The following is a 265,680-nucleotide window of genomic DNA, read 5'->3' as shown; positions in this document are numbered from 1 at the left end:
TTTTTAGTGCTCTTAAAATTTGCGAAGAAAACAGCATTTTTTTTCCAGCACAGCATTGCCTCAGATAATCGGCTGCACCTGTTTGGAAGCAGCACTTCACGTTGTCCCTTTTACAGACCTTTGCACGTGTTTCTGTTAATTTTTCCTAGAAACACAAGTGTCAACAAATTGGATCCCCTGCATTGCAGCTCTGCAAAATCCCAGACTAGTATATTTCCGAGCAGTTCACTGTGAGAAGTCTGTGGTCTGAGTGACTGAACCGACTCTGGAATTTTGAAGCTGAAATCCTGGAACATGGGGATACAGGCAAAAAGCTATTGAAGGAATTAACAGCTCCAAATCCAAAGTTCTGCTTTTTGTTGTTGTTGCTGCTGCTGCTCTTTTGTTGAAAGGAAGCAATTTTCCAGTTCCAGAATTGGGATGGATTTGGGTAATGGGCTTCTTTCAGAAAGGATTAATTTTTGGTAAAATTCAGTGCAGACATGCATGATGAGAATTTGGGAAATGAGGAGTTAAGTCATTATGATGTAAATCGTTGTTCCACATTTAAAATAATAGCACTTGGATAATTCTGATGTTGGGGCTTCTGCTTTTATTGGCTGAGAGGTTGCCAAAACATGTGTGTGTTGTTCTGAATTGGTAAATGATTCCTATTTATAGGGCAGGTGTCTTCTGATGTCCCGAGTTCAGTCTGTTCTATAATCCAAGATCCTGTTTCTGATCTACGTTTAATAATGTGTGAGAGAAGAAGATAGGAACTTTGCAGACCAAATCAGGCTAGGAATGTTTTGAATTTAGCTCTGCCCAGCTCTGTCCGCTTGTTATGTAGGGTAGCTTTTTCATAAGGGACTTGCCTTTCTAAAATTCATTTTTGGACTTAGCTTCTCTTTCTGAAACATATATTTTGGCTCATTTACGTGTAGCCTGAAGGCTGCTGAGTGTGCCAGCCTCCTTCCTTTGCACTCACTCGAGGAAAAAGGCTTTCTCACATATACTATTTTTTATGCAGCTTTTTCTGATGCAGAAGCCATAGTGAGACAGGGCTACAAGGAGGGATGTGGTGGCAGGAGCAGAGTTGATGTATACCATGATGGCAGCCATGAAAATAAACGCTTGTGTTTCCACCACTATCTAAATTAAACAGCACTTTACAGCTATTGTTTTGGGCCACGCAGTGTCAACAAACAAAGTATCAGATAAGTTGCAGTTAGTTATATGACTGTCAAAATTACTCTTTTCCCTTATCTTGCAAGCTGGAGTTGGAAGTGAAGATGGATCCAGTTATTGTGATGTTCATGCTTCTGCTCTAGTCATAATAATTATTTTTTAAATGCAGTATAAGAAAAGCCCACACACACCTTGAAATGAATGTGGAACTAATGGAAGTGTTTGGTAAGAAGGAAGCAATTATATGCCCAAGCTCCTCTCCTAGAGAGGTGTACAGGCTTTGGAGCTGGGACGCCAAAAGAGGCACAGGCTGTTGAGAAGACGGAGAGAAATGCAGGTTTGCAGGCAGGGGAAGCTCTTGAGGTGCCTAATTTTCAAGGGAAGAGTTACAGCTGCAATGCCAGGGACTGGAGTGCAGGGATGGAGGAAGGAGTGGAACTCCCTGTTGTGTCCGCTGCCCCATCTCCCCCGGTGTGGTCAGTGCAGAGCCAGGCCCTGTTGTGGCCTGTCTGCCATGGTGTGGGATGGCAAAAGCAACGAGGAGTCCCAGGCGAGCACACCGTCACAGGGCGGGTCGGCAGAGCAGCTTGCTTGGAGCAGCTTGCCATCAGCTGAGAGCTGAGGATACCGTTGTGCCAGAAAAGGAACTGGGTCTGGGGAGAGGTGGAGGAGGCCATGAGAACTGGATGGGAGGTTTGGCTCTTTTTCAAGCAGTTTCTGAAGCCGGATTAGTCCTCTTTGCCAGCTGATGTGAGATGTTAGGTTTGTGTTATTTCTGGCAGCCCCGTGGGGACTGGGAATGACTCCATGCTTCTTTTTTCTCTTTGCAAGGACAGGATAGTCCAGAAGCAGCATAAGATTTGCGTTCCAATCCCCAGGAGATGCAGTGCTAATTTGTCCCAAGGTAGAAGGTATGAGGAAAGGGAGCCAGGCTGCTGTGCATGACTTTCACCTCCGATACCACCACCTTCCTCTGCTGGCTGCATTTCCTGAGTTAGTCTGCTCTTCGCATGACCATCTGTCCAGATTTCCCTAGATGTGTCCTCTTGTCTGTCACTGTCCAGCCAGATTCGAGGGATTCAAGTGTCTGCTGGCCTTGCATGCTGCTGTGCGTGTGCAGAAACTCTGATTGCACTGCCTCATGTCTGGGGAGCCCAGATGTGTCCGCAGATGTAGCAATCCTGATGGACTGCCAAATGTCTGGAAATGTAGGATATGCCCACATGCATAGGAGCTTTGAGCTGCTGCTTGTCTGGAAATCACTGACACACTCACATGTGAGAAATTGGACACTTTTGGGGAGTTTTGAATGGGCCAAATGTACATGTGTTATACGATTGTTTTTAGGGCATTTGAAGGAATTACAAGATCTAGAATAGGAATTGCTCCGAGTGTGTCTGAGCCTAGTACTTCCCTAGAGGTTTTAGGATTAGGTTTGTTGCACTTGCACAGGCTGTTCCATAGAAGCCTGCATACTTTGGAAATCCCTGTCCTTTATGTTCCCTTCCTAGATTAGAGTATCTTCCATCATAATCAGTAGGAAAGCCCTCTGTGTCCTGGTCTTGCTTTGAGGCAAGACTTTATTTGTCGTGTGCCTGAAATTCCTTTTTCTACCTGAGCTTCATCCTTCCTTTCTGGGCTCCATCCCTTTTCTGCACAGGTTCCCGGAGGGATCTGTATCTTCCCATTCCTTTTGAAGTAGAGAAGAGCAGAACATGCAGGACACAGTGACTGACATAAAGTCATGCTGCTTGCTTGTGTCTGGGATGTGGAGGAACTGTAGCTGGAGCATGGGTTGCTTGTTTGCACTGTGGCTTTTCCAGACCAGGATCACAGATTTTTGCGACAGGCTAGAAAATGAAGTAGTGAGGTATTAATAGCTTTCACTCCTGGATCCAGGTAAAATGCAAGCAAATTCACCAGATTTTCTCTGTGGCACTCTTTCACTTCCCATTTACAGGGTCATGATATAAGGTTCTCGCTCTGGAAGCGAACAAACCTGCTTTCCTGAAGCTGCTGTCACATATGATGGCAGTGGATGCCTCTTACCTTCCTGAGAGCTGGCAGGTGATGTGCCCCGAGTGTGGCCAGTGCGGAAGCTGCTTCATTGCCTGAGTCCCTGTTCTAGGGTGACCGAACTCGGAGATTTTACCTTTTTCTTCTGGAAAACAGATTTGTTTTGACATTCGGCCTCGTCCACACGCTCTCTCTAGTGAATTCCAGGGTTAAAAAATCATGTAGGCTTTCCGTAAGAGCTGCCTTGCTTGTCGTTTAATGATTCCACCTCTGAACTGGGACTCTGCTGTTTCACTGGCTGCCTTGACAATCTCTCATTTGTCTTTTCTTCTTTTATTTAGCTTTTCCTACATTTTTCGCACATTCTGGAGATTCTCCTGCATTCCAAGTGTCTTGTATTTTCATGCCTCCTTTTATCTCTCTGTTCATCTATCCCAGTATAGAAAACAGAAATGCTAAGTCCACATAATCTGTAGAAAGCATGAACTGGGTTGTTAGACGTTTTCCAAACATTACACTCCATGGAAATATTTTCCTGTAAGATGTAGAAAAGAAACAGCTGTCTTCTGCTCTATCCTGGGCTGTTCCTGTGCAGACTCTCCTGCTCTCTGAATTTACAGCACCATCCCTTGGACAAGTGACCAATGGGCAGTTTCAAGCAGCTGTATTTACGATGTGCCAAGCAGTGGTGAAGATGAGGGTGTTTATATGCTAGTCAGACCTATGCGGTGGGATTAATTTACCACAAGAGACCTGATGCTGACATTTCTAGCACCAGGAACATTTCATGGGCATAACTGTCAGTAGGAAACTTGGTGCAAGTCACGGCTGATGGCTCACCACAGACTGCTTGCTTTGTATGAACTTTTGGCAGACTATGGGAGAAGCAGGAATGCTCCTCACTCCTGCATCCTCCTTTCTCCTGCTTGCCCGAGTCATTCTGGCTTTGCACTCAGCCAAACGAGAAAAGCCCTCTAGCTCCTGCCAGATGATGAGTACTGGTATAAGGAACAAAATGAGTAAATACCTCATGTAACCCAGCTGGTTTTCATTCTTCTGTCTCTGCCTTGTTGGTGGCATCACCTTGTGGCTGGCCCGAGCATGAGGTGACAGCCCAAACCCCTGCTGGGGTACCTGCTGATACGGGCATGGTCCAGATACCCCTTCCCAATGTAATTGCTTATTCCACCTGCGTGTTATGTAACTTTAGCACATGGCTAAAGATGTATTGATTGCTGGAGTGTAATTATTTCTTGATTCTTGTCGGAATTTATGGGAAGCTTAATGCATCAGTGGAGTTGTCTGAACTGGAAAGATAAATAAGGAAAAACAAAAAACCCAAAACCAGACAGCAAAAACATTTGTGCTGAAGCAAGCAAACCTTCCCTTCTGCACGGAGAAGTGAACATCAGACTTCTTGGACAGAAGTGTGAACATCAGTGTTAGTGTGAGCTAGCAGAGAGGGGGCTCCTGAGCAGATGATGGAAGAGGAGAGAAGCAGTGAAATTCAGATGTTATCATCTCCAAACTGAGCAACCGGAAAAAGAGTAGGAGAGACCAGAAATTATTTAAGGATTCACTTCCCTTAAGTGTTTTACTGCAACTGAGCAAGTAGATATTCACAGGCTCTATTCCAAGCTGAGGTTATTTTTTTAGAGCATGTCCTGACAAAAGGTTTTTGGCTATAGCCCCATCCTCAACCTGAATGACTCGGTGATACCACAGGGAAGAAACTGGCTAATATCAAATGGTAGATCTGAATTTCGGGTGGTTGTTGACTGCATCTGCTACACTACCTTCTTTATAACTCCATATTGTAATCCACTGCTTTTGGCTTTGACCTTGGTAAGATAAAGCAGAACTACTCTTAGCTTTAAATGCTGCCCCGTGAGGAGTGTGATGCCTGTACATGCCAGCAGAAGGATAATTCTCTCCGTGGGAGGATTGAATTGCTGCAGTGGTCAGTCACTGGCAGTCCCTCAGCATGTGCTACCCAAGTGCACTGTGGGAATGTCATGATTTGGGGGCTATTCTGGGATGTGTGCTTGAGTCACTCATGCAGCTGAGGAATGGGAGCCCATTTGCAGCATCTCTGTATTGTGTGTGCAATGAAACGCTTTCTACCCTTTCTGTGCTCTCTGGGGGAACTTCTATAATTTTTACATAAAACTTTTGGGAAACATTTTCCTTTCTTTGCCTCCCTGATGAGACTTCACATGTTCATCAGTGTGAGCAGCAGGGTTGTTGTACTGAAGGATGGGCTGTGTCAGGACTTGGTGTAAGTGTTTCAAGGTTGAATAATAACCGGTTGTGTTGCCTGTGTGTTGTCCAACACTCTGGTATCCAGTGGTGTCTCTGAGAAATGTTTGTCAGTGTGTTTTGCTGGGTAGCCTGAGGGGCCTTTCATGACTTTGCCAAGTACTGGTCTGTTGTTCCATTTTTCCAGGCGTGACACGGCACTGGGCATGGCAGCCCTCAAGGCTCTGCCCTTGTAAAGACTCCAGAGTTATTCCTGGAATGTAACTGTACCCTGGGAGCGGGATTTGTGGGTTGCCCATTCTATCAATGTGCATGTGAACAATGCAATGGCAAAAAAAAGGTTATATACTGGCATGAAATTCTTCAAAATGTGCTACGCGTATGCACTTTGACCACCTTCCATCCTTCTCTGCTTTGGAGTCTCTTTACTTCTTAGGGTGGGAAAAAAAGTGGGATGTGGGATACTCCCTTTTCAACTATGTCTGACTGTACAGCTGAATACAACTTCTTGTACAGCTGGTCACCTATCTGCAGTGCTTTTGGGTATTTATGCTGTCCTGTGTGCACAGACAGACAATACTTCTCAAAGTGCACTAAGTACATTAACATCTCCGACCTGGGTGAGAGGGCAACTCTTGATCTCTCAGCACTTGGCACTTGCAGTTGTGTCGTTGCCAAGCCTGTGCTGCCCTGGTTCGGGGAGAGGAGCAGCCTCCCAAGGCCACTGAGAGCAGAAGCAGGAGGAGGCTCAGCTGAGCACCTCACCAAGTCTGAGGGTGAGCAGCGGGTATCTGGCTAAGCTGGTCCTTAAGTCATAGGTGCCCGTTACAGAAATAAGGTGAGTAACATTTTCATTTGTGCATTGTCTGATGCCAAGTAATCATGCCTGTAAACCAGCACAGTTTGGTTTTGAATAAAGAGAGGAAAAGAAAATAGTTCTCTAAGCTTTACCAGCAATGATATGAAAGCTGAGAGGAGACAACATAGCTCTGGAAAGTCTCTGGAAGCAGCACAGTACCAGGGCTAATTTGATCAGCAGTTATGGCTGGTAGCGTTCTTGCAGGGAGGTGACACCAGGAAAAGACAATTTTTATTTTTTATATTGAGATGCAATGTGCACAGATTTGACATTTCTTGTTTCTTGCATTTGAAGGAAAGACTACTGGGTTTGAAGAAAACCACTGTTAACTGCTATTTTAAAAGATTTTCAGATCTTCCCTGATCTTACTCTAACCTTGTAAATGATGAGAAGAAAACTGAAGGAAAAAATTGTGCAAGTATATTACTGATGTAAAGCAAATATTTCACCATTAATATTTCAGTGTTCAGAAACAATATTTTCAGTTGTTTGCTTCCTGTATAACAAAAGAAATAGCTTTCCTTCTGTCTCTGTTTCCTGATGTGAAAGTTTGTAACTCACCTTATCTCTGTTGGTATCAGAAATGTCACATGTGGCATTGCCTTAATGTGGGGTTTTTTTTTTTTTTGCAATTTCCTGGATTGTCTTCAATGTCTTTGTTGTACCAATGCGTAGTCAGGCACTGGAGCGCCTTGTAAGAAAGCTAAATTAATCTCTCGTCCTGAGCTTTGCAAAACGGGTTAAACCAACACACAGTACTTATGGATGTTATGAAGTCAGACACGCACATAAAATGTGAAACTACTGAATTAAGAAATAACTGCTGTTCACTGTTTCAGCAGCTTATTGTAATTATCTCTTTATTTGCTCTGTGATTTTTGCCAGGGAAGATTATCAGAAAATTGAGAGTTTAGTATTGAAATATCTGTGTTACTGTTTATGCAAAGCCCAAAGTCTTTTCAACAGCCAAATAACGTGAATGGAGAGCTGAACTTAAAAATACATAGCACAAAGCTTATTAACTTTGTGGAAACTTGGGCACAAGACTTGTTCTTTGGTACACACAGCCAACCCATTTCCACTGCTCTCAGTTAACATTTGCTTGTTCCCAAATGCTTATTCTGGTATGACTAATGAATTTAAAGTCCTCTGAAAATGCCAGCTTTACCAAACACTTCAATACATGAAAATGCTTGTGGTTTAAATCTTGATATTAATATTCTACATCAAATTTTTCAAGTCCTGTGCCATGCTCATTTAGGGACTCTCAAAAACTAATCCTGTGTGGCGCTGTCATGCATTGCCCATGGCTGAGGTGCTGCCCTGCGTGCTTTGGTGCTGGAGCTGCAGTGTATCCAAGTATTGGTCAAAATATTCAAGGAGATATTTCTATTATATTAATTAATTACATTAATATATTAATATATTTTAATAAAATATAATATTATGAAATAAAAATGCATGCATCTTGCAGTGGAAGTGTAGAGCAGATTTCTTAAAGTAAATTCTTAGTTCTGAGCAGATTTGGACTGCAGTGCAGGGTGTGGCTTGTGTAGTACAAAAGAAGGAGAAATAATCTGGAGAATGAAGGAACTTCTTGTGCTAGGCTCAGTGGCAGCCCTTTCATTTTCTACTGTAATGACAGTCTCCTGCTTCCATGTCCTACAGTTTATGGCAAGAAATGCTGCTTTATTTCTGGGTGAAATTTTATTTATCTGCCTGAGATATTATATCAAGTGCATCTTGCAAAGCTGCAGTTAGTAGATAGTGATTGTCCTCAAGGGGAATAAGTGCCATCAGGAGCAGAGATTTTGCTGAGGTCTCTTGGCTGCTACTGCACTGAGTCCAGTACAGGGTATCTTCAGCAGACTGTGGCAAATCTTGTTTCTGCCTTGGTTGAACAGATGGGGAGATAAACTAGGTGTTCTGGGCACTCATAACTGGAGTATTGCTGAGAAGAGTTGGAGAGTTGCGGCTCTTCTACCAAACACAGTGACCCGTGCTGGGGTTGGGCCAAGGATGTGTGCAGTAAGACACCTTCTTCCTCCTGCACCCTCCACGGCTCCTTGGCATGTCTGAGGCTGTTTGAAACTCAAGAGTCTAGATACTTTCCCCTGCTTTGTTCCTGTGTGGCTTTTCTCCTGTATTTCAGAAGGAAGTTGCAAAAGAGACAATGAGGAAATCCATCTGCTTGGTGCCTCTAGCCTAAGCACAGTCAGGGAACTAGAATTGCTGCAGAAGTGACTTTATACATTGTGATATTCACCCCATATGTGTACTCTTTAGGGGAGTTGCGTCCTGTAAATTCTCAAACAGACCTCTGGGATTCCCCAGGTCAACCCCCTCAACTGAGGGGGATTCTCAGCTCCATGTTCTGGAGCTGCAGATCTGCCCTCAGAAGCTGCCTGCGATGTGCTGTCTGATGAGAAGAAAACTCAGTTACTGTAAGTGAGGGATTGGACAGAGGGCCTCTGCATGCTGGCTGCAGCTCTCCCACTGTAGAAGGGTGATGTTGGTTGTGAGGCTGAAAACCATCCTGGAGGAGCCCAGGAACAGATACCTGTACAGTTGTGCCAAGGTTGCCTTCCTAGCTAGCTCCATGGCCTTGACCAAAGCAGGCAGTGCACCGTAAGTGCCTCTGGATGACTTCTCTGGTCTCGGGAAGGAGCCTCCAGGGATGGTGCAAGACAAACAAGTCCTTCATTTTTCTCCTTTTTCCCCAGAACTGTATGTATCGGTGTGATTTATGTGACTCCAGATTTTAACTCATGTTTACTCTCTGGAGAGCCTGATGGCTTCTCTGTTTGTCGTGGTGCTTGCCTTAGCACATTGTTCTTGCTGCTGACAGTTGTGCTGGTGGTGGTTTTATCTGGAGAGTAACAGGGGAGTGAGGGTGAGGAAGACAGAGGTGAAGAAGAGGTGGTGTTCTGCGAAGAGCCAATGCTGCCAGCTGGGCTTCCTGACCGTGGGCAGGCAATTCCCACCTGCACTGCACTGCTCAATGGGAAACAGACAGGGAACTGTGTTAATAGATCAGGAGCCAAACAGATTGGAGGTGTTTGAGGCGTTTCTGCAAGGTCTGGAGACCCTGACTTTAACCACCTACCAACACTTAAAAATCTGCCTTTTCCATCCCTGGAAGGTATCAGAGTGCTACCACTTGCAAGAGGAAACTGATAGCTCAAGTTGAAGCAAAGTGAAAACTGAGAAAGGTGAAAGCAAATCTTTAGATGATGTGTGATATCATCACTGCTCTGCAAAAGCCTAATTGCCTGCAGGTAACGCGCATGGTTCTGCAAATGGGAAAGAGCCATAAAGGTTTGTCAGATTCTTGTTCCCATCAGTTTGGTTTTATTTTGTGTCCCTTTAAGAAAGGACAGAGGAGGAAAAAGACCCAGATTGTATGTGAGCCTGTGCAGCGCTGAAGCTGGGAGGAATTTTCTAACTCTCAGTGGGTGGAACAGATTCGTGCATGAGAGAGGGGGGGCTTGCATGGGGTCTGCTGCTGAAGACACATCTTGAAGTAATATGTGGCTCTTGATGACACCTCCTCAACACTTAGTAAATTTGACCTCTTCTTTCATGTGCCATTATACTGCCTCACACGGCTGCACAGGCAGCTAACACATTGAATCCAAATTTTACATTTTCAGGCAAGGAACATGTGCTCTATCAAACTGGCTGGTGATACTGCCAATAGCTGGCTCCACTTCCCATCATCTGGGAGGTCAATTGACAGGAAATCTCATTCTCTGTCATCTAGGAGAATTGCCATCCTTCACACGAGGGTGGGTTTGGTTTGGTTTGGTTTTAAAGCCCCTGTGCGTTGTGAGTGGCACAGGTGCTCAGCCCCTCCTAGCACTTAGCCATAAGTACAATGTACTCATCCTTGCTGTTGTTAAATAGCTTTTATAAACGCTGCCTCAAAGTGCTCTGATTATACATGACCTTCCCCCTCTGCTTAGTGTCATCTCATTAATCTGTCTATTAGGTGAATAATTCTGTTTTGGGAACAGAGCAAGTACAGGAACTGCACAATGAAGCACATTTAATATATTCAAACAACTTTTTCTTAATATAAAAACAATAATTTGCTATTCATTTTTCATGTGCTGAGTGTTTGCAGGCCAACACTGGAAACAGGCTGGTAATTTGGTCCTCCTTAATTTTGGCACCTGTAGTTATTTTAGAACTACAGGCTGTTTTCTGTGGCTTTACTGCTCTGTAATTCAATACCCTTTTAGGACCTTAATGCTGCCATTAGGAGCAAATTGGCCTCTATTCTGAATAAAACTCTTTATTACATTTGTTTGTTTAATTTTTATTAGAGAATGGTTGCCCAACAACCACAGGGAATGAATTTCCTAGGACGTGCAAGAGCGGTGCCTGAAACCCCTTTCCCTTAATTGCTGGTGTGAGCAGGAAAGCCTGCATTACTGTTGGGATCTGCAGGGTGCACATGGTTAGCTCTGGGGTTAGGTAGTCAGGCTGGTGGTGGTGGTAGCATCTTCTCATGAGTCCCTCTCCATGCCTCTAAGTAATGGGCTTTGTTACCTTATCTGTGCACAGCTGAGGATTTGAAGTCCTCTGTATACTTTCTCCACTGACGTTGTCTCCTTGCAAGTTCTTTTGCACTGGAAAGATAGTTACTGAGATTTTAATTCTTTCATCAATCCTTTTCTTTGCCAGTGTAGCTTATCTGGTTTTGCCTTTCTCTGCTTGTGTTTGTGTTAGCAGGGGGAGGTTGAGGGCTGGAACCAGGGCTGTGGAGGGCAGTGGGGGGATTGTGTCTATGCCCCTTTCTTGGCCTCGGCACCTCTCCTGCTCACTGGAGTGGCAGTTTGCTCCCAAGGAGGGGATTGCTCCTGGGAATCTGTTTTTCATGGGCCAGAGAAGAGAAGAGTCCCTTAAACACCAGCCATCCCAGCTCTCCTGTAGCTGGGGCAGGGGATCTGGGGGTACTCGACCAGGGATGGTGCCAATGTATGTAGCTGGGGCAGAAGAAGGCACTGGAGGAGGGATATTGCTCCTTCTGCTGCGTCTTGGAAGGAGCTACCTGGCTGGTTTTGTTCCCCCATGCCCTGGTCCAGTCTTTGAAAGCCCTGACAGGGCCAGCTCTGCCCTAAGACCAGGAGATGATGCTTAACTATTCAGTTTGTTTCCTTGGGAAAGGCATTAGTGCAGGGCGTTGGTAGGAATGGGTCATGCCACTGATTCCCAAAGGGCTGCCCTGCTGCTGTGGCCCAACAGAATTGTGGGTGTTGCCTGGAGCCCCTCTGTATAGGGATGAGCAAACAAATACAGGGAAGTTTTTTCCTTCTTTTTGTGCACCATTTGCTTGTAGGTTTACAGGTCGCTCACACATACTAAAGATAAAATCTTGTTCAAGGAGACTTATGAATGCAGACTACAAGAATGAGCATGCAGCGCCTGCCTACACCAGAGTGTTGCTGAGTGTCTTTAGCACAGCAGAGAGCTCAGGCTTGCTCATTTCCAGTGTCCCTGACTGCTTAAAGGGGAAAAAGAAAATAAAGACCTAAACCCCATATGTGGTGAAGTGCCTGTTATGTAATTACTGCTCGAGCCTTCTGCTCCCAGCAGTTGCTGTCTTTGCTTAAGAAACCAACATCTACATTGCTCTTTTAGGGTCCAGAGTTAAAGTTCTGCTGCAGATGTTTGCAAATAGTCCTGTACGTTTGCCTAATTTCCTTTCAATTTCTCTCATTTCTGTAATGAAAGGTAATCCTAGACGATGTATCCAAAGCCTCCTCTGTAAAGCTGCAGAAAACAGTCATACAAAAGTTAGAAAATACCCAGGCCCGTGCAATCTTAATTCAGTTCCCTTGCATATATGTGTTACAAGAGTACACAATCATGTAATTAAAAACTATTGGCTCGGCGGGACCTTGGCATACTCCTTGCACGAAATAAGACAGAGAACTGCAAGAAGAGCTTGAATGTTTACTTGTAGCCAAAGCACTGGTGAGGGATGTGGGAGAACTGGATCCTAACCCTGGCGCTGTCACAGGATTCCTGTGTGATGCTGGGCAGAGCCGATCCCCCTGCAGCCACAGAGGGTGTTGAACTCCTTTATCAGCCGCTTGCCTGGTCTTGCTTTTCGAATATTCAGCTTTCCATTAGCACTGCTTATTTGTATAAGATATGAATCTGAATAAACATATGTGCAGACAATAGTAGGGAAAGGATGAAAACCTCTTATCAGAGGTTTTATCCCAGATTATTTCCTTCTGTTGTCACTCCAGAGCCCATGAATGAGGCTGGCTGTTTTCATGTGAGAGCTCTTGAGCTTTAAAGGTTCTCTGTGTCCAATTAAACAGTAGCATATCTCTTGAATATTAACACATTAAAAGCAATATAGTTCCAGCAAAGAAATCTGATCCTAATTGGCCCTGGAATATTTTATTTTCCAAACTGAGCTGTGAGCCATTAAGCTTCCTTTTTTTAAGACTAAGCAAACATTACATTCATAGGGGAAAGTCAGCACAAGGAATGGAGAAAAATAGTCTCTCAGACCATACCTGTCAATCTTCCATTTTGCAGTGTTTTGCCCAGAAACAAGCACGGGATCTAATTGACTTCTATCCCCTTCTGTCTTTTTTTCCCTTAACATAGTGACTCAAATTAAAACAAAGATAAAATTCCAGAGGAAGCTGGCATTAATCAGGGTTTGGATTAAATTAAATTAAGTGCTTTTTATTGAACTCAGCAGTATTAGTTATTAAAACCAGAAGGCCTTTCCCAACTAGTGTAAAAAAGCAAACAATGACTCATACTGTGGCATAGATTTTATTGGGAAATTAAAATGCTCATTTTCTCTTATTCTTTCCTTTTTTTTTTCTTTTTTTTTTTTCTTTCCGCTAACTTCAGACAAACACATGTAAACAACTGCTGGTGAGCCTGTGCTGGCAGACCCCTTAGCCTGAAGCACAGGCTGTTGTTGCTGGCATTGGGGCTGGCTCTGCCTGTGGCACCCAGTGGCAGCAGAGGCAAGTTGTTTATCCAGGACTGGCGATTCCACAGGTCTCCTGTGACACTGGTGTCGAAGTGTGACTTGTAGTTGATGTAAGGACCAGTCCTGTGTGGTGCTGAGCTGACACTGGGTAGAGCTCACGACTCTGGGCATTTTTTAATGGCTAGCAAGTCTTAGTGGGGTGGTTTCAAATGCAGAGTAGGGATGCCTGTCATAGCTTTCCAGTGTATTCCTCACCTACGATCAGCCAGGTGAGATTTTTCTTCCATGAGTCTTACTCTTACAGAACCTGTCCAGTTCATCCCTGTTTATGAACACCCTACTTATGCTATGCAATGCCTGTTACTATCCCTTGATAGAGGGATCAGTCTTAGCTTTTCATATCCATGGTGTCCTGATTTCCTTGGAACTACCTGCTCTGCTCCCAGGAAGGACAGAGGGACATGGCTGACTTAATGCTGTGGCAAAGTGGTCGACCAGGAGAAGCTGTGCTGGTATGTGGTTCTAGGGAATGGGGACCGTGATGGAGCCTGGCTGGCACTGCCAAGGAGCATGAGGACCTTGCAAAAGCATCTGTGAATCCAGGATTTGTATGTAGCTAGGGTAGGAAAATAGTTCAGGAAAGGGTTTTGGAGAGTATGTGGATAATCCAATCTCTGCTCCAAAACAGCCATCTTCAGCAGTCCGTAGAGGACAGGTTGTGTCCTGGCAGAACAAGCATGATCATTCTTCTTTAAGACAGGAAACCTGAGTAATTATGAACTGGTCTTTTTGACTTTGATAACGAGAAGGATACTAGAGCAAATTATGAACCAATTTAAAAACACTTCTAGGATAATAAGATGACAAGAAACATTGGTCTGATTTAGACTAGCCAAGAACAAATCTGTTTTCTTTTGACATCCATTGATCTGGGAAGGTAATAGTAGCTGTGATACATTTGACTATGAGGCAGTATTTGTCTCAAAAGTGAACCAAGGACACTTGGTTTGGATGAAATCCTTATGAAATAGGTGAAAAAAAAAATACGTCCTGAGAATAATTACAGCTAGTTTTCTGTCAGACTAGGAAGAGAAATCACATAGGAAGCCTCAAGAGCAAAGTCCAATATTATCCATCTGTTTCATTAACTTGATTTCATTCCTTCCATTCAGATTCAGTTTAGAAGGGTTTCAAACAAGCACATTTCCGTTGTTGATTCCTGGTGACATGTGTTTGTTAATGAAGACAGCTGAGAAGAAGGGAGATCAGTGGATGAGTGCGTGCAGCCCTCCCCATCATCAGGGCCAGGGTGATACGAGATGCTGCAGTTACTGACCTGGACCGTGCTAGCTTCAACCCCTCCTCCCTCAGCACAGGTATAACCTATGGAAAGGGCTTGGAGATCATAGAATGGTTTGGGTTGGAAGGGACTTCAAAGAGCATCCAGTTCCAATTCTTCTGCTATGGGCAGGGACAATTCCCACTAGACCAGGTTGCTCAAGGCCCCATAGAAAACCAGCAAAAACTGAGAGCTCTTGACCAGCCGGCTCAAATTGCATTACAGGTAGTATAAAAGCTTTGATTTTAAAGCAGCTGGACTGAAGCACTAGAAAATCTGGCTGTAGTTTTGTAAAAAAAAATAAATAATATATTTCTCTTAGATGTTGGGCAGGTTTGTGTTATGAATACTGTGGCACAACATAAGATGTTACAACGTGGCTGGTGCAGAAGCACACCTGGGAGATCAGGGGGCACCTAAGAGCCTGGCTCTTGTAGGCAATATCTGATTTTTCATTATCATTTTGAGCTCTTCATGGCAAATTCAAATAGGAATAGCTTTTAGCTAAGCAAGGATGGTACAGAGGAGGCTTGCTATATCTTCCTGTAGAGAAGCACACCTGGCGAAAAGCCACTTTTGTGTATTTGCCTGCTCCAAGGTGGTGAGTACTCGTGTGTCCCAACTGTGTACATGAAAGAGGAAAATGTTCAAGAATTTGCACAGTGTAGGAACGTGGGGCACCTTGCGTCTGGATTTTGTTTGAGGGAATTAAGAGCTGATCCTTAGCTGGAATATGAATCAGACCTGATTGTGTCTGTGTTGACTAAAAGAGGTTGTGTGGTGTGTATGAGCCGGAGCTCAATCTAATGTGGAAAAGTTTGATCCAGAGCTCTGGTTAATTTAATACTTGACTATTCTACCTATTTTAGTTCTGACTTGAAGTTGAGCATTCTTTTTCGTCAGCAATTGTTTGCATTAGCAAAGGACGTGTACAACCAGAGGAGAAGGACCTTCACGCACCCAAACTTCTGTAAGTCCAGCAGAAATTCATTACTGGTCTCTAATATTTTTCTCTGTTGCTAGAGGGACTGGAAGGGCTTTCTCTTCACCCTGCTGCCACAAGGTGTAAGGGGGGGGAATTAATATCCTGCGACATCCCAGCAAATCCCCAAATGCATTCATAGTACTGGGTTAGTAATTCATAGTTTTACAAGGTTTTAAACTCCTAATACACTTCAGATATTTGACATGCTTTAGTGAGTCCGTTGTGCTATATTAAATATACTTTAAAGAAAACTCTCATCATTAGTTTTAGTACCTTTTGATATCTAAATAAACACTAACTGAGTAAGAATATCTATATCAAAGCAAAATTTTTCAGAATAATTAAAAGAAATATAATTTAACTCCCTTAATATCATCTCCTTTAATAGGAAACCTCTCTCATTACAATCATTCTTGGCTTTTAAGGTCAGTAGGCACTAGTACAAAAATCTTGTCTGTCTTGCGTAATAACGTTGAACAAAAATTCTTATTCAGAATTTCCTACTTAGAACTTGCAACTTCTGGTTGAACCAGAGCAGGTTTTAATAAAATTTTCCATTCTTGCCTTAAAAAGATAACATGTGATGGAGAATCCTCCAGAATGTAGATAAATTGTTCCAACGATTAACTGCCTTCTGTGTATGTATGTATAAAAAGGAGGCTTATTTCTAGTATATACATTTGTCTTGCTTCATTCTGTCTCTAAAAATTGTCCTGGCTTTGATAAATTAAAATGTAACTTATAATTAAAAAAAAAAAATCTTTTTAACGTATTTGGTGCTTAAGAGCTGATTGACGCGCTATCTGTCACTAGAATAAATTGAATAGCTTGAAGTTCTTTGGTATCTTGCTGTGGAGTTATTATGCCAGCATTTCTAGGAGCAAAGCCATCTTTCATTCATCTGCAAATTTCCCCTTGTTATAGCCAAATTGAAAGCCCTCATTTCCTGCCCCAAGGAGGTCTAAGTGAATAACAGAAAGTGAGGCTTTTTTTTTCTTTTAAACTAAATATATAAATATATAATCTGTGAGCTATTTTTTTGGTGGAACCTTGACATTTTCCAGGGGGGGTGTGGGTGGGAATTAGGCTCATTAATAAAAAACTCCAATCTCCAAGTGCTGGGCTTCCACAGAGCCCCCTCAGATGCTGCATTCCCCTGGGCCTCGGGGACCCACAGCCGCTGTGCACGAGGCTCCATGTGCCCTGGGAAGATGAGTTCATTTTTGTTAGTTTAGGAAACGGATTGGGACTTGCCTCTGATTAGCAGCCTGATCCTTCGGGAAGGTTTGTTGGGGAAATCCTGAGGCTGGAAAATGCACAGGGGCAAGTGGGTGGTGAGAGGAAGGGGCTTGTGCAGACCTTGGGGCAGCCTACATCTTAAAAAAAATTCCCAATTACAAAATTATGCCTTTCCATAGCCTCACATGTATGTCCATCTCTAAAACCCCAAATTTTCCACCACTCTCATATTTGTGACTTTTTTCCCATAAAATAATACTAAACTTAGTAATAGAGCCCTGTTACAGACAGCATTGCAGTAGCTTCTCCTGGAGGCATGCTGTGAAGTCAAGCAAGCATTGCTCAGAATAAGTACTCTGGTCCTAATTTCATCATTTGTGGTACTGTGATTAGTCTTCATAGTCGTATGATTGATGATGACAGAATATGCTTGGTACCAAATCACATTAATTTGTGCTGGAAGCAGCCAGGAACTTGAACCAATGTGTTTCCCAGTTACTGATGGTTCACGTTTTATGATGACCAGGGATTCCCTGTATAGTTACAGGCACAGTCCTCAACCTCTCCAGCATCCACAGCAAAATTCTACCTAACCCCCAAAAGACTGGCCTGTTTCACAGTACCATGTCATCCTTTAAGCATAAGTCCTCATTACTGGGACCTTTCCCCAAAGAACAGCCTTAAAGTGATAATCTGGGTGATGGCAAAGTCTCATTTGGGCGTTCACCTTCAGCCTTCCATCCTTCTGGGTACTGCTTCTTCCTCCCTTGGAGGGATCTCTTGCATCTCTTGGCTTTCATGGAGAACCTGGGCAGGAGAGTTGTGGAGCTGTCAGTACATCACCTGCAGCTTAGTGCTCGTGCTGATGGTGCATTTCTTCCTGCTCATTCATCTCGGAGCTTAGGGAGTCCATCCAGCCTTGTGGCACCCACAGTGCCTACTGAGAACAAGGTCTTCTGCTTAATTACATGGCTGACACTGGTTGTGTGAGTTAATATTTCCATTGCATGATTTCCTGGTGCTGGTGAGGAGCAATGACCAAAGCTGCCCTGTCCTACCCAGCTCTAGAAGTCCCTGTTGTTGCACCTCTTGTGCTGTGGCTGGACACATTCCTCTGTCTTGTCCCACGTAAAGCAAAACTCTGCTGTGGGAATCTTCTTAAGCTCCTTCATACACATGCCAAGAATTAATTTAGCTTTTCTCTTATAGCCTTATCTTTTTCCCTCAGCCATCTACTGGCTGCACAGACTCTCTGGCAGGCTTCCTTCTTTTGATGTGTTCGAAAAAAGTTTTTATTAGTTTTTAAGGCTTTCATAAGTTGTTTCTTAAAATCTTTTTGACTTGCTTTATTTTGCTCTTACATTTAATTGTCGATGTTTTTTCTGTGGTGTTTTTTTTTTAAGACAGTCTGTGTGCAGTTTAGAGAAAAAAAAGATTGTTCTTTACCCAGCAGTAAGGTGGTTCCTGGGGCTTTTTTTTTCACATAAATGTCCCAGCCTGCACTTTCTTCTCCATGATTGAAGATCCTGTATCCAGAAACCTTTTCTGACAAGTGCTGTGGCATCACTTTCCTTCCCATCCTCAGCCCAGAACCCCAAGGGGACAGTGCAGTGCAGGAAAATCTGCAATTAAAAAAGAGCCTGACATCACTGCTCTAGATGCAGAAATGCATCCTGACTGTAGTAGCATACCTTGCTGTAGCCACAGCCATAGCCTGCTTTCTCTGCTCTGAATGCACCAATCAGGAGGGTGATTTAGTGCAGAACCAGGATGTGGAGGTCACTCCGCAAACAAGCCCTCAGTCATTATTTCTGTTGAGCTGGACGGATTGGCTGCATGTTCCTCTGATGCTGTTGGAGGCACATTAACTTTTCAGGAAACCTTCTCAGAAAGAAACGTGTAACGAGCACCAGTTACACTGATACTGTGATACCTGGATGCTGTGGCTGTGGGTGTACCTACCCCACCATATCCCGCTTACCCCTACTGTGGCGAGAGAGCAGAAGAATTCCCAGCTGAGAGCAAGCAGTGCTGCTGCCACCACCTCTATCCGTCACCATCAAGGTGCTTCCTGGGGCAGCTGTGGCAGAAGACCAACAGGATCTCTTGCTTGTGAGCATGGTACAGCCAGCTTTCAGCAGGATCTTTTCCCCTCCTGGCCTCCAGTCTCCTTGCTATGATTTATCTCCTCTCAGCCCAGGACTGTCTACCTGTGGAGTTTAATCCTCTGCTGTATCAACATAGGGTGATGCCTAATTTAGTTCAGAACAATCCCATCCTGTGCTCCCAGCCTGTAATCTAGGCATCTGGACATCTTGTCCCTGACAGATGCCCACTTCAGAGCTGGCTGTGCCTGTGTGCCCACCACTGCAAGCACCAGCTCTTGTTTAATTTACTGATGATGCTTACCAATATACAAGTATGTATTGCTAACTGCTAATAAGTAAGTGCGTCTCCTCTCTCCTTTCAAAGATAATTATTTTGCCATTTTCTCAGTTGTCTCCAAATGAACCACTGCTGGTTTCTGGATTCATGCATGACATTTGATTACCTTATCATAGGCATATCTTACTTAACTCTAAGTATTATTAATAGCCATAAAATTACCCAGCTCTGAAACAAAGTAAATATGCAATAAAAGATTATCTTGAGTGAACTCCTGAGAGTGTACATCCCAGAGAAGGTCTATGTGTCACATAGCAATGTGTTCCCCTGGGGCAATCGTCCCAAAGCCCAGAACTGGTTACAGCCGTTGCTTTAAAAAGCTCATGTGTGAGTTACCTCATGCATTTGGGCTGCTTGCATTGCCTTTTAACAGGAAAGTATATGTGCTTTTCTCCTTGTTGGATTTGTTAGTACCCTGAGCAGTAAATAGAAACAATCTGGTAGTTTTTCCAGTTAGATTTTGCTGTTAGCGATGCTCCTGTAGTCCCTTTGTCCCTGTTTAAGAGCACTGCAAGGCTGAGCCCCTGCTAAGTGAATTATCCGACTTCAAAGCTAGCTGCTTTGCAGCAGCAGAGCTGGTGGATGGTGTTTTTATTAGTGCTTGCATCATGTTTAAGCTGCTTTATGATGGCAGATTTAAGTTCCAGAAACATGGGGTTTAAGGGGTTTATGCTTTGCAGAAACCCTGACTGCGACCTTGTGGGGCAGATCCACACTGGTGGCTTTCTGTAGGCTCAGAGCAGCACCTTGTGCTTTGGCACCATAGCATCAGTGCTGCCTCCTGCCCACCTGTATGGCTGCGAGACTCGGGGGTACCCAGGCGTGGGGACTCCTCCATGGCACACATCCGTCAAAGTGGCTTCCTGAGGGAAGAGTGCCTCCAACAGTGTAATTCAGTGCCAGCAGCTTCAATTCCATTTGGTTGTGTGCTATTTGGATTGTCAGCTCTCCACACAGGAACACAGTCCTCTGGTACCCCCTCCTTGGGCACTGAGGTAGCTCGATTCTCCCTGATGGAGTCTCTGAACAGAAAGTTAAAAACAGCCTATGTTAAGGCTGGGATTTGAGCTCCCGTGGGTTTCTCTCCTTGTGAGGGATTTATCTACCTGGATGAACACAGCGGTGGAAGAGATAATGAGGAGAATAACATCAGATTTTATGGTGTGTCCTCATTTTGACTTGTTGCAAGTAGAGACTAATGGACTGCTTGCACCCTGGGATTTGGCTGCCATGGTGCATCCCTCATCACAGCAGACGTGCAGGCTTTGGCTTGCTCAGCATTTGAGTGCCTCGGTGTGTAACTAACCAGAGACAGACGTGAAAGTTTATATGCTCAGAAATAAACTAGGTGTTATATGCAAAGGAACATTCCTCCCAGTAGCAGGTCAGGCATGGCAGTATTGGGGACAATGATGATGGGAAGATGAAACTTGGGTCTGGTGTTTCTAATAGTTAGTGGCTTCTTGGGCATGCAGTTGCTGCTGTGGTTCCGCTGAGTTATGATGGAATTGCAGGGGAGTATCATATTCTGAGGAGTAAAACCAAGATTTTACTTTAAGTAACTCGACAAGTGACAGGCGAGTGCATGTCTTTGAAAAAAATTTAGAGGGCAAAAAGATGACAGCTAGTGAAGATGTTCATACACCAGAAAGCCTGGGAGAAAGTTAAGGGATATGAGAGGCTACATGCAAATACAAACCTTACACTTAGGGTAGGGAAAGGTGGTGCTTGCCCAGCTGGAGAGAGTGCACATATGGATACCAAGGAGTTAGATGTGAGCATCACCCACAAGAATTCCATCCCTCTCAGGATGCTGGTGCCTCCTGGTGTCTGAAGGAAGTTTCTGTAAATGCATTGTAGAGGAAGACACTCTGTGTTTTGCTGTATGGGAGTCTCATTGTAATCTGTTTGCTTTCTTTAATTAAAAGTCATGCTAGAAATTAAATATGCTGCCCTGTCCCAGGTGCCTCTCTGTACTGCTGAGGAAGAGCTGTATCAAGGACCCCAGGGTCTGCTCCATCCCTGGCTCTTACACCTGCTGCATATAAAAAATGCACAGAAAACCAGACCTGTATCTCTTTTTTTTTTATTGCACGATGCATGACCTCTGCTTTGAAGCAAGAAAGGTACACAGCGTTCTTACTCTGTGACTGATTTTGCACCTGTTTCTTGAGTGGCTTCTTTAGGAGATCTAAGAGTGCCTATAAAACTTTTTGTGTTGTCAATGAACTTCTGAATCTTAGACACTCTCTCTGCTATCATGGTATTTATTAAACAGCTCAGGCTAACCTTTCCCAGAAAATGTGTTTCTCATAACTTGCCAATTCATGTTACTTGCTTAATGACTAAGCCCTTGCAATGAAGTAACGGATTGGCCTGAGTTAATTTGGAAAGTACTATGAAGTAAAAGATGCACGGAAATGAAAATAATCCTCGATTTCCCTCTGTGGTGTAGCCTGGGCAGGCAGGGGACCTGCAGTTCCTATGCAGCATGGGCAGAAGAGCATGCTTGTGGCCCACCCAACACAAAGCCTGGGGCTGCAGGGCAGTTGTGGTTAGTGTTGGAGCCTTGGGGTAAGATTTGTCACTAGGTAGGGTTTAAGCAATGCGTTACGTCATTAACCTGCTGGACCTTATGGATTTACAGCAGTAGGACGAAGGTATGAAAGTTTGTCCTTGAAGTCGCAGCGTCTGGGACATCTGAGGCTGGCTCATCAGTCACTGCCACACTATGACCAGAGTGCAGCATCTCAGCTTCTCCTGTTCTTCAAACTGCCACTTGTGGCAGAAATCTGCGTCCTCTTCTAACTTCTCTCTATTTGCCCAGCCTCAGTTCCCTTAGGTGAGCACTGGAATATTGTAATGTGCGTCATATTGTGCAGGCGTATGGAGATCTGTACGTGTTTGTCTCCTCTTGGGTCTGGTTCTCTCATTAATGTTTCTGCTCTACACCATTGTGAGACCGGAATAACTGGGTGAGTTATCACTGTCTGCTGTGGGAATTGTGAAAGGTGTATTTTAATGGCCAAGCATCCCATCTTGTACTTGATGCCTTTGTTCACGTGTTGATAGCTCAGGATGGTCCATTTCTTCCAGCCGTCCCTCACATCATTGCTTATACCCTGTCCCAGGAAACATTTAACCCTTTGCTGAGTAGGCAGCGGTATAAAAGTGGATCTGGTGCACGTTTTCCATTTAAGGAAAAAAAGAGTCTCTTCCTTTTTGCTGTTGTGCAAAATTCAAATTACAGAGTTTAGGGAAGGTGCCTCTGGGTTATTCAGATGATGTGATGACTTCTTCAGGCCTTCATGTGGACTGAGGTTTTTTTCAAGGGTTGTTTTCTGTGCCTGAATGTTTGAATCACATGCATGGACAGGAATGGCACTTTGGGCGTTGCTGTAACCAGATACCTCTGCGCTCCACAGGATAATGTTTGGTGCAATCTCCAAGATACTCTGGCTTTTCTGAGTTGAGAGTTGTCATCCCCCTTCACCTCTCCCTCCCTGGGCTCCTCACGTACCAGCTGAGGCACTCATCCACCAAAAATGTTCAATTCACTCTTTTGCCTTGTTGTGTGTAGGCAAGAGGAGTGGAGGGTGTTCCATGGGGTGCTGAGAAGTATTGGCTTACCACGTAGAGGGAGTACCTGCTGCAGGAGCTCTCGCAAATTAGATCAGTTTAGTGCATCAAAAAGAAGACCAAAAAGTTACTCGATTTGTGTGTTCTCAGGAAAAAAAATATAATCTCCAACATAATGTAACAGCTAGAGGCAGAACAAGAATCAGGGACTGGAAGCCAAAACCAAAGAATTCCAATTAGAAATGGGACACAAATATTTAGCAGGCTGCATAAACTACCTAAGGAAAGAAAAAAGAAGAAGAAGAAAAAAAAAAAGAGGCTTCTCTTCTTCATCTTGTAATGCTTTACATTCAGTCTGGATGCCTTTATAGAAAATACACTTCAGCCAAATTTTAGTTATTTGGCTCAGCCCATGGATAAGTGTGTGAAATACTATAGTGTGTGATGTACAGGGGGTCAGACAAGGTGATAGGATGGTTCCTCTGGCTTTAGAGCCTCTAAGAAGTTTTAGCGTGGCTGGAAGGATGGGGCCAGTTAAGGTGTGAGGCTGCAACTCCATCTGTGCACTCGTGGGACTAGCAGAGGGTCTGCATGTGACCCTGCCTCTTGTTCCTCCGATCTCAGGAGAGGATGCTCTGAAGAAAAAGCTAAAGGTTATGAGTTTGGAAGTCATATATAAAACTGAATTCCCATTTTTTTTTTCTTTTGTAACCAGCAGTTAAGCCATGCGTGATCCAGTCCACAGATGAGTTTGAAATGTTCCATCATGTTTTCATTATTTGTTTAAAAATGGGAATTGTCAAGATCTTTTTTGCTTTAATTACCTGACACTACAGGGCTTCAGAATGCCTTTTTACACTCTCCAGAATATGCCCTTGGGATGGGACAAGTCTGAGTTCTGCAGCAGATGCTTTCAGAGGAAAGTTGTTGGCATGAGTGGCTGAAAATAGAAGCTTGTTTACAAGGCTGGTTTTGCATTATCAGCTGTAGTACTCCAATAATTAAGGCTGTGAACTTAATTAGCTCAACACTCCATAATTCTCTTCTGCCTCTCCAGGGGCTTGTCTGCTTACAGCTCTGTACTGCTTTAGCTTGTGCCGGGAACATCTTTATCCCGGGGAGGCTGTGTTCATATGAGTACCACCTTAACGGCCATGAATCCCATGATCCATTTTCAAGTACATAAACCCTCCGTAGGGCTTTCTGGAGAGCCCATCCCTGGATTATTTGGCTGCTTTTATTAAAACCAGACAGGCAGAAGTACTGATCTCGACTGAAGCATCAGGAGAACTGAATGATGCTATTGTTACTACTGATTGAAAGGGTGCTTTTACACTGGCTTCAACCTTGTGTCTGTTCTTAAGTGGAAAATGTTTCTTAATGCTGAATAATGTAGTAACATTTCTGGCCAGCACAGGCTTTTTGACAATGAAACATTGCCACACACTTGAGAAAAGACTGGGGCTGCAGCTTTCACCTCTCCCATCTGGGTTAGGAGGCTTCTGGGCAGGACCTGACCCTGGGCAGGGTATGGCATCCTCTCCAGCCCCAACCCAAAGCAGCTCATTGCCCCCAGTGACCCTACCACAGCATGTCCAAGCGCATCCTGTGGCTGAGGCCCCCCTCTTGCCTGGGCATCCTCTCCTGTGTATTTCCTGATCCTCAGAGCCAACCCACGCACAACTGGGAGATGTTTTCCTTCTTGAGTGCATGAGCTTCAGCTGTTCTGACTATCCCCTGTGTGTGTGTCCTTCCTGTTTGGACAGATACTTGATACATACACCTCAGATTGAAAGGGCTGGACATAATTAAAACAGGCATCCTTGTTTTACTCAATGCCCCACTTCAGCAAACCTGAGGGGTTGTAAGAGTATTTAGAGTTTATTGTGCAAAGTATTGAATAATTCTTTAACTGTTTTAGATGCAGAGGAACAGATGCAAGGTATTGCATGGTGGCATGCTGTGCCTGTCAGTATCATAGCTTAGACTTGCTATGCTTGCACTGAGGTACTTTCTATGTCCTCAGGAATATCTTAGCCTAAAAAGCCCCAAACCTTCCTGATTTATTTGTAGTTAAATTAAAGTTGGTATGTAAAGTGATTAGCTTTATCAAAATACTTACATTTTTTAAATTCTCCGAACTCCCAGGGTAACTGATGTTCCAAGCTATTAACATGTAACATTAACATTTCCCCTTAATTACAGGGCAGTGATGAAAGACATTCTCCCAGCGGGTGTGTAGCCCTGAAACTAGTGATGGTTCCTGGCACTCGATTAACGGCTCTGAATCAAGACAGGACAGTTCCCTTGGACATGCCAGCTCTGCCAGAGGCAATGGCATTCCTGTGCTGTGTCCAGCTTCCCTGTTGCTCCTGTACAAGTGCAAAACTATACTCGTTTTACACTCTTAAAAAATAGTGCTTGCATAGCTCAAATTCCTTAAAATCCAAGGTAAAAACAAATATTGGTGTGCTGGATTTCATGAGCCCCATTGTTAAATGGTTACGTATGACGTGGTTGGCAGAACATCAGCAGCTAAAGCAAACACACTCATACTCACTTCTTTCTCATCCTTGTTCATATTGTGTGGGCCTTTTGCCTTTCAACACAAGCTTGTCCCCGTCAGTACGGTGGGGAACAGACTATGGTTTTGTCCTCCATGCTGTCTGTTATTCTGGTTCCTGAATGCTCCAGTGACTTAATTGCTAGCAGAGGGAAAGGGAAGAGCCATATGCAGTCGGGGAAGGGGATTGAGACTCAGATGAAGACACAAGCTATGAAGAGCGGCCTTGCAACTTTCTGGCCTTGCAACAGGGAACCTTTCTGATGGGACAGCAAACTGCAGGGCCAGCTCGCCAAGCCAAGCAGAGAGGGCAGGTCCAGGACTGTTATGTTAGATAGTATAAAGGCAAAACTTGCTGAACTTATAATGAATAATTTATGATGTAACCCTCTACAGAAATGGAGCACTTCCATTTTGTGAAACGGAATGTCCTCTAGAAAATATTTGCACTGAGCTAGTAGTACACGCAGATTCAAGGAAATTCTTTCAGGAGGGTTTGAGTCTAATAAAACGGGAATGTGTGACCTGGCCTGCACCATTATTTGCCCGATTTTATCCTTTAGTTATTATTTCCAAATGTGGAATTCTCATTCTTCTACAATTCTGCAGGTGAAGCTAGGCCAAGAAAAAACAACGATCTCCAGCAATTACAGGGAGCACCTATTAGGGTTGTAGAGAGGCTGGCAACACAGGCCAGCATCCATAACGGCACGTGTTCCCGATGGGTTGTGGAAATGTACCCACCTACACCTGGGAGCCTGGTTCCCATGTGCACGAAGAGGCACTGCTGGAGTGATAGGACCTCTGTGGCGCTGGAGGTCATTCACTTTCAGCCCTTCTCTGCGAGCAAAGGGGTTAAAAGAGTACAGCATTTGGCTCCGATGTTCTGGGATGCAACAGTTTACAGATGGTACTGTTCCCTCCTCTTCCAGGACATAAATCCTCGGGGACGGAGGCTGTGCCATCTCTACGTGCTTATATTGGAGTGTTGGTCCTTGCGTGAAGCAAAAAGTGGAGCTGTGGTAAGCAAATCACCAGCAAGCTCCATGTCTTTTCTGCTCTAATATTTACGATTTTACCTACAAAAAGAGCTCCTTTTAAAAAACATGAATGTTCCTATTTTTGTCTGCTAGATATTACAACTGGGAGAGTTGGATCGTTCAAGTGTGTCCTTGTTTCTAGTTATAAAAGCAAGTTTGGACAGCAACGTATAATGTTTGTGAAGGGTTTTACATTGGCTTTGTGGCACAGACATGGTGGGTCCTGGTGCCTGGTGTTAACCAGTGGGCGGTGAGGCTGTGGCCTGCAGCAGAGCTGCTGCTAGCACGGCATGGGGATGCCGCGGCTGCGGGATGAGGAGCAATCAGGATGAATGCAATGACTATTTTCTAGAATGTAAACAGCCTTGCAGCTTAATGGCTCTATTTACGTTGACAGAGATCAGGAAACACACTTTGTTATTTTAGTCTGAATAAGCTCATGCAGATGGTAAGCAGAAGCAACGTGTTTGGAGTTTCTGGTGTTCCCTAACAAGCCAGGTTGCACATGAGTGTGTTAACCTTGCATCTGAAAAAACCTTGATTTTATCAGCTTGTTTACTGAACTGTCACAACAAGGCATAAAACCACAGAAGACTCACATGCTAATATGGGAAATGTGCGTGTTCTTGGTAGCAGAAGAGGAATAGGAGTTTTCTGCTCTGTGTTAAATGCGGTAACAAGACTTTTTTTCTACAAACTGTGGGGTGAGCTATCGAGTGGGGAGCCGGGGCAAGAGGAAAATGTTCCATGGACAAATTGCTCTCCTCACCGACCACTGCCAGCCTTAGCAGATGCATGGGTGAGATTTGTCAAGTTATTCAAAACGCCACTTGCATCTTATTGTTTATTGGCACCAGCAAGTCTCCTATTCCCTCCAGGCCAGAGGCTTCCCGTGCTGGTGGGCCCACAACCCATGAGCTGGTGGTGTGGCTGTGGGAGCCGAACGAGTTAAGCTGTACTCATTGTTCCAAGTGGAAGCGAAGAGCCATTGCAAAATGTTTTTCCCCCTGTTGGCTCTGCGTGTTGTTTTAAAATTAAATTGGTTCTGGTTAGCAAACAAGAACAGGACGGCAAAATTAAGTTTTCTGAGGAATGTTGTGAATCCTGTGTGAAAAATAAACCCCAAAATGTTTTTTCCCTCCTGCGCTCTTTGGCTTGCCTTCGTCCCCTTTTTGCCTGCCTTCCCTCCCTCACTGCTCCCTCCACTGATGTGTCAGTGGGTGGCAAGACTGGTGTCCTTATGCTGAAATGCTGTGGTGAGCAGCAGTGGGAGTTAATGGGACCTGGGATGTCATGACTTGGCCAATAATTTTTTCTTTTCCCCTTCTATGTATTGTTCTACATCTTCTTTTCTTACTCCTTTGTTCTTGTCCTCCCAGCCGAAACTCTGCCTGAGGCATGACGTTGTTCCTTCTCCAGCAGGTGAATGCCGTGCAGATCCAGAGAGTACCTTGGATGTGTAGAAGGCGTAATTGCTTTAGGAGGCAGAATTGGGCCTATAAAATATAATTTAGCCCCATGCAGATGACTTACGCCAGCCATCTGCAATGCTTCAGTCTTGCTGGAATCCAGCATAGACTCTGCATTGGAGAAGCTACACCCACATAGGCTCTGTGATGGACAATACAGATTTCTCCCTGCTTGCTTCCATCTTCTTTATTTATTTATTTATGTGCAGATGGAAAATCTTTGACACAAATTGGCACTCCTTAGATTCTGTTCCTCTGGAAAGCTCCTGCAGTTCTTAAAAGCTTCTCCTCAGTTTAGTCAGCCCTGCAGGCATTCGCTATGCACTTCATAAGTCATTTCTCTAGTCATTGCCTCAGTATTTGTGTCAAGTTTTCTTGGATCTTTATTTATAATTTGGCCAGAGTTTGTTCAGAGGTCTCTGCAGACTCTTGCTGTTTTGCGTGAACTAGGACATCTTGCTCTGAGACCTTTAGATGGGGTAGCAGGTTACTCTGAGTTGAGTTTTATCATACTCATGGTGCAAATGACGTGCTGGGGCTGTCTTTATTTATTGGCTTTTGCTGTTGCTTTTGTTTGGGAGGTAAGACCCCTGATGTTTTGTAATGCTTGATGCCATGTGCCACCAATTCCTGCAGGCCAAGAGTGGGAGTTGTCACAGCATGGTTACCCTTCTCATGCTTTTCTTCAGGCGTGTCCTCTTGGTTATTGTTGGAGATGAGAGGCTCAAATGGTCCTCCAGCATGATTTGGAGCAACCACACCAGCTCATCTGGTTGGGGAAGATGCAGAGGGTCAGACAATAGGTCTAAGAGAAAAATAAATGTCTCTGTGGAAGCAGCATGGGTCTGCTGATACCTTACCTCCAGGCAGCGTGTGAGGATGGGCGCCTTGTCCCCATGGGTGGCATTTCCTGAAACAGGGCTGTGACTGTCGTGGGCAGCCAAGGAGCACTCCTCCCTTGCCATCACACCACTAGAATAAATAAACCAGCTCCATTTACAGTGGATGAAATCAAGTCTTCTGGATTGTGGCCTAAACACAGTCAACAGCTCCTCAAGCTGCCAATTGCTTCCACCTCTTAGTGAGTCTGTCATTGGGAAGAAGCCATTACAGGCTTAGGAAATTTTGCAAATCTCCATCCTTCAAGAAGTGGGAAATCATCACTTATAGGACTTGCGGCACCTCTCGTGTCAAGGAATGAGATATGGGGGAAACACACTGATTAGAACGCAGCTGTCAGTGCAGTGCCCCATCTGATGCTGTCCTGGAGCATGCTTGTCAATAACATTGCCAAAACTCCTCCAGGGCACTGCAGAGTCTGAGTTTCCCTTCAGCTCAGGCCTTGTGGTGATTAGATTGCGCTTGGGTAAAGATCCATCAGCAAGCTAATGAGATTTTCTGGGCTCCTCTGATAGTTACAGACTTGTGTTGCATTTGTTGTGCCAGGACTTGTGTGTGCTGAGGGGCCAGTAAAGTTCACCAGAAAGAAATCGTGATTAACTAGGGCCTGAAGCATCAGCTTGATAAATCTCTTCCTGCCACTGCCCTCTCTTCTAGCACAAGTGCTGCATATGTGACTTCCTGATTGGACAACCATAAGTGCTCGAGAAAGATGTAGTCATCTCTTTCCCTGCAAACATGTGCACAAAATGTTTCACATTCCTCCCTAAATCACCATATATATCTATTTCTTCATTGGTGCCTTTGTGATTAAAGGTGTTGTGTTGTTCAGCAGCACACCAACACAAGGTCTGGTCAGTGCGTGCGCTTCATCTTTGTTATTGCTGGGAAGAGGCTGGGGCTATCCGAGTTTGCTGCTTCTACTGCCTTCATCCTAGGCACCTTCCATCTGTCAATGTTTTCTCTCCACGAGGTGGTCCTGGTGCCTGACTTGTCCTCCTGGTGTCCAACCACTCACTCTGTTTGTCCTATTGATGCTGATATAGCACAAGAGCATGTGGAAACTCAGGTTGGTGGTTGTTAATCTGGTTTGGATATTTATAAATTTATCCAATCATCTGTCTTTAAATGAGAATTCCTTATGCAAAAGTTTCAGACTGAGGGCTTGAGGAGATGAACCAAAATCTGACTGAGAATCTGTTGAGTCATTTCTGAGTACTGTGAGCATAAATATATTTTCCAAATCTGAACGTGTCACATTTGTTAGCTGTACAATCACGTACAACCAGCCTCATTTTGTGGAATCAGGCTTCCAACATCCACAGCCCTCAGAAATAATGGAGCAAGGTCATTGCTAAGCTGGGAAGTAAAATCTTTTGAAGCATTTCCTCCCAGGATAAAACCTAGTCTTTTCTTCCAACTGCTGACACCTTCCTTCCCACTCAGGCCTATAACCTTTCTCAGATACGGTGGCTTTCCTGTTCTTCAGTGTCAAAAATTTTCAGCCCTGCTTTTTGGTCTCCCTTCAGTCTTCTCCAGCATGCCATGGTGTGTTCATCTGCCTTTCACTGAGCTCATCTTTTTTGCACTTCTCTCTTCTAATATTGCCCACATCGTTCCCAATTAATGAAGGTAGGAGCCAGTGAGCATATCCCATATACTGTCTGAGGGGATGGGGTTCTTAGGTGTAATTATTTAGAGACTGCTCTGCAGTTTGGAGGGAATTTATTTTAATAAATTGGTTTTAACATTTTCCATGCATTTATTTTTCAGTGAAGATGATGACATATGTGGAAAGATAAAGGTTCACTTAACCAGCGAGATACGTTCAGTTAAACCCTGAGAAACCGTTCGTCTTTAGATGAACCTTTATCCCCGAAAACTGACTCGGAAGGCTGTCTCCTCTGACTGGGGGCAGAATCCCTTTCAGAGGTTTAACAGTGGTTATTTGTTTAGCTGAGTAAGTTTAAAAATCTGATGAATACATAGCAAAAATCTCAGATCCCTCTCACAGAAGGCAAGGCAATGACACCATTAGCTTAATCTAGCACCTCATATACTTGATCTTAATGCGACTCTTTAGCTTCAGAGTATGATGTATTTTCAGTTGAAGGAATTGTGCTCCAGTAGTAAGAGGGGAGAAGAAGGGAGGGCAGTGCTGTAGGTCACTCAGCAGTTGGATACACAGATGTATTAAAAAACATAGAGAGGGTCTCTCTGGAAAAGAGCTGACATCTGACATCAATATCCATTCATTAATTGGAGTAACTCACAGCGGAGCCTTTTGCTGCATGTTTAGCTGAGTCCTACGTACTATGAGTGAGCCGTGCTCTCATCTGCCTCTTCTGCCTACGTGGCTGCCTGTATTTTTGACAGCCACCTCTAGGCACAGTACAATTAATGGAAGATATTTGGAGCTACTGTCCTGGCAGGCTATGTGAGCACCCCTCTCCATCTCCACCGTGAACCGAGGATGTGCTAACTAAAGCGGAGGAGTTGTGCTGGCAGCAGTGGCTGCAGAGTAACTGTTGTGAAATTTAACATCCATCCCATCCAAGTCCGTATATCTGCAGTGTTGATCTCCAGGGCTGGGCTGGCTTTGAGCTGTTCTCCGGGAAGATAAAGAGGTATAGAGCTCCTGTAGAGGCCACCTGAGCCCCTTTAGGTGCATGCTTTGCAAGGAGTCATGCCTGTTCTTCCCTACACACTTTAAAAGGATAAAGAACTGTAGTTCAGATGATGATATCTCCATTGCAGTAAATCTGGAGATGTCGTCCCCTGAAAAGCTGGCAAGCAGTAAAAGGAAGCTGAGAGTATCAGGGATGCATCTGTGTCCAGGAGAGTAAAGCAACACACTTCTAGTGTACCAGAAGTAAAATCATTTCAGCCAAGTGCGGTATTATTGCAAGGGGGCATGCTGATAATGGCAAAATTCAGAGACAAAATACAGAAAAAATATTTATTGAATACATATTAATCTTCTATATTTGACAAAACAATCTGACACAGATTTCATAATGAGAACTGAGCATTTTCGTGGCTTAGGTTTCCCAAATAGTCTTTCATCTGTTCTTTCCTTCTTCAGCTCTGCTTGTTTCACACTTAAAATCAATGTAATTAACAGGCATGTCACAGTTATTTTTTTTCTATCAAAAGCAAAGGAAAGAGCTGTCTCTATGTCAATATGTTGCTTACTGTCTTGCACTGAGTTATGGATTGATATTTTCCTGTTTCTTCCTCCTATTTGTTTGTATCTGCAAGGTATTTTCCTGCTTCTTTTTCTGTTGCTCTCTCCCCTGGACCCACAGCACAGCTGTTGCCTCTCCATGTCTCACTGGTTGGGAAATGCTGTCTTAAACTCGGTCCCCAGAGATCCTCTTGACCTGTGCCCTGAATTTGCTCAAATTTGCTTTTTTTTTTTTTTTTTTTTTAAATACATTATCTTTAATCTGTTGTTCTTGTTACTTCACTGCCTTAAGTTTCTGAACTTCATGGTTTTGTAACCACTTGCACTTGAGTTTACTTCCAGTTTTGAACTATTAATCAATCTTCTATATCAATAGTATCCAAGTAATAAACATCCCCTCCCTTACTACGTTCCCTTCTCCAGAGCAACTTCCCTCCTTGCATTCTAGCCAGCTTAGTGTGTCTGGGACCTTTAGCAGATGCCAGGGTAGTTAAAATTACCTGTTCCTACCAACTCCAGTTATTCGGCTGCTTCAGTCAGATGCTCAAAAAAGCCTCGTCTGTGTCCTCTTTCTGGTTAATAGAGCTCTATGGGACGTCTCCTGTGCTCCTTGTCTCTTTCTCTGTCCCTGGGGACATGCACACAGTCTGTTTCTCACCTCTTCTTGAACCCCAAAGTATTCTTTAGACAAAAAAATAACAACAAACCCTTCCTATTTTCTTCTTCTGTTTCCTAAACAAGTTAAATCTCAGTATTTCCCTCCAATGATGTCTTTCCATGAAGCATGTGTAAGGCTAAATGCTGCAGTTGTATATGAGGGCTTTAAAGTCATCTTGATTGTTCCCTGTTCTCCTGCCAATGATGTGCAGACATATAATAAGATAAGAAGGCTGCCCTGTTATTCTCACTTAGAGTTTTTCTCTGAGCCTGCTGCAGTTTCCCTTTCCCTTAGTCATATCCCAAGCCTTCAGTTGGCTTTGGGACACCCACTAGCTTTCATGACCGGTTCCCTTCAGACCTAGCTTCCAGTCCTCTTACTAGGTTGGAGAGATACCAACTACCTTCACTTAGATACTACTTTTTCCAGCCTCCTTTCTGCAGAAGACCATCTCACCTGGGCAACAGTGGGCACTCAAGCGCAGCTCTGTGGCTGCTGCAGAGGAGCAGCAGCCTGAGCAAACCTATCCTCCCTCAGCACATCAGTATCATTTTGAGATCCGAAGTGGTGTGCATAGCAGTGGTTTGTTGACATAGTTTGGTGAGACTTGTAAGACAGTAGAGATACAGAATTTGTTGGAAGTCTGGAAGAACTTGCATTACCGTGAAGATCCTGAAGACCTGCAACAAATGATGCTTAATGAAAGTTTATTTAGAGGAGGCTTAATCTTAATATCTTGAGTTATCCAGGAGAAACACAAAACCTAGTACGCAGGACAAGGTCCAGTCACCAGCAGAACAAAATAGGTAATTTTGTGCTAGAAGCCAAGTGCCTGTTTTGACCACGGACATTAAATAACTGCAACATTCTCCATGGAGATAGGCTGATTTCTATACTTGCAGTAAATTTTAAGCCAGCGGTGGGTGCCTTTACAAAAGATCTGATCTATCCTGCGGAGGGATTGGGTTTGACTCCTGCACTCCTTGTGTTTGTCCTGGGCTGTGCAATGTAGGACATCAGGCTAATGACGCCAGCCTTCCGGCCATTTGTCTGTGCCTCCAAAATCAGGTTCAGACTCCACCCTGTGTGCTTTGGTACAAGATTCCCCTAAAGACTAGCGGAGGCGAGCTCCTGCCAAATCGGGTCCCTCCAGCTGAGCCGTATCTGCAAGCCTAGAGGAGCAGGAAGAGCCAGGGCCAGCTCTTTCAAATATTTTACAGATTGAGACCAGGGTCTGGGATCTGTGGGAAGTCAGAGGAGTTCACAGACCCCGGTGGGTTATAGTCCTTGCTGCAGCGCTAGTGGTCTGTGCCAACAATTGCCGTCTCCCTCATCCGCCCAGCTTGGTTGTTCGCTATCTTGTTTAAATGCAATGAGACTCGGCAATGTGGACAAGCCCTCTGACATTATTTGAGTGCAGCTGGAGGCATCTACTTTAGCCTTGAAAATGCCTCTTTCTTGGCAGTGCTTTGTGTTTGTTATAATGCTGTCTGTAATGTGCAAAAGTACATTTCTTTTTTTAACTTCCTTCTTTATGTACTAAAGAGTGTGGTTTTAATTAAGGATTTCAAATTGAAACATTTCCGGTTTTATGTGTTGTTTTTTGGTTGGGATATTTTTTCTTTAAGACAGTTTTCAGTTAAAATGTCTTAGAGTTTTGAAAAATACCAGATGCCCAGCTCACAAAGTGTGCAAAGAGCCCTAGTCACTCCCTCTTCCTCCCAGCGAAATAAGCTGCTCCGCAGAGCAGGAACAGCCAAGGGCGGCCGATGGTGAGAGTGGGGTTAGCAGGCAGGAGAGGATGGGCTGGGACTGGAATCGGCTGTTTTCAGTGGCGCGCCATGGCTGCGGCTCCTTGCATGACAGGAAATGTTGACTCAGACCCATAAAATGAAGGACCTGATTTTTGTGGATTCTGGGTTTACCCCCCAAATAGATAGAGATTGTGAGAGGAGGTGGGCAGATCCTTGCCTAAGGGCAGAGCATCTCCATTGCAGAACCTGCCTGCAAGGGGCATCAGGCAGGTCCCTGCCATCCCTGGCCACCAGCCACAGCCCCCACTCATGGGGAAGCGAGGACAACCCAAACAATTTAACAATTTGTAAACTACAATGGTAGTTTTGCTGCACATCAACTGCCATTAAAAGGAAAACTAAAATCAAGCCAGATTTTAGTACTCCTGGTAGTAGAAGAGCTTAAAAATGTCCTACAGAGGCACCCCAAATTTTTGAAAACAGCAGGCAATGAAAATTATGTTAAAAAACAGGTTTCTTGAGCTAATCCCATCGTTTTGGGGAGCTTGATTCATGATTTTTGAATGTTGGGGTTTGGTGATGCTAAAGTCCACAGTTTGGATTTGGTCTCTTTGGCTGATGTGCTCTTTAGCTTTCTAGCAGGAGTGACCAGTGTCACTCTCCCCTGGAGCAGCAAGAGGCTCAGGGAGCTGGAGACAGAGAGGTCTGGTACAGGGTGCTGCGCTTTGGTGGCTCTAGGGATGCTCTTGAGTGGATCTGGCTTGCATCCTTGTATGAGGCTCTTCTGAATCAAGCTGTGTGTTTGCCACATGACAGCACTTCAGGCAGCAAAAATGGGAGTATGGAAGCTACTGGCTGGGCTGAAGGGAATGGGTGAACTTGATGCACAGCTTACGTGTGTTAAGCTTCTTGCTGTGATTAAATGATCATGTTATAAACATGCTTCGTACCTGTAAATCTTTCTTTCCAGTTTAGCTATGTAGCATGTGCACACAATGTTGGTCTGCCCATGCTGCCCAGCTCACTTTTTGCGGAAAGTGCTGAAAACTTCAGTCCTCTTGCTGCAGTGTTAGCACTTTAGGTGTTGTTGAGGAAAAATTATTTCTAAGGAAAACCTCTGCCTTGCAACAGTGGCAGCTTGGAAGAGTAATGTAGATGCAGCCTGGCTGAGCAGCAATTGATGCACAGGGGAGTCAGTCCCTGTCAGTGCCTTTGTGTCTTCTTGCTCTGCCTCATGTTTCACTCTACAGCTGTATAGCAAACTATAGCATTGTCTTGTACACAGCTTGGGCTGCACAGGGGGTTTCCCACACCTGGGAGGTGAGAACCAGTCTCATAAGGAGATGTTCTTCCATGTGGCTTCCCCAGCTGGGGAGCAGCACCGTGGAGGTACCAAGTCACCTCTGCTCCCTGTCAGCACAGAGATCACTCGGCCTCAAGACAGATTTAAACAATATAAATCACCATGCCTCCCACCTATGGGGTAGTGCTCTGCAGCTTCCCATCTCAATGTGATCCACAGTCCCATCCTCCCTGTGAGGTGGCCAAGGAGGGCATTCAGTCCGCCCATCAGCCATTTCCATCCAGCTCCAGCTGCCTGCCTGTTTGGGAGCTTGCAGATCACTGAGTGTTTGAAGAGCTGACCACTTCTTGCCTATTTCGGAATGCTTTTAAATTGTTCCAGAAACTGCTGTTTGTTGATAAATTGGGGGGATCGCAGAGAAGTGTTTTAGCTAAACTGTGTAAAAGAAGGAATGAACTGCAGAGCAGCCCTGCCAGCTGTCATTGGATTTAGAAACACACATCATAGATTTTGTTGCTTTTCAGACAGCTGCGCTTATAGCTGCTCTTATAGCCATATAAAACAGTCATTCTGTCAGCAAACGGTCTGGCAGCGGAGCTGGGTTATATCTGCAGCCGTGATCGTTCCCTCCATGTGCAAAGGTAAAGCACGGAGGAAGGCAGCTTTGTAGCGTGGGCTGCAACCTGTACCCAGCATTGTAGCTTTGCACAGGGTAAAGACCAAATGCTGGGCTATGCCCATGGCCTGTGCAGAGGGTGGTGCTGACAGGGCTTAGCTTCAGCACCCCTGGTCTTTAGGAGTGGGTAGTTTCTGCCCTGAGAAGGTGTCTTAGGGGGTGTCACCCCAAGTCTGCTGTTGCTGCTCAAGAGTCTGGCTAATTTACAAATCGTAGTTTGTTATAGCAATACTCACAGATCGGGCCCTGTCCTCTGTGGACCATCCTGTTTGGGCTTCGGAGCTAAAGCTGAGAGCCTCAGGGACCACAATTAGATTGTAAAGGTTTTCCTTTTGATGCACAGAGGAAGGAATGCACAGGGAAGGGAGATAGTGCTGATTTATCGAACTGGAAACTTCTCATAGGAACAATATCACTTTAAATAAAACCATGTCCAGGAAGGTTTCCTACACAGCAGACAAACTTTAAATGCCCACTCAAAGTAGAATTTGACTATTTTATACACATTTTATTTACATTCCTTTACACAAAGTGGAATGATTTCAAGCAAACTAGCTTGGTTGCATCGGGAGGCTACTCCATGAGTGAGCTGTGGGGCATGAGTGATTTATTGCTGCGCACGCTGTTTCACACCAATCCTTTGTGCAAGTGGTGGAAGTGAGAAGTAGCTGCAACACAGGCTATTACCAGTGCAATGGACTGCCTCCCGCAAAGGCCCCAAGGATGCTCAGCAGTGCAGAGCGGTGAGGATGCTGATGAGCGTTACCTGTGTTTTCTCTGGAGCACTTTCCATGGCTCAAGCCCAGTGATCTGGAGTGGCCAACAAGGTGCACAAGAGCAGGTGGTGCTCACAGTCTTGTTTGATCTTGCTCTGTTCTGCTCTGCTGAAACCTGTGGTCCTCTTCCCACTAACCTCTATTTTCCTCTGAAACTTTAGAAGATGCTGGATTCATCCTGATCCAAAAAGGAAAATGTCTTAAGTTATGCGGCAGGAGAAAGCAGCTTTCTTAGCAGTAATATGATCTTGGTTCCTTCCCAGGCACTAGCCTGGAATAGAGGGTTTGGAAATTGCCCCTCTGACCATTATCTGAGCTTTAGAGCATTTGGCAGTTGAACCCAGATCCCACATCTTCTCTGAAGCTCCATGTCAATTTACACTTGTTCCTAGAAACCATTACTGTCCTGTGAGCTCTTTACCCTTTACCGTGTGTGGATTGAAGACAGAGCTATTCGGCTCATTTGAGCTCCTTTTTTTTTTTTTTTCCCCCCCCCCGCATGAAGACAGAGCTCAGGACTCATTCCTTTTTCTCACCATCTGAGGATTAAGCCCAATCCTGACGTGTTATCCGACCTCAATACCATTTACACACTGAACTCAATGCCTATGGCTTTTATCTGAGCCCTAACAGCATTTGGAAGTGAGCCATGCCCCTTGTCTGGTATCAAAAGTATTATATTAATTTGGGATTCATTCCACAAAATGAGGCTGTCAGCCAGACTCCTTAGCAATTGGATATTGAACCCAGACCTCGTGGTTGTCTTCCAAGTTACATGCCAGCTGGGAACTCAGCCCACAATCCATGGCTGCCAGCCAAGCTCCTTATTGGCGAGAGATTGACACCAAGCCCCCAGACTGCTATTTCTGTACGACGTTGTTAAGGACTAAACCTAGCTCACGTGGTCAGCATAATCACCTCTGCATTGGCAGTGAAATGAAAAATCTAGTTAAAGACTTGAATGAATATTGAGGGTCGATGTTTAGGTGCTTAAAGACCAGGGATGATGACAACAATTCCCTTGGAACAAGGCCCCCTCAATACTCCAGGGGGAATAGCCCCAGATCCCCCATCTGTCATCCAGCTGGATATAAAAATCCAGGTTCTCATTAACACACAGTGCGCAGCATTTCTTTATTGGCTGGCAGTATTAAAGCCGGTTCCTCCAACTTTCAGGTATTCTTCAGGTGGGATTAGACTAGATCCCTTTTCTATAGCAAAGTACTCCTTGTCACTCAGAGCAGACCTCCAACACTGCACCTTGCCTTGGGAAGTGCTTCCCACATGCAGCATGCACCCAGGAATCCTGGGAGGTAAATAAGAGCAAGGAACAACTCTGCACACCTCTTTGGGGGAAATCAGGACCCTGACCAGGTAAAGGGAGCACTTCAGGTGAAGCATGTGTCTGAGGCAAGCAATCATTTCAATCCTGCCAGTAATTTTGCCTAGAAATTCTGCAGTATCTTACACGTTGTGGTTTTACTGCATAGCGAAATGCTTCAGAAGACTGAATTAAAACCAAACTGCTTCCCAGCTGGGATGGTCATCATTAGAATGCAATTTCCAGCAACTGTGTGGGTTTCTTGGTAGTCTCAACATCTTTAAAATTCTCTTGGAGCAGCAACTTTGAAGGAATGGCTTAGCATGCAGCTAGAATAGGAAAATCTTCCCATGATCCAGTGGATCAAGCTGGATGTTACAGTACATTTGAATGGTGTGGGATGTTCCTTTTCCTCTGAACTTGTAGTGATAATGAAGGCTACTCTTTGGTGGTCTAGTTGTGCAAATTATGGATGAGGGGGTTCTGGTTTCCATGTCTGAAACCCTGCTGTGACTGGGTGTGGAATCAATGGGAGGGTTTTAAGCCAGTTCTGCTTAAAAGGTCTGCAGACCTGTCCCATGGGCCTGGAGTTACTCTGATTGCCTGTTGCATATCTTCTGATTCACATCTATTTGCTGAGAAAAGTTAAGTCCTTGCCACACACATGTGGTTTTATGAGGATTTTCAGCACAAGAGAGACAGTGCGAATGGGATTCAGCTGACTAAAGTGGCAATGTGTAAATAAATTTTCCATGTACCCACCTGTTCTTCTCTAAGGGAGAATGCCTTTCTTTTCCCATCTATTGCTCTTGCCAGCTATCTTACTCATCTCCTGCCTGAACACTCTGTACCACTTTTTCTGCTCCCTCCCTGTAAAGCTCTCTTCAGGCTTCTCTTTGCCAGGTCTTCCCCAGCTCCTTCCTTCCACTATCCCTTGCAGGGTCCTTGACGGGCAGGAGGTGCTGCTGGCTTCGGCGCTTGTACCAGGAGCTCTTTGCAGGGTGTTGTGGGCGTTGCTCAGAATTTATGGGGAACGCAAAGTCAAGCAATACCCATGATCGGTTGAAATCATTACCTCTAGAATTGCGTTTCTTTGCTTTATCAACAAAAGGGTTCATCTATTTGTGCATTTTCTTGGTTTCTCAGCTAACCTATGAATTTAGGGACGGCAGCGTGTGCTGCTCACCCCATGCTCAGCTCTCAGCCTGCCCTCCTTAGCACTGGCATGTGGTGTACATGCAAGAGGCAGACATGGTGAATGGTGGGGACAGGAGAACAGGCTCTTCGTTCCTGTCCTGGTTGACTTTCCAGAGTTGCAAAAGCCCCTGGCTTACTGTGGCGTGCCCTGCTACCCCTCAGCCCTCTCACTGATCTCAACATGCACATGAATTTCCACTCCTCATGCTAAACCCTGCAAAAGCAAAATTCCTGAGGCAGAATAAAAAACATGAAAGACTTTCTAACCCAGATATTATTGAACTGTCCTTGTTACCAAATGGCAGTCAATTCTATGTTCTTTGTAAAGTCTCTAGTATAATGTTTAATTCAGTAGCTGCAACTGGAAGGTTTTTCCAATTATTTTAAACTGCCAGAGACCTTTTAATGTACCTCAGATTTTATGTTGGGATGCCACAGAGTTAAGTGTCATCCATTTTTCAAATAACTTAAAATTTTAGCTGCATATAAAAAGGAGAAAAATGGGAAAGAATCCCAAAGAACCTATTTGTCCCATGAATGCCACCACCATTTGTGGCCTCACAGACACCTTCTTTTGCATTTCAAAATTGTTTGTCTCCCTCTGTGAGAGATCCATGCAAACAGCCAAAATTTTTAACTCCTGTGCAGAGCTTCAGCTGAGGGCAGGATTGTGAGCAGATCTTCACTGGCAGTCACCCAGCTGTGCATCGCTGGGCAGTATTCGCTCTCCAGATGTGTCCAAGCCTCTTCAACTGAGGATGTAAAAGGTTGAGAAAGCCCAAATATCTTATGATTTTTTTTTGTGCCAGGGCCATGGGGCCTCTGTCTCTGCCCGCTGGCTGCTTAATTCCAAACCCACCAAGGCAGCTGCCCATACCTGCTGAAACCTGCCAGCAAGTGCTGCCACTGGGTGTGAGGGAACAGAGCACATAGCTTTGCTACCTTGGTTAGCCTCGCTCCAGCTACACGAGCATTAGTAAGAGGTAGAAGCTGACTGTCAGCATCCTTGAACTTTTTTTTCCTTCTTTTTTGCCCCTCCTTTTTTTTCACTTTATTCCTTCTCCATGAGCTCAGTGGCACGTAAGCACTGAGTGTGTGCATCTCTGCACAGGGTGGAGGGGGAGAAGGGGCAGGAAGAACATCTTATAAATCCAGTTCTGCTCTATTAAGATTCATTCTGGTACAACAATGGCTTTTTCTATTGAAATGCTTTGCGAAAGCCTTGCCTAATGATCTGTTAGCTGGGGAAAGGTTAAATTCCTGGAAGATTTTCTGTGTTTGATGAAGAAAAAACAGTGCAATTATCCAGAATTCAAAGTGAATTTTACCCAGCTGTTAATAATACTGCAATTCTTCATGTTCCCATTACTGAGAAGTAATGTGGCTATCCCTAGCCATGGCAGTAAGATATTTATAGCATTCTCTTTTGGCCCTGTTTGTACTTATGGAGTGCTGGACATTACTTGAGGTCTTTTAAATATGTTTTTTTTTCATGCTTGAGCCACCCATGACAGTTCTCTTCTCATCTAACCACAACTGTCTGCAACAGAGATGTCCACTTTAAGGCAGTTGCTTCAGGAGGAATGCCCTTTAACCACTAACAGTTGGGCATCTTGTGCAAACTGGTTGTCAAGGCACTGCTAGAGTCAACGGAGAGGCTGATGTTCCAGATTCACATCATCCTTAAAGAGCTACCAAGGCTAAAGGACATAAATGGGCTTCATACCTGATGCTCTTGATACCAAGTATACCCATATTAACAATCTGGTTTGATGCAGAGATAGGTTTATAGGTAGTTATCTGCTCTTTCCAAACTCGTTGCAGTCTGCAGGTTGGTTTGTTTGCTGGGAGACCACTGGAAACCTACAAGAGCAACCTCTAGACATCTCTTGTGTTTCTCCTAGCTCGGTCTTCTGATCACTGAGGTTTCCAGCTCAGAAATTCATGACGTAGCATGAAATACACATGACATCTCTGTGTCCAGGCACACAGAAACAAAGTAAGTGTCATGGGGAAAATATAATTTCACAGTGACAGGCCCTGCACTGTGATAAACAAGTGGCTTGTTTCCTTTAGTGGATGCATGGAAAATCAGTTCCCAGTCCTCTGCAGAGGCTCTTAAACATGAACTACATCCCTTTCTGGAGTACTTAAGAATTACAACTAGTTTGTGCCAGTGAAAAGGTTCCTTTTCTAGCAGGGAAACCGCAGGTAATACCTTAGAATTTCTATCTTCATCTTGTCATTTAGGTGTCTATCTTATCCTCCTTATAGAAGTCTCATGTCAAGTGCAGTTTTTTCCTGGAGGTCTGAAGATTTATTAAGTAACTGTATCTGTCTCTAATTCACTAAACATCCAGAAAAACGGCTAATGTGCCTGAAACAGTGGAATGAGTACATTAGATTAATCTAATTCAGCTACTTTTCACTCAACAACCAGTAGCATTTGGAAAAAAGGTCATGAAAAGGATTAGGAATTTCTTTTCCACGTTTTTCCATTCTTGTCCTTTCCATGACTTTGCTGCATTCTATTAAATTTTAGCTATTCAGTTAGCTTATTTTCTTGACTCTCCTGAAAACACTGCTTTTAAAATAAATTTATTCTTCTCAGGCCTCGGATCTGGCTCCGTATTCACTGAGGCTTTCAGTGGCCAGGAAAGGTGACAGAATAAAGCAGACATCAGACTGTGAGCAGCTTATCCTGACTGGAGTGAGCAGCTCCTGTCTGTCACCATCTCATTTGCCCCTTGGTTCGGCAGTGTGGGCACAGGGAGTCTCGAAGCATTGCCCCTGGACTTAAAGCCATTCCCTGAGCATGCGGTCACCTCCTCTCCTTCTCCTTCAGCTCCCTTGGCCGTAGTGGTGTATACTATAACCTTAGTGCCGTAGCAAGTCTAATGTCTGTATTCTCCACTACTTTATACCCCTCTTTATTGGAAATGTGTAAAGAAACCCAGAGGAGGCTGCCCAGACCCTTCAGTTTAACAGCAAATTACTCGTAGCTACTCTTGGTGTGTGCATTTCTCACTGCACTTCAACCTAGATCAGGGTTAGATCGCTTTCTGGAGAGAATATCACGTGCAGTCATGTCAAAAGCCTTAAAAACCATCAAGGTATAAGACCTAAATGGCTTCTTTGCTGCCTGCAAGCCCTGCTCTCCTGTCAGTAGATTTCTTCAGCGTGATTTGTTCTTGACACATTCTTGTGGCTGTTGATCATCTCCTTATATTTTGTAAGTGCTGACAAGCAGCTTCATTATTTGTCCAACTATTTTTCTGGGACCTGAAGCCAGTCTGCTTACTCTGTAATTTCTCAGCACCTCCTTCCCCTTTTCTGAAAGCAGAGCCCTTGGTCTGCCCTTTCCAGCCTCCTGGAACCTCCCCATCCCTGGTGGCTACTCACAGTTAAGTGATTGCCTCTCCAAGCTGCTTCAGGAAGCTCGCTGAGTGTCCTGGGATGCAGTTCAACAGGCAGGGATGATTGAAAAAAAAAAAACCCCACCATTATCTAATTACTCTCTAACCAAATCTCCTCTTGCCGTTGCTTGAGTTTGTATCCTGTTAACACTGGCATCCTTATTAGCTTCATCAGGCATTATCTTCACCGGGCATTTGATTGCTTTTGAGTTTTTAGGGAAGCCTGAAGCAAAAAAGTAAAATGCATTAAGCACTGTGGCTCTCCCAGCAGTGCCCTGTGCTAGTGTCACTCCTCCCTGAATAGTGAGATCTTTCTTTGATCTCTACTTCTGCTGCTGGGTGGTGTTCCACTGCTCATCAAGGCCACAGCATGGCAAAGGAGATGCCAGCTGGGGAACTGTGAGGCCAGCAGGCAGGACGTGAATCCCACAAAGACCCCAACACCCTAGAAGGGCAACCCCAGCAGCAGGGTTTGGCCAGACTGCCACCAAGCAAGGAGCCTGCACTCTCTCTGAGCAAAATGGATGTCACAAAGCTCCTCTCTTTGTGTGTGGAGCAGAAGACATCTGTGTGTGTGTGTGGTGCACACCTTGGAGGCTCTACTTGATTAGTGCTGTGGTTTGATTACTGCACAAGGGGCTATGGGACCAAAGAGCAGACTGTGGTGACATGCAGGAGAGGTGGGCCATGAATTGGTAGCCCTGGGGTGGTGATCTCCTCCTCTGCTCCCCAGGTACTGCAGGGATCTGCTTTGAAAAAAGGTGCAAGACAGGGTAAGAACAGGAAAGGCTGAACTTTCCTTGCCAAGAACAGATGAAAAGAGATGTTATAAAGTCACCTGTCTCTGGTAACATGGCCCCTAGATCTGACACAGTAGTGGAAGGCATCCAAGTTTCATGCTGGAAGGAGATGAACCCACACCTGGAATCCTATCCTGGTTTCAAAGGTCAGGTGCATTTCTGCAGTTACAGATGTCACAGGGATGGCATTTGACCCTGGCTCATCCTACACAGAAGGCAAGGTCTGATGGACAACAGAGTCCTTTGAACCTCCCTGGAACTAGCTTTCGTTTGAATTACAAAGTGTTTTTTGTTTCTTCCCAGCCAGGTCTCTAGATAAACTCTATAACTTTGCTGACTGCTCTGGCCTTCACCTGATCTTTGCACTGAATGCTTTGCGCCGAAATCCCAACAACTCCTGGAACAGCTCCAATGCCCTCAGCCTGCTGAAGTATAGTGCCAGCAAGAAGTACAACATCTCCTGGGAGCTGGGCAATGGTGAGTGTGGGAACAGGAGAGCCACGGGAATGGAGCTGCTGTAGCAGAAAGGTTCTCCCTTTTGGAAGAGGATATATTTGCAGGTCCCAGGATGCTTTGCCAGTGTAGCTTCAGAGAGATTTAAAGTCCCCTGCTACAAGGCAGCATCATCCCTAACACACACCTGGCAGACCAGGCGTGTGGTTGTTAGCTGGACATTTCCATCAGCTGATATTAAGCACAAAAAATGTTTCTGTCCTGGCTGCTGGGCACAGCCGACCTCAGGGTGGCCAGACCAGCAGCTACAAGACCTGCAGACTTGTATGGTGGCTGCAGTTCCAGGAGAAGTGGGGGATTCCATGGGGACAGGAGCTTAGCACCAAGGTGTGGGTCCTTCACACGGCTAGAGGGGCACAAGAGGAGGTGCTGACACAGGAGAGTAAGCAATGGCCCTCATCCACTCCTTAGAGGCTCCTTCTGCTGCTCCGCAGAGCAAGCAGGCAGCTCTGCAGATCTCAAGCTGTGCGACAGCGTGTAAGCTGTGTGTCTCTCTCCGGAAGTGCGGATGAAGGAGCAGAGCTGGCAAGCCTTGCTTGTCTATTTTTATTTTCCCAGAGCCCAATAACTATCGGAACCTGATTGGCCGCTCAGTGAACGGCAGCCAGCTGGGGAAGGACTACATCCAGCTGAGAAGCCTTCTGCAGCTTATCCGTACTTATTCCAAAGCAAACCTCTATGGGCCAAACATTGGGAGGCCCAGAAAGAACGTCATTGCTCTCCTGGAAGGGTAAGTGGTGTTGCTTTGATCAAGAAGAGATCAGAAATCCCTCCTAAGACTGATGCCCTTTGCAGCAGGTAGACTTGCTCTTTGGCTTCCCAATGTCCAACAGCTGCCAGGACAGCAAGGCTCTGCGTCAGCACAGTACCAAGAGCTTTGGGACATGGTCATCTGTGCTGCTAAACTTATGCAGTGGTCTCTGGTGAGATTTTGGGTTGGGCTGATTAACAGTCTCCTAAGTATTCCCAGCGTTTCCCAACTATAGGCAGCCTGAGGTACCCGCCTCGTTGAGACATGAAGATAGTGATGGTAGATGCAGGCTCCTGCCTGCCTGAGGGCTGAAGGGACAGGAACTGGGTCCTGGCACCACTTATCAATGTAGGTATTGTCTCAGAGTCCTCCTGGACAAGTTACTTTGCTCTTCCTGTTTGGTGAGTTCTCCCTGTGCTTTCTCAATCTGTGCAGAGGAAGAACCTGTAGCAACTTCCTTCACTGGCTGAGCCCTCTGCTCCCTCCTAGGAGAACTGCCATATCTCTAGTTTGGGGAGGTCAGAGGTGGAGGAGCAATGGTGACAGTGAGGGACGCAGACACCTGGAGGTGACATTGGACAGCTACAGGAACCAGGGAGGTGTGGGAGCCTGCTGGCAGCAGGAATTGGGACTGTGCTGCTCGAAGACTGTGCAGCAGAGGGGAAATTCCCTGCAGGACTGTAAACAGAAACTCCAGTGCAGAGGGCTGGGCAGGGGGAGGTGTGGAAGGGATTCTGCTGGGAGCAAAGCTGGGTCTAGCATTCATTAACATCTGCATGAATGATCTGGCAGAAACAATAAACAGCACACTGATGCAGTCCCCAGCGAGGCAGGGAGGGAGCCAAGGCCAGATTCTCAGCTCTGTTGCAGCAGCACAAAGAAACCATAAAGCTGGTTCAACCAGCTGTGCCGCCAGCATCCCTCCTGGTGCTGAAAGTTGAGGAGCAGCCCCTGCATCCACACCATGACTGCCATTGATGCCACAGGAGCATATCATTTTCTGGAGCTCCTGTGCTCGGTATGGTGCAGTGAAAGCGGCAAGAGAGAGGGTTTTACAAAATGTTTTAGTAGCCTTGATCAGCGGGAAATCTATTAGCGCCAGGAGGAGCGGGCTGAGTAAGGAAAACAACAGGGATGAGAGCCAAGAAGCTCTTAGAGAAAAGGAAGTTCTACTGCTGTGTTTGCCCGTCGTGTGCTGCAGTCAAGTCCCAGGGAAGGCAGTTTGGAAGAGCTAAGTTGCACCGTCAGGGTGGTCCAGCAGCTCTGCATTGCTGGAGCTGTGTTCTGCCTGACAGTGACCCTGGGAGTGAGGCTATAGTATACAGTCTGATAGAGAGGGTGGCAGAAACATCATCTCAAATAAAAGGGAAGGCAGGTAAGAGCTAAGGTTTTAAAGCCCTGGTGATGGAATGGTGGGGCTCTCCAGACCCCCACACTCGTCTGAAAGAGTTGTAATGAGCATGCCTGCTCTCCAAGCAATACACTGTTTCTCTGCTGCCATCCTGCCTGTGAGGGTGATGCTGGTACACAGGCTCTCAAAGCGATCTCTCGCTCCCATAAGCTTCGTGTCCTGCACTTCAAACCCTGGTGTTTGCAGCTTCTGGTGGGCGGCACGTGCCTGCATGGCCTTACAGCCCATGGGGTCCTGTGAGACAAGGGCTGCTTTGTCTTTCCACATAAAGACCCCATTGTTACCAAGCAGGGCGTAAAGAGGAGGAACAAGTCTGATTACACAGAGACAAAGGGCTAAACACTCATTTGCAGCATTTGGCAGTGGAGTTGCAAAAGGACGAACAAATAAACCCCAATGCCTAAGCTGCTTGACAGCATGATCTTTATTCCTAGCTGCTCCCTCAGTTAGTGCTACCAAGAGCTCTGCCTTCTGCAGGAGCATCGCAGAACTGGTCAATGGGATGTGGCTCGGCATGTGCCTGGGGCTGTCACGGCCAGGACATGCCTCTCAGGATCCTGAGAGCCCCACACAGTCAGCAAGCAAGAGAGAGGAGAAGGTATTTAGGAAGATGTTCTCAATGGTATGCCAGCTGTCTGCCTTGCTGGACAACCGTCAGTGGTCTATATAGTGCTCACAGCAGGATGACGGCTCCAGAGTGAATAAAGTATGTGCAGTGAGTAGTCCCAACAGTGTGAAATCTGCAAAGATTTTCTCTTACTTTAAAAAATGTGATGAACAGTAGAAGTCAAACGGGTAAGAAGAGGTATTCCAAACTGAAGATTATTACTTAAATGCTAGATCAGGCTGGATGGGAGAGAAGAGACAGCCCAGAGCAGAAGATGGGATGGGTGGATTAGTCTGCCAGGTAAGCAGTGCTCTGTTACACAAAGTGAGGAAGCGGGTTCTCGTGGGGGAAGTGAGAGTTATGAGATGAAATGGAAAAGGAGAGCTTAGAGAGGCCTAGAGAATGATCTCCAACAGTAGAAGCTAGAGTTAGATATTTTCCAGGGAAAGCCTCTAGAGTTACCTGAGGTCCTGAAACACTCAGAGAAAAGTCTTATTATGAAGTCTTACCTAAAATTACTTTTTCGTATTGTATGCTTTGTGTTCCAAACATTGTAGTCTATTGTTTAACCATTATCTCAACCAAGCAGGCTAAACTTATTCGTTATGTTTAAACTTTGTCCTGCTGTAATAGTAGTGTGAACATGAATTGAGTATTGCTCTCTGCTGTGCAGCAGGCTCTGTCCATCTCACTGGTGAGAGGTGGACTCCTCCAGAACCATTCTGACCAAATCCTAGGGCCTTTACCTCCAGAACAGGGTGGGACTGAACCCCTCCTGGGGTGCCCACCTTTCTCTGGGGCCTGCTGGAGAGGCCAAGTGATAAGAACACGTTTGCCACATGTAGGGGTGTGTGCATGCTGTCCCAATGCCAAGGCTGTCCTTAGACAAGTGACGCTGAGCTGTGTGAGGTGAAACCTATGCACTGCCTTTTGATGGAAGTAGGATATGGTGAGAATTGGAGAAAGCCTGTCCTGAAACATGTCAGTACAGGCTTTACACACCCATCACTGCTGAGTCATGGCTCTTGAGGTCTTGCAGCACCCTGCACAGTTCAGTGGCTCAGAGCAACCAGGGAGCATATCAGTCACTCTGGGCTGGGTAGTCCTGGAGGCTGGAGCACTGCTGCTGATATATAAGGACAGGCTCTGCAGTGATGGAGCATTGCTCTGGGGCCTGCTGTGCGGGAGGCTAGAAGTGATGTCTTGTGAATGCACAGGTGCAAGAGGGAATTTCTCCAGGCACAACCAACAGTTGAGTTTGATGAGGTGTTAATTAGACCATTCATGCAGCCTGAGCTGTTGGAGAGCAGACCACGTTAGCTACCTACTGTGTCTTTGGGTACAAGAATCCCAGAACTGCTCAGAATTTGCTTGGGGGAAAAAAATGTGGGATTCTAAGGAATTAGCATAGATTTAAACAGCAGATCAGAAATCAGACACAAAGATTAATGTATGCCTGAATCACACGTTCAGTGCTGGAAGAGAAGAAACACAAGGGAAAACTATTACGAAGAAGAGATGCAAACATGCGTTAAAGCTCAGAACATTTGGTACAAGACTTAAGCCAGCATGTCTGGGCAGATTTGGCTAAGGAGTCTCATGGCCTGTTATTCCTCACCTGGTGTAGCCTAGTTTTTGCCACTGGACACTCACAAGCATCTAGTTGCTACCTCCACCACAGTGGGAGCTGCAGTGACAGGAGGACAAAAGCTGGCAGGCGCTTGCATCATTCTAGGCTGGCTGCTGTGGATGTCCTGTGGCCACTTTGGTTCCTGAGCCTGCTGAAGTCACCAGAGAGGCGAGTCTTTCTTGTCTGGAGCTATAGCCTTTCCCTACCTCCTCATGCCCCCGTTCCGAGCTATCAGACCTGCTGCCTTCTCAGCTTTCTGTCTGCCCTTTTCCCAGTCTCCTTGGCTGTTGCTGTCTCCATTGCATGTCCACCCACTGGTCACAGAGCCAGGCACCTCCAGCCAAGTGGCAGCAGAAGGCAAGGAAGTTCCCACATATCAATCCTCATTTTGCAAGGCACAAGAGTTGCTCATCCTTCATGATTTTGCTTCCTCCTACTCTTGTTTTTTTGTGCCTGCAGAGAGTTAACCACCCATCTGAGTGACTTTGGCTCATTTTAGTGTTGATGTCATTCCACAGTGCTCTGAAAGGAGCCTATAAAGGTGAGGAAGCTCATTTGTCGGTGGCTATGAAGCCCTTTCTTCCTGCCAGCTGTGGACATGGCAGAGTTGGGAGGGGCAATGGAGGTGATGTATTGATTATCTGTGGGCAGCCCAGGCAGGGGACAGGCTAAAACCTGTCCCAGTCCCCAGCCCTGCTCTGTGCATCCACAAGTCAACCCTAGGCAGCTTGTTGATTGGGCTGATGATCTGTGCATCTCATAAAATTCTCCAAGCCTAGGTCCCTGTGTTGGTGCTTATGTGGTAGAGAACAATGTTAGCTTATAGCTCATGAAATGTCATAGGCTGTATGCTTCAGGTCCAACGCAGCCAGAGGCCAAAAGCAAAATCAAGGTGATAAAAATGAGAGAGTCTGTGGTAATGTTTCTATGATGACTGCTTATGGCTTTCATCCATGCCTTCATGAGGACAAAGATGGCTGTGGTTGTCTGAGCAGGTCAGCCCATGTCAGTGGGTCCAAGCATTGCTTTTTATCTGCAGCCTCTTCTGGAGTAGCAGCCAAAGGCAGTGTGGGAAAAGAGCTTGTTTGTTTCAATTCAAGTAGGGAAAAGAAGCAGCAACTCTGGGGTGAGCCTGGAGTGCTCAGTATCCAGCAGAGGGAAGCACTGTTGGGTGGGTTTGAGGAAGAAACATGAAGCGCTCCGTTTTTTGGAAGCTCTGTTTTGACTGACTTGCTTTAGAAAGTAAATCTTTTCTGTATTGGCCTAAGGCTTTTTAGTGATGCTGCAGAGGCAAGTGTGTCTCAGTCAGCACAGCCAGAAAGTTCACCTTTATGCAAGCTACCACAAGTTTTGTCACACAAGGCGTACAAAAACACTGAATAGGTCCAGAGCAAGAATTTTGTGCAAAGAAATCAAGCCACAGGACGAGCAACATTAAACGAACGATGCAAAGGGAGGAGGTCATTGCAGTATGCTCTGGTAGAATTTAACTTACGAGTTAATTTAACTCATAAATACATTGAAACGTGGTGTGAAGGATGTGATGGACCATTTTGTGATTAGTTGTATAACAGGGCCGAGGATCTGAGATGTAAACAAAGGATTTAGCTCTTTCAGGAGGAAAGGGTTAAAATAGTTCTTGTTGCAGCAAATCTGGATGGCTGGAATGACAAAATCACAGACACCAGTACAGGAAGAACAATGTCTGGTAATTTTCTGGTAAGAAAAGATACAGATGAGATTATGCCACTGTATAAGTACATAGTGTACTTTCATCATGATTGCTTTCTACAATCTTAGTTATTTCATCTCAGAAGAGTAATAGAACCAGGACAGTTCCAGGGAAAGGAGCTGAGAATATGCAGAAGTATGTGATGTCTTCTACATAAGAAGAGATTAAATAGGCTATACCTCTTCAGCTTAGAAAAGAGACAACTCAGAGGCAGTGTTATCAAGGCCCATAAGCATATGAATGGGGTGTTTTTCCCCAGCGTGCAGAAAGCAATTTGGAAGGAAGCTTTGGGAAGAAGAAGGAAGCTTTTTCACATGGGATGGTATTGCATTGAAGAAGTCATTGTCACAAGATGTTGTGGCGGCTAAGGGGGATGTGTTCAGAAAGGAACTGAACAAATCAATGAGGGGAAAAAGCCTCAGTGGTAATGTGACATCATGGTCCAAATACAACCTCCGGAGTCCCTGGAGTGCCGATTACCGAGGCTGAGTGGGGCAGTCTAGGACATAAAGTCCTCTTTGCTGGAAGGCTTGTGCAGCCTTAATGTAGATCAGATTGGCCAAAAAAAGGGAAAACTGAGCAGAGAGATAATACAATATAGCACCAGATTTATATATAATCCCCATCAGGTTTTGCTCCAGCATGAAATCCTTGTCTGAAATCTACGGGTCAAAGTCTTTACAGCAGCTGACATGAGTTGGGTCCAGAACCTGTCTCTGCTGCTGCAGATATTTGTGCTTCTGGAGCCTGAAAACATTAATAAGTGAACCCTGTCCTTAGTCTCCTTCACCAACCAGTTCTGACCCAAGATAAGACTATTTCTGCTCATCACCGTTGGCTCTGAGGGCAGAGTGATGCAACCTGGCTCTAGGGATGCACTGCAGGATCACAGGTAGGCCACTATTGCTCCTACATTTGGGGCTAAGATGGGAGCAGTTTGCTTTTGTAGTACTCAAGTGAGTAACAGATTAAATAACGCATTTGTGAAATCCAGCACCCAGGAGCCAGACAATGATGCTACCCCATTTGGGAGCCTGTGCAATGATAACTTGCCTCCTTGTGGAGCTACATTCTTTGTTACAGGGTTACTTTTTTAATATTTAAAGGATGACAATCGGCAATTACCTGTATGGGGAAGTGATTTCCAGATGCAGATGGCTTTTTAATGTATCAGGAATAAGCCTAGGAAGTTCCAGTGGCTGGAAGCTGAGGTCAGACACATTCAGATGAGAAATAACATACTTGGAGGCTAATTAACCGTGGGAGCAATTTGCTTGAGGTTGCAGTAAGTGCTCCATGACTGGCAAGTATCAATCAGGACAAGAGATCTGTTTCAGAGGTGTGCCCACACTCAAGTGAAAGTTACAGTTGTGGGAGATGTGGCTATGGGAGAGGTCAAGTTTGAGCTGTGGTTTCACATTATAGAGTTGTCACTACTATCTTGTGGTGATGCAGCCCTCCTGCCCCACTCTACCACATTTGGTTCGTGACCTGTGAGGTGCTGTCCCGTATTGTGCCAGTATTACCATTTCTAGGACAGCACTGTGAGCTGGTTTGGGTGACTGAGCAATGTTAAATAACATTGTTCTCAGCACTTGTTTAAAAGCAAGCTCAAGCCTCACTTCTAGATCAATGTAAGGGCCCACAAGTAGTAATGTTGGCATGCATATGGGCAACTGCAAGGATAAGGAGGTGGATATATCACAGCTCAGTGGCTTTGTCTCATCCTCAGTATCACAAACTCCTTGCCTGAGGTTCCTATTCCTCTATGTGCCTCTGATGAGTTCTGTTTTCCCACCTGGAGATGCTGCCCTGGTAGTTTTGGAGGACTTCTACATTTGCCCAAATTCCTGATGTGTAGAAGTCCAGCCAGGGATAGTGCACAGCGGCTGGCACCCATCTGAATTACAAGGCATCACTATAGCAGTTGCCCACATTGCCTGCACAGCACGGGCTGAGCTTGCCTTACTGCTTCTGGGGAGCAATTTACTGCACATGCGCTGCACTGTCGATTGATGCTCACAGAGAAAGGCCAATATGCAGGAAAATGGCAGATTTACTGCACCAGCCCATCTGTGCAGCACATGTGCAGGGATCTGAGCCCTTCCGGAAGCATCTGGTTTGCTCTGCCTACACCATGCTGCACACATGGACATCATGCAGTCCAGGAAATCCCAGACAAAAATGCACCAGTGCTGGTCATTTGGACCGTATGGATCTTCACTGGCCTCAAAGTCTGTGGTCTGAGCAGCACAGGTGCCACAGGAATAAAGGGATTAGTAACACCTGTGTTGTTACAGTGAGGATATTCGGATACCACTGCATCTCCACCTGCTGTGGGCTTTGATCTCTTGCTCATGCAGTACCACTTCTTGGCTGTTGAGCTGCTCTAGGTTCTCTTTGGAGGGTAGGGACCGTTGCTGAAGTCATCTGGGGTTCTCCAGGCACAACTACACTATTAAGGCAGGACTTGGAAGTGTTACCAGGAGCTTCTGAACTTCATCCTGCAGAAATCTCAAAGGAAGGAAAGGAAGGAAGGAAAGGAAGGAAGGAAAGGAAGGAAGGAAAGGAAGGAAGGAAAGGAAGGAAGGAAAGGAAGGAAGGAAGGGAAGGAAGGAAAGGAAGGAAGGAAGGAAGGAAGGAAGGAAGGAAGGAAGGAAGGAAGGAAGGAAGGAAGGAAGGAAGGAAGGAAGGAAGGAAGGAAGGAAGAAAGAAAGAAAGATTTGAGCTAGGTATGCATCTTTTATAGGAAAATTTGAAAATTAGCAGAACTAACTGATTTATTTCACTCTTATGAAAACAGAAGAGAAACACTAAGCAAGCCAGAGACTTTTCATCTTGCATTTTGCTCTGCACTGCACTGCCTGGGTGATGCATGGGTCCTAGAACAACATTTTCTCAAGAGCTTTTTAACAGGTCAATTAAATTCCTAGAGTCATGAGAGATGGGACATGTGGATGTCCTGCTTCTGCTGCTGCAGGGATATTAAAGGCTATGCCAAGGGTTTGCTTTGCTTTTCAGTCCCTGCTCAAAGACTGGTATAGAGGGTGCATTTGCAGCAGGGATGTTGGCACTGTGGAAGTGGCGAGGAAAATGGGAGAGCTTATTCCTCTGAGCTGAGTCTGCACATGGTTTTGGACTGTGAGTGAGGAGTGCCAAGGTGAGCCTCAAAAGGTGATTTAGTGAAGTCCAGGATGGTTTATTTTGTGGCCAGAACATAAAGTATTTGAGGTTAGAAAACAAGCTGGGCAAATCTTCAAACTCAATTGCAATATATTGATCATCAAACTCAGTACAGATTGTGCTCATAATTTCAGCTTAGAGTTCATTAGTTCACTCCTGTACACTCCTGTGCATTACACTTTAGGCAGTAGTCCCTATATCAAGCATTTAAAACCTAGGAGTTGGGGGTTTTGATCCCTTTGGCATATTTCTGCCATACTTCTCTTTTGTAGAACAGCAGCCTCTCCACAGCAATATTTGCAAGATTCCCTTTTCCTTTTGAGACAGATGAGCTGTGTGAGTTCTGTGGAATTTGCACCTCACTGAGGCTGGTGCAGCTGGTCTCCTCACCCTGCTCAGCTGGGGAGAAAGCAGTCCCAAACTACGTCCCTGGCACTGGCCTGTCTCTCAAGAGAAATGTAAAACATTTGGGAAAGGTGAGCCTGGGAACTGAAGCTCACAGTACTGCTAGGCAGGAGAATCAGAGATGCATCAGTGCTATGGGTTTTTACAGCATGTTATTGTTTTTCCATTTCTAATTGTATCCCTTCCCTCTCTGTCTGCAGGGATTTATTACTGCTGCCTTTGCCAGTGTCCTCTTATGCTTCACAGAGTCCAGCTGCCCTTTTGTCCCAGTCTATAATTGACCATCGTCATTAATTTAAAGTCAGAATGATTGTTTCTGAGCTATATTTAGCCTGAAGTTTGCTGCTCTTGTTTCAGAACTGATTAGAAGCTCCTGTGCCAGAAAGCTTGCTGCTAAAATGTCACAACTCTCCTCACAAACCTTCCCTCTCTTTCCCCACCCTGAATCATGGGCTGTCCTGTGGGAGCTGGGGTTGCAAGACCCAGCACCAGTCACCCCTGTGTCCCAAAGGAGTCAGGACAGCTGTGTCATGCCTGTTGTGTTCCCAGGATCCCTATACATCATCAAAGAGCAGCCTGAGACAATACAGTATTGATTTCTTTCTCATCACATTCCCTTGCTTGATCCTGTCATGTGCATGCATTATCACTTCCAAAATGCATCAGCTACACAGTGCGTGTTATACTATTGAATAGAAAAGTGTCCTTGCCCAGTTGGTGTGTGCCTTTCTATGGTTTCATGTCAGTACCCCTAAAGCATCAGAATATAGTTACTGTTGGGCTTCCTTGTGGGAGCTGTGATTTTCCAAGGTGCAGTTTTGATTACAAGACCAGGGAGTCAGGGAGGGGGCATCTTGGAGGGCAACAAGATTGTGCTAGAGGCTGCTGCTGCCATGATTGCCTTTGGTCCCCATGATTTGGTCCCCATTGGTCCCCACATGCTTTGGTGTTGGCATTGGCAGCGTAAGCAGATACACCTGTGTAGCCTCAAGTCTGACTCAAACAGGAACTGTCTGGAAGAGGTGTATTTTCTTGGGTCACAAGCCCTCAGGAGACTAATGCATGTATATAACTCGCTGTAACCTTGTGCATGGAAGTGCTGTGGTTAGTCATAGGAATGGGACAAACCAAAAGTGCACCCGGGTCAGAATCCCATCAGTTTGCTAGCAGCCAATGCCGAAGACCATCAGAAAGACAGAAGCACGTAGCAGTATTTGTCTAGCCTTTCCTAGGGGTTTCCTGAGCTGGACATGGCATGTTTACATCTAATAGCTTTGCTGTTTTTTATTTCCATTTTCTTCTGCTTTCCCAGCCCTTGCTTGAATACTGGCAAAGGGTTCCTCACCTTAAACACGTGGAGTGAGTAAGTGTCTCCTTTTAAGATAGGCATTTAAAACTTTTCCTTTAATCGCTGTTGGGAGTTGTTGCAGTCATAGAACTAAATACATACCACAGGACCTTGTTGCTGAAATGCTGTTGTGCTCTGAAAGCTGACCCTTCCTGCCCCAAAATGATGCTCAGAGCTCTTCTGCCAGCTGGATTTTACTCCATTGTTCTCAGCTCTGCTTGCCACAAGCATTTATATTAGGTACAATTTATTCCTTCTATTTAAGGATGCAAAGGTTTCATTAGAAAGGGTTTATGAGAGTGGTGACGGCCTTTGGTATCTTGTGATGTAGGATGGGCATAGGTTGTTTTAGAATTTTCCCTGTGACAACATTAGGCTTATATGGTTTCTTCTTCTGTTTCCTGTAGGTTCATGAAAGTGGCTGGCAGCACGGTGGATGCTGTTACCTGGCAACAGTAGGTATTCGCCATTCCTTCTACTTTCCAACACTAATTGCAGTGATCAGATGATGCTGGGAGCAGAGCTGATGTGCTGTCTGGGTGTGAAGGGGGGCAGATGTGTGACAGCCACTTCCTCTGTCCTCCTGCTGCATTTAAATAGGTGAGAGAGGCTCTGTCCCTCCCTCTGGAGCCTCTTGAACAAACAGAGGAGAGAATGCATTAACCTTTACCACTGCAGCTGAGACAGAGGCTAAAAAAACAACTGCCTGCATGCCTGGCCTGCTTGATTGCTGGAAACAAAGCCTGCGCTGGACCGCTGAGACCCCAGAGACAGGTGGGAGCACAGGCAGCTCCAGTGGTGACCTGGGTGGAGATGACAGGGGAGTAAAAGCCACGTGTGACAGATGTAAGGGACAATTTGAAAGCCCTTTTCCTTTCACCCCAATCACTGTCTTCCCTGGACTGCTGGCCTGAAGCTGAGCTGGTTTGGCTTGGAGGAGGGAGAGGCAGCTTAGTCTGATGGTAGATGTGTAATGCCTCAGACTCCACTTTGTTTTGTAAGGATCTCAGATGTCTGTAGACACACCACTGTCCTACACTGCAGATGGAGCCCCAGGAGCAGATGTGAATGGAGAGGAGGTGAATATCCAAGACCCAAGCCCAGCTGGGGCTGCCAGAGAAATGCCAATACCTGATTTCCCCTGGTTCCTACACGTGCTGCAGTCCAGAAGAGGCAAAGCAAGCTCAAGCTGTAGCACTGACTGTTACAAGCACAAATTAGGAGAAAGGTTTTCTTATTTTAGGGGAAATCTACAGATATCTTTTTCCTCCTATTATTTCCAACTGCCTCCAACCGTGGAGAAAGGCAGGCTCCACAGCAGGCTGTGGCGCTCTGCAGTGTGGGAGTACAAATGCCAGTGCAAAGGTGAGCATGCAAGATCAAGTTGATAAAAAAAGGATTTGTGGGGCAGGCAGGACTCTCTCCTGCCATACAAAGAACACTTCAGAGACAGGCATTCACTGGAGCAAAAAGTATGATGACACCCCTCTGTTCCCAGAAAAAGTGGATTTGCTCTGATGCTGGGTTAAACTTCCCACACGGTGCACTGGCCTTGAGCAAGGGGGCCAGGATCTCAGGTCCAAGGTGGGCTTTGTGTGTGCTGCCCACAAGGCTTGTGCCCCAAACTGGTCCTCTGGATCAACCCTTTGTGGCGTGCTCAGGTTGCTTTGCTGAAGTGTAGCAGCGTAGTTTGTAAATCCCATCTCTTGTAAAGCCCACCTGGAGACCTGCTTTTAAGAAGAGCTTGGTGGGTTTTAAGACATGAGATTTTCCTGCAAATGTTCCTAGAGTCTCTGTGTTTGTGTGTTAACCTTGGAGCCTCCTGCAGAAGCAACTGTTGACTTCTCAGAGTGGTTTATAGTGCCAGCATCCAGAAAATCCCGATCCTCTGGGAGCTTAGCTTGCCACACTGCTGCAGTGTTGCTTGCTTGGGTGTTTGTTTCCTGCAGCTTCCTTGCCAGGCAGCAGCAACTTGGTGCAATGAGAGCAGTGGGGTAGCAGAGCATTTGGAGTAGGATTCGTGTTACTTACGGGCTCATGCTGTGCAATGATGATCTATGTCTCAGCTGGGAGTTTGCTTTTCGTGATTACATGATGTGCTGATCACATTTACTTAGGCCAGGAATTCACTTTCTGCAACGGGGCTTGGTCACTGGGCCAAGAACTTAGAGGTGATGAAGGAACAAACTTCCAGGCTTCAGATAATGGAGTTTCATCCTGGTGTGCAGGGAGTTTGCCCACATGGCTGCTTTGAAACCTTTTCTTATGGAATCAGTGCAAAGTGCTTGGCAGCTTTAGTGCTGAGCAGCCGTGACGAAGCAGCATCCTGTGAGCAGAAGGGATGGTGCAGCTCCCCAAAAGGGTCAACAGAGCTGAGACACTGCTTGCTGACCCATATCCACTGCAGCATAGGCACCGCTTCTTGCCCAGCCCAGGTTTGCAGCTCTGGAGATTGCACCCATATCCATTCGCAAGGACTGGCAATGGCCACAGCTCTGACCTGGGCTTCTGTACTGTTTATGAATAAATGTCAAAACAGTGTCTCATGCCTCTGCTCCAAATAGCAAAACAAAACAAAACAAGTTCCTTTGTATCCAAGAAGAAAATTATTAGCAGGAAACCAAACTGCTGTCTGACTTGAAGTATGAACATTTCTGTTCCAAACCCTAACCTTCTCCTGGGATATCCATTATAAATTTGTCAAATCTGTTATACCTTTGAAAAGGCTGTGCTCAATCCAGAAGGGGAATTGAAAGGGAATACATTGCAGGGATCCCTATTCTCTGTGTGAAAATAGAATCTCTCTGAAATATAGCTGACAGAAAAGCGACACTGGGTGGAACTAAGCAACCTCGCCAGCCTTTCTGAGTGTGGTTTCACTTACATATGTAACACAGCATGTGTGCCTCCTCTTCAGAAGTAATGTGTTGCTGGAGAGGGATGTGTGAATAGCTTCAAAATGCTCAGGGAATTTCCACTAAAGGAGGGTGTGGCAGGTGGGACTGACAGTGGCTCCCAGAGTTTTGGCATCTCCCTGACTGTTTACTTCGTTTGTTGTGTTTGGTTATGAGTAAATGCTTATTTTATTGTGCATGGATTTATCTTTGGATGTGGACTTAACAGTGCTCAGAAGCCTCCCCACAGCCATCTCAGCACTGGCATCCTTGCACACAGTGAAGATTCATTGCCCACTTAAACCTGCAGCCATGCCCAGGACTGTCCTCAGGAGTGCTCTCTCAGGCTCTGTGGCTGGTTTTCCATCCAAAGTGTTGTGCAAAACTCCAAGATTTGCATATTTAAAGCGTAAATCTTTATGCAATGCTGCCTCTGAGTTACAAATCCCTATTAATTACAGGGAAAGTAAACGTTTGCGACTTCAAAGCCAGTGGGCATCTAATCCTTTTGGTTCCTTGGAGAAAGCCAGATTATCTTCCAAGATGGAAAGTCATCTGTCCTATGTGGCAAACCAGAGAAGCCAGGCACATGGGCATGTAGAGAATGCTGCTTAAAATGCTTTTACTGGGCTTGGTTTGGGTGACATCTCTTCTGGCTTAGACGTGTTGAGTGTGCAGGCAGAGTTGCTCATGAGGCAGTAATTGCAGGAGGCAGATTTCCCAAGGGTGCTGGGGTAGTGTTGTCCATCAGGCACGCCACCACCAGCCCCACCACCACCAGCCCTCCGATGTATATACGAAGGGAATATATTTGGGCTTGCATGAGCTTGCCGTGAGTGCTCAGAGAGTAGTGTATTCTGAGATTGTGCCTGGAGGAAGGGGCTGCATGAAGGAATCACTGGTCCACGTCCACCTGTAAATAAACCTGGCCAAGACACAGCTTCTCCAACTGACTTACCATGCTCTGCACTGTCTATGGAGGGCACAGTCACTGGCAGCATCATGACCCTGGCCACCAGCAAGAGTCCCAGGCAATGCCAGGGCATAGCTGGGGAGATGGCATGGGCCAGAGATGGCTCCCACTAGCAGAACAGACAGAGGGGCAAAGGAATATAGAGCATGGATATAAGTTGTACCTTTAGCGCCAGAGAGTAGCCCTTGATCATTCTTCTTTATCAGCACATTTCTTAGTCTTTGCTTGGTGGAAGCACGTTGCATCCTGCCTCTCCTCTCCGAGGGGAGCCGTGAGGCTGCATGTGTCCTGTGCTGCAGACGGGGGCTCTGCCCTCTCCTCAGGAAGATGCTCAGGGGTGGCGTTACCTCTGTCAGAAGAGGTATCTGGGTTTCACAGCTGCAGTGGCAGCGGGGTGTCACGCTGATGGCAGGGGTCTGCCCCACTTGGCATCCCCAGCAGGCGGGTGCCCTAATTCCTAGCAGACTCTCCCTGTAGCAGCAGGCAACAAAGTAGATCCGGAAATTCCTGAGCTTTGGGAAGTGGGCTTTAATATAATTAACTGCAACAGAAGAAGAGGTCAGATAATAGGGGCAAAGGTTTCTCTTTAAAATGAAAGGGGAAGTAAATGAAAACAGCTGCCCAGGAGCCACTGCCTTCATTAAATATAGGATGATGCTTGTGGTCCCACACAGCAGATTGTGGATCTTTCCAGAAAACCATTTTAAAGGCAGCACAAGTCCCAGGTGACAGGATAGAGTGTGTAGCCCCAGGTTCGCCTGAGTGCCCAGGTGCCTGACACTGCCCTTCTCTGGGAGCGCTGTGTGCACCCTGGCTTTGCAGACTGCCCAAGAATCATAGAATCACAGAATGGTTTGGGTTGGAAGGAATCCTAAAGATCATTCAGTTCCACCGCCCCTGCTGCTCAAGGCCCCATCCAACCTGGCCTTGGACACTTCCAGGAGCAGCCACAGCTTCTCTGGGCAGCCTGTGCCAGTGCCTCATCACCCTCATCATGAAGAATTTCTTCGTAATGTCTAATCTAAGTCTTCTCCCTTCCAATTTAAAGTCATTCCCTCTGTCCCATCACTACATGCCCTTGTAAAATGCCCTTCCTCAGCTTTCTTGTAGAACAAGGGCATTTGTGTCTGCCGGCTATGCTCAGCCCTGTCTCAGAAGAACCTTTGGTAGCAGCTTTTTGGTATACTGTCCCCAGGTCTTGTATTTGTGTCCTAAGTCTGATGCTGCAGTTCTAACCAGGAATGGGGCCAGGAACTGGGGCGGTGCATTTCCTTGCACTGGCACAAATCCATGCCCAGCCCTCTGTGGAGTCCTCACCTGTGCCATGCTCTGGTCTGGCCACATTTGGAATGATACAAATCAACTCACTTTACAACTCACTTTGCAAAGTGTACTGATCCCATTGTGGGGTTTTAGGGCTTATTCAAATGGAGGGTTTAGAAATGAGGTAATGTAAATGGAAGAACTGGCCTTAGCTTTGTATGGTATAATAGGGTACCCAAAAGTGTCTGTACATGGCCTCTCCTCTGAGACGTGTCTCTCATGCAGGATTTAGTGGCTGGCTCTTCTCAAGTTCCTGCAGATTGTCTGTCTAAAGAGACAGTGGCATCAAACCTGGGGACACAATGAGTCAGCTCTGCACATAACTGCCCATATCTGTTCTCTCCTGTAGTTCTCTCACAGCATGGTCTGTGCCCACAGTGAGCATGATGGTATCTCCTAGCCTTCGGGGCCAGTTCTGGTGCTGCATCATATCCAGAGCCCACTGGAAGACCTGTCAGCCTGTGCTAGAGACAAACAGCTTGTCCATGAACTACATGTCCTCTGCCTCTGCAGAGTTGTGGCTGCCAGAGACCCCTGCCCATGTTGAGGAGAGTCTGTCCGTTCGTCTCCTCTGGAACTCAGACATCACCAGCACGGGGAGAGGAGAATGTGGATGCTGCAGCTCCTGAGGCTGCCTCAGCCTGGCTGCCTGTGCACCAGCGCTGCTGCCTGGGGAGGGACTTGTCACCAGTGGAGCTCTCTGCAGCTGCTGCTGGCTTTTTTGGAGGTTGGAAAGTTGTTACTATTGGAGTTGTTGTTTTGCTTTAAAGTCAAGTGCACTGAGTCATTGTAAATATCAGCAAAGCTGCAGCCTTTGCCCCAGGGAATAATCCACGCCTAACCAGTGCTTCTCCTACTTTAAAGGCCTGTCAGTTGTTTGCGTTTTGCAGATTGCTGTGCTGCCTTTACTGACAGTTAAAGTTCTCAAAAGGAAGTGCCCAAATATCAACGGTGAAGCTGGAAACAGCTCACCCATTCCCGAGCAGCCTGGTATCAGTGAAGACCTCAGTGCCCCTCTTCTCCTCACGAGCCTTGTGTGACTGGTGCCATTTCCCCTCTTCCCCATTTTGGGGAGGTTAAGAGTACCTGTTAGTGTCCAAGCACTTTGCAGGCAGATCTGCAATAGATCCTTGTCCATCTTACAGAAGTTTGTAATTGTCTTCATGCTCTGCTTAAATTCTCAAAGCCAAGGTGCTGCCCTCCTCACTCCACCCGGAGACATGCAACCCACAAGATTTCCTGATACTGAAGCAGATTTTTGCCTTACATCTACCACTGTAATGGTAGATGACACTCCCCATTTCTCTGGGTTATTACTTAAAATGTCAAAAAATGTGACTGTGGCACTGTCCTGGGACATTTCTCTTCCCTGCAAGGTCTTAGCTGTGCTCAGCACAACAGCACCTTCCCAGACTGTCTCCTCCACATGGTTCCCGGGAGGGTAGAGCCTCCTCTGAGGCTGCTTCTGGAGAGGTGTTCCTCTCCATTGGCACTCTGGGCACACCTTGTACTTGGATGAGGCAATGAGGAGATACAAGCCTTCCTTTGCTTTCGGAGTTTTTCTTCTGGGGCCATATCAGCTTGTGCAGACAAGCTGAAACCTGCAGAAAGCCTGCTGTGTTGGAGGGGCCATATGCGGACTGAGGTCTCTTTAACTCCATCTTTTCCCAGTCAATGCAACCTTCTTTTTATGGCCTTTCAGACAGTTTTCAACCCAGATGATGGGGTTTTTAGTCCACAACAGTCTGAAAAAATCATTTCTGTTCAATTCTTAAGTGCTGTGCTAAAATCCAAACATCTGCCATCCCTAGAGTCCATTGCTTTGTAATTTTGTCTTAAAAAGTAATCTCCATAAACCTCACCGCTGCCTGCTGCTTACAGATCTGCTCTCCTCCCGGCAGCCAGTGATTCGACAGTGTATAAGTGATTGGAATGATTTTGAACACTTCGTAAGTCCCCTCTGGAGATAATCTCTGCCCTTAGCACCTTCCGGTTGCCATGGACATACAGAAATGGCTCTGGCCTCCTTCCCTGGGTTACACAACAGGGGTGATACAGGGGGGTGAGTGGCATGATCCCATGCTTCACTGGGGACACAGCTGGGACTGCACACCTAGGGGAGGGCTGACAGAGAAGATTCTTCTTGTTTAATGCGTTTGTAAGTTGAGCCTGTAATGCATTTCTGTTCTGGGACAGTCAGTGCTGGCATTGTTCCTCCTTCACTGCAGACCTGCACAGCTCCAAGTGCATTTACTCTGTTACCTGAGCAGTGACTTGTAGCAGTAAGACATAAAAATCCTCTCTGAGCACTCATGCATATTGCACATGTGCCTGGTGCTCTGGCTAAGGCTGAGTTAGCTGGCAGCATCCTTTGGGGACGCTCCTGCATTCCAGCACCCAAATGAAGCAGCCACAACAGCTGTTACAGCTGCTCGTCAATGAGGTGCATGTTATGGAGAAATCAGCTGAGGATGTTCAGAAAGTTTCTCTTGCAAAACCTATTTATCAACCAAACAGCTGTCTCAGTGCTATGGCAGTGCATGCTGCAGTAGACATCCTGGTGTCCCTGCAAGGCTGGAAGGAGCCCCTGGGAGATGCGCAAGGGCTGCCACTGCTCCTTGCATGGGGACAGAGGTGCCAGCCCTAGACGTTTCCTTAGGAGGAGCCAGTTGGGATTGCCTCCGGGCACATGGTATTTGGTCTGCAGGACAGACTGTTTCCCTTATCTCTTGTAGCCAGGAGACAGTATTGAGGCATTTCAGAGCCTTCTTCCCATACTCAGAGACAGATTCACATCATGATTGGCAGCACTATAGCTGTGTTTTACAGAAGCAAGCACAGAGAGAGATGAAATTAGCCCTCTGTATGGCAAACACTCCCCGCCATTCCCAGGGCAGAAGGGATTTCTGTGAAAGCAGGACTTCCCCTGCAGGTAATGAACAAGGCATTTCTCAAGTGGGGCATTTGGCCATGGACTTTGCTGGAAGAGCGAACAAGGAAGGGGTAGGTTGTATAGGGGTGCTGGGAGCACGGCTCACTCTGGTGCCACAGGTCTTCAGCCCTTGCATCCCATGGTTGCTCAGAAACACTATCATGGCTGAGCCTGGAGGGCTCTTATTGCAGCAGGATGTGCAGGAGCAAGTTTGGTTCTCAGAACAGGGGAGGCTCTGTACAGTCACCCCTGCAAACCAACCACTGAATGGGGAGTCCCACAACCCGATTGGAACAATGCAGTTACTCCCATGGCTGGGAGCGCAAACAGCCTCCCCCAGACCCTTTCTGGGTGTTTGCTGCAGTAATTTCCAGTGTGTCTCAAAGGGTATTTGCTGCTCGGGCCCTTTCTCGTCCCTGGTGTCTGCCTAATGTCTTCCTGTGGCTAAGGGCCCCTTCATTTCATCCATTAGATTTGCATCTTCTGTTTTGCCATTCCATAAAAACAGTCTTTCCAGTAGCAATGATACTAGGCCCAGGACGGACTTGGCTTATCTGCATTTTGGAAACAATGTGTCCCTAAAACAGGGGACAGGTACAGGCAGGATGAGCCAGGTGAGCAGAAGGTCTCTCAGGATCAGCCTGGTTGTGGAGCCCAGTAGCTGCTATCACAGACATTTTGCCAGAGGATCTCTTTCCATGGGGCCACCGAGAGAGCAGTGCAGAGGGTGCTGCAAGAGCTTTGGAGGTGGCATTTTGCTCCTAGCATTTCACCAGCCATAGTTAAGAAAGGGCAAAACTTCCCGTGTTTCTTCCGTGCAGGGTGCTCAATGTTCAGGCTGCATCCACCCCACACCCTGCTTTGGAGACTGAAAGCATCTGCCAGACACAGGCACGGCCAGAGGGCCAAGGCAGGGCAAGGTGGAGGCAGGGACTCCCCCAGAGCAGAGGAGGCTTTCTGGTGTGGGGCAGCAGCAGGACGGGAGGACATGGGTTGGGGCAGAGCAACCCCCAACTGTCTGATCTTTGTCTTCTTATTTTCCTTTTAGCTACTACATTGATGGCCGAGTGTCCAAAGTGACGGACTTCCTGAAAACACGCCTGTTAGACACACTCTCTGACCAGATCAGGAAAATCCAGAAAGTGCGTGAGTGCACAGGGTCTGCAAGGGGTGAGGGGACACCATGCCCACGGTTCCCAGCCTTGGGACAGCGCATGGCTGGGGCTCTGGCTTCACGGACACTCTCCCAGGGAAGCTGTCATGGGGCAGGGGTGGAGAGTGGCTGCTGGATGCAGGTGTGCTCCCAGCCCAAATGCAGCCAGCCCTTGCCCTGGGGATGGCAGGAAAGTCCAGAGAGCACAGCAGCTGAATTCAGGGTGGGATCTGCAGTGGGTTGCGAGGGAAGCGGTCACGGGCTGCAGAGCCGGCATGGGCTGCGCAGGTGTGCCAGAATGCAGGCTGGATCCATGGGGCAGGGGCAGACGCTGCCATGCAAAGCCCTTCTAAAGCAACCGGCTGGCTTGAGTTTCCCATCAATCCATCTCTGAAGGGAGCAGCATGTAACGTGGATATTCTCTGAAACTGGTTCCTGAGGACTAGAAGAGGAGGGAGCGGCCAGGCAATACCAAGCTGTCCAGAGCACAGCTGGTGCTGTGCCTGCTCAGGAGGGGACTCCTGCTGCAATATCTTGCCTCACTTGCTCACAGTGCCTAAAAATGTTTCTTGCAAAGTTGTGATAATAGCTTTTCCAGGGTGATTTTTCACTAGTGGAGAATCATGATCATTATGAATAACTGGTTTTTCCCTGATTATCGTGTTTTGACTGTGTTATAAAACCCAGCTGTTGTTGGCACGCTGTGTCAGAGCCCATGGCTCTGCCTGGTTAGCACAGCCTGCAGCAAGTGCTCCTCTCCCCGCCAGTCGGAGGGACCCAGCTTGCATCTCTAGCAACTGGGTAGGGAACAGGGGTTTCACAGAGTACCCCTGCTTTGGCTGATACAAGGGCCGGGGCTGTGACTGGCCTGCTCAGCTGTCAGTCCCAGAAGAAATAAGAAACACCTAGTAAGCAGGGAAAGCTTTAGGGACTAGATGAGATGTCCATCCATCTGTCTTGTCTAGGTTTTCACACCATACCAGTCACCACAATGTCTTACTGTTATAATTCCTACAGGGAGAAACCGTAGGATGAATAAACAGCTGAAAGAGGCCCTGGGAAAGGGGATGTCAGGGTCGGCACAGCAAAACTGGAGGAGAGGAGCCACTTGCTGAGTCCTCTGGCATATGCTGGGACTCATCCATGCATGAGGGTGATACTTCTGCTGTAGGGAGGCATGGCAGGGCAGCCGGTGAGATCAGTGCAGGGGCAAGGAGGAGGCACTGGCTGGACTTGCTCGCACCGTGGGTACAATACCCCACAAAAAGTGGCAGCACGTGTCCCACCTCGGCTGCGGGTTGAGAACCTGCTGGAAAGGGAGCAATACCCCATCCATCCCCAGACCAGAGGCAGAAAGGAGATGCCTTTGGTGCAGCTTGGGAGAACCCTCGCACCCACAGTGCAGATTTGGTCTGCACCAGGCAGGGCCAGGGAAAGGCTCTCCCGGGAATGCCAGTGTGGCTGAGCAAAAGCACAGCTCTGGGTGCTAATAGCCTCCAGCTTGGCTTTGAGTCTGTGCATCCTGCCGGGGCTGATTAGAGCAGCTGGGCTTGTCCACTTCCCTGTTTTATTGCTTCCTCTCCGACGGGGGGAAGGTGGCGGGCTTAGATAATTACAGGCAGGATGCCAACACCTCTGGGGCTTCAGTCAGGGATGTCGACTCTCACAGGCTGTGAGTGGGAGGCAGCCCAGAGCTGGCGTATTTAACATCTTTGAGGGATCCCAGTCCATCCAGCACATTCCAGTGCTCCTCACTAATGGGGCAGGATTCATCAGGCTGCACAGAGCACTCCTCGGACTTCTGGGTTTGCAGACATCTGGTCACAGGAGCTCATCACCCAGCCTGGAGAAGTGGGATTGCAGAAGAGCGGATAGGGCGTTGCACAGTCCTAGAGGTCACTCGTGCTGGGAAATTGCTGCTCTGGCCATCCGAGCCCTCCATCCCACCTGGCAACTCACAGGTGTCTGTAGTGCCAGCTGGAGCCTTTTAAGGGGTGGTCCTGCGTGTTCAGACCTGCAGATCCTGCCTGTGCTGGGGACCCCTTGGGCATGGAGATATTGAACCCCCTGCTCTGCCATGGGGTTGGCTCTGCCCAAGGCCGGGACAGCCACTGCTTTCTTCTCAGGTGCTCCCTGTTCCTCCATGTGGCTCCAGCACACGTCCCAGGGCTCCCACACTGCAGAGCCATCAGGGCTCAGGTAATCCCCATGGCTGGCAGGAACCTTGCATGGGAACGTGGAGAGCTGAAGGGATGTGGCAGGGCAGCCTGCAGGTGGGGACACCACAGGGAAAGAGCAGGGTCTGGGTTTGGGAACATATGAGCACATGTGGAAGGATGTGTTTGAAGTGGCTCCAGAAGATGGGTAGTGGACATGTAGCAGTGCTGGGAGAGGTCAAGAAATTGTCTCCCAACACCTGGTCACGGCGAAGATACCTAGTGACCATGACAGGGCGAGGCAGGCAATGACTGCCCAGCAGCACCATTTACCAAAGGTCTCCATAAGCATTTCCAGGGCGTAGCACAGGACTTGCCTGCCTTGGCTTTAAATCATAGGTTCACAAGAGTCATTTGGGTTGCTTTTTGTCTCCTATGAAGGTAGTCAACACCTACACACCAGGGAAGAAGATCTGGCTAGAAGGCATTGGTGCAACCTCATCTGGAGGCATGAACAACCTCTCCGATTCCTATGCAGCTGGCTTCCTGTGAGTTACCCCAGCTCCCTGGTGCCAAGGCACTGCCATCCCCATGGGATCTGTGGGGTTGGGTGCTGTAAAGCCAGCTCTGTGCCCAGTGGCCCTACCTGCACCTCCTCAGTACTCCTTGGCAGTCTAGGCAATGTTATTTTCCCCATAGCATCCCCGTTACCCCTCCTCAGCTGTGCTTTCCCATAGGTCACCCAGTCTCTGGCATACTCAGAGAAGCAGAGCAAGGAAGGGACCACTCGGCGTCCCACACAAGTACCCATGGTGTGTCCACAGGACATGGGCATGGAAGGGGAGGTGTGACCCAATCACACCACCTCTGGGATCCCAGTCTGGCATCCCAACAGGCTTGCCTCACTCCGCAGCTTGGGATCACCTGGCTCTCGTCTTGCTCTGTGTTTTTGCTTCAGGCTGCAGTCATGCATCCTTGCATGCATTCACTCCAGGGACACCTGCCCAGGGAAATGCTCAGTAGGACTCTGTTCTGGAAAACATTTTCTCTCCTTCAAAATCACAACCATTCCTGGCTTCCAGGGCTCGATTACTGTCACAGCCCAGTGAAATGAGCTTACAGTTCACAAAAAGCCCCAGTTCACTTCTTCAGAGCTGGCTGTGATCGTGATAGATGGAGAAAATTTATCTGGGCTTTGTTGAGAGGCATGGGGACATTCCTGGGATACCTGGGTTGTGGCAGGCAGAGTTGAAGATTTTTCCTGGTGGAGTATGAGGAGACAGGCTGCTGCAATGCTCTGGTCCCCACTGCTGAGGGTGCTGGCAGGATGGGGGCACCCTAGGCTCTGGGTGCAGAGCTGCGACGCTGGGGTGCATGCAGCAGCTCAGGCATGGTGTAGGGACATGCAAGGTGGGCACAGCTGGGGCAGAGCTGGCTGCAAGGGTGGGGAGAGAGGCATGCAAGTTTGCCAGGGCAGGGATGGTGTGAGCTGGTTAACACCCACGATGTGAAACAATCTGAAGGCTTCAGCTCAGGTGCTGGGAACAGGCTCCAGATTAGGTGCACAAGAGTGATGCTGTGTGTCAGAGTACAGCTATGTCACTGGGACTGGGTGGTCCCCATGCAACAGCCTGACTCTGCTCCCTCCATCATCAGGTGGCTGAACACCCTGGGCTTGCTGGCCAGCCAGGGCATTGATGTGGTGGTGCGACATTCCTTCCTTGACCATGGCCACAACCACCTGGTGGACCAGAACTTCAATCCCTTGCCGGTAGGACTTCTCCCTGCTTATTTGGGGGGTGGTTTGTCTCTTTGTGGCCTGTCCCAACTCTACTTAAAAATGAATTTTTCCAGATCTGTTTCTGGTAGTGTTAATAGGATTCGTTAGTTCATGTCAAACACAACATATTAGAGGCAGATGGGAGAGCAATACCACTGTAGCTGAGACTTCGTCTAGTGCCCAGGGTCAGTAGTACAGAGGGGAGGTTGGTGCCACCAAGGGGGGCCAGCATAGACTGCAGAGGTGGAGGGAGGCAGGTACATGGCACAGCATGGAGCAGGCAGCTGGATCGCTAGTGGTGAGCTGGCACAGAGGAAGCCAGGTTAGTGCCTCAGCACCAGACTTCAGATGCTAGAAACTGAGTTGAAGGACATTTGAAAGGCATTCCCAGCTTCACAGGGAGCAGCGGTCCTCACTGGTGCCTCACATTGTCCCCTGCTCTTCAAAATGCCTGGACAGACTCCCAACACACATGGTGCTGATAAAGAAACCGTATGAAAAACCCTGTTAAAAGTAGCAGGTTTCCTTTTCATCTTTTTTGGAGGGGACTAACTACCCTACCTTGTAAGTGGAGAGCCCGGCAGAGCAGCTGGATGCTCTGCATCACCCCTGGAAGGGATTTACAGGGCTGTGACCCAGCAGACACTGCTGGCAGGCCGGGGTTCTGCCTCAGAGAGATGCACAACCCTGCTGCTGCAAACCTGCCTTTGATGCTGTGCTGGGATCTCGGGGAGCAGCTGCAGTGGGGCAGAGGCTGAGGGAGCTGCATCTCAGTCAGCGATACCTACTCATCCAGTGAAAACAGCATCCCTGAGCATCGAGGAAGGACACAGGAGTTGCTGGTCACACAAGGACAGTGCTGTTCCCCGCAGCGTGGCCTGGTGAGTGGCTCCAGAGAGCAAAGCAATGAGTAGGAGAGCTTAGTTCCCTGCCTGTGCTGTTCCAGGTGTCTCACAGAGCACCCCAGGCTGCCTCAAAACGCACCCCTCCTGCAAGTGTACCTGCCAGCTCCAGGGGCCCAGGCTGGGGGGAGCTGGGGGGGCTTTGAACTTTGTCTGAGATAAATCTGAGCCTGCAGCAAGCACTTGATGGATTTCTTCTGAAGAGCCAGTTCCCCTGGCCAAGCCACATCCCCTCCCACCCCAGGGCCTCAGGGGAGCCCCCGGGATTGCTGCTGGCTGGATGGGGACTGGCCAGCTCCTGCCCACCGGGCACGCAGGGGCAGCGGGTGGCCCGCAGCCAGCTCTCCCAGAACAGCAAGGGCAGTAGCCCAGGAGCAGCTGGAGCAGGCATATTGTTAGGAGCAGGATTAAAGCCAGGGGAGGAGTTTGAGGAATAAACCCTGGACTGTTAAAAACAATGGAAATCTTTAAAAATAGATTTTGCTGGTGTTTCAAAGATAACTCTCCCTATAAGTTAGATGCCCACCCCATGGCTGTTTCTTTGTTCTCCCACATGCTTCAGAGCTGATTTGTTTCCCACTGCCGTGTTCCTGCAGAAATCAGTGGGTGCTTCCCCAACTGCTTTCCCTCGTAACCATGCTGTAAAAGAGCCATGGGCAGGTGCAAACCAATAGAGGGGTTAAAAACTGAAAACACCAAAAAGTCCAGTGAGACCAGATCATGACCTGCTCGGTGGGGCAGCGGCTGCTCTTTTCCCGTGGGAGCTATCAGGGAGATGAAAGCCGCTGGCTGTACCTGCGCGGGGCTGCGGCGCTGTGAAATACAATCTGCTCATTAGCTGCCATGACAAAGAGGTTTCTGCACACGGGCGGGGTGTGAGGCAGCTGCTTGCTGAATCAATCGCAGCTCCAGCTGGCAGCTTCTTGGGGAGCTGAGAGCCAGGGGTGGGCTCCCCAGAGCAGCCTTTGCACCTCCTCCTCCTCTGCCACTACTATTTCTTGCTTATCAGATAAGAGGACAGCATGTTTGGGGATGCTGAGCTGAAGCTGAGCTTTTTCCAACAGTGTCCTCAGGTCCACAATCCAGGGAGAGTTTCCTGCGTGGTTCTAGGATGGTGCAGCAATGCAAATACAGCCCTCCATCCTTGTGCTGAAGAGCTTCCCATATAAACCCAAGTGGTTTGTAATGCTTGCAGGAGGGATGCAATGAAACCTTGAAAGTTGGGATTTAAGCTGGTCTATCCCCAGCTTTGTGCTGTGGTGTGCACAGGATGGTTCCCCAGAAATGGTCTCAGGTGGCAGCTGCACAGCTGAGGGGCACTGCAGCTCCATGCAGAAATTAGGGAGATGCTTGTGTCTCTCCTGGGCTTCCTGCACCCAGCTGCATGGCTAGTGCTTGAGAAGACTTCAAACAGTCTCTCGAAGGTACCCCCACAGTACGCCAGTCTACCTGCCTGCATCTCAACTCCTCTGTACATTTGTGAGGAGAAGAGGAAAGGAGGGCAGGAGCAGCACTGATAGTCATCCTTCACGGGCAGTGCCTTTGAAGTGCCGCTCTGGCATTTAGTAGTTCTAGGCTCATTTCGGGCATGCAGGTGCACACTCCATCTCTCTTTCCTTAATATCGCTCTGAAACAGTCTAGAGGGATGCAATACATTTATTTCATCGGAGAGCCCCCCAGGTAGAAGTGAGCTTTCTCTTCAGATTGTTAGAGTACGTTAAAGACCTTTCTGCACGCTCTTACACATGGCATTCACCTCTTTTTTTATCTTTTTGTAGTGATTTCTGCTCTCTTAATGCACGGTGCTGTAAGGTTATGCCTATGCATGGAAAAACTTAGCATGTTCATAGGCAGGGCCAGAGCAATGCAAACCCCATGGAAAAAACAGAGGTAAAATCCACACTTCCATCTCCTGACTACCCTAGCTCCTCTTGAACCTTCTCCTAAAGACTGTAGGTGGTGAGATACTTGGTTCTCCTGGGTTAGGTAGATGCTACTGTAAAAATCCCCTTCATAGGCAGCGTGAGAAGGACCCCAGGAGATCACAGGGCGAAACAACGGCAGGGTCTGCCTGCTCAGCTGTGGTAGTAGAAGACAGTATGATATTGTCTGTGAATTGATGGCGTCCTTGAGAAAGCATCACAGCAGCGCGGAGGTCTTTGCCTGACGGTGTCGTGGTTGGATGCTTGGATGCTGCAAGTGATTTTTCACCTCTTTTACTTAGCCCAAAGACACTGAGGAACTCGAAGGGAAAGTTACTGTCTGCCCTGGAGGACAGAGGAGCCTAGGCTCATTTCAGGTCTGCTCTTAGTGATCTGTCCCTTTCCTACGTGGGTTTTCATAAAAGCCTTGTTGTGAACAAGTTGGGCAGAGCTGTGGTGTGAGCTGTGCCCTTGGGCTGCACCTGGTGATTTGGCGCCTGCCCCAGTGGGGCACTGGCTAGGTCCCTGCTCTCCAGGTGCAGAGAGGCAAGAGGCCCACTGGCAAGGTACCACACTGGGTGCCAGGGCCAGTAGCAGGTCCCCCAGCCATGCTCTCACTTATGCACGTATGCACTCCCCAGTGCACTCGTCAGCTGAGCTGGCTTGGTCAGATGCACTGCTAATCACAGCTGGAGGTCCCAGCCGTCTCCACGGACGGTGTTTCTCCCACCCCTGCACTGGGCAGGAGGAGACTTTCCGCAAGCCAAGGCTGCGTGGGCTGGGTCCTTGCCCACCTGCATCCATCCTCACCCTGCTGTCCACTCACCTATTGGTTGTCCAGCTGCTGTCCAGAGTTGAAGATCAGACCTGGGATCCATAGGTGGAAGTATACAGAGAGGCCTTTCCCACAAGCACTCGCGCTCCCACTGCGGAGCCCGGCCAGCTGGCTGTGGTGGGGCCAGGGGAATTCAGCCCACTGCTGCGCCGGCCCATCTGCACGCCCAGTACTGAGTCACCGCGCCGCACACACGCAGCTGGCCAAGCTGCCAGGGGTAGGACTGAGGCTGCTCTTCCCCTCAGTGGGGACCCTCAGCTTTAGGATCACTGTCAGGGCGAGGGCGGCTGGATCGGGCTGCAGCATGCCATGCACTGCGGCAGGCAAAGGCACAATCCCAAGCCCGGGAGCAACAAAGGGTGGGGAGAGGGAGCAGGTCCAGTGGAGTTTGCACACACATGGAAACTGTTCCTGATGACCATAAATCTGCCACGCAGGCTTCTGGCACCTCCATCTGCCCTGCACACTGGAGCACTGGCTCTGTTGGGAGCGACGCCTGCAGACAGAGAAGGGGCAGGAGAGGCCAGGACGGGCAGGAGCTGTCTGTACTGGATGTTTGCTCTGGCCATGGAAGGGAGGGATGAAATCCAAGGCAGTTCAGGTGTGTGAAAGGGAAAGGCTCTCCTAGGAGATGTCAGGAGCATGGTCCACTGAAGAGTGGAGTGGAAATGTCACCCTGCAGATATTCTCCCAGCCAGCCTCAAAATGACCAGCTGAAGCAGGTCTAAGCGGGGCATCCCCTCCGCTACCTTGTCCTTTCAACCATGGTCATACCATGTTCTGAGAACAGTGGCATACTCCACTCTCTGCACTCTCACTGAGTTCAGCCTTGCAGGAGCTGTAAGTCTACTCTGAAGCTTATTTGTGAACAAGGAGCTAGATTTAAAGCACCTAAACTCTGCTTGCTGTCACAACAGGTTAAGGGGCCTTTCTCTCTTGCTGCACCATAAAAAAACATCTCCGAAGTGTGTGTGCTTGGACTCTCAAACACATCAAAGCTGTGCTGCAGCTAGCAGCTCTGGCACCCACCTGTTGGAGCTGCAGGACATATACAGATCTGCAGCCAGGCTGCTCCTCCTGCACCAGAGACTGAGGCATAGACATGCACTGACTGGGACTGGCAGCTGTTGGTACTTGGAAGGATGAATACAGCTACTGCCCACATCTCCCAGAGGCTCTGTGCTAGTGAGAGACCTGCTCACCTTGGTGACAGAGCCATGCTGGGGCTGTGGAGGAGGTGGGACAGCAATATCCTTCCCAGGGTGGGATGGTGCTTGCCAGGGGAGCAGAGGGAAGTAGCATCATGGTGAAAAGCAGCAGAAAAATGGAAAACAGCAAAGAAATTGTATTTGGTTTCCAAGCCCTCTGATCCAGCAGCTCTGCTCCCTTCCTGTGGCCTCCATCGCCTGGACCCTGTTAGGGAGAGGTGATGACAAAAGAGAGGTTTGGCTCTTCCTCCATCTGCTCAGCTTCGCGGGAAGGTGGAGGCTGCTGGCTGGGGACCAGTTTGCAAAGGGCAGCAGTAGGCAGGAGCCACCTCCCACATGCCACTTTCCTGGTGCCCAGGCAGGCTGTCCCCTTTTGCCACCAGTGTCTGGCAGTGATTCCTGTGGCTGCTGCTCCCACAGCAAGAATCTTGCCTTAATGTCAGGTTTTGGCCTTTCTCCAGCATGGAGAAAAAGAGCAGAAGAGACAGAGACAAGGGAGAGGGGTTGAGCAAAGGGTGCAGCAGCTCAAAGGCTGGGGGATGTGATACTCGGTTGAAGCTTGAGGGGTTGTGCAGCTGGTACAGCTGGGGAGACCCTGGGCTGCAGGGCAAATGGCTGATGCTGAGTCCAAATGCAGTGCTGCTGGCACTGGTGGATGAGGATGCTGCTCTCCAAACTTCTGGTGCACACACATTAATAGGTTATTTGGGATGAGAGCGACTCCCCTGGCTGTCCCCACGTGCTGCACTTTGGAACTTATTGCAGAGCTGTTGCAAGATGTGATCTAGTTTCCTTTTCTCAACCATGAGTAGATATTCAGTACACAGGGCCAGACAAGGTCCAGCCTGCCATAAGCCCCTGTAAGTGCACAGAGTGCACAATGCGGCCACAGCAGCAACTGGTCTCCTCTACTGAGTTGCTCCTGCGCTGGCTAAGATCTCATTGCCTTCCCTCACCATGCCTGTGTCCTCTCCCTCCTTAGGCAAAAAACACTGAGGTGCAGGGCTGCAAGTCTGTCATATTGTGTAAACCACTTGCTGGCAGAGAAATCTGCTGGGGAGATACAAAGGCAGAAGGCAATGCAGGAAAGAGTGATGTGAGATGAGGCATTTGCAGCTGTTAGAGCAGGAAGGAAGAGGACCAGTAGGATGAAAGCAATGGATGCCCTAGCAGAGATATAAGCATCTTCAGGGGACCGGTGGTGGGCAACTGCAAAGACCGAGACCAAGCAAGAAAAGAATTGGGCAGTGTGCGCCAGTTCTTCGATAGGTGCAGCTGCCTGGATCAGAGCAAGGATCCATCCTCCCCTGCTGATGGCACTGGTTCCTGATAACCTGGATCACCCGAAGCCCCCCCGTTTGGGACTCAGAGGAGCTTTGTTCCCTTCATGCTTCTCCCAGGCCCTTTGTGTGTTCGTAGACCCTCTCTGCAGTGTCCATCTGTGGTGCTCAAGGCACACCCTTGTACCCAGTACAGCAGAAAGACAGCAAACACTGCAGCAGAGCGCTCACCCAAGTCCTCAGCTCCTCAGGACCTGCAGGCAGGGAGGTTGCACATGTAAAATAGCAAACAGCTCACAACCCCGAGGATGGGCACATGGAGCTCATGAGGACAGCATCACAGCCCACTCCCAGAGTTGATCATTTTGACATTAGTAAATGTCCTGTTTTGGGAGAGGCTCTGCCCCGCTCTGCTTGTTGCAGGACCTTGCACAGGATTTGGGTGAGAAAGCGTTGAACTCTCACAGTCCGAGAAGAACATAAAACTCAGGGATAATGTTAAAAGCGGCATCAGTCCAGCCTTGCTGGAGGAACGACCAGCCATGGCTTGAACAGGGTAAGGACCTCCACAGAGAGAAAGCCTTGGATACTGAGGATCTTTAATCTAGTGGAAAAAGAAAGAAGAACCACTGGTTGGAATCTGGAGCCAGACAAATTCAAGCTGAAAAGAAGAAGTGAAATTGTTAAGAGTGTGGATGTTTAACTGCCGGAACAGACTCCCTGGGAAGTGGCGGCTTCTCCAACCCTCCAAGCCATCACAACCAAAATCACTACTTTTTTGGAAAATGTTTTTGCCAAAAATGAGCCATCAGGCACAACAGAGGGATAAAAGAGTGAAGCTCTCTGTCCCATGGAGTATGGGAAGGCAGACCAGCCAGCCCTTACATCCGTACAGGTTGCTTGGGCTATGGAAAAATGCAGATGAAGGTGCAGGAACAGAGCAATCAATAACAGGTTGTTGAAACTCAGGTGTGCCTGAGTGATGGAGGAAGAGCTTGGGGAGCTTCAGAAGAGGGAAGAAGCAAGAGGAGGAAGGAGGAAGGTGGGCAGCAGCCAGCTCATGGTGCCAGTGACACAGGGCCAGACCCCAGCAGCCCCAGCTGGAGAAGGCTGTGCACCACAGGGCTGGCAGACTGCTCCTTCGAAGTCTGACTGCCTTTGCTGGTTACAGCCCCCAGGAGAGTGAAGGGCCACAGCTTTGTTACTCTGGTTTTCTGGTTATGGCAACGTCTTCTCACACACAGTGAACGTTGACTTGAACAAACTCAGGGAGGCTGTAAAGCTGCTTTGCTACCTCCAGAAAAGAGCATGGGGGTATGTTCCTGTAATTTTCCTAATGGCTCTGGAGAGAGAGGGTCTGGTTAATAGGTCTGTCTGAAGGTCTGCCTAATCAGCCTTGTTTCCAAAAGCTGAAGTCTCTAAAAGCTTCTGCAATGAATTAAAATGTGTGAAGAGGTCAAGTGGGACCCTCTGGGCTTCCCCTGCCTAGTGGAAAGTTCATGAGTCTTCACTAGCCCCTTGGTGCTCAGAAGATGTGGCTGGCCTGAGCTCTGTACATCAGCTCGCTTGAGACAAACATCCTTCCTGCCCATAAATCAAGGGTCCTGACCAGGAGACCTCCTGAGGTGCAGGACGGCTCTGCCTTCAGGTGCTCCTTGCCTACAGCTCTGAGGGCTGCAGTGGCAGCACTGCTTAATGGATTTGCAAAGCAATTAAAGCAAGAAAGCTCCCTTGATTCCCAGGGGACTAATAGCAGACCAGATTCCTGTCTGTTATTTCTCCTCTACCACTACAGCTGTATTGCTGGCTCAGCCCTCGCAACAGGAGCCCTCCATGACTCCAAAAGCAAAATCCTTTCTGAGGTTGCGCTGGTGGGAGCTGTGCATCTCCCTCCGCTGGAATGCCTGGCGCCATGCTGCAAAGCAGACGTTAGTCTTTGCAAGGGAAATGTGAGCACTACCAGCCTGGGGCCATACTTGCACAGTGTTTGGCATTGGGGGGGGGGGGGGGGAGGTGTGCCATATGCAGCCAGGGGTCTGGAGAGAGGTCACTGATAGTTGGAAAAGCTGCCCTAGTTGCAGTCAAGCTGGGTTTCAAGAGCAACTGCTTCCCAAGCCGGTCACCATTTGAACAGAAGCCAGTAGCTCCAGGTGCCCAGGAGCCCCAGTGTGATTTTAACTGTGGTTCACTCTTGCCAGTGGTGGAAGCAGCCCTAGAGCACTAACCCAGCTAGGGGAAGGTTTGTTTCCATCATGCTAGGTGTGTAAATTCATCATCCAGATGTTTGGTGTCACCAGCTCCTGGTGCTATATTACCCCTGCCGCAAGTGGGCTTGCGATGATACAAAAAGCTGCAGCTGTCTTCAGTGCTTCCCTGCAGTAAGCCCAAGAACTTGAGTGCTTCGAGGACAGTGCTGAATGGTTCCTTTTGCAGCCGCAGGTAATTTTCCTGGCCCTCCTTTGAACTCTCTCTGGTATTTCTACATTCTTCTTGAAAGAGACTTTGGAGCTAGCCTTGCCAGCAAAGGCAAGGTAAAATCACTGCTCTCCCCTCACTTCCTGCAGATGCTAGAGGGACAGCTCAGTCCCTGTGGTGCCCTGGGGGAAACTGTCTGCACCAAAACACTTTATGCTCAGCTGTGGTCATCTCATGCTTTGCAAAACAGCTCACCCTGCATCACTGCTGACTGCCTTACCTGTCTTGTTAGCATCTCCACAGTTTTTCTCAAGAAAAGCCGTGGACTCTTTTAGCTGGATCAGAAGCTCACAAAACATGGCCAGTGCTTCCCAGAGAGACAAGCATCTCTCCTTGCGTTGAGCCCAGGCGATGCTGAATGGCACAGCTCTGCCTATCACCCACCATGGCTAGAGACCAGGCAGAGGAGCAGGGTTTGTCAGAGCACCCATGAAAGAATGTATGTCAAGACTTGAGATTTGGCAGCAGCTGGGACAGGTTGCAGAGCTGAGCAGCTCCCAGCACCCCCACACCTTGCTGCTGCTGAGCCATGAGAGCAGAGGGACATCAACATCGAAGCAGCAAACCCGCCAGGACCGTGATGCCTGGAGAGGTGGGTGCTCAGCCAGAGGCTGGAGCTGCTGGTGCCAGCTCCCCATCACAACAAAGCCATTGCAAGTCCCCTGCAAAACAGCTCCTGACAATTTCAAGGGTGGCGACCAAATCTCTGTCCTCTATCCCACCCCTTACTTTTGGGCAAAAGCAACATCTTGTAAGTGGAAATACAGAGAGGAGACTAGGAACCCCGAGAGGTAGAAAGACCTAAGAGCCTGAGCTGACAGGTAGCTTGGGGCACTGAACTCATTTGGTTTTCACGCACTGCAATCTGTACTTACGTTTGGCCTCACTGTAAACTTAAGTAATTACTCTTCTAATGACACTTGCTAATTAGCGTGGCTCACAAGGGAGCTGGCAGTGTGCTGGGCACTGTTTCCCCACCTGCCCTGAGCCCAAGCAGGGTGGGCTGGCTCAGCTTCCCGCAGTGGGGGAAAGCTGGCACAGCCCCTGCAGCACAGCGCCAGCAGGATGTCCCCGGCATGTGGGGCAGCACTGCCAGCCAGCAAGGGTGGAAATGGGGGCATGCACTATAGGGACAGCACACATCTGCAGTGTCAACTACAGCTCATCCTCCCTGGAAGCTTTGGTCCTGTGGGCTGAGCCTGCTTGGGGTGCACAAGTGTCTCCCTTCACCCTCACGTCTATGCTGGGGACCAGGGTTTGCAGGGGAAGCATGTACCAGGCTGGTGTGGCACAAAGCCCCGTGGTTTTGGCTGGGAGCAGTGAAAGAAGGGTAGGAGGCAGCTTTTCCTCCAGCACTGTGGCGAAAGCTTACACAGAAAGTGGGAAGTGGGTTTGGGCCTCTCTTTGCTAGTCCAGCCCAGTGCCGCTGGAATTGGTTGGCTTCTGCTGAGCTGGGCTGGAGAGAGGATGGGGCTGGCAGTGTGGGCTGGCTGGTGGGTATTTACCTCATGTTGGTCACTGCTGCAGCACTGCTGTGTTTCATCTGCTGCCTTCTTCATCCAAAATGTATGTTAACTGGGGGCTGTGTGAGGGCTTCCCAACAACAGGATGGATACCTGTACCCATGTGAAAGATCTGTGCTTCCACCGGCCCATCCTGTCCTGTAGCCCGGGTCCTGGAGACCCTCCCAGGCTACTCTGGGGTGGCAGATAGCTTCCTGGCACTATCGTGACCATGCAAGGCTTTCCTCCCCAGGCAGTATGCAGAGTCACGAGATGTTTGATCCATGCTCCTTTACACATCAGCAGCAGATATTACTCACTGTGTGTATCAGATGCTGCCAGGCGGAGCAGTTCGTGATGCCAACATGACCATCACTGCTGGGACATTGCCAGTGGGTTGGGGGGTCATCTCAACTGCCCTGGGGCATGTAGTCCCTCTAGGGCAGCCAGTTCAGTCTGCACAGAGGGGGGGTATCTGGAGTGCTTGGGTGTGCGAAGGTGCCTCAGCACCCAGGCAGTGCCCCACGCACCCACAGGCAGCGCCCAGAGAAATAGCATGAAAGACTCTTATCTTCCCAGCATCGCTCAGGGTACTCAGAGCAGTGGCAGAGACAGACCTTCATCCTGATCAACGGCAGACGAGTGCCTGAGCCTGCCCTTTCCCTTCCCATAACCCTGCTTCATTTACCGCACACCTCCCAGCTTCTGCAGCGGATGAGGGGGTCCCTGCCGGCAGCGACCTCCATCACCACACAGCCTCGCCTGCCTCCCCAGGGCTTGGGGCCCATCCTGTGTGCCGAGCGAGGCCGTGCCCTGTGGGAAAAAGTAGTATGTGGTGACGTAATTAAAGGCTGCATCATTAACGCATGTGTGCTGGGGCGGAACATTTCCTACTTCTTGAGTGCTTAGCTTCCTCACACTATGTTCATGGGTGCTTAACTCCACAGGAGGCTTTAAAACAGGAGAAACTTCCTCTGGGAAGTGGAGCATCTCTCAGTCACCAAAGCCATGAACAGAGCTTGAGAGCCCAGGATAGCTTTGGTGTGCTCCAAAGTGGTGGAGAAAGTGAGGTGGAGGGTGACCTACCTGCCCCAGAGACATCATCATCCCACGTGCATCAGTTGGAGCTGGTGCACAGGTCCACAGCGTGGCTACATGCAAGTCTGTGGGAACATGCAAGGGCATTCATGCTGCTCCTCATGCTCCACACCCCAGCCAAAAGCTAAACTCCTTTAGAGGGTACTGGTGTCTCTCAGTGCGAGCAGAGCAATGTATTCTTCCCTTCATCTCTTTCCTGGAAACAGCTATGCCATTTCAGCTTGGACTGCACAAAGTTCACCCCAAGGGAGAAATCTGGCACAGAACATTTTCACTCCAACAGCCAAACTTTTGCTAGGGTGTTTGCAGGAAAGCCAGCCTCTCCTGCCTGCTCCTGCTGTGAGCTGGGGGGACCGTTGTGCTGCTGACTGTCCCCTCTGCCCCTCAGGACTACTGGCTGTCTCTGCTCTACAAGCGCCTCATCGGTCCCAAGGTCCTGGCAATCCACATGGCCGGTCTCCAGAGGAAACACCGGCCCGGCAGAGTCATTCGCGACAAGCTCCGCATTTACGCCCACTGCACAAGTTACCACAAGTAAGTGGAGTGAAGGAGGCTGGGGGCTGCAAGGGAGGGATAAGCGGACCCCCAGGAGATGGAGACCACCAAGGACATGCTGGGGCAGGAGCCTAGGATTTGACTCTAGCAAGGCAGGTTGGCTTCCCAGGTGCACGCTTGGGTGCTGCTCTGGTTGCTGTGGTGGTGAAGGGAGCACACAGGAATGGTGATGCCGCCGATGAAAGTCATGGCAAGCCCATTCCTGGGAACGGAGCCGGCCAGAGCTGGTGTGGTGGTCGGCGGGCAGCCCCAACAGCAGAGATCAAGGGAGTGGATTTCACACAAGGGGCCCCCGGTTGGTCGGGTTACCCGATGGGCTGCACTGCCGGAGAGCCCGGCCTGGTTATTGTTTCTCTGATAAGGTCTTTGAAAGCGTCCCAGCAATCCGGGGGTGGGGGGGGGGGCAGCCACCTCCTCTGCAGACACAAGTTCCTATTGTGGAGGAGGAGAGGCTGTTTCTTTACACAGTCCAGATGCTTTCAACATGCCTCCAGCTCGGTAGGAAACCTTGTCCAGTAACTGACAGGTGCAAAGTGCTTTATAGCCTTTGTTTGGGGCTGCCTGATTAGGCAAGGACAGAGGATCAGTGTCTGGGCCTGTCAGTTAGGTGCCCAGGGTGGTGGGGATGGACACCACTCATGCACAGAGGTCCTCTCAATTCTCACACGCCTCCTTGTGAGGCCCTGGGGGCTGCCCTGGAACAACTACCCCTGCTCTGGACAGTGGCACAGAACCCCCTCGAGCCATGCCACCCCTGGCCAATAAAGGAGGGGGGAGATTGGGAAGGTGTCATTGCAGAGCCAGGCTTTGTGATGGGGAGGTGGCATCTTCCTGTGGAGGGGCAGTCGGGATAGTGATGTCCCCTCCAGATGGCTCCATGAGGCTAGTTCTTGCTGAGACCACCTGTGCCCTTTCATGGAGGTGAGGCTCCCAGGGCACATGCCAACACGCCCCTTAGCTCCCCTCCTTCCTTTGCAGCCACAACTATGTCCGGGGGTCCATCACACTTTACATCATCAACCTGCATCGCTCCCGGAAGAAAATCAAGTTGGCAGGGACACTGCGGGATAAGATTGTCCACCAATACCTGCTGCAGCCCTACGGCAAAGACGGGCTCCACTCCAAGTAAGTGCGATGCTGGTGGCTGGGGCTGCCACCCTGTCCTCGATGCCACCACCCTGACCCTCTCCTGGTCCCACAGGTCAGTCCAACTCAACGGGCAGCCGCTGGCCATGGTGGATGATGGGACCCTCCCTGAGCTAAAGCCTCGTCCGCTGCGGGCTGGCCGCACCCTGGTCATCCCCCCGCTGACCATGAGCTTCTACGTGGTGAAGAACGTGAACGCGCTGGCCTGCCGGTACCGATAGCCCGTGGCACAGAACGGACCCACCGGCCCCACTCCTGCCCGGGACACGCTGCCTCCTTGGCAGCCAGCACAGCAGGGCCGTGTCGGGCAGGCACCGGGCCGTGCCCTTGTCCTCGCACCCCGGATTTCCTCCGGCTCGGCTCGCTCTCCCGCCCTGCCACCGCAGAGCTCCGCTTGGCCTCGGCCGCCGTCCCACCGGAGCGGTCCACGAGCTGCGATAAGCGCCCGGGGTGCGGTGCCCGCCGCCCGCGGGGGAGAGCTGGGTGCCGAGCCGCGGTGCAGGGACCCCCCGGTCCCCCTGCCCCCCGGGGTGACCCCGGCGCTGTCCCGGGCGGCGCTGCCGGTGCGGGAAGAGCATGGAAGCAGCTCCCTCTGCTGCCGCCGGGACCGCGCGGGGATGCTGCGGGCGGGGCGGGGGCTCGGGGGGCTGCAAATGCGCGTAATTCGATCGCGGGGCGCGGACGGGAGCGGAGCGGCGGGGGGCGCGTCCTGCCCGGGGGGCGGCAGCGGCGCCATCGGAGCTGTAATAAAGCTGGGCTGTCAACCGGGCCGGCGGGGCCGTCTGCTGCGGGGCCGGGGCGGGGAGGGTGGGAGTGAAACCGGGACCGGGACCGGGACCGGGGAGGGGAGGGTGGGAGTTTAAACCAGGAGTGGGACCGGGACCGGGACCGGGACGGGAGCAGAAGTGGAACTGGGAGCGGGGTGGGCAGGGTGGGAGCAGCACCGGGACTGGGAGCGAGATCGGGAACGGAGTGGGCAGGGTGGAAGCGGCACCGGCACCGGGAGCGGGCGTGGAACCTGGAGCGGGGAGGGAGTGGAACCGGGAGCGGGGCGGGGGCAGGGTGGGAGCATCACCGCGACTGGGTGCGAGATCGGGAGCGGAGTGCGCAGAGTGGAAGCGGCCCCGGGAGCGGGAGCGGGACGGGGAGCGGCCCCGGGAGCGGGCGGGCGGGGCAGTACCGCGCCGGGCCGCCGGGGGCGCTGCGGGCGCGACGGTCACGCGCGGTGGGGCAGGAAGCGGCGCGGGGCGGGCGGAGCCGCGCGGTCCCGGTGCCCGGCGCTGCCGCCGAGGGTTGCGCGCGGCGGGGCCATGCGGTGCGTCCTGATCGCCAGCACTGCGGCCGAGCTGCTCTTCTACTGGGCCGATGCCGCCTTCCTCCGCCGGCTGCGACTCCCCCACGGCGGGCAGGTGGGGCGCGGGGGCGATGTGGTCACGCGTGGGTGCGGCGTTCGGGGTGCGCGGTCACGCGCATTGCACGGTCACTCGTGGGTGCACGGTCACGGGTGGGTGCACGGTCACGCGCGGTGCGCGGTTACGGGTGGGTGCACGGTCACGCACAGTGCACGGTCACGCGTGGGGCGTGGTCACACCAGGTGTGGTTTGTGCGGTTACACGTGGTCACTCACGATGCCTGGACACACGAAGTGCATGGTGCGAGGTGCACCTCACACACGGGTGCACAGTCGTGCATGGGTACACGGTCACAAGTGGTGTGCAGTCACACATGACGTGCAATCACACATGGGTACGCGGTCACACGTCGGCGCACGGTGCACAATGTGCAGTCATATAGGTTTATGGTCACACGTGGGTGCCGACCTGGAGCATGTGCACCGCAGGGCCCAGCATTGGAGGACAGCCTCAACACCCTCTTTGCCCCCCTCATCATCTCCTGCACGGCACTGCTGGAGAAGCTCGCCGACACCTACACCTGCTTCACCACCGAACATGGACAGCACCTGCATGTCCTGCACATGGTAGGCTGGGCACCGGGCACTGGGGCACCCTGGCTGGCCCCCGCCTGACCCTGCTGCCTGTTACAGTTTGGTGACTGCCTCTACATTGCGGTGAACGGTGATGGGACAGAGAGTGAGGACGACCTGCGCCGGACACTGTTTGTGCTGCGGCGCTTGGTGGAGGCTCACTGTGGCCTCGTCACACTTGACTCCCACCTCATCCGCAAGGAGTAAGCGGGCACGGCTGGCTGCCATGGGCTAGCATGCAGGGGCGCTGGGGCAGCTGCCAGGTGACACCTTGATGCAGACCCTGGGCTGTGGGCGTGGGTTTCTCCAAGCTGGAACTTCCCCCCCACTTGCAGTGGGACCCGTGCCTTCTGGGCTGCACCTGGGTTTGGGGTGCTTGTTCTGCTCTGGGAGGTGACAGCTGGCTCTCTGCTCACACTCTGTGGCTGTTGCAGGTTGCGGCCGGCTGATTCAGAGCAGCGGGAGCGCGTCTGGAGCTTGCTGCGTGGCCTGCTGGAGACCTACAGCCGCTTGCGGGAGGAGGACCAGAGCTTTGCAGTGGAGGTACTCTGCTCTGGGGTGCCCTTCACTTTCAGGGCATCCCAGGAGTGTGAGGCTGCATGGAGCCCTGGGATGTGGGGAAGGGTGCTGTGGTGGAAACTTTGAGGCAGCTCCCTGGAGCAGCAGTGCCTGGAGGTGTGGGGCAGCTCAAGGGCTGTGCGGCTGGGTCTGGGAGCACTCAGCAGCCGTTCCCCCATCCTGCCCCTCAGGCAGTGGAGCGGTTGATCCATCCTCAGCTGTGTGAGCAGTGCATCGAGTTCCTGGAGCGGCAGGTGGTACAGTACATCAATGCCAGCCCTGAGCGCGGTGGGGATGAGGTGGGCCATGCCTTCCTCCTGGTGCACACCAAGCTGCTGGCCTTCTACTCCAGGTGCGCCTGGCCCCACCACCCTCCCCGGGGCAGCTGCTCACCTTCCTGGCTGACGCTTCCCTCTCTGGCTCACAGCCGCAACACCAGCTCTATCCGCCCTGCTGACCTGCTCATCCTCATCCTCCTGGTGGAGGACCTGTACCCCAGCCAGAGTGCCGAGGAGGAGCTCAGCACCCAGGTGCTCCAGTGCAGGGTGTGGGGTGGCAGTGGATCAGGGTTCCTCCACAGGGTGATGACTTGGAACCCAGAGTTTAATTTTTTTTCTCTCTTTTTGGAAGCCCGCAGCAGGGAATTTAGTTCCCCAGGGGCCCAACAGAAGCGAGAGCATCCCCGTGAGCAGCCCTAGTTCCCATGGAACTGTAGAGAAGGACTCGGATGACCAGGTGAGAGTCCCTGGGGTCAGGAACTGCAGAATGGGACGCTGACTGGGCTGTTCGCACCACTCCCATTGCTGACCCAGCCATTCTTGCCAGCAGGACACAGATGATCTCTCCGTGCCCGAGATCTACTACACACCCGAGCCCTCACCGGGCACACACAGCACGGGTGAGTGCCCAGCCGGGCGGCAGCCTTGCCCCACACCCCCCAGCCCTACAGAGGCTCTGGGGCTGCCTGAGGGCCTGGCGGGGAGGGCGACCTGCCATGCTCCCTGCAGGCAGCGAGAGCTGGTCGGAGGGCGCTGAGATGCTGGGCACTGGGGAGGCAGATGCTGCAGATGTCCAGGTGAGCAAGGGGTTCTGTAATCCCTCCTGGCTCCGCATGTCCTCAGCCTATTCTGGTATTCTTTGCAGGCTCAGGTCCCCATCACTTGTCCCTTGCTGTGCTATAGCTATGGATGCCCTGGGCTCTGGAGCTGGGAGTGTGCCCTATGTCCCCCATGCTGTGCGTAACTGTGGTAGCTCTGGGCCCCCTCTCCAGGGCTCTGCCTACAGTTTCCCTGTCCAGAGCTGTCAGAGGGTCCAGGGCTGCCTTAGAGCAGTCTGATGTCTCCCTCTGCTGCCTCTGGGCTTTCTGGGCTGCCAAATGCTGAAGAGCCTCACACACTCTCTGCAAGCAAGTGCTGGCCTTGGTGCAAGGTGTTTGCAACCTATGTCTTTGCAAGCAGCTTCCGCTCTATCTGCTGCTCTTTTGGGGTCCCTGGGCACTTCCCTTGCTGCTGATCTTTTGCCACATGGCTCGTCCAACTCCATTGTTTCAGTTGTGCCTGGTTGCAGCTTTCAAGGTGTTGCTGTGTCCTTCCAGAGTGTTCTGGGTCAATGCAGGCTGTCTTGTCCCTGTGGAGGACTGAGCATCTCCCCTTCCTCCTCAGATGGCAGAAGACTTGCTCCAGACCTTGGGGCCTCTGGTCCCTGAAGCTTCAAATCCCAGAAGGATCTTCCTGGATGCCAACCTGCGGGAAGGTTACTGCCCCTTGCTGCCACATACCATGCACTGCCTCCCGCTTTGGCCGGGCATCTCCCTTGTCCTTCTGACCAAGGTGAGCTGCCTCTAAGGTGAGGGAAGTGGTGGTGGACTGGGCTCTGGCTGACCCATCTCTTCCCTCCCTGGCAGGGCCCCACAACCCACGTGGCTGTCACCTTGTACCAGCTGCTGGATGGTTTCTTGGTGCTGGAGAAGAAGCTGGAAGAGGGACCAGAGGCTGGAGCCCCACGTTCCTACCCATTCCTGGCCGAACTGCGGCAGCGCATGGACAAGTTTGTGAAGAAGCTGAGTGGGCAGGACATCCAGGTGAGAGTGGGGACACAAAGACCCTGTCCTGTTGTCACCACAGCTTGATGTTGAGCCCTGTCTCTCTAGTTGCAGAACGCCTGGATGGACTTCAAGAACAAGATATTTTCCCGGAGTGAGCCTGTTAGCTCCTTGGAGTGAGTATAGGGTAGCCAGGGAAAGTCTCTGGGACAGGTGGAGACCTTTCCCAGCCTGGGGGGTGGCACAGATGTCCCTGTGGCACTGGAGACCAAGGGACCAAACTCCATGCGGTTGGTGTCTTCCGGCTCAGGCTGCTGCAGGCAGTGGCCAATGTGAAACGGCAGCTCTGCTCCATGTACCGCCAGCTCTTCCTGGCCTCTGCTGGCCACAGCCTGTCCCAGGGCCTGCGGGACCGTGCCCAGAAGCTGATGAGGTGAGTGCGTGGAGGTGGCTGACATCTGCAGGGGGCTCCTCCACACCCAGCTGTGCTGGGGCTTGGGGGATCCTGGCCTCTCACTGTGGCTCTTCTTGGCAGGGAGAAGTTGCTGGACTGGAGGGACTTTCTGCTGGTGAAGAGCAGGCGCAATATCACCATGGTGTCATATCCATCCCTGCAACTGGGAGCTCAGCATGGCAAGGAGAGGTCCCTGGGGGGACAGCAGAGGTGGGAGGGGGAGGATCCTGTCCCCTCCAACAACAGGTTCAAGAGGACAAGTGTGGTGGGCAAAGGAGGTTTCCTCAAGGCTCAGGGACTGTCCTGGAAGGGCAACAAAATTGTTGGACACCCTTAACCCACCCCACATACTTGGAGGACTTTCCTGGCCTGGTGCACTTCATCTATGTGGATCGCACAGCCGGGCAGATGATGGCACCATCACTCAGCGTGACAGACAAATCCAGCTCGGAGCTGGGCAAGGGCCCTCTGGCCACCTTTATCAAGGGGAAGGTACTGCTTGTGGGCCTAGAGATGGGATGGGGAACACAGGATGGGGTGGCAGTTTGGGGAGTTCTGCTCAGGCTTCGGGTTCCCCTTGTTCCCCAGGTCTGGTCACTGATCACGTTGGCTCGGCGATACCTGCAGAAGGGCTATACAACACTCATGCTGCAGGATGGCGATTACTGCTGCTCTTACTTCCTCTGGTTTGAGAACGAGCTGGTATGTGGAGTGAGGGAAGGGGCTGAGCTCCTCTCCCTTTGCACCTTCTGGGAGCAGGGATGTAGGCACAGCCAGCTCTTGCTCCTTGGTGATCCCCTCCCTGCTCCTGCCCTCTGCTGTCATCTCTCCCCAGGGTTACAAGCTGGACGTGATGGAGATGCCGGTTCTCTCTGATGATTCTGCTCCCATTGGGATGCTGGCAGGAGACTACTACAGGTGAGTAGTCCCCAGCCTTCAGGTTTGGCAGCGGGGCCTGGGACTGTGCTGGCATGGGAGTCCACATGAGTGATGCAGTCCTTGCCAGGATGTCGCTCCAGGGTGGTGCCACTTGCTGGGGTTGCACCAGCCCATCTTCCCAGCCTGGTGCCATAGTCCTGCTGGTGGACAGGTGATGTGTCCTTGCCAGAGACTTTTGAGGGGGAAGGTGGTTAAGGGGTGCCAGTCTGTGCTGTACCTACCAATCCCCTGTCTTCTCCTTCCTAGAAAGCTGCTGCGTTACTACAGCAAGAACCACCAGGCAGAGGTGGTGAAGTGCTATGAGCTGCTGACTGTGCACCTGGGCATCATCCCTTCTGAGCTTGTGGTCCAGCAGGCCTGTGACCTAGCCCGGCGCCTCTGGGAGCCCTCCCGCATTCCCCTGCTCTGAGCTGCCTCCAGCCACCTTGGGGCTGGGATTAAAGCAGGTGTATGGGGTGTTCCTTGCGCCTGGGCTGCTTTCTTGGTGTCTGTGTGCCATCGTCTGTGCCTGCTGGCACCCACGGGCAGCCTTCCTATCCTCCAGCCTGGCTGAGGTTTGTGCTGCTCACCTCCCCAATCCCCACTGGCTTCGCTGGCACCCAGCAGCCTCCAAGAATGGGGGGAGTAGAGCTGGAAGGTTTTTGGCAAATCACCATTTTGCTGAAAAGTACATTTTCCAAGCAAGATTTACAGCTTTGGATTGACGTGGCTGTCAGGCTTCGGCTGGAGAACAAAATGGTATAGCCAAACCTGCATGGAGGAGTGACCTAGAGTGCATCCCCCTTTCCCCTCGCTCCATCCTGCACCCCCTTCACTGTCCCCAGGCTCCCAGACAGCAGTCAGCTGTTCAGGCTGAGCACAGCTATGAACACAAGGTAAAACCAAGGCATTTCATGTGTTTCCTAGGCATGTTTGGACTAGGTGCGTGTGCAGATCCCCATGGGTGGCATGGCTGGAGATGGGGCCAGCTCCAGCAGCTGCTTTCACTCTGCTACTCTCTGGGGCAGGGTACAGCAGTTCAGGGAGCACTCTACCATGGCAGGGCCTTTGCTCCATCCTGCTGGGCAAGAATTTGCTCTGCTAAGCAACAATGCTGGCTTCAGGGCCAAGTTCACACCCAAGCTACCCTTTTCCTGCTGCTCTCAATGATGTGCCTGGGGCTTGTCTCCTCAGTGGGTTGAGTTTCTTCCATCCCACAGTGCTTGTTGTCCCATCACCTCAACCACGTGCTTTTGGGTCCTTCTTGGAGCAGAACGGGGGCTGAGGGAGCTCTCTGGCTCCCGCCTGCCTGCCCAGTGCTTTCCTGGCATACGAACTGCTAGGGTCAGTGCTTTGCTGCAGGCAGTGCTAGGGGAGCAGTGCTTGGCATGAGCCCCTGTCCTGCCCGGCCTCCCTGTAAGCCCTGGGATGCAGCCAAGTCCTATGCCGAGGCTGAGGCGTACCCTGCCCTGGCCCCCCCATGCTCTCCCTGTGCCTGGAATGCCTGGGAAAAGCTCCACCACGAAAGCAAAGTCCGGGACACAGGGCAGCTGTGGCCAGGCACTGTGGCGTAATGGCAGCCAGGCTCCAGGCAAAGCTGGCCATGGGCTGCCCTTCCCGCTGGCTGCGGGGCTGGCATCTGTCCCTGTGGCTGTCAGGAGTGCGGCTGGCCCATGCTGGGGCTGCAGAGCAGCTGCAGCGGGAATATGACGCCGTGGTCATCGGGGCAGGTAACACAGGGTGAGGGTGCCAATGGGGACACCCAGCTGCCCTTCCCCCAGAGCAGGTGGCGGGGTGGCCAGGTGGGGACCACAGTGGTGCTGGACACGTTGCAGCCCCCTGACATGCCAGGGAGGGTACAAGGGTGTTGTGCTGCTGGCAACACATTGCAGCCCCCACAACATGCTGTTCATGAGGGCACAGATGGAGCATCTGCTTTGACCAGCTGTATCCCCCTCCCCTGCACCGTTAAGCCAGAGCTATAAGGATAAGGGAGGATGCTCCCTGTCGCCTGTATCCCCATGTCCAGAACTCAGTTATTTGGGTGGTTGTGGCAGCCCCAGGTCCCAGGCATGGCGGGGTGACATGCAGTGTGGGACCACCCCACTACCAGGCTTGGCTCACCTCCCTCTCTCCTTGCAGGGCACAACGGGCTGGTGGCAGTGAGTACCAAGAGTGAGGTGCTGTCGCCTCCATTGCTGGGAGATGGTGGGGGATCAGGGAAGGTCTGCACTGTGGGCAAGGGCGGGTGTTGATGGCAGGGCCACCATGGAGCTGAGGGCTTCCCTGGGGCTGTGGGGAGTGGGGGAGTGGTGGAGTCCTCCTTGGGGTGGGGGGGGGTCCCATGTGCAAGAGAGTGCTTGGGGTGAGGAGGACACATCCCACACTGAGAGATGGGCGGTGTGATGCCTCATTCCCCCCAGGCTGCCTACCTGCAGCAGGCAGGGGTTCGCACAGCTGTGTTGGAGAAACGCCATGTGCTGGGTGGTGCGGCTGTCACGGAGGAGATTGTGCCAGGTACCTCTGTGCATCCCATGTCCCCCTGTCCCCGGCCAGCCAATGGGTGTGAGCACCCCCACTGCCCTACACCTTACAGGCTTCAAGTTCTCTCGGGCATCATACCTGCTCAGCCTGCTGCGGCCACAGATCTACACAGAGTTGGAGCTGCAGGTACCAGCGCCCATCCCTCGCTGGGCTGCTGGCACCTCCTGGCACACTGGCAGAGTGAGCCCACCGCAGTGCCATCTGCACAGGATGAATCCTGCCATGCCTCTCTTGCAGCAGCACGGTCTGAGAGTGTTCCCACGGGATCCCTACTCCTTCACTCCACTGCTGGAGGACAGGAGCACCCCTCGCTCTCTCCTGCTGGGGCACGATGTGGCTCAGACCCAGCAGCAGATTGCTCAGTTCTCCCAGAAGGATGCGCAGGTATGGTGGGGGCTTGTGCCTGGCATGGCAAAGCCCCCGAGGAGCTGCCCTGCCCAGCAGAGTGGCAGGAATGCTCCTGGGTTATCGATTGCACGCACCACGGTGCAGTCCCTCTTGCCCCTGTCCTGTCTGCTTTCAGGCTTACCCTGAGTATGAGGCATTCATGGGGGGCTTGGTTTCGGCTCTCGAACCGCTGCTGGATGCCCCCCCAGTGGATACAGCTGCCCTGGGGCAGGGGTCCCTGCTCCAGCGCCTCAAGGCTCTGCAAACCCTGCGTCCCCTCCTGCAGGCAGGTGCGTCTGGGATGCCAGGGGAATCTGATGGCAACAGGTGTTTCCCTGCACCTGAGGCAGACAATACAGAGCTGCTCTTTCCCAGGGCACAGCTCTCCTGGGATCCCCAGTGGGGCTGGCAGACTCTGGCATACTTGTCCATTGCCTGCCTCCAAACCCAACTGGGTGCAGGCAGCTGGCTCTGGTACAGTGCGCAGGACTCACGCTACCTCTCTGCCCCCAGGGTGGGCTCTGGGGCGGCAGCTGCCCCGCTATTACGAGGTGCTCACAGCCCCCATCTCCAAGGTGAGTGCTGGCAGCAGTGGTGCAGAGCCACCAGCTGCCTCGCTGGCTGCATGCGAGTGGCCTGTGGCAGACCCCATCCTCAGCCTAGCACTTTCTTTTTCTCTTGAGCCAGATCCTGGATCACTGGTTTGAGTCAGAGCCCCTGAAGGCAACTCTGGCTACTGACGCAGTGATTGGAGCCATGGCCAGCCCCCACACCCCTGGCAGTGGGTGAGGGTCACTCTCCTCCAGGGCTCATTGCTGCACCGTCACCCCATGTCGTCTTCTGTGCTGGCAGCTCCTGGGCTCTGCTGCACCCTGGCATCCCATGTCCTTCCTTCTGCCTTTCCCTCCCACCACCTGCTCTGCGTTGCTGGGGTGTCTCAGGGGCTGGGCAAGGGGCTGCCCCTTCTCCCTGCCACATGGCTCTCCTTAGTTCCCACTGTCTCTTTGTTGTTTGGATACCTCTGTCCCCAGGTCAGGTCAAGTCCCCTGGCCAGTGGGTGTTCTCTATACTGATTCAGTGTCCTACAAGCTGGCACGGCCCCATCTTTGGGGGCCGTGACACCATGCTGACCATGCCCACACAGGGGACAGACCCGTGCCTTTGGCTGGTGGCTAATCTGGGGTCCTGCCACCACAGATACGTGCTGCTGCACCATGTGATGGGTGAGCTGGAGGGACACCGGGGGGCCTGGGGCTACGTGGCTGGTGGGATGGGGGCCCTGTCCCAAGCCATCGCCCGTTCAGCGGCTGCCCGAGGAGCCCACATCTTTGCTGAGAAGGTATGGGGTGTCAGGGTGAGGGGGAGCTGCCTGGCTGGCCTCCAGGCAGTGGGGATGCTCTTGGTGAGGTCCTGTCCCCTCTGCTCACCCAGGCAGTGTGCCGCGTGCTGCTGGGCGGGGACGGGCAGGCACAGGGTGTTGCACTACAGGACGGGACAGAGGTGAAGAGCAAACTGGTGTTATCCAATGCCTCCCCCCAGATCACCTTCCTGGAGCTCACCCCCCAGGTATGGGACACATGGGGCGGGCAGGAGCTTGGTGTGGTGGTGTCCCCTGGCCAGGCTGCCCTCCTTACTGCTGGGTTCTGCCCTGGCCTCTCCCACCCCAGGAGCAGCTGCCAAAGGATTTTGTCCAGCGGATCCAGCAGGTTGACACATGCTCCCCTGTCACCAAGATCAATGGTAGGTACTAGCAGGACCACTACTGCCGCCATCCCCACTGGAGGGACACTGGCACCAGGCTGCAGGCCTCACTGAACAGCTGCACCCCACCTCCCTCATCCCATTTCCCATGCCCAGTGGCTGTGGATCGGCTGCCCAGCTTCCTGGCTGCCCCCAACACCCATGACGGCCGGCCCCTGCCCCACCACCAGTGCTCCATCCATCTCAACTGTGAGAGCACCCACCTCCTGCACCAAGCCTTCACTGAGGCCACCCATGGGCACCCCTCCAGCAGGTAGGAGCTGCACTAGCATAGTTCGGTGCCCCACGAAAGTGGCACGGCAGCCATGCTGGGTGGTGCTGTGGGAAGAAATTTGGGGTGTCGAGGTCCCTCTCTGCCTGCCCAGCTCATGTGCTGCTTCCCCAGACCCATGATCGAGCTCTGCATCCCCTCGGCTCTAGACCCAGGACTGGCCCCAGAAGGCTGCCACGTTGTGTCCCTTTTCACCCAGTACACTCCCTCCGTGCTGGCAGGTGGGCAGTCCTGGGATGAGCAGGCGAGGAATGCATATGCAGACACAGGTAGGTAATGTGCACATGGATTTGTAATCGATACATGGGTCCAGGTTACACCAGGAGTGCTTGTCCCTGCCCATGGGCAGAGCTGCGCTGGAGCTGCTCAGGGCTGACCACCATGTCTCCCCAGTCTGCCCATTGGTTGCTTCGTCCCTCTCTAGTATTTGACTGCATCGAAGCCTATGCCCCAGGATTCAAGGCATCCGTCATCGGCAGGGACATCCTGACGCCACCAGACATGGAGAGGATCTTCGGGCTGCCTGGTGGGGTGGGTACCATGTGGGCTCAGCTCCAAGCATTCCACCAATGCCATCACTGATGCGCACACAGCCCTGGTCCAGGCACAGCAAGTTCACGCAGAGCTCTGCTTGCAGAATATCTTCCATGGAGGGATGTCTCTGGACCAGCTGTACTTCGCCCGGCCAGCACCATCCTACTCAGGGTATCGGTCCCCAATACCTGGCTTGTACCTCTGTGGAAGTGGAGCCCACCCTGGTGAGTAGGGCTGGGAGTAGGGACCCTCCTGGGGGCTGCAGGAGGAGAGCAGGGTGCATGGAAGATGTGTAAGGGCAGCACAGGATGGAGGGGAGAGGGAGTGTCCACTCTCCTCTCTGCCCTCACACAAGCAGGGAGGTGGGTCAGCTCTACTGGTGCAGCCCTGAGGCTCATCTCCTCCCCATTTCTGCTCTCTTGCAGGAGGAGGAGTGATGGGAGCAGCAGGACGCAATGCCGCCCAGGTGGCCCTTGAGGACTTCAGGCGCTTGTGATGGCACTGGTGACATCAACTTCGCCTGCACAGGGTTGTAGCTGCAGTGAGCCATGTTGTCCCCACATAGAGCTCTGCACATCCCCAACTTGCTTCCTGGGCACATCAGGGCAGAGAGCCAGAGGGCACAGGATAACAGAGTCCCTTGTGCTTCCAGCTGCCACTGTCATCTTGAACACGTGGCTGCTCCCAGCCTTGCCCAGGTGGCTCCTGGCCACTGGGCAGACAGGGCAAGCCTCTTTCAGTCCCTGCCTGCACCCATGGCTATAAATCCTGTCCTGGAATCTGCCTTGAGCATTCGCACTGTCATATTTCAGCTCTCCGTGTGGCTTCCAACATGCCAGCACCGGGGGTCTGGCAGTGTGCCTGGCGATGCAGCCCCTGAAGGGGCTCCCAATGGGCACAGGCGTGTCCCAGAGTGGTGCATGGGGACAACTGGCCCCTTGCCCTCTCCTTCATTCACTTACGGAGGCTCAGGTGCATGCAGGGCTATTTGGCTGGAGCCGCCCAGCCCCAGGCTGTCCCAGACAACCCTAAGGTGCTTAGAACAAGCTGGGAACCAGGTTGCTGTTTGAGACATGCTTTGCTACCTGGGGCCCCCAAACTGCCCTCTGTCCGTCCAGCCCTTGCTGTCTGTGCGTACAGCAGCCACGCACCCAGCAGCTCAGGGACTGCAGGAGCCGGGATTGGCAGCTACCCTCCCCGTCCCACACACCCTCCAATTCTTTCCGGGAACTGCCTGCACGTGTCCTGGCCCCATCCCTCCATCCTCAGGGCAGATGCTCCGTCCAGCCCAGCGGCTCTCGCCGGCCAACCCCTCAACGAGCGGCAGGCCCCGGGTGCGCCCTTCTCCCCGGCTGCTGCCGGGAGCCGCTTGCTGCAGATTACAGAGCTCACATCCTCTCCCTGCCCTCTTCCTCCCTGGGACAATGCTCCCAATTCAGCCGCCCACCTCGCCTCCCGCCGGGCCCTAAATACGGTGCTGCCAGGCTGAGCTGTTGCACCTGAGCTGGCTGAATCAATATTGACTGGCCAGGAATAGTCCCACCGTCCTCTGAGAATAGCCCCGCACGCCTGCGCCGCTGCCCACAGCTTCCCGCGCACGGGGCTGCCCTCCTGCCGGCAGCGTATTTTTAGCCTCCGCAGTCGCTGTCTCCCGGCGCTGCAGGTGCTGGCACCCCGTGAGCCCCGAGGGCTGGGCTGGAGGGGGATGACAGCGAGGAGGGACACCCCCAGCCTGCCATGGTCACACGGAGCAAGAGGACACAATGCCCCAGTGCTGCTGCTCGAGGCTGGCAGGTCCCAGGTGTGGGAGAGGCCACCGGACCCCCCGCTGCCCTCTCCTCGCTGCCGCCGGGAGCAGAGCTGGGAGCAGGACCAGCACCTGCCTGCCCTGCACCCCGGCTGGCGTCTGCTTTGGGGGTGACTGCAGCGGGCGGGAGGGGAGGTTTCTCAGCCTCACACTTGGGTAATTGAGCACCAAACGTCGAGACATAAGTGAGTCACGGTCTCCACTGCTGGCCCCAGCCCTGCTCTTCCCCAGGACTTTCCGTGACCCCCGTGATGGGGGCTGGCTGGGGACCCGCACCCCAGGAGAGGCTCCGGCGCGCCCCGAGCCCAGCGGGGCCATAGGGCTGGGACGAGGGTGCCCTGGGTGTGCGGAGGTCCTGGGGTCGTGCACCCCTGCATGCCCTAGGGTGCTGGAGGCTCTGGCAGGACGTGGCAGTGAGCTCACCGGTTATTCCCGGCCGTGTTGATCCTGGCTCCTCCCGGCAGGAACCAGCTGCTTCGCCTCCAAACAAACAGCGCGGTGGCCACCGGCACATTCCTGGCCGGCCCGTGGCCACCGAGAGGGCACAGGGCTTCCTGTTTATCCCCATCCCACGGCATGGCACGGTGGGGCGGGTGGGCAGCGGGATGCCCCGGGGACTGGCAGCACCCCAAGCCAGAGGGTGCTCCCGGGGCAGGTCGGGGGGGGGGGGGGGGGCATACCCCATCTCCACGTCCCACGGAGGGGGGGCCGTGCCTGGGGACCCCCGCAGGCAGCCTGGCTGAGGGATGGCCCAGGTGATGCCCAGACCCCGGGTAGGACCCCGCTCTGGGCTCCTGGTGCCACTTCACAGCCTCCCCTGGTCTCTGTGTCCCCCCAGGTCCTGGCCCCATCGCAGCAGCCCCTAGCACCCCATGCCTGCATTGAGCTCTTGTGCAGGGTCAAAAGGGACAAGGGGTGCCCTTCAGAGGTGTCCTAGTGTGGCAGACACCGCCAGAAACCCTGCGCTCTGTCTGGCTGGGGGTCAGCCCCACGGTGCGGTGGTGCCAGGGTGGGGGGCATCCCTGACTGGGAGGGCACCGGGTTCATTCGGGAGCAAGGAGGGGGTGTTCAGGCTCACGGCAGGTGGAGGTTGTCAGGGGTGCTCAGCATCCCTAAGCTGGGGGGCAGCTGGGGTGTCAGAGGAGGGTGTAGGGGAAAAGGGGCAGGGTGCAGAATGCAGGGCTGGGCTCCGGACACAGTGAGGGGGGCTGGGTTTGGGCTGGGCAGCCTGAGCCCCCACCCGGGGCGGCCCACCCCGCCGCACCATAAAAGCGGCGGCAGGCGGTGCTCGGCAGCAGGAGAAGCTGCTGGAGCCAGTGCCGCGTCCCCTGCCACCGCCTGCCCCGCGCCGCCCGTCCCGCACCGGCCCCGCTGCCAGGGTGAGTGCTGCGGGGAGCCCGGGGGGGGGCATCTGGGATGAGACGGGGGAGCTCCCCCGCTGATGCTCTGAGTGGGGATGCAGGGGGAGAGGTGGGGTGATGGGGGGCAGGGACTGGGGGCAGGATGCAGAGGGGACCCTGGTGTCCGGCATAGGGTTCAGGTGAGGGACAATGAGGGGTTCTCGGTGACCCCCATCCATGGCCCAAAGAACGGCACAGGCAGGAAGCAACAGGGACAGGGCAGTTTTTATGGGACTGCCTGTGGCTCTTGGCAGCCTTAGCACGGGGCTGTGGGTGCCTGGAGGGCTGGGTGCCAGGGCTGGGTGACCCTGGAGATGGGCTGAGCCCTGGAGTGGGGGATGCTGTGCCTGGCAGGGACCGGCTGCTGCATCCCTCACAGCACAAGGGGTGTCATTGTTGTGCGAGGGGGCACGATACCCTCCACCATCGCACAGCCCCTGGGGCACAGGGTGGCTGCGGCAGCATCTGCCATCCTGCCATGGTCCCCAAAGGCTCAGTGCTGGGTTGTCCACAGGCATCACACCCCCAGAATGATGATGGTGATACCAGCCGGTGCAAGCCCCATCGTGCTGGTGCTGCTGCTGTGCTGGATGGTCCCCAGCAGGCAGGAGCCAGCCCTAGTGCAGCTGCGGCTGGCAGGGCCCCGGGGACCAGCTGGGGAGGGCCGGCTTGAGGTGTTGTACCAGGGGCGCTGGGGCACCGTCTGCGACGATGGCTTCGACTTCCACGTGGCCACCGTTGCCTGCCGGCAGCTGGGCTATGCTGCAGCTGTCACTTGGACCCATAGTGCAACCTACGGCCAAGGGGAAGGTATGGAGCAGGTGGGGAATGAGGGGCGAGAGGGCTGGCGAGGGCAGCGTGCTTAATGCTGGCTGGGGCAGCCTGCCTGGGGTGGGACTGGGGGTGGGCAGCCTCCAAGGGGCACTGGATGAGGTCCATGGTGCTGGGGAGGAAGATGGGGACCCTCCCAATGGTGAGCCCCAGCCCTATGTTTGTGTACTCAGGACCCATCTGGCTGGACAATGTGCGGTGTGGGGGCAGCGAGGGCTCCCTGGCAGAATGCATCCACAACGGCTGGGGCACCAGCGACTGCCACCACGGCGAGGATGCTGGTGTGGTGTGCTCAGGACAGCGCCTGTGGAGCAGCTCCCCCCAGGCCACAACCTCTGGTCACCTAGGAGATGTGAGTGGGGTTCCCCTGTGGCCAGGGGGATGGATGGGGCAGGCTGGAGCAGGTCATTCTGATCTTTCCCACAGTCCCTATTCCCCACATCCTGCCCTTGATGCTGAAACTCCCATGCCCAACCCTGTGCCCACTCGGCTGATTCGTGGTTTGGCAGGTGCCTGCGCTGAGCCTGGAGGAGGTGCGACTCAAGCCCATTCTTGCGCGGGCCAAGCTGAGCATGCCAGTGACAGAAGGTGCTGTGGAAGTGAAACACAATGGGCGCTGGAGGCAGGTGTGCGACGCTGGCTGGACCAGAAACAACAGCCGTGTGGTCTGCGGGATGCTGGGCTTCCCCCGGGAGAAGCACATCAACACCAGCTTCTACCGGTAGGGATGCGGGACAGCTACATTGCAGCTGTGGGGCAGGGTGCCTGGCTGAAAATGCTGTGGGGGCAAGAGACCAGGGGATGTCAGGGAAGGGCTGCACACATGAGTGGACCTGCAGGGTGCTGGTGTGCCTGGCCATGCCTGGGTCCCCTTCTTGGACCTCAGCGAAGGGCAAAGCTGGGCTCGGCAGCAGCCAAGGGGCTATGGGGATAGTCACTAGCCATGGTCAGCAAAGCATGTGTGGAAGGAGAGGAGAGGCAAGCAGCTCTTGAGACTGGGGCTATAAATACAGCCTATAATGAGCCCCTGCCAGTACCAGGAGTCACACATCCATCGAGGCATGTGGCACAGCCAGGCTTGGCACAGTAATTGCCAGTGGGGAGAGGACCTGTCCTCACCCTGCCATGTCATGGGAGGACCCCATGCCTCCAGGGAGGGCAGGGATGATGGAGTGGGGATCCAGAGGCTTGCAGGGCTGGTATAGCTGCCCCCCTCCAACCTCCTGGCTCTGTGCACCCACAGGAAGCTCTGGAACATGAAGCTGAAGGACCCCAACTCCAGGTATGGCTCAGTCCTAGGCAGGGTGGGCAGGCCAACCTGTGTGGGCACCCAGCGCAGGCGTTGAGTGGGGGAGAGTCTCCAGCACCTGATGCCAGCCCCTGCTCTTCTGCCTTGATAGCCTGAAGACCCTCAGCCAGAAGAACAGCTTCTGGGTCCACAGGGTGCGGTGCCAGGGTGTGGAGCCCCACCTAGCTCGCTGCCCCACACAGGTGGCCCCGACGGCCCCCCGCCAGCATGCGTGCCCCCGTGGCATGCATGCTATTGTCAGCTGCCTCCCTGGTCCTGCCTTCCAGAAGGGCACAGGCAAGGGCAGGAGCAAGACCTCCCCAGGAAAGGTGAGTCCTGGCATGGCAACGCAACCCATCCTGCCAATGGAGGATCCTGGAGCTGGAGAGCCTCCAGCCAGCTCATTTGCATGCATGCCCATGGTGCAGGCAGGTGGCTCTGCCTTTGGGCCACTGACCGTCTGCTCCCTGTGCTCAGGTGCTCCCAGTGCGGCTGCGAGCGGGCACTCATGCCGGTGAGGGCCGAGTGGAAGTGCTGCGCCATGGGCAGTGGGGCACCGTGTGTGACAAGCAGTGGGACCTGGCTGCGGCCAGTGTGGTGTGCCGGCAGCTGGGCTATGGGACTGCAAAGCAGGCCCTGGTGGGAGCCCGGATGGGCCAAGGTAAGGTGGATGGTGCAGCAGGGACTCAGGGTATTGCTGGGCTTAGAGTCGCACAACAGGTAAAACCCCTGTTTTAGTGGGTGCTGCTGGAGCATCACGGTGTGTCCAGGCAGCTCCAGCCTGTACTGGGATGAGGCTTCCCTGGCTCCTACTGCTGAGGGCATCAATGTGCTCAGCGGGAAGCCCCAGATCAGGGGAAGGAGAGCTGGGAACTTCCCTGCTCAAGGATAAACATGGAGCAGAGAGCACTGAACCTCCCTCTGCTTCAGGCCTGGGGCCCATCCATATGAGTGAGGTGCGGTGCACTGGCCACGAGCGCTCCCTGGGTGAATGCCGCTTCCAGGATCCGAAGCAGAGTGGGTGCCAGCACGAGGATGATGCTGCTGTCCGCTGCCACATGCCGCACACAGACTTCCAGAACCAGGTGAGCACATTCCTCCTCCCCAGATCCTGTGGAGCCCCAGCTCCATCACACAGCCCCTGCCCCACAAGCTCTGTGCCTAATCTGGGTGCTCAAAACAGCCCATGGGAGGGACACAGAGCAGTACACTGATGTGGGGATGTGCAGAATGAGCTGGTGGCAAAAGTGGTCTTGTGGAGAGGACAGGAAGAAAAAGAAGGTGGGGATGTTGGGCTGGATGCATGAGGCTGCCTTTCCATTGCAGCACTGAGTGGTAGGGCTGGGGATCTGCCCTATGCTCCGGCTCAGCCCCTCTTTGCCTGCAGGTGCGGCTGGCGGGGGGCCGTAGCCCCGAGGAGGGTGTGGTGGAGGTGCTGGTGCCAGTGCAGGGGCGGTTGCAGTGGGGCGCAGTGTGCGGCGCACAGTGGGGGCTGAACGAGGCGATGGTTGTCTGCAGGCAGCTGGGACTGGGCTTTGCCAGCCATGCCCTCCAGGTAAGCGGGACCCTAGCCTGGGGTCTGGGTTGCGAGATGTCCTGCGGGATGTATGGCATGGGCATGGCATGGCCGAGGGCTCTGCGATAGGACAGCCTGGGCGGACAAGCCTTGGTGGCAGTGTTGAGGTAGGGGAGGCTGGCTGGGTGCTGGCAGGGGGTGTGAGGGTTGATGCAAGCACTGTGCTCCTCCTCTGCCCAGGAGACATGGTACTGGGCAGGCAGCCCCGATGCCGCCCAGGTGGTGATGAGCGGGGTGCGCTGTGCCGGCACCGAGCTGGCCCTCCAGCAGTGCCAGCGCCACGGCCCCGTCCACTGCCCCAGCGGCGGGGGACGCTTCTCGGCGGGGGTCACCTGCACTGCCCGTGAGTACCAGGAGCCCACGGGGTACCACTGGGAGGGGAGGGGCTATGGAGGGTGGGGACCACCTGCTCCATCCCTGCTGACCTCCTGCATCCCAGATGCCCCAGACCTGGTGATGAATGCCCAGCTGGTGCAGGAGACAGCCTACCTGGAGGATCGGCCACTGGAGCTGCTGTACTGTGCCCATGAGGAGCGCTGCCTCTCCCGCTCCGCTGACCACATGCAGTGGCCTTATGGCCACCGCCGCCTCCTCCGCTTCTCCTCCCAGATCCACAACCTCGGCAGAGCTGATTTCCGACCCAGGATGGGGCGCCATGCCTGGACCTGGCACCAGTGCCACCGGTGAGTGGCCCATGGGCAGGAGCTGGCAGGGGGCTGCCCTCTCCCTGTACCAGACAGGGCATGGTGGCACCCATCCCACAAAGGCTGGGCCACCCAGGGTAATTAGTGTCTGTGCCAGCACTGTCATTACAGCTTTATTTGGCTTCAAGGCTGTAATTTGCTCAGAGCTTCTGGGTGCTGCCCGCTTCCAGCTGGGCAGCTGGATCGGCCACGTGCTCCCTGCTGGGCACTGGCCCCACACTCAGCCCCTGTTCCCACAGGCACTTCCACAGCATTGAGGTCTTCACGCATTATGACCTGCTGACGCTCAACGGCTCCAAGGTGGCCGAAGGGCACAAAGCCAGCTTTTGCCTGGAGGACACCAACTGCCCTGAAGGTAGATACTGGCTGCAAAGCTGACAGTGACTCCCCCATCCTGCTCCCCAGGGTCGGCTCTGCCTGCCCTCATCTCTCCTCCCTCCCACAGGGCTGCAGCGACGCTTTGCCTGTGCCAACTTTGGGGAGCAGGGGGTAAGTGTGGGGTGCTGGGACACCTACCGCCATGACATTGACTGCCAGTGGATCGACATCACCGATGTGCCACCGGGCAGCTACACCTTCCAGGTAAGGGAATGGAGGGAAAAAGGAACCAAGCAACCAAGCTCAGGGCTGGGGGCCACCCTTCATGGGCACCACCAGCACCCCTCACCCTGCACATCAGGGTGCTGCTCTGCACTCCACGGTGCATGCCACAGCTCTGCCTGGGCAAGGAAGGACAGCAGCAGCCCCGGCACTGACCCTCACCCTCCCCAGGTGGTTGTGAACCCCAAACACGAGGTGGCTGAGTCAGACTTCTCTAACAACGTGATGCGGTGCCAGTGCAAGTACGATGGGCAGCGCGTCTGGATGCACGGCTGCCATACAAGTATGAAGGGACAGAAGGAGAGGGGACCCAGTGGGCACGGTGGAGCAAGTGCTGGGGTTAGGGGGTCTGCAGCTCACGTGGCCCCTCCACCCATACCTCACTCTCCCCAGGTGATGCCTATGGTGCTGATGTGGTCAATGATCTGGAGCGATGGGAGCGCCTGGCCAACAACCTCGTGTGACCCCTCTGGCACCGGCACACTCCCAGCAGCACCATGAGGCAGCCCGGCTACCACACCCCGGCCCCTGCACCCCGGCAGCACCAGACTGAGCTCAGGGACTCAAAGACTTTTGTATTTATTGATGCTGCTGCAGAGGATGGCAATAAGTGCCAGGGCCCGTGGGGAATGCCTGGTGCCTCCAGCCCCACATGGCTGGCAGGACCTGCGAGAGGAGCCCGAGTACCACAGCAGCCCCCATTTCGGTGGCTCCGGTGCCCCCAGCATGACTACCTCAGCCTGCCCACCCAGCCCCTTTACCCCCGCAGGCTCAGGACAGGTCCCAGCCGCTGCCACCTGTGCACCAGTCCTGTCCTCAATAAAGGTGCTGTGCGATGGGAGAGGGGTGAAGTGCTATTGGAGAGGAGGTACCCGTTTATCAATGCCACCCCCATCTCTTTGCCCTGCTCTTTTCCCCACCAGGAGCACAAAGCCATTCCCTGGCCAGGAACAATCCTGGTCTCAGCAACGTGCCCCTGGCCGGGCTGTGCCATCCCCCTGCTGCCACTTAGGGCCACCAGCTCCCCAGCTGGCTGACTGTGGCTGATGCCAAGTGGCTCCAGCTCACCACCAGTGGCCAGTGGTCCCTGCTGGCCAGGGCAGCCTGGCCCTGAACTGGCTGACCCCATGAGCCAAAAGAGACCGAGGCAGCTCTGTAGCATCGCGGGCTGGCAGCCAGGCCACTGGCCGCCGCAGCTGCAGCCACCTTGCTGGGCTTTCCCAGGCTGCCCTGGCAGTTTCCCAGCCCTCAGAGCAGGGATGGGGCCACTCTGTCCCTTGAAGCCCTTCCTCCTGGGAACAGGGTGGGAACACGGAACCCCATGCCCTTGCTCTCTGTGTTTCTTTCCTCCTGTGGTTTCTAGCAATTTTTTTAAAGGAAATAAATGGGAATATTGAGCACCAACCCCGACTCTGGACTGCCTGGCCCCAGCAAGCCAGCTTCCGGGCAGTGCCACCCCTCTCCTTGCACACCCCTGCCTATTCTCACCTTGCCAACAGACACCAGCCTGGGGTGGGCTGCTGCCAGCACCCACCTCGGCCCTGCACAGCTGGGACAGGCTGGGTTGTGCCCACACGTGATAGTCCCCACACCTGGAGGAGCTGCTGAGGATGGTGGTGATGCCCTGAGGTGACCCAATGCCAGAGGCCACGGCAAGGTGTGTGCCAGCAGAGGCTCACTTGGCCACAGTCAGGGTTGATGCTGGACAGTGGGGGAGATGCTTTCCACATGAGAGCAGCTTTGTGCCCTGAAATTTCCAGCAGCCAAGCCACAACTGGCTGGGAACAGCAGCCCAGAGGACTCCCAGCTGGCAGCACTGCCGATGCAGGGTCGTGACCAGCTCCACCGCCACCAAGCTGGGGGACAGCCAGGGGACATGAGGCAGCCACACAAGCCCTTTAGTGCTGGCTGGTGCAAGGTAGCCACTACTGAAAACAAACAAACCCCTGCCAGAGGTGACAGAAATGCACCATCACCATCCTCACCTGCTGCGAAGGGCAGAGGAGTCCCACAAACCACGGCCCTGAGAGTTTGGGGGGCTGCAGGGCTGGAGTACCGGGGCACACAGGGCTGTTTTTCAGCTGCTGAAAGATGATGCAAAGCAGGGAGGCCAAAGGCAGGTCCCAGCCATCCGCCTACTCCCCCGCCCCGGGGCAGGGCAGGAAGCCCCCAGCCCACCAAGGCTGGCAGCACAGCCACATCACAGCCCCGTGCAGGGCTGAGAACATGGCCCTGCCCGTGCACCAACAAGGGCCCCACTGTTTGGGGCCACAGCTGCTCCGCGGAAGTAAACAGGATTCCTGTCAGCACATTCCTGCCTGCAGCCCCACCCGAACCCCTCTCCTGCCTGTGCCCCCCCCCGCTGGAGACACCCACCACCTGGGATGGGTGGACATGGCCACGGTGGTGGAAACCACGTGCAGCAGCCCCCAGCATACACCCCTTCCCCAGGCACGCAGCGGCACGGAGAGCCACAGCCCAGACAGGGAAATAAAATAAATGGTATTTATTAGCAAAATAAAGGACAAACTCTCACTCGCAAGGCACTGCCAGGGTGGCCCAATACAGCCTCACCTGCTTGCAGCCGAGCTTCCCACATCCCACTGCTGTTTCCGCTGCAGCAGGCAGCACTGGAAGTCCTGCGCTGGGCAGGATGGGCAGCACTGTCTGATGGCGACCACATCCACATGGTAACAACCAGCCTGCACGCGCCCTGCTCAGCCCTTTTGGAGGAGCCACACAGTGCTTTGGAATGTGGTGCAGGATCCATCCCCACTCCACGATGCAGAGGGCTCTGCCTGCCCATAGAGATGGGCCTGGGTTCCCCAAGGGGGTTCCCAGCCAGGATAAGGTGCAGCCTCCCAGCTCACTCCCGGCCCTCCCAGGCATCTTCCCGCTGCTTGTTCTCCAGGCGTTTCCTCTCTGCAGAGACAAGAAGAAGGTCAACCCTACGCCCTCATCACCCCACAGCCACCTGTTTCCCCATGGATGTGGCCACAGCCCACCCTGTAAGAAGGGGCATCCATGGGGACGGTTTCCCCATGCCGCAGCCCCCCAGGGATCCAAACCTCACCCCGGGCTTCTTGCAGCTTCCTCCGCTCAGCATTTCGCTGGGCTGGCGTCTGATTGCTGCGTACCCCCAGGGCACCGATCACCAGCCGCCTGGCCAGGGCAGCCGATGTTTCAGGGCGCTCCTTGGCAGGCTGTAGGTAGTCTAGGTAAGAGATGCGGGATATCAATAGAAGCATGCTGGGAGGGATGGGGCAGCTAGCATCGCAGAGCTCTGCCAGCTGCCTCATCCATCTCCACTTACCACGATGAAGATGCTGCATCACAGCACAGGGCATTATCACTCACCGGCATACGCCCTGGCTTTGGCTTTAGAGGCACGGGTGCCTTGGGAAAGCGGACGTGTCTTCACCATCAGGTGCTTGGTGCTGAGGGCATCACGTGCTGTAAGGAGAAGGCAGTGATGTCCGTGTGTGGGGTAAGCCCTATGCCCAGAATCTGGCCACGGAAAAAGCAAGGATTCCTTCCCTCTGCCCGCTCCCAGCTGAACTAGGAGCAGTACCTGTTATGGGGCTGCAGAAGATGCCTAGGGCGTGCGTATTGTCCACCCACTTAATATCAAAGCCTTTTTTCCTGCCAGAGAGAGGAAAGCTCAGCAAAGCATCAGCACTGAGTGGGCAGGGGTCCAGAGCAGAGCCGAGGCAGAGGACCCCAGTGCCAGGGACGAGGCATTGCTGGCAGACTCACTGATAGCTGCAGAAGACACGCAACAGGTCCTCAGTGCGAAAATCTGAGGGGAAATCATAGATCTCAATGACGTGGGGCAGCTCATCATCGCTGAGGTCCGGTGCAGCGGGCTCAGCCGCATAGTAGTTGAAGCAGGGTGACTGCTGGCTCTCCCGGCACTTCTCACCCCCTGAGAGCTGCAGGAGTGGGAGAGAGACAGCACTGAGCAACCCATGCCCACCCGCCCCACACCAGCTCCTGCTCCATTGCAAGCGCTCCCGGGAAAGCAGTCCAGCCCCCGTGCCCCACCCCAACACTGCAGATGGATTCATGGTGTTGAGATATTAGGAGTTATCGACCAGGGCTCTCACACCATGCACTTGCTTTTCCCATTACCAGCGTTCCTTCACTTGCCGTGTTCTGCAGTCCCAATGGGGACGCAATAGGAACCGCACCAGTGAGACAGCAGGTGCAACCCCAAGCACATTCCCCCTTCTACAGCAACGTGCACCCAAAATACATTTGAGGAACAAGGAGCAGGACAGCAAGGCCAAGAGGAAAGACAGATGTCTGCACACTGTGCAGCACCACTAGGTGCAGCATGTCCCAGCTGCAGCACATGCACCAGAGCAGCCTGTCGGCACCCCAGATGCCAAGATGGAAAAGCCAGTGTTTCCCTGAGGAATAGGTCCTGGTGTTTAATCACCTGTGCAGCTAAAAATTTATGCCTTATTTCTCATTTGAATTTGTCTGGCTTTGCTTTCCAGCCGGCGGTTCTTGTTCTGCCTCTCTGCTGGATTAAAGAGCACTCAGACTCTGGTCCCCTCCCCATGATGGCACTTATGCTAATCAAGTCCCTTCTTAATCTTCTTCTTGATAAGCTAAAAGGGTTGTGCGTGTTTAGTATCTCACAGCGGGGCACTTCCTCCAGCCCTAGAAGATGACTGTTGTAGTGCTTTTCCATTTCTGCTATTTTTCAGCCTTCACTCTAAAACACTGCCACAACATGGGGACACAGCTACCCCCTGCTCCCCTCTGCCCCGCAGCATTGGTGCCGGTTGGCACCGCTTGCTGCACCTCTGCTTTCCACACCGCACCATGCTGGCAGCCAAGGGGTTCCCCAGCCCCGCTCCAGCTGTGACACGAGGCCAGGTGCAGCTCCAAACTGGTGGCAGCTCCCCTATCCCTGCCGGAGTGTGGGGCCGGCACGGTACTGGGGAGCGTGTACATAACTTAGCTCGGTTCCCAGCTTGATCCCCCAAGTGACCATAGCAGAGTTTACCACGGCTGGAAGGTTAGAGTCCATAAATCCCAGCCAGCTCAGTCAATAAAAAGTGCACATTCCGACAATTTTATGGGGAAGATGGATTCACGGCAGGCGAGGGGGTGCTGCCAGGGTGGCTGGATGCCGGTGGAGGGGAGAGCTGAGTTACGGAGCTCGCAGGACAGGCTAGCACTGACGGCAGAGTTGCCTGCCCTGCCATTATCAATCATTAATGAAGCGCACCCCATGAGGGGCAGCGTGATCCTCCAGCACCCCTTACCTGCTCAGGGGAGGCAAAGGAGCCGTCCCCAGGCAGGATGAAGCCCTCTGGTGCCGCTTGAAGGAGCAGAGCACTCGGGTAGTGCCAGGCGCCAGGAAGATGATTACAGAGCAGGAGCGCAAAGTGCTGGAGCGGTCCTTGACCTTCACAAATCACCGAGTGTGGCGGGGCGGCAAGGACGGGAGCCGTCTGGCAGCCAGACTCAGCCGAACGGCAGGCACCACTCAACAGGTGCCCCACACTGCCAGCTGGGGCATGCTGGGTGCCCACAGACCCCCAGCTGTGGGGCAGGGAGCTGGGTACGGACCCCAGCCCTGACAGGCACCTGGCACTGGGAAGGGTCTGCCAATGGACAGACAGACAGATGGCAGAGGCAGGAGATAAAGCCTATCCATCACACCTCGCTGCTCTGTAACCTTGTACCCTCGCCAGAGCATGTTAGAGGGGTCCACGGCCACTCACTTACGCTCCTGCTCACTTGATAAGAGCGCACTTCCAGAGCTGGAGGGGAAGCGTGTGCCAGCACACATGCACTGCAGCCCCTGCCCCGCCACACCGGCTGACTGAGCCTGCAAGGAAATGGCTGCAGTGCTTAATTACCCTCTGCGTTCAAACTGATTCCTACTCTGAATTTGTCTGGTTTCAGCTTCCAGCCAATGGATCTGCCTATGGTGTTTCTTCCTGCTAGATTAAAGAGCTGTCCCCTATCAGAAATCTCTCCTCCACACAGAACATCACAAATCTTGTTCTTGTTACAAGGAAGAATGCTACTAATGAAGGCTGAGATACTTAACTTTTTTTGCCTCAGTCTTCACTGACAGCTGCTCTCCTCACCCATCTTGGGTCACTAGGGGGGTAAACCCCCTTCCACTGCAGAGGAGGATCAAGTTCGTGACCACCTGACGCGCCTGAACATATATAAGTCTATGGGACCTGATGAGATGCATCCCAGAGTCCTGAGGGAATTGGCCAATGTGGTTGCCAAGCCACTCTCCATGATATTTGAAAAGTCATGGCAATCAGAAGTCCCTGGTGACTGGAAGAAGGGTAACACTGTGCCCATTTTTAAATAAGGTAGAAAAGATGACACTGGGAACTACCGAACTGTCAGCCTCACCTCTGTGCCTGGGAAGATCATGGAACAGATCCTCCTAGAAGACAGGCTAAAGCACATGGAGGATGGGGAGGTGACTAATGGCAGCCAGCATGGCTTCACCAGGGGCAAGTCCTGTCTGACCAACTAGATGGCTCTCTGTGATGGGGTAACCACAACGGTGGACACAGGTAAACCAACAGATGTGATCGATCTGGACTTCTGCAAAGCCTTTGACAGTCTACGGCTGCACCACAACACAGGCTCTCTCTGACCTGCCTCCTTGGTGGGGCCCAGCAGCCTCCCCACTCTACCCAAGGATGAAGCCATGTCCCTGTGCCAGCCCACAGAAAGCCAGCACCAGCACCACATGCACCCAGCTGCCATCGGAGCAAGCATGGTCCCACAGATGAGGTGGGTACCAGTGCTCCTCAGTAATGATGCTCTAGAGCTAATCTTGTTCCCTTCCTAGAAGCTGTAACCAGGCACCACTCACCACTTCACACCCTGTTTCCAGCCCAGGGTGGACAGACACTGGCTGCAACAATATTAGTGCTATTTGTTACTTTGGGCTCATTAATGTCATTTGGAAAATTACCAGTTTGATACTACTGATTTAAAATGCAATAAGGGATATCTAGTCTTGCTGCAGAAGCTGAGCTTTCCTTGCAAATGGCAGGAAAACAGTGTGGGTCTGGGTGTTAAGCAGCTATTTGTAGTAAATTCAGTGGCACGCGTGCAGGAGGGGATGGTAATGAGCCACAGCTGATTAAGAAGCTGTAGTTTCAAGGAAACATCCCATTGCTATTTCAATGAGAGCTCATACATCTCAGCCCATTTCTTTATCACCAGCCCCCATTTCACAAGGGTGCAATTGCGGTTTATGGCGCTTAAGCAGGTTTTACTGGGTGCGCTTTATGTACTATAGAGATCTCCCCCAGCCTTCACCACCACTGTGAGATGGGATGAGAACCAGACAGGGTGGAAGAGGGAGATCCCAGGTGTTTTGGAACCACAGGCAGCTTGTGTCCCTGGGGATGGCTGGCAGTGACAGCAGGCAGTCTGGCCCATGTGCCCTGGGTAGAGCCCAGCCCACCCTAGAGGACACAGGGCCAGCTGACCCCCATAGACTCCTGTCCCCACATCCTAGAAAGCGGCAGCCACTGTTCCTGCAAATTCCTGCAGGTGCAGGCTCACAGGACATACCTCCTCCAGCAGGCGTGGATCCAGGCAGTCCCCGTCGTCATTGAACAGTGTGTCCCAGCTCTCCTCCACAGCCGGACTGGCATGGCATGGCTCAGTACTGGCCTGTTCTGCCTTTGCGGAGCTGTGGCAGAGACCTCCCTCTTCTTCCTTGGCCTCCTGGCTGCACCAGTCCTGCTGCAGTGGGCCCGCATCCCCCTCGGCCCCCGCCAACTCCTCGGCCCAGGCAGGGGGCAAGAGACCCTCCATCCCACGGCACAGCAGATCCAGGGCTGCCGGGGACTTGTGGCTCTCCAGGGGTGTCCCCTCCCATGCACTGCTTGCTGGCTCCTCGTCAGCACCCAGCAGGGCTCTCCCAACCCCGGTGCTGCCATCTGAACAGGCAGAGGGGCTGCCCCCTCCCCCTGCAGCTGGCACTGGGATGCCCTCCTCACGAGGATGCCCAGACCCAGCAGCACTCTCCTCCTTGCCTGGTGGGAGCTGGGATGGGCTGCCCACATCGTGCCTCAGGGTATTCTCCTCGGGGAGCACCAGTCCACCACTCAAACCACTCGTCGAGCACCCAGGTTCACAGCCAGCGCCCGGTACATCCAAGGTGCTCTCCCCGACAAGCTCAGCTATGCATCCCTGCCTTTCTTCTTCGTCAGCCTCTGACAGCACTCCAGCAGCACAGCCCTCACTCTGCCCTGCCAGGAGAAACCCCCCAGGCTCCCCTTCCTCCTCCTTAACTTTTGAACCTGCAGCCTTCCACATCAGTCCGGGCACGCTGTTCCAGTCACATGCCCCTGCCAGTAGCAGGACACCCTCTCCTGGGTGCTGGGAGAGATCCCTGGCTGGATCCAGGGTGCTGTCCCTCAAATGCTCTGACACATCACTTGGCCCTGTCCGACACGCCGGCATTGAGCTAGTGGGGAGTGTTGAGCTAGCAGGGCTGGCCTTGGAGGTAGCCTCCCTGGCTCCAGGCTGGGCACTTGGCAGGGATGGAGGTTCAGGCTCAGTCCTCATCATCTGGCAGCCGCAGCCAAGCTCTCCAAGTCCTTCATCATGGCAAGTTTTGTCCTGTCCGTCCCGGGGCTGGGCAACAGCTGGATCTGGGCACGGCTTGCACATGCTGTGTGATGCCCCCATGCTCTCCAATGCTACGCGGCAGCTGCCTCTCAACCTCTGACAGTGCCCAGCAGAGGCTGCCCGCAGCTCCTTTGGGCTGGTATCCACCTTGTTCTCCCTCTTTGCCAATCTGCCTGCCTTTGTTCTGGCACAAGGGCTCTGCCTCTGCCCATCACTGCTACCTCGGCAAGTGTCCTGCGTAAGATGGTGGTTCTCAGGCTCCCGGCGGTGCACAGCTGGCATGTCACCTGCCACTTGCGCCTCTCTCTCCCGCCGAGCTTTGGGCACATATAAGGCCATGTCAGGCTTCCTTCGGCGTGAACGGCTGCCCTCCGCCTCCTGCTGCATGGTGCCACCACTGCCTGCTGGGAAGAGACAGTGTCAGTGCCCTGCCCATATCCTAACAACCCCACACATGGTGGGCTGCCCCTGCCCGGGTTGGTGGGTTGGGGTCCCAGCCTGGCACCCACTCTCACTCCCACGGCAGCTGGCACAAGGCAATGGACAGCAGAGCCCAAACAGTGTCCCAGCAGCAGTAGCAGCTCTGCAGATGGAGTTTGGGGTCCAGAGCATCCCGCAACCCTAGAGCCTTCGGTGGGATGTATCGGGCTATGAGGTAAGCAGGGAAACCCTGCCAGCATCAGCAAGGTGCCTTCACTGCTCCAGTGGCTGCTGCCTGGGATCCCTCAGCCACAGCTAAAGCAGGACAGAGCACCCTTGCACCATTCACACACCAAAAACCGCAAAGCAGCCCACAGCAGCCATGGAGCACCAGAAACCAAACCCCAGTGCAGAGACACCGCAGTACAGGACCACGGCTGCCAACCCAGCACAGTCCTGCTCACCTGCTGCCCCGTCCCGGCAGAGATTTATTTTTCATCATCTTTGGCAGCAACAGGCATGCCACAAGCTGCCAGGCCCCCTGCCCCTATAAATATGCATCAGGCAGGGTTTATGGAGACGGATGGTGCAGGGGGCTGTGCTGTGGTTGAGGGGAAGGCAGAGCGGGGCCGGGCCGAGGCCCCATGATTAATCACTGCCCACTCCGTTTAGGGGGATTCATCACGGGCCACTGTCAGGTAAATCACTGGAAAAACACCTCTTCAGTAATTAATGTGAAGTGACGGATGGACAGCCCCCGGGCCCATTAATCTGGACCATCAGCGCCGACCGAGATTATGAATGTCAGGATGCATAAACTGCCGGCGGATCAATAGGGCCAGGAACCCATCCAAGGCTCTCATTTCCGAGGCACCTCCGGTACATTAGCCTCCCCTCCACGCAGCCCCCGACCGAGGCGCGAACGCTCCCCGCAGCCCCTCACCAACAGCCAGCAGCGGTGCCGGGAAGGCGAAGGGAGGCCAACCACTGGCTGGAAAGTGGCTGGGGCTGCCCTTGCCACACGGCATCATCCCCTCCTCCTGATGGACAGACAGACAGATGGCTACATCAATGTGATGGATGGGTCTCTCATGGCTCTCTGGAAACTGCTGGCAAGCCCAGGCAAGGCAGTGCTCCCCAACATCACTGTGGTGCCTGTGCCTTATGCTGCAGAGCGCAGTGCACCCCTGTCCACCTCCGTGACATGAGGCACAGGCATGAGCGCCAAGGTAATGCTGGGCACCGTCACGGGGCTGTCCCAACCATTTTTCTGTCTCCGCAGCTCTTGTCATTTTTTTTCCCCCTCTATGATACGCTAATTTTGCTGGCAGAACGATCCCCTTTATCTTTATCGACCGCAAGAAAAGAACGTATCCTACAAACCCTCAGAGGTCTGGATTAGTCATTTTTCAACACCGAGGCATTATATATTTTCTCACTGAGCAGCAGCCTGGCTGCTGGAGCAGAGGGGGCACATGGAGCCACCCCCCAGCACCACTACCTCCAACCACATAGGGCTGCCCACTGCACGGAAGCACATTGTCCTAAAGGACTTGTCCAGCCAAACCCTGAGCCTCAGGCCATGGGACATCCTTAAGGAGGGTGTCTCACTGATTCCCCCTCAGTCTCTGCTTCCCAAGAATTTTCAGCACCAGGAGCAGCCAGAAGCAGCATTGCTCCGTGCACATCCCAAGTCACCTCCAAGAGCCTTCACACACAGGATTTATGGACTCCTCGAAAGCTTGCTGTTCACCTTGCCTCACCCTCCAAAGCAGATGGTGCAGCATTAGCTAGATGCCTGGTGTTGGGAGCATCCTCTCCCTGCACAGCCTTGCCTCTGCCTGCCGCACACTGCCAGGGAAGAGACGCTTCCCGAAAGCTGGGGAGAAGCACAGCAAGGTGGTGGCTGGCCCAAGTTGTCAAGGATGCTGCAGCACTTTGTTTTTCCCCCACAGGGCAGCACAGCTCCTGACCCCAGCCTATTACACACTTCATCGATGCCACAGCCATGCATCGGCAACAACTGATTTCACGCTCTGGGAGGCAAAGCAACGGCCCTGGCTTTGGGGTCTCATTCACACTATGCTGGGCAGGGCAACACTACTGCTTCAGGACTTCAGGACCAACCTCGCTTCACAAAGCCAAGCGGTGATGGGCAGTGCATCCCCAAAAGGGCCTGTGCTGCCCCATGTGCTGTCCTGCTTTTTGGAGCCAACTAGCTAAACAGCTCAGCATTGTGGCACCAAGCAAGGAAAGGCAGCCCTGGACCAGGTATGCCATGGTACCACAGTAAAAGTGGCAGTGGGAGCAGTGCCCAGCTGCCTGGCACGTAATGCCCACCGGCCCAGCAGAACACGCCACGGTGTGGCCAGGGGGGATGCTGGAGCATCAGCTGGGAGACAGCCAGTGCACCCCACCAGCACAAACTCCCCCAGCACTGTCCCTAGGAACATGTTGCTCATGAGGAGCTTGTGCTCATGAGTTTGTGAGGTCTCAGAGCAACGGGCCAGCCTGCATCTCTCCTGTAGCAAGCCCCTGCAGAACAGACGGGCAGTGTCTTCTCCTTTCTTTCCCCCTTGCACTGCCAAATTCCTCCATTATCTGCCCCACCCAAAATCCCTACCCAGCAAGTGAGGACACCTACAATGTGGCTCCGATGGCAAAGCCAGGGCCCCTGTCATCTTCTCCCACTGTGAGCAGAGATGCCAGCCAGAGCCCTGTGAAAGGAGCCCAGGAACGGGCACAGATGCTGGGCTGTGGGGCTCATATGGAGTGTGCCAGTTCCCGGAAAAGTTTCGGTGCCACCCAGCGCCCTCCCAGCAGGCTGCCGCATTTCCTGGCAGGGAGCTGTATTTTTAGCTTTCGAGGTTTCTAATTCCACTCAATCCATACTGCCGTCGATAGAGCAGATAACCTTAAAGCCTTGATGGTGAACGGGGACAGCAGCACCAGGGGACCGGGAGCTTTGAGGGACCACGCGCAGCCTCAACATGCGGCTCGCACAGCCGCAATGTCACTCTTTACAGCCTGCCGCAGATTGGGCTCTTCGGAGGAAAAAAAAAAAAAAAGTAAATATAATAACAAGACTAATAAAAAGGCAGGTACAAGGAGATTCTAAACAGCCCCACTGGGGAACTTGTCGCTTGCAGAACTCATCCCACACCAGGCACGTGCCATGGCACACTCACCGACTGCACAATGCCAGAACCCAAAAGCCCAAGGATTGTCAGAGGTTTGGGCTACCCTGCTTCTCTCCTGCTCTCAGCAGAGCTCCAGCCCAGCCTGCCAAGCTCACACAGCAGGTGACGAGGCCAGAGAAGGACCCAGATACCTGGTACAGAGAGGCAGAGCAAAGGAAAGAACACAAAGCCACCGCCACAAGGCAAAGCAAAGAGCTTCAAGGACCAGAGAGCTGCGTCCCATCCAACGCCTGCCTGCAGCGCCACAGGCTTTAAGGCATCCCTGTCCCCTGCTTGCCAGGAGAAAGGTGCTCTCCAGCAGCCAGAGCAAACGCTGGCTATGGAAACAGGCAGCAAAGGCGTTGAGAAAGAGAGAGATTTCAATCATGCCTTTCACTTGCGATGCTCTCAGGAGATACTTGGAACAAGAAAAGAGAATGTTTCAGACAGGAGGGGGATTTGTAAGAAGAGTGTGTCCCCTTGCAGCTGTACTGGGAAAAAGGGATGGAAAGGGATAAGAGATCAGCAGGAGTTAACAGCTGGAGGGCTAAAGAGAACACAAAGGACTTTACAAATATACCCAGGCAGAATCAGCACAAAAGTGAAAAGGTCTATTAATAAACAAGGAAGGAGAGAAAATTAATGATGGCTCAAAAATAAAGACGACTCAAAAGAGCAAAATTACTGTTTTTAACCAGAAAAAATGCAAATGAGGCACAGGCCTCAGAAAAAAAACAGCTGCAGGGAAAGCAAAAACAGCATCTCCACACAGACACGGTCACCTGGCCGGCATGGCCAGCACCGAGATGAACCGATTAATCTACTGACACGTAAGTGGTGCCAGGAAGAAACCAGGGCACTGATGACAGGCAGAGCAAACCAGATGCTGAATTTCTTTACAAGAAAAGACAACAAAACTGGACCTGAGTGCAGGACAAACCAAGTGTACATCCTTGGAGCAGAACAAGATGACTACAGGAAGGAGTACACGCAATGAGCTCCTGTCCCACGAGGGGCAGTGCGAGGCATGAAGGATGTTGGCTTCCCAGCAGGAGTTATTTCCAAAAAATTGCTGGGCAAAATTTTCGAGTAAAGCAAACGAGATGCAATTCAGTTGAACTTTGATTTTACACCTACTCTCAAATTTTCACTTGAAAAGTAAATTGCAAATATTACTTATATTTGTAGATGTTACCTAGCAGAGAAGTGTTGCAAAAAGCAGAGGAATCATTCAAAGGATCTGAGAAATGTAGTCAGGAAACAAAATGAGACTCAGTCTGGGAAAATGAAGGTAAAATAACCCAAAGCATCCACTCGAAGGGCAGGAGCAGCCTAGAAAGCAAGGCCCAGAGCCCTGGGTGTGCTCAAACCACAAAGCAGGTGGCTGGAGCGATCACTCCAAAAAGCGCAAGGGGCAAAAGCTGGACACTGGCATTGTGCCATAGGCCACCCGGGGCCATGACAGGCCCACAGCATGCAGCATAGATGGAGGGGACGCCGAGGGCAGGCAGGCAACCACAGAAAACAGCGTCCATCACCTGGGAACACCGGGCACATGTTTTACAAGCCAAGGGAGCCCAGCGCACTGAGCTCCTGGGAATGCCATATAACTCCCCCACCCTCGAGCGTGTCACCATTGGCATTGCCCTGTGACTCAATAAACTGGGGAGAGCTATGGGGTGCAATAAGCCACGTTCCCCACGTGCTCCGGGGCATTCGTGTTAGCAGACTGGGGGTCAGGGCTGGGACACGCAATAGGGGTCGGGGCAAGAACAGCAGAGCAGGAGTAAGGGCTGGGACCGGGGGACAGGGCTAGGACAGCGGGGTCGGGGACAGGGCTGGGACAGGGGGTAGAGAGAGGACAGGGTTGGGGCAGGGGGTTGGGGACAGGGCTGGGGGTCAGGTGGTCAGAGCCGGGACAGGAGGTAAGGGACAGGACTGGGGCTGGGGCAGGGGGTGAGGGACGGGGCTGGATCACAGGGGAGGGGTCGAAAGGGAGCGGAGGGCACAGCGCCCGGGCGGGCCCCACCGTTACCGTGCCCCGGCCCCGCCGCTCCGCGCCGCCGCTTCCGCCGTCCGGTCCCGCCCCGCCGCGGGGAGCGCCGGGTCCTGTAGTGCCGCGTCCCTACCCCGCCCCTCCCGCGGCCTGGGGCAGGGACCGGCCCGGCGCTGGGGGGCAGCGGCCCCGGCCCGGGTTGCCTGTTGTCGTTCGGGAAAGCCCCCGTCCTGGAGCTCGGGGGCACCGGGGGCTCAGGGGCACCGCGGGCTCGGGCATCCCCGGGCCGCATCCTGCTCAGCCCCCCCCCCCCCGTCGGGGGAAGGTGGCTGCGCCGGGCGGGTCGGCTCCTCTTCTTCCCTGGGTCTGGCGAGCAGGGGGCTGCCTGTGCCCAGCGGCTGATGAACGGGGCAGCCCGGGCAGGACCACCGGCTGCCACCGGAGCGCTGGTGCTGCACAGCCTTCCCGAGACAGAGCCTGCGGGAAAGGATGGAGCGCCCCGGGGAACAGGGCTGGATTCTCCCCCAGGCAGGGTGAGGGCTGGCGGGGACAGGGTCGGCCCAGGGGATGCAGGCAGGGCTGTGGGTGCCATCGCTGTAGGTCGTGACTGGCTCGCTGGGACACGGGGCTGTGAAGGGCAGGGCAGGCTGGTGCAGCCACCCTGGTTTGTCTGACTGGTGGATAGGGGGTCTCTAAAGGCCCCGTCCCTCCTCCAAACTAGCTTCCTAACAAATGAAAGCCGTGTAATTCGCAAGCAGCTGCGTGCGGGTGAGGGAGGAGCGGTGCCCCAGAGGATGCACACCCCCTCAGTGTGGGACAGGAGGCTGGTGCCCAGGCAGCCAACAGCCACTGCCGCTTCTGCAGCTCCCCAGAGGCTGTGCAGCTGCTGAGGGATCAGGAACCAGTCACCTGTGACCCTGACAAGGTGTCACTGAGCATTGCATGGGGCACCAGTGCGTGGGGCTCTGCCAAGCCTCTTATCCCTCTGGGCCAAGCATCTTATCCTTCCTCAGGTGTAGCTACAAGGTTGGGACTGCTGATGCCTAAAGTCTGGGTTGCTCTGAAGTACTCAGACATTCCTGACTGCCCAGTGTGGGTGTCAGTACAGCCACAGAGGCTCATCACAGAGGCTACATTAGCCCCAGAGACCTGTTTCTTCTGTGCTGAGTGGTGGCCCCAAGCAATACTGTGTTTTACCTTTATTTGGGTGCAGCTGTGAGCAAGGCAGAACCCTGGGAAGGAAGCTGCACTTCATCACTGCAGTCCTGTGGACCAAGAAGGGAGGGCTGGGCTGGACAAACCTTGGGTAAGACAGACACAGATGGGTAGGGTCATTCCACCTGAGCTGTGTGGCCCTCTGTGGGACAAGGAAGGCTCCCCACACCGGGAAGGGCCACCCATCACCCCAGGAGCAGGCAGCCCCTGCCCCAGCCCGCCATGGCACAGAGGGTACCATGGTCCCTCTCACAGGTAATCAATGGCAGCAGATCGTGATCACTTTCATTATTATTATTTTCTTATGCATGTGCACACAGGAGATTTATTGCCAGCTATGGAGGCAAAATCAATTATTCATGTTATAAATTAGAAAATGATTTATGTTTGTGGGAGGCCAAGCAGCATGGAGCCCCTGGCCACAGGGGAGCTGGATTTGTCTGGGAATGGCACCAGACACTCCTTGCCAGCTCTTCCCCAGCCTCTTCGACCTTGCCATGCTCTGGGTGTCCCACCCAGGGGTATCCCCATCCAGCCACAGCCCCAGGGTGACCCTGGAATGGTAGCTGGCAGGAAGCACCCAGCCTCTCCCAAACTGTCAACCCAGGTGCCTGTGAACAGAGCCTAAGGAAGACTGGGGACCACTGTGGTCTGGTTGTTCTGGCTAGTGCAGCAGGATGATGCTCCACAGCAGTTTCCATGGCAGCGGCAGCAAGGTCCGAGCGCTGCGAGGTGTGTGCTGCAGGACCCCTTCACTTTCCCTCACTGGAGAAAACTTCACATATCCCTTTCAGCCCCAGCAGCTGTGTCTGTGCTCCTGCCTCCCACAAGGGACACTGTGATACCCTCCAGACTGCCACCACAATGGACGGGACCATTGCACTGCTGACAACACCATGATCTCCAGGAAAGATGGGTGTGGGCGAGGGTGTGGTGGAAAGGCATCTTGCTTGTACCAGCCCCTGAGGTCAGCTACCCCAGGGTGAGGCTGCAAGACTTTCCTTGGCTGTGGCCCTCCTTCTCCTATGCTAGGGGGAGTCTCATGGGTCCTGCGAATATTCCCAAGCCTGGAGATCCCATTCTTCAAGAGATGACTGATGTTCGTGCAAAGCAGGGTGGCACTGGTCTCCCACTGCTTCCAGCGCTGGGGCAGGGGAGCTGGTTGTTCCTACCAGGTCTGCCCCAGCCCAGCCATGCCCCAGGCACTCAGTTTAGTGCTGGTGGGAGATGCAGCACCCCATGGCTCCACATCAGAAGGACCAGCACCCCAGCCCTGGCTGCTTTGGTGTCCTAAAACCCACTGCCCATGCTGTGCAGCCAGCAGGAGTAGGGAACCGGCTGGCTGCTCTCTGCTGATAGCCAGGGCTGCTTTTGCTTCCAAAGAGTCTTGATCTAAAGCTTCCGTGTCTGTGCCTCCCAGAGGACGGCAGAGCGGGCCGGGAGTGCTGCCTGGCTCCTTGTCACTTCATCTGCAGCTGCGTCAGCCGGGGCCACGGGGAAGCACAGCCTGAAAGGAGCAATGCGGAAGAGAAAGGAGCTGTCAGCAGCCCTAGATCTGAGTCTGATCGCAGGCGAGCCACGCATCCAGCTCCCACTTGTGCAGCATCCTGCACCAGATTGAGCGCTGGCCCTCGGGATGGGAAGGAGAGAAACCATGGGGTGAACGCGTCTCGTCTCTGGCTCTGCTAGCAGCCTTTTTAACCCTAGCCCTGCTTATGAGCCACCAGAGAGGCTGTCACACCCTGTGACTCCCAGGGGTCTCAGGGAGCTGAGAACTTGCTGACTCAACACACACATGTGGGTATCAGAATGAGCAGGAGGTTTGGCTGCCCCCCCAGCTCCATACCAGGCCATTAGCAGGAGGAGCACCAACAGCCAAGCACAGTCCAGGGACAGGGAACCACCTCATCCTGGGATACTGAGGCTGCTGCAGCCACGTCAGTGCCCAGCCAGCCCTAGGGACCCTCTGGGAATGCACATGGGGTGCAGAGGAGTCTCTGCTTGCTCTGCTCTGAATCTAAAGGAGCCAGACAACTTGGGGAGCTCAGAGAACTCCCAGCATAGCCCGGGACCCCCTGAGCTGTGAGCACTGGGCTTAGCCCTGAAATGCCAGGGAAGAAATGAGTCACCTTCTGGGGCTGAGCATCACATCAGGCACCTTGCTGTGTCCCAGTCCTGGGGAGCCCGACACCAGCCCATGCCAGTGTGAGCATTCCTCTGATTTATTGCTGTGGAGCAAACTCTTACAGGGTTCTTTTGGTAGAGAAAAGCCCTAGGGAGCTGCAATGGGCACACAAGGACAACGGGGGAATCACCCATCAGCTGCAGTGCACCAGGGCACCCAGGGCATCCACAACCCTGGGTCTCTCCCAGAAGCAGCCTGGGGACAGCCTGCAGGGAGGAGACTGTGGAGAGCTCAGGGCTGGGGTGGATTAGGTCTGCTTTGCATTATTGCACCAAACACCTGGGGACTCATCGGCTCATGACATGCTGTATAAAGCGAGGAAGCAGCCTGCGGTGCAGGCAAGCACCAATGCTGCCAGTGGCTCATGGGCAGGGAGGCGATGAGATTGTGTGCCTGTGAGCATGGGCTGGCTGCGGATGAGGGAACTAGGGTCTCTTTCTCTCCATCTTCCTGAACATCTACAATTAATAGGCACAGAAGGCAGCGTTTGTGCTGCAGGAATCAATACTACTCCAGGAGCTGCCTGGGTGCTCCTCCCTGCGCTCCCCCAGGAGCCTGCCCCTGGAACGCTTCTCCCTGAGCTATCGCTGTTGTCTCCTTCCAGCTATTGTCTCCCCATCCAGCATTCTCAGCAGGACTGTGCGGCAGCAGAGGGTGGCCAGTGACAGCCCCAGGGCTGAAGAGCTTGCTGACCTGGATAGTCTGGCTCTTTTGGGAAACACGGAATAAGCAGGAGAGTCCTCTTGGAGGGGATCTGGGTTTTATCCTGACTCAAGGTACCCCACATTGGCACCATGCTGCACCCCGCTCCATCATGGCCTGTCCTGCTGCAGACCCTTGGAGGTACCAGGGTGCCGTGTCTGGTGCTGGAGGGCAGAGATGCTGCCAGGAGGCAGTTTCTGCCCAGCAGACAGCACTCAGGCATGCCGAGATGGGAAGCAGGTCCCAGTCTCTCCCAGTGCTGGCCATGGCAGTGCTGCCGTAGCAGGTGACAGCCACTGCCGCATGGGAAGCAATCCAGCTGCTTTTGATACACTGTGATTTGAATTGATTAATCAGTGCGATCCACTTGGAACTGATAAATCTTCCAGGATCCCTGCCAGAGGAGGCTGAGCTGGGCAGGCTGGGCATCCCCCTGCCTCCCTACAGCTGCACAGCTCCTTCGAAGCAGCCGGCTACCCTGAGTGCATACCAGCCCCATGGGTCCTGCCAGGCCCATCCGGCTGCCGGCAGCACCCAGGTTTCCCCACAGCCTGTTTGCTCCTTCCCAGCCAGGAACATTGTCTCCTCCCTGCTGAGACCCCCTCAGCAAGAAAGTCCTGTTCCCGTGCTCCTTTCACCAGGGACCGCATTGTCCCCAGCCGAGGAGAGCTGAGGGTCCTCGGCTCCATCGCAGCACCAGCCAGGTGCCTTCTCTGGCCTGTCCCCTCTCTTCACATGGTGCTGGGCAGTCCCCAGGCTGAGCGCTGGCACTGATGCATTTCCATTCCAGTCACGACTCTGGGATCCCAGTGGAACAAACTGAGCTCGTCCCATGGGACCATGTCCTGGGGGGGGATGTGGAACTGCTCTCACTCCCTGCGCCCCAGCGGGTAGCAAGGGAAAGCAGGGACGGGGACAAGGCAGGAGGCGCGCGTGGGCAGATCCGGTTACAGGCAGCACGGGGCAGAGAGATAGGCAGAGAACAGCAATGCAGCAAAAAGGGCTTTTAGTGATAATTAATAATTAACATTTCTAATGATGTCCCGGCGACAGGAAGAGTCCAAGCGGGGACCCAGGGGCACTGTGCACAGTGACAGGAATGGCTGGGGACCGTGGGGACTGGGGAGGCTGTGCAGAGGCAGGGACCGTTGTGGGACAGAACCATGGGACTGGGGCTACCAGGGCAGGAGCTGGGCATCCCTGGGTGGGCAGCGCCTTGGGCCCAGCCTTCACACCCTGCTGCTGCCAAGGGTGTGATAAATCAGTGATAAAGACCAGACAATGAGATTAAATACACCCCAGGACTGACCTGGCCTTTGTGATAACATCTTGCCAGGCGTTCCCATGCCCAGCAAGTACCTGAAATGGACCTTACTGGCAGGCAGTGGGAGACGGGGAGGGGTACTGGGAAGCAGAAGCTCACAGGGAGCTGCCAGGGTAGTTGGCTGTTGCCAGGTCTCTGTTTGCCCCGGCACAAAGAACCCCCTGATCTGGGAGGTGTCCGAGCACAGGGAGCGGTGATCTGACCCAGGGTGCAGGACCAGAGTGGGCAGGGGTTAGTGACTGCAGGACAGTGGCAGAGAGGGGACAGCACAAAGAAGATGAACTGAGCAAGCTGGCTGAGCACGGGAGTCCATCAATGTGAGCCACCATACGACAGGGATGCAGTTGTGGGAGAGGCAAAGCAATCCTAGGAGGAACGAGGAGAGACATTTCTGACAGGGCTGGGGTCTTTCTTGAGTCCCTGCATGGGCCCCGGGGGACCTGCTTATGAAGCCAGCCTGGGAGAAGAGCAGAGACTGCCGGGGGAGACAGAGCCCAGGAGACCCTTAATGGGAGGACAGCGGCTCCTGCCCAGCACAGGACAGGCTGTGGGGGAATAGAGCGCTCACTATAAATACATCAACTGGGTAAACGCCTGGGAGGAGAAGAGCTATTTCAGCTAAAAGACAACTTTAGCACAGGAATGACTGAGGATAAATTATCCATGAATACATTTATGGTGGAAATTAGACCCTCAGAGCAAGGAGGTCCCAGCACAGCCCCTCAGGAGAAGGAAGCAGTGCCAGGCAGGAGCCAAGGGTCAGCTCTTAGCTGAGGGATCCCACAGCATGCTGCAGCAACAGCATTTGCCCTCTTCTAGTGTCAAAAAGCAGCAAGAGTGGCTGGTGTAGCAAGCAACAGTGTGCAGGGCAGTGTGCGTGGCGCAGTGTGCGCACATCACTGCATGCACGTGTGAGTGCAGATGTTTGTGTGTGCACGGGCTGTGCATATGTTTGGGCAGCGCATTGAGTGCTCACAGCCCGTGTGTGCACATAGAGTGTGTGCAGACAGGGCAGCTGCACACAGACTGTTACATGTGGGCATATAGGTGCATGTGAGTGTACTGGCAGTGTATGTGTGCATGCTGCACACCCACCAGGCTATGTGCAGGTGTCTCAGCATTCATGATGCTCTAGAAAGAGGAACAAAAGCCCCAGTGATGTATCCTGGAGGTTAGTGCCTTGAGTCAGCACTGCTCTGCTCACCTGCACCCAGTCTGTGTTGCATCATCTGGAATTTGCTGGAGGGGACAGACTGAGGGGTCCATGAATCCATCTGATCCTGGGCAGATTTGTATCCTGCTGAGGTTCCCCCAGCTCCCAGAGAGCACTGCTATGCTTGTGAGGGCCACGGGAGCCCCCTGGCACTGTCAACTCACAGGCTTACCCTGGCTGGCCAGAGTACTTCTTGCTGTCAGCTGACAGCCCTGTGCCATCCCTTTGCCCATTGCAGCGCAAGCAAGGGACAGACTGGTCCTTAGCGTCCTGCTCCCTTCTACCCAGGGAGATCCCAGAGTGGCAGATGAGACATCAGGCATGGGGATGCAGGGGGTCAGGGCTGATGGCTGCAAGAGGATCCCCCATGCCCAGGGGACTGGGTTGGCACGGTTGGGGCAAGAACCTCAGGAACCAGGGCCAGGGAAAGCCAGGAAACCTCTGCCCTGGTGATGGAAAAGGAGGGTCCTAGGTATATGCGGAGGTGCTCACGCTGGCCCCCAGCTCAGCAGAACAGCCTCCCGCTGCCTGCATGCAGCCCTCGGTGGAGCGCAGTGGCTCCCTTCCCCCAGCAGCATGTCTGGCTTCTGTTCACTCTAATTTCCTGTGCATTGTGTCCCCACTGCTGCCGCCACCGTCCCCTGCACATCCCTCCTACCTTGCCCTGCACAGCCAGGCTCCTCATGCCTGGTACCTGAGCCCTGCCTCACTGCCCCGTGGGCATCCCCACGTACACCCCAGCTCATTTCACTGGTGCTCTGCACTACCCTCCACAGCTCCTTCCCGGGACCCGTGCCCTGCCCCACAATGCTCACTCCACCATGTCCCACACACAGCTACGAGCAGAGGTGTGGGATGGAGATGGCTGGGCCAGACTGGGCCAGTACAGGGCAAAGGGATGGCTGCAGGACTCTGGTTTACAGCCATGGTAATTGTTATCATAAAGTGCCTGCTGGCTGCTCTCATTCCCCGGGGAAACATTCCAGCCTGTCAGGGTGGCAGCATCCATGGGAAGGGCACTGAGGGGCTCCTACAAGGGATACTGGGGAGCTACTTGCAGCCTCACAAGTGGAAGATCACCCTCCTGGGTGCCAGTAACACGGGCTGGGGGGCTGCAGCACATGAGGTCCTCTCAGCACGTGTGCCCTGCATGTGTGCAGAGTGCGTGTACACATCGGGCATCGTAGTGTGGCCACATCCCTGCTGACACAGCGTGTGCACCTGCGGAGCTGCATGTGTGTATGCACCACACCGCATGTCTAGCCGTGCACAATGCGTGTATGCACACCTAGGCATACACAGGCGTGTGCAGGTGCGTGTGTGCAGTGTGGTGGTGTGGCAACACGCCTGCCTGTGTCTGCCACTGGGTGCGCACATGCTCGGGGCCAGGGCCAAGCCCCAGTGTGCTGGCATGCCAGGTTTGCAGCCCCGGGGGAGCTGGTGTGCCCAAAGCCATTCTCGGTCTCAGCATGCTCAAGCTGGCTTACTGCCAGTGTTTGTGTTCTGTACCTGCCGGACGCAAGGGAAGGTGTTGGGAGCCGGCTTGTAGAGTTTGTGCTAATAATTACCCGGGTGATTACTAAATCTGGGATGAGCTCACGACTCAGCAAAGGAGGTGCTGGCCCTGAGTGTACACACGTGCAAGGCTGCAGCCGGTCACTGAGGCCATGGGCCACCAGCAGGCGGAGTGCATACATGGCTCTAATTTGCACAAGGACACATGAGTGTAGCATCGTACACGTGTGACAGTCACACCAGCCTCCCAGCCCTGTGGGTTGGCTCGGCATCCTGGCTTCCCCACAGAAAATGCAGAGAGCAAGGATAGTTTCTGCCCCAAGGCAGTGTCCCACAGAGGTTCCCCATACCCGGACACCGTCGTGCTGTCTGTGCGGACCTTGCAGCAGGCAGCCGTGCAGCAATCTCAGTGCTCAGCCAGGCAGTCTGTGAGAAAGGGTCAGCAGAAATTAAGTTGAGGGGTACTTGACGGCCATGTGGAAGTACCTTCATGGAATACAATCACTGGGACTGGAGACCTCTCAAATTCAGCAAGCAGATAAGAACCAGGAGCAACAGGCAAAAGCTGTAGCTTCTCTTTGAAAGGAGAAATAAGGAGGCTAGCAGGGCAGGTGACTTGCAACTCAGAAGAACCCAAATAGCATTGGCTCCTATGGATCCTGTATGTACCTCCTAGCGTCTCCTGTTGTCTCTCCTGCTGGCCACAGCCCAAGGCTCTGTGCTGGGGTGCCTGCAAACACACTCCACTGGGGTGACCTGGTAGCCTTGCCAGTGATGTCCCAGTCCTTGTCACAGCCACTTTCTGCATCCAGAGATGCACAAAGAGCTTTGTGTCCAACCCTGCAGTGACCACGGAGGAGAAACCATGTCAGGGAATGCAAGCTTATGGGCTGAGTGAGATCCTGCCTCTGGCATCCACTGCCTACGAGATTCTGAGCAAGTCAATGCCTTGTGTGGCCTGAGATGGGGGCTTTCTCACGGCTGGGACAGGCTGCAGGGTCACAACCACACTTAGAGTCCCTGCAGAGAGAGGTGGGTGATCCACAGGGCGATGGCACAAGGGAGGGTGCTGAGCCCTCGGGGTGTTGCACTATGGGGGCTGCCCAGCTCCACTCCCTTTTCCCGTTCCGCACCCGCAGCTGCGCTGCTCTGTGGGGCAATCGCCCGCTACGCCCAGGCCGGGGCAGATCGCTGGCTCTGCTCGCCCCATCTCTCCCGCTGCCCTGGCAGCCAGTGGGGACCCGCACCCAACCGTGTCCCCAGTGCCACCCACCCCCCAGCACCCAGGGGTGCCCGTGGGGGCTCATCTCCCCTCCTGCCAGCCGGGATCGCCCCGCAGCCCCGCAGCTCCTGCACGCGGTTCCCAAGGCTTATCCCGGAGCCCTCTCTCCGGGTTCCAGCCTCCGCGGACTCAGTGCCCGCGGCGATGCTCCCCGGCGGGTCCCCCCGCAGCATCCCCCCCCCCCCCCCCCGGCGGTGGGGACAGTAAATCAGCGCTGCGCAGCCCCACCTCCGCGCTCTCCATTGGCAGCGGCGCCCCTCACCCCGCTCATTGGCGCTGCCGCCGCCGCCCCGGCCCTACATAAAGCGCCGTTCGGCAGGGCTGGCCCCGTCGGAAGCCCGGGAGCAGCGCAGCCGGCGCGCGCGCGGGCGGGCGGGCGGTGTGGGATGCGGTCCCGCAGCCGCGGGGGCGGCGGGCGGCCCCCCTGCACCGTGAGTACGGGATGCTTTGCTGCTCCCTCAAGTTTCCCGGGGACTCCGGGGCGGGGAGGGGGGCGGGTCACCGGCCCGGGGAGAAGTTGGTGGCGGGAGGAGTGGGAGCGGGCACGCAGCCTGTCCCCGCAGCGGATGCGGGAGGAGCGGGATGGAGGATGCTGGGCTGGGGGAAACGGGGCTCGGGGGGATGAGGCGGGGTGGGGGGGGGTGGGCTGGCTCTGAGGGAGCGCTGGCAGGGGTGTCCGGGTGGTGAGAAGCGAGAGACGGCTCCTGTTTCCAGGTTCGCTTGTGCTTGGTGGTGCCGGAGCCCGTGGGGAGGCTGGGGGCTGCGGGGAGAGGGGTCCATCTGCGCTTCTGCCTGCGTGGGAAGGGGCTGGCTGCGTGCTGGTGGGTCTGAGCCCCCCGAGGACCTGGTGTCCCTTTGGGCTGAGCTTAGCGGCTAAGGTGACTGCTCATCTCCACACCGCATTAGCTGCCGCTGGCTGAGCCCCAGCGTGCCGGGTCCGGCGCTGAGGAGTTCTGCGTGGGAGGGACAGGGACCGGCCAGCCGGTAGCAGGGGGCTCTGGGCCCGTCAGAAGCATCTGTGATGGGATACATGCGCAGGCATAGAAGGCTCTGCCAGAGGGCCATGAGGGCGAGAAGTGCTGAGCCCGGGGCAGCAAGTGAGCAGCCGGGGCAGTGGGACCAGGACTCACAGGCTTTGGCCAGAGTAGAGGCACTGCAGGGCCCCGGCGGCTTAAGGCTAAAGTGCCATGGCGGGGGCACTGCTGGCACCCCTGGGCAGCTCAGCTGCTGCAGGAAAGGGACTGCTGGGTTTGTGGGACACCTCCTGCCTGTCCTCTGCTCTGGCAGGTATAGATGTGGCAGCCTGGGAACAGTAGGAATAGGAATATGATGTTACTGGGGCATATGTAGCATGATGTCAAGGGGTGCTGTGATGTCACCATATTGTCACTGCTTTGGGGTACCTTTGGGGTGTGATGAGGCCCCTGCTGCATGATGTCGTGCAATGTCATAGCGGTGGTGGAAGTCGCTGCGCCATGGGACGGGATGCCACTGCAGTGGTGGAGCATGACATCACTGGGGTGCATGGTGTGGTGGGTGGCAATGTCATAGTGGCATGCAAGATGGGATGGTCACACAGACTGGCAGCTCCCATCCTTCCCATGATGTGGGGCAAAGGCTGGGGATTTGCTTGTAGATACATGAGGAGCTCTGGGGACATCTCCCCTCTCATGGTAAGGGGTCTGGGGCAGAACCGCCTGCCTGCCCCATGGCTCCCTTCCCAGCCTCCCTGCCATGGGGCCAGCACCCTGTCCCTGCCCTGCCTGCCTGCACCCTACATGGGTGCCCAAGGCACCAGCTGCCTTGTTCTCATCCTCCCACTGCCTTTACCCCTGCCCAGCACCTTGGCTTCATGTCACCAGGCTTAGCCATGCTGAGCAGGCACTTTGCAGTCACCACAGGTCTGGGGGTGACCTTGCCACCAGATGCCAAAACACAAGCCAAGATGTGGCTCTGCTGGAAAAAGATAGGCTGAAGTCTGCCGTGCATACAAGCAGGACCCCATAGCTTCACACCTCACGTGGAGCTTCACACCTCACATGGAGCTTCACACCAGGGCCTTAGTGCCATCAGCAGCATGCTGAGAAAAACAAGGCCTTTTCCATGTGCCAGGCAGTGCCTGACACCCCCTCCTTCCCCCTTCCCAAAGTGGCTTGGCTCCAGGCTATGCATCCCTTCCCCATGGCACCAAACACCGGATCTGCTGGGAAAAGCCTTTTGTGTCCAATCAGGAACATTGTTTCCTTCTGGAAAGGCTCCATCCAGCCTGGAGGGATTTTGGCCACAGCTGGATGGGGGAGGGGGGGGGCACCTGGGGAATGGGCCAAGCTGCAGGGAGCAGGAGCTGGAGGGAAGGCAGAGCAGAGAGCCATGCCAGCGGCCCGGCAACAGTCACCCATCACCTGGCTGTGGCTGAAGAGGCACCACTCTGCATCAGCAGGGGCTCACATGGCAGCCCTGCACCTATGTGTTCACATGGCTCTTGCCCACGCTTTCTTTGGTGAGCCCAGTGTGCTGCTGTGGAAAAAGCTCACGCTCCCTCACTGCCTGGCACTGCAGAGTGACACCCAGAGACTGTCCCATCCCTGCGCAACCCAATGCATCCCCATCACATGTGCCTTGCATGAGCCACCTGCATCAGGGAAGGCCCAGCCTCCTGCCCTTGGGCTGCCACTCCAGACAGGACGGCAATGTAGAGGGCGGTGTACTCCAAGTCTGGCTGGGTGGTGGGGAGCATGGTGCCGAGGGTGGACTGGCTGCATCTGGGCACCTGGATGTGAGTCAGGCCAGAGAGGGAATGGGAGCAGCACAAAGCAGAGCTGGGGGGACACAGATATCCACCCTTGCAGCTGGGCTTAGGGAATGAATGGGATTGGAGAGGAAAGGAGAGTGTGGCCTATGCAAAGAGGTTCAGAGCTCTGGGCATGCTGGGCATCGGGGTCAAGGTCTCCTCTGCAGCTGGAGGACAGCCCCTTCCTGCCCAGCAAGGTGGGCAAGAAAGATATTTGCTTGTGGTGGGGGAATTCTACCCCACCTCACCCACCTACCTACCCCTGAAGACTGTTGGGACCATTCCCATTGCCAGGGGAGGAAGCAGCATTCTGCTCCTGCAGCCCAGTGGGCCTGCCAGGATCTAAGCCATCAGGCACCTTCTCCCTCTCCAAGCTGGGCAAGCGTGTCACCTTGCAGCTGCCACTGCGTCCTTTGCTCAGTGACAGGGTCCACGGCATGGGGATGGGGTGGCAGGGGGGCCATTCACCCCTGTCTCCCTTCCACTGTTGTTCTTGGTGTCCTGGGAAGCTGCAGCGTGGGGACACCCAGACACCAAGGTGGGGCACAATGTTCCATGTGGCTATGCCACCCCTCCCGTCTGAGAGCTCGAGGTAGGCTGCTTTTGCTCTCAGCTGGAGCACTGGCAAGTGGGTTCATGCCCACAGCCTGGGGAAACACAGCTCTGTGCTGGGCTTTTACCTTCTGGAGGTGACTGTCAGGCCTGGGATAAAGGGTGGCCTTGCTCTCCACCCATGCTACAGCCAGGTCAGAGCCAGCTCCAAAATCGCCGCAGCCTTGCTAGCAGTGTTGGCAGACACTATCCTCCGCAGTCTAGGTTAATTGAGCCTCTCCTCCCAGTCTCCCGCTCTTCCCAGCACCTCCTTCCCGTGACCACATCCCTGTGCAGACACCTTCTCCAGCCAGCCTGGGAGGAGCTCACCCTGCAGAAGCCCTGGAAGAAACAGTGACAGCAGGGTGGGGAAGCTGAGGCACACTAGAATCAGGTCCCCAGCCCGGTGACTGCCTGCTTCCTCTGGCCCTGCCAGGGGAGCAGTGATTGGCATTGCAACTTGGCAAGACCTTGTGTGCCCGTGGCCCCTTGGGGCAGGGCAAGCTGGGGCTGAGCCCGGCTTTGTCAGCACCCTGCAGCCCTCCTGCTGCCTCCTGGGTCCCTCCCATGGGACAGGCTCCCAAGGTCCCGTTACTACTCATCCCTGGCTCCCAGCTCACTGGAGTATAGTCCAGTCCCAGGGAATCCCCAAAGGTGAGCTGCACCCTGGAGGGTCCATGCCTGGGGATACTGGAACTGTGGCAGTGCCCAGAGGTCTCGGGGCCGGTGAGGTTGGCACAAACTGGGATGAGTGAAAAGGGATGGAAAAAGAGCACCTTTCATGCAAGGATGATGGGGATGCTTGGGCATCGTAGAGCAGGGTCTCTTCCCAGCATTGATGGGCTGCAGGTCTCTCCCAGGTGCCCAGGATGCTGGTGCTGTGCCTGCTGTCCCTGGTCTGCCTCAGTGAGGGCTCTCAGCGCAGTGAGCCCATGTTTGCAGCCGTCACTCAGCACCTCCTACCACCTGACTACGACAGCAACCCAACGCAGCTCAACTACGGCGTGGCGGTCACCGACCTGGATGCTGATGGTGACTTTGAGATCGTGGTAGCAGGGTGAGTGGTGCACCCAGTGCCTCGGTGACAGTTGGACCTGGTGGTCTTGCAGGGCCAAGAGCTCCTTACATCCTCACGGACGTGTGGGGTTGTGCACAAGGGTGGTGAGGTGGAAGTGTGCATGTACCCACTTGTATGTGTGTGTGTGTGTGTGTGTGCACCCACAGAAGGTGTTGATGTCAGCGGGGCACCTGCATGAGGCCATGTGAGTGCCCTCATCCCTGTGCCAGGCTCCCCTCTGCAGGGCAGTGGCAGCTGCCCGGTGGTCAGGGTCCACCCTGCAGTGCAGAGCCAGCGTGTCCCCAAGCCAGCTCAGCTCCGCTGACAGGACTCAGTGCTCTCCAGAGATTTGGTTAATTGGCTGAAGGGTTTTTTTTAGCCCTTTATTGGAGTGATGGCTTGGAAGGGCTGGCAGCAGCTGGGGAGGCAGGGAGCTGTGTGCTGCACTGCCAGTGCCCGAGCAGGGCTGGACACAGAGCAACTGCTGCCAGCTGGTGTGACCCCAGCTGGGGACAGCAGGGACCATGGCACAGGGTCTGTATGTGTGTGCTGGCATGGCTGTGAGCTGCCAGCACAGCATGTCTGTGCACACATCACCATGCTCACCCCTGAGGGAGGCTTACACACGCAGGAGTGCTCTCCTGGAGGAGACCCCTCACCCTCTCCAGGCCTACCCAGGGGTCTGCAGCTGCCAGAGCACCACGGTGGCAGACAGAATACAGCCCCGCCACTGCTCTGAGCATCACCCTGGGCAACAAACTATGGGCAGCACCGGGGAAGCCCTGGAGGGGCCCGAGCCACCACTCCCAGCAGGGCTGAGCCAGGCAGCCAGGAAGGGGTTTTGTAAGCATCCACGGTTCCCGTTGTATAACTTGTTTACTGGTGCATGGGGCAAGAATGGGTGGGGAGGCTGTGAGGAGCAGCACGCGGTGAGGGTTTGTGTTGCATTCTGGTTTCCCTGCCCTGGGAAAGTGCTGCAAGCAGGGACCTGTGCCTCATCCTGCCCTGCTAGCTGCCCAGACCCAAACCCAGCCCCTGCCCAGGCATTGCCCTCGGGGATGCCTGACATGGGCTGGAACAGGTCCAGGCTGAGCCCCCCCTGTCGCAGCCAGGACCCAGCCCCAAATTCAGGTTCTGAGGGCAGTCTGGGGTCCCTGGCTCCCATGCACCACGAGAGTCTTTGCTGTGCCCATCATGGGGAAAGCCTGGTGTCACATCCAGTGTCTGCCCAAGGGTGGGACAGGGGCTTTCCTCCTGTCCCCAGGCCTCAGGGAGCCATCACGCCCTGCTTGCACACATAGGTACAATGGCCCCAACCTGGTCCTCAAGTATGACAAGGCACGGGGGCGTCTAGTGAACGTGGCAGAGGATGTGCAGGGGTCCCCATACTACGCACTGCGGGACCGGCAAGGCAATGCCATTGGTGTAACAGCCTGCGACATCGACGGGGACGGTCGTGAGGAGATCTACTTCCTCAACACCAACAATGCCTTCTCTGGTGAGCCCTGTTGGCAGCAGTGCCCCGAGCCCTGGACGCAGGGGGAGCTCCCAGCATGGTTGCCTGCGACCTTCGGCGCTTGAGGGATGTGTGCGGGCTGGAGTTAATTTCTCAGTTGAGTGGCTCCATTGATTGATGGCAGCACGGGTGGGACGCTGAGCCCAGCCAGCCGCCAAGTCAGCACTTCCAGCTGCCCAATGCCTTCCCTGTGACACCCCAAGCAGGACAGCAGCTTCCCTGACACCCCCAAGGCTGCCCTGCCACGGGGACACTGCACTGCAAATCCCAGCTGTGCCCTGCAGCAGCCATGCCCCTTGGCGCCATAGTTTGTCTGTGCCGGCTAGACCAAGCCAGGTCCCGCCCTGGCAGTGCTGTCCCAGTTCCTGGGATGCCTTTCCTGGGGAGGCGACTAGTGTGCCCCATCCTGGCACCAGGCATCCCCACAGCTTCCTGGGTCAGCCCAGCTGACCAGCTCCAGCCCAGCTCCACTCCATGTCCCTGTCCCACTGCCCTGACCTCTACACAATGGGTCTATCTTCCTGATGCTCCTAATTACCCAGGCGGGCAGTGACTGCCGGCACATCTGTCCCTAAATCAGGTACTGCTATTGGTGCTGTCACAGGGAGCGCAGCTCACTGCCTGTGCCTGGCACCGCATCGATTTTTTTACCTTCCCTGGGATGATCTACAGGGCTGTGCCCCATTGGGACACATTTTACATTAATGAGTTGATTCTTCTGCCTGTCTCTCGGCAGCTTTTACAGGTCACAGGGGCTCTTGCAGCAGCAGCCTGGCCCTGTGGCGCTGCTGGGGGCTTGAAGGGAACAGAGCAGGGGCTTGGGATGCTCCAGGAAAAGGGTACACCTTCCTTTTTGTAGCAGGGCACCCTTCTCAGTAGGAGGTGGGATGCTGCAGCCTCCTGACCTGTCCTTCCCCCAGGCTTGGCCACCTACACAGACAAGCTCTTCAAGCTCCGCAACGGGCGCTGGGAGGACCTCCTGAGTGATGAGGTGAACCGAGAGGTGGCCAGCCGCTTCGCTGGGCGCTCTGTGGCCTGTGTGGACCGGACGGTGAGCAGGCAGGGCATGGCGAGCAGAGACCACCCCTGCTCCCTTCCCACCTCCCATGCCCCTCCAGCCCTCTGCTGTGGGGTCCTGGAGGACGTCTTCCCTTGGTGGGAGTGCCCTCCAGCAGCCCATGGCTGTCAGAGCTGGCAGCCCCCCAGCCGTGGGGCTGTGGGCACCTCTCCACATAGTTGCTGCCAGCTGATAAACGTGCCTGTCGAGGTGATTTATGTTCCTGTCACCTGTGCTTTCTTCTTCCTCCTCTCCCAGTGGTTTGTTTCCAAACAATTATCGCTAAATCAGGGTCCAGCTGCTGCACAGGACAAGAGGGGCGGTGGGGATGAGGGGGTCTTGGCACGCTGGGGATGCTGGGGGGAGCAGGGTGCCCCGTGCTCGCATTATAAGCCTGGGGACCGCAGAGGTCCTGGAGGCAATGGGGCACATCCTCACTTTCAGAGTGCTTTTCACCCTGGGTTTTCAGAGCACTTGCTCAGCACATGGATGTGGTGCCTGGTCCCATGGAGCCATGAGAGCATCCAGCCCTATGGCGAGGATCCCATGGTCCCCATGGAGCTGGCTTTTAGGTGGGTGGGTGCTGAGGAGGTGCTGCCGGCCACAGGGCTCCGGCAGGTACTCCATCTACATCGCCAACTACGCCAGCGGCGACGTGGGCCCCCATGCCCTGATTGAGATGGACGTGGCTGCCAGTGACCCCGCTCGTGGTGTCGTGGTTTTGGTGGATGTGGCCGCCCAGGCTGGTGTCAGCAAGTACACAGGTACCCGGGCTGGTGCGACCCCGCAGAGGGGACTGGGCACGGAGAGTGGGGACCCTGCTGCAGGCAGTGCCCGTGCCATGCATTAGGCTGCCTGACTGCCCCATCTAGTGGCAATCCCACGGCGAGTGGAAGGGACCAGAGCCACGATGCTCACCAGGACCCCCGTGCCCACCGTGACCCTGCCGTGTGGCTGTAGCTCACAGCATCCGCAGGGCTGGCAGCGGGGCATGGAGACGTGGGCACACGAGTGGGACAGCAGGGAGCGTGCCAGCCTGTGCCCCATGCTGCCCCACACCTCAGGGACTGCTGCTGTGCCCCATGTCCCCAGTAGTAAATTGTCACTAATTGGGAGTGTTGTCACCATGGAGATGATAGTGATTATAGTTGGGAGTGACACAAGCGGCTGTCAAGCCCAATTAACTCCTGATGAGAGGGACTGAAGGAAGGAGGTGGGCGAGGAGGAGAGTCCAGGGGTCCTGGAAGCACTGGGTGGGCCAGCACCAAGTGGGGTGGGGGGCACAAACCACCCCAGGTGTGGCCAGCTGCACCCTCACCCCAGGCTGCTGTTCCCAGGGGGCCGTGGGGTGGCCGTAGGACCCATCCTGAGTGACAGCGCCTCTGACATATTCTGTGGTAATGAGAACAGCCCCAATTTCCTCTTCCACAACCGGGGGGACGGGACATACCGGGATGTGGCCGCTGCTGTGGGTGAGTAGAGGGAACAGGGGAGAGCACACGGGCATTGGGGACCCCAGGGGCAGGGCTGGCTCTGCCTACCCCTGCCTGCTCAGGGCGGGCTGAGCACAGGGTGGAAGGACAGCCCTGGGGACCCAGAGTCCTGCTGACAACCAGGGGTGGTTGAGGTGCACAGGGGCATCTGTCAGGGCAGGGATGCAGCCCTGCATGGGGAGGACCCGCCTGGGGACTGTGGGGCACGTCCCGAGGAGATGGACGCAGGGAGGGGGTCCCGGGTTCCCCCCGTCCCCTTGCAACTCCCCAGGACTGGATGACCCCTACCAGCATGGACGTGGTGTGGCACTGGCTGACTTCAACCGTGACGGACGGGTGGACATCGTCTATGGCAACTGGAATGGGCCGCACCGCCTCTACCTGCAGAGTGGTGCTCCTGGGCGCGTCCGATTCCGGGTGAGGGCTAAGGCTGAGACTTCCTCCACTGCCGGTTTTGCCACCAAGCCTCCTGGGCTAGGGGACCTGGCTTCACCCCAATTTGGCTTTGAGTTGCAGTTTCCAAAGGGGTGGGGATGCAAAGCACCAAAGCAGGACCCCGTGTCCTAATCTCTGTGCCCTTGTCATCCCGTGCCCATCCCTCACACAGGACATCGCCACGCCCAAGTTCTCCATGCCATCCCCTGTCCGCACTGTCATCGCAGCTGACTTCGACAATGACCAGGAGCTGGAGGTTTTCTTCAACAACATCGCTTACCGTGGCTCTTCTGCCAACCGCCTCTTCCGGTAGGAGCCTGGGGGTAGCAGGGAGGCTGATCAGCCCTCACGGCACAGCCAGGCTCACAGGGCTCCTCTCCAGCAGTGCCACTGCTCGGGCTCAGCTAATAAAAATGCACCGTGACTGAGTCCTTCCTGGAATCATTACCAACTGCAGCGATCGTGCTTGCAGAAGCCCCTGGGGTCCCCAACACCGCTCATTAGCAGCCATGTGGAAGCTTGTTCATGAGTCCTGTTAATTGTGGGGGTCAATTCCTCATTACCGCTGTGCAGTACCTCCTCACCTGGTGTGCAGGATGGTGGGAGCTGGTTGTCCGGCCTGGTGCCAGCACTCATAGGTTGGTAGGGGCAGTGGCATGGTGAGGAGCCCCTCAGCGGGGTTCTGGTCCCAGAGGGATGCAGCAGTGTTTGGAGATGGTGCTGCTGCTGCGCAGTTCAGACCTGCATGAGCAAGGCTCTCATGACATCCCTGTCACATCTCCATAAAGCAGGGACATGAGGTGCCAGGGACAACAGGCAGGGGCCAGTCTAGTCTACCATGCACCCTGCAAAGCCACCAGCATCACCCGTGGGTGCCCTCAGGGCTGTCACCTCTCTGCCAGGCTACCTAGCATGGGACAGACACTTCCTGGGAATTTCCAGGGGCCCAGGGGATGGCACTAATACCCTGTCTGTGCTAAGCAGGCTCATCCGCAGAGAGCATTCAGACCCCATAGTGGAAGAGCTGAATCCAGGGGATGCACTGGAGCCAGATGGACGGGGCACAGGTGAGTCCCCCCCGAGTCCTGGCAGGAGCAGCCCATGCCGGAGGGGTGCCACAGCACCACTTGGTACCTTCTGTGCCTGGGGATGCTGCATGTCTAGCTTGGTCACCTGCCCACTCCCCACCAGCTCACTGGAGCCCCCATGGCCCAGGAGAATCCCCATGCTTTCTCTCCACCTATACCCAGATAAGGGTGCTGTCTCCAGTTATTCCCAACCCTCAGGGAGCTTCTTCCTGTGCAACCACTGTTCAAAGCAAACCTCTGTGCTTGGCGAGGAGCCAAGCAGCCTTCTGTGTCCCACAGCCCCCCACAGCCTGTCCCTGTCCCCACACTGCTGAGAAAGCTAAACCACCTGATTGCAGGGTGCCACCCATACCAGGTCCCAATACCTGCGCTTGGAGTCACCTTGTCTTCACTAACACCCTGCATCACTGCTATCGTGGCTGCCAGCTGTGGGAGCCAGCACTGGCAGCAGAGAGTAGTGCTTAAAGACATGGGGCCAGGCCCCATGACCTGATGCTGTCCTTGCAGGGGGTGCAGTGGCAGATTTTGATGGTGATGGGATGCTAGACCTGATCCTGTCCCACGGCGAGTCCATGGCACAGCCCATCTCCATCTTCAAGGGCACCCAGGTGAGTCAAGCAGGGGGAATCTCATGTTGTCCCCGTCCCTTCTGCCTCTCCTCACTCAGCCTCTCTGCTCCCTCACAGGGCACCAGCAACAACTGGCTGCGCATCATCCCTCGCACACGCTTTGGAGCCTTTGCACGGGGAGCCAAGGTGGTGCTGTTCACACGGCACAGTGGGGCCCACCTGCGCATCATCGATGGTGGCTCAGGGTACCTCTGTGAGATGGAGCCCGTGGCACACTTTGGACTGGGTGAGCCACAGGGCAAAGAGGCTGCCTCCACCCCCAGCCCTCCCTCAGCCCTTTGATGGAGTCTTGAGTCCCACATCCTTCCTGGGCAGGAGGCACCTCTGCTCCCTCAGTGCCCTGCAGCACAGTAATCATCCATGCTCATCACCAAGGGGTGCAGGCAATGTGCGCAGCCACTGCAGCGCTGCTGTGGGGTGCTTCTGCCCCCTTCACCATACCCTGCCTGCTGCTTTGCCCAGGTATCAAGGCTTTCCCTGACCATTAACCCTCCCCTGTATCAGCACAGCTGGCAGCAAGCCTGCGGGAGTGTCCCTGCCTGCTGACAGAGCAGTCCATCTTCACCACGTGCACCCCTCGGACTGCATCCCTAAGTGTGGGATGTTGGCATGGGCTCCTAGGACATGGCTTGGGGAGCAAAGGGAGGGCTTGCCCTCCGTTCGTACCATCCCCCTGGCCTCTTTTCAGCCCTCACGTGCCCCCAGAGACTCTTCCTCTGATGGACTGCTTTCCTGCAGGGCGTGATGAAGCCAGCAGCCTGGAAGTGACCTGGCCGGATGGCCGCATAGTAGCACGAGCCGTGGCCAGCAGTGAGATCAACTCCGTCCTGGAGGTTCCTTACCCTCTGGATGTGGAGGACCCACTCATGCCTGCCCTGCTGGAGGTGAGAGCTGGGTGTGGGCACAGGGCAGGACACTTTTGGGGCAGGAATGAGGGGCTGAGCTCTGCTGGCTCAGTGGCTGCTCAGGGCTGATTCCTCCCTATCCCGGCGGTCTCTGCTTCTCCCCAAATGCAGTGTGGGCAGGGATTCTCCCAGCACGAGAACGGACGCTGCGTAGGTGAGTGGCTGCTGGGGGGACAGATTTTGCCTGCACCGAGGATGCTGCAGCATGGCCTCAAGGGCATAGCAAGGGACACGAAGGCAGGACCCTGCTACAGTGAGGTGGCAGCCGGGGAGGCGGCCAGGCATGCAGGCAGGGCTGCTGTGAGGCTCAATGTGGGGTACGGCTGTCTGCCTGTGGCCTGGGAATGACAGGAGTGGCACAGCTCTGGAGGGGACCATGGTGTCACGGGGGAGTGCTGTGCCAGGGGCAGGAGGCATGGCTGGCATGTGGCAGACATTGTGCTAGAGCTACAAGCGGTAGAGGTGCAGCAGGGTGGCCGTGGCTGTGTTGTGAGCCCCCCAGGCACTTGCATGGCTTGCGTGTGGCTGCCTCTGGTGGAGTCATCCCGGGCCCCAGAGCAGCACATGCGTGGGGAGGTGGAGGGTCTGCATCCCGGCAACCAGCAGCCCAAAGCTCCCAGACCAACCATCTCACACCAAGGCGCTCCTGCTTGCAGACACAGATGAGTGTACCAAGTTCCCCTTTGTCTGCCCCCGGGACAAGCCCATCTGCATCAACACCTATGGCGGGTACCGCTGCCGCAGCAACAAGCGCTGCAGCCGGGGCTTCGAGCCCAATGAGGATGGCACAGCTTGCGTGGGTGAGTGATGGCGGGGATGCTCTAACCCTGTGCCACTGCAGCCTAACCAGGCTGGTGCGCTGCAGCTCCAAAGCACCACCTTGGGATGCTGTTGCACCCCTGACAAAGGACTGGCCACATCCTGCTACCTGTCATACAGCTACCCTGCCCTTTGCACCCTGGCTCCGTATCTGTTCATCCTGCATCTTCTGTTGAAGTTCCACTGACTTGCCTTCTTTCTTTCTCTCTCTTTTCCTCTCTTGCTTCTTGTCTCTTTCTCTGTGCAGCTCAAGTGGCCTTTTTTGGGGGATACCCTTCCAGCGGGAGCTGGCCTGGGCTCCTCCATGGTGCCCTCCTTCCGCTAGTCCTCGCAATCTGCCTTTGCCTCTATGCACTTTAACCCCTGCCCGTAGCACTCCAGAGCAGCCTTGGTGGAAGGACTGGCCAGCTGCTGCCTGTCTCTCTTTTTCTCTCTCTCTCCATGTTGAACTGCCCTGGAAATGCCACCTACACCCTACTGGGGTGGCCCATGGTGGGATGGGTGTGGAGCCCAGCTGCCTGGCTGCGGTGGGCTCACCCCTTGCACCATGTCTGGAAAAGCAGCCCCGGGGCAGCGCCCCTTTGCCGGCACCTCCCTGCCCGGTTGCTTGCTCTGTCTCCTCAATACCGTACCATGTGCCTGCTGGTTTGGCCTGCGACGTGTGTGCTTCGCCTGCCCCCTCCTCAGCAGGAGGAAAGCCTTGCGGGGGAAAGGACCCTCCTGGCCTGTTTTTTAACGTATTGACCCTACTGTTTGGAGTTGGACCCTGCTCAGTCTTCCAGCCCCTCTCCCAGAGAATCCCCCCCAATAAACTGTATCCTATCTGTTAGCCCAACCTGTTGAGCTGTGTGAGGCAGGGTTGTGCTCTTGCTTCTGCCCATCCTGTCCTGGGACTATACAGGAAGACATCTTAGGGTTAGGGAACAACCACAGCATCCCCCAGCTCTCTTTGCCCCTGGGCTAGGAGCTAGCTGGAGGCTGCACTGTGGACCTGGACAGCTCTGTCCCTCCCCACCCCTGCTCGTATGCCCATATGTGCAGCACCGGAGGAGCTGGGATACAGTAGGCTGCCCTACACATGCAGCAACAATAGGGCTGTGCCGCCTTCCCTCTGCCTGATGTAAAACCACACTGCTCTCTTCCTCACCGCCAGACATCGACGAGTGTGCCCAGGGCTTGCACAACTGCAGCCAGCTCTGCACCAACACCCCTGGGGCACATGCCTGCCACTGCCGCCTGGGCTTCCGCCCCCTTGATCCCGCTGCCAGCCAGTGCCTGGGTGAGTACCTGCAGGCATGGTGCCCAACCACCCGCTGCTGCCAGGCACAGCCACTCTGCCCTGGGAGCAGGGATGCTGTTTCCTGGGGTGCCTTGTTGTGCTCACAGCCCTGGTCCCTGTGACTCAAAACACAGCAGGGCAGGATGGACAGACTGGTTGTGCAGGACTTGATGGGGTTAGGAGACATCTGCCACCTGACAGCCTTGACAACAAGCAGTGGCAGGACCATAGTTGTGTGGCTGCAGGCATTGGAGATACCTTCATGTCTCAGCTTCATCCAGCCCCAGAGCTGCCCCCTATCCCCTCCCTGTCCCCTGTCTTCCCACACCAGATGAGCCCCAAACCTTGTTGCAGCTCTGACCCTCTTGCCTTCTTTTCCAGACATAGATGAGTGCCAGGCACATCCCAGACCCTGTGATCACATCTGCCACAACAGCCACGGCTCCTTCCACTGCCACTGCCACCACGGCTTCTCCCTGGGCACAGGTGGGCGTTGCTGGCGCAGCTAGCCTGCCCCAGCACAGCCAGGTGCGCCCTGCTCACCCTTAGCCCCTTGTGCCTAGTGCAAACTGAATAAACCCTTTCCTGCACTGATTTTCCTGTCACTGGGGCCAGGTGGCTGCCACACAGGGCTGTTCCTGAACCCCCATGCACTGCCCCATCCTTCTCTCTTATTTCTCCCCACGCTCACCCTCCTTGGGGGCCTCTGTGCACCCTGGGATGCTCAGCCCAGCTCTGTGCCCTCCACCCTCACCCCTCTCCCTTCTCTGATGCTGGAGGACACAGGACAGGAGGCAGTGGATAAAGTACGGGGTTTATTGAGGAAGGTGTCCAGGCAGGGACCCCTTGTGGAAACAGCAGGGCCAGGGCCACCTGGCACACAGACCATGACTGAGCCAAAGGGAGCCCCAGGGGGCAGGTTCCTCCCTCCAGGACCCTAGAAAAGCAACACTGGCTCCATCTAGCCCTGCACCCCGGCAGAGATTTATCTCCACAGGATGCTGGATGTCACAGGGACCTTTCTGTTCCCCCCGTCTGACCCTGGCCTATGAACCCACACATGTTGCAGCTGGGCCCAGGTGCCCCTTGGGGTCTCCACAGCAGGCCAAGTTGAGTATTGGGGTGCTGGTGGCAGATACACGCAGGACGTGAGGGCAGGGGAGGGCTAAGCAGCAGGAGAGGAAGGGTCCTGGTGGAGCAGCTCTACTGGGCACCCTCCATGCCTTGGGGGAGACCATGGGGTGGAACTGGCAGGCGGCTGCCAGCAGTCAGTGCAGGCAGGATCTGCCGGGACTCAGCAGGGAGCCTGGCTTACCAATGCCACAGCTCAGCCTGTTACAGTGGGCCATGCATGAGCCTGGGGCAAGCAGCAGAAGGGCAGGAAACACATCTGGGCACAGGGCTTGGGATTGGGGAGCTTTATGGGTTTTTGCTGGGGATGGCACTGGCTTGGACAGGGAGCAGAAGCAAGTGCTCAATGTTGCGGGCAGTGCTGAAGGATGCTGCAGGAGAGGACACTGCTGCCAGATGGGTCAGGGCACCTGGCCAGGGCTGGGGAGCAGCAATAGGTAGCACGTGGGACAGAGCAGCAGCAATTGCATGGCACCATCATGCAGGTGAAGCAGCACCAGGGCTCTGCCAGGCACCCTGGGCAGCAGGCACACGGTGGCTGAGCCCACCCTACAGCACCAAGAGTGGCATGCCCCAGAGAGGGGGGCCAGCAAGGGCTGGCAGTGCCTGCCAGCGTGGGGCTAAGCCCCCCTCCCCTTAGCACTGCCTACAGCTTTGCTGGTCCCACTGCTTCCCTGGGCATGGGACACAGGACGCTGCCAGCTGGGGCTGCCTGTGGAGGGGCAAGATCCTTCACTTGGGGCAGGAGCAAGCAGAGGCACCCAGAGGGCTGTGGGTGCCCCTTGGCACCAGTTTGGCTCAGTGGGAAGCACCTGGGATGCCCCAGCCCCTTCCTGCAGTGGGTCTGAGCAGAGGCAGAGCCACTGGGGGGGCCACAGAGCAGAGGCAGGTGGGCAGCCCCCAGCCTTCCCCTGCCACCCGCCCTGTGCTCAGAATCGGGTGCTCTGGTAGTGCAGCCTGCGGAGCTCGGAGAGGCCACTGTCCCGGCAGTACGAGTCCCTGCAGGGACTTCCTGCCAGTCACCGGCCCCCAACGCCGCCACCCCCGCCACCGCTGCTGCTGCTGGAGCTACCGCTGCTGGAGCTGCCACTGCTGCACCGGTCCTCGTAGATGGAGATCTCAATCTGTGCCCTGCTAAGGATTATTAGCAGGATCTGCCAGCCGCAAATTCAGTTGCCCAGCACCCACCCCCAGTGTCACCCCACCTCTCACCCTTGTACTCCCCTCAGCACCCCACTGCTCAGAGGATACGACCCTCATGCCACGCTCCAGGGGGTCGGTGAGCAGCAGCCCCCGCGGTGCATAGATCTTCTCGTTCTGCTCCTGGATGTACTTGGAGATCTTCTTCAGGACCTGCCAGCACACGAAGGGACACTCGCGGGTGCTGCCAGCACTGCTCTCTGTTCTGTCCTCCAACCATGCTGCTCCCTGTGCCCCCGCCCCGTGCCCCTCACCAGCAGTGCCCAACCCCAAACTCTCCTCTGGACCTCAGCACCTTCTCATAGTGTGTCTCCATGCACAGGAAGATGAAATAGGCAGTGGTGCAGGCCAGGCACCCCTCCAGGTATGAGCTGCCCCCGATCTTCTCTGCCTCAGCATAGAAGCTGTTAAGAGTTTTCACGGTTTCCTCGAAGAGCTGCCGCTCGATCTAGAGCAGAAACTGGGGTCAAGAAGAGTCAGGGCAGAGGCTGACCCCCTGCACTGCCCCATCCGGGGGCAACATGGGGAGCACTTAACCCTCTCCTCTCTGCCAAGCTGATACCTCAGCTCTCTGGGCCCTGCCCACTGTCCACCCATGCCAAGATCTGCAGAGCCTATCACCAGCGCTTCCTAGTCCCCAGAAGCACCCAGGCACTTGCACACTGGGCAAGGTGGGTGTGATTGCATGCACCCAGAAGCATTGGCTGGCCCAGAGCCATACAGCACCCCACACCCCCAGACCCCTTTCCCACCTGAGCCCTTATAGGACACTGACATAGGATACCCCTTTCCCCACACTGTTGGCCTGATGGGCTCCCTACCCGGCTCTCCAGCTCAGGGGGGAACTTTGTTTGGAACTGGCACGTGGTCCCATCGCTGTAATCCCGCTGCACGAAGACCTTGGTGGCCAAGGATGCGCTGCGCCGTAGCTCCTGCAGGCTGTGCACCTGGGGGGCAGCAGGGGCCAGAGAGCTGTGGCCATCGGGTGCGGGGCATCACTCCTGGGGGGCAGGGGGAGCAGGGAGCAGTGCCTTTCCCCCAGCATTGGGGCATGGGTGCTGCAGGTTGACACATCCCAGGGCAGAAAGCTCCTGGCACAGGCTATGTCACGCCATGAGCACAGCTTGGCACAGGAGGTGCGAGGCCAGGGCTGAGGGAAGGATGGTGGCAAGGAGATGATGACACAACAACCGCCTGCTCAGAGTGTGGTCGAGTGTGTGTGCTCCCTGCTGGTGTCCGGCCTCGCCTGCGCTGGCTGCTGCATGTGTGTGTGTCCCTGGTGGGCCATAGCCTGGGGGGACACAGAGCTCTGTCCCCAGCAGCGACTTGGCACACAGCCGCCCCAGCAGCTCCCAGGCAGGTGGAGGGAAACTAGCTGAGCAGGAGCAGGGGACCAGGCAGCAGGTCTGCAGCGGCAACGCTGTGGTGCAGCGGCTGCTCAAAAGGGTTCAGCAGCCCCGGCAGCCCACACTCAGCCCAGCACCCCCGGCGTACAAGGGTCCACGCCAGCCCCAGTCTCTCCTCTGTGAGCCAGTTGTGGGGGGCTAGGGAGGATGGAGGGGCCAGGTTGTGCCAAAGGCAGGTGTCAGACCCCTCCCTGCACTTCCCCTTGGGTGACGTGGGGCCACCACCTGCTGTTTGCCACACAAACCCTCTGCCCCCGTCCCGGATCCCACTCACGGCACCTGTGAGAGGGGCCCAGAGCCTCCCTCCTCCTGGGGCACCCCAGACCCAGCTGCTCCCTCCAACAAGAGGGCCCCGCACCCCTTCCCCCGCAGCCCCCACTCCTCCAGGCACTTCACGTACCCACTGGCCCCACAGACTGTGCACCCCTCCAAGCCCTACACCAACCCCCCTCCCAGTGCCTCCCCGCGGACCCCAGCCCCACGCCGCGCCCTCTCCGCATTCCCCTCTTGCCCACCCGGTGCGAGGGGAGGGCAGAGCCGGGGAGGCTCTGCCGGTGCCCCCCGCCGCTCACCCACCCACCTCCGTGGCCATGGCGGGGCGTGTGCCTGTGCCGGGGATGCTGGAGGAACCGGCGGGGCCACCGGTGCCGGGCTGTGCCGGGGATGCTGGATGAACCGGCGGTGACACCGGAGCTGGGCTGGGGGCGGAACTGGCGGTGCCTCCGGTGCCCGGCTGGGGTGGAACCGGCGGTGCCGCCGGGCTGTGCCGGGGTAGGGGGATCGGGCGGCGCCGCCGGGGCCGGGGGAGCGGCGCTGTCCGCGGTGCTGCCGAGCAGCAGCGGAGGCGGGCCCGGCCGCCCCCGTGTGCGCAGCCGCCCGGCCCGCCCCGAGGCGGCGGCGATGGGCGCCCACCGGTACCGGCGCGCAGCCCTCCTGGGCCCGTTGTTGGGGACGGCGGTACCGGAGTCCAGCAGCCCCGGGGCTGCGAGGGGCGGGGGGAAGGCGGCGCTGGTGTCGGTCTCGGAGTCCGGGCAGCACTGCGGGCTGCCACGCTCCAGAGCACGGGGCTGCCTGCGTTTGCTGCTGCTCCTCAGGGCGGGGAGGGGAGTCAGAGCAAGCTGCCCCCGTTTTGTCAGCGCCCCTGTGCCGCAGGCAGCCGGCCGTGCTGCGTTAGCAGCGTGAGCAGAGGGGCTGGCAGGGCCCCGGCTGCCGAGGGGATGGACCTTATGGTTGGGCTTAGTGAGCTCAAGGTCTGTTTTCCAGCCTAGGGATCTTCTGGGCATGGCCGAGGCTCGGCTGCCGCGGTGCGATGCGCACGCGGGCTGCGTGGGGCTGCCTGCGGGGCTCCAAGTGCGCCCCACGTGTGTCCGCGGGTTCTTGGCAGTCACTCAGGGCCAGGGGCAAGGGGACGTCTGTGGGGTGTGTCTGCAGGACAGGTCAGAGCCCCCTCACTCCCGGGGAGGACCCAGACAGGGCAGGAAAGGCAGCTCTGGCAGCAGCCGTGTGTGCGGTGCCGCAGGCAGCCGGCTCTGCTGCGTTAGCAGACGGGCTGCCAGGGGATCGGGCTGCCAGGGGTGCTGCTGGGGGATCCGGGGGCTCGGCAGCCGTGGGGCTGGCCTGGTGGGGATCCGTGGGGTCGGCCGTGCGGCTGGCAGCCTGCCGTGCCAAGGGATCTCGTCTGAAGGTGTTTGTTTGCGACGGCTTTGCAGCTGGCACTGCGCTCTGGAGCAGCCGCTGCGATCGCTGCACAGGCAGGCATCAAAGAGGAGAGCAAACGAATTCCCTGTTATCTCTGCCCATTGACAGCTCAATTAGAGTCGCAGAAATGCCAAGCGGGGAGAACAGAGGCTCTCCCGAGAGGCAGAGAAGGGGTGCTGGCAGCTGGGGCTGCAGTGGGGCGGGAGGGATGCGGTGGCCGAGCATACGGCCCTCCTCTGGCAGGAGACCAGCCAGCCCTTCCTTCAACACCTGAGCGATGCAGAAGCAACCCGGGCCCTGCCAGCTCATCTGCTCAGGCTGCTAACGCAGCACGGCCGGCTGCCTGCGCGCTGAGAAAACAGGGGCACCTTCACATGGCTCTCTCGGGCAGAGCAAATGCAGGCAGCTCCTGTGCTCTGGAGTGTGGGAGGGTTTAAGACCAAGGGACCAAAGGACATGTGCGGGCATGGACCGGAGTCAGAGGGCTTATATCCCCCACAAACACAAGGCTACAGATCCCGTAGCTTTCAGGGGAACTTTCTGAGCAGCCCTGCCAACCCACTCCCGAGAGAAATGGGGTGCAGCCTGCCCAGGCAGTGCCACGGAGTCCAAGAACACCCTCGTGGAGGGTGTACACTCTCCCATGTACACAGATGCATGCATGCAGACGCAGGCATTCATGAATGCACTCAGATGCCCACACCTGCCTGCACCCCTCCTGTACCTCCATGCACTCATCCATACACCCAAGTGCGTCCCTGGATGCTTCCAAACCCAGGCACTGCATCTCGGCTCCTTCCTGTGCTGTATGGTGCCACCACATCAGGGCTCGCCTGCCTGCCTGGCAATGCCCTGCCAGTTGCCATGGCAATGCTGCGCCTGCCAGGAGATGAAGATTGCTCTCCCACGCTGCAGCAAGGGGCTGGAGGGGCCCAGCTGTCCCTGCCACGCCAGGCTCTGCCCACCTGCCTGCATCCTGTGGTGCTGCACCAGGGATATCCCTTCTGTGGCTGCACTAACACGGCCCAGGCTCTGGACTCTTGATTCTGGGCTCTAGCTGCCTCACAAGCTGTGGACCTGCTGCCTGCAGGACCAGGACACCTGTCAAGGAGTGTCTTTTGGTCGGACATCTTCACCCCATCATGGGGATCCACCTTCTGCCAGCCATACTACTTGGGAGCAAGCCTTGCCCAGTGGCAGGCAGGACATGGACAGCCTGGACCTGTCCCACAGTGCTCCCCATCCTCATAGAGACCCTGGCCCTGCTTGTGGTGCCTGCAACCCCCAACACCTCCGGTGTCCACTGGGGCCTGCTAACCCCTCCCATGCAGGATGTAACATCACGGACTTTCCAGTTCTAACTGGAGCAGGGACAGACCCTGCTGCTCCCATGCAGAGGTAACAGGCTGTGCCATGCCATGCCGTGCCACACTATGCCTTGAGATTCCACAGTTCTGAGCAAGGCAGGGCAGAGATGGAGGCAGGCTGGCATAGCTGATGGAATCCTAGGCAGTAGCAGCAGAGGTAGTGGGTATTTGGGACACCCCAAAGTGCTGCATGGTCCTGATGGCCCCCCTACGCTCCAGCACTGTGCAAGAGGCTGGCAAGGTGCCTGCAGCAACAGGGCTCTGGCCCTTCTGCTCCATCTGCTGAGCCCCAAGGGGCTATTTTTAGACTGTCTGGCAGCAGGGGCAGGCACCGCGCACATGGCTGCTGTCAGAGCTGCCTTTACTCCCCTGCCTGGGTCCTCCTCTGCGTCTGAAGTGAGGGGGCTCTGACCTGTCCTTCAGACAGACCCCACAGACCTCCCCTTGCCCCTGGCTCTGGCTGACCACCCAGAGCCCCACCCCTGGCCCCAAGAGACATGCATGGGGCATGCTTGGAGCCTTACAGACAGACCCATGCAGCCAGCGTGCCCATCACACCGCGGCAGCCATGCCTCAGCAATGCCCCTGGTCAAGCCCATGCCTTTGGCTCCCCTGCCAGGACTGGGGGTATTCCCAGCATGTCCCCAGGTGCTTGGTCCTGCGCCTCATCCCTGCACCCCAGTCCTCCTAGTAGACCTGGCACAGCGGCTGAAGCCCTGCCCCCAGCCCAGGACCAACATCTAGGGCCCCATCCTGCACCCACTGCTTGCCAAGCCCCCTCCCCAGCCCATCAGGGCTGTCAGTGGCTCTGGCTCCACTTCAAAGGAGGCATGGCAGGGCCAGGCTCTGGCAGCTGCTTCACACGGTGCTGGGGGGGCTTTCAATAATGGAAGGGGAGCATGAGCTCACCACCCCAGTGAGGACAACAGTGACATTTGGGAGGCATGAAGAGACAGCGAGGCAGGGTGATTAGCTGATAACCTTTCCTGAGAGACGCCAGGTGTGTACACCAGCATGGGGGGGGAGGACATCCCCCACACTGGGAGCTGCTGGGAAACAGTTTTAAGTGCTCCAGTTTGCGCCTTTGCAAAGGATGAGGAGAGTGCTGCAAACCAGGGCCACCTGTCGTACAGCCTGGGCACCCTGAGGATGAGCTCCCCTCCGTGGTGCCTGCAGCACCGACAGGTCTGGCTGTGTCCATCGCAATGGACGGGACCCTGTTGCACTGGGAGCCCCTCCAAAGAGTGGGGTCAGCCCACCAGCACATGCCGCAGGACTGCACAGGGTGGGGATGCAGCACCCTTCTGCAAAGGGGCAAGCAGGTGGAGGGGGATGAGGATTCAGAAGGAGGTGCCAAGGTCCAGCTTTGGCAAAAGTGGCTGCAGGGAGTGAGAGCTGTGCAGGGATTGTCCCCATGCCATGGATAGGGCTGTGCTGGGAGCAGACACTGGTGGCGTTCCCTAGCTCCCCAGCAGTGCAGGGTGGTAGCAGCACCAAAGTGAGGGTCCCCATGTCCCCATGCACAGTGCTGTGTTGTGAGGCAAAGGGACTCTTCCCCAGAGGCATCGACATGCAGGACATGCCCCCATCCCTGCCCCACAGAGGGGGGCTGGGGGCCAGGGCCAGGGACCAGCAGTGAACAGGGAGTCTGTGTGCAGGCTGGCGGGAGCTGGGCAAGGCCAGGAGCTGCAGATGGGCTGGGAGGGTGCCAGGGCAGGCTCGGCCCTGCAGCTGGACCGGGAGTACTGCCAGCTGCATTCCTGGGGCTGCAGGAGAGTGGGACCATGTGTGGGCGTAGGGCAAAAGCATGGCCACCTCTGCCCTTGCCTTCTGCCCACCCTGCCAGTCCAGCATCCCTGGGGCCATGCTGACCCCGGGGGTGCCATCAGGCATGCCCCAGCATCCCTCAGCCCACCCTAAGCAGTGCAACCCATGCAGAGCCATGCTGCCAGCCCCACATTGTCCCTTGTGCTGGGGTGCTCTCTCCCAGGAGCTGCCAGGCACCCTGGGACTCTCAGCCCTGTAAGGCCAGTCACCATGTGCTGTTCCCTTCCGCGGGTCCTCACTACCAGCGCTGATGCAGTCCAAAAGCCAGGAGTCCCAGGATGGGATGGGGCTGGAACAGGACAAACACCCAGGGCAGGTGTGAGGATGGGAAGGAGCCCACCCAGGGCTAGGGGATGACCCAAAGCTGTCATAGGAGATGGATTGGGGACGCAATGGGAGAAGACAGGAAGAAGTGACCGGGACCTCATTTTCCACAAGCCTCCTGCTCCCCTGGCTCAAATTCGCTCTGTGCTACTCCTGGGCACAGGTGCCCTGGGAGGGCCCAGAGTGGTGAGGAGACACCTGCAGGGGATGTTCTCTTACCATGCCACCCTGGATGGTTGTCTCCGCAGTCCCCACAGTGGAAAGGGCAGCCCCCATGGCCCCACTTCCGCTCTCACTGCTGTGACAGGTGACAAAGATGGTGGCACTGCCAGCTCCCCAGAGTGACAGGCACACATGTCAGCCCCCAGCCAGCTGCGCGGGCGCAGGACAAGGATGCAGGCACCAGAGTAGCCTGCACAGATTGGAGACAGGGGAGGGTGCCAACTCCAGCTGCCCTGGGACCATTCGTTTCTCCGAGGTACAGCCCAGATCTGCCTCCCCTGGCTGTCGCCAACCCACCCCACCCCCAACTGTGACAGTCTAGGTGGGGAAGGGTTAAGGAAGCAATGGAGTGCAGCAAAAACCCTGCAGATCAGAGGCAGGATCTCAGCACAGGGACAAGGCTGCCAGGACATCTGGCATGGCAGGAGCAGGGGCCCGACATCCCTCTCCTGGGCCCAGCACTGCTCCCCACAGCATGGTCCCACTGCCAGGAGGTGACTCAGTGGCTCTAATGAAGGCATAGTGACAGATGAGGGTACCAGGCCAGCTGGCAGAGAGCCCCTCCCTCTCCTTGCTGCCCCCGGCCCCACCAGTGCCCTTATGGTAGGGTGCCAGCCAGCACGGGGTGCTCAGCATCTCCAGCACCATCCTGGCAGGGACTGTGGGTGCTCCAGGCTGAAGACAATGTGGGCTGAGAACTGGTCTGTAGCAAAAGCAGGGCAGCACCAATGCTGGCAGTGCCATGGGGACAGCCCAGGGATACTGCACACCCGTGCGGCAAGGTGTGTTCCACATCCTGCACACTGACAGCTCCATCCTGTACATGTAGGCTACCTCTGCTTCCACCTCCCCACTCCTGTTCCCAGGCCCTGCCAACCCCTTCCCAGCCCAGCTCCCATGGCAATTAGCCGAGCTCTCCAACTGCCCTGCCCCAGCCCATCCATCATGGATTAGCTATTTTCTATCAGCATTTATCTCCAGGCAATCTCACTTCTGCTGTGACAGCCTGGTGCCTCCAGCACCCTCCCTCCTGCTACTGGGCAGCCCTGATAAAGGGCCCCTCTATCTTATCGTGCTCCCTGGCAGTTATGCATTAATGTTGCCATCTCTAGGGTTTGGCCAAGGCGGGATGAGCTCAGCCCACCCTTGGTCTGGCAGGAAGCATCCCTGGGCAATGCCCAGCGTGGAGGGCATGGGGAGGGCAGGCAGGCTGCAGGCATGTGTAGGTCATACAGATGAGGTTTCCAGCACGGCTCAAAGCAGAGAGATCCCACTGGCGCTGGAGGAACAGTCCCTGCCCCCAGCCCAGGCAAAGGGCAGCTGCTATCACCTGCCTGCACCAGGCTGTTTGCTCTGTCGCCCATTAACAGAGCCACCTTATCCAGTGGGCAGGGGCCAGAAGTGGCCCAGAGCCTGTTGGCCAGGCAGGGGCATCGATCATGGGAAGGGGAGGGGTTGCCCCAGATAACCCCTGCAGACAAATGGGTTTCTAATGGGGTCTTGAGCCTTGTGCCCCCCGGGCCCAGCCCATCTCCAAGGGGATGGGGGAATGTGGTCCCGGCAGGACCTGCAGTCCTCCCTCACTCAGGATCTGGCTCTACTGGTGCCCTGGGCACTGGCAGCACCTGCCTGCGAGTTCTCTGCTGGGAGGTGTAACCCCAGTTCCGCCCATGCCCAGCAGATGATGGGATGCCTGGGGTGTATGCTGGCAGGGCTGTCCACGAGGAGTAAGGATCTGATGGTACTTGTTTCTGTTTGCCCCTGCTGCCCCAAGTGCTGCAGCATGAAGCCTCTGAGGTGTCAGGCTCCTCCATCTCCTGCACCCCCAGCACCCCCAAATCCATAACCCATGGGGCACAGGAAACTGGAGGGAAGGCCAGTAACCAGGGTCCCCTGCCCCACAGCAGAGCTTGTCACTGGGGTGCCAGGTGGGACGGGGGCAGAGAGGGTGATGGATGATGGGGATGCCTTGCACCCACAACAGAAGGCATCTTCCCACGGGCAAACGGAGCCAATGTGGGCTGTGGGCTGTGCGCAGTGGGCTCCCTGGGAGGGCAATGGGAGTGCAGTACCGTGCACCCACCCAGCTGCCTGGGGTGGAAGGGCTGGGGCAGTGGGGCAGGAGGCAGCAGCATAGGAGGGCAGGAGGAGTGCGGTGAGAGGGTAGGGGTAGCGGAACAGGAGGGGCAGCGGGGTGGGAGGGCTGGGGCAGTGAGGTAGTTGGTGGGGCAGTGAGGTGGCCGGTAGGGCAGCGGGACAGAAGGGCAAGGGCAGGAGCAGTGAGGTGGGACGGCAGGGGTAGCGGGGTGGCCATCAGGGGCAGTAGGGTGGGAGGGCAGGGGCAGGAGGGCTGGAGGAGGGCAGGAGCAACAGGGCAGCCGTTGGAGAAGTAGAGCAGGGGCAGGAGAGCAGGGGCAGCGGGACAGGAGGGCAGGAGTAGAGCAGGGACAGTGGGGTGGCAGTCGGGGCAGTAGGGCAGGAGGGCCGGGGCAGGGCTGGGGCAGCGGGGCGGCAGTCGGGGCAGAGGGGCAGGGGCAGGGCAGGGCAGGGGCAGCGGGGCGGCCGTCGGGGCAGGCTGTCCAGGGGCCGGGGGGCAGCCCGGGGGGGCGGCAGCCGGAGCAGATTGGCTGCCGGCGAGGTCTCCCCGGGCTCCTTAGAAAGCGCGGAGAGCGTGGGAGGCGCTAAGGGAGCAGCAGCTCCGTCCTCTCGGCACGGGCAGCGGCGATGCCGGCGGCGAGCGGAGCCCCGTGGCTGCTCGCCCTGGCGCTGCTGCTGGCCGGGGCCCCGAGCCGCGGGCAGCACTACGAGTACTACGGGTGGCAGCCCGAGAGTCCTTCCCACGGGCGCTTCTACGGGCGGGAGCCGCAGTGCCTCGACATCCCTCCCGACATGCAGCTCTGCCGCGACGTGGGCTACAAGCGCATGCGGCTGCCCAACCTGCTGGAGCACGAGAGCATGGCCGAGGTCAAGCAGCAGGCCAGCAGCTGGGTGCCCCTGCTCGCCAAGCAGTGCCACACCGACACACAGCTCTTCCTCTGCTCCCTCTTCGCCCCCGTCTGCCTCGACCGGCCCGTCTACCCCTGCCGCTCCCTCTGCGAGGTGGTGCGCGACTCCTGTGCCCCTGTCATGGAGTCCTACGGCTTCCCCTGGCCAGAGATGCTCCACTGTGGCAAATTCCCCTCCGACCACGAGCTCTGCATCGCCGTCCAGTTCGGGAACAGCAAGGCCACCCCACCACCAGGTAAGCGGGAAGGGCTCTGCAACGGGATGGGACACACTCGCGGGACATCTTCCAGTGGCGTGTCATTGTGCAGCCAGGGACCCTATGGACACCCGCACTCCCATCTCTGCGCCCCTTAATGCGGGGTCAGGGGCACTGGTGCCTGCCAAGGACCCCGTGTCTGCAGCAGAGCATGAGTGGGCACAGCACCAGCGGCACCGGCTGCTTTGGCTGGGCAACCTTTGCTCTCTGGTGAGACAGGCACCCAGCTGCTTGCACAGAGCTGCCCCGGCAGCAGCACTGCAGATGGACATGGGATGAGGTGGGAACTGGCAGGGAACCCATGGCAAAGCTGTGTCCCTCTCCTCCCTCTGAGTCCCATCCCAGCAGCAAAGAGTATCCAGCATCCTGCACCTGTGGGTATCAGACCCACGCCATAGCTGCGGGGTGGGTGTCCTCTCAGGCAGAGGTGGGAACACCCCCCAAAGGCGAATCAGGGCTTTGATACCCTTTGGCTGGGGCCACCCTCACTGTTGCTGCTACACCCAAAGCATCAGCAGCTGGATGGGGGGTGTCTCCATTCCTCATCCATCCTGGGAGTGCTGGGACACTGGTCAGCAAGGTGCTCAGTTCCCCAAGCATCACCCCAGCACAGTTGCCCAGGACGCAGAGGGGCTGTTGGGGCTCTCCCAGCACATCCCAGTGGAGCTGGCCTGGGCAACAGGCATCACCAGCAGGGAGCTGTGACAGCAGGGGGTCTCTCACTGTAGTGTCGAAGATATGCACCCAGTGCGAGATGGAGCACAAGGCAGATGGCATGATGGAGCAGATGTGCTCCAGCGACTTCGGTGAGTGCTGCAGTCCTTCTCCTGCCCCCCCAGACAATGGCCTGCCCTCCCCCAGCTCTGACAGCCCAGGTTGGGGGTGGCTGGAGGGCACAGTTTGCCAGGGAAAGCCCCATGGGAGATCCCTCAAGCCATTCCCTTGGGTGGGTGCATCACAGCAGAAAACATTGTGGGTGGGATAGGCAGAACAGGACACCTGGGAGGGTCGCCGGAGGCCTCTGCTGAACCTCCCGCAACAGCCCCTTCCTCTCCCCATACAGTAACATCCCCAGAGACCCTTCTTCTGGGTCCCACCCCAGGGACAGGCTGCACCCTGTCCTGCACAGGTGCCTAGCCAAGACCCCCCCCAGCAGCACCCCAGCAGTGCCCCGTGGCAGCCCCCCTGCAACCATGCCCCACGGCTGCCCCACACAGTGGTGAAGATGCGCATCAAGGAAGTGACAGAGGAGAATGGGGAGCGGCGGCTGGTGGCCGCCCAGAAGAAGAAGGTGCTGAAGCTGGGCCCGCTCAAGCGCAAGGACACCAAGAAGATGGTGCTGCACATGAGGAATGCAGGTGCCTGCCCCTGCCCCCAGCTCGACAGCCTCAGTGGCAGCTTCCTGGTGATGGGCCGCAAGGTGGGCAGCCGCCTGCTCCTCCTCGCCATCTACCCCTGGCAGAAGCACAACAAGGAGATGAAGTTTGCCGTCAAGTTCATGTTCTCCTACCCCTGCCCCCTCTACCACCCCTTGCTCTATGGGGCCGGGCCTCACTAGGGCTTTGCTCAGTCTGCCCTGTCCCAGAACGCCTGCACTGGCCCAGCACAATACCCCTGGCATCCCTGGTTGCTCCCCTGAGCCGTTAGCTGTGCCTCATGACCTTACTCTGCACCCGCAGGATTCCCAGCTGCATTCATGGGAGCCTTGATCCACAGCCAGGACCCCTGCCCCTTCTGCAGAAGTGTGCTCTGTACCCCCAGGGCTCCTGTCCTGCTCCCAGGACTCTTGCCTATGCTCAGAAGCTTGGGCTGCACCCAGGACCCTCGCTCTGCATGCTTACAAGCCTTGGTTGGCACAAGAAGCTGCCCCCTAGCCTCCTACCCAGCACCCCAGGATCCCTTGCCTGCACTTAGGATCTCTGCTTGGCCCTTTTGGGACCCTTTGGCTGCACCCGAGACCCCTACACTGCACCCTGGTGTTCCCTGCCCACCTCCCTGGTGGCATGTCACAGACCCTCAGACCCCAGATCATTCCATGCCCATACCCCAAGTTTATGCTCCAGCCCTGATGCAGCCCACGTGCACAGAGACCCACCCCAGCCAAGGCTTCTGCCCCACTGTCCCCTCAGTCTGCCCTAACAAAGACCAGCTGCCCAGAGCAGCATGGCCCCTGCCTCGGCCTCTCAGCTCTTTCAATCCCAGGTTGCTTGCGGAGTGTGCAGGAGGGGTCCACCTCCAAGCCCCTCAGACCAGCCTTGCTGCATCCCCCACCCCTGCCAAGATGCATCCCAGGCATCCCTTACCTGACCACACCACAGTAAATTATTCCACCTCCAAGAAGCCTGTGTTCAGCTCCCTGTGGTTCATGGGCAACCACCCCTTCCTGCGCTCTCAGAGATCCCAGGAAGGATGGGAGAGGGCTCCCAGTCCTAGCCCCGTTCCAGGCTTCATGCCCAGAGCCCAAGACTGGGCAGCCCAGCCAAGCCAAGGGACAAAGTTCCCAGTGGTCGCAGGCATCGCTAGAGACTCAGTCATCCCTGCCACCTCTGCAAGATCCCAGCCAGGGAGGGTGGTGAGATGGGCAGGATGAGGGGACAGGGACATGGCTGCTGCTGGAGCCCCACAGCTGTGTCTGAGGGTGTTCACTAGAAAGGTTTGTCCCTCATCTCCCCTGGGGCACAGATTCGCAGGCTGCAAGTTGGCAGCACGTGTGGGGAGGGTGGCACTGAGCCAGGACCTCTGGGCACCCCATGTCCACACCACCCGAAAGCCCTGTTTGCACCTCCCAGCCAGTCCTTCCTGGCTGCCAGACTTCCCATCCCGTAACCTCCAGTCTCCTCCATAAAGGCCACCCACATGCACCATCCAGACCCCCCCGCAGCACTGGGGCTGGTGCAGCCCTCAGTCTGGCCTCTCCAATGGCCCCGGGGTGCTGCTCCTCAGCTCCTCCAGTCCTGGAGCAGGGGCTGCCTCTGTCTCAGCAGTCCCTCAGTCCCAGCTGGCAAGGTGGGCAGCCTGCCCACTTCTGTCCCACTTCAGCCCTGTTTATCCAGCACATTCTTGCATTCGCCCATCCCGCCAGGCGAGGGAAGCACGAAGGCAGCTGCTGGGATGTTTACTCAGCACCTGGCCGCCTGACACTGTGGTTTCTCACCAGAGCTGGCCCAGTCACAGGGGACCCTCCCAGGACAAGAGGGGAATTGAGGCTGCAGGATGCCTCTACCCAACCTTCTCCCAGCTGATGAGGCCATCAGGCACCTGCCGCCCTGCACCACAGTGATCCCTACTCCCTCTGCTTGCCTTGGGCATGACCTCAGCCCCACTGGCTGCCCCACATCTCCCAGAGCCTCAAAGGCGCATCCCCTACCCACAGCTGGGCAGGGACACGGGGCTGCACACCCCTGCCACAGCCTCACACCAGGGGCAGGCGGTTACTGCCCCCACCCTGGCCAATATGGAAAAAAACTGGGGAAAAAGAATCAAATACTGTCAGAAGGCATGTTTGGAGCAAGGCTGCTGAGCACGCTGCCATAGGAATAAACATCGCCAATTAAGTCATTTTACTGCAAAACTTAAAGAGTGCAAATAAAACCCCATCTCCCTCAGCCCAAGTTTATCTGTAGCTCTCTGTATTTTGCGTCATTAGCATCTTTCCATGGAGTATTTAGACATACATGGCCACAGCGCACTTTGCTCCAAGTGTTTTCTCTAGAAAGACAAGTGACTTCTCTCTGACTCCCATCGGCTGCCTGAGCTCTGTAACTCACACACACACACACACACACACCCCCCACCCCCACCCTACCCCCTGCACACAGTGATCCCACTGCCTAACCAGTGCTTGCCCCGTTCCAGATACACCCCACCCACAAACACAATCCCACAGCTCTTGAGATGCCACACTGCCCCCCACCTCAATGCTATGGCTGCTCCACTACACCCAGTAACTGCACAGTGAATCCACCACCCACCCTGGCCTTGGAGAATGCCCAGTACAACTCAGACACCCTCATTGTCCCCAAGTCCAGATTTTCCCTACATTTCCATAGGGCACAGCTTAAAGGAGGGGTCTGTGAGCCTGTGACCAAGAGGAGGGCTCAGGGTCTCAGCAGGGAGCCTCCTGCACCTTCCCGGGCTGGTGGGTGTCACAGCACTGGGCACTGCCAGCCCAGTGCTCCCAGCCAGGGGGAGCTGCAGCTGGCTGGCAGGGACCCAGGCCAAGGCCATTCCTAGCTGTGCAGCAGCCAGGGTCACATTCCTGGAATAGCTGGGAGCTTTGCTGTTCACACAGGGAAAGGTCACCCTTGTGTGCACAGGCAGCTGCTGGGACCACCGCCTGGGCGGGCAAGGGGAAGGAGCAGCTCCAGGAGGCAGAGGACACCCAGCAGCTCCTGCCAGAGCTGAGCTTCTCCCCAGCTCCAGTCCAGCAGGATCCAGCCACGGCACAGCCAAGGGCAGACAGCTGCACACAGCCCCAAGCAGGGGGCAAACAAGGCCACAGGATGACAGAAGATGGAAACCCCAGTAAGCAAGGGGAGCTGGGGGCAGAGACACACCATTTCACGGTAACCACCTGCAGAAGAGTAGGTCCAAAGCCACAGAGGTGCTGGGGTGACCTAGGACTGGGACAGCTTTTGCCAGGGTAAGAGCGAGCCAGCTGAGGGCAAGAGATTTATTGGTCATTCTCTATACACTTATATATTAATCTGTAGTAGAAAGCAGCAGTCACTAAGTGCACAGAGCAGCACCAACTCCTGCCTCTTCTCACGCTGCAGCCAGAGACCCGTCCTCGCAGCCCAGCCCAAACTTGCCCTCCTGCCTCCTCTGCACTACAGCCAGATATGGAGGGGAAAAGACTAAACCTGCAGGCAGTGAGGCTGAGGAGCACAGGAGTGACTAGCATGGCCTCAGCTCAGCCAGGAGCAAAGACCACATCTCCCAGGGATGCAGGTAGGGCTCTGACCTGACGCCAAAAATACAGTCACTTAGCACAGTGCTGGGAAAGGTAGGGACAGAGCCCTGAGGTTGTTCTGCCCCACCCAGGAGGTGGAGGTAGGACCACAGGAGGGAAGGATGGCTCCTTCATCACTAAGCCAGGCCACAGCGCCTGAGCAAGTACGTGGCAGGGCACAGCGTGTGCCAGGGAGCACCCAGGGCTTGGAGCAGCTGCCAGGGTGCAGCCGCAGGGATGGGGACATGGCTGTGGGCAATGCTCCACCTCAGGGACAGAGCTGGTGCGGCAGATGCTACAGGGCAAGGAGAGTTGGTCTGCCCCCAGCCTGGTGCTAGCAGGAGTGGGGAGCGCAAGCACCCTCTCGCAGGGTGACACCATGCTGAGAACCAAGCAGCCCAGGCTCCGAGAGAGCAAGGGCAGGGCTCCCGCTGTTACAAGTGTCAGGCAGTGCAGGACATCCAGGAGCTGGCTGGGCCTGTTTCCATCACTTGATGAGCACCTGGTTGCACAGAGCGCACACAAACACCGTCTCCCTCTGAGCCTCCGGAGCTAGAAAGGAAAGCAGATGTTAGAGATGCTCCCCTTCCCCATCACATCACCTACCACAGGCTATGGACTCCAGCCACAGAGCTGCTCCGAGAGCTGCAAACCCACCACTGCTCTGCCCCAAGCCAGGCTATGCTGGCCAGGTCCTGCCAACCCCTCCCAGGGCTGGGGCAAATCCCTGCAGCAGACAGCGCAGGTGCGAGCAGGAGCTCTGCCCTCCTCCACCTTCCACTCACCCGTGGCTCCCATCACAGCCTTGGGAACTTTGAAGGAGCAACACCTGGAGCAGAAGCTGTTCCCACAGTTACTGCAGCTCCGCTGTGGAGAGATATGGAGGTGAGATACAACACTCCCAGCCCTTCCCAGCAAACTCCAGTGCCAGAGCACTGCTAACAGTATTCCCTGCTGAGGGGGAGTGGGCGCAAGCCCTAAGCTCCCACAGTGATAGCAGATGGGCCATCTGCCAATGACGTCTGACAAACTGCCCAGGCCCAGTGCTGGATCTGCACATGAATACGCTCTAACATCACACGTGGCCCATGTCCAGCCTAAGAAAGCACAGAGAGCTTTCCAAGAGCTCCAGGAGGTTCAAGGACACTGTCACTCTGGAGGAAAGTAAGCTCCAGAGAGTCCCAGACATGTATCAGGCTAATCCAGAAGGAAGGAGAGGACACTGGTTTGGAAACAGGAGACAACTGGAAGACAGCAATGAGAGTCTGGAGCGGGCAGGAGATACATCCTTGACAGAACCATCCAGGGGACTGCGTGACAACGCACAAGGGCTCACAGACAACAGGGGTAGCTGTTGCTCCTCTAATTCCCACAAGCAAATCCTTTTTCTGCTTCACCACAAAGCTCTCGGGTCCTAAGAAATAGGTTAAACCAGGGCACAGAGCAGGTGTCTTGTATGTGTGCACCTGCAGGTTTGGCTGCAGGCAGCTTCCAAAGGAGCAAAAGTCACAAAGGCTCCACAGAACAAGGGATCCCTGGCACCATTAGGCATGCGACAACACCCAGCACTCAGATGAGGTCATTTGCTGCCAGGCTGTGACTGAGGCATAACCCGAGCTGCCAGAGAAAGCCAGGGCAAGCCAGACCAACGCAACATCTCTGCTCCAATGCAGGAAGCAAGCTGGGGCAGAAACCAAAGACTCACCCTCTTCTTGAGCACAGAGAAAGTAGCTGAGCAGCCTGTGCAGGTTCCTGGAAGAAAGACAGTGGAGGTGAGGCAGGACTCTGCTGCCTGAGATTGTGAGAGGCACAGAGACACTCATGACTGTTGCAGAGGCTCAGCTTGGAGACCACACTGCTGTACCCTCTCATTCCTGCCCTTCCCAGGACTGCTGGGAACATCCACCCCGTGGAGGAACGGGGTCACTGGAGATGTCAGCACAGCCCTAGCAGGCACCACACCACTTTGTCCATTCCCAGTGCCATGGCCTCCACTGGAAGCAGCCCAGATCCCACCCTGCTGAGCTCCCCCAAGCAGCACCCACTCCCAGACTTACCAAAGTTGTTGCTGGGGTAGCGCTTGCGCAGGCGCTCGGTCAGGCGTGACACCTTGCTGCGGATCACCTCGTTTTTGCTCATAAAACCATTGTCTGGGAGGCTGAGGTCAAAATCTGCTGAGCATTGAGAGCTCTCATCATCCTCCTGCAGAAAGCAGAGCCATCTGAGCACGGAGGAGTGGCTGGCAGCATGCCCGGGGGCTGCAGGGCAGCCCACCCCAGAGAGGGACACCCAACAAGCAGGATGCTCCGCAAACAGCCAGCAGATCCAGCAAAGGCTCCCAGCTCTAGCTGGGAGAAGATATCTCCCTTGCATACCTTGGCACAGCAGTAACTCACCATGACCAGCAGCTGGGTCTCCTTATCCCGCAGCATGGGACAGAGAGGAGAGGCAGTACAGATGGAGTCAGAGGCACCCAGTCCCACAGCCACCCTCCCTGAGCACCCCGCTTACCCACCAACGCCCTCACCCCTTCCCAACTCAGCCGACCTGCAGGCACAGCCTGCCCCCACCAGCCTCAAACCTCGATAGCATCTTTGAACTCTTCATCAGGCTCTGCTTCCTCCGCCTCCTCCACGCTGCCAGGCGTAAGGTCCTGCAAGAGATTCACAGAGCTAGTCCTTCTATACCCTCACCTCTGTCCAAAGGGGGCCCACACTTCTCTAACAGTTTTCAGGACTCTGGCAGCCCCATAAGAAGACATGAATCCCAGAAGGTGAGGTGAGCCCCTGCTCCCCCAGACTGCAGCTCCACATGCAGCAAAAGGACTGAGCCAAGCCCCCAGCACAGCAGGGCAGCCTCACAGTAACTCAGAAGGAGCTCACAGACTTCCAGCAAAGCTGGCAGCTGGGAGAATCTTGGGGATAGAAGGACACAGACACAGTCAGACCAAATGGGCTGACCTTGCAGGACCCACTCCACAACTGCCAGCCCTGCCCCACTCTCACCTCTGTGCTGGTAGGTGTGGGGGTCCGATCCGGGGGGGCAGCAGCAGCTGGCAGAGGTTCAGTGGGCTCTGGAACACTCTCGAGGGGTTTGGTGCCCACACACTGCTCGATTGAGGCCTTGAGCTCCATTATCACTGGTAAGAAGAGAACATGGCCGGAGTGGGGTGGCACTTACCTTCCCCTACACCTCCCACACAAAAAGCAGCCGCAAGAGCCAATCTCCAGGGCTCAGGCTGGGACATGGGCACATACAAACTTCACCCATCAGGTTCCTTGAGCCCTCCTCTGCTCATGTAAAGTTAGGGCAGCAGGAAACCAGCACCACCTGCCCCTGATCAGACTAGGGAACAGCAGGGGCCTCAGTCACACAGATCTCCAACTCTTCTCCAGCACGTGCCACACAACACAGAGTGCCTCCAGCCCTTCTCCTCCCCTTTGACAGCATGTTTTCAAGCCTGCGTCATACACTGCCACAGGCACCAAGAGTACTGCAGTTCTACAGAGCAAGGTCAGGGACTGAGCAGCATGGCAGTGCTCACACACGGGGTATGTTGTCAGGTCCTGGTTTGTCACAATGCAGAGGAGAGCAGGAAAGAGCACCAGGCCAGGACACACATCAGGAGAGAGCTTGCCTCTCACATCTGAAGTCCACCACCCAATATGAGGTGCCAGCCATCAACCCCAGGACATCATTGCCCTCTGGGGGTCCAGTTTCCAAAACAGAGCCTGATGCAGGACACTGGGATCACATGATAGTACTGGAAGAGTACAGGTGCAGAATCCCTGGTTTCAGAGGGCCTTTCCTCAACCTATCCCACACAGGCCACTTCCAAGGAGGTCTCTTACCATGGTAGAACTGGGTGTTGCCCAGGAAGAGAGTGCTGTTGAGGATGGCCAGGACCCAGCAGAGGGGCAGCAGGTAAAGGATGCACACAGAGCCCAGCAGCACCCCATAAAACCTGGGATGGAGCAGCAAGACAGTGTGGTCAAGGCAGAGCAACTCACACCACAAGCACAAGCCCCAGCCCCATTCCTCCGCCTGCTCTCTGCAGGTACCAAACACATCAAATGCAGCTCCAGAGGTGAGGCCCCTCTCCCTGACACAGGATACCTCACCCGGTATTATTACTCACTGGGAAGAGACAGTGGGGTTTTCCCAGTACAGCACACGGTACGCTGCCTCGCAGCTGCAGCACATCCCACTCAGGAAGCCCTCCAGCTGGATCAGGCTGCGAATGAGATCTCATAGTCACAAAAAGGCCCACAAACACACCCCCTGGCTCTCCCACACCCATACACTTCACAGCAGCCAGGCTGGCACGAACCCCAGCTTTCCAAAGCCATGGAGAAACCCCATGGTAGGAAGGGCTCCAGACACTCACAAGCTCTTGACCTGGGCGATGGCCTCCTGCCGTGAGAGCTGCACCTTGCGCAGGTCCTCCCGGCGGACACTGTGGTACCTCCTGCGCAGCAGCTCAAGCTCCGAGGGGTGGGTCCGGCATGTCTCCTGCAGGTAGCCCAGCAGGGCTGGCACCAGGACCAAGAGGGCGAGCACTGAGTACCAGGCGGCTGGAAGGGATGGGACAACATCAGGACAGGGGCATGGGAGGGGCAGGACCCCTCATGAGACCTCATCTAGAGTATTGTTTCCAATTCTGGAATCTTCAACATAAGAAGGATATGGATCTGTTGGAACAGGTCCAGATGAGAATAATCAGAGGGCTGGAGCACCTTCCATACGAGGACAGGCTGAGAGAGTTGGGGTTGTTCAGCCTGGAGAATAGAAGGCTCCAAGGAGACCTTATAGCAACCTTCCAACACCTGAAGGGGGCTACAAGAAAGCTGGAGAGGGACTGTTCACAAAGACTTGCAGTGACAGGACCAGGGGCAATAGGTATAAACTGGAGAGGGGCAGATTTAGACTGGACATAAGGAGGAATTTCTTCACAACGAGAGTGGTGAGGCACTGGCACAGGTTGCCCAGAGAAGTTGTGGCTGACCCATCCCTGGACGTGTTCAAGGCGAGGTTGGATGGGGCCTTGGACAGCTTGGGCTGGTGAGAGGTGCCCCTGCCTACCGCAGGGGGGGTGGAACGGGATGATCTTTAAGGTCCCTCCCAATCCAAACCATTCCATGACCCCGGACCCCACGCACCTCGCCCGAGGGTGAGCAGCAGGACGTTGAGGCCGAGGCAGGTGAAGAGGGAGCACAGCGGCCGCTGCCACCTGCGGAGGGGAGCGACGGTGAGGCGTGCCGGGCCGCGGGGACGGGGACAGCCCCGACCCGGCCCGCCCCTACCGGAGGAGGCCGCGGACGGCTCCGGCGGCGTCGCGCAGCGGCTCCAGGTACAACTCCAGCCGCCGGTAGCTCCGCACCAGCTCCAGCAGATCGAACGCCGCGGCGGCTTTGGGAGGAGGCGGCGGCAGCGGCGGCTCCGGCGGGGCCTCCGCGCCCCCCGCCACGGCCTCGGGGCCGCCCGCGGCCGCGTCCCGCTCCGCCGCCTGCATCGCGGCCGGCGCCGCCGGTCCGAGCGCCCCGCGCGCCGCCGGTCCGAGCGCCCCGCGCGCCGCTTCCGGCAGCGCCGCGCGTGACGTCACCGCGCACAACGCAGCCAATCGGCGGCGCCAGGGGGGCCGCGCGCGCAGGGCCCCGCCCCGCGGGGAAGGGGGGGGACAGGGGGCGCGTCGCGAGAGAGTGGTGCCGTCTGTGCGCAGAGTTGGGCACGGGTCGCGATATGCTCCCCGTGCGGGGCTCGGTCCCAGTGTGGGCCCGGTCCAGACCGGGGCTTGATCCGGGGCCCGGCTGCAGCGGGGCACTGCGGGTTTGGCCCCGTGGGCTCCATTACTGGGGAGGGTGGTGCTCCGGTCCCGTGAGCGGTGCTGGCAGCCCCCCCCACCGCTGCTCCCGAGTCCCCGGCCCCGCAGCCTGCCGTCCTCCCAGGGCCCCAGCAATGTGGATGTTAAAACGGGGGAAGCCATCCCATAATAATTCGTGCAAAGTGGTTAACCCTGTGCCCTCCCGGGCTGTGAGGGCAGCGCAGGGCTCGAGGCTGCTGCGAGCTGCCCCGATGCTCTGGTGAGCAGGGCACACGTTCCACAGGCGGGTGACCCGGTGACATCCCGGCTGTAGGCACAGGTCCGAGGCTGGTCCCTGTCCCGAGGGTGCCGCCCAGGGCTGGAGCCCCGGGAGATGCCGGCTGCCCTCAGGCTGCCCCCAGCTCTCCAGGAGCCCGGCAGCATGGGCACGACTGCCGGGCAGTGTCTGGGCCCTGGAACAGAGAGCCCTTTCAGCCCGGGAATGACGAAGCCTACAAGAATGCAGCTCCATCCTGTTCGCATCTCATCCCTGCAGCCGCACAGCCCCGGGACTTGGCCCCCCTCTGTGCCACCAGGATGTGGGAGGTGCCTGCGCCCAGCGCCCGCGCCCAGCACCCGCTCGAGCTTGTCCTCAGCTCCGGAGGGGGCAACGGGGCCGAGGACATCCCCTGTCCCCAAGGGTTGGGGTTTAAGCCTCTCTACTAGGACCGGGGAGCCTGCCCGTGACCTCAGAGCACACCAGGACGTCGTGACCACAGCCAAGGCTCCAGGGTGCAGAGCTACGGAGTCAGATGTGAGCTCAGCTCAGATCCGGTCCCCAGCGGGTCCCAGCCCCAGCACAAAGCCCCAGACACCCAGTGTGCGCCAACATTGCTTTATTTGGAAGGTGAATCCATAGGCACTAGAGAGTGGGACAGAGCCAGCACGACAGGCAGGGCTGTGGGAACTTGGGAAAAGGCACTTGTGGTGGCAGAAGCCCTGCTGGGCACCTGGGGCAGCCTGAGCCAGGGGCTGCACAGGAGCAGGCAGGGGCAGGTGGTGTCAGGGACCAGCCCTGACACAGGGTAGGAACAGCACATCCTGCCCAGCGAAAAGTAGATGGCCAGGAGGCTGGGACAGCCCCATGCGCGAGGGTGGATTGACTGGGACAGCACCTCCTGATGGAAGTGGTGACGCAAGTGCCATCTTTGGACCCCTCTGTGCTCCGGCTGCTGCTCTCCACCCCAAAAAAGGCACCAGGGAACCCCAGGTGACAGCCAGAGCCTGTTGCCAGCTGCTGGGGACACTTATTCCACCAATCTAAGCCCAGAGACCGGGGCAGACCTTCCCTCATGTTGGGAGCCATGGAGAGGACCTGCCCCCAGGCAGGGCAGGGAGAGGTCCTGGCAGGGCAGCTCCAGCGTGATGCTCCTCCAAAAATTCCCAGTCTCTGGCTGCCTGTTGTCCCATTGGCCTTACATGGCCCCGTCAGGGCTCGGCACCCAGCGGGCTGTGGTGGCTGATCCGGGACCAGTCTGGCTGCGCTGCCAGCGTCCTCTTCTCCTGTTCCCCGAGATGGGCTGTATCGCCGCGATTCCCGGCCCCTGCTCCTCCACAGCCACGGTGCGGGCAGCAGCCCCGCGCTGCCATGCGCTTCCCCTTCCCCTCCGCCGCGCCGCCGTCTCCAGAGAGCATAGGGCCTCAAGATGGAGCTGGAGAGTCTAAAGACGAGTTTTCTGGGACGAAAAACCAAGTGCCGCAGGGCTGCAGGCCAGTCTCCACCACCGCGGTGAAGCCGCGCCTGTCCCTGCTAGAGCAGCTGGACCCAGGGGCGCTTGGCCCCGTCCCGGTGCAGGATGAACCCCAAAGCTGGAGGAATTAACCCCTGGCCCAGGGTCACAGGACCATGCTATGGTCTCGCTTGGTCTTCCCCTCAGCCTGCGGTGATGGAGGCCTTGCTGCACTGCGCAGGCTTGGATCCCAAGTGGGACAGCATGTCCAGAGGTCCAGGGTGACACCAGGCTGGGCTGCATGGGGTTTACACACACCCCGCAGCACATGGCAGGGAGGGGCTGAGCCTCATGGTGCTCTGGCAAGACAGTGGATGTGTTCAGAGCAGACAGGAGGGGCCCAGGCTGGGGAAGTTGAGATCAGAGCCTCCGTTAAGAAATTGCGGAAGCGCCGTGAGCACTGTGCAGTTGGGAACGGCAGGAGAGGTCTGCCACTATGCCACTACCCCTGCTCAGCTCCCCCAGGTCAGCCCCCCTCTGCCCTAGGGACAGGTCAGCACCCACCTGTGCATGCAGCATCAGCAAGGCCAGGGGCAGGGGCCTTGGCCAGGGGCCCTGGGGGGGCTCCAAGAAACTGGGGTCCCTCTTACGGGCTCTCTGCTCGGGTCCTTCCACTTGCAATAGCCTACTTCTGTCCAGGAGTAGGAGAGGGGCCTGTGCAGCAGCTGGGTGTCCACGCTGTCTCAGCGGGGTGCAGGGAAGCCATACTCGTGGAAGGCTTCTGTCTGTCCATCCTTCTGCGCAGGAGTCTCCGGAGGAAGAGCGATGCAGTGAGCCAGGAGGGAATAGGGTGGCAGGGTCACTTCATCCTAAAGAGGGGACTGCACTCCGGCCACGGGCGAGGAGAAGGGGAGCCAAGTGCCGCGGGGTCTCAGATGATGTCGCGCTGGTCCCGGCAGCGCCGTGACAGGCAGTAGAGCCCAGAGAAGAGGTACAGGCAGGCGGTGATGCCCCCGCAGATGGAGGCGCTCAGGTAGGCACTGTAGGGGCAGTGCTGGCTGTATCCCGGCAGGTTGCAATAGCTTTTCTGCCTGGCCTTGTAGCCCATGATGCCGGTGGCGGCCGCGTAGAGCCCCACGCCCAGCGCCAGGTCGTGCACCAGGTTGGCAAGGAGCCACCGGGAGCCCAGCCAGGGCACCAGCGCCCAGCGCCCCAGCACGCTCAGCCCGAAGAGGGCCAGGGTGAGGAGCCACACCAGGACGGCGGCGAAGAGAGCGAAGTGGGCCGCCCCCTCATATCGGTGAGCGGCCACCGTCACCCAGCAGGCAGCGCCCAGCGCCAGCTGCCCGAGCCGCAGCGGCCCCAGCGGGCTCCGCAGGAAGGCGCGGTGGATGCCGAGGGAGCCGCGGGCCGGCGGCCCCGGGGGCGGCGGCGCTGCCGGGGGAGCCGAGCGGGCCATGGCGGGGCCGTGCCTGCAGCAGTGTGGCTCGGGCGGGACTCGGGGCCCCGGCAGCCGCCCCTTCCGCGGCCGCTGCCAAACATCTGGAGCCTCGCGGTCCTCCCTCCCCGCGCGGGGCCCCTCTGCCCTCCTCCCGCCCCGCCTCCGCGCCTCGCTGGACGCCGCCGCCGCCGAGCTCCTCCCGTCCCGCCGCCGCGGGGGAGGAGGGGGGGGGGGCCGAGCTGCGGGGGGGCCGCGCCGGGGCGGCCGGTGCCAGGGGGACCGCGCGCCGGGACTCCCCCTGCGTCACCTGGGATTCCCTCGCGCTGTGACGCGCGCCGGGGCCGCGCCCCTGGCCCGGTGACGTCAGTGGCGCCACGTGTCTCCCCGCGAGGGGCGGGGCGAAAGCGTTCCTCGGCGCCGATTGGTCACCGTGCCGGCAAGCGGACACGCCCCCGGCGCCCATTGGTCTCCTCAGCGGAGCGGACCCGCCCCGCCCCACCGATTGGCCCCTGCGGCAGAAGGCGGGCGCGGATTGGCGGCGCGGGTGAATGAACGGGACTCCGGGGCGGTGGCGGCGGGACCCCGGGGCGGTGGCGGGCTGTCCTGCTCCAGCCACATCTGTGCGTAGGGGAGGCGGCGGGAAAGCGGGTCAGGGCGGGGCGGGCCGGGCCCGGCCCGGACCTGCGTGCGCGGCCCAAGCCGGGTGCCTCCCGCGTTCCCCGCCCGCGCGGTTGGCCGCCTGCCCGGCGCCCCGGCCCGCCCTTCCGTGGGTTGGGCGGCGGGAGCGGAGCACGACGCAGTCTCTCCGGTGGCCGTAGTGTACGGGGGGAACCATGGGCACGCCGGCCTCCGTGGTGAGCGACCCTCCGGGGCGGGCGGCGCCCGTCTCCCGCGGCCGCAAGCGGGCCTCGGCCAACATTTTCCACGGCCTGGGGCTGCCCGAGCTGCGGAGCCTCTTCCGGAGCGGCGGCGCCGAGCGGCCCGAGGAGCGCGCCCGCCTCGTCTGGCGCTACGGGGGGCAGCGGCGCATGGCGCGGGCGCTGCGGCGACTCCGGCGGCGGCGCCCGGCCCGGCCCGGCCCCGCGCTGGCGGCACTGCGGAGCTTCGGCCGCCTCCGGTAGGTGCGGGCGGGGGCAGAGTGGGGCGGGAGCGGCGCGGCCGGGCCGGTAACACGGGCGCCTCTTCCCGGCAGGATCACGGAGGAAGAAGCGGAGGGCGGCGCCGAGGTGCCCTCGGGCTCCGTGGAACAGAGCCGGGCGGCGGGGACGTGGAAAGGCGGGGCTGCCGCGGGACAGCCGGGCTCTCCGAGGACACTGAGTGTACCGGGCGGGGGGCAATTGTGAATAAAAGGTGGAGAGCAGCGGCTGCGTGAGGCTCCGGCTGCGTCCTGCCCGTCCCGGCAGGACCTCGGCCCCAGCTGTCCCCGTGCAGAGGGAACGGTCCCACTGGCTCCGGGGTGCTGGGGAGAGGCAGAGGCGGCCAGCTGAACGGCAACTCTGTTATTGAGACAGTTGCATGTTTAAATACATTACATACATTTCTACAGTGCATTAGAACAATACATTTTGGGTCAGTCGAAGATGCAGCTGGACCTCGCTGGGGAGCTGGGGTCTCACTTGCTGCCCACCCTGCGCCAAGCCCCCTCCCCACACGGGAGACAAGGCAGGTGCTCTTCCCTCCCAGGCTCAAGCAGCAGAGCCCTAACCCGCCTTCGTTCCCTCCTACCCCCCAAAGATGGGCTAACAGGACAGCGAGACCCAACACCAGGTTCCCCTAGCAGCAGGAGAAGCCGCAGCTCAAGGCAAGCGGATGCAGGCAGCAGCCCCGGAACCGTTTTAGACAACACAAGCTGAGCAGCTTCTGGGGAGAGAGGGGCTCGCTGCCTCCCCCACTCACAGTGGGCCTGCGAGATTGTCACACTGGGGCAGCCAGGAGCCCACGCTGGCTGACCATGCTCGCATCACACCTCCCAGCCATGCAGCAGAAGAGTCCCTCCGGCCCTTCCCTGGCAGCCCCCTGCCCCTCAAGGGAGCCCTAGGCACAGACAAGGCTGGCACCAGGCTGGCTGCACGGCAGCCAAGGAGCTTGCTGGGAGCAAAAGCCAAGCAAAAGAAGCTGTGGAGAACTGGCAGGAGGGGTGGACTGGGGCAACAGAGCGGGAAAGGGTGCTTGTACTCATCCCTCTCTACCTGAGGGCAGGCACTAATTTACAGCCCCTCCCAGAGCCACCTGATCTTCACAAAGACAAACCAGCACCTCTTTCTCCTTTGTGTCTACCTGCACCCGAGCCAGGCCCATGAGTTGTCCCTCATATGTCCCCTCCTCCAGCCCCCAGCCAGAGAATAGCCATTCACGTTGTGGTCCCCACTGCACCAGCAGGCAGCAGGAACACCCCCTGAGGAAAGCAGCGTGCACGGAGAGAGGCAGAGGAGGGACAGCAGAAGAGTACAGCACACCCTCGGGGAAAGGGAGGGGTATAATCCACTACAGGCCTTCCCAGCCAGCATGGCAGGCAAGAAAAAGGCCAGTGGCTGGTGTTAAGGGCTGGACGGATCTCGGCCTGGGCAGCCTGCTCACCTCAGCCCCAAGCAGGGGTGCTCAGAACTGCATGCAGGCCAAGGAGGGGAGGCAGGGTCCCAGCCACACCATGGCTCTGGCAGATTCCCACACTTCCCCCTGGGCTTTGCCACAGGCAGAGCACTGAGCTCCGATAGAGCTGGGGAGGGACTGTGCCCAACCTGCCTGGCTCCTCCAGCTCAGCTGCAGGTTCCTCCTTCCACACCTGCTCGCTCTATCCAGAAGGTCGAGTCCTGGCCACAGGAGCTGGTGGTGGCCTGGCTCCTCTCGCAGTGCTAGTCCAAGATGGCCAAGACCTGCCGCAGGTCCAACAGCTACCACCATGAGAAGAAAGGCTTCCGGCTCTGGAAGCTCTGCGTGTAGGACTCGCTGGAGGTGCGCTGGTGGGAACGTGCCGTTTCCACAATCACAGGTGGCATCTGAACCAGGTGCAGGGGGCTCTTCCCATCTTTCAGTGCCTGAGTCAGGTTCAGGATCTGTATGGCACAACAGAGCAATGGCTGAGCTGCCCCACCAGGGCAGAGAGCGTCCACCCCAGCACCTCCCAGCCTTCCAGGCAGGATGAGGCTCCACGCCTCACCCACTTGCCCTCCTCACAAACAAGTTACCTGGCCTCTCATGACAGCAATCTGCTTGTGAAACTGTCCCCTGTCAAAGCCAGGGTCTTTCTGCAAGAGAAAGCAGAGAACATGATGGGATGTACCCTTTCTCCTCCACCATTTAAGAGATAGCTATTTCCCAAACAAGCCCCTCTTTCTGTCCCACACGTTTCCTGCTTCTCCCCACACTGAATTTTCAGCTCCTGGCAGAGGGATAACCCTGCTTTGCCTCAGTCAAGAAACACCACCAGGAGCTTGGCCACTTTTCTGTCTCCTGCAGCACTGACAAGAAACTCCCCAACACAAGCCCTCTTTTCTTCCTCCCAAGCCATCCTCACCCACGTCCACCCCCACCCACTCACCTTGAAGAGCTCATACAGATCTTCTTCCAGGTCCTTGACAAAGTTGGGGTCTGAGATCTTGGGAAGAATCAGGTCCTTGATCTCCTGTGAAAAGGGTATTTTGGCCTGGGGCAGCCAAGCCCAGTAGAAGGGATCTGTGGGAGGAAGCACGAGACATTAGAGCTGCAGAAAGCAAAGGATGGTGCCACATGCTCCCGTGTGCCAGATCACTTGTAGCTGGGACGCAGGGTCCAGCACCCACTTCCTACAGCCCCTGCTGGGACAGAGCTGACCATGCACCCAGGTTTGCAGAGGAACAGCCCTAGACCTTGCCTATCCAGCCCTTGAGGGACTCACATGCTCTCCAGGAGTCCGGGTGTTTCAAAGGAAAGGCCAAACCGTTGTCTATAGCAGCCAGCTTGATGATGGGCTCCTTCACCACCACCCAGTCACTGTCCTGGAAGGAAGTGGAAAATGTCACAAGGAGGCCTCCCCGATCAGGAACAGTCTCTCTCCCACTCCCCGTAGCCTAGGATCTTTGCCCTGGCTACCACAGAGGCACAGCAGCCTCTCACGTGCAGTGTGGAGACTTCCCTGCAGGGAGCACTATCTGCTTCAGGTGGGAAGGGGACAAAGCCCCCCCCACACCAGCCCTCACTCCAAGGAGGTACAGGACCAGCCACACCAGTTTCCCTCATGGTGCCCAGCTGCATCCTCACTGTCCCACTAGGCCAAAGACCACCAACACAGAGGGCAATGAAAGGCCCAGGACACAAGATCAGGCCTCCACACACTCAGAAACCCAAGCTGGCTAAGAAATCCCCAACCTGCCTGCCAGGTGGCCAGGTTGCAGGAGCAGAGACCCCATGGAGCCACTGCTTGGGAAGAGCCACTCACCCGCACACCCGCGCTGTCCAGGGGACAGTCGTACTTGATGAGCCAGTTGTCATTGCCCCGATCTGCAGGGAGTTAAAACCAGCAGTGTCAGCACCAGGTTCTGCCTGCACCATGCCAGGCAGAGTCCTCCTCTGATTCAGAGGTGAGACGGACCCATTTTAGGCCCAAATGCTACCCTGGGGTCCTTGAGCTTGCTGCAGGCCTGGGAGGCCACATCAGCCCACACAGTCAGCCCTAGAGACTGGAGAGGTTCACATATTCCCAACTCGGAAGAGAACAATCAGCCTGCAAGCCCCGGAGTGCTACCCTGACCCCTTCCAGCCTGGCAGAAACCCAGAAGCCCAGCATGAGATGGGACATAGCCACAGAGTCAGACACTGGGTCTGCAGACACCCCTGGTTCCTTGCAGCTGGCAGATCCAGGTCTCCAAGACACAGGCCAGCAGACCCAGCATGGCCAAGGCAGTGGGCAGCCACAGCAGCTGCCGCCTGACAGCAGGACATAAAGAAGCAGGCAGCATGCCAAGCCGGGCAGCCGGCCTTACCTGTGTTCCTGATGATGTAGTCCAGCACCACTAGCCGCTCGAACTGCAGGAGCAGCTGCCGGTTGGTGTTCTCTGGGAGTGGCTCAGCTTCAAATCGTCGCAGCCAGTAGTCAGCATCCTTGTAACCTTCCACAAAGAGCTGGAAGGAGCCCACCTGAACCAAGGAGGGGCTGCGTTACAGAGGGCTGCAGAGGACAGTGAAGCAGCGTTGGGCAGGTCAGGAGCCCTACCTTGGGCGGCAGACCAATGCGGTTGAAGCGCTGGCCGACTTTCGGCACCTTCTCAAGGGCCAGCCTCTTTCCTCGGGACTTCACCCTGTCAATGGCGCTGTAGTTGAAGGTCTCGCTGGCCAAATACACCACCTGGGGCGAACAGGAGCACAAAAGTCAGCAGGGGCACCTGGAAGTTATCACAGGACTGACTGATAAAAGCAAGATACAGCATTTCCCACAGCCCTGCCCAGCACAAGGATCCCCACAGGTTGGGCAGGAGCAGTCCTGGTCCAGAGCTCCCAACACAACATCTCCAAAGTCAGCAGTGCCACAAGAGAGCGAGCAAGCACAGTGAGGTAGGACCATATAAAAGCCTCCCCAGGATCAGATCTCAGCAGCTGTCCCCTCACCTTTGTGCGGGGAACAATGTTGAGTTCCAGTTTTTGGTCCACCAGGCTGGCACCCGCCTCTGACAAATAGCCCTGGTTGAGGACGAGGCAGTCTCTCCCAAAGCAGCATGGGCAGCATAGCTTCTGCAGCCACTTGGTCCACTTGGGGTTCAGATGCCCATACGGCTCCTCATTCTTGGGCTTGAAGACACCAATGATTTTCTGTGTGCAGGAGAGAGGAGGGCTCACTCAAGGCAGCTGGCAGGGTTAGGACACTCTACACCAAGCCAGCCCACAGTGGGGACACTCGGGAATAGGCCCAAAACAGCCCCTGCAGTGGGGCAATAACCAGACCCTGGGACCAGGTAGACCCTGCAGCTTTCAGGGAGAAAGGCAGTCAAGGCCTGGGAGGGGCCCTTCCCCAGCCAGCATCCCATCCCATGAGAGCAGGCTGCTGCCCAAAGACCTTCACATGCAGCTCACACACCTGGAATCCACTTTTTGTCCCAAAAGACAGCAGCAATGATGCTGTCCCCAAGTAAACATCTCAGAGACCTTTGGAACTGCAGACAGTTCCTTGTTATCTCCATGCAGAGGAGGAAGGGCGATAGTAATCCCTACCCTGGCTCCAAAATCCATTGGGTGGAGCTGATCCCAAACTGCCCAGAGGAAAAGGGGCTAAAGCAGCCGAGGAGCTGAAGAATCCCTGAGTAGCCTAGGGTTCCGAGCTGGGGATCCAGCTAGAGACAACAAAGATTCTCTGGGTACACTGCAAGCAAGAGGGCACAGGCAGCTCTGAACTGACCACCAGTGGTACCAGCAGCACCTCCAGCCCCTCTGATCCAGCCTCACACACACACTGACCCATCAGAAGGGACAGCAGCACATTGACGCAAAGGATGCGGATGCCTTCACTGGGCACTGCACCATCACAGCACCAAGAGCTGAGCAAGGGCTGAGGCAAGAGCAGGGCCACCTGCAGCCCCTACTCTGGGGTGACTCAGCAGCACATGCGACCAGCCCTCCTCCCCCTGGCTAGTACCAGCCCCAGTCCGAGTGGGTGGCACTTCCCCAAGCCAAGCTCTTGCCACAATGTGGAACACATGTCCAGCACCTCAGTGGGGAACCCTAGTGCAATCCCAGTCTGCCAAAGGCCAGATGCCACTCTAGGGCAGGCAGGAGCAAGATTTTGTCCACCAGAAAGAAGAAGGGTCTGAGAGAATAGGAACACTTCAGCCATACCCAGATCACACAGAGGAGCCACTTTCCCTGAGCAAGCAGGAAGGCAATCCTCCCTTCAGCCCCACATGAAAGCACACGGCTGCTAACAGGTCCTTGGATTTGAGCCTGCAAGAGGCCTGTCAGGAGCTCTGGCAGCATTGAGCCCTGTGCTCCATGGACCCAGTCCAATAAAGCAATGCCCAGCCAGGCAAGGACAGTGCAGGAGCAGAGGCCAGAGGCCCAGCAGCACAGCATTCCCTTCCAGGCAGGCCTGTGCTGGGAGTAGCACTGGCAGGGAAAACAGGTCTGCCTGGTCCCAGCAGCAAGAGCCAGGCCAACCCAGAGGCACAGCCACCAAGGCTGGAGAACATCCCAGCTGGGACAGCTCAGTCCCCAGCAGCCCAGAAGGAAGCATATAGAAGAGTCTTCCCCCTGATGCCCTCACATAGCAGTGCACTCTGCTCCCTTCTGTGCTGGCAGCAGTGAGGTTTTGATGAAACTGGGCAGGAAGCCACAGAAACTAGACACACACGACATTCACTGATGGCAAGGCCAGCCGGGGGACCTGCCAGGTGGCATGGCCAGGAGTACACAGACTTCATAATCTGGCTCCTCACATGCATCCTCCACCAGCGCTCACCAAGCTCAGGTCTCTTACAGCTGGGTAGCCTCTGCCTTTCCACCTCAGGGGACTCAGCCTCTCACTCCAGCAACACCATATCTTGTATTGGGCAACTGGAGGGAGCAGGAAGGTGGCCAGAGGAAGCGTGTATTGCCCCACAGCCCACCAGCTCAGCTGAGACCTGCCTGCCACAGCTCCCAGGAGCCAGGCTCACACAAGGCAGAAAAAGTAGGGCACACCAGAGACCAGCAAGCCTAGACTTGCTTCCCAACACACACTGGGTGAGGGAGTCACAGGAAGCAGCAACAGCTCGAGTAATTGGGCTGGGCGGTGCAGGTCACAAGACAAGCACACATCTTCTCAGTGGCATGGAGACAGTTGCCACGCAGCCAACCACATCTATAGGGCAGCAGCTACGTGTCAAGAACTTGGCCCCGGTTCTATCAACTGCGCAGCCACAGAGGAGGTGTCCCACAGGCTAAAACATAGCTCAGCACTCCCTATGGCTGCAGTCACGGCGGCCAGGAGATGCTGATGTACAGGCCTAGGGGAGAGGGCGACCCTTCATCTCCAGGCAGGAGAGCGGCCAAGAGCCCGAAGCAGCACTCGGACATCGCCGTCCCACCGCGCTTCATCCCAGAGCCGCTCGAGCCGCTCCCAGAGGCCCACCACGGCCTGTCACGCCGGGGCCAGGGCCAGGAGCTCCCCGGGGCGGGCCGGGCTCACCCCCTGCGGGTCCTTGACGAAGTAGCTGCCGCTGGAGCCCTGCGAGATGCGCTCGGGGAAGATGCCGCGCTCGCTGGCCAGCTCGGCGCGCCGCACCACCTCGGCGAACTCGGGGTCCTCGGGGAACTCGTTCCGCTCCCGCTGCGCCGCCGCCGCAGCTGCCTGGGCCTGTGCCGCCGCCTGGGCCTGCGCCTGGGCCTGCGCCGCCGCTGGGCTCCGCGCCCCGCGCTCCAGCAGCGGCTGCCGCTCGCGGTCGCGGCCGCCGGGGGAGCCGGGAGGGGAGGGAGGCGGCGGGGGCGGGGGGGGCGGCGCGGCGGGCGGGGCCGCCCGCACGGCGCCCCCCGGCAGCCCGTAGTCTGGGGCCTGCGCCCGCTCCGGCGACACCAGCGGGCTCGTCTCGTCCATCGCTCCCGCCCGGACCCGCCGCGCCGCCCGCACCCGCCGCTTCCGGCCGCGTCACAGCGCCGCCCCGCCCCATTGGCTGCCGCGTCACGGCCCCACCCCCGCCTCACCCCATTGGCCAACGCGTCACGGCCCCACCCCTTTTGCCGCTCCGCCCCGCCCCGCCCCGCCCCGCCCCGCCCCATCGGCTGCTCCACCGTGCGGCCGGATGAGGCGGCCCTGGAGGCCCCCGCACGCCCACCGCTCTCCTATGGGGGCTGTGGAGGGTCCGCAGCCCCACACCAAGATGGCCGCTGAGGAGCGTCAGCGCCCGCCGCTGCCCTTCGCAAAGATGGCGGCAGGGCGGGGCGCCGCACCCGCCCACGTGCCCCACACAAAGATGTCGCCCGGCGGGGGGGGGGGGGGGGGGACGGACACGGCCAATGAGCAGCCGCGCTGCCGGCGGGCGGGGCCCGGCAGGGGAGGGGCCGAGCCACCGCCCCTCGGTGCGACCCAGTGGGGCCGGTGCGGGCGGCGAGCGCGGAGCAAGGTGAGCGCCCGGCCCGCCCGCACCGCCCCTGCGGGCATTAGCCGTGGATGCAGGGACACAATGGGGTGTGGGGGCATCAGCCGTGGATGCAGGGACACAATGGAGCGTGGGGGCGTCAGCTGTGGATGCAGGGACACAATGGGGTTTGGATGCATTAGCCATGGGTGCATGGACGTAATGGGGTGTGGATGCATCAGCCGTGGGTGCATGGACACAGCGGGGCGTGGGGTGCATCAGCCGTGCAGTGAGCACCACCTCTGGGCTCACTGCCCAGGTGAGCTGCCCGTGTGTCCCCCGTGGGTGCGTTACACGGGCAGGGTGTGCCCGCGTTGCCCAGGCGTGTGTGGCCCAGCTGGGTTGTGCACCCCTCATCCCCGTGCGTGGCTCGAGCAGGTCGTGGACTCCGAGACAGGAGGTGCTGCATGCATCGCCCGTGCTGGCCGTGGGTGCTGTGGGTGCAGAGCTCTGGGGTGTGGGGGGGGACTCGCAGCTGCTGGGTGGGCTGGGTTGCTCACGGGAGAAATGCTGCCCGTCCCCCAGAATGAGTTGCAGGTCCAAGCACAGGCTGCTGGCCGGAGGAGCGCCCCTGCTGCAGCCGGGGCTGATGGTCCCCGGCAGCACCACCTCCTCCTCCCGGCACCGCCACAGGCCTCCCCAGAGGTGCTGGGCAGGCTGCAGGCTGGAGCTCTTGGTCTTTGCCATCAGCAGAGAGCACTGTTCAGTCGCTGCTCGGCTTGCCTGGGGCCATTTCTCCTCTGGACGCAAAGCCCTTGGAGGTCCCTGTAGGCTCCTGGGCGGTCAGTGTCTGGCTGGTTAGCGTGGCTCAGCACCCATCTCTTCAGAGATGTGCAGCCCAGTGCGGGTAGGGATAACCCCTTTGGAAGCAGGGAACACCTTCCCAGCGCAGGGACTGCCTGAGCTGCACGGGGAGCCACCGGAGAAGCGGCACTGAGCCCATCTGCAGGGCTGTCTCTGTGCTGGTGCCTTCCCTGTGTGCTGGGGAGAGCTGTGCTGCATGGCAGCTCCTCTGGGGGTGTGCACAGCTCTGGGGCTGTCTTCTGTTATAGGGCAGGTTTGCAGGCCCTGGAGCCCCAGGGTTCTCTCTCCACTGTCCCTTTTAGGGGGAGCCACCACTCCATCCTCAGGGGATCAGCCAGGTCTGCCTATCCTCCACATCAGAGCTGGAATACCCACAAGCACTCTGCTCTTTCCCCTGAAAAGCAGCACTGAACACAACCTGGCACGTGTCTCCTCTCCAACTGCTTGTTTCCTTACAGGGGCTGCTCCAGTGCAGTCAAAGGTAGTCCTGGCCTGAGCCAACTGCAGTGCTGGATCCTTTGGATCCCACTGAGGAGCTGTGCCGGATGCAGCCAGCTTCTGCCTTGCTCCTGTTCTGCTGCTCACTCACGTTTCACAGGGCTGTGACCCCCATGGGCTCACATCACTCCGAGCCCTGCAGCGGGGCGAGCAGCAACCCGAACCCAGTGGCTGGGGTTTCAGAAGCAGGGCAAGGCAGCCAGGCTCCTGGGGTCACCTCTTTGTCTGCAGCATGCTCCAGCAGAGCTGTCCCTGGGGCAGACACATGCCTGTCCATGAGCCGAGGGGACACAGGGGCTCTGGGTGAGCTCGGCTTCTCCTCCTGCCCAGCAGCCACCCTCCACACCTCTCCCTGACAGCTCTTGCCCTGCGCTGCTGGAGACTGTCACCATGACCCTCACCAAAGGCTCCTTCACCTACTCCAATGGGGAGGAGTACCGCGGCGAGTGGAAGGAAGGTGAGATGGGGCAGGAGGGGATGGTGCAGTCTGTGCCAGGGGACAAGCAGCCCCTACAGCTCTGCCCAACACAGCATCCGGGCAGGTCCTGTCTCCGTCCATCCAGCGCTGCCCGTTTCTGCCCTTGCCTAGGTCGTAGGCACGGCATTGGGCAGCTGATGTTTGCTGATGGCACCGCTTACGTGGGGCACTTTGAGAATGGGCTCTTCCATGGCTGCGGCGTGCTCACCTTCCCTGATGGCTCCAGGTGAGCGTGGCACCCCCATGTACACGCCCCCTCCAGGCATCCCTGCTTGCTGTGGGGAGCTGCTGCCTCAGGAGTTCTTTCCACACAGATATGAGGGGGAGTTTGTGCAGGGCAAGTTCAACGGCGTTGGCGTCTTCACCCGCTGTGACAACATGACCTTTGAGGGCGAGTTCAAAGGCGGGCGTGTGTACGGCTTCGGTGAGTGCCCAGCAGCACGGTGTGGGTAGCCGCAGCCAAGCGTGGGCCCAGCTCAGCACAGCCCCATCTGGCTTCTCCCACTCCACCCCTCCAGCCCCAGCCCTGGCACCGGTGGGTGCTGCTTTCTGCCCTGTCACTCTCAGCACTTCCCCCCCTAGGGCTCCTGACCTTCCCCGATGGCTCTCACGGGGTACCTCGCAACGAGGGCTTCTTTGAAAACAACAAGCTGCTGCGGCGAGAGAAGTGTTCAGCCATCATCCAGAGGGCCCAGGGTGCCTCCAAGTCTGCCCACAACCTGACAGCGTGACAGTGCCCTGTGCTGGCCCCCCTGCCCTCCGCTTACTGGCCACCCAGGGAGTCCGCACCAAGCTCCCATGCTGAACTCCGCCAGTTGGAGGAACAAGGTCCCTGCGCTCTGTACCCAAGTGCCCTGGGGTGGCCGTGGTGCCTTCTCTCTTTGGCTGCAGCCCTGGCACCACCCAGAGCAGCCAGGGCCCAGCACCTCTGCCCCCCAGGAAGGCTGAGGGCCACCAGGGCTCTCAGCCTGCTGTGGGGCACAGAGCAGGGGTGTAGGGGCTGGGGCTGGGCCCTGGCCCCACTGCCAAGGTGCCTTGGCCAGGGGCTGCTGGCTGGACGATGTGCCCACGGAAGGGCAGCTCCTGACCCACTTCACTACCCTGGCTCTGAGGCAGGGTGGGCACCCCAGGTGCCCTGTGGCCTGTGCCCTCGGCTCCAGGTGACTGTCCATCCCCTCCATGTGCCCTGGGCAGGGTGAGCTGGTGCCCCTGGAGGACTCAGCCTGCTCTCAGGGCCAGCTGATGGGCTGTGTCACCATCATTCCTGTGCCCACCCACTGCCTTGGAGACATCTGCAGCAGCATCCCCATCAAGGGGCACCAGGGGACTGCCCAACCTGGCCTGTGTGTGCTGCACACTGGGGGAGGGCAGGAGCCTGGGATGAGGGGCACGAGCAGGGCTGTGTGGGGTGCCAGGGCTGGAGCAGGGGGCCTGGGCAGGCATAGAGGCACGTCAAAGGGACAGGCAGGAGGTACAGAGCTCCCCATCTTGCCCCCCTGCATGCCTGCCTTCACTCCTGCTGTGGATCAACTGGCTGCGGTGCGGGAATCCAATGGTGAGATGCAGGCGCTGTGCCCTCCCTGCCAGTCTTTACCCGCACCAGTCCCGTGCCTTGCCGTGACCCTGCCTTGTGCTGCTGCCTGCACAGGCTTCAGCTGAGTAAAACACATTGCCAACCATCCCTGCTGTGTCCTTTCTGCTGGGAGCAGGGACTGGGCTGGGGGCTGCTTGCACAGGCAGAACTGCAGACACAGCGGGCCAGCAGCAGGTTTATTCCTGGCTCATGGTGTGGGGATCCATCCCTTCCCAGGTGGGGCTGGTGGGAATACCAATGGCCAGGGAATGCTGGTGTCCATACCTCCCTCCCTGCTCTGCCCAGGACAGCCCTGTCCAGCAGGAAGGAGCAAGATGGGTATTTTTTTACTGGCCACATCCCAGAGTCCCTACTATGTCCCCAGCTCTTGGTATTGGTCACTCCCGTGCCTTCCTGGGGCAGGAAGGGGCAGGAGCAGGGACCCTTCACAACCAGCCATTGCCAGTGAAGATGCCCCTCAGCTCCTCAACCTGGGGGGGACTCAGCGGAGCCAGGGGTGCACGGCAGGGACCTCCATAGTAGCCAAACCACTCCATGGCCTTCTTCAGTCCTGGGATCCCAAATCGGCGGGTGACCTGTGGGAGGGAAGGCATGGTGGCTTGCTGGCTCTCATGGAACAGAAGAGTACTCTCTGTGGACTCCTGCACCAGCTGCACGTGGGGCTGCGAAGCTGGGGAGGGTGCGGGGTGGCTGCAGCCTCCCAGTGAAGTCCCCACAGTGGGGTGGGGTCTTTGGGGAGGAGCAGGTCTTTCCGCTGTTGCTGCCTATAAATAGCTCCTGGACACACACTGTTCCTGGCATGGCAGAGCTGGAATTACCCACGCTGACACCTCCAGCCCAGCTCTCGGCTCTCTAGCTGGGTGCTGTGCCATCCTGTCCCCCCAGCCAACCCTAATGACCTCTGTTCACCACCACCCCAACCCTGCAGCATCCCAGGTGGTGCTGCCTGCTCACCGCTGTGTTGGGCTCGATGAGCCGGTGCTGCAGGTTGCGCGCCTCCTGCCAGTGGCCCTCGCGGCACAGGCGGTCCAGCTGGCACAGCGAGGCCCCCAGGATGTTGGCGAGGGCACAGACTCCCCCAGAGGCACCTGGAGACACGGGGCACAGTGGCAGCAGCTCAGCACATCATGGTCGGCCAGTACTTCCTTGGCATTGCCACCCCTTGCCTGCTCCCCCTGCCTGGCTGCCAGTCCCCACCAGTGCCCCAGGGCAGCACTCCATGCCCCCCCGCCAAGCAGGGGCAGCAGCACCTACCCAGGGCATAGCTCGCCAGTAGGAAGCCAGCGGATCCTGCCAGCACCTGGAAATCCTCCTGCTGCGTCTTGTGGACCATCAGCCCAATGCGGGTAATCTGGGGAGAGACATGCTATGCTCCAGGGTAGGTGTCACCCTGTATTCCCTGGTGGGGCTCATGCGGCACCCCTGGGGCCCATGGAAGGGCTGCAAATGCCAGCTCCCCATTCCCAACTCGGGGTGAGTTTTGGTGGCAGCCAGCCCCAGGAAAGCCTTGCCCCACTCACGTCCCCACCGCTGTCCTTGATCCCGATGATGTTGGGGTGCTGAGCCAGGGTGACCACAGCCTCCAGGGGCAGATCCAGGCCAGTGTTGGCAGGGACACTGTATAGCACCACGGGGATGGGGGATGAGTCGGCGACCTGTGGGCAGCCAGGCAGAGCTCAGCAGCTGGTCGGAGGTGTGTGGGATGTGCTCCCCATCCTGCTGCTCCAGCTGTGGTGGCCGGTGGGTGCCAGGCATGGCTCACCTCGGTATAGTGCTGGACCAGGGCAGCACTGGTCATGGCCCCCCGGTAGTAGCAGGGTGTCACAACCAGCGCCACGTCAGCCCCTGCCTCTGCCATGCTGACCGTCAGCTCAACAGTGGCCTGGGTGGCTGGGGAGGAGGCAGAGGGGTGAGGGATGCCCCAGGGGGTACACGTGGCCCCCCGCGCTGCCCATGTAGGCACTCACATTCGCAACCTGAGCCAGCCAGCAGCAGGCGGTCCTTGGGCAGAGCCCGGTGCACGCAGCTCACCAGCTCCAGCCGCTCGTGGGGTGTCAGGTACGGGTACTCCCCATTGGAGCCCAGCACCACCAGCCCTGAAACACAACCTTGAGGACAGCAGGGTCCAGGCACAGGAGCAGGGTGCCCATGGAGCAGCCATTCCTGCCCCCTCAACACTCCATTCTCGGGTGGGCACCAGGCACCTGGAGCAGCCCAATGCTTGCATCCATCAGCCTCCTTGAGCCAGGAGGCACCTGCAGGTGCCCCACAAAGCCATGGACACGTTTTCCTCAGATGGCGATGCCTATCTGCGCCACACTGAGCACTGAAGGTGCCATCCCTCACCCAGGCACCCTCATGCATGCCATGCACGCACCCCATGGGCTGAACACCCCGCCTGTGTGCCTCCATCCCCAGAAACCACCCCACGCAGCACCGCTAGCTACCCTTTATTGGTACCTGCAGCCAGGCTGTGCTACCATGTCCTCATCTGGGGCACACAGACCCCTTCCGTGGGACTCTGCCAGCAGCATGGGCACAGGCAGGCTAGCTCCAGCCCAGTGCTGCCAGGCTCTGCTGCAGCATCGAGCACTCCAGGATGCCAGGAGGGTTGGGTGTCCCCGTCATCCTGTCCCCTTTTCTTGACCCTGGGCACCCAGACAGGGCTCTACAGCCCACAGTGTGTCCCCACCCCTGCAGCCCTGGACTCACAGCCTGGTCAGAAGAGGGGACACCCCAGGGGACATCATTGCAACTTCCTGCAGCCCCCCCCCCCCATCCATCCTGGGCAATCAACAGATACACATCTCACAGCCCTGAATCTATGCAAGTGTGCACAGTTGTGCAGAGGGTCAGTGCCAGCCTACAGCTACGTGTGGAGGATGCGTGCAAGCCTATATGCATGTGGAGCATGCATGCAACCATGCAGCAGAGTGTGGCGGTGTGCAAGGACACATGTGTGTGCCTGTGCTGCCTGGGCGCTTGCTGGGCAAAGGGCCCAAGGTGGGTGACCCAAGGGGCTGCCAGCCCTGGAGCAAAGTCCATCTGGAGGCTGAGCACCCTTGGGAAGCCTGCAGGCTGCCCACAAGCTGCTGCACAGCCTCTAGACCCTACAGGGATCTGGCAGGAGCCTGCACAGAGAGGAGCAACACTTACCTTGGAATGGGATGCTGGCATAGCGGTGCAGGTTCCCCTCCAGCTGGGCATAGTCCACCTCCCGTGTGGGCGAGAAGGGGGTAGTAAGGGGTGGGAAGATGCCCCTGAGGTCATGGGTGCGCCCCACTCCTGGGGAGGTGCTGAGCCCCCGCTGCTGCCGGGGGACTGCCCAGCGCAGAGCTGCCAGGGCAGGCCAGAGGGGTGAAATGAGGCGGGTGCTGAGCGCCATGGTGGCTGGATGCCACCACCAGCCGTGCTGCCTGGCCTGCTGAGAGGCTGTTAATGTTTGATGGGGCACGTGGGAGACCCACAGCTCGGCTGAGTGGACAACATCGGGGGTGGTACTTCAGGGTGCTCTCCCCGCCTCCAGGAGGTGGCTGCAGGAGCTCAGCACCCCTCCGGGTGAGCCCCAGCTTTCCTTTCAGCTTGCCAGCCCTGGCAGCTATTCCTTTGCCACCTATGGGGCTGGGCTGCAGGGCAAGGAAGGGACCAGGCGTTGCAAGGAGCCCAGGGACAGTGCTGGTTGTTGGTGTAGGGTCTCCTCCAAACAGGTGAATGGGACCATTTTTGGTAGGGAGCAACGAGCACTGTGCTTGGCAGAAATGACCCACCCTGCAGAGGTGGGTGCCTGCCAACACTGAAGTCCCTGTGCTAGGAGGCAGGGCACATCCATGCTGCCAGATTACCCAGCTCCTGGATAACCCAGCTTCTCCAGCCTCATCACACCAGCACGGCCCCACAGCTCCCTGAAACCAAACACTGCTATTTGCTGGCTTTTATTGACATGGTTAAGTCTCTGCTCGATCCTGCTCCTCAGACCTGAGCCTGATCCCTGGTCTGTGCCTGGCACCATCATGCAGGAACCTCCATCTCCCCCTGTGGCTGCTCCTTGGTCTCTAGTGCCTGGCGTGTGTCCACCTGCCACTGCTGCACCAGGTCTGTCGGGGTCTTGCCAGCCTGCAGGAGCAAGTAGAGAGATGCTGGGGTAGTGTGACATGATAGGGCAGCAAATGCCCCCAGTGCTGGCCACCCTCCTGCTCACTTGGTTCTTGGCCATCATGTCTGCTCCATGTAGAATCAGCATTTTGATGATCTTGTAGCGGCTGAGTCGTGTGGCATCATGCAGTGCTGTGTCACCTTCCTGCAAGAGGTGCATCCTGGGTGCAGGGTCCATCTCCGGGGACAGAGAACCCCCTGCCTGTCCCTAACACTGCTCCCTGGCTCCCCATTTGCACCCACATCCCCACAAGAATAAGGGGGGGCGATGCATGCCCCAGCCCTGACTGCAGCTGCCAGCACCCAAGAGCAGGAATGCGTGTGTGTGCAGACCTGCCCGCTGTGGGTGCTGGGACCCTTGGAGGGGTAAGCCAAAGGAGGGACGATCAGTATTGACCCTCCTAGTCCTGGTTGCATGGCTGCAGCACTCACCCTGTCTGGAGAGTTGATGTCCACCCCGCAGTGGATGAGATGCTCCACGATGTCAGGGTGTCCGGTCCGGGTGGCCACATGGAGGGGGGTGCTGAGCAGCTTGAAGGGGGAGACAGACAACAGAGGGGATCAGCATCCCAGCACAGGGTTAGCCCTGGTTCCCTGGGGCATGCCCGTGCCCCTGTCACAGCCCTGTGCCTCCAAGCTCTGCCCTGCACACCTTGTCCTTCAGGTTGAGGTCTGCCCCACGATCCTGCAGCAGCTTGACAGCATCCAGGTGCCCACCCCGGCAGGCCCAGTGCACAGCGGTGCAGTCCAGCTGGATGCACAGAGCTGTGTCATGGCAAGGGACACCTCCACCCGATGTCCATCCCCCATCCCAGCCAGCCCCTGTGCCCTGGCTGAGCCAGCAAAGCCCTGCCTGTGGTTACCTCGGTAGTGGGGACAGCACTGCCCTGCTGTGAGGACCCCAGCCCCGGTCCTCTGGCTGCACCATGCCCAGAGACTCAGGCCAGCATGCAGCCAGGGGCAGGATCTCGCCTCACCCGGTCCCTGAAGTCAACAGTGGCCCCACTGTCCAGGAGCTTCTGCAGGATATCCATGTGTCCCTCCAGGGAAGAGCGGTGTAGGGCCGTGCGGTGGAACTGGGGGGACAAGGTCTCATGTTGGTGGACAGATGCATTCCCCAGCCCTAGAGCAGCCCGGCCGTACCCCCAGACCCATCGCACAGAGCCTGTGGAGTGGCCAGCAGCCAAGGGGGGTGGCTACCTCATCACAGGTGTCAGGGGAGCCGCCGTCTGCCAGAAACTTCTCGATGATGGGCATCTTGCCCTGGACAGCGGCGCGTAGAAAGGTCTCTGGCTCTACGGGACCCTCCTGGTGGCAGGATGGGCTCAGGGCTGGGGTATCACAGGGGTGCAGGAGAGGGCAAAACACAAGAGTCCCCCTGCCCTGCGTCCCTGGAAAAGTCCCGGTCTGACTCCAGCCCCTGCTCCAGCAGCCTCCCTCCTGCACCCCAGGACCCCTTGACGTACAATCTCCAAGGGCTCAGGTGGTGGCGGGGGCTCGGGGGTGGCTGCCCGCTCCTCCCGGCGCTGCCGACGCTGCTTGCGGAGCTCGATGAGGCGCTGTATGCTCCCCACATCAATGATCTCCCGCCGCAGGTCTACTGAGCTCTTCCGCACTCGCTCCTGACCCTGGGAGTGATAGGCAGCACCCCATTCGCCTTCTCTGTGCCCAGCCACCCCTCAGCCCCCCCGACCCCAACCCCCCTCACCTTGACAGCCTCAAGGCCCCTGTTCCGGGGACCATAGCGTTTCTCCTCCTCCAGCTCAGGCGTGCTCATCCGCTCCACGGCCGGTGGCTCCCGTGTGCCATCCTCTTTGAGTCGCTACATGGGCATGGGGGGCTGCGTGGTCCTGGCAGGGCACAGAGCAGCCCCACCACCTCCGTTTCCAGCCCACTAGGAACTCATAGCTTGCAGCTCACTGCTGGGGTGTATGGGATGCCTGGCAACCCTTGGGCTTGCACTTGCCTGCTTGCCCTACTCAGCAAGCTGAGCACCTGTCTGCTGCTCGCCTCTGCCCTATGGGCAGGAACTCCTTGATTGGGAACCTGATGACCCTGAGAACCTTTGGCCACCATTCTGCATCCTCTGGGATGGCAGGGTCAGTGCCAGCTTCCTCACATCTGACTCCCTAAGGATGGACATAGCACAACACAAGCCCCTGCTGCAGCCTGGGCAGGTCCCCCTGCCCTAGGGACCCACCTTCTCCTCCTCCTCCTCCTCCGCCAGCTTCTGCTCGATGAGCTCCTTTGCCCGTTGTACTTCCAGCTCCATGTCTGCCCTGAGGGCACAGTCCTGTGCAGGATGCAGCCTCTCCTCCTCACCACCACGGGCAGGGAGAACCCAACCTTGGCCCCCGGTACTGCCGAAGGCTCTGCTGGCTGCAGGGCTTTATGTCGCTGGCCGCTCTGTCCCATGGCCCAAGGGCACCAACAGCTGTGGCTGCTCCACATGACTGGGGCAGCTTTGCCATGAGCTCACCCTTCCGCTTTCTGATGGCCCTGGCTCACCTCCCCAGCCCTGCACCCTCTTAGAGACCCACTGCCCCCCCAGCTGCCCAGTACCCCCATGCTGGGTGTAGGTACCTGGGTGCACACAGCCTGCCTGCAGCAGCCAGTCCAGAGATGTTCAGTAGAGCAAGGACTTGGTCTGGGGTCACTGTACAGTCCTGTGTCACCCACCCTAGGATGCTCCTCATGGCTCCTGTCACCCTATCTCCATGCAGGTGGATGCTGCAGCACCCACTAGCATCTCCCAGGCGCTCGGGAGGGGTTGCCACTCACCACTAAAAGGAGGTGATGGACCCCCCACCCCCCCAAACCTCTCAGCCAGCAGCAGGCAGCACGTGATGCTGGGAGCCACAGTCCTTCCACACCACTTTGGAAGATGACCTCAGGTGTGGAGTATCCCAAGCAGCTCTACCAGGATCCCCACGGCTGCCCGGGCCTGCACAGGCAGCCTGGCGGCAGGGACAGTGGGCAGAGCTGGCAGCTATTCCCGGCAGCAGGAACATTGTTCAGCCCTCTTGGGCTTTGCTCTCCCTCTTTGTAAGATGAGGCCAGTGTTGCCCTGTACTGGGACAGTTAATGCCCCCAGCACAGGACCAGAGGAAGGCCAGATAGGGACACATCACTGTCGCCCTCCTGGGCAGTTCTATGGGACACCCTTGGATGCCCTACCCCATGGGTGCCACAGCCTCTGGCTGCAGAAAGGTGCCATTTATAGCAGGGCAGGTGATGGTGACCACAATGGTGTTTCTGGGACTGTTCCCCAACATGGGCTGTCCCCCCTGGCCCTGGTGCACAGGCAGGATGAAACCTCCTGAGAGGAACACAGGGAAAAGAAAGCAGTGGCCCTATGCCAGCAGGCAGCAGAGTTGGCAACAGAATGATGGCAGCAGCACTGGGGAAGGGTCCAGGCACGCAAAGAGCCAGGGCTGGTGGGACAAGGTCAGGTTGGCATTGGGGAACAGAGATGGGACACTTAAGCTCAGATGTAGGACAGGCACAAGGACCTCCCATGGCTGCAGGTGACAGCGCCAGGGACGGAGGAAGGATGAAAAGGCTTTATTGATAAATATAGACTATGTACAAAGGGGAGACATCTCCACACAGCCCAGCGCCCTGGGGCCTCCTAGCCAGGGGGAACCGGAGCCCAGCAGGTCACAGCCTCTCCCTGCCAGCACAGCCCAGCAGTGGGACCTCAGCTGTGCCGACCATCCTGAAGACATTTGGTCTCCAATCTCCTGCAGCAAACACTGTGTGTGCCCACGTCCCCAGCCTAGAGGGGACCGCTGTGGTGGCACAGCCCCATGCAGCCCTTCCTGCAGGTCACCCGTCTAGGGGGCAGCCTCGGGGGGGAGCAGGGGCTGTCCCTGTTCCAACAGGGCTGGGACATGGCCTGGTACATCCCCAGAGGTGCCGCTGCTTCCCAGCCCCTTGCCCTCTCCCCGCAAGCGGTGGAGGAGCTCAGTTCCTGGGCGGCAGGGGCTGGTTTACGATCACTTGCACCACAAAATCCTTCTGGATCTTGGTCTCCTGCAGTCGTGTGCGGTCAGTGAGCAGCTTGCCTGAGAAGAACCACCGCTGCCAGGACAGCTCAATGCCCTCCTCCGCCTGCAGCTGCTTCTTCAGCTGCCCGATGGTGTCACCCATGCTGGCGCTGAGCCGCAGGTCCTTGCCAGTGGACAGCCGCACCTTGAGGGAGAATTCCCGACGGGCATTGGGCAGGGGATCGGCCGGCTCTGCTGCCTCCTCCTCGCTCCGCTCCAGGATCAGGTTGACAGGGGGTGCCAGGCAGTAGACAGGCAGCTGGTACCGGTTACCCAGCTCATCGTAGCACTCTGCCAGGGACCCTGGGGATGGTGAAGTGAGATGCTGTGGACGAACGTCCCCATGGACTCCCCAAATGAGGACAGGGCCACACCAGGCAGTGGAGCAGAGCCCACTTGCTCCCCATGGCTGGGCTGAGCTGTATGGGTGGCAGCTGGGAACCCCTCTCGTGTCCAATCTGGGACCCCGATGTGCCAATACAGGGCACCCAGCACCCACCCCACCCGCACCCCCAGCACTGTCACTCACCATGAGGCAGGGTGATGCTGGCTCCATCAAGGATAGCCTGGGCCAAGCTGTGGTCATTGGCCTCCACAGCATAGGCAGCTGCCTTCAGGGCATCCCAGATCTCCTTGCGGCCCTCGAAGGCAGGTGCCGTGTCCCAAAACTCATCCCGCTTGCTGCGTAGCTGCCCATCTGTCATGGGGTAGTCACTCTTCCACTTGGGACGCTCCTTCTTCAGGGGCTCATTGCGGCCTGAGGAAGGGGCAGGATGCTCAGCCAAGGGATGGGGCTCCCTCTTGGACCCCAAGCCCCTCACTTCCCCATCGGCTCCTGTCGACACCATGCACAATGATGTCCAAGGGACTGCCCTGCCCAGCACAGGACAGTCTTTAACACAGCCACGGCAGCTTGGCTAAAGCTAGCCCTACCCAAGGTCCCACTAGCCCCATAGCAGCTGCCCTCCCAGGCAACATCCCTGCTCCATGGGGGACACCAGATCTTGCCCCCATGGTCAGGGAGCAAGCCTGTGCCCTGTGGGGTGGCCGCGAGGCCTCAGGGCCCTTTGAGGCAGAGCAGTATTTATAGCTTGGGGAATTAGCCAGGAAATAAGCTGGTGGGTCGGAGTGGGAAGGGGATTACGGGAGCTGAGCCTCAGCCCTGACAGAGAGGGGCAGAACTTCGTCCTCTCTGCCCATTCCAGGACAGCAAGGACCAGCTCTGGGCAAGATGGCACCAAGAATCCAGGAGGCAGAGGGCATGACCAGGGTGGGGCTACCAGCCTGCAGCAGTCCAGGCAATGGGCTAAAATGGAGAGCAGGCTCTCCACAAAACAGCCCCCAACCATATCTCCATGGATCTCCAGCACCTGACACTGTCCAGGGAGCAGCAGCAGGGGTCTGGGCCAACTCCTCATGCCAGCCTCACATCAGCCTGCCCTCCCTACACCAGGCTGTGGCCCTATGGGAATGGCCCTGTCCCCTAAGCCCCACAGCTGGGCAGGAAGCACGGGGCAGGAAGGAGCTGTGGTCACTCCCAGCTGAGCAAGGGACAATGAGTGACAACAACTCCTTCCTGCCTCCCCTCTCTCCAGGGTGGCCAGCCGGCACCTTTCCTGCAGGGACGTGACACCGGGGATGTGGAGCCCCAGCCGGGCAGGAAGGATGCCTGTGCCTGCACAGTGACCTGCCAGGCAAGGCGAGGCCACTGGGAACAGCCACCACTGCCAGCTGCGGGCTGAGCTACATTCCCCAGGCAGCTTTTCCTGGGAATGTGTGTGGTGACACAAGACACTACATGACTGTTTTTTTTATACCAGACTTGTCCTACTCCCTCAAAGACCACTGGAGCCAGCCCAGCACCCACTGTCCCAGCGAGCATCCTGCTCAGAGCTGGATACAATACATGGTACCCACCCCCAGGGGTCTCCATGGGACACAAGGTACTGAGCATCCCTGACGGGCAGTATCCTGCCCACTACCCCAGAGGAGTAAGGGCAGCCGGCTGCAGCCAGCACTGCCAATTCAGCAATCATAGTGCTGGGCAGGAGGGATTTGCAGCACTGCAGGACAGAGCAAGGTCGGAGGCAGCACCTGCCCCAACACGGCAGCAGAGCAGCAACCACAGCCAGCCTGAAGGACACGGCTGGGACCACATCTCCACGCTGCCATGGCTGCTGGGCTGGGGCAAATGCCCTCACAGCTGGATCCGGTGTGCACGGCAGGACTCCTGGTTAGCACCATCTCCCCAGCTTCACCCATGGCAAAGGGACAAGGCTGGCTCAGGCAAGGCAGCAGCATCAGAACTGTGGGGACTGGTTGTGGCCGCCCTGCGTGGGCAGGCGTGCTCAGCAGCCTTGCCCAGGTAGGCAAGGGCTAAGCCTCATCTATTTATTGCTGCCGCCCAGCCGTGGCCTCACAGCCCCTAATCACCTCCTGCCGCTCTATTCCTGGGCCCTTGTGCAACCCTCTGCCCCTGCCTGCCACAGCAACACCACCGGACAGGTCCAGCCGCTCGCTGCACCTGGACTCGAGCCAACAGGATCTGGCTAGCAGCCTGCCTGCCTCCTGCCCTGTGCCTGCAGCAATCCTGCCTCAGAGCTTGCTCTCTTGCCAGCTAAAGCCCCAGGGAGAGCCAGGGAGTCCCAGGTGGCCAGCTCAGCCCCAAAGAAGATGCCAGTCAGACAGCACGTGACACCACTCCCACTGGTGCTGGCTGGTCCCTTCCTGGGCCAAGCAGGGTTGGGATGCTGCATGCCACCGGCATCTCGTGCTCCTCCTGCTGTGGCAGGTTGGCCACCCCAGAGACAATACTGTCACTGTAGGTCGCAGCAAGCCCCAGCCAGTGCAGGAGCTGAGAGGCTGCTTGGCACAGCCCCTGGGGCAGCGAAGGCAGGCTAGCAAGGAACCCCCTCCACACGGATGACAGATCCTCGCACGCTGGGCCTGCTGGCTCAGGGCAGTGTCCCTGTACTGTGGGTGAGAGCACTTGCAGCCTTGCTTCACATCCTCCATCTGCTGAGCAGCTCCATTGAGCTGTTGGCACCAAGAAAGAGAGGGCAGAAGCCAGCCTGGGCACTCTGGCACTGGGGACAGTCCCACTCTACTGGGAAGGGACATGCTGCAACAAAGCAGCAGCTGCCAGGTGCACAGGAAGGGGACCACGACCAGGAAAGCTCAGCAGAGAGCGAGTAGTGGCAATGGAGACCCAGGCTCTGTGCTGCCTGGCACAGGAGGGGAGCACTCAGATCCAGATGTTGGGATCCGACCTCCCCAGACAGAGCAGCCCCACGGTATGAGGCGATGGCCCCACACTCCCACCGAACTCAGCGTGCGCTCGGGTGGGGGGACACAGGACTCTCTGGGACCTCCAAGGAGGCACCTGCAGCCCTGGGTGTAGGGGCTGGATCCCAGGGGGAGCGGGGCTGCGATGGGGCATCACCCCGGCCGGAGCCAGCAGCGCTCCCGCGATGGGGAGCACACTCGGAGCTCCCCGATGGGGACGGTTCCCCGTGGGCAGCACATAGGCATCGTCCCACGGGAAAACTTCCCTCCTGCCTGCACCCCAGCTGCGGTGAGAGCAAAGGCGCCCGGTTCCTGGACTCTGGCTCCCGGTCTCCCATCACCTGTAAACACAGCAATTACCGGCTGCTATCGCACCGGGGAGGCGGGCGTGATTCACCACGGCGGCAGTAGCCGTGCCCATCCCCGTGGCCTCCAGGATGTGCATCCCACAGTTCGGCCGCCGGTAACCGCTCCCTGCCTGCACTGGGGCCGGGTCCCCGGGGCCTCCTCCGGCTCCGGGGCAGCGGGAACGGGGCTGTCCCCGCCGGCAGCAGCCCGGGGCACCCAGCAGACTGCGCGGGACACCGAGCCCGTACCGGGAGGGGGCGGCGAACATGGAGCCCGCGCCGAGGGAGCGGACAGGGAACCCGAACTGGACACATGCACGACACCGAGCCCGAGCCGGGGGTGGGGGGGACATAGGACACGGACACCGAGCCCGAACCGCGGGCACCAAGCCCACACCGAGGGGACACACAGAGCCCGTGCCAGGGGGTACGAACGGACATCAAGCCCGAGCCGCGGGGCGGGGAGAGGGAACGACACCCGACACCGAGCCCATTCCGGGGGGAAACACCCTGTCGCATTCCCCAGGACACCCCCTCCCCGGGAGGAGCCGGGAACCGGTGGGGCCGGGCAGGACGTGCCCTGCACCCCGGCCTCGACCCTGCAAATCCCGCGGGGCACGGGGACGGGAGCCACGAAGACCGCCCGCTCCCGGGGCTGCGCCCCGGAGCGAAACCCCTGGGGGCTCCAAACGGCTCCCAGTGAGCCGCGGGGGCTCCGAACGGCGCCCGGCCGGGGCTGTGCACGGTGCCCTCCCCCGTTCCGCGGTCCCGGGTCGCGCAGGCGGCGGTGTCCCCACTCACCTGCCCGCTTGCGGGGGTTCCCGGCGTCGCGGCGGTCGCGGCGCTCCCGGCGCTGTCGCCCCACGCAGCCGCCCATGGCGGGGCTCGGCGACGGCGCTCGGCATGGGTCCGGGCCGGCTCGGCGCTGCGCCCGGTGCGGCGAGGCCGGCGCCGCTCGGCTCTGAGCGCCGGGGCTGCCCCGCCCCACCAGGTGCGCACGCGACTGCCCCGCCCCCGCGCGCCGCCCCGTCACTGCTTTTGTCCCCTCCGCCCCGCCGTACCGCACCGTCTGCCGCTCCCCCCCCCCCGTCGCTGCCCCTACGATGCCGCGGTGCGAGGCCCCGCGCGTGCGCACTGCGGGGGGGGGGGCGGCTGGGGGGCGCTGGCGCGGACCTGCGCGTGCTGTCATGGCGGCGGCCTCGGCGCTCGCGGCCGCCGTGAGCGACTTCGTGGCCGGGCAGCAGGATGGGCCCGCCGAGGCGGTGGCGGCGGGTAACGGGCCGGGCTAGGCCTGGAGGGTGGAGGGCAGGGCGTGGGGGTGGGAGGCGGGATGAGGGGGGTGTGGGATGGGGACGGAGTGCGGGCCTGACTGTGGGCCTGACTGTGGGGATGAGGGGCAGGCTGTGGGCCGGTATGTGGGCGTGTGAGGCCTGGCTGTGGGAATGTGGGTGATGAGCGGAAGCAGACAAGTGGGGTTGGAAGTGTTCGTTAGAGCATGGGCCTGGCGGTAGGGCCTATCTGTGGGGATGAAGGGCAGGCTGTAAGGCTTGTCTGTGGGGATGAAGGGCAGGCTGTAAGGCTTGTCTGTGGGGATGAAGGGCAGGCTGTAAGGTCTATCTGTGGGGATGAGGGGCAGGCTGTTGGTTTGTCTGGGGATAAGGGGCAGGCTATGGGGATGAGGGGCAGGCTGTCGGTCTGTCTGTGGGGATGAGGGGCAGGCTGTGGGTCTGTCTGTGGGGATGAGGGGCAGGCTGTGGGTCTGTCTGTGGGGATGAGGGGCAGGCTGTGGGTCTGTCTGTGGGGATGAGGGGCAAGTTGTGGGTCTGGCTGTGGGGATGAGGGGAAGGCTGTGGGATTGTGAAGTCTGGCTGTGGCAACGTGTGGCAGGCTGTGGGATTGTGAAGTCTGCCTGTGGCAACGTGTGGCAGGCTGTGGGTTTGGCTACGGGGATGTGGGGCTGGCTGTGAGCCTGGGTGCAGGCCCAGCTGTGGAGCAAAGTGGGGCAGTGTGGGGTGTGGGACAGAGCATGGCCATCGGTTGTGGGGCTGGGGCGTGGAGGTGCAGTGTGAGGCAGGGCTGAGGGAATAGGTAGGGCCTGCAGTTGTGAACTGGGCATCAAGAGGGGGAGTGAGGAGTAGAGGCTGTGGGGTAGGTGTGATGAGGGGTAGCCCTGATAAAGGGCTCTAGGGGTGGGACAGAGGTGTGTGTGGGTCGATATGGTGCTGTTGGGAATTGAGTTGTGGGGTTTCTGCTTTGAGTCAGGGTTTTGGAGGGCTGGTCTAGAGCATGGGGAGACATTGAAAGTGCTGAAGCAGGGAATGGGGCTGAGGGGTGGAGGATTTGACATGGGATGTGTGAGCTGATGAGCGCAAGGCTGCAGGCCATGGCACTGGAGCTCTGGGGTGTGATGGGAGCTGCTGCAGGTGGTCCTCGGGCTGGCTGTGACTGAGTGGCAGAGAAGGTGGTGGTGGGAAGGCAGCTCCTGGCCTTGCTGAGATGCTTTGAGAGGTGGCGGATGCGCTGGCTTTGCTGGCTGCTGCTTCTGGGCTCAGGCTCAGCCTGTCCTCTTGGTGTTTTCTCCTCCTTTCCTGGCAGGGCTTGAGGTGTTTGGTTTCTGTGGGTAATTTATCTTTCTGCTTGGAGCAGCAATTTGCTGATTTTGTTACTGTAGGGAATTTACAGCTTTGGGAATGTGGCTTTTTAAGTCTGTGATATGGTTTTGGGTTTAAGGATGAGGTGGCACATTTGTGTTCCTAGACAGTGGCTTCAGCGCATTTTGGAAAGGAGTGGAGAGAGCAGAGGAGAACTACGTAGGCTACGTTGCTCTGGGGTGTAGCTTATAGACCTTTACCAAAATTGGTGGATTGCAAACTGATCCGCAGTATCTTGGTGATGAGATGAGCTGGCAAAACAGGAAGATAACCCCGTGGTCCGTGTCATGCAGTAAAGAAAACACCAAGGAAGTTTGGCGGAGTTCACTGAACTATGTGGCGTTCCAGATGTTGGAAAAGAGATGCACAAAGCCTCCAACATACGTGGGATAGAGAGGGGGGAAGATAACCTTACAGCTGCCATTGTCATGTGTGGTCATGTTACAGAAGTGCCTGCAGAAAGCTTTGTCCCTTCAAAGAGGGACAAAGGGAAGAGCTGCCCCTCCTGGTTCTCGTTAGCCATCTGGTGCTCGGGACAAACTACCCTGGCAAGTGAGGGAGCCAGCGAGCGTCCTTTGGCCCTTCTGACCCTGTACAGAATCACACATCAGAAAGTATTAAATTGCATCATGTATCCTTAAGTGAAAGGAGAGGATTTGTTTCCTAACCTTCTGGTTGTTGTACAATTGTTGGAAGAAGCACCTTGAGCTTCTCCTCTGTGTTGCTCAGCCCTAAGCTAAGTGTAACTTGGCAAGTTGGGAGAAAGACCTCGACACTGTCGCAGGTGGCTCGGGCTGCCCAGGTCAGAGGATGCACAAGGAGGCTGAACTCATTTTTATTAAAAGATGGGGAGAGAAGAATACTGCTATTACAGAAATCCATCACACGCTCCCTGTGAATGCTGTGCTCATGGTTTGAGGGTGTGAGGGAGAGAAGAATGGAAATCCTGAAACAGTAATTAATGTCTGTGAAGGACACCGCATGAAAGGTGGGAAGAGGTATCAGGAAAAAGGGAGCAGACTGATTCTGAGCAGTAATGCAACACAGGGTAAATGGCTTGCTTCTGTTTAGCCTCTTGGATAACAGGAATACTGGAATAGCCCCTCCTGGTAAAGAGAACACCAGGATTCAGGGGCGTAATTTAACCCTGGGGATGTGTTGCTGCCAGATGTGGAGGCAGAAGTTTCACAGGCTCACTGTCCTGCTGATGAGGCAGGTCCAATTACAGCTGTGCTTGCATTTAAGCTGTGGCCTGTGCAGCTCTGCCCGTGAGCAGGAGGCAGCACTGTCAGGTCACACTGTCAGGGCTGCTGTGGTCACCCCACATGAGGCGAGGCTGGTCACACCCTGATCCCTAAGAACAGAGCGAGTTCTCTCACCATAGCCAAGTGAAGGGGCTGCTAACCACACAGAGCATCGGTCGCCAATTGTGGTTTGATCCTCTGACTTCAGCAATTTCCTGTTGATTAGGAAGCCAGCAGCTTTGTGCAGATGCTGCTTTCAGTCTGAAAAGGCAGAGAGGCAGAGTGCTTGGCTGCAGAGACAGCATCTGTATCAGACCTCCTCCATGGTGGTTCAGAGCATGAGGGCTTTTCTTGAGCTGGCAGAGCAGGATGTTAGAATGCAGGATGTGAAGAGACCATAGAGCTCTCCCAGCAGCCCGCTCTGCTTTGTGCCCGTGTACAGCACCCACTTGCTGTTACACTGTTGTTCTGCAGCGAATTTTGCTGGCGCCTTCCGGCTCTTGATCCAGACACCCCCTGTTCAGTCTGTTCCTGTTGGCTCTGCTGGGCTCCTCTTTTTCTTAGCATCTCCCCTTATCTGTACTGTCCCTCAGCTCAGGCTCCCTCTCCCTGCTGTGTCAAGCTGGATTGAAAGCTCTATCTCTAGAGACGAAGCTGCCTGCTGTCAGAAAACACGGTCATCCCTTCTCTCATCCACAGAGACCACACTCCCAAGAACAGCGTAACTTAAAACTGGAATTAACTGCTTAGGAAGAGAGAGTGGGAGACACTAGCTGAGACAAGTCCTGGGAGAGCCCCAAAGGAAACCTTTATACTTCTGAGGGCGTGGGTTCCCTGTCAGTTGTGTAGGCAAGACTTCAGTAGGGTGGAGGGGTGAGTAGGACCCTCCAGAGTGGCCAGAAGTGCTCCTGGGCAGAGACTGTGAGGCTTGGTGACTGGAAGGTACTTTTTTTTTGTGGAGAAAAGCCGTTTTGTCCAGGTGGAGAGTAAGGGTTGTTGCTTGTTTCTCAGCAGTGTCGCTTGCTGCCTAAGCTACAAGTTAGAGGGCTGAAGTTCGGGCCGTCCCTTGCCCCATGTGTGATCACAGGGCACACACAGAGCTTTTGCACTGGGAAGGTATCACGGTGGCGGGAGTGGAGAACCTGCCCTTCTGCCAAAGCTCTTGTAGGATGCAGCAGGTCCTTCCCAAAGCCTCCCAAGGAGTGACTCTTCCCCTACTTGCAAGAATATTGTGGCAGGAGGTGAGTGAGGCAACCTGATGGGGTGTCTGAGTCAGAGCTGGGGATAGGCTGCAGTACTCCCAACTGCTTCATCTTCCTCTGACCACAAAGCTGCCTTTCTCCCTGCCCTCGATCTTGAAGGGAGTTTGTGCAGGTCTCGCTCAGCATAGTGTGGAGCTGGTGGAGCCAAGGTGGGGTGCTGGGTGATCACTGATGTCTAGGCTGTTTGCTTGGCTGGTTCTCCCTCAAGAAGCACCTGGATAGCTGCGCTCTGTGTCCTCCTGGCTTGCTCACATTAGAGAAGCGTTTTTTTGCGTCTCAGGGAAGTGGAGCACAGCAAGGCTGCTTCTCTTGGGAGCCATGTGTTGGTCACAGATGCAGCCAGGCTACGGCAAAAGGGCAAAGCACAGGCAAGTTTACCCCTTGCTGCCTGCTCTCAGCTCTGATCCAGTCAACGCAGCTCTTGGTCCCAGATGTGTTTGCAGCAGCTCCACTAACCTAGTGCAAAGGGCTCCCTCAGGGCTTAGTGAGGTGCTGGCTCCCAGCCAGCCTTTCCCACTCTGGTGCCAGGGGTCCTTCCTGTCATCCGTCTCCAGCGCCGTGCCTGACTGATGGTCTGGGAGTCTCTAGGGTTCACTCTCTTTACCTCCTTTCTCCAGGGGTGAAAGATGGGAGCTGGACCGTGCTGCAGCTTGTGGAAGCCCTGGGGTAAGAAAAGCCTTATGCCGGTTATACATTGTGTAAGGTCCTTGCAGGGGACATTCTCACAAAGAGGCACATGAGAAGGAAAAGTTGTGCCTGCTCATCCAGGGCGCACTAGCTTCAGTGCTGGTAGACACCACAGCACACAGGCCTGCAAGGATGTTTTCTGCTCACAGCATGAGGCCTGAGCGGCACTTTGCCCTCCTGGCCTTTGGGAACTGTTTGGGAAAGAGCAGGGCCAGAGCAGGTCTTGATGCTCTCCCATGGCTGAGGAGAGGTGGTGTGACCAGCAGTGAGCTACAGGGCACTTCTCAGTCAGGACTGTCCCCAGCAGGAGCTGCCTGAGCACACAACGTTACACCACTATGTCACAAGTTGGCTGGCATTCAGCTTTTGCTTCTGTCTTCAAGCTGTTGTGGCCTGGAACTTGGGGAGGCTTGTTTCTGGGATCTGGGTTTGCATTGTAAGAGGCTCTGCCCTTTTTCTTTACAGAGAAAAAACTCGGCTCTTTACATCTCAGGAGCCGAGCTTCAGGTGCAGAGCATGGTGCAAGAGCAACTTCTCTGGTCTGACTTGAAATTTTGGATTTATTGCTGAATGTCTCCAGAGCCGAGTGCATATGTGCAGCACAGTCAGGGGAAGAGAAGTCTTCTCCCACCCTGCCGGCAAATCAGGCGGGACTGGGCCACCATCCCCCTGCTCAGAGAGCAGCACCTCTATGTTTGTATAATGTGTGCGCTCAGGATGTGCTTCCTGCTTGGGTGTCCCTGCTCACAACAGGCCTCTTGGGTTTTCTCTCCTCTTGGTCTAGGTCTTGCCTGGAGAACACAGATCATCGGACACGTGGACGAGGCATCCAGCTGCTATCACAAGTCCTGCTCCAGTGTTACTCCCTTCTCCAGGAGAAGGAAGGTAAGGGCTGCTCTGGGCCCTTGAGTGGCTGCTGGCAGCTTGGGTGCAAAGCCTGTACCACTCAAGTGTTTGTCCTGCAATTGGCAAAGGGATTGATTTAGCACCATGACAATTCTGTCCATGTCTCTTGAGCCAAAGTGCAAGGAGGGCTTGGGGCCTTTCTGCCAACTTCACCATGAATTCGGGTCACTCTCCGAATGTGCCAAAGCTCTGGTGCTGCAGCGGGTGCCCCTGGCAGCGTGTGGGCATTGCATACCCAGGTGTGCTCTGCACCACGTGGGACACCTCTGCATGTGAGAATCCTGGGGTGGTGACTCAGTGCAGGAAAACCATCATTCACAAAGCGAGTCACACCGCAGGTGTAAGGATAAGTGATGTGGAGGACTGGGATGGGGAGAAGAAAGTGCCCTGTTCATGGAGGCAAGGGGAAGGTTTGGCTATGTTAAATGCCTGTAGCAACTCGCTGGTGGCAGTAAGTGCTGCCAGACTTTGACTTGGACCTGGGTGCCTTGCTGATGTGTGGCTGAACCTGTGCCAGCAAGGTCCTAGCTAGTAGTGAGGTGGAGGAAGGGAAGCATGGAAGTAAAAGGTGCTTAGTCCTTGGCGTTTGGCACTCTGTAAGTCTCAGACTGGCGCTGGGAAGGGCGAAGAGCAGCTGTGTGGAGTACAAACAGACTGGCTGCAGAGTCAGGTGCGATGACTGTGATGGCGTCTAGGGTGCTCTGGAGGGGCAGCTGGAGGGGCAGAGGTTCAGTGGGGATGCCTGGCACTGTCAGGAAACTAAGCAAGGGGAATGAGCTGAGTAAGAGCCAAATCACCAGGGGCTCTGGAGGAGGGTGGGCAGAGCCAGCTCGCTAGGAGGGCACAGGCAGCTGCTGTGACATCCCCAGCTGGCCCCATCTCCCTTCGTGTCCTTCCTCACGCGGTTCATTTCTCAAGTGCTGCGTCAGGCTGCCTCCTGGGGGGGGCAGTTTCTGCAGCAGCTGTGGGCGCAGGATGCTGCTAGCCGGCTCTTCCAGTCTGCTTCCTGCTGCCACTCCCCAGGGCCAGGGTGTGCAGGCGCCCGTGGCTGTGACTCAGGGATGGGGAACGTGTTGTGGTGCCGAGCACCAGGAAGCCGGAGCTCCTGCTCCAGCCCTGCACCCCACCCCGCAATATCCTCCAGCCTCTACTGAGCAGGCGTCTGCTGCTTCACTGCTGGTGTCTGCAGCCATGTGTCTGGACAAGCCCAGGCAAATGCCTCTTGGGTAGCTCCAGCTTTTCCACAATGGCCCGAGGTGTGTGCTACCCCACCACAGTCAGACATAGGTTGCTCACGACGGGAGGGCAGAGGTGTTGGAGTTGGGTGGGTGCACCCAAAGGTGTCAGTTCATCCTGGTCATCAGCATGAGATCTGGCTCTTCATCGAGTAGCTGTTTTTGGCAGAGCTGGTGCCAGTGCTCAGCAGCTGCGTTTCCTAGGACTAACGCGCTATGGTGTCTCTTTCTGACAGTGCTGCATCTGGTCCTGTTCTATGAGAACCGGCTGCAAGATCATCACCTTGTGATCCCCTCAGTGCTCCAGGGACTCCGAGCACTGGTAAGCTCATGCCCCACAGCTTGCAGTGCTGGCACGCGCCCTGGAACAGTGCCAGGGAGGTGTAACACCTGGGTACAGATTGTAGCAGCATGTTGATCAGGGCCTGGCTGGGCTGTCAGCTGCTGCCTGGTGGCATTGCCCTGTCTCCTCTGTGCTCCTACTGTCCCCCTTGCAGAGGGGCAAGGGAGAGGAGTCTGCCTTGATTTCCTACCCTGTGCTGGTATTTGTGTGAGGATTCCCTGGCTACTCTGGGGAGCAGCATAGGTGACAGTCATCTTGGCTGTTCTCTCGGTGGGGTGGTGAGCAATCCCTGGTGGAGGAGAGGATCCTGTGGGCAGCTGCTGTATTGAAGCAGGAGCTCTGTTATATGGCTGCTATCATGGTTTTCTATTCCTGCTTTTCTTTTCCTGTCCCCAGAGCATGTGTGAGGTGCTGTCTCCAGGGTTAGCAGTGTCTGTGCTCAAAGCCATCTTTCAGGAGGTACATGTGCAGGTGAGTAATGTGGTTTTCCATCCTCCTGTCCCTGCTCCCTGGATGCCTGGGGATGGCCTGCTTGCCCTGAGGACTGAGCACAGTCAGTGGCAGTACAGCGTAGGGTATCCTTCAGCAGCAGTGCAGTGTTCCTGTGGAGCGTAGAGACAGCGTGCTTCACTGCAGAGCCGGGGGCAGACAGCAGCTAAGGATTCTGTTTGGCCTTTATCCTCTCTTCTGTCAGTCTTGGAGGAGTCATGTCCTTTGCTCTGTTCTCCAGGCTCTGTTTAAGTGCCTTCGGCACCCAAATTCTCCCATTAAGTTGTTTGTGCTGGCAGGGCCTTGAGCAATGTGTGTGTGGCCCTGGTGTCACTGTGATGGTGCACTTATGCAGTTGTGGATGCAGTCACGTTCACGTGCCATTGCACAGGCATGCGTACGCTTTGCATGGGGTAATGGGATCTGTGTGCCAGGAAGCAGCAGCTGAGCTGCTGGGGATCCTGCCCTCTTCTCAAGGGCATGAGCTGCCTGTGGATGGTTGCAACGCTGCCCTGAGTGGAAGCTTGTTTTGATTGCTCTGCTCCTCCCTCCAGTCGCTGCTGCAGCTGGACCGCCACACAGTCTACAGCATCATCACCAACTTCATGGGCACCAGGGAGGAAGGTGAGGAGGCAGATGCCAGAACCACTCTGGGGCTGGGAGGACTTTGGGGCTGAGGAAGGACTTTGGGGCTGAGGGAACTGGGCTGATTTCGTGCTATGTTGGTGAGATCTGGTGTTCTGCTCACACTCCTTCTTTCTGCAGAGCTGAAAGGCCTGGGTGCTGACTTCACCTTTGGCTTCATCCAGGTGATGGATGGAGAGAAGGATCCCCGCAACCTGCTGGTGGCCTTCCAGATTGTGCGTGATCTCATTGCCAAGAACTATGCCCTGGGTGAGTCTGTGCCTGCTGTGCAGAGCTGCCTCGGGGCTGTGTCACTTTTCTCTGAGCTGTTGGAGGGACGACCCTTGAGTCTGACCAGAGCTGGGGTTATCCCTCTGTGCTTTAGAAGCTGCAGAACCAGCCTGTCATGGGTGCTGGGCATAGCAGCTGTGCCTCCTTTGTCCAGAACCTCTGCTCACATCCTCTGTCTTTTCCTTGCAGGTCCGTTTGTGGAGGAGCTGTTTGAAGTGACATCCTGCTACTTCCCCATTGATTTTACTCCAGTGAGTGAGTCTGCCCTGTGCCACAGCCTATTCCTTCTGGTGTTTTCTCAGGGGGTTGTGTCCCCTCCAAGGGATGAGTGTTGAGCGTGGGCAAGAGTCCTGGCTGGGCAGTGTTTAGCTGCGAGTTGCAGTACGCAGGCTGACAGGCCGGTGCCAAGTTGGCTGCGGTGACTGGCATCGCTACTGCCTTGCTGGAGATGAGGTGATGCAGCCTTGGCTGATGGCTGGATTGGGAGGGTTTTTCACCAGTGACCTGCGCTTTCTGCTTCCCTTCCAGCCTCCCAATGACCCTCATGGCATCCAGAGAGAAGACTTGATCCTGAGCCTCCGGGCTGTGCTGGCCTCCACACCACAGTTTGCTGAGGTAGGAATCTCCTAGAAGGCTCTTGAGCACCCCACTGTTCCCTGAGCACAGGCTGCATTTCATAGTGCTGCAGTTCCCACTATGGCTCCATGGGAAGGGGACAAATGGGACCAGGAGTCTGCCCCTAGGTCAGCCCTGTCTTCTGCTGGGGCTGGGCATGGGGAGGGTGCTGACCCTGACCCCCTGGGAAGGGGCTGCTTATTGCAGGTATCGCTCCACCTCTGCTCTCCTGCCGGAGACCGAGCTTGCAGCCCTGCAGGGCTATGAACAAGGTGGTGCAAAGGGTGGGCTGAGTCCAAGTGCCTCTCTCTGCAGTTCCTTCTCCCTCTGCTCATTGAGAAGATGGACTCAGACCTGCAAAGTGCCAAGCTTGACTCCCTGCAGACGCTGGTAAGGACAGATCCCCTACTTCCTTCAGCCCACAGTTGGCCTGTGGCAACAGCAGCACCTACCTCTGAGCCCTTCTCCCTGCCAGCCAGAGACTCTCCCTTGCAGAGCCACATTTTCCAGGGTCCTAGTTTGGCCTGCGTCTCCCTTTTCTCTTTTTCTCTCCCTTGAGTGGTTTGTGCAGTTCAGCATGAGCCTACCCGGATGGGCAGTGTCCCTGCTCTGTGTCCTCCTGGTACTGGCCTTCTCCCTGATGCTTTTTCCTGGCTCACTCTTGCAGACTGCTTGCTGTGCCGTTTATGAGCAGAAGGAGCTGCAGGAATTCCTCCCCAGCCTCTGGTCAGCCCTGCGCAGGGAGGTGAGTACCGTGGGTCTCCTAACAAAGGCTCCGCCACAGGTGGGCTCTTGCTGAGCAGGAGTTCACAGCCAGACCAATTGGGCCCCATATCTCCCAGCAGCCCCAAGCCTGGACAGCCCCAGCTGAAAAGTGGGGTTGGCCGCCAGCCCTCTTAATGTGTCCCTGTGGTATGAGTGTGCCACACTGCGTGTTCGAAGCACATGGGAAGTGTGGGAGTCTAAGCCCTTCAGCCTGTGTTGGGAGCATGAAGCCAGCAGCTGGGGTCAGCATGGAGCTCAGCTCATCCTAGGGCCTCTCCTGCAGGTGTTCCAGACAGCGAGTGAGAAGGTGGAGACAGAGTGCCTGGCCGCACTGCACGCCCTCTCTGCCTGTCTCTCCCGCTCTGTGCTCAGCTCTGACACCGAGGACCTGCTGGACTCCTTCCTCAGCAGCATCCTGCAAGGTACCTAGCAGAGACATCTCCGCTGCCCTGAGCTGGCAAGCATGCTCCCAGCTGCCTTCTCTTTCTAGCTCTCACAGCCACTGTTGGCTTCTCCAAGGTAACTGGTTGCGGGAAGGGAGGAGAAGGGAGCACAGTAGGACATACTTATTGGATTGAGTTGCTTTCCTCTCTGTTGGGGTTGGGGCATCCAAGGCTGTGCAGAGGGCTTGGTGCTGAGGAAGGCAGCTCTGTTAGGGAGGCTGTGCTGCAGCTCAGAGCTGCACCCTGGCAGCACGTCCGAGCCCACATATCAGCTGCATCCCCACACATGAGGCAGAGGAGCGCTGCTGGTGCAGCTGACGCCCAGCCTATCTCAGATTGCAGGCACCACCTGTGCGAACCTGACATGAAGCTGGTGTGGCCAAGTGCCAAACTCCTGCAGGCGGCAGCAAGTGCCTCCCTCCGTGCCTACCACCGTGTCACCTCCAGCGTCCTGCCCCTGCTGCTGGAGCAGTACACCAAACACCCGCAGGTGAGGGGTGCCCTGGGCTCTGTGCTCACAGGCACCAGGGCTGAAAGCACCCGCTGGCTTTCGTGGACTTGGCGGAAGCAGGGTATGAAAGTGGATGTCTGTCCCTGGCTGCAAGTGGGGGCCCTGGGGCACCCTCTGGCCTTGTGGTGGGCTGAGCCATAGCTGTGTCCCAGCAGTGATGATGATCTGGGTTCACCTTTGTGTCCCTGCAGAGCAGCCAGAGGAGGACAATCTTGGAAATGCTGCTGGGCTTCCTGGAGTTGCAGCAGAAGTGGGGACATGTGGAAGAAGGTAAGGCTTGCTGGTTCCTTCTGGAGGCACCCACGTTCCAGGTTGCTCCTGGCTCCAGCATAATTTCTCATATGCTGACAGAGAAAGAAAGCAAGCAAGCCCACTGACCTGGGTGGCTGCATGTGTGACCCCTGCCATATCCCAGGGGCCCTGCATGGTTGGGTGTCCGTGGCAGGGCCCAGAAAGGGTCTGTCAGGTGCCGATGTGGTGTCTGTGTGGTGACAGCCAGACACAGGCAGTGACTCTGTGCCTCTCTCTCCAGATGAGAGCACTCTGCTGTTGCTCCGAGACCAGGTTTGCTCTGTAGTGTTCTCGGCGCTGACGGATCCCAGTGTGCAGCTGCAGCTGGTCGGGATCAGGGCACTGATGGTCCTGGGCTCCCTGCAAGGTTGGTGCCTTGTTTCCCTTGGGGAGGCAGAGGGAGGTGTCCTCCTATTCCCTCCTGTTCCGGGAGACACAGCACCGCGTGGCTGCTTGGACATCCTTGCCTGCTGCCTGTAAGTGCACAGGAGCAGTGGCAGCATTTTCTACCCAGGCCATGAGGTCCAGGGACACTTGGTCTCTCTCCTGCCTGCTTGCGCTGAGCACCTTGTATCCCTGGTGTCTGGCATGCTGCTGCGTTGCTGTTAGACTGAATGGGGCAAAAGGATGCTGGCCGGAACACCAGCATCTTTGCCTTTGGGTGGGGGCAGGATTCCTCTACGGCTTTTGTTCCAGGCTTTCTGTCTCCCTCTGATCTGGAGCTGGTTGTGGATCACCTCATCCGTCTGGCTCTGCGTGAGGAGGATTCCCAGAGCAGGTGAGGAGCAGGCTGGCAGCACTGCAGTCACCCATGCTCGGAAAAGAGGAACAAAGCCTGGGTTTGCTGCAGGGAGGGGCTGTAGGCTGGGGGAAGGCACAGCAACTGTCTGAACAAAAAGACCATGTTGGTGTAAAAGCAAAGGGATAAACCAGGTGATTTCTGGTCTGGAAATGAGAAAGTCTGGGCCTGTCAAAGCAGAGGGCTCTGCTCTCCCTGCCAGTAGGGTGCAAAAGGCAGGTTGGTGAGAAATAGGTTTCTGGAGGCGCCTTGTGGCCCGGAGCTGCTGTGCAGCTGTGTACAAGCAGCCCAGGGGTTGCAGTGCTCACATCACCCTTCCACTCTCTTGCCCCCTGGCAGTGAAGCAGCAATGGAGGCAGCCGGAACTCTGGCCCCTGTCTACCCGAAAGTTTTCATTGGGTGCATGATACCCAGGCTTGAAGAGGAGCTGCAGTCAGGTAGGGCTGGCAGCCCCGGGGAGGGTGAAGTGTGTCCCGTCCCTGTATGGTAGTGGGGCTGTGCCGTATGGCATAGTACTATAGATCTCCTTCTTGGGGGACTCTCAGTGCAGGTGCTGTGGTGCTGGCACAGGGAGGGCCATGCCTGGTGCTGGCAACCAGCCTGTGCTGCCAGGATCAGCCTTGTGGGGAGAAGCTGCCCAGGCATAGAACTGGCACCGTGCCTTGAGCCTGGCATGGCTGGTTCTGCTCTGCTGCTTCACCCCATCCCCCCTGGCAGGGTCTGGGCCCTGAATGCCCTTGGGTGACGGGGGCCTGGAGTCTCCCCAACACCACTCTGAGGTGTTTCCTCTTCAGAGCGAGAGGAGAGCTCCCGTGACCACTGCTCCCTGCGGCAGCGCTGCCTGCAGGCCCTGGCAGCCGTGTCCACCCACACCAGCATCGTGAGGGAGACCGTCCCTGTCCTGCTGCAGCATCTCTGGAAGGTGCAGAAAGGTAACAGCCCACAGCAGGCAGCTGCTTGTGGTGCATGTCTGAGGAAGAGCTGCCTCCGTTACTGGGGATCCCTGGGAAAGAATGGGGATGGCAGCAGTGAGAGGGTGTGGCTGCAAATCCCCCCACTGGAGGGGCAGGAGCGAGAGTTGTGTCTGCCCGGGGTCCCGGCGCAGGTGAGGGGATGGGTGCCGTGGCTGTTTGCTGTGAGATGTCCGTGCCCTGCAGGGAGCGAGGCCGGGAACGCCCGAGACGTGGTCTCTGCGTGCCAGAGCCTGCACCGCGTGGCCCTGCAGTGCCAGCAGGATGCGGAGAGCTGCTGGTTCTACCACCAGGCTGTGGTGCCCTGCCTGCTGGCCATGGCCGTGCAGGCTGCCGTGCAAGGTAGGCGCGGGGCTGCAGCGGCTCCCCGGAGGCCCCCCGGAGGCCCCGGCCCTGCGGGCAGCGCTGCTGCCGCCGGCCCCCTGGCAGCCGCGGGGCTCCCTGCCCGGGCAGGGCCGGGATGCGCTGCCGCCTCCCTCGGGGCAGCGGCTCCAACGGGTCTCTTCCTCCCGCCGCCTGCAGAGAGCGCCCGCCCGCTGCTGGACAAGGCGCTGCTGGAGGAGGAGGTGCTGGCTGCCATGGTCCCCGTCATCAGCGCTGCCACCACCCACCTGAGCCCAGAGTGAGTGACGGTGGGCAGAGACGCCGGGCACGGCCCCGTGGGGAGGGGGCTGCCTTCCCCCCGCTGCTGTCTGCTCAGGGGGACTCAGGAGCTCAACAGTGACCTTCCCAGAGCAGCACATTGCGGTATCTCCTTTCTCCTAGGCTGGCTGCCCAGAGCGTCTCTCATGTGGTGCCCCTCTTCCTGGATGGAGAGGTCTCCTTCCTGCCCCAGAACAATTTTCCCTGTTCCTTCCAACCCTTCCAGGTGTGTTGGGTGCTCGGGGATGGGGTGCCAGAACAGGCATTGAGTATGTTGGCACAGTCTGGCAGCAAGGACTGTGATGACACAGGCGATGTTCTTCCCCTGCAGGATGGGGAGTGCTTGGAGGCACAGAGACGGCTGGTCGCCCTCCTCATGGCCTTCATCTGCTCCTTGCCCCGCAATGTGAGTTTGTGGAGAACAGAGGGGAGAGGAGTGCTGGCTGAGTGCCCTCCTGCCTGGGTCCACAGCAACCTCCGTGGGCAGCAGAAGGGAGCAGCTGCAGGCCAGGCTTGTAACATGCTCCATGTCTCTTCGAGGTGGTAATTCCTCAGCAGGAACGGCTGCTCCGGGAGCTGCTGGCACTGACCTGCTCCTGCAATTGCCCCTTCACGGCCACCACAGCTGCCAAGTGTTTTGCGGGGCTAGTGAACAAGCATCCAGCAGGTCAGGGGGCTGGGCAGGACATCATGGGTCCCTGCCCACTCCTAGCAGGGGAATGGCTTAGTGTCTCCCTTCTGTGTCCCCAGGACAGCAGCTGGATGAGATCCTGGAGCTTGCAGTGAACACGATGGAGCCCAGCCTTGCAGAGGGGTCCCGCCGAATGCAGGCACTCACCCTGCTGCTCTGGGTAAGATCTGTCCGGTTGCGGGAGGCGGGGAGAGCTGGCAGGGCTGGCCTGGCTCTGACTCTGCTCTGCCTGCACAGGTGACCAAAGCCTTGGTGCTGCGCTACCACCCCCTGAGCTCCCGCCTGACAGACAAGGTAGGTGGCATGGGGCTGGGTGATGTCTGAGGAGCTGTCTGCTCCCCTTTGCAGCTGGGAACTCTCAGCAGAGGGACCCCATCTCAGGGTTCTTTCCCTCACAGCTGCTGGGCCTGCTGGGCGATGCAGAGCTGGGCCCTGCTGCAGCTGACGGCTTCGCACTGCTCATGGCCGAGTCCCCGGATGTGCTGCACAAGGGCTGCCACGCTGACGTGCGCATCATGTTCCGACAGCGTTTCTTTACCGACAATGTCCCCAAGCTGGTGCAGGGCTTCCACGGGGCTGGCCCCGGTGAGCAGCCACCCCAGCCTCGCTACCCGATGACCCCAGCCCCAGGGACCTGAGCCAGCGTCCCCTCCTTCCTCTGGCCACCTGTAACCATCTCTGCTCTCCACAGATGTGAAGGCCAATTACCTGAAGGGTTTGTCCCATGTGCTTAACCACCTCCCCAAGCCTGTGCTGGTGACAGAGCTGCCTACGGTGAGAGCTGGCCTTGGCAAAGGAAACTGTGGCAGCACAGTGTAGGGCTGGGAGTTACTCATGTCTTCTGTGTCCTTCCCACCTGCAGCTGCTTTCCCTCCTGCTTGAGGCCTTGTCCTGCTCAGACCGCGTGGTGCAACTCTCCACACTTAGCTGCCTCCAGCCACTGCTGCTCGAAGCTCCCCAGATCATGAGCCTGCATGTCGACACACTGGTCACCAAGTTCCTCAGCCTCACCTCCAGCCCCACCATGGTGCGTGTGACCCCCTCCTTCCCCTGTGCCTGTCTCCTCTGCCCCTGCCCCTGCCCTCATTCCTGTCCGTTCCAGGCTGTCCGCATCGCCGCCCTGCGCTGTGCCCATGCGCTCACCAGCCTGCCCACAACAGTGGTAAGTGCTCCTGCAGCAGCGTGCACCTGTTCCTGCCTGCAGAGGGGCGAGGGGGTCCTACACCTCCTCCGGGGGGCAGCCAGCACCCTGCTCTGTCACCAAGAGCCCTTTCTGTCCTACAGCTGCTCCCCTACAAGGCCAGAGTTATCCGGGCGCTGGCCAAGCCTTTAGATGACAAAAAGAGGCTTGTGCGGAAGGAGGCAGTAGCAGCACGGGGGGAATGGTGAGTGCACGTGGCTGGAACTGCTGGGGCACTGGCTTGTTGGGGACATGGCTGATGGCATCATCTCCGTCCCTGCAGGTTCCTCCTGGGGAGCCCAGGCAGGTGAGCCCCCTGCATCCCATCCCTGTGCTGACTGACAACGTGAACGGCCCCCCGCTAACCTGGCAAGCCCTCCAACTGACGCCACAGACCCTCGGAGCTCAGGACCTGCTCAGAGTGCCAGCAGTGGAGCAAGGGGACCAGCAGACGGCACCCCTCACCGTGGCACCTTCCTGGCACCCCTGCCTCCTTCCCAACACCTGCACAAGGGAAAGAGCTGTGCTGCTCAGGGCGCGCCCAGACTCCTGCAGCCGGGAACACCAATGGACAGACTCACCGTGTGTGTGGAGAGGGCAGGCCCATGCATACGTGTACAGTGTGGGACAACTCCTGTGCCAGAGGAATAAACGTTCTGTTTGGTAATGCTGCGAGGGTCTGCAGCCCAGGCTGGGACTGCGCTGCTCTTCCATGTGCCAAGTAGGTACAGCCCCTTACTCCTCTTCCCACACTGGGGAATCATGGGGTCCTTCTCCTGCCCTGCTGCCCCACCAGGGAAAAGAGCTAAGCTCTCTTAGAAAAAAAATATTTATTGGATGGTCTTAAAAAAGCTCCCTGGGTGTGCTTGGGCGGCAGGGGTGCCATCCTGTGCACCCCGCCCTGCCCGAGAGCTGCGCCAGGCTGCGTGCTGGCCTGTACCTGTGCGAGTTAGGGCAGCACCTTCAGCCAGGGTAGGGAGCAGCACTGCCGCCCTTCCCCTGGGGCTGCCGGCAGCCACCAAAAGGCCAACAAGGCAGGCATCCAGGCACCGACACTGTCCAAAGAGCTTCCTGTGGCTCTGGCTCCAGCTCCAGGCAGCGATGCGTGCCAGCACCCATCTTCCACCAGGCTCTTGAGGCATGGGGAGCCATGGTACCAGAGCGGGTCCCCTCTGCACTCCCCTGCCTGCAGGGACAGACGGTGGCAGCATCCAGGCTTCAGATGGCCAGGAGTGGGGTGCGCTGCTTGGTCACACAGGGAGGCAGGTCCCAGCTCAGGCCCGTCCCATGAGGCAGGTGAGGGGAGGGAAGCAGGACACGGGTGACCCAGTGCCTGTGGGGAGAGGAGCAAGGCTGCAGCAAAACACTGAAATCTTGGTACTTTTCGCCTCTGCAGAGCCGAGTCAGGGCTGTGAGCCCATGTCCCTGAGCTGCTACAACGGCCAAGCTCTGCAGCTGGGACACTCCTGGCAAAGGAGTGCTGGGTAGGCCAGAGCTTGACACTGGGCAAGGCTGAGGAGCCACAAGGTGGCTGATGCCCAGGTTCTCTGTGCCTCGCAGAGCCCAGCATGGCATACTTGTTCTGCTCTGCACAAGGAGAGTCCCAGTGTCCCAGCATCCGCAATGCTGCTGAGCCACTACCCTGCTGGGCAGGGGCTTTACCTTGGCACATCCACACCCAAGAACACCTTCCAGTTGTCCCAGCTGCCATAGTTGTAGGGGTTCCTGAAGACCTGCAGGCCAGAAAGATGCACATCCTGTCTGGCTCTGCCCGAGACAGTCCTCCCAGTCCGCAAGCTGCACTCACCTTGCCTTTCTTCTGCAGCCTCTGCCTCTCCTTCTTGTTGATGTGCCTCTCGATGCTGGTTTCCCCACGCGTTATGAGGGCAGCGTGCCACAGTGTGAGGGCACCCAGGGCCAACGCAACTGAGCTGGGGACGCAAGGGACAGCTGGTTGCACATAGGCCTTCCTTGGTGCCACAGTTGGGGTGGGGGGTGGGGGCTGAGGCCACCTCCCCGCACCCACGGCTGCATGAGTGCGTTGGCTCTTCTAATCTCCTGTGACAGAGCCGAGATCTGCTCTTCTGTGACCCAAGAGGTGGCAGGGCAGGGGCATCTGTGCTGAAGCAAGCGAGCCCAGCCCCGGGGAGGCACAGGGCGAGCAGTGTCCCAGGGCAGGGGGATGCATGGTCCTCCCAGCCTCTGGGCACTCTTACCTGCAGAGGACCCAGAGGTAGACCACACTCTTGTGGAAAGCTCGCTGGCGGAAGGAGAAGGTGGGCGGCGGGGTCTGGTAGTACGTCTGAAAAAGGACCAGAGGGGGACGGGGTTACCCAAGTTGCTTTATAGCCAGACAGGTGGACTGCTGCGCCTCTCGCTAATGCAGAGCTTGGCCAGCTGAAAAGGACTGTGGCTGGAACTGACACAACAGCTGGGGTGATGGAGAGACAGCCATTAGACAGACCGACAGACAGACACCTGAGAGCTGGCACATGGGTGAGAAGCAATGGGCTGGAGGTAGCAGGGAGGGAAGCAGCCATGGGACCGGTCAGGACAGCACACCACACCACAGCTGACGCTCAGGGTGAGGAGTGTGCGCACCACTGCAGCTTCCCTGGGAGAGCAGGGCCTGAGCAGCGCGTGCCAAGTAGCTGCCACTAGCCAAAGCCCTTGGAAGCTGCGTGCACAGGGAAGCAGATCCCAAGCTGCTGGAGGAAGTGCCTGCAGCAGAGCTGCCTGGCCAGCCCCAGCTGTCTAACACGAGACAAGCACGGGGGCTAGTTCGGGCTGTGGGGCGCTCCTGGAGAACCGGGCCTCAAGCAGGAGCGGGGCAGCTCTGCTCCACACTGCCTGGAGCAGCTGGGGGGCAGGAATGTCCCACCTGGTTGGCAGCCACCTGCAGTCTCTCCTTCTCAAGCAGTTTCATTCTCTAGGGGGATGGAAAACAGGGCACCAGTTACTGTCTCAGAGGAGGGGCCCCTTTCCCCACCACCCCCCCAGGACCAGGGCAGCTCTCACAGGAGGAAGGAGAGGGGAAGCAAAGTCACTACAAGGCCAGGCCTGGCCCAGCCTTGCTTGGCAAGCTCAGCCTTGTGCACGGCAGGATGAGGGCTGAGCCTGCCTGCTTACCTCGATGGCCGCGTAGGCGTCCCGGAACATCTCCCAGCCGCTGATGCTGCAGTAGATGCATCCCATGGTCATGAACAGGCAGAAGGAAAAGAAGTAGCGGTGGTTGTAGTGTCCCACACAGTTGTTTAGCCAGGCTGCCCCTGGGGTTAAAGGCACGTAACCGTGACAGACCACGGGCCCAAACCCACCCTGGGGACCTGGGTACTTCTGGGCCTGCTCCCACCACCCTTTCCCCTGCTGGGTGACTTGGGAGAGGGGCAGGGAGAGCAGGGGCAAGCAGGGCCGGCTCCCTCAGGAAAGCACCGCGGGTTAGTACTGCAGAAGGATACGGCAGTGGTGGTCCATCTTCAGTACGCACCTGGGAAGGAGAGCAGTGCCAGTGTCAGGGCCAGCGCAAGCACCACGTTCCGGAGGGGGCAGGCAGCCCCCAGCCCTCTAGGCTGGGTGAAAGACGAGGCAAGAAGCCAGCAGAGCAAAGGGGAAGGGGACCCAGCCTCACAATGTAGCAGGGGGCAAGAAGAGGGGTCTCCAAGGCTGTTGCGGTAGGCAGAGGGAGGGAGCCCTACCTGTTGCAGATGCTGCAGTGGTGAGTGCGAGCTGGCTTGGGGGCGATGCATTTCCTGCAGACGGAGACGCCTGTGAGATCGCCCTTGGTCTGCGCACAGATCAGAAAAGACTTGTGCACCCTAGCCCTGCATCCGTCCCCTGCTCCCCCCACTCCTTGCCTCCCCTGTGACCCCCACCTCCCTGTCCCGACCCGGAGGCACTCCCCTGCAGCAACACCATCAGGCTGGTTTAGCTGTTCCCACTTAGCATCCATAGCTGGTCCCCAAAGGCCACGCTGCCAACTGGTGCCTCACCTGCGGTGGGTGCCCGGGCGAGGTGGTGATGGCCATGTAGTAGTGGAAGATGATCATGATGAGGTTCCAGTGTCCGTAGGCGAGGTGCCAGCAGATCCAGGCAGGCGTGTAGGTCTGGAGGATGAGGGGCAGCAGGCAGATGTACACGATGGCCACAATGGAGCTCGTCAGGCTGATCACCAGTGCCACAAACACCTATGGGAAAGGGGCTGGGTCAGCAGAGCAGGCAGCACCTGCCCCGTGCTGCCTCGGGAGAGGCACGAGCAGGATGCAGCCACAGGAAAACAAGATGAACCATGGCCTGAGGTCCTCACCGCCCTTCCTGCCTAGAGCAGAGGCAGCCCTGACTCTCAGCTGCCCCAGCAGCTCCCAGAGCTGGATGCCCCCCTGCCCAGCAAGGGTACTCACCACACCGAACCAGCGGGTGACATGGTCCACCAGCCAGTAGACAGGCTCGAAGAGGGAATCAAGCACCACGTCGCCGTTAGTGAAGGAATTGTAGAACAGGGAGCGGAGGCAGAGGTGCCCATAGTGCCACAACTGCTCCACCTGCCGCACCAGCTTAAACCGCCGCCGCCGGCCCAGCCGCAGGCACTTGAGGAGCAGGCGCATCACTGCCGCAAACATGCGCTGCCGGCTCCTCATCCTTGCCACTCCACACCTGGGGAGAGACGAGCTCAGGAGACGAGGACAGGCTGCTCCTCAGGAAGGGTCTCCCCTCTGGGACACTCAGCTCCTTGCACTGACTGCCAGATGCCTGCCTGCACAAGGGTGCAGAGCAGGGGCAGCCGAGCCGTGGGGACAGTGTTGCTGGGACAGCTCTATATGTAACAGGGGGCACAGGCCCCTCGGTGTCTGCGATCAGACACTCTCTGGTCCCATCTCGTCTTTCCCAGCGGGGAGGAGGCTGGGGGAGAGACACGGAGAGTCTGACTCGGAGGAAACCAGAGAAGGCACGAGCATCCAGGATGCTGGGCTGGTTCCAGGGATGATCCCAGACCCAGCCCTTTCCAACAGGCTGGGGAACACACACAAGATGTAGACAGAGGAGCCAGGCCAGGATTACCCCTCCTCCCCTAATCCCTCTCCTCACCCACAAAAAGCAGGGCCGGGATGTTACTTGCTTTCACCTCTGCCTCTGGACCAAACTACAGAGGCCACCTTGCACCTTTTCCAACTTCACAGCGCCACTCCCAGAGTCCCAACCCTTCCTCCTTCCCCTCACCTGGATCATAGAATCATAAAATAATGTAGGTTGGAAGAGACCTTAAAGATCATCTAGTTCCAACCCCCCTGCGATAGGCAGGGACACCTCCCAACAGACCAGGCTGCTCAAGGCCCCATACAACTTGGCCTTGGACACCTCCAGGGATGGGGCAGCCACAGCTTCCCTGGGCAACCTGTGCCAGTGCTTCACCACCCTCATGGTGAAGAAATTCATCCCTATGTCTAGCCTAAATCTGCCCCTCTCCAGTTTATACCCATTGCACCTGGTCCTATCACTCCAAGCCTTTGTGAACAGTCCCTCCCCAGCTTTCTTGTAGCCCCTTTCAGGTACTGGAAGGTCGCTATAAGGTCTCCTCAGAGCCTTCTCTTCTCCTGGCTGAACAACCCCAACTCTCTGTCTGTCACCCTGTACAATGCAACGCACCGGTGGAAGAGCGAAGCCCCAGACCAAGGCGATGCTGTGAAGTGCTCTCCTGCCCGCTGAGCTCCTCGTCCCAACCGAGAACTGCTCTAGGAGTGAGGAGGAACCTGAGCTGGCCCAGCAGCCAGGAAAACGATCTGCAGGGCTGGGGCTCCCAGGCCTCCGTGCAGGCAGCACCCATCAATATTAAGCAGTGAGGCTGCCCCGGGGTCCTGCCATGGCACGTTCTGAGCCTGGGCCAAGCACTTGCTTCGGCACAGTGCCAGGTAGCAGCGCCACACCGCAGACTCCTCCAGCAGGGACTGGCTCCCTGTGCCACCATGCCCACTGAATGGCCCCGGGCAGCAGCAAGAAAGGTAAGGGCAGGAGCTGCCATATCCAGACACTTTGTCCAAGGAGCCAGGGGCTCCCCCCAAGGGTGGGAGCAGCTGGACATGAGAACACCACCAGCCCACCCCAGGTCACAGGCATGGTTCCTGCCCAGGCTTCCTGTGCCCTGGCGAGGGGGCAGTGGGATATGCAAACCTCAGTGCCATCTTCTTCCCCACATCTCTCCTCCACTCTTGCCAAGGGTTTTCCTCTGCAACACATCAGGTACAATGTGGAGTAACAAGTTCCTGCTGCACAGCCCTTGGGTGGCACAGGTCCCTGCGCTGTCAGTGTGGTAAAAGACACAACGCTGCAGGCAGCAGCAGGTCTGGGCTCAGGCTTCCCTCAGCACACAGCCCTCCCTGCCCCTCAGAGGGGTTTCCTCACCCACAACAGGGAGCCCACGACGGAGGCAGCCGGCCTCCCACCGTCAGAACCCGTTGTCCTCAGGCAGTAGCACAGCCACAGTGATGAGGCTCCAGCAGAGCCACGTGCCCTCCCTGGCCCCTTGCCACACTGGGGCTCCAGCAGTCAACCTGCCCACCCCCCTCCCCACATCCAAGTGGGGCAAGCAGATGGAACAGGAACCCTTAGCACAGCCTTGGCGGAGGGAACCCCAGATTTGTCCCCACACCAGGCAGAGCCAGGGCTTTGCTGGGTCCAGCCACCCATCCCAGCTCCCCTGTTCAGCAGCAGTAGCCGCGCAGTGCCAAGACACACTGGCATACAGCCCCATCACACAAAGGCTGCCCCCCACTAACAGCAAAAAGCCCTTGGCCCCATGGCATCCAGCCCCACAGCAACTGGGCTTCCTACCCTGCACCATCCCTGGCCCCTCCAAGAACACCTCCAAACTCCACAGCACCCCCAAACTCACACCATGCCCCCCACTGCCTCCCAGCAGCCCCAGGCCGAATACATCCCCCCATCGCCTCGCAAACCCACAGCTTTTCCCCCTACTGCCTCCCAGACCCACAGCAGCCTCCTCATCACCTCTCAGACCCACAGCATCCCCCCCCATCACCTCTCAGACCCACAGCATCCCCCCCCATCACCTCCCAGCCCCACAGCCCCCACAGCATCCCCCCCATCGCCTCCCAGCCCCCACAGCACCTACAGCCCCTCGGTACTGTCCCACACCCCACGGTAGGCCCCTCCCCGGCCCACACCGCCCGCACCTGCCGCCCACGCCCCGCCGCCCGCCGTCTCCATGCCCTGCGTCCGCCGACCCCTCGGGCCCGGCCGCGCGCACCGCGCCTGCGCACCAGCCGCACCAGCCGCGCCGAGCCCGCCGGGTAGCAGCTTGCCCCACTTCGGACTACAACTCCCAGCGGGCAGCGCGCCACCCAGCGCACTGCGCCTGCGCAGCAGCCGCGCAGCGAACGCCGGGAAAGCTCTCTGCCCCCGCCCTGGACTACAACTCCCAGCGGGCAGCGCGCGCCGCCCGCACACCGCCCACCACACGCCGGCAGCAGTAGGGATCGCGCGCTCCCGGCACCGAGCATGGCGCCTCCCGCCCGGTATTGCGTCCCCGGTGAGTGCGGGCATAGGAGCCCCGGGGAGGATGGGGGCGCTCCTGGGGCTGAGGGTGCCCGGGAAGGGGGGGATGTGAGTAGGTTAAGGGGGCGCTCAGAGCTGGAGGCCCCGGGGTGTGGGGGGCATCTCGGGGCAGCGGCTGCCCGGGGCTTGGGGGTCTCCGAGCTGGTGGGGGCTTGAGGCAGGGGGAGGTGATGGCCTGAAGCCAGGAGTGCCGAGGTGAGGGGGGGCGCTCGGAGCTGGGAGTCCTTAGATGGAGGCCTCAGAGCTGGAGTGGGGGGTGTCATGGATACTGTGGTGTCTCGGAGCTAGGGCTGCTCTGGGGAGGGGAGTGACTGGGTTAAGGAGGGGCTCGGAGATGGAGGGGGCAGGGTAGGGAGGAGCTCAGAGCTCAGAATGCCCAGAACTGGGGGTGGCTCAGAGCTTGGGGTGCCCAGGGTGAGGGTCAGACCAGAGCTGAGGGTCCCGAGGTGTGTGCAGGGAGTGGTTTTGAGCTGAAGCCCTATGGTTCAGGGGGGCAAGGAAGGGGAACTCAGAGCTCTGGGGGTACTTGGGGCAGGGGGTGGCTTGGAGCTGGAGGTGTATTGGGTAGCAGTAGGGGTGGCCTGGGTGAGGGATATGGGAGAGGGTGACCTGGAGACAAGGAGCTGTGAAAGGGGGTTTGCCCTAGGGAGTGCAAGAAAGGATGGAACGGAGGGAGGGCTGCCAGAAGTGGGCACCGTGCCTGTGGTGGTCAGAGCCCAGGGACCCTAGAGTGGGATGAGGATGCTTGGTGCCCTGGCAGTGACAGTCTCTGTGCACTGCCCCTCAGGGGAGCGGCTGTGCAGCACAGAGGAGGCCACAGCTGGCAGCGGGACTTATATCCGGCACGGCTTCATCTTCTCCTCGCTGGCTGGCTGCCTGGAGAAGAGGAGCGAAGGGAGTGGGGTGAGCATGGCTACAGGATGCACTGCCCTTCCCTGGAGCCAGCTGCCAGGCACTGAGGCTGTGCAGCCCCTTCCCAGCTGGAGAATTGGGCTCTGACAGTGCCTGTTGTCAGCCTGGTCCCAGGCAATCCTGCGCACGGGTCGTGCCCTGTGCTGACCTCCATGTCTGCTGCCCTGCAGCTACCTGTGGTGTCAGTGGTGAGAGATGCCGAGGCCCAGCTCCTGCCCGATGTGGGGGATGTGGTGACATGCAAGGTAAGGTGACAGAGCAAACTGCCATGGCAGACCATGCGGCCTTTGCTCTCACTGCCCTGTGCTGGCCTCTCGTCCTGTACACATATGAATCACAGAATTGTAGAATGGCTTGGGTAGGAAGGGACCTTAAAGCCCATCTGGTTCCTACCCCCTGCCATGGGCAGGGACAGCTCCCACCAGACTAAGCTGCTCAAAGCCCCATCCAGCCTGGTCTTGGACACTTCCAGGGATGGGGCATCCACAACTTCCCTGGGCAACCTGTGCCAGTGCCTCACCACCCTCATCATGAAGAATTTCTTCCTAATGTCTGATCTAAATCTTGCCCCTTCCAGTTTAAAGCCATTCCCCCTCGTCTTATTACTCTGTGCCCTTGGAAAAAAAGCCCCTCCCTTGCTTTCCTGGAGCCCCTTTCAGTACTGGAAGCTGCTCAAAGGTCTCCCTGGAGCCTTCTCCATGCTGAACAACCCCAGCTCTCTCAGCCTGTCCTCATAGCAGAGGTGCTCTGATCATCTTCGTGGCCTCCTCTGGACCCATTCCCAATTCCATATCCTTATTATGTTGAGGATTCCAGAACTGGACACAATACTCCAGATGAGGTCTCACAAGAGAAGAAGAGGGGCAGAATCACCTCCCTCAACTTGCTGGCCGCACTTCTTTTGATGCAGCCCAGGTTGGCCTTTGGGGCTGCGAGCACACATTGCCAGCTTATGTCAAGTTTGTCATCAATCAGCACCCCTAAATCCTTCTCTGCAGAGCTGCTCTCAGTCATGTTGTCCCCCAGTCTGTATTGAAATCACAGATTGCCCTGACCCAGGTGTAGTACCTTGCACTTGGCCTTGTTGAGCCTTCTGTGGAGTGGGATGAGGAGCCCCTCCGCCCATGGATGCTTTCTTTCTGCACAACTCCCATCAGGACAGAGGCGGCCCAGTCGTTCCCTTGGGTCCCTGGCTCACAGAGAAGCCACATGTTGGCATGCAGGACACCTCCCTGCCCTTGCTGCCTGCCCTGAGGCTGAGGGGAGGTTTTCTGTCACTCTGCCTTCTAGAATGCTTTTTGGGGCAAGGCACATGCAGGGCAGTGCCTGAGGCAGCTCCAGAGGAAGGGTGGCAGAGAGCAGGGATTAGTTTCCTTGTAGTCCTGGTGGTGGGAGAGGGACTGAGGTCACAGCAGGTCTTAGCCTTATTAGTGTTCTTGAGTTGCACAAGTGTCATCTTCCTCTCCTGGCTCACTGCCGGGTGTCTCACTGCCGTCACTTCTATGCTGGGGAGGCGGCCGAGTGAGACCTGAGCTCTGTGGCCCCTGCCCTTTCCCTGCCTGCACCCTGCCCTTTCCCAGCCTGAAGTAGGTGTCCTGGGTTGAGAGCCGGCCCCTGCTGGCATTGATTCCCCTTTTCCTCCTGGCAGGTTTGCAGCATTAACTCCCGTTTTGCCAAGGTGCACATTCTGTACGTCGGCTCCACACCACTGAAGTCCACCTTCCGGGGAACCATACGGTAGGGAGAGGGCTGGGGTCCCTGTGGGACGCATGGCCCAAGTGCCCCATCCTTGAAGCACGAGGAAGGCTTTCCTGAGCAGCGCAACTGGCTGCCCTGGCAGGAGCTTTGCTGTGTGTATTTGTCCAAGTCCTGGCGAGCGCCCAGGGAGGCTAGGGCAGCTCCTGCCGTAGGCTTGAAAATTGCCTTCACTTGCTGGCACTCAGATTCCTTCGTCTCCTTTTTCAGGAGAGAAGATATTCGAGCCACGGAGAAAGATAAGGTCAGTGAGGCTCTGCTGGTGACTCTGCTACCGCAGCTGCCCCCTTCCCTTCTGTTGGTGGGGGACTTGTCCTGCTGCTGCTGAGCACCCTGACATGCTGTGCGGCTCTACGTGCTCTCTCCCTCCCGTGCAGGTAGAAGTGTACAAGAGCTTCCGCCCCGGTGACATAGTCCTGGCCAAAGTCGTATCCTTTCCTCTCCTGCCATGACAGGAGGTTACTGGAGTCTCCTCAGGAGGCCTTTCCCTTAACCCCTCTCTAACCAGATCTCACTGGGGGATGCGCAGTCCAACTACCTGCTGAGCACGGCGGAGAACGAGCTGGGGGTGGTGGTGGCACGCAGTGAGGCAGGTAGGGATAGGAGAGTTCTGCAGTTCTGCCTTGCCCCTGCCTGAGGGGCAGATGATGCCACCTCCTCCCTTCCCATGGGGAAGAAAAGGATTTTGGGAAGGGGACCTCCTGACATGTGGTGTCCCCAGGAGTGCAGATGGTGCCCATCAGCTGGTGTGAGATGCAGTGCCCGCGGACGCACACCAAGGACTTCCGTAAGGTGGCCCGCGTGCAGCCACAGTTTCTGCAGACCTAGCAGTCCCCTCGCCCTGGGGGTCTGCTGGGCAGGGGTCTGAAGGCCTGGAGCAGTTGGATGGGCTATCACTTGCAGGATGGATTTTCTCTTTGTGACTAATAAATATTTTTTGAGAGCGATGTGTGGGGCTCAGATGCAGCCCAGAGGAGGCCCGGGTTGCCCCCAGCCGGCTAGTCTGGCTCCTGGCACGGCAGCTGGGAGGAAACGTGTTCCCAAGCCCAACGTATAAAGGGGAACGACCAGCAGCTTTGCTGCAGTGAGGTGAACGGCAGAGTGCTGGTTTGTGCCTGGGCAGCACTGGCTCCGGGTGCTTGCCTCCCCAGGCTGGTGTTGAGTGCAGAGACCACCACCTCTCTCTCCCTGCCTTGATAACGGTACAGGCGCTGCATCCTTTTAGCCACACACCCTGCCTGCCACTGGGGACAAGGGTGTGCTGCAGCCATAGCCTTAAAACCACAGCAGGGCGTCACCCTTTCTGGCAGGGATTGCAGAGCTCTGCTTTGCTCCCCCAGGACGCCCCATGTCTGCACCATTGCACACACATGCTGGGAGCTCAGCAGAGAAAGGCATAGACACCTCCTTGTTGCGCATGACTTTATTGAACAGGAACAAGACAGCTGCTATGGTCGGACAGTTACACTGACCCCATGCAAGCCTGGGCTTGCAGTGCCGGCAGAAGGGGAGGCCACAGTGACAAGGTCACAAACACAGACGTGGGATGGGGCACAATGGCACCTGCTGCACTGGCAAGATGAGGATGGGCTGTGGCTGGGGGGAAGTATGTGGCAGACATGGACCTCCAGACATCAGGCTCCCTCCCTCACCCTTGTCCAAAGGCAATAAGTTAAAGCAGGGTCTGGCAGAGCTGGGTCCAGAAGCATGAGTACCATGGACCACATGCACCAAACCTCATCCCTTTCAGCGCCTACACATTCCGATCCCTGTACCATGCACCCATGAGGTGATGGGGACCCATCTCAGTTGCTGCCCATGCTGTGCTTGCCCCACTGCTCCCGGGGTGACTAAATCAAGCAACAAAACTACAGTAACGGTGACGAGAGCTGCAGGGAAGCGAAGCAGAGGAGGAGCCTGGCACAGCAAGGGATTGCTCGGCGCATCCCGCTACAGACAAGGCCCAAGGGCTAGGATGTTGGTGCGGAGAGGTGTGTGGTTGCTGCCTGGCAGAGCCAGTGCTCCCTTTTGCACCAGAGCCACACGCACACAGCCCTCGCCCCCGGGCCCACAGGCTGTCTGCAGAGGGAAGCCTGGTCCCAAGGGAATGGGCCTAATCCTAGGGAGCTGCTCCAGCTCCGCAGCTTCAAGTTCCTACGGCTGTGGGGGTGTGCACAGAGGGGCTGGGGGTCGGGGGGGGGGGGCTCTACTACGTGCCAGCTGCCCGCCCTCACTTCTTGACCTTGCCCTGAGCAGCGACAGCCTCCATGGCCTTGCGCACGGTCTCCTCATCCCCCAGGAACTGCATGGGCTTGACAGGTTTCAGGTTCTTGTCCAGCTCATAGACAATAGGGATGCCGGTGGGCAGGTTCAGCTCCATGATGGCCTCTTCCGACATGCCTGCAAACAGAAATGCGATCACTCATCGCCCCACTTGCAGCACTGGCCAACAAACCGTGTGATACCCCCGCAGGGCTAACGTACCTTCCAAGTGCTTGACAATCCCACGCAGGCTATTGCCGTGGGCAGCAATAAGGACTCGCTTGCCTTCTTTGATCTGTGGGACAATTTCCTCATTCCAGAAAGGCAGAGCCCGGGCGATGGTGTCCTTCAAGCTCTCACACGTCGGCAGCTGGTCCTCTGTCAGATCAGCATAGCGACGGTCCTGGGGGAACAGCCATACTTATGCAGCAGCCCAAAATGCCCAGCAATGGGGGAAGGCAGTGGCAAGGCCTTTGTCTCTTCCCCACATTTCTGCACCTGAAGACCCATTTCATGTTGGCAAAGTCGGGCTTGGAAGCAAGAAAGTGCTTTTGAAGTTTGAGGTTGCGAGGCTCCACAGTGCTTGCTCTGGGTGAAGAAACCAGAGCAAATATCCATGCATGGGTCACGGTAGTAATGATTAACAGAGGTGCACCCTCAGCTTCGAGTCTGTTCATGCAATGCTCAGGGGTTCAACTCCCCAGGGAGGGAGCAGGACAAACTCGCTCCGATGCGAATCAGCACCATGCGGCACTGTCACGGCTGCTCAAAAGAGACAGAGGAGACCTTGTCGATGCAGCCAGGCCATGCTGTAGGGAGCTAAGGTGGCTTTTAGGAGCCTTCTGGCCAGGAAGATGGGAGAGCAACACCTCTTACCTTGCTGATGGTGCTGTAGAAGGGGTGATCAGACTGCATGGGAGGCGGGGGGATGTCATATGAGCGCCTCCAGATCTTCACCTGTGCCTCACCATGCTTTGCTGCCGTCTCAGCCTTGTTCAGACCAGTGAGGGCCCCGTAGTGCCTCTCATTCAGGCGCCAGGTTCGGATCACGGGTAACCACATCTGATCAATGGCATCCAGGACGGTCCAGAGGGTGCGGATGGCCCTTTTTTGTACCGAGGTGAAGCAAATGTCGAACTCGTAGCCAGCATCTGTAAAAGAAGGAAGAAATGAGAGCGCGGGGGGGAAGAAAAGACAGCAGGGAGGCGAGTGCCAGGCCTTATGCAACCAGAGAGGGTCGAGAGCAGCGGCCTCACCGCACCGGTAACAGAGGACGTGCTGCTGGTGCCCGAGGCTCCTCCAGCCGTACCGGGAACCCCCACCAGTTCCCGACGCTCCCCCATCCGTACCAGGAATGCCCCTCCGGTGCCCCAGGCTCCCCCATCTGTACCAGGAAAGGCCCCTCGGTGGCCGAGATTCCTTCACGTGTACCGGAACCCCCCTCGGTGTGCGATGCTCCCCTACTCATACCAGCCCCACCCCCACGTCCGAGGCTCCCCGCCCCCCTTCCCCCAGTGTCCGAGGCTCCCCCATCCATACCGCCCCCCCCCCCCAGCACCGCAGGCCCCGAAGCCCTCGCCGTGACGCCCGGTGCGCGTTTCCTCCCCCACATTTTCCCGGTGAGCGGTACCTCGCAGGGCTTCTCCTCCGCGCCGCGCCTCCTGCTGCCCGGCAGGGCTGAGGTCGGCATCGTACCACCCGCTGAAGCGGTTCTCCAGGTTCCAGGCGCTCTCGCCGTGGCGGACGAGGACGAGCCGGTAGGCGGCCATGGCGGCGGCTGCGGGCGGGAGCGAGGGGGGGCCGGTGCGCGCGCTGCCTCCTCACGCGGCCACCGCGCGCGACTGACACCGCCCGCGCCGCCGGGCCCCGCCCCGCGCGCGAAAGGGGGCGTGGCCAACGGGGGGGACCGAGGGGCGCGATTGATTCTGCCCGCGCCGCCAGGCCACGCCCCCTCCTCGCGAGCGCGCTAAAGGGGGCGGGGCCAGAGGGCAGGAGTGAGGTGGCCGGTGCGCGCGCCTGAGGCCGCCTGCATCGCGTCGCTCCGCCCCCTCGGCGCGCGCGTGGCGGAGCACGTAGCGCATGGCGGCGGCGAAGGGCGGTGCGACCTTCAAGGGCGGGGGTGTCACCGCGCCCAGCGACCCCGCGGAGCAGAAGGGCTGGGAGCGACGCCCCCTGCGTCTGGGTTGCCAACAGGATACTGAAAATGCCGGCAAATAAACTCTCTTAGGGTTCGTTTTGGCGTTTTAGGAAGGGAGCATCCTTGTGTGCAGCCCTGGAGTCCCCGGCACGAGGATGTGGAGCTGCTGGAGCGGGTCCAGAGGAGCACAAGGATCATCCGAGGGCCGGAGCTCCTCTGCCGTGGGGACAGGCTGGGAGAGCTGGGGCTGTGCAGCCTGGGAAGGCTCTGCGAGACCTTAGAGCCTCCCAGCACCTGAGAGAGAGAGCTGGGGAGGGGCTTTTCACAAGGGCAGGGAGTGATAGGAGGGGGGGAACGGCTTTAAACTGGAAAGGGGAAGATTTAGATTAGATACCATGAAGAAATTCCTCATGAGGGCAATGAGGCCCTGGCACGGGTTGCCCACGGGAGCTGTGGCTGCCCCATCCCTGGAGGTGTTCAAGGCCAGGTTGGATGGGGCTCTGAGCAGCCTCATCTGGTGGGGTGTGTCCGTGCCCATGGCAGGGGGGTAGAACCAGATGGGCTTTAAGGTCCCCTCCAACCCAAACCACTCCATGATTTTATAATCAGGCCTGGGCAACATGGGAGAGCGATCCCCATCAGCCTCGTGCAGGGAGACAAAAGCAGGAAACAGAATATGTTTCCCACTTAGATGCACATGGATAAATTTTCCCACAGATCTTATGCATGTTATATTACTTTCAAAAAACTAATTTTAATGCTATTGTGAACTTCACCACAGTCAAATCTGTTGCTAATTTGGAGTTTTGGAGCCAGCTCTGCCTGAACTTGCACTTGAGATGAGGAAAGACTCCAAAGAGAGGTGATTACAGAAGGGACAGCTGTTCAGCACAGACCACGTTGGACACAAGATGTGATCACCCCCGAAGAATGAACGCTATCTGGAGAAACACTGCTTGAAAGAAACCCTGCTCCCAGAGCGACCTTCTCTTTCACTTTCAAGAAAGTACAATTACCTACATGAAAGCTTATCTTAAATTAAAAATATTCCGCTTTTTCTAACACTAGCTACTCCCTGTATCCGCCTCTCGTGGCTGCGGCGGCGGCGCCTTCTCCCCCTGCAGCGGGAGCTCAGACGCACTCCTGCTGGCGGATGCCCCTCCCGTCTCCCATCCGAGCCCCAAACGGGAGCGCTCCTGCTTAGCTTCCCCGACGCTCCGCCTCACGCGCCGCGCCCGCAGAGGGCAAAGATGCCCTCACTCAATATGGTGGCAGATACCGGAAGCGGAAGTGGCGGGGCGCGGAGGCACGTGGAGCCGGTTCCAGCATGGCGCGGAGCGGGAGGCTCCGCTCGGGCGCCGCCGCCAAGCTGAAGCGGTGGCGAAAGGGGCACAGCAGCGACTCCAACCCTGAGACCCGCCAGCACCGCCTGGCCGCCCGCAGCCGCTTCTGCAGCCGGCCCGCGGGTGAGGGCAGGGAGACGGGCGGGGGGCAGGGAACGCCCCCCAGTGCGGGCAGCTCCCGGCCGCAGGGGTGCGGCGGGGCGACCCTGTGGTTCCCCAGCTCCTGCGGGAGCAGGAGATCCTAGAGCCGCTGTCCTCCGAGCTGCAGCCCCGGGATGGGGGAGGGGACCGAGCCCACGGTGTAACGAGTGCGTCCTCGTTAACTTCACTGTGACACCAGGCTCGCGGTGATGAAACGGGGCATGGCCTGCAGCAGGGCCAGTGTTACCCTGCGAGGCCCGGTACCGTGCCCTCCCAGCAGCCTGAGCCCCAAGCGGGTCATGGCAGGAGCCGTTCAGCTTCCAAAAGCCCATGGCCGTGTCTGTAAGAGCTGCTGGGGTGTCTGGCATGGAGAGGAACGTGACCAAGACTCCCTCTCAGGAGGCTGCGCTGCAGGGATGACAAACCCCAGAGTATCGCTTTCTGCAAGGGGCTGGATTTCACAACCCTGGCTGCTGTTGGCCAAGGAGATCTTTCTCCTGCACGTGTCGTGCAGCACATGAGTGTCTTCTTGCAGCTGTTTGCAAGCTGGTGTCTGGGACTCAGGGCCATGAAGCATTTGGCTGCTTCATTGCCAGGCAGAAGATAAACGAGGCAGAGTATGTGGAGGACCTCAGCGTTAAAGCCCTGGTACACTCAGATGTGTTTGTGAGGGCGTGATGCTAAGAAGGCCTGTGCCTTAGTTTGCTCTCACAGGGATTGAGAGCTGTATCCTGTTATTGCTACACCTTCTGTCAAGGGGAAGCAGCATCCATGTCTCACGTGCTGGTGATGGGTTCCCGTCGAGCCAGTCTGGCTGGAAGGGGGAGCAGGAGGGATATGGGTAGTTCTGGGGTGAATGGTGGAGCATTGTGACTTTGAGGTCCTGAGTTTATTTTTTCATCCTGGCAGAGAAAAGCAACTTGACGGTAGATGCGGTGAAGCTGCACAATGAACTGCAGTCAGGGTCCCTGCGTTTGGAACGGCCGAGTGACAGCGCACAGCTCCGTATGGAGGAGGATGATGCTGGGGAGGCTGCCACACAGAAGTCCTCTGGCACCTTCCTGAGCGGCCTGAGCGACTGCACCAATGTGACCTTCAGCAAGGTGCAGCGCTTCTGGGAGTCCAACTCTGCTGCTCACAAAGAGGTGCGGACAGGAGCAGGGCTGGGGAAAGGGGACCAGTGGAAATGGCCCGCTGGATGTCAGGCTGAGGGCATTGACCTGCTTCGTTTGCCGCTCGTAGATCTGTGCGGTGCTGGCAGCTGTGACAGAGGTGATCCGCTCGCGTGGAGGCAAGGAGAGTGAAACAGAGTACTTTGCTGCGCTGGTGAGTGACAGTCATGGGGAGGAGGTGTGAGGAGCTGTGGTTGGCAGCATGGGTGGGTGCTCGGGAGGTCTGGTGGAGGAAGGTGCTCTGCTCGTAGCTGAGACCCTGGGTGTTCTTCAGCAGAGATGCTGCTGGTCTGCTCCTGATTTGTCTGCTGCCTGTCCTCAAGAACTGGGGGAGGGCTGACCTGATGTGAACTCCTGCTCCCCATCTAATACCCCTCCTCTGTTCCCAGATGACCACTCTGGAAGCAGTGGAGTCCCCTGAGTCGCTGTCTGCTGTTGCCTACCTTCTTAACCTCGTCCTAAAGCGGTGAGTCGCTGGCAGAGGAGTGGGAAGAGATACCTGGCCCCATCATGGAAGAGGGGCTGTTGCTGTCCCCCTTGCTAGGCTGGGGAAATGACCCAACCAGGACATGCTGAGGATGCAGTTCCCTGTGTGTGTTACTGTCACCAGCTGCCTGCTCTGTGCCCAGCTGATGCACCCCATTCTCCTGGCAGGGTCCCAAGTCCTGTGCTGATAAAAAAGTTCTCGGATGCCTCAAAAGCCTTCATGGGTATCATCTCCTCGCAGGCCTGCAGCAGCTCCACTTCTGCCCTGCGATGGGTGAGTAGCCAAGAAGCAGCTGGGGGTCTGGGGTCGAGCTGCTGCTCTAGGGTGGCGCTGGGGGCTCAGCTGGCGGCTCTTGCAATGAGGGGGTGGTCTCTGTGGATTGGTGTTTATGCTTTTGCTGCTTTCTTGTTGTAGGTCCTCTCTTGCCTGGCCACACTGCTGCGGAAACAGGACTTGGCAGCTTGGACCTACCCTGTCACCCTCCAAGTCTATCATGGTTTGCTCAGCTTCTGCGTTCATACCAAGCCCAAGGTGAGCTCCTGGATTCCCTGGTGGGAATGATACTGCCTCTGGGGCTCTTTTCTGGCACTGGGTATGCCCTCAGGGTCTGTGTCTCCTACCCACCTGTGCTTTCTTTCCCCCAGGTACGGAAAGCAGCGCAGTACGGTGTGTGCTCCATCCTGAGGGGCAGTGAGTTCATGTTTGGAGATGCGGCCCCAGAGCATCACCCCGCAGCACCCTCCACTGCCAAGTTCTGCGTGCAGGAGATCGAAAAAGCTGGAGGTGCGGGGTGCTGGAGCAAGGGATCTGCAGCTGAAGGCAGCAGGGCAGGTTCTGCCGCCATGGGAGAACAGCGATATGAACGGAAAAGGGGAGGGTGCAGCACCCTGGATAACTGGGGAGGATATCAAATGCTGCTAGGGCACCTAGGATGTTTTGGGGGGCACTCAGTCTGTCACACTGCTCTTACTGGAAAGTGGGGAGATGTTCCCCCCAGCTGCATAGGTCAGCCTCCGTGCTGTCATGGGGGCTTTGCCTTGGGCAGGGCTTTGCCACTAGGTACCACAGGGTCAGGCGCTGCTCTGCTCCTGCAGGCATCAAGGAAGCCACCACCACCCTGCACATCCTTGCCCTGCTGCGGGACCTGCTGCCCTGCTTCCCTGCGGCTGTGGTGAAGACCTGCTGTGAGACCTTGCTCCGCGTCATGACCCTCAGTCACGTGGTGAGTGTCCCCATGCAGGAGATGGCGAGGGCAGCCCCTTTCCCCCTCGACTGTGCCCCTGAAAGGCTGAAACCCTCTTGGCTGCTGGCTGGGAGCCTGGAAATGCAGGCTACAGATGCCTGTAGCTAGTCAGCTGGTCTTGCTGACCTGCCTGCTGTGGAAGAGGGAGGATAAAGATGGGGTGTAGTAGTGCTGGGACAGAGGGCATGAAGGGATGCCACTTGTCATGGAGCCCCCATCCTGATGCCATGTCCTTCGCAGCTGGTGACAGAATGCGCCATGCAAGCCTTTCACAGCCTCTTCAGTGCCCAGGCCAGCGTGGCCTGCCTGCCAGCTGAGCTGAACGCCCAAATCATCACCGTGAGTGTGGGGAGCTGGCATGGGGAGGGATGGGGCTGGCAGTGCCACAATACCCACCCACTTTCTGCTTCCTCAGGCCCTCTATGACTACGTGCCCAGTACGAGTGACCTGCAGCCGCTGCTGACCTGGCTGACCACCATGGAGCGGGCTCACATCAACCTGGGCAGGTGTGGGCAGGGGCTGTGGCTGGGCAGGAGGAGCAGTGGCTGCTCACTCTCTCACCTGCTTTGTCTCTTTTCTCCAGGCTGCAGAAGGACCTGTGCTGGGCTCACCTGCCCCGCCTTTTCTCAGCTGCCATGAACTGCTTCCTCTCCTCACACTCCCAGGTGGTGTCAACAGCAGCACAGACACTGGAGGTACCACACAGGGGTGTCTCTACCTGGGAGTTTGGGGCTTGTCAGGGGATGGTTTGCCACTCTGGTCCACTGCTGCCCAATTTTCCCTCCATGTCCTTGCAGACCATTCTGAGCGAGTGTGTTGCTCCCCACATGGAGGACCTGGGCACCGTCTCTGCATCTGCCCCAGCCCCTGCTGCCTACCTGTGCAAGATGTTCAAGTGAGGAGCGATGGTGTGGAAGAGACTGGCCCTAAGGGCCTGGCTGAGCTCTGAGCAACTTCTGCCTGCTCCCTGATCAGCGCTGGGCTGGTCCCTGCCAACATGACCATCTCCTCTCTCCTTCCCAGATCAGTGGAGGACGGCCTGACATATCGCTTCCACGCAGCATGGGATGAGGTGCTGCGGGTGCTGGAGGTCTTCTTTGAGACATGTGGGAAGCAGTGCCACCCCATCATGAGGAAGGTGAGCCAGGCCAGGGGGACACAGAGGTGTCAGGTTCACGCCCAGAGGCAGGTGGGGTGGCAGCAGTGCTGCCTGGGCTCTGTTGCCCTCTCTGGCTGTGTGGTGGGGCTGTCCCAGCGCCTACCCTACTGCCTGTGCATGGGCAGGGTGTGCACAGCTTTGGGCAATTAGCAAGGGGACATGTAAGGCATCTGGCATCCCTGGGCAAGAAATAATGAGTGACACGTGCCAGACTTCCCTTCATGGCTCCTCTGTGACCGTCCTGCTTTGTCCCCCACAGTGTCTCCGATCCCTGTGTGACCTACGTCTCTCCCCACACTTCCCCTACACCACTGAAGTAGACCAGGCAGTGGGGGCTGCCGTGAGTGCCATGGGCCCTGAGGTGCTGCTGGAAGCCGTACCCCTGGAGATTGATGGCAAAGAGTAAGTACAGTCCCGGGGTAGCAATTTTGCAGCCATTTGTTATTTTCCTGTTCAGTCCCCATGTGGCACTGGAAGTGACTGGCTCTGCTGAGCTTCCCTGTGCCTGGCTCTGGGGCTGGGGGGAGGTGCCCAGTGCGCAGGGGCTGATGCTGGCAGTGCCCCATGTTCCCCTGACCCGTGCCTTACCTCCCCAGGGAGACGCTGGATTTCCCCCGCAGCTGGCTCCTGCCAGTGCTGCGGGATTACGTGCAGGGTGCACGTCTTGGCTTCTTCACCAGCTACTTCTTGCCCTTGGCAGCTTCCCTGAAAAGCAGAGGTGAGGAGGGTGGCATGGCAGGGGTCCCAGCGGCTGTGGTCCTGGGCTGCTGGGAGCCCTAGGGGGCTCTGGAGGACATCCCTTCCTTCCCTTGGGGTGGAGCAGGGCTTTGCCACCCCTGCTCATCACTCCCTTCTGTTTTGCAGCCCTGGAGTTTACACAGGCGGGGAAGAGCGTGGAGGCCAAGATCTATGACACGCTGCAGTGGCAGGTAATGAGGAATGCTCAGGAGTCCTGCTGTGGCGTATCTGTGGTGCCAAGCTGGGGACCAGTAATTCTGGCAAAGGGTGCTGGCCTTCCACCTTTCTCATTGCCTTCCAGGTCTGGACCCTGCTACCCGGCTTCTGCACCCACCCCACAGACGTGCTGGGGGCCTTCAAGGGTCTGGCGCGCACTCTGGGCATGGCTATCAGCGAGCGCCCGGACCTGCGCCCCACCGTGTGCCAGGCCTTGCGCACCCTCATCCACAAAGGATGCGTGACAGGTTGGAGGGACACACAGACCCTCGGGGGGAGTCTCTGTCTCCGGTGGTGACCCAGAGAGGGTTGCTGCTGATCTGTACCCTCTTTTCTTCCTGTCCCTAGATGCGGAGCGGGCAGAAGTGGGTCGCTTTGCCAAAAATTTCCTGCCCATCCTGTTCAATGTGTACAGCCAGCCCGAGGAGGATGGGAGCAACAGCGCTCAGCGCCGCTCTGTGCTGGACACTGTCCGAGCTTACCTGACCATCACTGAGCCCCAAGTAAGGGGGCCTGGGGCAGGAGGATGGGCTTTGCAAGCTCAGGCCAGCATCTCCTAGCTGAACCCAGCTGATGGGGCTACGGTGGGTGCTTGACTGGAGAGAACAAGAAGACAGAGGCTGAGCAGAGAGCAGCCCTTGCCTGCCCTCATGGGGAGAGAGCCCTTCCCAGGAGTGGTCTGGGATTTCCCAGTCTTGCAGCCACATCTAGCACATCATGCATAAGCCCTTTGGGAATTTGTCCAGGTGTTTTTGGACCTGTGGTGGTTCTGGTCTCTGCAGAGATTGCAAACACTTGTAAAAGCACTCCATTCAGTCAGTTCTGACCGTGCTCTGTGTACCTGCCCTGCAGATGGTGTGTGGGTTCCTGCAGAAAGCCAGTGAGAAGCTGACCAGTTCTGAGAACTCCGAGTTTGCCAGGTAACACCTTAATGGGTAAAGCTGCTCATTTCCTCACAGTGAGCAGCACTGGGGCACTTGTACTGTCCTGTGAGGGATGTGCTGCTCTTGTGCAATCGACAAGACTTGCAGGCAGAGTCCCAGCTTGGTTGGGCAGGGTTAGTGATGCTGCAATTGCTCATCTGTGTGTCTTCTGCTGCAGGCTCTCCATCCTGGACCTGGTGGTGGCAATGGCGCCCTACGCAGATGAGCAGTCCCTAGACTCCCTGTACCGCACTATCCAGCCTTCCCTTCAGGTGAGTCAGGGGGTGCAGTGGGGCACCATTTGCTTGCCGCTAGCTTGGACCCGTGCTCTGTAGGGCTGAGCAGCAGCTGTAGGGGACGAGTCTGTGCTGGATGGTGCAGGGTGCTGCGAGGGTCCCTCCGGACACCATGGCAAGGGGCTGCCCTGACAGCAGGGAGGTTTTGGCTGTCCCTGCAGAGCAAGGAGCGCAGTATGCAGAAGAAGGCGTACCGCGTGCTGGAGGAGGTGTGTGCCGCTCCTCATGCCCCCTGCCAGGCCTTCGTCCGCTCCCACCTCCGGGATCTGCAGGCAGTGCTGCTGGACTCGCTCAAGACCGCGGCATCCCCAGCCAAGAGGGTGAGAGCAAGGGCTGCTGCAGCTGAGCTCAGCTGCTGCCAGAAGAGGACGGGGCGGGTAGCGGGGGCAGCCTGGTGTGTGTCCCTGAGTGTACCAATGCTGGGCTGTTTCTTTCCCCAGCCCCGGCTGAAGTGCCTGTTCCACATTGTGAAGCAGCTCTCTGCAGAGCATGAGCCCTTCATCACCGCCCTGGTCCCAGAGGTGAGCGTGGTCCCTGGGGTGACCTGGCTGGTTCTGGCTGTGGGGGTGCAGCAGCAATGTGACATGCTCGTGTGCCTCCAGGTCATCTTGTGCACCAAGGAGGTGTCGGTGGGGGCTCGCAAAAACGCTTTCATGCTGCTCGTGGAGATGGGGCATGCCTTCATCCGCTTTGGACCCACGCCTCAAGGTGAACTCCAGCTCCCCTTGCTCAGCCCCATAACTGCTCCGGCCCCAGGGGAACTGGGCCGATGCCCAGCACCCTGGTGGAGCGGGCCAGGGCTGCTGCTGGGCAGAGGGTGCATAGGGACCTGAGTCACTCCCTTCCTGCAGAGGCCATGCAGCGGTTCCTGCTCCTTGTCTATGCGGGGCTCACAGGCTCGGTCACCATGATCAGCTGCACAGTGCTGGCACTGACCCGCCTGTTCTTCGAGTTCAAAGGTGAGTGGCAGGTGGAAGGCTGGGGGATCCGGTGCAGTGCAGGGGGACGAGGCAGAGTCCTCTGGCAAAGGCACGTGCCGAGAGGAGACCAGCTGTGGCTGAGCCCTGCCATCATTGTAGATCAGCTGGAGCTGAGCGTGGTGGAGCAGCTCCTGCAGAATGTCTGCCTACTGGTGGCCTCTCGCACACGGGACGTGGTGAAGGCGGCCCTGGGCTTCCTGAAGGTCACACTGCTGCTGGTGGACACCAAGCTGCTGGCCAAGCACATCCAAACAATGGTGAGATCTCGCGCAGTGTGCCTTGAGAATGCTGATGGGGCAGAGCTGGGGCTGGTTTGGGCAGCTGGGGGCACCCCTAGCTGCACCCTACCTCTGCCTGGGATCCAGGGCATGACCTTGATGTCGGTGACTGAGAAGGAGTGAGGAGTCCTCTCTGCCTCTCTCCTGAATGCTGGCATGGACCTGCCAGAGAGCCCCTGTGAACCTGCCCTGAGGTGGATGTGGGGAGAAGGCAGAAGGGTGAGCAGGGAAAGGGAGAGGCAGAGTGCTCTGGTGTTAAAGGTCTCTCCATCCTGGCAGCTGGAGGCCCTGGGGAACCTCTCAGATGACATGAGACGCCACTTCCGCATGAAGCTGCGAAACCTCTTTACCAAGTTCATCCGCAAGTTTGGGTGAGCTGGGGGCTCCTAGGTTGTGCTGGAACCACACCAGAGCAGCAAGGGAAGCAGTGTAGGAAGAGGCAGGCACTGACCGCTTTCTGTATGCTTCTCAGTTTCGAGCTGGTGAAGGGGCTGCTGCCAGCTGAATACCATAAAGTGCTGGTTAACATCCGCAAGGCAGAAGCCCGGAACCGCAAGCAGCGTGCCCTGAGGAAGGCAGCTGCAGATACAGATGAAGAGGAGGCACCACCACCACAGCCCAAAGGAGACAGGTAAAGATAGGCCAGGAGTGAAGGAACAGTCCTGTCAGATCTGGGGATGGGGACATCTCCAGCACTGGGGTTGCTGCATACTGTGGGGCAGGCTGGGGTCTGCACCCTTGGGCTTATTCCATTTCCATCATCCTCTCCCTTTGGCCAGCATGGAGGAGATCCTGGCTGACTCAGAGGACGAAGAGGAGGAAGAAGAGGAACGGCAGCGGAGCAAGGAGTGGAAGAAGCAAGCACGGCAGAAGGGCCAGGCCTGGCTGAAGGAAGGGGAAGAGGATGAGCCCCTCAATTTCCTGGACCCCAACGTGTCCCAGCGGGTTCTGGGTAAGAAGCAGAGCTTCAGATGTGACTGGGGTGGGAGGGACAGGGCGGGAGCTGGTGTGAGGCACAGGGTCTTAGAGGGTGTGACTGCCCCCAAGAGCAGATCCTTCCCCAAGTCCTAACCTAACTCTCTGTGATCAGCCACCAAGCCAGGCCCCAGGCGATCCAGAGGAGTGAGCCATGACTTCCAGGTGTCTGAGGATGGGCGCCTGATCATCCAGGAAGAAGAGGAGGAGGAGGTGGACGATGATGAAGCCAAAGGTACTGCATAAGCTGGCGGGGGCCATGCCAGTCTTGCCCTGGTACTCTGAATGGTTTTCCTCCTGCCACCCATATGTGGGAGCTTGAGGAGGGATGTGGGTGGGAGCAGCAGGGGTTGGTGTGGCCTTGTGTCACACTTGGTGGCTCTCTTGTGGACCACTGCCACCCACGGAAGGCCGGCTAGAAGGGGATGTGGGGGCTGGCACAGTACAGGGGGCTCTCCTACGCCTGCATCCTGCATTGACCCTTTTGTCCTGTGTTGCAGGAGTGGACGAGGAGATAGCGGATGTGCTGCAGGATGTGGGTCTTCGCAGTGTGAGTAGGGGGCTTGTCCTGAGGACATGCTGGGGGAACTCGGTTGTGCTAAATGCTTGCCTGTACTGTGGCAGCTGCAGCTCTGCCCAAGAGGCTAGAGGGGACACTGGGTATATGCCAACTGCTGCTTGGAGGGCTGGGGGAGGCTGGCTGGGGCAGGGGACATTAGCAGGCAGTATGGAAGGTCTCTAGCTCCTCATGGGAGGAAGCAGGAGGTCAGGGGACTGTGGGAGGGTAGAGCTGCAAGGACAAGCCAGCTGCAGGGTCCCTGCTGCCTTCTTCTGCAGAAGAAAAGCCAGAAGCGTCGGTTCAGAGAGGAGCCAGACGATGAGGAGCCTGAGGCCAGGACCTACTCTCAGTACAGACGTGAGTCCTTAACCTGTTTCCAGTCTGGGGTTCCTTAGGGGTGTCAGAACCACGTACCCATCTTACTGGCTGCTCCAGAGCAGGTGGAGCAGAGATCTTTGCTTGTGAGAAATGGTCTCCCTTCTCTGCTGTCCTCATACCCAAGAGCTGGAGGCAAAACCAACAACAGCTTCCCCAGCCCTGGCGCATTCTAGCACAGGAAATGGGAAGGGGAAGCCCCATGACCCCTTTTCAACACACATTCCCTCTTTCCCAGCTGGAGGCTCTGGGATCCACAGGCAGCTGCACAAGGAGCCAGCCTTTGGTGCAGAGTACAGATCCAAGGTAAGGGACCTGGGGGGTCACAGGGCTGGGTGGGGAGATGTCTGGGGCTCTGTTGGGGCAAGATTGCTGCTGGCACTCGAGGCAGAAAGGTGAAGGTCTGGTCCAGCCATGCTGAAGCTTGTGGCGATAAATCTCCGCTTCAAGAGGAGTTGCCAAACACTCAGTACCTGTGAACATTTCCAGCCCATCCTGGAGTCCTGGCCCTGCTCTTGCCCTGGCCAGAGCTGCTCGGTGCTTAAAGCAGGTGTCTGTAGCATCATCTGAGTGGGAAATCAGCTCCAAAGGCCCACATGCTCAGCTGGCACCTCACTACAATATAGTCATTGAGGTGGCTGGATGCCAGGGTTACACCAGAACAGGGACATGTGCATCTACTCTTCATGCTGCATCTTCTCCCATGTCACTGTCCTTCCACAGAAAGGCAAAGGTGACGTGAAGAAGAAAGGACAGCTGGATCCCTATGCTTACATCCCCCTGAACAGAGCTAAACTCAACAGAAGGTGAGACTAGCCACGAAGGGCTCAGAGAGGGGAATGGGGCCAAATCATGGGTTTGATCCTGCTTTTCATTGTTATGGAGTTTTGTGGGTCTGGGAACTCCCTACCAGCCTCTGTACTGCTCCTTGTGGAGCTCTGACCATCCCTGTGCTTTGATTGTGCCCGGTCCCCATGCCAACCCAGCCTCCTGCTCCTTCTTCCCTCCAGGAAGCGGGCGAAAATGCAGGGCCAGTTCAAGGGACTGATGAAGGGTGCCCAGCGCGGGGCCAGAGCTGGCCGCAGGAGCCATCTGAAGGCCCAGCGTCCCTGAGGAGCCTCAAGTGTTCTGCTTGCACCTGCCCAAAGATGGACAGCCCCTGTGGCCTCTGGACCACCTCGTGAGCGGAGCAGGGGCAACTTCTCTACAGAAGATGGCCTACATCTGTTAGAGACTCACTGGGAAGCCATCCCATCGATTGCAGACTCTTGGCCCAAGTCTGGCTCTCCTGTGTCTGGAGGAAGATGCTGAGTGTCAGGTGCAGGGGCGTGTGTGTGTGTGTGAGAGAGCAAGTAATGTGTAATGATTTCTCTATATTGATAAATACCTACTGTTCCTACCCAGCCCAGATTCCTCCTCTCTTTTCTTTAAGAGCTGTGCGCATGGTGTTCCCTGTGCTCTGCCTGGTGCTGCAGGTCCTTGTGTGCTGCAGCACTGCGCCCTGTGGGGCTCCTGCCTGCCTGGACTGCATCCCTGTCCCCCGCCTGGGGCTTGCTTGGGGGCTGCCAGGAGCAACGCTGCACTACAGAGCAGTGAGGCACTGCCATGTCCTCCTGGCAGACATGCAGCAGGGCTGAATCGTGGGGTTGGCCAAAGAGAGAAGCCGGAGATGGTAAAAAGTTCTTTGCTACAACCAGTTTCCTTATACAAACTCCCTCTTGGCAGCATCTTCTCCTAGATGAACAGGGTCCCAGCCTGGGGATCTGTGCCATGGGCGGCATGTCTGCCATTTGGCTGCCACTGCTTTTGGTCCTGAAACTGGCTGGAAAACCATGTCTTGTCCTTTCCCTTACTTGTGAGAGCTGAGAAAAGACCTTTCCTCTGCTCTGACCACCCCCTGCCAGCTGGAGCCTGAGCAGGGCAAATAATCCTCGAACTTTTTAGCTGCCCAGCCATCTCAGGTTGGCCTGAGCATCTGTTCTTGCCTGGTTACTTCTGCACTGAGCCCAAAAGATTTTGGCCAAATTCATGCTGAAGAGAACAGAGCTGGATATAGGCCGCATTGCTAACACTGCAAAGAACATGTGTATTTGTGAACATAGCTGGCTTTCCCTTCCTCCTCTATATTAAAAAGCCTTTAGTCCTTTGTTATTTCCTACTGTGGTAGCTTACATGCTGGAATTGCAACGCTTCTCAGTCTCTTAATAAGCTAAAGGGATTGTGCTTGTTCAGCTTCTTACTGCAGGCTTCTTTCTGGAGGCTGCAAATCCAGTTTTGTGGCTCTCTTATGTGCTTTTTGTTTTGTTCTGAGATCCTTTTAAAGGCCTAGGGGTGGAGGAGGAGCTCTTGTACTGGTATTGCTTCTGTCTTGTCGGGAGCACTGTCCTGTTCCTGCTTCACTACCCAGTTCTCTCACTGAAACCCTTGAGCCCCAGGACCATGTTGACTTGCTGCTGCTGTAATCCTGCCAGAAGGGAACCCACAGGCTGGCTTATGGGACAGGCATCTCCAGCAGCACCTCCAGCAGCACCTCCTGACCGTGTTCAGTCAGTAGAAGCTGCATCCATCTTCCTCCACTGCTTGAGCCCTGGCCTGATGCCACCCTGCCCCTGAGGGCAGCACAGAAGGAGACAGGCAGCAGTTCACCTTCTTTCCCCTAACACCTCTAACAAGCAGCTCCAGGCCCACCAGAGCTATCTGTCTTTCTGCTTTCTCTCCTTGGACATGAGGCCTGGAGAAGGCTGTAGCTAATTCCTTTAAAAGCTCCAGATTACTCACTGCATTGTTCTTCATTTGCATGTTGTTCCTTAAATTAGTGCATGCCTGCCTGGAACAGGAGTTTCATTAGCACAGTAGCACAGAGGATGCTGTTCGCCTGCGCTGGTGTCCAGAAAACAGATTCTTCCACAGCAACATCTTGTTAATCAGCTAATTAATCATGTAATGCAACAGAAACCCTAGGAGAGGAGACGTCATCCTGCCCAGGGACGCTGGCTGCGAGTCAAGCCTGCTCCCCACAGCATCTGTCCCTGGCAGGAAGCAGAGCTGCCTCTCAGGGGCCTGCAGGAGCCTGGGCACAACTCTCTGCTCTGAGGCAGGGTGAGGGGTGATGTGGGGTCCTGCCTCCCACAGATACCAGCTACAAATATTTTGCAGCTACCTGCAGAGAAACACAAGACGGGGACCTGGAGCGATGCCTGCCTTTTGTTGCTCAAGCTGGGAGGTGGCTGGAGGCTATTTCTTCACTCAGCGTGCCATTAAACCGTGCAGCTGCTTTCCATAGGCTACAGCAGGCACTGGAAGTATACGTGTTCAGCTATGCTTGGGGAGGAAATTGTCACGAAGGGTTCTTAACCTGGCAGATACCAGCTGTGCTGGCTGCATGGCCCCTGGACTGGCTGGGACAGTTGCAGATGCCCACATTAAAGTTTTAAGGCTTAAAATCAGGAGAAGGAACACATCGTTGTTTCCTTACACTAGAAGCTACGTGCCTGGGCTGTGTCCCGTGTAGGATGCTGCTGAATGAGACACATGTCCCATGGGGTTGTACCCTTGCAGCATACAGCTGGATCACCACCTCCCCACAGCACGCTGCAGCGCCTCTGGGGCTCCTCAGCTCAGTCAGGATTCTGCACAGAGCAGGATGCAGGATGGGAAAACCCACCTGGGGGCAGCAGCAGGAGAGGAACCTTGATGTTTATGCTGAAATGATTGGCAGTGAGATAATTAAGTGTTGAGGTTTAAACTGCCAAGAGAACACTCCTGAAATCTAGTCAGTTAAAAAAATCATAGAATCATAGAATAGTTCGGGTTGGAAGGGACCTTAATACCTATCCAGTTCCAATGCCCCTGCCATCAGCAGGGACACCTCCCACCAGACAAGGTTGCCCAAGGCCCTGTCCAACCCGGTCTTGAACAGCTCCAGGGATGGGGCAGCCACAGCTTCCCTGGGCAATCACTACCCTTAAAGTAAAAAAATTCTTACTAATACCTAATCTAATCCCCACCCCTTTTCAGCTTAAACCTATTACCCCTTGTCCTATCCCTGCAGTCCCTGATAAAGATCATATCCTAAGCACTTAATCTACTTGTCTTTTAAAGACCTCCAGGAATGGTGACTCAACTACCTCCCTGGGCAGCCTCTGACAGTGCTTGATAACCCTTTTAGTGAAAAAATTTTTCCTAATGTCCAATCTAAACTTCCCCTGACGCAGATTGAGGCCATTCTCTCTCAGGTGTCCTATCACCTGTCACTTGGGAGAACAGACCAACACTCACCTTATTATAACCTCCCTTCAGGTAACTGTAGACAGTGATAAGGTCTCCCTTCAGTCTTGTCTTCCCTGTTAGCCTGGTTCCTGCAGCCATCTCTCATAAAGCTTGCTCTCCAGCCCCTCCACCAGCTTTGTTGCCCTTCTCTGGACACGCTCCAGCACCTTAATGTCCTTCTTGTGGTGAGAGGCCCAAAACTGAACACGGTATTTGAGGTGCAGCCTCACCAGTGCTGAGTACAGGGGGACAATGACTTTCCCGGTCCTGCTGGTCATGCCGTTTCTGATACAGGCCAGGATGCCACTGACCTTCTTGGCCACCTGGGCCACTGCTGGCTCATGTTCAGCCACTGTCAACCAACAGCCTCAGGTCCTTCCCTGCCAGGCAGCTTTCCAGCTACTCTTCCCCAAGCCTGTAGTGGTGCATAGGGTTGTTGTGTCCCAGGTGCAGGACTCCGCTCTTGGCCTTGTTAAACCTCATCAAAAAGAAACAAACGCGTTTTCCAGCCTCCCATGTCTCCTACCCAGAGCCCCCTCTCGCCTACAACTCCCAGCATGCAGAGCGGCGGGCGTCCCTGCCTACATGTCCCAGCATGCAGCGCGGCGGGCACTCTCCCCCCCGTCCGCGTGCGCTTTGGGGGCGGTTGCCCGTTCGAACTGACCAATGGCGAGGGGGAGGCGTGAGTGGCAGCCAATGAGAAGGGGTATCGCAGCGAGGGGGCGTGGCCTGGTGGTGAGTGGGACCAATAGGAAGGCGCAGCGGTGAGGGGGCGTAGCCCGGGGGCGCGGCGGCCAATGGGGAGGCGCAGCGGCGGGTATGAGATGGCGGCGGGGGCTGCGGCGCCGGGTGGCAGGTAGGATGTGTTGCCTCCTGTCCTTGCAGCGGTACCGGCGCCCCGGGGCGCCTCGGCGGGACAGTGAGTTTCCAGTCTTCGCCGGGACGGGATGGGGATGGAGGCTCGACGTGCGCAGCCGGGGAGCGCTGCCCGCGGCGTCCCGGTGCTGCATTGCGGGTAGCGAGGGCAGAGGCTCCGCAGGGAGCGGGTAGCGCGTGGGGTGTATGGAGCAGCATCCCACAGCTCTCCAGAGCGTGTCCCAGCGAGCAAAGCGAAGCTCACGCCTTGCAGTCCTGCCGTAGCACCGATGCCCGCAGAGCAGCGGCTGCTCCCGGTGCTCCCGGGCCGCTCCAGCCCCGTTCCCGGTAGCCTTAGGATCGCAGGCGCTCCAGCCCCGTTCGTTCCCGCTGTCCCCGAGCTGCTCCAGCCCCGTTCGTTCCCGGTACCGCGGGCGCTCGCGGTGTGTCGCAGCCCCGCGGGCGGCAGTTGCGGGGCTCGGTAGGATGAGGGCACTGCATGGACTCGCTTCGCTCCCAGCCCTTGCTTTGTCCGCGCTGCGCCCCTCGCTCTCGCTTCCTAAACGCGCAGTTCATTCTCAGCGCACGCTTCGTCCCGGAGCGCAGGGATAGGACGAGGGGAACGTTTTTAAGCTGAAAGAGGGGAGACTGAGATCAGACATTAAAAAGACATTTTTGTGAGGGTAGTGAGGCCCTGGCACGGGTTGCCCAGGGAAGCTGTGGCTGCCCCATCCCTGGAAGCGTCCAAGGCCAGGTTCGATGGGGCTCAGAGCAGCCTGAAACCAGATGGGAGGAACTGGAACCCAAACCATTCTATGACTCCATGCTAAGCATTCTGTAAGTGCTGCCGGTAAAATAGTGGAGAACTCACCAAAACAGTGTTTTTGGATTCCTGCTAAAAAGCTGTAATATATCTTCTCTTTTTCCTTTCCACCCCACCCCCCCCCCCAACCCCCCCCCCGTGTGTGTGTAGCGTGGAGCTGCAGATGGAGTATCCTGAGAATGGTAATTCTTGTGACCTTGCAAAATAAGTACAGTTGAGGACTTGTACCATGTACCCAGCCAGGCTCATAGTGGTTCTGTCCTGTTCTCTGCTGAGTGGGACCCATTCTGAGGGTGCTTGCTATGCCTCTCTGGGCAAAATGCTGTGGTGTCTGGGTTGAGGCAGAGCATTCCTCTGGAAGGAAGGATGAAGAAATGGTGCTCAGTGTGGCAAATTTGAGCGGAGAGTGCCTAAAATGCTGGATGTGGCAAAGGGATGCTTGTGTTCTGTGCACATAATACTTACAGCACTCTTTTGTGTAAAGCATACAAGGACAGGCTGAGAGAGTTGGGGTTCAGCCTGGAGAAGGCTCCGAGGAGACCTTATAGCGACCTTCCAATACCTGAAGGTGGCTACAAGAAAGCTGGAGAGGGACTGTTCACAAAGGCTCGTAGTGATAGGACCAGGGGCAATGGGTATAAACCGGAGAAGGGCAGATTTAGACTGGACATAAGGAGGAATTTCTTCACAATGAGGGTGCTGAGGCGCTGGCACGGATTACCCAGGGAAGTTTCAAGGCCAGGTTGGATGGGGCTTTGAGCAGCCTGTTCTGGTGGGAGGGGTCCCTGCCCATGGCAGGGGGGTTGGAATGGTATGATCTTTAAAGTCCGTTCCAACCCACACTATTCTGTGATTCTTTGATACATGGCCTAGATCAGTCCAAGTGACTGAATTTACTTGTTATATGTTGACAGTTGTCCTTAGAATGCAATCCCTGAGCTTTTTAGACCTTCCCCCCCCTAGTGATTGCATTAAAGCAAAGCCTGAAGAGTAAGTTTTACTCCAACATTTCCTGTGACCCACAGGCAGCCCTGGTAAATCAATTGCTGGCTTTGCATATCACCACAAAAAACAAAGCTTTTTTTTTCTTTTTCTTTTTACAGTATGCTCTACGACCATGTTTTTACTCCTGTTTCCTCTCATCTGGAGAGAAGTGCAAGTTAGCTAGTAAAGCTTGCAGACTGTGCATGTGGTCTTGCAGCATGCTGACATAAAGACTGGAAATGAAAGCTGGTTGTCTCAACCTCTACGACAAAAGATGGTTTGTGTGGCTCTCTTCTGGTTGTGGTCTCTCTAACCTCTGCCTGGCACTTCATAGCTGAGAATGATGATTGCAGTGTGCCCGAGTGCTCAATTTCAAAAGAGAAACATCTGTCTGTTTAACGAATGCATTTAATGTTTGATTCAAGCAGTGCCTAAACGCTTTGCCAGGTACTCAACGTTCACATTGGCCATTTGATGCCATTTGATGCGGCTGGGGTGGGATGAGCTGAGGGGGGGGAAGCCAAAAGGCAGGATATGCTGAGAAAAGGCGTAAGGCATCTTGCTTAAATGGCTCAATAGACTCTCACTGCACAACGGGGCATTGGGAGCTCACATCATAAACAGGCAATGAAAGGAGACACAAATGCCATCTATGTTTTACTGCAAATAGGAAAACGTTCACTGTAAACATGAGTTAATGGGAAAAAGTCAAAGTAACTTGCAGAGGGTCATGCAGAAATAATGAGCGATTTCAGAACTAAAGCCAAATCTGAACGCATGGCTACTTTTTATCCGAAGATAGCCTGGAGCAGGGTGCAATCCTATTCAAACATTCCCTTCTGTACAGCTCTCTCTAAAATCTTTGAGACCTAAACTCGTGTTTAACCTCATGCTCAGTCCAAGCCCTGTCAGCCTCACATCCAGACCCGAACTCCAGACTGCGTTGCATTTGCAGTATTTTTGTATGTTTGCATGTAACACCCTGTCCTGTTCTCATCCAGGGCATAGGATGGGCTTGGACAACAGGATCTTTGTTCTGCTACACTTCAGTTTATTGTCTGTTTGCAGGAAGGGGGAGCATTTCTTGCCCACATAGCCCAAAGCAGCGTCTGGGTCTCCTTGCCAGCCTAGTCATTGCCTTATTGCTGTGTGCACATTTATATGCATATGAAAATGTCACTGGGCATCGTTAATGCTCCTTTAAAGGTGCCTGGACACTCAGTTCAGTCTGAAAATGAAGTGCTGAGTACTGGACACTGCTGGGAAATCAAATTCCTTGTTGTAAAGGTCAACAGTCTTCAATGTGTGATGGTTTATAAGTGGCATGAACAGATGGGAAGGAGACAGGCCAGCACGGAAATGTTAGCAAATATCTAATGGTTGCACTGAAGTCAAGTTCCTCTTTGAAATACTGTCCCTCTGTGAACTGCATTAGGCTGCTGGCTGCAGCTGAGGCCATGTGTTTTCCTCATTTCAGAGTTAGCCCTTTCTGTCGGATCTAATTTTCTCTTGTTCTGTGGCTGGAGGCAGGAACTGGGAGCCGAGGTGCTTTCTTTAGCCTGTGCTCTGCTGGGTTGGGGCACTGCACTGCTTTTGTGCAGAAGTAGCGGGCTCTCAGCAAACCTGCGCTGCAGTCCTGGGGACTGACGCTCTGGTCCCAAGTCACAGGGGTCTTGGAGCCAGCTTGGGTATGGAAATGGGAAAAACTGTGGCTCCATAGTGCAGTAAATTTGGCCCACCCTTTGTTTCAGAACTTCACAGATCTGGTGAGTTCCTGGCCTCTCACCCCAGTAATGACACTTTCTGTTGGAGCTAAGGCTCCGCTTACCAGTGAGCCTCGCTCCCTGTCCCTTGGCCTTTCTCACCTCTGCGCTAGGTAATTGCAATTAAGTTGTCTAGAGTTTCCTCGTGATTTTTTTCAGAAACTGTAGATAGTGGGGAATGTGATAAGCTGCTTAAATAATTGCCTGCCAGCTGGCTTACGAGAACTTTTAATATGTTTGCTTTTGGCCTATGAAGCTCTTAATAATTTGGAGTCTGGCCAAAACATCCTTTCTTCTCAAATGGCAATGTGGCAGCTCTGATTTTCAGAGGCAGAAGGTTCTCGGGGGAGCCAGCATTAGTTTCTCTTTTTGTTTTGCTAGAGTTCAGACTCAATGTTGAAACATAGCTTTATGGCTTGGGAGTTCCATATGGGCATTCCTACAGCCCTGCTCACGAGCTGTCATGTAGCAGGAGACAAGTGTGCTACGGCTGGCCATGCCTGGGAGAGCGGGAATCCTTTTAGGGAACATCCTTCACAAGCTTTCAGGAGTGCCTGGAGCTCTCTTCTCATACACGTCACTCTGCATCCTCCTGAGCAGCCCCTGGAGCGGCACATATATAGATCCTGGCTCCCTGGGCTCTGCAGAGAAACCGGGTGAATCCAGACAGAGACGTCCTGTCAGGCAGCATGGGAAGAGAAGCAGTTTCTGATCTCTATGGGAGAGTGGCATAAAGTGACCGTATAGCTTATGTCACATGAATTCTGGTACTTGTGTACAATATTTCAGTTTTTGACATTCTAGCTTGTCCAAATCCCTTTCAAAAGCACTAGGCTTCCATTCTGTTCAATTTGCTGAGTTAATTGGGCTGCTTTGTGCATCTCCATCTCTCTGGTACTGCATGCTGTGCTGCTCTGCGGCTGGGTAGCCTGTTTATCTGTGTGCCTTGGCAGCCCTGACCAGATGTCACCAGCTTATTTAAATGCTGGCATGCATCCAGGTGTGTCTTATTGCAATTCCAGCTTGTGAGAGTTTACACATCTGGAACATGGGATGTGGCCTCTGACATACTCAGTGGTGTCTGCAGAGGATTGCTGATGAGAAGGGATTTGACGTGCTCTCATCCTTTGCAGATGCCACAGTGACACAAAATACAGATGCAAGCACAGAGCTTGACCATTGCACCTCCAGAGCAAATAAGTGCTGTGGAGTTACAAGAGTGTAACAAAGAAAAACGAGCTGTGGCTTTCTGAGTACCTTGTTCTCTGCGTTTGCCAGGCTATAACCACAAAATCCTACCCCAGAGCATTGTTGGGAGGTGGCTGTGAGTCCTGACGCAGGTTTTGGTATCCCCTTGGTCCAGAAAAATCACAGCAGCAAAGTAAACCTGTGCGTGTTACAGCACACTGTGCTCAAATTGTGATTCTTTGCTTGAGTGCTGATGGTTGATGATGGGATGGGATTTGTAAATGTGTTCTGGGAATGAGTTGGTGCTACCAATTTTGGGTGATCATCATCCTAGATGCTGGAGGAAAGCACCTTTCCTTCCTTGCCTGGTTACTCTGTGTTCCTGGACTCGTTGCTACAACAGCTTGTTCATTTTGCTGTGCTGATTTTGTGTGATTGCTTGGATTTTCATGTCAGAAGTAAACTTGATGTTGTGAGGTTCCTCTTTATAGATGGTAATACTGGTCTGACCTGGATGCTGGATTGGAGCTACTGGACTGAAAAGCATCTACATTGTGTATTTGCTAGTCTCCGAACTGCATTTTTCCCTGCCTCCGAAGAATGCCCTAGGGTTCTTACCTTCAAGTGTAAGGGTGACAGAGTTGCATGTTGCGGTTCCCGGGTACTAGAGGTCAAGCAGGTAAAGGTAGGACTGGGACATGCCTCTTATTGACTTCTACTGCACTCCAAATGGGGAAGTAAAGAACTTAAAGACATTTTAAAATGAGGAGAGTAAGGGAATGCTGTCCTTGTTGGCAACTGAAAAGGACATGTATTTGGTACTTTGAGGATGCAGCAGACACGTGTAGACCTTGCAATCCATCCAATAAGGAGCAAGCAGACAAAAGTGGGAAGAAACTTCCTACCTGGCATATGAAGGAAGTTGAAGAGCACCCAACTAGCATGAATTCTTGGACAGACATTCAGTAAAGAATTTTACACTACACAAGAAAGGTGTTAGGGTTCATGGAAAGAGGAGGTGTCCTTGCTGTTCGTTAGTTTGACTTGTAGTCAAAAGTCGTGCTGGGAAATTCTGCAAGGTGTGGGGAGAAAACACCCACAATCCCTGTCCTAGACATGGGACACAGCATTTGGGGCACATACTACCTGTCCCCACAGGGTATCTCAGACCTACAGTACATTATCCATAAAGAAAATGGATTAAATTAGTGAAATAAAGCAAAAGGGATTTGTTGTTTTGTTATAATTATATGACTGGGGCAAGGAAAACCATACATCAAAACGATTTCTACACAGACTAGCCCCGGGCTTTGTGACCTTCTCCTGCCCCGCTCAGCATGTTCTGGGTGGTGGGAAGTGGTTGCAGGGCTTCCTCGTGCTGCGATCCTGCTGCGGGGTTCCAGACACAGCCCAGACAGTGCCCTGCAGTGCTGCCAGGCTCCCCCAGCTCCCCAACGTGCTGTTCCTGCCTCGCCAGCAGTTCCTGGCCGGTGGTGCCTGGTGTTCAGCTCTTGCTGCCTCAGCCCAGCATCCCAGCCGTCCCTGCCTGATAGCTTTCAACCCAGATCCTTTGTGCTCAGTCCCAAGTCACCGCTCATGCAGAAGCTGGATTTCTTCTAAGTGTCTGCAGTGTGACCTGATTATTTTTCCTGTCCTTCCTCGCCCTCCTTTTTAATAGTGTCTACAGAAAAGCTGGCAGAGTTATATCAGTCATGCTGACTGATAGTGCTGCAGCTTCTCTTGGGATTCCTCGTCTTTGCTGTCCCTCCAACATTCATTTCAGATTTAGCTATCAGCCCTCTAAAGACAGGGTATTGCCTTTGTTCTGTGTTTGTACAGCACAGAGCACAGCGGAGTCCCCAGCTGTGACCGAGGTTCCCAGTGCCACAGTGATAAAAGTTAATAGATCAGTAATGAGAAGAGGCAGCTGCTGCCATCTGAAAACATTCAGGTTTGGTACTAGTTTCAGTGAAATCAGGATTGGATCCAAGGCTCCTCTTCATTTGCTGCTCCCAGTAGGGGTTTATATTAAAATAAAGATACAAACTTTAGACAGTACTGAAAGTCATGCAAATAAGAGTAGCATTGCTGTTTAATTCTTTTATACCGTTAGTCTGATGTTAAGGCAGACATATGAGTGTGCAGATCTTTGATGTAAAATAACTAGATTTGTGGTGGTAGGTATGTTTCTGCATGTTTTACAGCACTTGGTAGGAGACTGAGCCACCGCATCCAGTGGAATCATCCAGATCTGTGGTGGGGTGCCAGGAAGAAGACTTGGTGAGGAGCACCACAGTGAATGTGCAGTTCCTTTCTAAGATGCCTCTTAGGTCTTTTCCTCCTTCTAGCACTAGAAGACATCTGTATGCTCTGGTGTTGTGGTGATGGCTGATTACAGTCTTGCTTTGTTGACTTTAAAATATTGCAGTGGCCATTATCAAAGACATCACAAAAGAATTCATTGAGGTCAAACTTGAGAAATTTCATGCTGAAATTCAAATTTATTGATGTTTCCCATGTATCAAGCTATCTTGCTACTGTGGTTTTCTTTGACACTGGTAGCAAAGAACGATGGCCAAGTACCATTTCCAGCTCTGGAGAGGCTGGTCTATGAGCTTTACCTTTGAAAGGATCTAAAAGTGCAAAAGGCAAGGGCAGACAGGGTTTCTAGCAAGGTTTCTGGGCATGGGATTGTGCAGTTAAGGACTTGGTTATTGTCCTTCCAGTGCTGTAACATCAGTTGCACTTGGATGCTGTTGGGAATACTGGTAATACATTGCATTTTGTGTTTCTTCCAAAACACACTTTCCCTTCCTTCCTTCTTCCAACCCTTTATTTTCCCAGATCAGTCTGTCTCCAGGTTGATATCACAGATGTGTAGCTGACGTTGCTGAGGTCTGCTTCGAGAATTTGAATTTTTTTAATATAGCAGTGACTCGGATATCCTATTTCCCAAAAGATGGACAGGTGTTACGTTAGTTCCAGGTTATCCAGCACAGACTGCCAGCACATAATAGCTTTCTTCCCCCGCTCCTTGCTGTTTAAATTGTGTATTATTATCTTGTTCCCATAGCCAAAAGGCTGAATCACTTTGTGTTAGCTGTTTAAATGTGGAAAGAAAGAAAAGCAAAAATTAAAAAGGCAGCATTATCCTTCTTTTGAGCCTGGAGACACTGGTACAGGATCGGCATCCACTGTGCTATGCACTGTGTACACATCACAAAGGGGCTCTCTCTGCCCCTGAAGACCTTATGAGTATAACCCTAGGCAAAAATTGCTGTGTGTTTTCCTTGACATTTTTCAGAGGCGTGTCAGTCATCCTATGAAGAATTACTGTGCTGAGTTGGAGGCTTGAATGTGATCTTTGTTATGCTCTCTTACAAGAATGTCAGTCTGAAGTACAGTCCTCAAAGCAACCTTAACTGTGAAGTCACTTCTAATGTCTCTACAGTCCATTCCCATTAGACTTCTGTTAAATCTCTTTTTTTTTTTCATCTAGGAAATAATTTGTCTTCTAGTCCTTTTGTACTTAAAATGATTCCACATAATTCCACTATGGTTCTTTCATCTCTTTGCAAAATCTGGGATGGCTCCTATCTGGCTCTGGAAATACCGTCTTCAGACATCCTCATTAATTGATTCCTTACTCTGGCACAATGTAGGAAACGATGCTACTCCTTACTCCCTGGGGAAATACAAGCCTGTGTGCATCTGTCCTGTCTCCCTTTGTGCTTAGCCAGGCAAAGAATCGCTCACATTTTGTGTTCTTTAGCACTGCCTGCTTATCACTCTGCTCTCAGTATTTGGTAGTAGCCTGGCTGTTTCTCACCATCTAAAGATTTTGTTGTCATAAAAGATTTTCTTCCATTATCTGCCTCATTTTCAGAAGCTGTTTAATCCTTTTACTCCTGTATGGCAAGAATCATCTACTGTGGTGTGTTTGAAGTGTTAGCTCTTTAGAGACGATATACAAAGTGTGCAAAACAACACCAGAGATGGAATTTGCCTGCAGAATTAGGTACGTCAGGCTCCTTTGAAATCTGCAGCTTCCAGCTTTTACACTTTCCTGGCTAGAGAAACACAGTTAATGCCTTGCCCCAAAGGTATCTCTTCCTTCTCTGTCTTGCCTTACTCGTGTTTTCCTGATGTTCTCTTTCGTGCAGCTTGAACCTCCTTCTGCCTTCACATGGCCACAGTTAGAACAATACAAGATCTGTAAAAGCCACCAAAACAGTTAGGTCTCACCTATCTGAATGCAGGCTTGCTAATCTGCCTCCTTTGCACAGCTTTTGCACCACAGGTTCAATCACCAGGTTTTGCTAGTTAAAGTCTCATTTTTGTCCTAGTTTCCAAGGCATTTCTCTGTCTGGGATCTAGTTACCTTAGGGATTAATTGATCCATCATGATTTTGACCTCCTGCACCATCCACTCCCCATGAAATGATGGGGCTGTCATGCCTGAAGCAAGAACGTTGTGTGTGACAGACAGCTTTCTTTGTGACTTGGCTGGGATCACAGGCTTTGCTCCGAAAAGATACTAGAATGGCAAGGATCTCAGCACAATATAGGACCATTTTTTTTAATCTGCTGTCTTAATCACAACCTGATTAGTACAAGATTTTATTATTCATTGGGATTCGATTTTATTCATGGGATGGGAGAGGGAGCTATTTATTCCTTCATTTTATTGTCTTTTGACGTCTTGTAAAGCAATCTGAGATCACAGCATTTAGAAAATATAAGTCTGTAATAGCAAGCAAAGCGAAAAAAAAAGGCAATAAACTCTGGACACGTTTGTCTCCCCTTTGCTGCTGCTGTTATATAAACTGTGAGTGTAGGTAAAGTACATCCATCTTCCTTTTTTAACATGAAAACAGCAGATGGGGCACATGGCTTGTTCTGAAGGTTACAGTGTGTGCAGCAGTGAGGATTGGCAGGGTTATTGTGCATAAAGCCAGTGGGGGCTTTAGCTTTGCTCGGAAATAGGGGTTTGCTTCACATTTCCATTTTGATTAGCAATAATGATACAAAGGCAAATTTTCTGTGCGAGGAAGAGCTGCTAATAAAGTGACCTTTCAAAATTAAGCGGCTCATTGAAGTGCCATACCACAATAAGAGCATACAAGGCTGGTCCCAGCTGCGGCAGGCAGGGAAACTGGATGGGAATCCAAAGAAACATGGAACGGGAAACCTGAAGTGGATGAATGGTACATGGTGGCATTTTAATGGTAGCAAAGACCAATGGCCAGGTGCTGTTTCCAGCTCTGGAGAGGCCAATCTGTGAGCCTTGTCTTTGAAAGGACCTAAAAGCGTGAAAAGCAGGGGCCGAGAGTGTTTCTAGCAAGGTTTCTGGGCATGGGGTTGAGCAGTTAAGGGCTTGGTTATTGTCCTGCCAGTGCTGTAGCATCGGCTGTGCTTGGATGTTGTTGGGAATGTGTTTGCATGGCTTTACTCATGGTAAACACAGGGTAGATTTGAGGCTATTTTGTGGATTCCTCTTGGATACAGGTGGAGAGCACTTAATACCACGCTGGTCCTAATTCAAAACCCCAGTTTCTATGTAGGAATTATTTGCTGTTAAACTCCAGCTACGCAGCCTTTGGCAAAAGACATGAATCAATTTGTCCAGCTTTTCTTTTCTGTTTTGTCTCTGTGTGAAGGCTGATGCCCAGTGTGTGCCAAGGGGGCCTTTCAGACCAAATAATGCGCCCTTGTGTCTCGTAGCATGCGTGGAATTTGCATAGGCTGTGCTGGGACAGGCAGGTTTCTTTTGTTGCTGGAAACAAGGAGCAAGTTCTTTTCCCTGTCTCTGCTTCCTAATGCCTCTCCAAAAGCTCTCAGCACTCATGTAAGAAATTTACTTTTTTCTATTTATTTTTGCATTAAATGTTGTTAAACTTTGTGCAACTTGTGAGGGCTGGCTGTGCAGCGAAGTCATGTCAGTCAGTTCTAGTTGACAAAATTGTTGAATTTCCTTTCTCTGAATCTAGATAGCTGATTGTCAGAGGGAGCAGATAATCGGTGATGCTTGATGTAACTGCTGCAAAGTATTTGCATATCTTCTTTGTGGGGAAACAAAACTGCTAGTGAGTGAATAACAGTGCAGGGATCATTGCAGGCAGGGTCACTGGGCCCATACACTTGCTATTAACCCTTCTCAGGATCTGTATTGCCACAGAATGAGTTGTCATGGGTTTCAGGCAAAGAGCTTGTTCCACTTTATGGGCAGAGCTGGCGCTTGTTCGTGCATTGTAGCCCTATGCAGTGAAATGCGAATATGATCAGATCGATTGGCAGTTGCTTTTTGGCAGCTAATACAGAGTGGTTGCGCATCGGTTTTGATTTATTGCAGATAATGAACTGCTGAAAAACAGACTGGGAGGGACTCAGAAAAATATGGCCCCCATTTGGAGTTGGCAGTGTGCTCGCTAGGCCACTCCGAGCAATGCAGCTGGGATCCTTTAAGAGGTTTCTAAAATTTTAGATGACCTGGCAGGTTGCCTTGCAGTCTGCCTTGCAGACCTTCCTCCTCTCCATCCTCTTGAAGGAGTCTTTGACTCCTTGGAAGCAGTGGCAAAGGGAGTGGATTTTGTACAGATTCTCACGATGCAAGTGTCGCTGAGAGCCCGATTTCCTCTTATTACAGCAAGTATCTTTCTCTTTGTGTAGCCTGAGAGACAGCTTTTATTCTCTTATTCTGATCACGCATTCTGGAAATCACGCTAAGATGGTCTTTCAGGTCAAAGATGTGCAGCGGTAACTCAGATAAATATTGGGTTCAGAGGTATTGCTGGAGTAGATCACTTGCCAGTGTGTGCTTTCATGTTCTCCCCTTCATCCCTTCGTTATCTACTGTCAGTTTAAATCAGAACAATAAGTTGCTCAGATCTCTGAACTAGTAGCTGAAGTGCTCTGTGGCTTGAACCAATGGATGTGAGGTCCAGCGGGTTGCGGACACCCTTCCAGGCATGCTGAGCAGCGAACACCGATGCCCAATGTGGTCCAAACATGGGCATGTGGCCTCCACTCCTCAGCAGAAGTTCCAGGTGCTCTAGTCTCTGGGAAGCATGATTTGGAGGGAAAGCCTTCGGTGGCCTCCAGGGTGATCGACAGAGCATGTGCCTCCCCGGTGAGTGCCACACCATGCTAAAGGACCGACGGCATCCCTGAGGTGTGAACACAGCATTTGTGTTACTTGTGTACTTGGGAGCTGATGTTAGAAAAGGGTGTTTGGTGGGAGCTCACAGCTGAGGAGGGATGTTGAAACAGTGGAAAGGAAAGTATTATCTAAACGCCCAAGAATGATTTAAGGTTTAGGAAATGTCATGCAGTGAAAGCACATGTTGTGTGCAAGCTGGCTGGGTAGGCAGCTCCAGGCACACACCAACTCGCAGGGCCACACGAGCACTTTATAGCAGAGTATGACATGAGGCAGTAGCTTGTGACTGGAGAATAAAGGCAGTAATCCTCACATTTAAATAAAAGCAGGAGAAGCAAGCTAGGCAACTCTAGCCTGTGGGCTTGACTTCAGAAGCCTGCAAGCATTTGAAATGATGGGAAGATGGTAATGGAAGACCTAGAGTTAGATGGAAATTGGGTTAAGCTTTAAGTGTGAGCATTAAAAGCACTGATTAACCTGAGATCTCTCTTTGATAACTCTTTACTTTGATTTTAGACATGGTAAATGTAGCTTAGCTAACCTTTGGTAGGGCTAAGTATCTGTTACGGATAACCCTTAGCAGAGAGTGTCTCAGATGCTTCCCTTTCCCCATGCCACATGAGAAGCTATGAAACAAAGAAGGTAGGTGTCAGAGGAGAACAGGGAGGCTGGATAAAGAACAGCCTGAAGAAGATGCAAAAAATGGATGAGCCAGAAAGAGATGTACTAGGAGGAAAGTTACGAAGGGTTCCTCAAGGACTGATCTTGTGTGGCTTGTACTACTACTGATGAGTTCCCATTTGCTCCAGACTCTGTGTTAGCTGGGCAGTCATTGTAGCTGACAGAGGGCAGTAATCAAGAGCTGCCAGCTTGTCACCTGGGAACATTTGCATTCCTAGCAGAACTGCAGGTTAGTGGTGTTGCACGGTTATGATCTTAAACAGTCCCAGGGCATGGGAACTTTCTGTTTCTGATAGGAAGGTAGTGATGATGGAACAGCAATGGGAACTGATGAGTATAAGCTGGCAGTGAGAAAAAGATTGGAATTTACTCTTTCAGGCCAAGGAGTGTGAATTTCTGTGGAGGAAAGGAGACACAACCAAACTTATCTATGAGTTAGTGTAAAATACTGGATGTGATAGCTGCCTGAGCTAGTAGGATGTAGATACAGTGAAAGTTGTAGTTGGGTGTTGTCATGTGTTGCTTATGTTACCATCACGTTATGGAGTGCTAGTCTGGGGTGGTGTTGTACAGACAGGCCAGAAATATTTTTGCTCCAAAGGGAGATGTAACCATGCCATGCTGAACACTCACCGGAGACAGACACTGCTGTTGGTGTAGACTGGTAGCTCCTGTGTCAGCAGATGTTTCCTTCAGGGCAGACCAGCTGGCTGTGAAAACAAAGCAACGAGGAGTTATATTTTTTTTTGTCTCCTTCCCTTTTTTCCAGTGATGCCATCTGCAATTTTGTCATTTGCAATGACTCCTCCCTCCGCAGCCAGCCGATCATCTTCAATCCTGACTTCTTTGTAGAAAAGCTACGCCATGAAAAACCGGAGGTGTTCACAGAGCTGGTTGTCAGCAACATTACCAGGCTCATTGACTTGCCAGGGGCAGAGCTGGCCCAGCTGATGGGAGAGGAGGACCCAAAGCTGCCTGGGGCAAACAGTACAGCCTCTGGATTTTTTCGTTCTCTGATGTCTCTGAAGCGCAAGGGTGAGTATGGCACGAGGTCTGGTGCCTGCCTTCAGGGTGATACTGGCTGTCATCATCTGTTACACATAGTTTACAAAACTTCCCGTGTAGGCCTGTTCTTTTGAGCTTGTGTTGAATGCTTAATACTGCAGGTTTGTAATTTCTGGGTATTACTCTAGAAAGGAGCACAACAGAGGCTGGGAGGTTAATCCTGGAAATGCCCAGCCACTTCTGGAGTACCCTTCCTCTGGGCATTATTGCTGCAGTTTCTCTCAGGGCGGCCTCAGTTGGTTTGCTGCTCAGTGCAGCATAAAACTCTGGGATAAAGGTTTGGTCCCTGAGAATTTCTGGTCTGGCTCTGTGGATAGGGCTGAGCCAGGGAGCGGTGCCTGAACAAGCTGTGGGTTCTTCCAATACACACCAAGGTCGTGTTGTCTCTCTGCTTGTTTGTGTCCACGGTAGTCCATGCTGTTCCCCTTAGTCCATTAGCTTTCCTCATTAGTGATGGGAAGTTACTAAAGGCTGAGAGCATCAGGTTCCATATAGAACAGTGGCACTCAGGTTTCCCAAGCCACTGGCGTCACTCAGGGCCCAGTGTCTCCTTCAGTTCTGTCTCAGCTCTCTAGAAGGTCTTGTCTGTGCAGCTCAGAAATCTGGAAGCATCTCCCATGCAAATGCCAGTGCCAATCTCATCTACATCTCAATCCAGTGAGTCGGTGACAAAGCTCTGCAAACAGACTCTGCTGGAGTGCAGATTCAGCCCCAGGAGATGACATGTTTCTCCTCCTTTCTGAGACAAGCATTCAGCTGGAGTTTTCTTCTGGTAAACGGACTATTCTTATCTTTCAAGCTTGGCTGTCTTGGTTACTAAATATTAGCCCCATGCCCCTTCTCAGAAGTCTGAGATCTGCTTTTGAGCACAGTTGTGTTCAGATCCTCTCCTCTTCACTGCCTGGCATTTACCACTCTGTTTTGTTGTAACTAAAAGGCTGTTCTAGGGGTGGGTGTGTGCCTTCTCCCACCTCTGCCCACACTCAAGGAGAGCATGGCTTTCCTGGTAAGTTCAGCTAAACCTTCTCACTCATCTAGACAGAAATGGCCTCCACGTGGGCACCTCTCACATCCCTTGACAGTTCTGGTTTCCTAGCTAGACTGGCTGGCTGCTGGCAGAGAAGCTGTGGGGTAGCTGCTTTCAGTTGTTGGCAGCCTGAGGTTGAACACTTCTAATTAGTCTTCCCCTTCCTTTGAACAGTTCTGCAATTGTGAGTACCTCTGAGAAAGCAGCTATCACTGTGTCCGAATATCACTTTTTTTTTTTTTCCCTTCAATCTTTATGTAGTTTCTCCAAGTGTCTTTTATTCTACCAAACCTATTCCTCCACTGTATTTCATAAGGACAATATCTGCAGTCTGACTGCTCAGACTGAATTTTGTGGTGCTGGATTTGGCTGGTGGGAGCCCTGGCAGATACAGTCACCCTGGGCTGGACAGGGGTGACTTACCTTGCTGCTCCATAACAACAGGTCTTCACACTACCCCCAAACTGCAGTTAGGCTGTGTTCATATGTGTTGTTGCTCCTGCCTCTGTTCCAGGAGAGTAGCAGGACGCTTTGAATTCAGACACTTGCCGCTTGACAGACAGAAGTGAGTGAATAACCAAGTTGAAAGTGTTTTCTTAGGGTGCATGGAAACTTCCCTGTTCTTGTCAAAGCCTTCTAGCAGAGGCTTGTGAGCCTTCTCTAGCTCATTTTTCAAATGCTCTGCTGGAGCACTTCTCTTATCAGACCTGACATCTCCCGCTAACTCTCTTTCCCAAGAGCTCCGCCTTCCCCATTCAGTTGTCTCCATGGCCGTGTGTCTCACTACAGCTACAGCTAGCAGATGTTTCCAAGTCTGCTGGCTGCACTCCCAGGCTGCAATGGCAGTGTCTCCCTGCATTGACAGGCACTCTCTGTGAACTCCTTGGCCAAACTCTGAGAAAAGTAGTTTGTGCCTACAGAGAAAATCGGTTTCATGTACTGTGTGTTTCATCTTGGAGCCATGATTTGTTTTTCTTCATGTTATAGACCAGATAGAACAAACAGATTTTATTTCTTCAAAGCCAGAGGCCAAGGACCGTAGAGCTCAGAGCTGATGAAACTGCAAATGCTTACAACTCCTTTGAGCATTAGGAAACTCAGTCTCATGCTGCTTCTTAGTTTCAGAAGCAATCATACAATAACATCTAAGCCTTCGCAACTCGGCATCCATTCTCCAGACACTTCTTTCAAGTTTCTTTGAGAATCAAATTCTCATTCAGATATCAACTTCTGACTTCAAAAGTAAATTGAATTTGTCAGGCCCTTCATGTCTCAAGAAGATGTATTTTCCTATTCCCTTCCTAGCCACTATTGATTCTAAGTCCGTCGATTCTCTGAAGCCTAAGCTCAAGGACAGGACAAACCAGCTCTGTACCTGGTTCCAGTTTTCAGTCCCAGTCCTGTGTTGCAGTGTGGTATGTCCAGCATCTCGTCTCTAGCTGCAGTCAAAACCTACATGCATCTGAGGGAAAATGTGATACTCAGGGTTCTGTTTACTGCCAGTGAAGCCCCTGGGAGTTGCCTCAGCTTTCTGAGGGACAGAGCTTGCTGTCTGTGAGTGTTTGATGGAAAAAGTCTCCAATAAGACTGTGTTAATTAGAAAATAATGTCCTGCTGTGTAACCACTCTTTTACCTGGGAAGTCCCTCTCCGGACATGAACAGCTTTCTGCATTGGTTCAGTAAATGCCTTGCAGTTAAAAGGGCTTCTTACTCATCTGATGTTTCCTTCCATGCAAGGATCTCCTTCCTTTCAGCTCAGGTGCTTCTATATTCTTTTGGGGCTGTAGCCTGTGTTGAATGGAGTTGTGGAGCTGGCATCTCATGCCTGATCTGTAACAGCCCCATGAGATGAAAGCAAACTCCAGGAGTGAGAGGAGCTGTCGGTGGTCCATGTGGAGGAGAGCCCAGCTCACTGCTTCACTACTCTCCCTTTTTTCTAGCTCTGCCGTGTTCAACTTTCTGATATTTCATACTTTACTGTACTCAGGCCAAGGCAGCTGACATGGAAAAGGGATTCACTGGAATCGGGGAGTTCCAGGGACTACCTATCCCTGACAAGGAAGCCAGTGTGAGCCAGTTGGGTCGTTGGCTCTCCGCAGTAGTGCTTGTTTCCCTCTCCCATAGTCTCATAGCTGCACCTCTTCTTTCTGCTCCACTGTGTCCACTGTGAGGATTAATCTGGACGTTCCTTCGTAGGTATGGAATGTGCAAATGTGGCATCTGCCCTTCCCACTTTGCCGTTTCAGTAAGGTCCAAGCTTGCAGATGATATGCCCTTTAAAACTGAGGCATCTGTTCTAGTGTGGTTTTGGGAGCAAGGGAATGTTTGCTTTAGCTGATAAAAACTGTAATTAAGCTGAAGAAAGAAGCAGGATGATGAGGCTTTTGTAAGTATAGCATGGTGAGATGAAGTGACTTATTTAGGAGTGCTTGTGGTAGCTCTCATTTGTAGGGGTCCATGTGACCTTCACCCTCAGCATTTTGGGGCACTGGCCTTTGCGCATTGAGATCCTGTTCTCTAGGGACCACTCATCTCTGTGACTATTGAGTCTGAGCTGCCTGAGCACGTTATCTTCTGTTCTGCAGAGAAAGGGGTGGTGTTTGGCTCGCCGCTGACAGAAGAAGGCATTGCACAGGTCTCCCAGCTAATCGAGTACCTGCACAAAAGTAAGTAGCTCTGTCTTGCTGCCTTCCTGCCCCAGGGGGTCTGGCCCACCTCAGGTGCAGAGAGAGTGAAAAGCTCCGAGCTCTCCAGCAGCAGGAGTTTGAGGCTGGACTAGGCACCTGTTCCGCAGAATTGCCGAGCAGATATGTTAATCTCTTTCTCTGTAAGCATGGATTTTTTCTGGTGATGGGGAGCCGGCTTGGTGTCATGTCTTTGAATACAGCTCACTGAGTTTTGCTGTCAAGCTCTGGAAAAGCGAGGGAACTGCTTTAGTAAGAAGACGGGAATCAGCCTCTGATTAATCAGTGGTCGTTTTTCTTCCCTCTGCTGAGCAGATTTAAGAGCAGAAGGCTTGTTTCGCATACCAGGCAACAGCATCAGGCAACAGATCCTAAAGGATGCTCTGAACAGTGGTACAGATATTGACCTGGACTCTGGGGAGTTTCATTCCAATGATGTGGCCACCCTGCTAAAGGTGTTCCTGGGTGAATTGCCAGAGCCGCTGCTGACACACAAGCACTTCCATGCCCACCTCAAAATTGCAGGTAAGTGAGCAACAAGAGGCAGCGATGAGCAGAGGGAAAGAGGCCAACCTCTTAGAAAGCTGTTAATGCTACAGAACTGCACACTGGGCTGTGGAAATGTAAAACTTAAAAGTCAGGGCAAGAATAAATCTTCCTGTCATCTCAGCCTAATAGTGGAAAGACTGGAACTGAAAATCCTAAGGAATCTGACCAAGTCTCTCTAGCCCGGTCTTCTCTCTTCAGCAATAAAGAGATGCCTACAGGAGCTGAGCCCACATTGGTAACCTGGGTTTCCATCTGTTTTAAGTCTGAGAGTCTCCCGAGCAAGGTGTGGTTTCTATGTACTTAATAACAGTTATGGAACTACCTTACATGAACTTCCTCTGTCCTGCCTTCAACACATCACAACTCTTAGCAACTGTGTTGTCCTGTGGGAGAAGTACCACAGATCAACATCAGATGGGGAGCTTGAGAGCTGGGGGAGAGAGGCGGAGAGCCAGGAACTGTGCAAGCGTTTGGAGATCTGCACATGAAGAGGGAAGAGTAGCCAGCTGCAATATGACTGCTGTTAGGGAAGGTGATGTATGTCCTTCATGTTCCTGCCTTGTCATCTTGCAGACTTGATGCTGTTTGATGAGAAGGGAAATAAGACCAGCACTCCAGACAAAGAGCGCCAGATTGAAGCCCTCCAGCTGCTGTTTTTGATCCTTCCTGCACCTAACCGCAGTCTGCTCAAACTGCTGCTGGACTTGCTCTACCAGACTGCCAAGAAACAGGACAAGAACAAGATGTCTGCCCACAATCTTGCCCTCATGTTTGCACCACACATCTTATGGCCCAGAAATGTGAGCAGTGCCTCAGTATCTGCAAGTGGGATATTGTAAGGTAGAAAGTAGAGGCCTGGCAGACCTACAGGGGAGGAACCAAGATGAGAAGATTAAATATTGATACCGTAATGTGAGGGTTGGAAGCTGGGGTGGTGAGGTAGAACTTCCTGGCAGGACACATACCTAGTGTTCAGTCCAGACCTGCTGTAGGTCTCATTTGCAAATGGTGCTTCATCTTTTTCAGCAAAATTGAAACAGCACAGATCTGCTTCTTTTAAGAATGTCAACTCCAGACAAACCTTGCAGATCTCTCTGCAAGGCTTCCTGTGCTGTTGGTGAATTGTTTGACCCCAGAATTGTCAAGTTCTTCTATCAGAGCACCTTTGGCTCTGTGAGCTCTGCTTGTTGGTGTGCTGGGAGCCCTGCCTACCTAACTCCCCAGAGCAGGTCTCCTGCTGAGGCACTGTGTGTATCTACATCCCAGAGACAGTGAGGGCAGTGGAGACCCTTCCCCCTCCCCTTCTAACTGCTGCACCTTTGTCTGTGTCCTCTTGCCAGGTGACAGCAAATGACCTCCAGGAGAATATCACAAAGCTAAACAATGGAGTGACCTTCATGATCAAACACTCTCAGAAACTCTTCAAGGTAAGTGTGCCTTAGGGCCTTACTCTCCCTGCCCCTCGGCAGGAGATTGAATGCCCCTTGTCTGGACAAATCCCAGGCATCAAGTGTATATTCTGAGTGTATATTCTGGGTGCTGTCTTCTGCAGTAGAAGAAGGATTTCTACAAGAAACTGTTCCTTTAGTGACTAGGGATGAGGTCTTTGGGCAGGCAGCCCGGGAGGAGGACAGCCCCAGGGGTGGCGTTGCCTGGGCAGGTCAGAAGCACCGTGTGGTGTAACACCCCCCTCTGCTGGGCACCCAGCACCCGCTGCCCAGCTGGGAAGCCTGGGGCTGGGGGCAGGTAGCAGTCAGGCTCCTCTCAGGTTCTGGCAGGTCAGGGGAACTGGAGGGGCTCATCCTGGATGAGGGCTGCAAAGAGCTGAGTCCCTAATCCAGTGGGTCATTTTGTTGTGAACTTCTCTGCGACCGGTAGTCAGCTTCCCAGGACCTACACAGTCGTTGTAGACATCTGCTCTCTCCAGAGCCCTCCCACAGAAAGTTCCCACTCTGCCCTCTTTGTCAGGCCCCTGTTTGGCCAACTCAGAGCTGGGAGATTGCCTGGAAATAGTTCCTGTCAAACCCTGCTTACTCTGTGTCGCACTCGTGCTAGTTGCCCTGTGAATAGGGACTGCACTTGGGGCATAAAATCCCATTGCTTTGTCTGACCTAAGTGGCTGAGTCTTGACAGAATTGGCTTGTGTATAATATGTTTGAAGAAGACCAGCTCTTGCTGCAGCCACTCTTGCCCTAGGGCCAAACATACTAAACATACATTTGGCCTTTTCTCTGCTCATTGTCACAGGCCCCAGCGTACATCCGGGAGTGTGCCAGGCTGCACTACCTGGGATCCAGAGCCCACACATCAAAGGTAAGGCCAGCAAATGCAGCACCTGCCCTCTGTGAAAGGACAGAGGCTGCGGTACCATGAAGGGATCCTTGTGAGTGAAAGAAGCTGAGAACAAACCAAGTCATGAAAGAGGATCTGTCAGAGAGCAGAAGTGAGAGAACCATATGGTGTGGTAGTGCAGGTGGCTGCATTAGGGAAATTGGGCAGAGTTGAAGCATCTGTTAATCAAAAGCACAGGGAAAGCTACCAGCCCCTGTTTAGCAGCAAACCTGCTCCCTGTGCCCAGTACATGCAGCACCTGCTCCTTCATGGGGTTGTGCTTCCAAATAGACAGACGCTCCTGCTGCCATGGCAGGCTGCTTGGAAGAGGGGCTGGGATAAAGGCTACTTGCTGCCACTGGATCAAGATTTGCCAGTGTCTTGCCAGAAAATGTTTCCCTGCCTCAGGTAGCTGCAGAAGAGGGAAGATGCTTTGTAAGGAGCTGCACTGACTCTTCTCAAGCCTGGAAGGGCTTCTGCAGCTGGCATCCGGGAGGGGAAGGAAGAAGCAATGGGGTCACCTTTGTATTGCTGTCACCTCTTCCTGGCACAGGGCCTGCTGGTGCAGTGCTGCTGCAGAGGGGTAGGAAAAACACAGCCCTGAGTATTCATTGGGGTTGAGGCAGCTCACAGGACTCAACCCAGCCTTGCTCAGATGGGTAGCTCGTTTGGATTAAAGCATGGCAAGCAACTGCTGTCTCCACTTTCCCAGGATGACCTGGATTTGCTGGCGTCTCCTGGCTCCATGGAGCTGCAGCCCCTCAAGTCTCAGAAGCGAAGCCGGCTGGACAGTTGCCATCAGGAGGAGACCCAGCAGCGCACAGAGGAGGCACTGAAAGAGCTTTTCCGCCATGTCCACAATATGCCTGACTCCGCAAAGAAGAAGAAGCTCATCCGGCAGGTAGTGTGGGGAAGAAAGATATGTTTGGGGTGTGCTTGTCAGCACAATCCTGGGCACAGGGCTAAGGGCAGGGCCTGCTTGAGAGCAATCCTGGGCAGGCTGGGGAGAGTGGGCTTTGGGCTGAGTGAGGGCAGAGCTGTAGGAAGGCAAGGGAGGAGGATGAAAAGGAGGCGGCCTATCCTGGGTGTTGCTGATGGTGGAGCTTGCTGCACCAAGCTGTGGTTTGAGATCTCTGCTTTCTAAGCCAGGGACTCACCAACCAGCAATTCCCCAGTCCTGATCACGGCCTTTTTGAGCTTCCTGACTCAGAAAAGGAAAAGTTCTGTCCCCTCTTGCAAGCGGGGAGTGGACAAACTGGTCTCCTCTTGGTCCAGTGAGTGTTCCCAGCCAACCTGCTGCTCTGGAGAAACTGGGCAGCATGGCCAGTACCAGTCCTGGCTGGCAGCCTCCAGCTTCTACCCAAACCCCTTCCTGCTCCAACAGCTGCTGCTTTTGGCTTTACCTGGTAGCCAGCAAAAAGCAGCCTCACACCCGATCTCCCTGTAATCCTGGATGGGAGGCATGGCCTTCTTCTGCCTTCTTATCCCTGCAGCTCTGAGCTGCTCTTTGATTTTGGGGTATGAAAAGCCAAAGTGAGGTCTAGGCTGAGAGCAGCTGATAGAGTAGCACAGAGGAGCGAGGGACTGGTGTAACTGTACAGTAACTGTGCTAGCATACTGCCCTCGTGTTTCCTCCTAGTTTAATAAGCATCCTATGGCTCTCACTCCTGGATCTGATATACCTGCATCCCCAGCACCGCGACGCACCCGCTCACGCTCTTTCAGCGGCCTCATTAAGGTAAAGGCAGCCTCTGACCTGTGCTTTCTACTGTGAGTTTCTGATGTTGCTCTCTGCTTCTGCCTTGCCCTGGCTTGAATGAGACCCTCAAAGGTAGGGACTGTTCAAAGTATTGGCTGCCGAAGATCACAGATGCACTGTGAACAGAAAAGGCAGCACAAGAGAAAAGGCCTCGTTAATATAAAGTGTAAATATCTATGAAATGTGTGTCTTGTAGGATCTATGCATCTTTCTGAAGGATTGTTTGCTTCCCAAGATGAGATGAGGACTGACAGGGAGCTGGTCATGTAGTCTGGCCTTGTTAGCACAGGTGTTAGTGCACTGTAGGCTGCCCTACAACAGCATCCTGTTTCTGGCAGGCTGGGCTCCTGGCCAGCCCTCAGGTTGGCTCCCAAATCCTTTACAATCAGGCAGGCTCAGCCTAGTGGCAGTTGGTTCTGCTTTGCAACCTTTGTTCCCAGCTTGGCTTCTTTTTCTCTTTCCCAGAATCCAACTGCTTACCAGCATTGCATCCTGCTCCTTCCCTTTCTTTTCCTCTTTGCACTCTAAGCACTAGCCAATATCCCTATTTTCTTATGGCAGAGGAAAGTTTTGGGAACCCCAGGTGTTGTGGAGAGGAAGAGCAGGGATGCCACACCGGAGCCCGAGAGAGTCAGCAAAGAGAATATTCACCTGGTAAGAGGCTGCTTCCAGCAGCGATGAAGTTGCCAGTGGGGAGCATGTGAAGGGAGATTGAGTGCAACTTGGACATTCATTTTGGTGATTGCTGGGGTTCTGCTTGCTGTTCTCTTTCCAAAAGAAGGTTTCCAGTTGTCTCCTATATGATGTGTCCTTATTTGATAAATAAGGTCTAAGGAAGCTGCTGTGAGGAGAGCAGAGCAGGTGGCAAGGGCAGCATTGGGAAAGGGGTGGCAGCACTGGGCCTCCATTCCAGTCTTGTCCCTCTGGCTGTGTTCCTGCCCTTGGACAGCAGCTTGTGCCCCTTTCCCTCTCTCCTATCCTCCTCCACAATTCCTCCTGTAGTGCTGTCCCATCACCCAGACAAACCAAGAGCGTGGGTTTTGGTGGTAGCTGCTCTCTGGCATTGCAGGCTGCTCCTAGGGAAGGCTGTGGATGCCACTTCATCCCTAAACTCTTTACTCCTATCCCTGTCTTGTCCAGTTACAGAAATGTGGCTCTCCAGCTCACATGTCCCAAACGAAGCTGAAATCTTTGGAGGGCCGGAAAGAGGTGAGACAAAAACATATACACCTGTTCTCCTTCCTGTGAGGACCCTGGTCTGCTGGGCTGAGACCTGCAGAGGTGGTGGATGGTGGGACAGAGCGCACAAGGCTCTGTCTTGTGCTGTGTGACAGCTGTGGTGCACTGGCTTGTAGCAACCTGCTCCATGCCAGGCTGCGGGCAGTTGGCACGCTGGAAGCCTGGGCTTGAAGAGTTTCACCCAGGCGGGTGTGTGGAGCCCTTCTACCTGTGAGCTGGCAGGCTGGCTGTCACAGGAAGCAAAGGCAGCACAGGGCAATGCTAACAGCCTGTCAGGGTGGCAGTGGGACAAGAGGTTGGTATGGCCCAAGACCAACTGCTGTGTTTGTCCCCATCTGTTCCGTGCCTCTGGTTTAGTGCTCTGCTTTGGTAAAAGGTGTGGAAGGCAGACGCCGGGCGAAGCCCTTTCAAGGGGAGGGGAGCAAATCAACCTTTTCTTGCATGGTATTTTGGGTCAAGCATTCACTTGCTGTAATTCTCTGCTCCAGGAATCTTGTAGACGCATACGAACCCACCTGCTTTCCAAGGATTCATCATCCCTCTGAATCACCTCGCACCAATGCATGGGTGAAGAATGCCCAGCCTTGCAAGCTGTGAATAATGAGCTGTGTTGAGAGGAGAGTGCTGCAGGCTCACGGCAACCCTCACCAACATGGCAACGCTCTTGAAACTGGACCTTTGCAAAGGCTGCAGGGACTTGTTTCATTCTGTATATAAATTATATTTCATTCCACTATGGGGCAAACCACTATCTAACCAAAATGTGTGCAGCATGTCTGACCTGGCTCTGGGAAGAGCTGGAGTGCTTGCTTACAAGAAGAGCCCTGTACGTTGCAGGGCTGTTTGCACTCCCAGCTTTCTCTGCAGTGTTGCTAAGCTGTATTTTTGCAGGTTTTCTGCTCTGAGACGTTAACGTGTTGGCTTGTTTTTACTCCCTCACCTCTGTTAGCAGTGAGAACGATGGACCCTAACCTTTACTTCCATCCTGTCAGTTAACCTTACTTTCAGGCCTCCTCTGGAGCCATGCCCTCCTTTTCTTCCTCCGAGCTCCGTTTTGCCCTGTTCTTGCTGGAGTGCACAAAATGGTACGGGGCCCAGAATGAACCTGGGAAAAGAAGAGAGGTTCCAGATGCCAGCATTTCAAGTGGGGCCAAGGGAAAGCAGATTCCCCAATAAACTCATCCCTCTGTTTCAGCTTGAGCTGAAAGGTGAGGAGGCAGCCCTTGCTCACTGCCTTTGTGTTTCCGTGGCACAGCTCTACCTGGTGAGCAAGGAGCATCTGCTTTGTGTTCACCCAGGAAGGCTAAACCGAGCGGAGCAGGAGACTGGCAAAGACTGTCTGGGGCAGGACAGCCCAGTCCTTGGAAACTGGGATGTCTGGGGCAGGCAGGCCCTGGCAGCTGTTTGTACAGCATAGGAATATCAGCATGAGAGGTGAGGGAGGGCTTTGGCCGTTTGGGATCTGCTGCAAATGGTGCCAAAGGTATTGGCTCAAGATATCTGGATGGCTGGTCAGGCAACTGGCTGATTAGTCATTAACCTGGAAGGGGCTGGAGCTGGCTTCAGCTCTCTGGCCTGAGCTGCAGAAATGGGATGAAACCATCTAGATACGGCATAAGCCCCTATCACAGCTGGCCAGTGTCAGCTGCCATGTTAAGCTAAAGTGCTCCAATAAGCTAGTCTTGCCAAGTACCTGTCTGCAAGCTCTCTGGGGTGGGAAACACACAGGGTCACTACTGTGAAATAAAGATTTAATCAGCTGGGGAACCATCTAAATACTTCTCAGCCCTTCTTGGTGAAGCAAATAATCTCTGGAATCCAATTATAATTGTCTTCTAATCTTTAAGAACCAGCAGCCGGCAGGAGTTGGAGCTCTGTCCTTGACAGCTTTCTGAGACAACTGGTGGCAGGAGGTGTGAATATTGGGATGTGGACAGGGTTTTCGGTCCGACTGGCTAGAGCTGTCAAAACAGGGCATCGGAGCCCTAAGCGGCATAGCTGGAATTTGTCACCTTTTTTTTTTTTTTTTTTTGCTGTGATTTATTTTTTTTCTTGTGATGCAAAGCTATGTGCCTCAAGCTGCTCTGTCAAAAGGGATATTTCTGCTACTTTATCGAGGGGGCCTGTCCCCAGTCTGACCCCACATCGGAAGATCTGCCTTGAATATCTAGGGGGGTAGTGCAACTGTAGACGTGTGAGTTGGGAGCTGCTGGTGTTAGGAGCCTCTGTCACAGCAAAGAAAGAGCTCTGGTTCTTCAGGGACCAGGCAGGCGAGGATGCTGTGAGGAAGGGCAGAGGCTGTTTGTTGGGATAGTAGTATGTGCTTTTTGGATGTGTCTGTATTCATTCCCTCTGGAGGCTGAAGCAATCTGTGTACTCTTCTCCGAAGGGCACTGTGTGTTTTGCTGACTGCACTTCTACCCTGCCCCTGCTCTCTGCTGGTAGCAGAGACCTGAGGTTCTCAGCTTTGCCTCTAATCAGAAATTAGATGGAGCCAAAGGTCAAGTGGCAGCATAGAGAGAGTGGGGTCTGGTCCTGCTACTTCTGCTTAAGCATTTGTTCATCCCATCCCTCCCCTCCACATTGCTCCTAGCTTACTTGGACATATATCTCTATGTGTCTGCTTGGCAAAGCAATCTTGTTCCTAGGAATAAATACACTGCTCCTGTATAGATGAGAGGAATTTAACTCTTCTTTCCGCTGTTGCCCCTTACTGATGGCTCTGACTCAGGGATTCTATCTGGCTTCTGGCACAGCTGAGATTTGCTTAGCTCTAAGAAAAATTATCTATGGGGCATCAGCCCAGCATTCTGTGTGTCTTTGACACCCTTCTTTCCAAAGCGGCAGGTGCAGTCTCCAGACAGGGCAGTCCTAGGAGGTGTTTCATGCCCTGGGCTGTCTTCCCTCTGCAGAGAATGGCGGTGGCTGACTGATCTGGCCTTTAGGACCCTTGGCTGTTGCAGTTCCAATGTGTTCACACTGTTTTAGAGGCGAGGGGGAGTTTTAGTCATGCTTGGATGTGTCTCATTTGTCTGCCCTGTGCAATGACTCACAATGATGCTTTCTCCCAGAGCAGCCACTAACTGATTCCAGAGTCTGTTGTTTCCAAAGTATTTTTAATCTTTGTGCTTATTTATACATGCTATGTTATGTACTGTTCCAGACTGTTGCCTTTCTGTGTGTTTATGTGAAACCCCCATATTAAATGCTTTTATTTTTAGTGGTTCTGTTCAGTGACTTAAGCAGTTTCATTGGGACAACGAGGACTTGGTGGTGCATCCACCTTCAAAAGGAAGGAAATGTCTGCTCAGAACATCAGAGCCGCTACCTTTAAGTGTGGGGGTGCTTGGTGAGGTGCTGCTCGCCTGCAGGGACAGTGCTGGCTTCCCGCAGCACTGGAGCTTGTTCCCTCTCCAGGATCCTTGTGTGATGCAGGGTCCCTAGATGGGCTGTCTTTCCCTTGGAGGTAAGAAGTTGGACCTCTTCTTTTCCTGTCTTCCCCCTGCTGTCATCCAGAGTGATGGGAAATCAGGTTTACAAAGAGGACTTTATATAAATAATGGATCAAATGAATACATTTTTCTCAGTCAAACCATTCTTCTCTTGCCACTCTTGGCTGCCGAGGGAGGATGGTTTCCGCTTGCATTTTCTTTTCCTCCTCCTTAATAATGGCATCTCAGATTTTATGCAGATCATTTCTCTGTGAAGTTCTTCCACGTTTGAAATGCCCTGGGCTTGCCTGCCGTGGCTCAGACACTCATTAACATCCTCGCCGTGCTATTGAAAATCAAGCAGGAGAAGCAAGCGGCATGGTACACTTGAAACCAGCACTGCCTTCCTGCAGGGTGAGCTTCGAGCGGGCCCCGTTCTCCTCTGGGGCTGCAGTTGGGTGTCACGGGACCAGTGCACCCCATCTCCCCAGGGCTCGGGGAGTGGGAGGGGGTGGGCCTGTGTGCACTTGAAAGTGGGCAGGGGAGCCCAGAGAGACATTTCTGCTTTTGGAAACACTGAACAAAGGAATGCAAAAACTCACAATAGCTATTTTGAATACTGCAAACCCAAATATTGCTTCCCTGATAACGCTGAGACAGCTGTGATTCAAACTGACAGCTTTATATGGCTTTGATAATTTAAAAAATGAATCGTTTTCTGCCCCTGAAGCCACAACCCAAGCACTTATGCTTGGTTGCAAGTGAAAAGACAGCAGTCATTCAGGCCAAACACCGGGTGAAGGTACATATTTAGAGGGGGATCGCTCAGCTTTCAGTCTGTTTGCTTTGGCCTGTTGGTATTTCTGCACAGCAGTAGCGTTACAAAGCAAACAAGCAGCGCTCATCCTTCGTTTCATTAAACAATTTTTATCTCAAATTGCGCAGCACAGACTTGCAAATAAGCTCTGCAGAGTGCTACTGTGATCTAAATAAATTTTTGCAAATTGTCTTGATTTTTTTTTTTTTAAATGTTCTGCCCTGATTCAGAGTTGAAATAAGATATTTTTCTGTCTTGAATTATCATGTGTGGCTGGGAGCTGCCATGCTGCTGATGCATCTCACTGCCTAGGGCAACAGGGTAGACAAAAAACATGACTACTGCTAGCGATAGATGTTGGCACCAGCCAGACCAGTTATCAGGCTTTACAATCTCATTGGCTTGGATTAACTAATATTTTTTCATGGAGTGAATAAATTACCATGTTTAGTTCTGTCTGCTCATCCCGCCGGTGAGGCTTTCATGTGGAAGCTCATAAACTGTGCAGGCACGTAGATGCCAAGATCGCTGTGCTGGGTCCCTCACTGGCTTCCTCTTCTGCTGTGGGCAAGTGTGGGATCTCCACTGGCACCAGCTCTCTGGACCCACCCTGCTTCCCTGGGAAGTACCCACACATGAGGGATGTGATGGGGTTGTTTCTGGGCTCCTGTGTCTTGCTGCAAGGAGAAGTTGTCCCCAGCTGTACATCATGGGGTGACTTCAAGATACTACCCAGCACCGATCTTTGAGGTGCTGATTTCAGTCCAGGTCAGGGGCAGCAGAGCTTTCCTTCCCATGCTCAGTCCCATCTGGAGTGGACATTTCTGCACTCCCTTCCCCAGTCCCACTCCTTCCGGATCAAAGCAGGCTCCCCTGCCTTACTGCTGGAAAGGACCAACAAATCCACCACCCCAACCCTCCCATGGGATGCCTTACGTGATTTTAAGCATGGCCCCTTTTGCACCAGAGAAGTGGAATGTGTCCTGCTTCATCCTCAGTGCTTCCAGCTGAAGCTCATGCACCACTGGGTCTTAGAGCGAATGGAGATGTAAACCCACCTTTGCCATCGCGGCTGCGTGTAACTGGGTGCGTGCACTGGTCTGTGATAGGAGGGTATCTGTGTTGGCCTGAGGTTGGTTTAGGGTTTGTTTCCTCCAACCTTTTCACTTACAGAGCCTGAGTTTCTCCTGGCGTAGCTGCCTGCCCGTCCTCCCACCCCAGGGGAGCAGGATCTCAGCAACCTCTTGCACAAAAGCCTCTGGCTCCCTTGTGCCTCTCCAAGGCCGTTCTGCAGCAGCAGCACAAGAGGGGGCTGGCAGCACACACTGCGGGATCTGACCCCCTGCCTGCCCCGCAGCACGGGGGCCCCAGGGCGGGATGTGCCAGGGGGGCAGGTTTGGAGATGTCACAGTTCTTCCTCTCCAGCTACATCTGGGAGATGGAGGGAATGGGAAGATGGGGTTATAAATAAGGCCAACAAGAACACAAAGAGCACAGAGAAGGCTGTTGGAAGGGGCTGGGGAAGGATGCCCTCTTACAAAGGACAAAAAACAACTCTGCAGGTAGCCCCTAGCATGGTTTTCCAGCTCCAGTGAGAGTCCCTGCCCACATCTAGGGCTGAGCAGAGCT

The 265,680-nt window shown here is 55.5% G+C and overlaps 22 protein-coding genes across 65 annotated transcripts in view; 12 read left to right on the top strand and 10 right to left on the bottom strand.

The window, feature by feature from the left end:
* HPSE2 (heparanase 2 (inactive)) overlaps window positions 1-82,325 on the top strand; it is a 111,619-nt gene extending 29,294 nt beyond the window's left edge. The window contains exons 4-12 of one of the 2 annotated variants that reach the window (XM_054072038.1): window positions 44,225-44,398; window positions 44,993-45,164; window positions 55,909-55,956; window positions 64,672-64,765; window positions 67,374-67,480; window positions 68,589-68,703; window positions 80,324-80,469; window positions 81,469-81,615; window positions 81,692-82,325. In XM_054072038.1, the coding sequence (XP_053928013.1) occupies window positions 44,225-44,398; window positions 44,993-45,164; window positions 55,909-55,956; window positions 64,672-64,765; window positions 67,374-67,480; window positions 68,589-68,703; window positions 80,324-80,469; window positions 81,469-81,615; window positions 81,692-81,857 (1,169 nt within the window). In that variant the 3' untranslated portion in view covers window positions 81,858-82,325. The remainder of the gene's footprint in view (window positions 1-44,224; window positions 44,399-44,992; window positions 45,165-55,908; window positions 55,957-64,671; window positions 64,766-67,373; window positions 67,481-68,588; window positions 68,704-80,323; window positions 80,470-81,468; window positions 81,616-81,691) is intronic. The other variant, XM_054072039.1, reaches the window with a different exon arrangement.
* A 548-nt stretch (window positions 82,326-82,873) lies between these two features.
* HPS1 (HPS1 biogenesis of lysosomal organelles complex 3 subunit 1) lies at window positions 82,874-88,760 on the top strand. Of its 10 annotated transcripts, none has more exons than XM_054072110.1 (18): window positions 82,874-83,045; window positions 83,477-83,614; window positions 83,681-83,823; window positions 84,055-84,163; window positions 84,370-84,530; window positions 84,606-84,708; window positions 84,809-84,913; window positions 85,007-85,076; window positions 85,186-85,253; window positions 85,840-86,007; window positions 86,082-86,258; window positions 86,328-86,395; window positions 86,530-86,652; window positions 86,755-86,823; window positions 87,024-87,165; window positions 87,262-87,375; window positions 87,509-87,591; window positions 87,859-88,760. In XM_054072110.1, exons 1-18 carry the CDS (start codon window positions 82,947-82,949, stop codon window positions 88,019-88,021), a joined length of 2,103 nt encoding a protein of 700 aa, XP_053928085.1. In that variant the 5' UTR covers window positions 82,874-82,946; the 3' UTR covers window positions 88,022-88,760. The 10 variants fall into 10 exon arrangements, 7 of the variants coding, with proteins under 7 accessions (XP_053928085.1, XP_053928084.1, XP_053928086.1 ...); XM_054072109.1 differs by having other exon boundaries at window positions 85,004-85,076; XM_054072111.1 differs by lacking the exon at window positions 83,477-83,614 and having other exon boundaries at window positions 85,004-85,076.
* Window positions 88,761-88,948: 188 nt separating this feature from the next.
* Window positions 88,949-93,890, top strand: PYROXD2 (pyridine nucleotide-disulphide oxidoreductase domain 2). Of its 4 annotated transcripts, none has more exons than XM_054072118.1 (16): window positions 88,949-89,321; window positions 89,734-89,771; window positions 90,015-90,108; window positions 90,188-90,261; window positions 90,373-90,519; window positions 90,659-90,812; window positions 91,036-91,097; window positions 91,210-91,307; window positions 91,720-91,861; window positions 92,062-92,088; window positions 92,190-92,262; window positions 92,380-92,536; window positions 92,669-92,823; window positions 92,979-93,085; window positions 93,192-93,312; window positions 93,514-93,890. In XM_054072118.1, the coding sequence occupies exons 1-16, from the start codon at window positions 89,072-89,074 to the stop codon at window positions 93,582-93,584; spliced, it is 1,770 nt and encodes a 589-aa protein (XP_053928093.1). In that variant the 5' UTR covers window positions 88,949-89,071; the 3' UTR covers window positions 93,585-93,890. The 4 variants fall into 4 exon arrangements, with proteins under 4 accessions (XP_053928093.1, XP_009559788.2, XP_053928092.1 ...); XM_009561493.2 differs by having other exon boundaries at window positions 89,734-89,753; window positions 91,954-92,088; window positions 93,514-93,889; XM_054072117.1 differs by having other exon boundaries at window positions 91,954-92,088; window positions 93,514-93,889.
* A 2,317-nt stretch (window positions 93,891-96,207) lies between these two features.
* On the top strand, window positions 96,208-102,575 carry LOXL4 (lysyl oxidase like 4). 3 transcript variants are annotated; one of them, XM_054071660.1, is made up of 15 exons: window positions 96,208-96,274; window positions 96,810-97,105; window positions 97,300-97,478; window positions 97,636-97,847; window positions 98,370-98,408; window positions 98,527-98,743; window positions 98,892-99,075; window positions 99,345-99,499; window positions 99,802-99,969; window positions 100,171-100,333; window positions 100,430-100,673; window positions 100,934-101,049; window positions 101,140-101,276; window positions 101,466-101,577; window positions 101,688-102,575. In XM_054071660.1, the coding sequence occupies exons 2-15, from the start codon at window positions 96,826-96,828 to the stop codon at window positions 101,756-101,758; spliced, it is 2,277 nt and encodes a 758-aa protein (XP_053927635.1). In that variant the 5' UTR covers window positions 96,208-96,274; window positions 96,810-96,825; the 3' UTR covers window positions 101,759-102,575. The 3 variants fall into 3 exon arrangements, with proteins under 3 accessions (XP_053927635.1, XP_053927634.1, XP_053927636.1); XM_054071659.1 differs by lacking the exon at window positions 96,208-96,274 and having other exon boundaries at window positions 96,537-97,105; XM_054071661.1 differs by lacking the exons at window positions 96,208-96,274; window positions 96,810-97,105; window positions 97,300-97,478; window positions 97,636-97,847 and having other exon boundaries at window positions 98,377-98,408; window positions 99,419-99,499.
* A 1,227-nt stretch (window positions 102,576-103,802) lies between these two features.
* Window positions 103,803-116,124, bottom strand: R3HCC1L (R3H domain and coiled-coil containing 1 like). The gene is made up of 7 exons (XM_054071557.1): window positions 115,572-116,124; window positions 108,873-110,338; window positions 105,051-105,226; window positions 104,866-104,936; window positions 104,652-104,747; window positions 104,368-104,508; window positions 103,803-104,216 (listed from the first exon to the last, which is right to left on the bottom strand). Exons 1-7 carry the CDS (start codon window positions 116,122-116,124, stop codon window positions 104,161-104,163), a joined length of 2,559 nt encoding a protein of 852 aa, XP_053927532.1. The 3' UTR covers window positions 103,803-104,160.
* A 9,145-nt stretch (window positions 116,125-125,269) lies between these two features.
* Window positions 125,270-139,230, top strand: CRTAC1 (cartilage acidic protein 1). Of its 3 annotated transcripts, none has more exons than XM_054072268.1 (16): window positions 125,270-125,399; window positions 129,211-129,407; window positions 130,709-130,905; window positions 131,844-131,974; window positions 132,588-132,744; window positions 133,318-133,452; window positions 133,745-133,890; window positions 134,081-134,217; window positions 134,893-134,975; window positions 135,504-135,604; window positions 135,683-135,851; window positions 136,364-136,509; window positions 136,642-136,684; window positions 137,187-137,330; window positions 138,503-138,628; window positions 139,010-139,230. In XM_054072268.1, the coding sequence occupies exons 1-16, from the start codon at window positions 125,355-125,357 to the stop codon at window positions 139,135-139,137; spliced, it is 2,085 nt and encodes a 694-aa protein (XP_053928243.1). In that variant the 5' UTR covers window positions 125,270-125,354; the 3' UTR covers window positions 139,138-139,230. The 3 variants fall into 3 exon arrangements, with proteins under 3 accessions (XP_053928243.1, XP_053928242.1, XP_053928244.1); XM_054072267.1 differs by having other exon boundaries at window positions 125,340-125,403; window positions 129,200-129,407; XM_054072269.1 differs by lacking the exons at window positions 138,503-138,628; window positions 139,010-139,230 and adding an exon at window positions 137,597-138,209 and having other exon boundaries at window positions 125,340-125,403; window positions 129,200-129,407.
* Window positions 139,231-139,351: 121 nt separating this feature from the next.
* On the bottom strand, window positions 139,352-147,865 carry GOLGA7B (golgin A7 family member B). Of its 2 annotated transcripts, none has more exons than XM_009561497.2 (5): window positions 147,801-147,865; window positions 141,781-141,906; window positions 141,255-141,407; window positions 141,011-141,112; window positions 139,352-140,883 (listed from the first exon to the last, which is right to left on the bottom strand). In XM_009561497.2, exons 1-5 carry the CDS (start codon window positions 147,855-147,857, stop codon window positions 140,779-140,781), a joined length of 543 nt encoding a protein of 180 aa, XP_009559792.2. In that variant the 5' UTR covers window positions 147,858-147,865; the 3' UTR covers window positions 139,352-140,778. The 2 variants fall into 2 exon arrangements, with proteins under 2 accessions (XP_009559792.2, XP_053928245.1); XM_054072270.1 differs by lacking the exon at window positions 147,801-147,865 and adding an exon at window positions 142,946-143,434.
* A 2,615-nt stretch (window positions 147,866-150,480) lies between these two features.
* Window positions 150,481-154,691, top strand: SFRP5 (secreted frizzled related protein 5). The gene is made up of 3 exons (XM_009561499.2): window positions 150,481-151,044; window positions 151,794-151,871; window positions 152,283-154,691. The coding sequence occupies exons 1-3, from the start codon at window positions 150,528-150,530 to the stop codon at window positions 152,621-152,623; spliced, it is 936 nt and encodes a 311-aa protein (XP_009559794.2). The 5' UTR covers window positions 150,481-150,527; the 3' UTR covers window positions 152,624-154,691.
* Window positions 154,692-155,316: 625 nt separating this feature from the next.
* Window positions 155,317-161,561, bottom strand: ZFYVE27 (zinc finger FYVE-type containing 27). Of its 2 annotated transcripts, XM_054072200.1 has the most exons (12): window positions 161,320-161,561; window positions 161,176-161,246; window positions 160,404-160,590; window positions 160,155-160,250; window positions 159,868-159,980; window positions 159,022-159,155; window positions 158,598-158,669; window positions 158,413-158,433; window positions 158,074-158,218; window positions 157,722-157,768; window positions 156,802-156,883; window positions 155,317-156,568 (listed from the first exon to the last, which is right to left on the bottom strand). In XM_054072200.1, the coding sequence occupies exons 1-12, from the start codon at window positions 161,526-161,528 to the stop codon at window positions 156,504-156,506; spliced, it is 1,242 nt and encodes a 413-aa protein (XP_053928175.1). In that variant the 5' UTR covers window positions 161,529-161,561; the 3' UTR covers window positions 155,317-156,503. The 2 variants fall into 2 exon arrangements, with proteins under 2 accessions (XP_053928175.1, XP_053928176.1); XM_054072201.1 differs by lacking the exon at window positions 158,413-158,433 and having other exon boundaries at window positions 155,325-156,568.
* A 2,643-nt stretch (window positions 161,562-164,204) lies between these two features.
* On the bottom strand, window positions 164,205-165,179 carry MARVELD1 (MARVEL domain containing 1). Its single transcript, XM_009561501.2, has one exon. It carries the CDS (start codon window positions 165,003-165,005, stop codon window positions 164,478-164,480), a length of 528 nt encoding a protein of 175 aa, XP_009559796.2. The 5' UTR covers window positions 165,006-165,179; the 3' UTR covers window positions 164,205-164,477.
* A 29-nt stretch (window positions 165,180-165,208) lies between these two features.
* Window positions 165,209-166,400, top strand: AVPI1 (arginine vasopressin induced 1). Its single transcript, XM_054071901.1, has 2 exons — window positions 165,209-166,104; window positions 166,180-166,400. The coding sequence occupies exons 1-2, from the start codon at window positions 165,821-165,823 to the stop codon at window positions 166,328-166,330; spliced, it is 435 nt and encodes a 144-aa protein (XP_053927876.1). The 5' UTR covers window positions 165,209-165,820; the 3' UTR covers window positions 166,331-166,400.
* Window positions 166,401-166,627: 227 nt separating this feature from the next.
* PI4K2A (phosphatidylinositol 4-kinase type 2 alpha) lies at window positions 166,628-173,552 on the bottom strand. The gene is made up of 9 exons (XM_054071900.1): window positions 173,116-173,552; window positions 170,568-170,768; window positions 170,176-170,307; window positions 169,946-170,099; window positions 169,402-169,463; window positions 168,862-168,961; window positions 168,526-168,659; window positions 168,173-168,232; window positions 166,628-168,040 (listed from the first exon to the last, which is right to left on the bottom strand). Exons 1-9 carry the CDS (start codon window positions 173,518-173,520, stop codon window positions 167,879-167,881), a joined length of 1,410 nt encoding a protein of 469 aa, XP_053927875.1. The 5' UTR covers window positions 173,521-173,552; the 3' UTR covers window positions 166,628-167,878.
* A 414-nt stretch (window positions 173,553-173,966) lies between these two features.
* MORN4 (MORN repeat containing 4) lies at window positions 173,967-177,520 on the top strand. 3 transcript variants are annotated; one of them, XM_054071600.1, is made up of 5 exons: window positions 173,967-174,046; window positions 175,723-175,820; window positions 175,953-176,067; window positions 176,156-176,265; window positions 176,424-177,520. In XM_054071600.1, the coding sequence occupies exons 2-5, from the start codon at window positions 175,754-175,756 to the stop codon at window positions 176,570-176,572; spliced, it is 441 nt and encodes a 146-aa protein (XP_053927575.1). In that variant the 5' UTR covers window positions 173,967-174,046; window positions 175,723-175,753; the 3' UTR covers window positions 176,573-177,520. The 3 variants fall into 3 exon arrangements, with proteins under 3 accessions (XP_053927575.1, XP_053927576.1, XP_053927577.1); XM_054071601.1 differs by having other exon boundaries at window positions 174,002-174,046; window positions 175,697-175,820; XM_054071602.1 differs by lacking the exon at window positions 173,967-174,046 and adding an exon at window positions 175,185-175,203.
* A 72-nt stretch (window positions 177,521-177,592) lies between these two features.
* On the bottom strand, window positions 177,593-180,890 carry HOGA1 (4-hydroxy-2-oxoglutarate aldolase 1). 2 transcript variants are annotated; one of them, XM_054071790.1, is made up of 7 exons: window positions 180,592-180,890; window positions 179,403-179,543; window positions 179,198-179,325; window positions 178,956-179,090; window positions 178,690-178,786; window positions 178,390-178,523; window positions 177,593-178,010 (listed from the first exon to the last, which is right to left on the bottom strand). In XM_054071790.1, the coding sequence occupies exons 1-7, from the start codon at window positions 180,818-180,820 to the stop codon at window positions 177,861-177,863; spliced, it is 1,014 nt and encodes a 337-aa protein (XP_053927765.1). In that variant the 5' UTR covers window positions 180,821-180,890; the 3' UTR covers window positions 177,593-177,860. The 2 variants fall into 2 exon arrangements, with proteins under 2 accessions (XP_053927765.1, XP_053927766.1); XM_054071791.1 differs by having other exon boundaries at window positions 179,403-179,531.
* Window positions 180,891-181,370: 480 nt separating this feature from the next.
* ANKRD2 (ankyrin repeat domain 2) lies at window positions 181,371-184,916 on the bottom strand. 2 transcript variants are annotated; one of them, XM_009561455.2, is made up of 9 exons: window positions 183,788-184,916; window positions 183,296-183,409; window positions 183,054-183,215; window positions 182,788-182,895; window positions 182,565-182,663; window positions 182,240-182,338; window positions 182,020-182,118; window positions 181,634-181,732; window positions 181,371-181,548 (listed from the first exon to the last, which is right to left on the bottom strand). In XM_009561455.2, the coding sequence occupies exons 1-9, from the start codon at window positions 183,857-183,859 to the stop codon at window positions 181,444-181,446; spliced, it is 957 nt and encodes a 318-aa protein (XP_009559750.2). In that variant the 5' UTR covers window positions 183,860-184,916; the 3' UTR covers window positions 181,371-181,443. The 2 variants fall into 2 exon arrangements, with proteins under 2 accessions (XP_009559750.2, XP_053927170.1); XM_054071195.1 differs by lacking the exon at window positions 182,240-182,338.
* A 242-nt stretch (window positions 184,917-185,158) lies between these two features.
* On the bottom strand, window positions 185,159-190,309 carry UBTD1 (ubiquitin domain containing 1). The gene is made up of 3 exons (XM_054071194.1): window positions 190,070-190,309; window positions 186,166-186,393; window positions 185,159-185,939 (listed from the first exon to the last, which is right to left on the bottom strand). Exons 1-3 carry the CDS (start codon window positions 190,143-190,145, stop codon window positions 185,554-185,556), a joined length of 690 nt encoding a protein of 229 aa, XP_053927169.1. The 5' UTR covers window positions 190,146-190,309; the 3' UTR covers window positions 185,159-185,553.
* A 97-nt stretch (window positions 190,310-190,406) lies between these two features.
* Window positions 190,407-206,578, top strand: MMS19 (MMS19 homolog, cytosolic iron-sulfur assembly component). 4 transcript variants are annotated; one of them, XM_054071173.1, is made up of 31 exons: window positions 190,409-190,540; window positions 195,043-195,091; window positions 195,897-195,997; window positions 197,490-197,575; window positions 197,993-198,067; window positions 198,640-198,709; window positions 198,851-198,979; window positions 199,190-199,251; window positions 199,529-199,615; window positions 199,931-200,005; window positions 200,283-200,360; window positions 200,664-200,802; window positions 201,159-201,313; window positions 201,526-201,604; window positions 201,867-201,992; window positions 202,322-202,403; window positions 202,764-202,861; window positions 203,219-203,356; window positions 203,582-203,737; window positions 203,918-204,017; window positions 204,161-204,263; window positions 204,369-204,443; window positions 204,578-204,704; window positions 204,788-204,888; window positions 204,966-205,022; window positions 205,127-205,313; window positions 205,420-205,502; window positions 205,591-205,755; window positions 205,831-205,890; window positions 206,013-206,113; window positions 206,192-206,578. In XM_054071173.1, the coding sequence occupies exons 1-31, from the start codon at window positions 190,456-190,458 to the stop codon at window positions 206,217-206,219; spliced, it is 3,057 nt and encodes a 1,018-aa protein (XP_053927148.1). In that variant the 5' UTR covers window positions 190,409-190,455; the 3' UTR covers window positions 206,220-206,578. The 4 variants fall into 4 exon arrangements, 3 of the variants coding, with proteins under 3 accessions (XP_053927148.1, XP_053927149.1, XP_053927150.1); XM_054071175.1 differs by lacking the exon at window positions 190,409-190,540 and adding an exon at window positions 191,502-194,404; XM_054071174.1 differs by lacking the exon at window positions 195,043-195,091 and having other exon boundaries at window positions 190,417-190,540.
* A 144-nt stretch (window positions 206,579-206,722) lies between these two features.
* ZDHHC16 (zinc finger DHHC-type palmitoyltransferase 16) lies at window positions 206,723-213,183 on the bottom strand. 16 transcript variants are annotated; one of them, XM_054071179.1, is made up of 11 exons: window positions 213,093-213,183; window positions 210,306-210,558; window positions 209,898-210,092; window positions 209,604-209,657; window positions 209,396-209,477; window positions 209,038-209,177; window positions 208,790-208,837; window positions 208,125-208,210; window positions 207,721-207,839; window positions 207,571-207,641; window positions 206,723-207,241 (listed from the first exon to the last, which is right to left on the bottom strand). In XM_054071179.1, exons 2-11 carry the CDS (start codon window positions 210,540-210,542, stop codon window positions 206,858-206,860), a joined length of 1,416 nt encoding a protein of 471 aa, XP_053927154.1. In that variant the 5' UTR covers window positions 210,543-210,558; window positions 213,093-213,183; the 3' UTR covers window positions 206,723-206,857. The 16 variants fall into 16 exon arrangements, with proteins under 16 accessions (XP_053927154.1, XP_053927155.1, XP_053927151.1 ...); XM_054071180.1 differs by having other exon boundaries at window positions 210,306-210,804; window positions 213,093-213,161; XM_054071176.1 differs by lacking the exon at window positions 213,093-213,183 and adding an exon at window positions 212,071-212,812.
* Window positions 213,184-213,336: 153 nt separating this feature from the next.
* EXOSC1 (exosome component 1) lies at window positions 213,337-217,082 on the top strand. The gene is made up of 8 exons (XM_054071638.1): window positions 213,337-213,448; window positions 214,262-214,377; window positions 214,557-214,631; window positions 216,035-216,123; window positions 216,352-216,385; window positions 216,519-216,569; window positions 216,650-216,734; window positions 216,863-217,082. The coding sequence occupies exons 1-8, from the start codon at window positions 213,418-213,420 to the stop codon at window positions 216,967-216,969; spliced, it is 588 nt and encodes a 195-aa protein (XP_053927613.1). The 5' UTR covers window positions 213,337-213,417; the 3' UTR covers window positions 216,970-217,082.
* Window positions 217,083-217,548: 466 nt separating this feature from the next.
* On the bottom strand, window positions 217,549-220,264 carry PGAM1 (phosphoglycerate mutase 1). The gene is made up of 4 exons (XM_054072271.1): window positions 220,034-220,264; window positions 219,280-219,554; window positions 218,626-218,806; window positions 217,549-218,541 (listed from the first exon to the last, which is right to left on the bottom strand). Exons 1-4 carry the CDS (start codon window positions 220,170-220,172, stop codon window positions 218,372-218,374), a joined length of 765 nt encoding a protein of 254 aa, XP_053928246.1. The 5' UTR covers window positions 220,173-220,264; the 3' UTR covers window positions 217,549-218,371.
* A 1,570-nt stretch (window positions 220,265-221,834) lies between these two features.
* Window positions 221,835-232,994, top strand: RRP12 (ribosomal RNA processing 12 homolog). The gene is made up of 34 exons (XM_054072220.1): window positions 221,835-222,006; window positions 222,934-223,169; window positions 223,267-223,350; window positions 223,586-223,662; window positions 223,851-223,956; window positions 224,098-224,214; window positions 224,328-224,466; window positions 224,778-224,905; window positions 225,167-225,265; window positions 225,342-225,433; window positions 225,511-225,622; window positions 225,725-225,822; window positions 225,951-226,065; window positions 226,346-226,488; window positions 226,683-226,804; window positions 226,951-227,015; window positions 227,126-227,288; window positions 227,389-227,543; window positions 227,893-227,960; window positions 228,142-228,235; window positions 228,421-228,579; window positions 228,700-228,780; window positions 228,862-228,967; window positions 229,111-229,218; window positions 229,339-229,496; window positions 229,797-229,888; window positions 229,990-230,148; window positions 230,297-230,469; window positions 230,608-230,727; window positions 230,993-231,042; window positions 231,330-231,408; window positions 231,665-231,732; window positions 232,150-232,232; window positions 232,437-232,994. Exons 1-34 carry the CDS (start codon window positions 221,868-221,870, stop codon window positions 232,537-232,539), a joined length of 3,891 nt encoding a protein of 1,296 aa, XP_053928195.1. The 5' UTR covers window positions 221,835-221,867; the 3' UTR covers window positions 232,540-232,994.
* Window positions 232,995-236,489: 3,495 nt separating this feature from the next.
* ARHGAP19 (Rho GTPase activating protein 19) lies at window positions 236,490-264,196 on the top strand. Of its 3 annotated transcripts, none has more exons than XM_054072106.1 (12): window positions 236,490-236,551; window positions 249,918-250,183; window positions 253,827-253,907; window positions 254,241-254,450; window positions 255,048-255,274; window positions 255,815-255,901; window positions 256,722-256,787; window positions 257,518-257,706; window positions 258,445-258,543; window positions 259,126-259,218; window positions 259,705-259,773; window positions 260,292-264,196. In XM_054072106.1, the coding sequence occupies exons 1-12, from the start codon at window positions 236,493-236,495 to the stop codon at window positions 260,346-260,348; spliced, it is 1,503 nt and encodes a 500-aa protein (XP_053928081.1). In that variant the 5' UTR covers window positions 236,490-236,492; the 3' UTR covers window positions 260,349-264,196. The 3 variants fall into 3 exon arrangements, with proteins under 3 accessions (XP_053928081.1, XP_053928082.1, XP_009559757.2); XM_054072107.1 differs by lacking the exon at window positions 236,490-236,551 and adding an exon at window positions 238,477-238,634; XM_009561462.2 differs by lacking the exon at window positions 236,490-236,551 and adding an exon at window positions 247,038-247,156.
* The last annotated feature ends 1,484 nt before the right edge of the window (window positions 264,197-265,680 follow it).

Source organism: Cuculus canorus, chromosome 7 (genome assembly GCF_017976375.1).
Source record: "Cuculus canorus isolate bCucCan1 chromosome 7, bCucCan1.pri, whole genome shotgun sequence".
Lineage (NCBI taxonomy): Eukaryota > Metazoa > Chordata > Aves > Cuculiformes > Cuculidae > Cuculus > Cuculus canorus.
Note: the sequence above shows the minus strand (reverse complement) of the source record. Positions and strands in the feature narration are given on the sequence as shown.

Excerpts from the sequence above, each read along its gene's own strand:
- UBTD1 (XM_054071194.1), bottom strand. The coding sequence starts at position 190,145 with ATGGGCGGCTGCGTGGGGCGACAGCGCCGGGAGCGCCGCGACCGCCGC. Across the intron at positions 186,394-190,069 it reads GAACCCCCGCAAGCGGGCAG|GCCGCAATGAGCCCCTGAAG; the intron begins GTGAGTGGGGAC and ends CCCCTTCCTCAG. Across the intron at positions 185,940-186,165 it reads CAGCATCACCCTGCCTCATG|GGTCCCTGGCAGAGTGCTAC; the intron begins GTGAGTGACAGT and ends CACCATCCCCAG.
- LOXL4 (XM_054071659.1), top strand. The coding sequence starts at position 96,634 with ATGCTGTGCCTGGCAGGGACCGGCTGCTGCATCCCTCACAGCACAAGG. Across the intron at positions 100,674-100,933 it reads ACCTGGCACCAGTGCCACCG|GCACTTCCACAGCATTGAGG; the intron begins GTGAGTGGCCCA and ends CTGTTCCCACAG. Across the intron at positions 101,277-101,465 it reads CGGGCAGCTACACCTTCCAG|GTGGTTGTGAACCCCAAACA; the intron begins GTAAGGGAATGG and ends CACCCTCCCCAG.
- ARHGAP19 (XM_054072106.1), top strand. The coding sequence starts at position 236,493 with ATGGGGAGGCGCAGCGGCGGGTATGAGATGGCGGCGGGGGCTGCGGCG. Across the intron at positions 254,451-255,047 it reads TGCCCACCTCAAAATTGCAG|ACTTGATGCTGTTTGATGAG; the intron begins GTAAGTGAGCAA and ends GTCATCTTGCAG. Across the intron at positions 256,788-257,517 it reads CCAGAGCCCACACATCAAAG|GATGACCTGGATTTGCTGGC; the intron begins GTAAGGCCAGCA and ends CCACTTTCCCAG.
- CRTAC1 (XM_054072267.1), top strand. The coding sequence starts at position 125,355 with ATGCGGTCCCGCAGCCGCGGGGGCGGCGGGCGGCCCCCCTGCACCGTG. Across the intron at positions 135,852-136,363 it reads CGTGGCACACTTTGGACTGG|GGCGTGATGAAGCCAGCAGC; the intron begins GTGAGCCACAGG and ends GCTTTCCTGCAG. Across the intron at positions 138,629-139,009 it reads CGCTGCCAGCCAGTGCCTGG|ACATAGATGAGTGCCAGGCA; the intron begins GTGAGTACCTGC and ends CTTCTTTTCCAG.
- RRP12 (XM_054072220.1), top strand. The coding sequence starts at position 221,868 with ATGGCGCGGAGCGGGAGGCTCCGCTCGGGCGCCGCCGCCAAGCTGAAG. Across the intron at positions 229,219-229,338 it reads CCTGTTCTTCGAGTTCAAAG|ATCAGCTGGAGCTGAGCGTG; the intron begins GTGAGTGGCAGG and ends CCATCATTGTAG. Across the intron at positions 229,889-229,989 it reads AAGTTCATCCGCAAGTTTGG|TTTCGAGCTGGTGAAGGGGC; the intron begins GTGAGCTGGGGG and ends TATGCTTCTCAG.
- ANKRD2 (XM_009561455.2), bottom strand. The coding sequence starts at position 183,859 with ATGGAGCTGGAAGTACAACGGGCAAAGGAGCTCATCGAGCAGAAGCTG. Across the intron at positions 182,896-183,053 it reads CACCTGAGCCCTTGGAGATT|GAGGGTCCCGTAGAGCCAGA; the intron begins GTACGTCAAGGG and ends TCCTGCCACCAG. Across the intron at positions 181,733-182,019 it reads ACATCAACTCTCCAGACAGG|GAAGGTGACACAGCACTGCA; the intron begins GTGAGTGCTGCA and ends CACCTCTTGCAG.
- MARVELD1 (XM_009561501.2), bottom strand. The coding sequence starts at position 165,005 with ATGGCCCGCTCGGCTCCCCCGGCAGCGCCGCCGCCCCCGGGGCCGCCG.
- ZDHHC16 (XM_054071176.1), bottom strand. Across the intron at positions 209,658-209,897 it reads CGCCCGGGCACCCACCGCAG|GAAATGCATCGCCCCCAAGC; the intron begins GTGAGGCACCAG and ends CTCCGTCTGCAG. Across the intron at positions 209,178-209,395 it reads GGCACTGCTCTCCTTCCCAG|GGGCAGCCTGGCTAAACAAC; the intron begins GTGCGTACTGAA and ends CTTTAACCCCAG.
- SFRP5 (XM_009561499.2), top strand. The coding sequence starts at position 150,528 with ATGCCGGCGGCGAGCGGAGCCCCGTGGCTGCTCGCCCTGGCGCTGCTG. Across the intron at positions 151,045-151,793 it reads CAAGGCCACCCCACCACCAG|TGTCGAAGATATGCACCCAG; the intron begins GTAAGCGGGAAG and ends CTCTCACTGTAG. Across the intron at positions 151,872-152,282 it reads GATGTGCTCCAGCGACTTCG|TGGTGAAGATGCGCATCAAG; the intron begins GTGAGTGCTGCA and ends TGCCCCACACAG.
- AVPI1 (XM_054071901.1), top strand. The coding sequence starts at position 165,821 with ATGGGCACGCCGGCCTCCGTGGTGAGCGACCCTCCGGGGCGGGCGGCG. Across the intron at positions 166,105-166,179 it reads CGGAGCTTCGGCCGCCTCCG|GATCACGGAGGAAGAAGCGG; the intron begins GTAGGTGCGGGC and ends TCTTCCCGGCAG.
- PI4K2A (XM_054071900.1), bottom strand. The coding sequence starts at position 173,520 with ATGGACGAGACGAGCCCGCTGGTGTCGCCGGAGCGGGCGCAGGCCCCA. Across the intron at positions 169,464-169,945 it reads CTACATCATCAGGAACACAG|ATCGGGGCAATGACAACTGG; the intron begins GTAAGGCCGGCT and ends AACTCCCTGCAG. Across the intron at positions 168,233-168,525 it reads ATCTGTATGAGCTCTTCAAG|AAAGACCCTGGCTTTGACAG; the intron begins GTGAGTGGGTGG and ends TTTCTCTTGCAG.
- MORN4 (XM_054071600.1), top strand. The coding sequence starts at position 175,754 with ATGACCCTCACCAAAGGCTCCTTCACCTACTCCAATGGGGAGGAGTAC. Across the intron at positions 176,068-176,155 it reads ACCTTCCCTGATGGCTCCAG|ATATGAGGGGGAGTTTGTGC; the intron begins GTGAGCGTGGCA and ends CTTTCCACACAG. Across the intron at positions 176,266-176,423 it reads CGGGCGTGTGTACGGCTTCG|GGCTCCTGACCTTCCCCGAT; the intron begins GTGAGTGCCCAG and ends TTCCCCCCCTAG.
- HOGA1 (XM_054071790.1), bottom strand. The coding sequence starts at position 180,820 with ATGGCGCTCAGCACCCGCCTCATTTCACCCCTCTGGCCTGCCCTGGCA. Across the intron at positions 179,544-180,591 it reads TGCCAGCATCCCATTCCAAG|GTTGTGTTTCAGGGCTGGTG; the intron begins GTAAGTGTTGCT and ends GCTGTCCTCAAG. Across the intron at positions 178,787-178,955 it reads TCAAGGACAGCGGTGGGGAC|ATTACCCGCATTGGGCTGAT; the intron begins GTGAGTGGGGCA and ends GTCTCTCCCCAG.
- R3HCC1L (XM_054071557.1), bottom strand. The coding sequence starts at position 116,124 with ATGGCACCCACAGCCCTGCCTGCATCCCCTGGGCCGACCCTGTCCCCG. Across the intron at positions 110,339-115,571 it reads AGCGGCGGGGCCGGGGCACG|GCAGTGGTGGCACCATGCAG; the intron begins GTAACGGTGGGG and ends TCTTCCCAGCAG. Across the intron at positions 104,748-104,865 it reads CTTCTGCAGCCCCATAACAG|CACGTGATGCCCTCAGCACC; the intron begins GTACTGCTCCTA and ends TTCTCCTTACAG.
- GOLGA7B (XM_009561497.2), bottom strand. The coding sequence starts at position 147,857 with ATGGGGGCTGCCCTTTCCACTGTGGGGACTGCGGAGACAACCATCCAG. Across the intron at positions 141,408-141,780 it reads CCCCTGAGCTGGAGAGCCGG|ATCGAGCGGCAGCTCTTCGA; the intron begins GTAGGGAGCCCA and ends TTTCTGCTCTAG. Across the intron at positions 140,884-141,010 it reads TGGAGCGTGGCATGAGGGTC|ATTGAGATCTCCATCTACGA; the intron begins GTATCCTCTGAG and ends AGCAGGGCACAG.
- HPS1 (XM_054072109.1), top strand. The coding sequence starts at position 82,947 with ATGCGGTGCGTCCTGATCGCCAGCACTGCGGCCGAGCTGCTCTTCTAC. Across the intron at positions 83,615-83,680 it reads ACCTGCATGTCCTGCACATG|TTTGGTGACTGCCTCTACAT; the intron begins GTAGGCTGGGCA and ends TGCCTGTTACAG. Across the intron at positions 87,592-87,858 it reads CTGGCAGGAGACTACTACAG|AAAGCTGCTGCGTTACTACA; the intron begins GTGAGTAGTCCC and ends TCTCCTTCCTAG.
- PGAM1 (XM_054072271.1), bottom strand. The coding sequence starts at position 220,172 with ATGGCCGCCTACCGGCTCGTCCTCGTCCGCCACGGCGAGAGCGCCTGG. Across the intron at positions 218,807-219,279 it reads TCTACAGCACCATCAGCAAG|GACCGTCGCTATGCTGATCT; the intron begins GTAAGAGGTGTT and ends CTGTTCCCCCAG. Across the intron at positions 218,542-218,625 it reads GATTGTCAAGCACTTGGAAG|GCATGTCGGAAGAGGCCATC; the intron begins GTACGTTAGCCC and ends TTCTGTTTGCAG.
- PYROXD2 (XM_054072117.1), top strand. The coding sequence starts at position 89,072 with ATGCTCTCCCTGTGCCTGGAATGCCTGGGAAAAGCTCCACCACGAAAG. Across the intron at positions 90,262-90,372 it reads ACACAGAGTTGGAGCTGCAG|CAGCACGGTCTGAGAGTGTT; the intron begins GTACCAGCGCCC and ends CCTCTCTTGCAG. Across the intron at positions 92,263-92,379 it reads CCCTGTCACCAAGATCAATG|TGGCTGTGGATCGGCTGCCC; the intron begins GTAGGTACTAGC and ends TCCCATGCCCAG.
- MMS19 (XM_054071173.1), top strand. The coding sequence starts at position 190,456 with ATGGCGGCGGCCTCGGCGCTCGCGGCCGCCGTGAGCGACTTCGTGGCC. Across the intron at positions 199,252-199,528 it reads TCCCCATTGATTTTACTCCA|CCTCCCAATGACCCTCATGG; the intron begins GTGAGTGAGTCT and ends CTTCCCTTCCAG. Across the intron at positions 200,361-200,663 it reads GGTCAGCCCTGCGCAGGGAG|GTGTTCCAGACAGCGAGTGA; the intron begins GTGAGTACCGTG and ends CCTCTCCTGCAG.
- ZFYVE27 (XM_054072200.1), bottom strand. The coding sequence starts at position 161,528 with ATGCAGGCGGCGGAGCGGGACGCGGCCGCGGGCGGCCCCGAGGCCGTG. Across the intron at positions 160,591-161,175 it reads GCTGCTCACCCTCGGGCGAG|CCGCCTGGTACTCAGTGCTC; the intron begins GTGCGTGGGGTC and ends CATCCCTTCCAG. Across the intron at positions 156,569-156,801 it reads GGCTGTGATGGGAGCCACGG|CTCCGGAGGCTCAGAGGGAG; the intron begins GTGAGTGGAAGG and ends TTTCCTTTCTAG.
- EXOSC1 (XM_054071638.1), top strand. The coding sequence starts at position 213,418 with ATGGCGCCTCCCGCCCGGTATTGCGTCCCCG. Across the intron at positions 213,449-214,261 it reads CGCCCGGTATTGCGTCCCCG|GGGAGCGGCTGTGCAGCACA; the intron begins GTGAGTGCGGGC and ends ACTGCCCCTCAG. Across the intron at positions 216,570-216,649 it reads ACATAGTCCTGGCCAAAGTC|ATCTCACTGGGGGATGCGCA; the intron begins GTATCCTTTCCT and ends CTCTCTAACCAG.